Source organism: Panthera tigris, chromosome E1, assembly GCF_018350195.1.
Source record: "Panthera tigris isolate Pti1 chromosome E1, P.tigris_Pti1_mat1.1, whole genome shotgun sequence".
Taxonomy (NCBI): domain Eukaryota; kingdom Metazoa; phylum Chordata; class Mammalia; order Carnivora; family Felidae; genus Panthera; species Panthera tigris.
Window position 1 is genome coordinate 49,701,654 of NC_056673.1, and position 241,307 is coordinate 49,942,960.

The 241,307-nt window shown below is 43.1% G+C and overlaps 3 protein-coding genes and 2 long non-coding RNA genes across 10 annotated transcripts in view; 1 reads left to right on the forward strand and 4 right to left on the reverse strand.

Annotated features, from left to right (window-relative positions):
- LOC122233602 (leucine-rich repeat-containing protein 37A2-like) overlaps positions 1-190 on the forward strand; it is a 54,074-nt gene extending 53,884 nt beyond the window's left edge. For both annotated transcript variants that reach the window (XM_042966758.1, XM_042966759.1), the window contains one exon: positions 1-190. This exon is cut by the window's left edge and continues 25 nt beyond it. In XM_042966758.1, coding sequence (XP_042822692.1) covers positions 1-78 — 78 coding nt within the window. In that variant the 3' untranslated portion in view covers positions 79-190.
- Positions 1-14,829, reverse strand: part of LOC122233609 — a 26,179-nt gene extending 11,350 nt beyond the window's left edge. The window contains exon 1 of the long non-coding RNA XR_006211244.1: positions 14,748-14,829. This is a non-coding gene — a long non-coding RNA (uncharacterized LOC122233609). The remainder of the gene's footprint in view (positions 1-14,747) is intronic.
- LOC122233612 lies at positions 3,561-13,378 on the reverse strand. The gene is made up of 4 exons (XR_006211248.1): positions 13,364-13,378; positions 4,989-5,417; positions 3,773-3,966; positions 3,561-3,652 (listed from the first exon to the last, which is right to left on the reverse strand). It is a non-coding gene; the product is annotated as an uncharacterized LOC122233612 (long non-coding RNA).
- Positions 14,830-75,678: 60,849 nt separating the features above from the next.
- On the reverse strand, positions 75,679-146,873 carry ABCA8 (ATP binding cassette subfamily A member 8). 5 transcript variants are annotated; one of them, XM_015536194.2, is made up of 39 exons: positions 146,675-146,873; positions 139,599-139,700; positions 137,994-138,198; positions 134,535-134,699; positions 130,728-130,834; positions 129,600-129,826; positions 127,408-127,549; positions 126,917-127,102; positions 125,753-125,900; positions 122,660-122,828; positions 120,500-120,558; positions 119,405-119,515; positions 118,180-118,355; positions 117,615-117,734; positions 117,231-117,369; positions 116,317-116,407; positions 113,022-113,161; positions 109,587-109,706; positions 105,883-106,081; positions 105,028-105,194; positions 101,240-101,373; positions 100,326-100,463; positions 97,508-97,615; positions 93,068-93,241; positions 92,763-92,876; positions 90,396-90,518; positions 89,493-89,558; positions 88,951-89,042; positions 87,181-87,301; positions 86,419-86,536; positions 85,646-85,737; positions 82,447-82,607; positions 81,176-81,251; positions 81,007-81,101; positions 80,234-80,353; positions 79,894-80,034; positions 78,075-78,154; positions 76,232-76,287; positions 75,679-76,100 (listed from the first exon to the last, which is right to left on the reverse strand). In XM_015536194.2, exons 2-39 carry the CDS (start codon positions 139,692-139,694, stop codon positions 76,002-76,004), a joined length of 4,875 nt encoding a protein of 1,624 aa, XP_015391680.2. In that variant the 5' UTR covers positions 139,695-139,700; positions 146,675-146,873; the 3' UTR covers positions 75,679-76,001. The 5 variants fall into 5 exon arrangements, 4 of the variants coding, with proteins under 4 accessions (XP_015391680.2, XP_042822480.1, XP_042822481.1 ...); XM_042966546.1 differs by having other exon boundaries at positions 109,587-109,736; XM_042966547.1 differs by lacking the exon at positions 146,675-146,873 and having other exon boundaries at positions 109,587-109,736; positions 139,599-140,098.
- Positions 146,874-173,700: 26,827 nt separating this feature from the next.
- On the reverse strand, positions 173,701-236,397 carry LOC102963693 (ATP-binding cassette sub-family A member 9). The gene is given in 40 exon segments (XM_007073434.3): positions 173,701-174,735; positions 174,867-174,922; positions 177,712-177,791; positions 178,634-178,774; positions 178,976-179,095; positions 179,653-179,747; positions 179,822-179,897; positions 180,734-180,894; positions 183,060-183,151; positions 183,899-184,016; positions 184,632-184,752; positions 185,978-186,069; positions 186,543-186,611; positions 188,817-188,936; positions 191,732-191,845; positions 192,033-192,206; positions 195,078-195,185; positions 199,730-199,867; positions 202,492-202,625; positions 203,268-203,434; positions 205,235-205,254; positions 205,256-205,434; positions 207,537-207,656; positions 210,401-210,540; positions 213,263-213,353; positions 213,987-214,125; positions 214,339-214,458; positions 215,479-215,654; positions 216,283-216,393; positions 217,540-217,601; positions 218,440-218,608; positions 219,234-219,381; positions 220,227-220,412; positions 220,688-220,829; positions 225,370-225,596; positions 226,190-226,293; positions 227,136-227,300; positions 228,763-228,970; positions 230,869-230,970; positions 236,281-236,397. Coding segments are annotated over 39 exon segments (4,878 nt in total). The 5' UTR covers positions 230,965-230,970; positions 236,281-236,397; the 3' UTR covers positions 173,701-174,636.
- Between the last annotated feature and the right edge of the window lie 4,910 nt (positions 236,398-241,307).

Here is a 241,307-nt window from a genome sequence, read left to right on the forward strand (position 1 = left end):
AAGACTCGGACCACAGATTCCACTACTGAAGAGCTGGGTGACGAGAGTGAGACAGCATGTGAGATTGTCACAGAGTGAACGCCGTCCTGCCTCAGGCCACCTACAAAGTTTACTTTCCGATACTGGCTTCTCAGCATTGCTTGTAAAATACTTGTTTTTCTCATATTAAAATGTATAAATCCATAACCAATTCTAGCCACGTGGTAAGGAATTAAAACGTAAACGGTTAAATATTTATCTACAGACAACAGGGGCCACAGGCGAGAGAAGCAGGACTGAAGCCAGAGTCCCTCGTGGTAGCCAGTATTTCCACAAGACACAGTATGGGCAAAGTAGGGTGAACGGGGCGTCTTTCCGTCATTTCCCTGATACGGTCAGTCTCTGGAAACTGGAAAACGTATCTTCAAGGGGCTTAGACTATTAAGTTAATTAACAGCCTATTCTGGTGCTCTCTCCCCTGGCTCACCAAATACCAGTTATTCACAACGCGCTTGACCCCCTGCCCATAGAGGATCATCTCTCTCTGGCCCCTCTGTGAGGTCTTTGGGGTTGCCAGAATATTTGGATCGCTGAGCCGACCTCCACTGTAGGGCTGAGGCCTGTCTTTCTTCCCAAGAGCTCAAACTCAGACACAAAATGTGTAGTTGGAAGTAGGGTGTTCCTCAACCTTACAAGCTAGTAGATAATTCCCATTGGGTTTTTTTGTTTGTTTTCTTTCAAAAAAAAAAAAAAAAAAAGTCCCCACCCTCAGAGAGCTAGCAGGGAGATGCTGGAGGGTTAGAGTAAAGAATGTGTGAGAGCAGTAATTACCCAGGACTGCCCTGCTCAGGCCTTTATTTCAGAAAACTTATTGGTGGGGGCACTTACTGTTCACCTGTACCCCACTAGCCTCTGCTGACCCCACTGAGGGTCGGATGCGTGCGGCTGGGCTCTCTCCAGTTCAGCCCAGCACCACACCTACCACTGCTTTCCTACCCAGCTCAGATCAGGGCTGCACGATTCCAAGAGATAATGCAGCACAACGTGCAGAAGACGCAAACATCCCTCCACTTCTGCAGAGGAGGGCGTTAACCAGTCACATTTAGGATGTTGGGAGGAGTCGGGGTGCCTGGGTGGCTCAGTCCAGTGAGCATCCGACTTTGGCTCAGGTCGTGACCTCATGGTGTGGGAGTTTGAGCCCTGCATTGGGCTCTCTGCTGTCAGCACAGAGCCCACTTCAGATCCTCTGTCTCCCTTTCTCTCTGTCCCTCCCCCCAGCTCACACACTGTCTCTCAAAAATAGATAAACATTAAAAATAATGAAGTCATCTATGCTTTCTGAGTACATGAATGACAGGTTTTAGAAAAAGGACGTCAGAGTCAAAATACAGTAGTGAATAAAAGAAATCCTGAATTAACAAGGTTTGATAATCTCTTTTCTTAATGTCTGTTTATTTTGAAAGAGAGCAAGGGGGGAGGGGCAGAGAGAGAGGGAGAGAAAGAGTCCCAAGCGGGCTGTGTGCTCAGTGTGGAACCCGATGCGAGGGACTCGATCTTACGACCGTGAGATCACAGCCTGAGCTGAAGTCAAGAGTCGGATGCTTAACCGACTGAGCCGCCCAGGCGCCCCTGACAATCTCTTTAAATGCCCCCAAATAAATGCTGGTGGCTTAGCGATAGGTGATGGAATATGGCACCAACCGCTGGCCACCAACAGAGTCCCCCGAGGCGACAGTAGGACTGGGGCACAGCCCAGCAGGTTTGGCAGGGTTGGTAGGAACGGTTCCAAGCGGGGTGATTGGCCCATCAGTGCCTCTTCGGCTTTATTAGTTTGCTGCTGCTGGGCAAGGACACCTGTTCTCCTGGTGCCTGCTCCCGTTCCCCCAGCGTTTTAGTGAGAACGGCCACCAAGTGTCTGTCTCTGTGTGGTGACTTCAGTGAGCCAACAAATAACTGTGTTGAAAGCACAAGACTAGAGAGTAACAGTAATCGGAAGCGGCAGCAGCACCTAGTTTACTATTTGCTTACTTGGTGTCAAGGCCTGGGTTGGGCGTTTTGCAGTCTTAATTTAGCCCAACAGTCCGTGAAAACATACTTTATTATCCCCATCTGGCAGATAAGGGGACAGGGCTTAAAGGATGTAGGTACCCTGTTCAGGTGCCCAAGGCCGCAAATCCAAAACTGCCAGGTAGGGGTTTAATCCAGGCCTGTTAACTCCAAAGCCTGCTGACGGTTATACTGCCCTGCTGCAGGGTGCAGGGGTACAGAGACGTCTAAGCCATGGTTACCATCAAAGAATCAATAATTATAACGATGAGGATGGTGGCCGCTACTGTTTGTTGAGCACCTGCTTTGAGCCAGGCGCAGTACTAGGCCCTTTAGTCACTCTTAGGTCACAAGGGCAGAAACTCCTCATGCCAGCTCAAACTCCTTCATGAGCTGGGTGGAGCGGGGGCCGGTGGTGACTTTTTGAAGAAGAGAGGTGGACACAGAGACAGAGCTGACGAGAAACCAAGAAGACCCATCTGTGCATAGTTGGGCTTCCCGAAGTGTGGGCCGGGATTCCAGGCAACTCCATTCTCCTATTTTGGAATATTTCCATTAGCTCAAATGTGGTTCATAAAGTGAAGCTTAGAAAATGTTGTTTCTATAACACGACCTCAAATTTGCACAATACTTATCAGTCTCGAATGCTACCTTGCCGTATTTCTTTTAATTTTTTTAATGTTTATTTTTGAGAGAGAGGGAGAGAGAGAGACAGAGCATGCGGGCAGAGAGAGAGGGAGACACAGAATATGAAGCAGGCTCCAGGCTCTGAGCTGTCAGCACAGAGCCCGATGCGGGTCTCGAACCCATGAACCAACCACGAGATTATGACCCTCTCTGCCACCCCTCCACTCGCACTCTATGTCTCTGTCTCTTTCTCTCTCCAAAATAAACATTTAAAAAATTTTTTTAAAAACAACAATAAACATTTATTCCTCAAAAAACATCTTTTTTAATGTTTATTTTGAAGAGAGAACAAGAGAGAGAGGGAGACACAGAATCTGAAGCAGGCTCCAGGCTCTGAGCTGTCAGCACAGAGCCCAATGCGGGGCCCGAAGCCATGAATGGTGAGACCATGACCTGAGCCAAAGTCAGACGCTCAACCAACTGAGCCACCCAGGCGCAATACCCATCCCCCACCCTCCCCTCCCTCCCACCCCCCATCAACCCTCAGTTTTGTGAACATATTTTAAAACTACCATAGCCAGGAAAACAAACCATTCTAGATATTTCAAACACACACACACACACAGGTCATACAAGCAATTGGTGCTCACCACTGGTGGGGCTCGCGGTGGTGAAGGTCAGGGCCAGGGGGGAATCGCACCACTAGCTCTCAGGTTACTTTACCACAGTTGCTCTCCATAGATTCAAAGCTGCTGCTGCCACTCGGTCAGGAAACTTCGGGAAGCCACTGCCGGGGTCACTACAGCCCCATGGCCCCAAGCCTGACTGGTGGGGAGTATGGACTCCAACATTCGGCCCGCATGTCTGCTGCTACAGAGGAGGAAAGCATGGCTTCCACCTCCTTCCACCTCCGCCTTCCAAATTTCACACAGGTACGCTTTATTGGCACAATTCTGCTGTCGAGGGAATCTGTCAACGATGGTTCGTGGGTTTCCAGGACCTGCAAAGAAGGGGCTAGAAATGGGTGTCAAGAGCCAACCAACATCATCCAGCAAACCCCTCCTGATGGGGGGGTGTTCAAAGGCTTTGTGAAAGGGGGGTGGTGTCCACGTGGAGTAACCTGGTGGTCGCGTTCCTAAGTCGGAAACCCTGAAAGGTGTCATTCTAGCTGGGCAGCAGGTGAGGCGCTGGATGCTGACGACATACACTCATCCCCAGAGGTGACTGGAGAAGCGCCTGGAGTTGATTCTTAGTTTCATCTCTGGAACGTTCTCACTGGAATTAAAGCTGGATGGACTATTGGCAATGCAGTATCTGAGAAAACATAGCCCCCATTCAAAAGGGCTGCCAGAGAAAAGATCTCCACAGGGAAACATGATTTCTCAAAATACAGCCTTTGGACCTCTATACGCAAACATCCCTAGGATGCTTACTTAAAAAGCTGATCCTGAAAATAATTTAATTTCAAAGGCTGTTGGGGCACCTGGGTGGTTCAGTCAGTTGAGCGACCGACTTCGGCTCAGGTCATGATCTCACGGTTCTTGGGTTTGAGCCCCACGTCGGGCTCTGTGCTGACAGCGCGGAGCCTGGAGCCCGCTTTGGAGTCTGTGTCTTCCTCGCTCTCTGCCCCTCCCCCACCCCCCTGCTTGCACCCTGCCTCTCTCTCAAAAATAAATATTAAAAATAAAAAAATTAAAAGGCTGATCCTGCACACCTCCCCTGATGAAAACAAACAAAAGCAGACACTACTTAAAGTAATCCAGACAGATTTCAGTCAGTAACATAGTATTGCAGTGCCGTAGGGGAAAGGGTTCATCGTGAGCAGGCACCCGACTGGGATTATTACAGAGGTGATGGGGTATTTCACAGGGAGAATGAGGGACTAGGGAAGGGAATGAGTGGGGGGCTCTATAATCAGAAGTGAAAGATGACAAAAAGCAGGAAGGGACGCTGGCCCATATGAGACCCATCTGGCTTTGCTGACACTTCTCAAAGTTAAGCTCCTGCCCTCTCACAGAAGCTGGGAGACAGGGGCCCGATCTTCAGGCGTTGGCTGGACTCAGCAGCCAATCCTTTAGACAGCCGGGAGTTTTGCAGGCAGGCACTTTAAGGGAGGCTAGGGTCCTACTAGGGATGCGGCCACGAGCTGCCAGCAACCACGTCCGTGTTTGTTCAAGTCTTCACAGGCCAAGCAAGGTCGAATCAAGAAGAGGGCTCGGAGGAGCCTGGCGAGCATTTGGAGGAAGAATCTGTCACCCTCCGAACCCACATGCCCACCCCTCCTGAGCCCATCCCCCAAACAGAGGGACCACTTTGACAGGCCTTTTTATGCTCACCAAACGACTGAAGTAGGACAAGGCGGACGGGGAGGTGGGGGAAGCAGAGGTTCTCCGGCTTCTTCAGGGCTGGAGGTCGGCAGGGATTTGGGGGTGGGAGACGAAGGGCAGAGCAGATTGAGGATGACCAGGAGGCTCAACTGGATTCTTAACCTGGGAGTCCCGACTGGTCATGCTGGCCGGCTCCTGCCCCCACGGAGGTCAGGGCCTCTCAGTCCTGAGGACCACCAGGCACGACCAGCTCTGGCTCCTGTGGTCCTGGTGGGGGTATGTTGTTGAGACCTGGGGGATGGCGTGGAGCACCAGCTGGGGGGCGGGAGCACACTCATTCAAGAAGAAGAAAAGTCCCGAGGCCCAGAGCAGAGGCAGGAATGGTGCTTAGGCTGCGTGTGTTTCCAGGGCAGCGGCAGAGAGCGGTCTGGCGCCACACTGTGGAGGAAATGAAGATTTCAACGGTACAAAGGCCTCGTCTGGATGAGGGCTACACCCCAGGGTGGTAGAGCAGGAAAACAGAAGGAGCCTGGCTCCCTGACATAAGAGCCACCGAACCAGCCCCAGATCCAGTACTTAACCGGATTATCATATGAGAGATCAAGAAGCTGCTTCTTAAAAAAATTTCTTTTCAATGTTTACTTATTTTTGAGAGACAGAGCAGAGCATGAGCAGGGGAGGGGCAGAGAGAGAGGGAGACACAGAATGTGAAGCAGGCTCCAGGCTCTGAGCCGTCCGCACACATCCCGACATGGGGCTCGAACCCATGAACGGCAAGATCGTGACCTAAGCCAAAGTCAGACACCTGACCGACTGAGCCACCCGGGTGCCCCCAAGAAGCTGTTTTTTAATTTAACCCACTGTTGGGGCGCCTGGATGGCTCAGTCGGTTAGGTGTCCGACTTCAGCTCAGGTCAGGATCTCACCGTTCGTGGGTTCAAGCCCCACATCGGGGTCTGTGCTGACGGCTTGGAGCCTGGAGCCCGCTTCAGACTTTGTGTCTCCCTCTGCCCTTCCCCCACTCAATCTCTGTCTCTGTCTCAAAAATAAATAAACATTTAAAAACAAAGGAATTAAAGGGCGCCTGGGTGGCTCAGTCGGTTAAGCATCCAACTTCAGCTCAGGTCACGATCTCGGGGTTCGTGAGTTTGAGTCCCACATCGGGTTCTGTGCTGTCAGCCTGTCAGCGCAGAGCCCGCTTTGGATCCTCTGCCCCACTCTCTCTGCCCCTCCCCCGCTTGCACTCTCCCCCCCGCCCCCCGAAAAAAAGGATTAAAAAAAAAGAATTAAAAAAAATCACTTAACCACTGTTGTGTTGGGTCTCTACTGCAGCAGCTGAACCTGTACGTAACCTGATAACGGAGGGAATCCATGTATCTGTTATCTTTTGCCACAACAGTGCTAACTAATAGACCATCCTCAAAACTCAGAGGAGGCTGGGAAACCGATTCTCACAGGTTGGCCGTTACCGCTGTACTTTAATGCCCTGCTGGCTGGATCGGCGCTGCTTCTCACTGCTGGTCTTTTCTCCCTGTGTTGCTGCCGGGACCCAGGCTGAAGAGGCAGCGGCTACCCAAGAGAAGCGTAAGAGAGCAAGCAAAAGAGCCATCGGGCCTCTTCGAGCCTAAGCACGGAACCAGCCCCAAGCCCCAAGCCAGGGGATGGGAAAGTACACTGTGGCCACGAGGAGACACAGCAGGAGCGGGGATGCGGGGAGGGCCCATAATTCTCTCTCCCAGAATGTGACAGAGTCCTGGGTCAGAGGCTACAACACGGTGGCCCTGCTCTTCTAGGCGTCACCTACGAATGGCGCAGAGTGAAAGACAGCGTCCGTCCATGTGAAGACTCAACCGCAGTTCTCTATTAGGTCAGGAGCCCTGACAAGACAAGAATCACATCTCCTTCCTCTTCCCAACGCCTAGGGCCAGGCCCTGCCCTCAGGGCTGACTCAGGGAGATTACTGGGTGAATCTGAGACCATTTCTTCACTCTCTGCGTAGGATTCCTTATGTGATACAGACTGACCTCCTAAAGGTCAGCACACAGTGCTAGGGGTTTGCCCGCAAAGCTGCAAAGGGACTGTGCCATTGGGAACTGAGATGTGTACCTAGGTCTGCCTACACCGCATCCTGGATCCACTGCCTGCCAGAGGGACCTCCAGAAGAAAGGACTTCTACAAGTTAAATATCGCAGACTTCACACTCCAAAGGAGAACCGTTTGAAGAGAGCCATGGTTAACCCTGAGGAATGCCACCATCACCACAGAATTCCAGGCACCGGGCATGTGGGTAGAAAGCATATTTTAGGGCAGTGACTCATGGTAAGTCGTTTCCTCCAGTCCCTAAAACGGGCTATTCAATGTCAAGCTGTCTCAGGCTCAGGCTGATAACAGGGCAGCCATAGGGGACCCAGTGGGAGCTGCGTTGTCACGGTCCAAGTCTGTACGCACCGCTTGTATAACCTGCCCAAGTTCACAAAGACAGGATATCAGTCGCCGCTCTTTATGCTCCCAGTGAAAGAAATCCAACTAAAATATGCTTAAGCCAAAAATGTCATACGGTGTATCGGCTCACATAACCGGGAAGCCTAAGATCTTCAAGCTGGCCGCATCTAGCGCTCAAACGTCATTCTCTCCCCAACTATCCCTCAGTTGTGCTTTCCTCCATGACGGCTTCAGGCTTCAGGATGGATGCCCCAAGACTGCAAAGATAGTCGTTAGTAACTCCAACTCTCCACTGAGGTTGAGCAAGCCTCATAAAGGAAAGCCAGTCTTCAAAAAGCCTCTGATTGGTCTGCTTGGACCCTGTATCTGGCAGGAGGAGACCCTGATTGGCCAGCCATGGTCACGTGCACCTGCAAGGTGGGCCTTAAACCAGTACTTAAGTCTCTGCTAGGGCACAGGAACTGAACAGAAAGTCAAGAGAGGGGGTTGTCTCACGGCAAGTTGAGGGGGCGAGGTGACAAATGGAAGACCAGACATTGAGGCTAGATTGAACTAACCCTAAGCCTAAACTTTGAACAGGCTTTCACACGTTCATAGATGCTATTGTGAGTAAAACACAAATTCACTTAAGAGCAGGAGTGCCTTCATAGTAACTTTTGGTCTTTCTGTATTTTTTGTCCCAATTAATAGATATCGAAAGGATCCCTACGATCACGAGCAGGTCCGAAGACCATTCTATTTTTTAATATTAGAAAGGGATTCTTAACTGCAGATCAAGAGAGAGAGTAAAGAAAGCAAGAAGAGAAGGGAGCCAGGAAAACCCCAGCCCAGGAAGCAGCGAAGGAAGGTTCCAGGACAGCAGCGTATGACAGGTCAAGGAGGTAGCCGAGGGAAACGGCACTAACTGTCATGCCAGAGCACTGGAGCGGAGTGGAGGAGTGATCGTGGCGGGCAGCACAGAAAGAGAAGGAGAAGAAATTAAACCCCGGGGGGTCAGGGGACAGAAACGAGTGCCATCGGACTACATGAGCAAGCTCTGCGGTGAGCAATGCTTACCTAGTCACAATTCTGCAACCACTATCAATCATGGGGCAAGAGTGACAAAACTAAACCCCAAGAATGGAACGGGTGGGGGGTGTTAAAGACCTAACTCCTTGCCTGTGTTGCTAGGAAGTCCACAGATAGTGTCTAAAATGGATGAATCAGAGCACCTGGGTGGCTCAGTCGGTTGAGCGTCTGACGTCAGCTCAGGTCACGATTTCACGGTTCGTGGGTTCGAGCCCCGCATCGGACTTTGTGTTGACAGCGCAGAGCCTGCTTGGGATTCTCTCTCTCCTTCTCTCTCTTTCAAAAAAAAAAAAAAAAAATTAAAAAACTCTTTTAAATGGAAGAATTAAGAGCTAGAAACACAAGATAGGTGGAGATAAGCACCAGAAGATCCAGCGAGAGGTAAGGAGGACCGAGGACTGGCGAGCTGGCCCAGGAGGGTGGGGATGGTCGAGGCAAGAAGCTGCTGCGGGTCATTCTGTTTCCTCACCACTTCATTTCGTACTATTTGAACTGTAAACTATGTGTGATAACATTTGGGAGGCTTAAAGAGTCCATTCTTTTGTCAACGGCACCTCAAAGCTGTATTTGTGTCCAACTTTATTGAGATAGAATTGACACATAATTTTTACGAACCCTTTAAATCCGTTTTTTCAAAGAGAGTGGGAAGAACCAGCTTCCTGCAACAGAAGCCATGAGAACATTACCTATTCCGGTTTCAAAAGAAATGGTGGCATTAGTTCTGCTTAGATGATTTCGGTCAGAGACCAAATAAGGATACATCTGGGGTTCAAACAAGAGAGGCTCTCACTCCAGTGCTCAAAGACCAGTTAGAAAACGGAGATCTGACTGGACTGGGTAGGTACGAATTAGCCAAAACTGTAATAATAATAATAATAATAATAATATAGCTAGTTATCCTCAAGTGCTTACTTCAGACCAGAAACCGTCCTGAAGATATTATCTTATTTAATCCTCATGGCAACTGATATTTTCCCCAATTTACAGATGAGGAACTGAGGCTCAGATAGTTTGGGGAACTTCCCGGAAGTCACACACTCTGGCCCCTCTGCCTGAGGCGGAGGGGCCTCAGCGTGTTGTGATTTACTTCTCTTTTCTAACCACCAATCAAACTTAGAAGTTTCTATCTCTGGTGCCATCTCGAGGGGCCTATGAAAACCACTGACTGTGGCAGTGGTCTCAGGCCCACACTTGCTGGGTTGTGCTGGGCCCTGCGCTGTCTTAGGGAAGGCCTAGAAAACAGTATGGGGTAGAGCCGGTATTCAAACCTAAGCATTCCCGGCTCCAAAGCCCACTTGCTCGGCCACTGAATTATGCTAGTTCTCCAGCTAGAATCAGAGCTGGGTGAGGATCCCACCTGTAGTAATTATGAGTTGTATGGCCTTGGGCCCCCAAGTTCCTTAACCTCTCTTAAGCCTGTTTTATCATCTATGCCATGGGGATAACAATGGTGCTTACCTTCAGGGTGGTTGCTAAGGATAAATCAAAATTCCTATCTGGCAAATAGGAGCCTCTATTTTCCACACCTGTTAAATGCCTTGCCCTTCAGCTCCTAGGTTAAGGAGAGATTCTCACATTTTCTCACCCTTCAGATCCACGGGTGGTAGGGCAAGAGACAGAAAAGGTTTGGGTCAAGGCTAAATTCTTGGACCTCATCCCAGAGTGACTCTCCAGGGCAGGGGCGGGGTTCAGGAATCTACACCTTAGACCCCCGAGAAATTCAGATGCCTGCAGTCCTCCTGCCTGGCTTTGAATGACTATGCGTAGTGCTTGAAATCTGACAGACCAGTGCCTTTGTGAGCGTCTGAGCCCTTCCTGCACTGGCCTCCAGCTGTGTCTGTGCCTCCTCCCTTTCCCCACTGCCCAATCTGTCTTTATCTCCCCCTTCCATTCTAAGCCCCCTCCCCTCACTCTGGCCTTACTTCCTAGCTTCCTCTCCACCTCTCCGTGCACCCTCCCCTGAGCTCAGTCTGCATTCCTACCCACCAGCCGTTTCTCTACCAGTCTCTTCGCCGGCATTGCCCTTTCCTGTGTCCACCCGGAAGGCTCAGATAAAAGTTGCTTCCGCCAGGATAACCTTCAAGGCCTCTTCTCTGTGGGCACCATGGCACTTTGCACGTACCTTTATTATTGCTCAAATAACAGGGTAATGGGAGATTTTTTTTTCCTCAGATGACCTGGTGGACTCGTGGCCCACGAATGGTGAAAATGTGCGCCAGAGTAAGATGGAGAGAAGAGGACAAGCCCGTAGACTTTGCAGAGGGGCTGAGAGGCCTGAGAAGTAAGAGAAGACCAGGAGACAGGGGCTCCTGAAAAGATAGATATTACCATGCGGGGTTCCCACAGCTTTTGCAGACAGCGGCTGCGCAAAAATTCATTGGAAGAACTGAGGAATGTTGCTGGCTCCATCTGGGGGAGGGCATGCTTGTATCAAGACACTGATGCTCTTGATGTGCTATAATTATAACCAGAAACACTATCCTTTTGCCCAGGAAACTGGATTTCCCAGTAAATTCCTTACTTTCCAAGTTGTTTAACGCTAAGATAATGCTTTGCTTCTGTGTCCTTATTTATTTATCTTTAACGTTTATTTACTTTTGAGAGGGAGAGCACAAGCAAGGGAGGGGCAGAGAGAGAGAGAGAGAGAGAGAGAGAGAGAGAGAGAATCCCAAGCAGGCTCTGCACGGTCAGCGCAGAGCCCAATGCAGGGCTGGAACTCACAACTGTGAGATTGTGACCTGAGCCGAAGTCAGACACTTAACCGACCGAGCCACCCAGGCATCCCTCCGTGTCCTTATTTCTAACTTTCTGTTCAACTGTTAACCATACTAAATGTACTCAGATTCATCTAGTCTAAAATCGAGGAGAGGTGGTTCTCGCTCCTAGAGAGAGAATTATTGAAGAGGCAGCCCGCACACACTCAGGTGCCACATCTCCAACAGCTGGTTTTATAAATGGAAACAGGCACTGGGACCCCTTCTTCTCCCCTTCCCAGAAAGGCTGATGGAGAGCCTGGCCCAGATCAGTGGAGCTTTCTTCCAAGAACTGTCCCGTTCCCAGACCAGCCCTGTAGACACCCCCAAAGTCCCCCTGGACCTGCAGGTAGCAGTGCCTCTCCACCCCAGTACTCACCCCACACTCAGGCCCTAAGATCCCATTTGACCTAAGCCTGCAGGTATGAAGTGTCCAAAGCACAAGACATCTGTCCCCACCCCCACCAACACACACTCTTGACCTTTTGTTCTGAGTCCATGTGAAAGAGAAATGTCAACTCTACCAAGTAAAGGAAACAAACAACTTCCTGGCTAGATGAGAATAACCAGAACCTTAAGCTTCATGCCTGGGGGCTGACGGGTACCTAAAGGTGCTCCCTTGGTGATAGGGGTGATCAAAACCTGTATGCTTTTCCTGAGAACCACCAGGCGGGAAGCACCACCTGCACTGATGCCCTCAGGGAGGCAAAACTAGGGTAGAAGTTATTGGTCCGATTTTACAAGTGGGAACCTTCCGGGCAGGAGGCCAACAGACAGCCTCAACGGTAGATAGTGCTGTGCCCAGGCAAGGTCATGAACCCAGAAGGCGGCCGGGATCTAGTGAGACGCAGACACTGCTGGGGGCGGGCAGTAGGACACGTTCGCCCGACACTGGTGGGCTAGCCTGGTGGCCTCGCCTCTTCGTGCGCATCTCGGGTCGAAGAGTCCCCAGCCTCCCAGATCACTCACGTGCTCTGGGGCTGGTAACTTGGGCTTTCCTGAGCGCTTGCCCCGCCCCGAGGCTCCGCCGGCCCTGCGATTGGCTCCGCGGTCCGGGGGCGGGGCCGGACGCCGAACCAACGTGATGGCGTCAGGCGCCGCGAGCGCCGTTTCCTGTTGTCCCTGGCCGGGAGGCCGCAGCGCCTGGTCTGAGGCTTAGGGGCTGCAGTGGCCAGGAGTGCCCCGCGCCCCCTCCCGGCTCCCTCTGGTGAGTTAGGGGTCAGAGGGCGAGGAGGGTGAGAAGGGGACGGCGGGGCCGAGACGAGAACGGGCGATGGGTCACCAGCCCTGTCCGTGATCGCAAACCCTTGGTTGCTTTGAAACTGTCCTGCTTCAGACAGAGCCTTTTCCCTTCCCGGCCTGAGCCCCGCACCCTACCCCACTCGGACCCGAGCCTTCAGCCCAAACAGCCAGTGCTGACCCGTCCCCTTCCTCTTCTCCACCCGTGACCCGAGTCCAGCCCTTACCCTCACCCCTTCACCACTGGTCTTGCGTAAGTGCAGCCACACGCGACCCCACGGTAGCCCACTTCCAACCCCTAGGACAGCCACTTCCCTCCGCCTCCCTCTAACGCATCTCCTTCTCACCCCTCAACCCCTTTGGCAATCCCAGTGCTCCACGCAAACCTCCTCGAGCCCCCCCTCCCCCTCCCCGTCTTTCTGGCTTACCCCTTTTCAGGCTCAGCTTTCTTATCCCAGCCCCCCTGCTCAGCCCCCCAAGGTCTGCTCAGCCAAAACACCCACCTCCCCCCACTCATTTAATACCTACCACTACAGTAGATGCCCTATTGCGCTTACCCCCCTCTTCTTGACAACTCTGATCTCAGCCCTATCTCAAGTCTTGTATGTATCTTCTTGCCCTCACCCACTCAACCCCTAACTTCCAAGCCCACCGCATACTTTCTTTCCATCCCCAGCCAGCCTGAGGACACTTCATTCCTGAGTCTTTGCTAAACCACCCCCCAACTCTTGCTGCCCTAGTTCCCACCACCCCTACCCAATCTTGTTAGATTGACGTCTTCCTATCCCCATTTCAACTCTTCATCCCAGCTCTGTGCCCACTCTTCCCTTGATGTGGTCCCCATTTGATCTGAGAACCTAGTGCAGTCCCCTGCCAACCCCACCTGCTTTCTCAGAGCCAGGCACTTGCCGAACACCTCAATTGAGGCAGGGCCTCAGATGGTAAGTAAGTGTGGAGGAGTAGAGATCCTTCTCCCGTGGGTCAAGTGCTTTTCCTGGATGTCAGGCCCCCTGTACCTGTCCTTAAGGATTGTATTCCTGGCATCCATATTACATTACTCGCGTTGGCTGCTGGAATGATAGGTATCATCCAAATACCTGGAAGGTGAGGGAGCTACTCATTCAGCTGGGGCAGTGGAAGCTTATCACTTCCTTTTGGGTGATGATCTGGAGAAACTCAAGCGGTTCCACTGTGTGGGGTTGGCTGTGGTCACAGAATCATGTCCATGTGTATTGCCCTGCCGCTCAGAAAGGACCCTCACCCAGTGCTCCTCCTGGCCAGAACTGGTTGTAGATTAGTCCCGCTACCGAATGTGCCAGAGGTGACGTTACATGTTGTGAAGAGTAGAGATGAGTGGATCCTGGGGACGCCGAGGCCTCCGTGGAGGCTGTTGAATTGCTTCCTCTTTTTGCAGGTGCTGGATCATTGAGTTTTGAGCATTTTGATTACCCATGAACACAGAGAGTCAAGTTATCTCAGAGTAGCTAGACATTCTTGAGGCACCCAGGCTCCATGGTTAACATTTATAATCTCCTGGGATTTGGGGGTGCACATCCCCTCTAAGTTCTGGTGACCAAACTCCAAAGGATTGGCCATTTGACAGCCATTGTAAAGGACCCCAAAGAAGACCCCTTGTCTTTGCTTGCATTTATAGTCTCACGCCTTTGAGAATCGGATGTCCTTTTACCTTCAATATCCCCTTCCGTTAAGGTGTGATCTCTGAAGGGTTTCAGCCTGTTGGCAGCTTGGTGTAATGGAAGGAGTTCCGCAGTGACCCCACCACTGAGAAGTTGTATACCTCAACTTCTTACAGTCTGAAACGGTCTGAGCCTTTTTATTTTACTCATCTGTTCATTCAGCAAGTATTTTGTGAGCACTACTGTGTGCCGTGCACTGTTTGAAGCATTAGAAAGACAATGGTGAATGAGTCAGGCAAAGGTCCTGCTTTCATTCACTCAGAGTTTGGTCCTTGCCAGAATCTTAAGGGATCTGGGACAAGAATATGGGAGAGATGGGTGTTGTTGGATGGAAGGAGGGAGGGAGGAAAGAAAGATACCCAGTGTTCCTAGACCTCACATTTCTGGCCTCACCCACTAGCCTTTGGACTGGGAATCACGAGCTAGAAGTTGCTTGCCCTCCAGCTGATATTCAGTTGCTTTGTCGCCCTACCCACCCCCCCCCCACACCCATCCCACCCCCCACAGGGCTCTTGTCTAGAAATCCAACTTTCTTCAGGTAGAAGGAGGTGCTGTTTACTCAGCACTCACATGTCTGAAGTATCAGCTGTCTTTCTGAATCAGAAGATAACTTTGTCATTTGTTTCCAACTGAAAACCCTGACTCATCACCTGGTACAGCAGCTGGAGGGCTTAAACACCGGCCTGTTGTCGTGCATAGCCAGGTGCAGGATCGGAGTCAGGCCGTAGAGACGAGGCTGTCGCGGATGGCGGGGAAGTCTCTAAGAAGAAGAGGTTGCTGTTTACTGATGAACGGAGTGTTTTGAAAGTGGTGAAGCCAGGTTATCCATTTCTTCTTTTAATGTAAGTCTCATCTGAGTCCTTCTCCTCTTTTCGTTCTTCCTTAGTCTCTGGAGGAAGTGAAATTGGATGTTTATAGAAGGCCAGGCAGTATCACGAAGAGAATCAACCCCAACGATTCCTTCCTGTGTGTTGGAACATTTGAGGAGGGACAGCTCGGAAACCTGGCTGCCATGGAAAGGACCTGTGGTCAGCTAGTTGGGGCCACAGATCTGATGGGCAAGATTGTTTCTTGTCAGTGTTAGGCCTCTTTGATTCTTTTTGTCTCTCTTCTTTCTCCTAAGAGACTCTTTGAGACGTTGGCTCTGCTTGGATTTCCTTTTCTCCATTCGATAGCACTCACTTCTGCCACTGGATAATGTTTTCTATTTAGGAATCACAATTGAAGAAGTGTTAAGCCACTTAGGCTTCCAGGAACTGTTGTTCGAAAACTTCAGATGAAGGCTAAGCTACAAAGAGAATCACAAGTGGGCTAAGTGTTTGCAAAGTAGATGTCCGTAGCAGATTGCTCGCTTCTGGGCATTCATGGACTTATTCAAGGATGATAGTCCCTTTTCGTTCACCCCACTCTCCCTTAGTCCCATTGCTTAGGTCAGTAACGGACGATGTAACTGGGGAGCAGCCTAGAGACTAAATCTACTCTTACCATATGTTCTGCATGGCTCTAAAACACTAAGAGGTTTTTATCACAGTATAACCTAGTGGTAACTGGTTATACGAGACCCACACAGTGGGGTCTTGGTATAGATTGGCTCTGTGATGAACGCGAGCAGACCAACACAGTACAAGAGACCAGAAGAAGGAGGCCAGGCTGCTGGACACACGGAAGGAGGGTCTCCTTCCTCTGGAGGGTGACCCAGTGAGATATAAGACTCCTTCAGTATTAATAGTCTGTAGGTATGCATGACAGAGAATGTCCTAGATCTTCATCACCTAAAAAAAGAAGATAAGCCGTCATTTCCATGGAGTTCTGGACTGTGTTAACATTAAAGCATCCCACAAATGTCAGTCAGTGTTATGTAGATTGGGTACCTACCCATCTGCGTTCCTCTGCTAATGCCTAGTGAAGATCCTAACTCACTTCTAAGAGGCTTATGTACCCACAAGGCTCTGGACATTAAATATATAATAGTGGGTTGGCTGTGATTCATTCCCATGAAGATCCTTTTAATTTGTCGGCCAAGATCTATGTGTGGAATGGGGATAATATTTCAGAAAGAGCCTTATGCTGATGCAGGCTCGGCATGAAGGAAGGCAGGTGCTTGTTTCTGGCAGTTGTAGGAGGCATGAATCCAGAATGGATTTGCATCTTATCTTTGTGTGTATCATTTAATATTTATTGAGACCTTCCTAGGTTCTGGGGAATATGAAAACAAATATAAGCTGAGCCCCGGCTTCTCGCCAGCCAGTCAGTGTTAAGGCTCTATTTCTAAGTCACATCTACAATTTTTCTTTTCTTTTTCTCTTGTTAAAAGATTTTATATTCAAGTAATCTCTGTGCCCAACGTGGGGCTCAAACTTACAACCCCGAGATCAAGAGTTGCACACTCCAGGGGCTGAGCCAGCCAGGCGCCCCTAAATGCCGGGTTTTTACACTGTAGAATCTTGACTGTGAGTTTCTATTTTCAGGAGAAAAGAGAAGGCAGATTCTCTTCTGCGACACACCCTCATTTGTTCTCTGTATCATCTTCATTTGCCCATGTAGGACATACAACTGAAGGGTGCTTCACTCTGGAGCCCTGGAAGTGATCTTCAGGAGATGATCAGATGATCTTCAGAGGGTGTAGCTTGAGTGGGGGTGTATGGGAGTGTTAGCAACGGTAATAGGAGTGTCTATTTTGGAGTCAGCAGGACGCCGAGGGCTCTGATTGCTGGGACCTCCCAGACAAGCCAAGAGGGCCACACCAGGAAGGTGGTCTAAGTCAATTTGGGAGGAACAGAAGGTTTCTGATCTTTTCTATTCTGCTTCTGTCTCGAACCCCCGACCCTCCTGTGTTCTGGCAGAAGATTGTACCAGCCTGAGAGGTGAGACCAAGAACCACTGTAAACCCACTTAGACCATAATTTACTTTCAGAATCAGTTGATGACATCAGTCCATGCTTCAGGAATTGTGAGGGAAGGTGTCTCAACCAGAAAACCCCTAAAGGCGCTAAGATCGTACTCATTCAACCAGCCCATATCACCCTTGTGTTGAAGGGCAATCGAAGAAGTGTTGGAATTATATTTTTTTCCTTTTCCTCTTCAGGGTTTTAAAGACTTGACTTACCCAGATAGAGTTTTGTTGTGTATTTTTTTCTTCTGTTTTTTTTTTTTGTTTGTTTTTATGTTTTTTGGTTTTGTTTTTAGAAATGGAGAGAGACCAAAAACTTACTATGTGACCTTGTATAAATTGCTTAATCCCACTAAGCTTTTGCAAAGTTTTCTCAGTTTTGAGGACAATAATGGTAGCTTCCCGAAGAGTTTTTGAAAGGGTTTTATGAGAAAGTCTACGTAAGGCACTGAGTACAGTGCCTAGAACGTAGCAAAAATGTGAACGGGGTGTCTGCGTGGCTCAGTCAGTTCAGCGTCTGACTTCGGCTCAGGTCATGATCTCAGTCTGTGGGCTCGAGCCCCACGTCAGGCTCTGTGCTGACAGCTCGGAGCCTGGAGCCTGCTTCGGATTCTCTGTCTCCCTCTCTCTCTGTCCCTCCCCTGCTCGCACTCTGTTTCTTTCTCTCTCAAAAATAAGTAAACATTGACAGAAAAATTTTTTAAAAAGTGATCAATGCTGAACTCTTATGAGGGTTTCTTTTCAAAGAGAATCTTTATCAATTGATTGTGATTCTTTGATCCTGCACCCTTCACCCTGTTTAAAACATCTTATTGACTAGATTTCAATTTCAAACCTTTTAATCTCTCTTTAAGGGCAGTTGAGTATAAAACATGGTTACAAGGGCACCTGGGTGGCTCAGCCCGTTGAGCAACCGGCTTCGGCTCAGGTCACGATCTCATGGTTCGTGGGTGTGAGCCCCACATGGGGCTCTGTGCTGACAGCTCAGAGCCTGGAGCCTGCTTCGGATTCTATGTCTCCTTCTCTCTCTGCCCCTCCCCCACTCTCTCTCTCTCTCTTTCAAAACATAAACATTAAAAGAAAAAAAACCATGGTTAGAAAACTAAACTAGGATCTCTTCTGCACGAGCGCCATGTTCCGATAAACCAATCCAAACTGGACTGCTCCCCAATCAGGATGATGAGCCAAGAGCTTGGGAATCCTGGCAGGAGATCTGTCCCTGGGTTGCTGCCGGTGGTATAAATAGCTGTGAATCTCCAGGTGATTTGCTAAAGGACCACACCCTCGAGAAGGTTTTCTCTGCTAAGGGAAAGTAATCCAAAGAGGACATCGTACTCTCTCTTCACTGTGGGGAGAGCGCCAGGCGTGTTCCGTGGACAGCAAGAGCCCGTGAAAGCAAGGCTCACCCTTTGCGTCCTTGGAATGGCTGGAGAATCTGCCCAGGAGCTTTACAGATGGCGATTCCCAGAAGGTCTCTGCAATGTCCTCGGGGAGTGACTCTCGGGTGACTGATGAGGTAGGGTTCCACAGCTGGATGGAGCCATCGTCCCCTCCCAGGGAAGCTCAGAGACTTGCACGTGACCCCTCGGAGAGTGAGCGGTGACTCGAAGATAAGCAAATAGACAACAGGCACTAGAAGAATGATTCTCTCCCACTGGCCTTTCAAAGATACTTGCGATGGATCTCAATCTCACCCTCTTAACACAGCGTTTGGAGTTTTTCTTTTTTGGTCAATGCCTACGATTATTATGAATGCTGGGAGACTGGCAGAGAACAAATGATCTTCTGGGATGCACGGTGTTGAGAATGGCTTCATGGCAGAAAATGGACGTGGGGTGACAACTCAGAAGTTGGCCGTGGGTTTTTTTTTTTTTTTTTTCTGTCCTGGTTGGGGGTGGGGGCGAGAAGACGATGAGACGATGAATAGTAAATGCTATTTTTATTGAGAGCTTACTATCTGCGAGGTATTTCCCGATGTGTATTGGATGCATTATCTCAGTTAATCTTCACAACAAGTTACAGACAAGGGCTATGATTACTCCCATTTTGTGGATGAGGAAAACAAAATTTAAGGAGGTCAAGTAAATTGTTCCTGGTCACAGAGCTGGCATATGGTAGAATGGGATCTTGAACAGGGTCTGATCCTGGAGGCTGTACTCTTAAGCACTAAGCTAAAATAATGTGACTTTCAGCCTGACGTAGAGAAATATTGGCTGAAGCATGTTTCTTCAGGGACAGCACCTACGTCTTTGAAGAACGTCCTTGACTCTGAGTACCTGGCTGTTTTTGGCTGCACTTGAGAACCGATAAATGTTTATCAGCAGAACTGCCTGAATCGTTGGGTTCCATATGACAGCTTCTGAAAGCTAGACTTGCAAATTAAGAAATGCTGCCCCCTTACATTCTTGCGAACCAACAGAAATCATGAACCTCTCTCAAGATGGGGATCCGATTCAATTAAAAAACATGATTTATTTATTTCTGGCAAGATGTTGAAGTTAGAAGCACTGCCCTTCTCTCCATCCATTTGCCATAAAATATTAACTTGTTTGAGCGCGGTGCCTGATGTCAATGTGGATGGTATTGTGTGACTGCGGCTTAACAATATGTGTGCAAGCATGGAAGTATTCTCCATGAGATTTGACGTAAATATGTAAGGAGAAAGGATTGCCAGCTGCCGATGCAACGTCAAGGGAATCTGTTTAATGTGGGTTGTCATATTCGGGCAGTTATCGAGCCCAGAAGTGGATTGGGACAGAACTCCGACCTTTATCTATAATTGTGCAAACATCAGAGGGTCCTGATCAAGACGAAAGCGTGTTTCTCCCAGGGGTGTGCTGGTCAACGTCTAACGGAGAGCTCTCTTGAAAGTGAAAACAGCCCTAGCTGGTCGCATTGGCCAGTTTGTGTGATGTAATTGTCTGTGATAGATTTTAATTCCACTGTAGATGGAACTGAAAAGAGAGATATGCAATCGTCTCTCTTGAGATGATTTCACTGGGCTCCAACATATCGCTTATTCCTCTAGAACCTCCACCCTGGTCCAAGTGGGAGTCCCCACTCACCATCTTGCGTACAGACGGCTGCGGGGCTGGTCCCATTATCGTGGCCCTTGTCTACTGAACATTCCAACTTTACAGGCCAGATGCTTAGCATTAGGCTCCCGCTTCACAGGCTGCGCGGTTTCTTGTGATGTTTTGCCGTGGACAGGGTAGCAGCTGGAAGGTCCGTGAGAGCCCCGACGGCCCAACAAAGACTTTTCAGATGAACTGTCACGGGGATGGTGGGAGCAGACTATACTCAGTCCTCCTGGTCATCTCGCCACCGTAAGAATGAACAGCTCATTACGCACTGAAGGTGGGGGAAGGAGCCACGTCCACCGTCAGATGCAGGCTGAGTCGGGAGGGCGACGGGTTGCCTAGATGAAGTCTATGGGCAGCGTCTGTCCTCTCCCATCCTTGAATCCCCAGAATCCTTGGCCTAGAAGGTTCAGTTTAGTTTAGTAAACCATTACACGCCAGACCCGCCAGGGTGAATGACTCCTAGACCTTGTGCCGAGGAGCAGGGCATCACGACTGTGCCACACGCACCGGTGAATGGAGATCTATCCCTGGTGCTAAGGGCTCAGAGAGGAGCTTACCTAGGAGCTGTCTAGAGTGGTAGTCAGGGAGGGCTTCCCGGAAGAGGCAGGCCAAAGTGAACTCTTTAAGAGATGAGTTTCTTTCTCCATAGCTCAGCTGGATAGAACTCAAGTCATTCAAGTTAATTGGATTCTCACCTCTTAAAATCTTCACAAAGGAGTCTCTTTCATCTGCTTTGGACCCCGAGCTTCAGGAAGGAAGAAGTATTTGGGTAGGATCGTCTCTAGACGCAGGTGCTAATCGTCCTGTGGATATAACGGGTTTTTGTTGGGGGGTGGGGTAGAGTTGGGGAATTTATTCATTGTTAAAGGAATATATCTGATCAAAAGAAATCAAGTTTCTACCAGAAAAGGGGCTGAGGGCTGATCCTATGAGGTCCCCCCGCCTTTCAGGCTTAATAGGTGTAATTGTTTGAAGAACTAAGATTATTATCGTAATATGAATGTTGTCTACACGAGCCCCGAAGCGAAGACAAGTCTTCTCAAGGCTCGTGGAGAAGCCAGAACGAAACGTCCAGCATGGGACGGCCATGCTGCCCAGCAGATGTATCCCTCTAAGTCAGCATGTTTTTCTGAGACGAGTCGGGAGACTTCCACAGAGTTTGCAAACACACACACGCATGGCTGTAAGGTCTCTGGCTCCCAAAACACGTCCACGTAAGCACGTGCCCCGTCCCAGCTCCTAGGACTAGGAAGATTAGCAGGGACAGTGTCACAAGCCTGGATCTGGTACAAAGCTGCCCACTCTTTTGGACAAATCAAAGGGATGAAGGGTGTGTTCTTAGGGAGAGTTAGACTTTTATCACTGCAGAAAAAAGGATGACTTCCCCGGGGTTATGGCTTTGGTTTGGGGAGACACGAAGAACTGAGCAGTTTGTTTATTTATTTATCTATTTGTTTATTATTTATTTATCTTTAATGTTTATTTATACTTTTGAGAGAGAGAGAGAGAGACAGAGCATGAGCAGAGGAGGGGCAGAGAGAGAGAGAGAGAGAGAGAGAGAGAGAGAGGAAGACACAGAATCCGAAGCAGGCTCCAGGTTCTGAGCTGTCAGCACAGAGCCCGATGCGGGGCTCAAACTCCCAAGCTGCGAGATCATGACCTGAGCCGAAGTCAGATGCTCAATGGACCGAGCCACCCAGGCGTCCCAGAACTGAGCCGTTTTTTAGGAATATCCTTGTTCTCAATTTGTCTTTCAACTTGTCTCGCAAGAGTCTGAAGGTGGCCTAAATACACAGCCAAAAGACTAGGAAAGGGAGGTCCCCACTGATGCCAACAGAGAGGCCTTGAGTAGAGAGATGCCTGTGCTGTTTGAAAGGGTGGGATGGGTCCATCGGAAGTAGGAGAGAGTACTATTTAATCGACCCTATTCCATAATCTCAGTCTTGGAAAACCGCCACCGGCCTTGGCTTTTGTCAACCATCGAGATGCCCTAGGAGACCCCAAAAATTCAACCAACTCTGAGAAAACAAGTGCTGTGAACTTTAGAACTCCTCTCAGTTGAGAGGCATTGCCCTACACTCCCAGCTCTATGCTGCAAAGAGATGATAATTGTTTTCAGCATTTCCAAAAGGCCATTCCAGGGAATATTATTCCAGCAATTACGGAAGGGCACCGCGAAAAGAAAAGTCACCTATGTTCATGCAAGTGTGGAAAATACATAGTTAAATAGAGTGAAGCAGTTTATTTTCTACCATGTGTAAGAGGAAAGGATTAGTGGGGAGCGGGGGTGGGGAGGAGATTTAGAAGCTAGCCACCCCTGATGGAAGGTCAATTGTCCCTGATTCTTTAAAAAAATTTTTTTAATGTTTATTTATCTTTTGAGAGAGAGAGAGAGAGAGAGAGAGAGAGAGAGGCAGAGTGTGAGCAGGGAAGGGGCAGAGAGAGAGGGAGACACAGAATCCGAAGCAGGCGCCAGGCTCCGACCTGTCAGCACAGGGCCCGACGCGGGGCTCGAACTCACGGATGGTGAAATCGTGACCTGAGCCGAAGTTGGACGCTTAACCCACCGAGCCACCCAGGTGCCCCAATTGTCCCTGATTCGAATTCTGAATTCCTGGGTGACCCCTGCAGGATCACTCCACATATCCAGTTCCGTTTCCACACAGACACGAAGCAGAAATTTCAGTAGAGTCATCTCAGACTTTTCTTACAAAATATCGTAAGGATTAAGCAAGCCTATGCTGTGAAAATGTTTTGAGCTCTGCGGTCAAGTACACGACCTAATGACAGGGTATCCGGCCCTGACCACCAGCAGGGTTAACCGAGGGGTTTGCAGGACAGGCACAGAATCCTCTGGCAGGACAGGGGAGGGCTGACACCGGGGGATGATTGGGAAGAGTCATGTCCCGTGTGCACAGACACACGGGTAGATAGGCATGCTGCGTCCTTGGGGGACAGTGGCTTATGTCCCCAGAGGAGAGGACAATCCCAAAGACTTGAAAAGACAGAAAATCTAGAACAATAAGCAGGTGCTCTAAAAAGTTTATTTTTTTTTCCAGTTGGTGGTGACGGCAAGGCTGTGAACACTGGGCACGTAGGCAGTATCCTTCGTCCAAGTTTTAGGATTCCTCATTCCCGTTGCTGAGTCATCGGGTTGTCTTGGAATCTGAGGGGAGAAGGGCTGGGAGGCGGGGCGGCCGCGGAGAAGCCGGACCTTTTTGAGCAGAGCAGGAGCGCCACCTTGCGTTGCAAGTGAGCGCTGCAGGCCCTGCTCGTGGGATTAGCAAATTGGGAGTTGGGAATCGGTTCCCTTTGGCAACAAGCTGACCAGTGAGGCCTGGGTTTACCCCTGTGACACCCTGAATTATTTTTCTAATTTTTTAAAAGGTATTTATTTATTTTGAGAGAGACAGTGACAGTGTGAGTAGGGGAGGGGCAGAGAGAGAGGGGGAGAGAGAGGGAGAATCCCAAGCAGGCTCTGCACACAGCCCGAGATCATGACCTGAGCCGAAACGGAGAGTTGGATGCTTAACCGACCGAGTCACCCGGGCACCCCATATTTTTAACAAAAGGTGGTGTATTGGGGCCCCCCGGGTGACTCGGGTCGGTTAAGCATCCGACTTGCGCCCAGGTCATGATCTCACAGTTTGTGGGTTCAAGCCCCACATGGGGCTCTGTGCTGACAGCTCAGAGCCTGGAGTCTGCTTCCAATTCCTTGTCTCCCTCTCTCTGCCCCTCCATCGCTTGTGCTCTCTCAAAAATAAATAAACATAAAAAAAAAGTATTGTATTGGTCACAATTGTTCAGAGGAAGACAACCAATAGAATATGTATGTATCCTGTTAAGACTTTAAGGACTTAGCTCGCACAGTTGTGGGGGATGGTAGGTTCGAAATGTGTAGGGAATGCCAGCAGCCTACAAACTCGGGCAGGAGTTGATGTTACAGTCTTGAGGCAAAATTTCTTCAAGGTTTCTTCTTAAGGCCTTCAACTGATTAGACGAGGCCCGCCCACACTAACCAGGGTAATCTCCCTTACCTAAAGTCAGCTGATGGTGGATATGAACCACATCCCAAGTTACCTTCACAGCAACACCCAGGTCAGTGTTTGATTAAATAACTGGGCATTATTTGACACATAAAACTAACCACCATGGTGAAGGAGCGTGGGGCAAGCTGAGGGCAAAATACAGGCTAATAGCACCCCCCCCCCCATCAGGTGGAATATGTATGACATTCCTCGGACACTCCCAGCTACCCAAGAACAAAGGAAAGGGGTTTAAGTGCTTGCCATGGTGATGTGGGAAACTAAGGCAAATGAAAAATTAAATTTCCTTACTGCCTACAGCCCATTGACAGACAAGTCCTTGAAACAGGCAGAGTGACCTCCCTCTAGGAGCTCGGCTGCCTCCATGAGGACGCTTTGCTGGGGGACAAAACAAGAATCTTAGCTTCACATTATCCCAACCTCGAGGATCCTGCAAGTTTACTTGAACATATAAAAATTCCTTTGGAAACTTCCTTTATCTCAACTGCCCCAAGATATATGCCCACAATCAGACTCCAAGCTTATGCCCTCCCCCCACCCCATATACATCTGAAGGGTCCCATGACTGAGGTTTTATTAAATGGTAATAAATGGTGTTTTCCTAGCAACAGCTAGCCCCTCAAAGTCCTGGAAACCTTGCTTCCGAACTACCTTAGAGCCTTACTCTATCCCTGACCCCCTCCCAACCTGAGGGCGTGTAGTGAGTTACCCGTCACGACCCCAGCTCAGCTCTTTCTGCCCACGGGTCCTGTCCCCGTGCTTTGATAAAATCACCCTTTGGCACCAAAGGCGTCTTCAAGAACTCTTTCTTGGCCGTCAGCTCCAGACCCCCCCCCCATCACCCCAAAACTTCATTAATCATTAGGTAAAGGGGAGACTCCGTTAACAGTTCTCCTCCGGGTACAGGCTCTCCTTTCCAATGCAGATTTCGGCAGTTGAGGGGGAAGCAGAGAGCTTTTCCTGCACCTGCTGGGTTTTGTTTACTTTTTTTTTAAATTTAATTTTTCTAATTTACATCCAAATGAGTTAGCATACAGTGTCACAATGGGTTTTGTTTACTTTTAACTTGAAATAATCTTTATGCCAAAGCGGCCCATCTTGGAGCAGCCTGCCCTTGGCCCCTATGGCAACATTAGCAAGATGGGAAAATGTATTTTTTAACATTAACAGTATGAATTACTCTTCACTTGTTTCATTGTCATACGAAGTCAGCAACACTCAGGTCGCTTTAGGTACATTGCCATTTCTAGTTATTCCTTGTAACATGGCATTAGATTCTTTTTTTTTTTTTTACATTCATTTATTTTGAGAAAGAGAGAGACAGAGCATGTGACCAGAGGAGGGGCAGAGAGAGAGAGGGAGAGAAACGGAATCCCAAGCAGGCTCCACGCTGTCAGTGCAGAACCCGACGTGGGGCTCGAACCCACGAACTGTGAGATCATTGATGAGGTTTTGCGGTGACGGCGGGGTTCATGGGGCTCAGAGCTGGCGGCCAGGAGAGAATTCTTGAAGATGTCTTTGGTGCAAAAAGGTGATTTTAGTAGAACACGGGGACAGGACTCATGGGCAGGAAGAGCTGCCTGGACCCTGTGGAGACACAGGTTATATATTTGGGACTCGGGGGAGGTAAAGTCCAGGGGGAGTTTCCAGTGGGGTTTTCATCTGCTAAAGAGGACTCACAGGCTAAGCCAGCTGTTGTCGGGCTAAGGTTGTTTTTCCCTCTGGCAAAGCATTAGCGTTAAGACCGTAGGGAGTTCCTGGACTTCAGGCCATTGATGGGATTGCCTTTATCTGGTAAACCGGTGGGCAATCTTCTCTGTTTAACCAGTGGTTTTGTTGTGCTTTCTTGTTTTTTTGGGTAGCCGGGAGTGTCCAAGGAATATCACACATGTCCCACCTGGGGACATACACATCAGCCTGTCGCATGCTCCCTCATCAATCCCACGGAGTGAACTGGTTACCCCGGGGAACTCTCCCATTTGACTCTGATGAGGGAGGGTGAGACAAGCTGAGGGCAAAGCCCAAGCTAGCAACATCCCACCCCCCCCACCTCACCCCCGCCCCCCATGACAGTGGGTTGGTTAAGTGACATTCCCCAGGCACTCCTAGCTGCCCAGGAACAAAGAGAAGGGGAAAAACAGATAGTTAACTGATAGAGATTCAGTCATGCTAGACTCCATCAGTTTACGAATACCTTAGTAAATTACAAGAAAAGGGCAATCTTCTCAACAGCCTAATTTCCAGAAACCTGTAGACTCAGTTCCCCAGAGCCCCTGATATCACCCTCTCCTCCTCAGTGATGTGGGGAACCAAGGCAAGAAGGAAATGGCAGGTAACATTTCCTTATAACCTGCAGCCCGTTGGCAAATACGGAGTGTAACTAATGTTTCTCTAGGCGCTTCCTGAGGTCTTAATGCTAATGCTTCCCTAGAGGGAAAAACAACCTTAGCTTGACAATAGCTAAGCCTCCAGGGATCTGTTAGCTCTTCACATATGGAAATCTCTTTAAGAAACTTCCTCAGGGCTTTATCTCCCCCAGCCCCCAAGTGCCAAGTATATAACCAGTCTCTCCTCCGGGTCTTGGGGAAGCTCTTCTTGGCCCGGGTCCCGTCCCGTGCTTTAAGAAAATCACCTTTTTTTGCGCCCAAGACGTCTCAAGAATTCTTTCTCGGCCTTGGCTCCAGAACCCCCATCACTCCAAACCTCATCAACTGTTGAAAGAAAGAAAGAAAGAAAGAAAGAAAGAAAGAGAAAGAAAGAGAGAGAAAGAAAAAAGGAGTCTACAGTTTTGATGGGTTTTTACTTCCTATGATGCTTTAAATGAGGCATTTGCAGCCCTGAACACTGAGAATCCCTCCTTTGGAGACCCTCAGGCAGCGCAGAGGAGGGGGACAGGAGACGAACAGGAGTCCCACGGTTGGTTCTTACTGGAGAGAGAAAAAGAAGACATTGGATCCTAGTTGGGGCTCTCTGGCCAGGCCGGAAACTCCCACAGGATCAGCTAAGAAAGAAGGCAGAAGTTACAACCTTTCTACGGATCTTCATTAGATCTAATTAGAAATAGAAGTAGAAATAATTAGTAGAGTCACCTGCTAGTTTCTAACCTCCTCCCCGAATCGTGTCCCCCCAAATTCTTATGTTGAAATCCTGACCCACCCCCCTCCGGATACAGCAGAGTGTGACTGCAGCTGACAAGGCCTTTCAAGAGGTGGTTAGCTTGCAACGAGGTCATTATGGTGGGTCCCAACTCAATGACTGGTGTCCTTGTAAGAAGAGGGGTTGAGGACACAGACGGACGCAGGGGGAAGGCTGTGTGAGGACAGGGAAGAAGAAGACGTCAAGGAAGCCAAGGAGAGAGTCTTCAGAATTAACCGCCTCTGCCTACACCTTGATCCCAGACTTCCGGCCGCCAGAATCGTGAGCGAGTTACATTTTGGTCGGTCGAGCCACCCGGTGGGTGATCCTTCACCACGGCAGCCCTGGCGAATTAAAAAGCGAGGTAGCGCAGCGTGTCCTGAACCGTTATCTGCTTCCACTCATGTAGGCTGGTAGCATTGATGAGGATTTTGGTGGCCTGGCATTTAAAAATTCTCTTTTCTCTTAGGTTTCTGTGACTATGGGGTTTAGCGGTCGCGTGATAGGGTTGAGGGTGCATGACTAGCCCACGAAGTTGCAGGAAGCCTTTCCGAACTGCCTGTAGTGACACTTTTATTTATGTTGTTACTAAGACACATGCGTTCCGTGGATGTGGTGGGAATTTCCATTCCAGGAAGCAATGCTTTCCTATATTAAAGACCGACCGGGATGCCAGTTTAGAACGAGCGTGCTCATGGTTACCACTAGTAATGTGGGTCGGTGCTACCAGCTACACTGGGCTTGGGATAGGTCTGTAGGGCCTCTACAGCTTCCCTTGGGTGACTGCCACTAAGATACGATGCTCTTAGTCTGTTCAGATTCCTACAACAGACGACCACAGACTGGGAGGCTTATACACCACAGAGACTGATTTCTCAGGGTTCTGGAGGCCGGGAACTCAAAGATCAAGGCGCCAGCAGACTCGGTGCCCGGCCAGGGTCCTTTTCTGTGTTCACAGATGGCTGTCTTCTTGCTGTGTGGCCTCACATGGCAGAAGGGGCGAGGGAGCTCTCTGGGGTTCTTTTCTCTTTTTCTTTTTTATGTTTATTTATTTTAGAGAGAGAGGGAGACACAGAATCCGAAGCAGGCTCCAGGCTCTGAGCTGTCAGCACAGAGCCCGACGCGGGGCTCGAACCCACAAACCGTGAGATCATGACCCAAGCCGAAGTCGGACACGCAACTGACTGAGCCACCCAGGCGCCCCATGCAAGGGCCGCGCCCTCATGATCTAAATACCTCCCAAGGGCCCACCCCCTACTCCCATCATATCAGGCAATGGGATGTCACACATGATATTCAGGAGGACACAAACATTCAGTTTATGGCAACTAAAGAATAAGCCATTGAGTTTATTAAAATATAAAGGATAAATATAACAAATGTAGTTATTATTAACACTTGCTTGGTGCAGGTTTTTTATGTTTACTTATTTTTGAGGGGGGGGGGAGTGGGGAGGGGCAGATCTGAAGTGGGCTCCATGCTGACAGCAGGCAGATTGACACGGGGCTTGAACCCCCAGACTGTGAGAATCATGACCTGAGATGAAGTCGGATGTTCAACAGACTAAGTCACCCAGACGCCCCTACTTTCTGTGTTTTAAAGAAAGAATAAAACTTGCAAAAACAATAGTGTATTTTTGGTTACAATTATTAGCACCACCCCGGTCCTGCCTGGGCAGAGGACCCAGACTGACCATCAGAGACTCAGGGATGAACACATACGTCTCTCTCTTCCCCTGTTTCCAGACTGGGGATTGCACACAGCCTTGCGCTCAAATCCTTTTCTTAGGGCTATTCTTGGCTCTTCTGTATTTGTCAGGCTTTGCCATTTGGCTCTCTGTTCGAAACTTACATTAGCACCGTTGTCTTTCAGAGAGAAAACCATCCTCCCTTTTCCAATTCTCTGGCTTCTCCCTGGCTGTTTCCGCCGTGAAAACACTGCCTGAGTCAGAAAGGGAATGACCGTGTGGCATTGCCATGCAGAACTGCCTTCAGGAACATCCACGGGGTCTCCCGACCTTCCCTGTCTTTGGAAGCTCGAAGCTGCCCCTGTCCCTGGGTGTTTGTGGGCTGTGTGTGGAAAATGCCCGCCTTGTGTGACTTTCCTCTTCCCGCTGACATTGCCCTGCCCACCGAGCCCTGCCCGGGGAGCCTGTGAACCAGGACGTGATTTCCGAAAGCATCCCCATTCATCAGCTCATTGATTTTCTTCCTGCAGGCTTTGCAGGTATTTGCTGCAGGTAAGGAAGGAGTAAGGAAGAACCGGACATGATGAAGAGGCTCCCATCTGATGGGAAGACAGAATGAAAAGTACCCCGGCCTCCAGAAGCTGAGGTCAGAACCCGAAGAGAGGGGCTATCTGTCATATGTGTAGCAGAAGACAGGTAGTGAGTGACAGAGCCCCAGCTTGAAAAGGTCGACAGCTGAAGAAGAAACCAGGCAGGTGAAGGAAAACCTTCTGTTTGGAAAAGCCCATTAATTACCAATCGACAGAGGAGTCTTGAGATTGATATGTGACCAGATGTCCTTCTGTTTCTGTTAACAGAACTAAAAACTCCCTGCTTAAAAAAAAAAAAAAAAAAAAAAAAAAAAAAAAAAAAAAAGGCAGGAGGGTTAAGAGAGCAAGCTTAATAATGGAGATTGAGATTCCCTTGCCTCCCCCATAATACCAAGGGGCCCCAAACATTCTCAGGCCCACCTGATTTAGGAAACTGTGTCGATCAGCATTTTATTTTGCCGAAAGAAAGGGAGTTTAAGAATGTCTCTCCTTGGGGCACCTGGGTGGTTCAGTCAGTTAAACGTCTGACCCTTGGTTTCGACTGGGGTCGTCGTCTCACAGTTTGCGAGTTCGAGCCCTGTATCGGGCTCTGTACTGACAGCAAGGAGCCAGCTTGGGATTCTCTCTCTGCCTCTCTCGCTCTCTCTCTCTCTCTGCTCCTCTCATGCTCGCTTGCTCTCTCTGTCTCTCAAAAGTAAATAAATGAACTGAAAAAAGTCTCTCCTTTTCCACTTGAGCAATAAATGTGTGCAGAAGTCGTTCTAGTCAACAAGACTGTCACCGGCTGCATTAACTTCAAAGTCAAAGACAAGAATGAACAATCCATAAGAAAGGAATATGCTTATGAAGGATAGCCTAGAAGACCCTGAGATTCACACGCCCTGGAGAGGGCAACATTTCTCCTTGCCTACGATGTCTATACTATTTCAAACGCATCAAAAAGGCAAAGTAGTTACAGCCAAGGAGATTGAGAAAAACTTCTGGGTCCAGGCGTGACCGCAAATGCCCCCTGGAAGGGAGAAATCGTTGATGATACACTTGGTTATTGTCAGAATTGGTTCCTTTATCTTCCTTGGCTGGAGTTGAGGCTTGCCCATTAAAGAAGAATGGGACAGAATGAACACGGGGAGGATGAGAAATGATAGACACGCCGTAGGAAGAAGATGAGAGAGAGAGAGCTGGGAACTCAAATTCTTATAAGGCCAAGCAACGACGACAAAGTTCCCTGGGCCAGAGTTCTCTTCCGTTCCGCAGGGTGCCTGCCCCATACTCCATATGCCAACAGAAGGTTAGATTTTAAGTCTTGGGGAGAATGAATACCTTGTTGCAAAGGAACACTGGCGATCCCCATACTTCGGATCCCCATACTTTGTGCCAAGTTAGGTGAGACAGAGCACCTCTGGAACCCCTGGAGAGTCCACATCCTAGGGGGATGATGTGACAAGTTTACCTGGGGCAATCTTGTCCCAGGGCATCCCCTCAGCTTCTGGATCCTGGGCTTGTTCTGTTTGTTTGTTTGTTCGATTTCAGGATCCTAAAGAGAAAAGCAAACAGAGCCTCCATGCCCTGCAAATGACAGATGTTTAACTCCTCTGAGGCTTTGTTCTTCACCTTAATCACAGCTACACGAAGAAAAACACCAGCAAAGGCATCATCAGTGAGATGAACGCATTGACCCTCTAGAATATTTATAATTACACAGGTACCTGGAGATGGGGGTGGGGGTGGGTGGGAACGGGACTCACCCCCTCCTCCCTGCCCACTTAAATTTCTTATTTTGTCTGGCTGCATGGTAGTAGCAGTTTGTGATCAGAAATCACCCAATCTTTGGGTCAGTGTGACCATGGATACCCATTTGACTGCATCCATGCAGATCTTCCTGGAGTAGAGTGGGAAAGAACTAAATGATGGCAGTCATTGGCGTTTAGTGCAATTGCGAATGTTTAAGAAACCCAGAGTGGGTATTCAGGGCACGGTGTTTAATCCCTTTTGTTGTTTGTTTTTTGTTTTTGTTTTTGTTTAAAGTAGCAAAATCCAGGGAACCAAAGCCACAGGAAGTCTCTGTGGGAGACGAAGGTCAAGTGGAAAGGGGAAAGTGGCCACTTTATGATGTAGTGCTCGAGAGGCAAAGCAAATTGCATTTCTCCAGGGAGATTTGCTTAACCCTCAGCAGGTTCAGACAGGGAAACCCATTTGCAAATCCCCAGACAATGATGGTGGAATGTCCTTCTCCCTCCCCCACCCAACCAGGAAACCCGATACCCTATGCTGGGAACTCAGAAATAAAAAGTACTTAGGTCTAGTACGGAAAACATACAAAGGTTTCCATACAAATTTAAATTTCTCAGAAAGGCAGCAAAGAGGACACCATAACAGATCTCTTTTTCACTGTTCCCTCGCGTTAAGAACTCTTAAGGCTGGAGGGGACTTTGTGAGCCACCCCAACCCGTGTCTTCTCATTTTACGCAGAAGAAATCGAGATCCAATCCTTTTTGGAAGAGCGATCTCTAGTGCAAGAATTGTAGGGGCTTTAGTGGAGCCAGAATGTTCCAACACTCACGTTAGAATCAGCCCTGCACATACCACTTGGTGGAATCACATCCTAAATTGTTGACAGGGACGCGGATTGTGTTGTTGTTGTCATAGCTACAAGCTGTGCTGTCATTTCCTGGAACCGGGGGAGTTTTACAGGCAGAGCTTAGTGGAATGATAGAGATGGGTCTTCAGCAACTCACCGACCCATTGGTTGAGTCTCTCCTTTCTGCTCTCTGATCATAGAGCTGTTTTCATTGTCCCATGGCAACTGCGTGGTGGTCCCTTTATTGAGGCCCGTCCCTCCTGGTTCTGGGAAATCATCATCATCCACAACCAAACTCTGACATACCTGCTTTGTTTTATGAGCCAAATTTCTTATGGTGTGTTCTTTAGGGCCCTGGTTCCTTGACATCTTGTTAGATGTTCCTTAACATAAGTATCTCTTGGCCCATGAAGTCTGAAAATTTCGATGTTAAGCGAATTTTGATCGGTATAATTTTGATGTGTATAAACATGTTTGCATATTATGCTCCTCTTTAAAAAAATGTTAGTTTATTTTTGAGACAGAGACAGAGACAGACAGAGCATGAGCAGGGGAGGGGCAGAGACAGAGGGAGACACAGAATCCGAAGCAGGCTCCAGGCTCCGAGCTGTCAGCACAGAGCCCGACGCGGGGCTCGAACTCACGAGCTGTGAGATCATGACCTGAGCCGAAGTCGGACGCTTAACCGACTGAGCCACCAGGCACCCCTTAAGTATGCTCCTTTTGAAAGCATCCACAGTGATATGTTTCATGGAGAAACATTCATTCATGCTGCTATTTTCTGAAATATTTGTCCCCCCCACCCCCAAATCTCAGCCATGTTTGGAAGCGTGTGCTTCACATCAGCTCTGGGTGCCAGAACAGCCTGACGGATCGTGGTGTTCCAGCCGTTCGAAAGATACCGCTTTCCAGCATCAGCTGTAAGTGTGCCTTCCAAGTCCAACCTATTTCAGATTCCAAACGTGCTGTGACTTTTGTTCTGGTGAAAGCTGCTGGTCCCAGGAAAGAATGAAGCATGTTCAAGCATCCTTCTTTCCTTCGCTCCATCAAGATGCGCACCGCACAGGGAGTTCTGGGGGCATCCCAGGGCTGGTTTGGAGGGGCTCCGATCCGGGAGCCCCTCATATAGTGTCTCAGGATGCAAAGTCCTGGGCTCGACTCCTCAAGGATTCGGTCTTCCAGGAAGCCCGAGAAACCTGGTGGACACAGAGATGTCTCCCTCCTGGCTAAACCTGCCTTCTCTCGCCTCAGTGCCACCCTGGGAAGGCCGGAACGGATGATTTAATCTAGATTTTTTTTCAACTTCAGGAAGAAACTTTGTTATTTTGGGGACCCTTTCACCCGGGTTCATTTTTCCTTGCCTTCTCTCCACGCACACTGGCTTGAATTAAGATGTGAGTCCAAAGAGGTCATTCGATCTTCTGACTTTTGGGCTCGGGGCAGCGGCACAAATGGAGTCCTGGTGGTTCCTATGTACGAAGGGTTTTACATAGGGGTTTGGACTCAAAGGCTGTGGTGGTAAATGACGGATTTTCTCTAGAATGGCTCTTCTGCATGTGTCCTGGGTCAACCTTCAGTCATAACAGAGATCGCAATAAAGTGAGTCAAATGAGTATTTTTGTTTCCCTGTGCATGAAAGTTATGTTTACACTATACTGTAGCCCTATTAAGTGTAAATAGCATTATGTCTTAAAAAAACAATGCTTTATTTATTTATTTATTTATTTATTTATAGTTTATTTATTTTGAGAGAGAGAGAGCATGCATGCAACCATGGGAGGGGCAGAGAGAGGGAGAGAGAGAATCCCAAGCAGGCTCCACACTGTCAGCACAGAGCCCAACGTGGGGCTCGATCCCACAAACTGTGAGATCATGACCTGAGCCGAAATCAAGAGTCGGACATATCCAACTGAGGCACCTGGGCGCCCCCCGATGTGCATGTTTTCGTGAAAAAATACTTTATTGCCAAAAAATGCTAACTATCTGAGCTTTCAGTCAGCTGTAATCACTGATTACAGATCACCATAACGCATATTATAATGATGAAACATTTGAGATGTTGCGAGAATTACCAAAATATGACACAGAGACATGAAGTCAGCAGACGCTATTGGAGACATGTCACCAATAAACGTAGACAACGTAGGGTTGCCACAAACTTGCAATTTGTAAAAAATGCCCTATCTGCCAAAGCGCAATAAACAGAAGTGTAATAAAACAAGGTATGCCTGTAAATAGATGGGGAATTTCAGATTCTGGATCCCGGATCCCTGGATCTCTCCTTCTCAGGGACACAACAGTGGTTTTGAGTGGATAAGCCAAAAACAAATGGCTTATTCATCTGATGACGTTGGCAGCCGAGAGCATTTTAGAAGAGTCCCCATTCAATTTCCCTTTCCAGAGGTTGAACCTACCTCTGAATTTAATGGGTAATTATTTTTCAGTAGGAACGTGTACTTGCAAATAAATAAGCACTGAACTTTTGAAACTGTCCCATGGCTTAATTGGAATGCAGTTCAAGCTGTCATCAGCCAAGAGGCCAGAATTAAATTCTAGGGAGATAAGCATTTCCTGTCTGACTTCCCTCATGGAGTAGGCTTCGTGCTGTGGGAACTGCGGGAAGGAACGGGCAATGTTGGTTTCTATGTTTGACCAGGAGATGGCACCATCTGGAAACCTATCTCCACATCTCACTAGAAACAAGGAGTTTCTGTTTTTCACAGGGAGGTCGAAGATGCAAAGCAGAGCTGGAAAAAAACCAAATATTGTAAAAGACCATAATTCATACAGTGAAGATTCTTGCTGTCCCTGGGTGTATTTCTTTGGGAGTCCCGAGTGGGGGGGTGGGGGTGGGCAGGGGGAACAGGCAAAAAGAAATCTCGTATGAACATTCTGGGTATTGAAGAGACAGTTTCCCAAGTTCTTTTAGAGAAAGGTACAAAAAAACAAAATGCTCTTATGTTGTCGTAAATAACAGACTGGTGTAGGGAGTGGGGGAAGGACTTTTCATTCCTTTTCTAGAAAGAAACTGCTTCACGATTCCAGTTCCATGACCTTTCCTGCTGCCCCAGAGGAATGGAAACTTCCTGACTTGTACAATGAGACCACTTGATGGTTCTTACTCTCATGGTATTTAAGAACTGGGGAGGAGTTTTGAGAACATTCGGTCCAAGTTTTATCCAGCACAGGAATTGATCTCGTAAGTAGATAGTGGAAACACTGTCTATTTGCAAAGCTCACTGGGGTCGATGGTACATTCACACGTCTGTCAGTTCATCGTCGGACCCGCAGGTCAGGTTGTTTTAGTTGGACTACGGCCAGCTAACACTCCTAATGCTGTTTCTTGAGTACTTTATTCATTCACAATCCATTCATTAAATGGATAGTCACTTATTTAATTGGTATTTACCCATGGCCAGGCACTGAAAGAAATAGGCTTATATCCCTTACCTTACTAAATGCTACAACCACCACCTGAGATACGTTCCATTATTTCCCGTTCACAGGTAAGGAAACTGAGAACAGGAAGATTAGGTAACTTGTCCAAGGGAACACAGCTAGTAAGTGATGGCGGTCACGGCAGGGAGCTTGCTTTGAACCGTCTGATGAACCCCGAGTTCATACACTGAACTACAACGTTCTCATGCTCCCAAAGTGCATGTGGGTGGCCCCTTAGGGATCCTGTCGTCTCACCCTGCCACCTAAGCATTTTTATTTGAACCCTGATGGGCACATCTGCCTTACAGGGCACTGGGACTGATCTTCAGCTCCTCAATCTCACGTCTGCCCCTTCGTCCACATGATAACCCTGCAAATGTTTGCGTGTTATGAGCCTATCCTAGTACTCGTTCTTAACAATTTTTTTTTTTAAGCGAAACAGACCCAGTTTTCTAACTTTTCCTTAAAAGAGATAACTTGTACCCTCTTATTACCCTGCTGGTTTTCTCGGTAAGCTCCTCCTTTGTCAATGTTTCTTTTTTTAAAAATGCCTAAAATGGCGTGACCGGGCTAGGACACAGTGGGTGTGATTGCTTTCCTTGGTCCGCACCGTGTTCTGTCCAGAGTGGGAGGATATGGGCTCTGATGATATGTCTAAAGCCAAACCAGCTACCATTTGTCCCTGTGTAAACCATTTAATCCCCTCTGGATTGTTTCCTTATTTGTAGGTCTCTTCGCATCTGCTGCAACCTTCTGAGACTCTCCATTGTTCATTCATGGGATATCTGCCTTCCCCGTTAGTCTGTCTTCTGTGAGGGCAGAGGCCGGGGCCATTCTGTTCCACCCTTAAAGCCTTGCTCCGTTCCTGGCACCACCCAGCTGTTTAACTGGCAAAATAATGCATCTGCCACATGGGAGTAATTAAACCCTCTCTTCCTCCTTCACGGGATTGTTGTGCAAAACCAATGAGAGAATACACATAAAAGTAGTCTGCTAAAAACAATGCCACGCCCACTGCATACGCTTTGTGTCTGACTCCATTGCATACGCTTTTTGAAAAAGTCATGTGATTGCTTTGCAGGGAATACAAAACTCCCAGGGTATTTTTTTCCTTACTCTATTCAGCTGTTCATTCATTCTTTCTTTTTTAAGACCCTAGTAGGTGCTCAGACAGTGTATTTTAGTTCAAAGTACTATTTATAAAGTCAGTCAGAGAAAGACAGCTATCCCATGTTTTCACTCATCTGTGGATCTTGAGCAACTTAACAGAAGACCGTGGGGGGAGGGGAGGGGGCAAAAAAAGAAATAGTGACGAACAGAGAGGGACGGAGGCAAACCATAAGGGACTCTTAAACACAGAGAACAAACTGAGGGCTGATGGGGGGTGAGGGAGAGGGGAAAAGGGGTGATGGATTTGAGGAGGGCACTTGCTGGGATGGGCACTGGGTGTTGTAGGTAAGCGATGAACCACGGGAATCTACCCCAAAAACCAAGAGCACACTGTAGACACTGCATGTTGGCCAATTTGACAATAAATTATATGTAAAGAAAAAAGACAAAAAACCGAAGTACTATTTATAAGCTCAGCAAATTCCTTTCATCTACTCGACTTGCACTATTTTCCTCGTTTAATCCTGGTGGTCCTTCCATTGTTCCATTGACTTACATCACTTACATGTGTACAGTCTAAACCTATTACTGTTACTGCAGTGTGCAGTGACTGAGCTGGGTTTCTACTGCATTAGTTAGACACAAAAATTCCATGCGTTTGTTTCTTACTTATTTGCTGGAAAAATCGTATGGGCAGAATGGGCTCTAGGGGCTGTTTCCAATATACGAAGGTGCTGATGTGTTTTAATTCATTTCTACTGATGGAATAAGAACAATAAAGCATGCCTTAAAGGGATTTAATTACACCAGGGAAAATTTTATCTCGATTGAAGGTTATCAATTCCCTAGAGTAGCTTGCCCATTTTAGGCTGGAAGGACTCTACAAAGTAAGGAACTTAAGAGAAATTGATACCAGAGATAATAGTGTATTTTTCTTTTCTGCTAGAAGTCTTTAAAAGTCAGTGAAATTCCTTTTTACTTTGTAAGGTTTCCTACCAATGTGTTCCATGGAACTTTCTCTAATTAGATGCCTCACAAAAGACTTGTCCATGACGAGCCCTTCTGGGAGATTTATAACGTACAGATGGGAGATTTATAACGTACAGAGAGAAACCAACATAACTTCGTTTAACCCAATCTTGTCCAATCTTGACTTTAGAATCCTTTGGTCACAGACCACCCCATTTATCATCTTGGGAAATGCATGTGTGGAATAACGTTGGACAGATCTGCCTCTAGTGGTCTCTACCTTCTAGACGGTCTGCTTCATTTGTAGACATACGCTCTTTGCACAACCCTCAGCAAATACGAAAGAGTGGAAAAAAGTCTTTCCTTCCTGTAATTTCAGTTTGAGGTGCAAGTATCAGGTGAGGCCTCAGAATTCTCTTGCAATAATTCATAAAGGTCGGTGTAAGACCTGACCAGACTCCAAAGTCTTTCGGTGTCTCAGATACTCCAAGCACATCCCGTAGAGTTGTCTTTGAGCCACGAGGGCTCTATCCATTGTGCTGTGGCCAATATAGTCAAGGGAAAGCCAGCTATGCTGAGAGAAGTGTTCCTTCCATTCCAGACATTGGGCTTTGGTCCTCTCGGAGAAGGTATGGCGCTAGGTGCCATAACCGCCCAAGCCCCAAACCCTGGAGATCTCACTCTATCCAACACTCATGATGTTTTAACTAAAGCATCTGGCCCAGAGTCATGCCAAAGGAAAAGGGGACTTACCATTGCAATCTGCATCATCTTTGCTATGGGGAACTCTACGATTCTACCCTGCTTCTCCCTTAAGGGATTCTCCCAGCAGGGGCTGGTAGTCCTTTTTCCTGTCTTACAGACTACTCCAGTACCATGATTTTGAGACTCAGTCTACTTTGGGGGGATCTCTACTTCCCAGGTCCTTTTCCCTGCCTGTTGCACCATAGACCCAGGGTCACAGACTCACTCCCTAACTCCTCCAGGATCAGAGCTCAATTTTACCCATCAGCCGATAAGAAAGGTTTTCTTTTTGAGCACACACTGGTGGAAACCAGCTCTTCCTGCTCCTCAGCCAGCAGCCATACAGGTGTCGGTATAACCTTGTACTTAATGTTCCATTTGAGGCAGATTTGCTAGGTCATGTGGTAACTCTGTGTTTGACATTTTGGGGATATGCCAAACTGTTTTTTACAGTGCCGAGAACTTTTGCATGCCGAACGGGAATGTATGAGGCTTTGGATATCTCCACATTGTCACCAGCACCTGTTACCTTCTGTTTGTTTGTTTCTTTGCCTTTTTAGCTGTAGACATCCTACTGGGTGTAAGGTGCTATCTCATTCTGGTTTTGACTTGCACGTCACTAATGCCTAATAACGTTGAGCATCTTTTTACGCGTCTATTGGCTATTCGTAGATCTTGTTCAGAGAAATGTCTCTTCAAATCTTTGCCTTATTTTAAACTTGGGCATTTTATCTTTTTATGTTGGGTTGCAAGATTTTTTAAATATATACTTTGGATACTAGACTTGTCATGTTTGATTTGCAAGAATTTTCTCCCTTTCTGTGAGTTATCTTTTTACTTTATTTTAATATAATTTTTCTAGCGTTGATTTATTTTTGAGAGAGAGAGAGAGACAGAGCACGAGTGGGAGAGGGGCAGAGAGAGAGAGGGAGACACAGAATCCGAAGCAGGGTCCAGGCTCTGAGCCGTCAGCACAGAACCTGATGTCAGGCTCGATCCCATGAACTGTGAGATTATGACCTGAGCTGAAGTCGGACACTTAACTGACTGAGCCACCCAGGCGTCCCTCTTTTTACTTTCTTGATAGTGTCTTTTGACACACAAAAGTTTTACATTTTGAAGTCCAAATTATTAGTTTTTCCTCACACTTTTTTGCATAGTATCTAAGAAATCATTGGCTGATCCAAAGTTGCTAAGATCTATAGCAAAGACACCTCATTTTATAGCTTTAGGTCTTGTCTTTGGTTTTTGATCCATTTTGGGTTCATTTTTGTATATGGCGTGAAGAAGGGGCCCAGTTTCACTCTTTTGCATGGGAATATCCTAGAATGTCCTCTTGAACTTCTGTGTTGGGATAAGACCTAGTAAAGTCTCTGCAATTATGCAATTTCCAGATCAGGAGACTGGCTACTCGATTCCAGTTATGAGTATGTGTAACCGGAACTGTGATTTGGATGCCAACTGTTCGGGGCCAGAACCTCATTCTAACAAACCCCAAGGGACTCTTAAATTATCGTGCTGGCTTTTCTATGGAGAGCGTCTCTACAGACCCATGAGGCTTCAGATTATGTTCCAGTGAAGGGGACCATTTTCCAGGATGGAGACATCTTTTAGGCAGATGGAGATTTGGGTGGTGATAGCATTTGGTTAATGGCATTTGGCTTGCAGGGACCTTGCCACATTGAGTCCTGGGACTGAAGATGGATGACACAATGACAGTGTCAGTTCATGGCCCAATTTCAGGGAAGACAGCAGGATTTTTTCCCAGGGAGTGTTCGCTCTCTCTCTTTCTCTTTTTTTGTCCTGTATGCCATCGGCTTCTCAAAATATTAGACATAACAGGGGCGTCTCGATGGCTCAGTCGGTTAAGCGTCCAACTTCGGCTCAGGTAACGATCTTGCGGTCTGTGTGTTCGAGCCCAGTGTCGGGCTCTGAGCTGACAGCTCAGAGCCTGGAGCCTGCTTCGGATTCTGCATCGCCTTCTCTCTCTGCCCCTCCTCCACTCACTCACTGTCTCCCTCTCTCTCAAAAGTAAATAAACATTAAAAAAAATATATGAGACATACCAGACCCAGAAAAATGCTAAAAATCCCACCCTTTTCATAAAGGAGATTCAGAGACTAAAATGAGTATCATCAAGAATTAAAAATATTTTTTTTAATGTTTATTTATTTTCTAGAGAGAGAGCGAGAGAGAGAGACAGCGAGGGAGACAGAATCGGAAGCAGGCTCCAGGCTCTGAGCTGTCAGCACAGAGCCCAACACGGGGTTTGAACTCATGAACTGCGAGATCATGACCCGAGCTAAAGTCGGACGCTTAACCGACTGAACCACCCAGGTGCCCCTCAGCAAGAATTTTTATTTCTGCTCAGCAATGGATAAACTAGCTTTTTTTTTTTTTTTTTTTTTTTTTTTTACCTTTAATGAAAAGTCAGGCTTTGTAATGCTTTCATTGTTGGAATTGGGGTGGGGTAGGTCCTCACTCTTTGAACCATCTCTCTACTCTTGGATTTGATTAATATTAAGTGTTCAGGGGCGCCTGGTTGGCTCAGTCGGTTGAGCGCCGGACTTCGGCGCAGGTCACCATCTCACAGCTCGTGAGTTCGAGCCCTGCGTCGGGCTCTGTGCTGATGGCTGAGCCTGGAGCCTGCTTTGGATTCTGTATCTCCCTTTCTCTCTGCCCCTAACCCACTCGCATTCTGTCTCTGACTCTCTCAAAAATAAATAAACATTAAAAAAAAAATTAAAAAAAAATATTCAGTGTCCAAAATTTTAATTAGGATCAATGCTTGTGACAAGTTTCCCCAATCTCTCCCAATGAAACAATCACCACTGGAGAGCAATTAAAACGTGAGGCCGCCTTGACCCTGGGTTCAGGCAAAAAGGTCCCACACAGACAGATCGTTTGACTGGGTTCAGGGGTTATTTGGAGCTCAGAGTTGCTGTGTTTCTTGTGAAACAAGCATGGATTGTCATGGCCAGTGTCAAGGGTCTGGAATGGCATGTTGGTTCACCCCTCAGGAGTTGGGCTCCCGTCTGGTGAAGAGCGCCCATCTTTGACCAAAGGCCAGCTCTCAGGATGTAACCTTCCTAGAGAAGGGACGGCTTGTTCTCTTGGCACGAATAAAGCTCATGCTGTGTTTGTGTACCATCATGTGCCAGTTCCCAGCAGCGCAGAAGGGACTGAAACATACCACCGTAGGACAGAATCCAAGATGCCAAGGGCCAAAGTCATGTGACCATCCTGTGAATGCAATGGCTTTAAACACTGGGTGGAAAGGGGACAATAGAACGAAGAGCCAGAGATTGTTTTTTCACACAGGGTGAAAGGAAGCCCCATCCCTCTCAGATGAACTTGTCCCTGTGGCATGAGAACATTGTTTCCACTCTATTTATCTCGCTCACTTATTTGCTCTTTGCAAGTAGCTTAAGCAGAGTAAACATCTGAGTGGAATTTATTCTGATTACACTTTTGAATTCCTGGTGGAAAACACAGAATTATAGCTTTAAGAACCTCCCTGCCATGAAATACATATTCATGATCTTTATTCAAGTTACTGGGTCGTGACATGCAAACGCGCGAATGCTGGTCGCTCCACTGCTTGCCATTTAGAGCAGCAGGAATAATAGTTCTGTTCTCCAACTGAGTACGAACACAATAGCAATTTGGACTAAAACGTACATTCACCACCACCCTCCGCCCCAAAAAGCAAGGTGACTTAAGAAACAACCATGTTCTGAGAAAGGAACACATTCTTTTAGAAACAGGGTACTCAGGGCACCCGGGTGGCTCAGTCGGTTAAGCATCCGACTTTGGCTCAGGTCATCATCTCACGGTTCCTGGGTTCAAGCCCCACGTCGGGCTCTGTGCTGCCAGCTCAGAGCCTGGACCCTGCTTTGGATTCTGTGTCTCCCTCTCTCTGCCCCACCCCCACTCACACTCGGTCTCTGTCTCTGTCTCTCTCGAAAATAAGTACACGTTAAAAATTAACAAGAAATAGAAATAAGATACAGAGATAAAAATGTAGACACAGACCGATACTGTAGTTGACATGAAGCAAATCTTCACTGATCACATTAGACCTTTAATCCCTATTCCTGTTAGTTTTTTAACATACAAATCAGAGGGGGTCAGGTTTTTCTCATTTCTCTTTACGATTTAGACTTTTACATTCTGTGCTACAGTTTGCTGCTTTAGAGCTACTAAAGCTAACTAAGGTTAGGGCTAACTAAGATTTACAGTTTGCCCATTTTATTATGTACAGCTTGAAATGCCTGCCTCCCTTCTGTTTCTTCTATTTCCCTCTACTTAACTGAACTAGATTTATTAAATTAAATCAAGGCAAATTACAAGTAGCTGACAATGAAGAGATATAGTGGAGGCAGTCTGCAAGCAGTCATGTCTATGATGATGGTATGTCAACAGTAATGATGTTTCTGTAGTAAAAGCTTTTAAGTGTCCACGAATGGTCATGAATTGTTGTTTCAAATGTGGGGTGATGATGATGGTGGTGCTTTCTCTAACATTTACCGAGTTCTTCTGAGGATGCCAGTATGTGTTTGTAATAGGCTTTCTGCTCATTTCCTCACTTAATCATTGCAATTCGATAACGAGACGGGGGCTCTTATCAACCATTTATTCCACATGAGGAGACCGAGGCTTCATGGCCACAGGAACTTAACCCAAAAAAGCAAGGCAAGTCCGTCATCTGTGAAGGACTATGGCTAATGACAAGCCCCCACCAAGAACAAAGGTCCATGCCAACAGCCAGGGAAAATCCTAGTTCAGTCTTGCATTTGGGTTTAAAGATTTTAAAGCTTATGAACGGAAAGGATAAATGACTGGCAGAGACCATGTTCAAAGACGGGTATACATTTGACAGGGATTCAGATGGGAAATGGGGCTACTACATCGGACACGGTGAACTACAATTTGGTACAGGTGGGGACATTCCCTGTGGATTGAGTCGGTGTGCCTTCCAGTTTTAAAACTTTAAGTCCTATTTTCCTGGGAATCCTATGGCTCAAAAGAGATATCAGCTTATGTAATAACACTGCATGTGGGCCACTGGACCCTACGCTGCAAAGTGGATAATGAAGAAACGAGAAGAAATACTTTTTGGCTATTTATCTCCAAAGACGGCAAAGGTATCAACAGATGCATGAAATCAGCAGCTAATACCAGACCTCACACTTACCTGAAATGTTCAGGCTAGAATTGTGTCCTCAATACTAACTTCTCAGCTTGACGTAGAGAGCCTCGTGGCAAGATACAAAGAAAGTGGACTCGTTTGTGGGTTGCTGGCAAGTTTCTTGAGCTAGTCTTCCTGTGATAGGTAGGGCACGTCATTCGTCATTTGTGATTAACATTTTTGAGATTCAGATGAGGCATGGAGCAGTAATACTTAATGTTTGGTGAAGCAAAAGGAAAGCCAACGGCTTCTGACTTTTTTCCATCTCGTCTCCCTCATTTCAAAACAAATATGCTAATATCGCTCCAAGATTTGTGGCAGATGATTGGGTAATGTGAGCCTGGGGGCTGGGGGGTGGAAATAGACTAATATCAGGAAGAAGAGGATTAGGGATTGCCATGCAATGGGGGGCCCAGCGAGTGAGAAAACAAATAGGGAGCCCGGCGACGCAGAGGGGTTTAGAATTTATAAACATTGTTCATATTTTTTCTCACAAAGTCAGAAGGAGGGAAAGCGGAAAAGCAGATGAAGTAAGGGGTCACAGCAGAGAGGAAAACACTCAAGAAAACGTCCAGTGCCTCATCTACTTGAAACTTACATTATGCCAATTGGAACACTCGGAATCCAAGCAAGAATAAGGAGCAAGGAAAACGCTTTTCCCATTTGCTGAGTGGTCATCAATAAAAGGATATATCTAATTTTGTATTGTTGTTTTCACAAGCATCGCGAACAGAAGGCTTTCATTTGTGAAGAGCAGGTCTGGAAGATTGTGTCTGTACTTCCCTCTTATTTGGTGGTTCCATAGACTGCGGGACAAATTTATCCTTTGGATGAATCTTGATAAAGCTTGAATAAAAGTCAAAATTTCAGCCATATTCTCTGCTCTCTCTCTCTCTCCTTTCTCTCAGAAACCAGAGTTGACCAAAATCTGACCAAAACTCAGATTTTTAAAAATGTTTATTTATTGAGAAAGAGAGAGAGAGTAGGGGAAGAGGAGAGAGAGAGGGAATCCCAAGCAGGCTCTATGCTGTCAGCCCAGAGCCAGACGCAGGGCTGTGAGATCATGACCTGAGCCAAAACCAAGAGTCAGATATTTAACCAACTGAGCCATCCAGGCACTCCCTCCAAATCATTCAGATTGACCAGAAAGCCAGAGCCTGGGGCTCCACCCGATAGGTCATCTGGCTCATAAATGAGATCCTAGTGTTGAAAGTCTATAGAGTTTAGCTAAAAAAGGAAGACCCCCAACAATGGGCTTGGAAAAGTTTTGGAAGTAAAAATGCTCCTTGACATCCAAAAAACAAAAAAGAAAAAAAAAATCCGAATGGAAAAAGCAAGAGAAAGCAGAAACATGAACAAGGCCATTCTAAGTCACTGGTCTTTGGGTGGATTTGGGTCAGGGTCACAGACCCAGTGGCCAGCATTGGGCTGTTTGAGAAGTTTCAGGGCTTTGCAAGCAAGCCATTGTAGAAGCATGACTCACTGCACGGTGAATCATTTGAAGCCTTCAGAACTAGAGATTAACCACCAGGAACCTGGCCCATGTTTGCAAGAAGTGGCCCAGGCCATCCAAACAGAACAGAACCACAACCTTCACCTCCACTGTGGGACATTCCATTTAGTACAGGCCATCACAACCCCTGGAATGTTCCTGTATTCTTTCCCACGGCTTACATAATTCAGGCTTCCACGGGTGAAGAATTTTATTCTGTATTATTTTACTATTTAAATTGAGAACTTTTTCTTGGATATGCTCGGTGGCCGGAAGAGAGCTCAGCGCTAAAGGCGGACAGAAGGGGGAACATTTGTAACTTTGAAATAACAAAAACCACAGTTTCCCCTTTAAATAGTAGAGCTTTGTTTATTTTTAAAAACAGCTCTTTCTACAGCTGCACAGAGCACCTGATGTTCTTGCTGTGAGGTTTGGGCATAGAAAGCCCTTGGAGGCGCCAAGCTCACGTTTGTTTCCAGAACGCCCACCTACTCTCTCCCTTTCCATATTGTTTACAGGAAAAATCCATTATTCTTAACCACCAAGCAACTTGGAAGTCTGTTTAATCCCTTAAGGGTAGAGAAAATAAATGTGAGCAAGTTAGAAAGAAGGTGGTAGAATAAAGTAGAAGTTGATCAATCCTAAAGCAGGAGAACGGACCTGGGAAGAAGCTGGAAAACAAGGTAGAGGAAATGATGACCTTTTGTGAAGATAATTGGCTGAAAAGTTAATAAAACAAAACAAAAAGACCCCAACTCTCCCAAACCCTAACTATTATGCCTCTTGTTTTCATTATGCAAAACATTGTTTGAGGGACTTTGTTTTTCCATCAGGACAAGTTATTTTCATGCTACAGATGCAAACACAAAGGGAAAATAATAAAATGATGAGGAATCCAAGTGTTAGGTCGTCACAAACTAATTTTTTTTATGTTTATTTATTTTTGAGGGGAAGAGAGAGAGAGGGAGAGAGAGACAGAACGTGCTGGGGAGGGGCAGAGAGAGAGAGAAAGAGAGAGAGAGAGAGAGAGAGAGAGAGACAGAGGACCCAAAGGGGGTTCTGCTCTGACAGCAGAAACTCCCATGCAGGGCTCGAACTCATGAACCTGAACCGTAAGATCACGACCTGAGCTGAAGTTGGACGCCTAATCAACTGAGCCACCAGGCGCCCCTTGTCACAAACCGATCTTAACCGGTGTGGTTATTACAGGGATTAACTTTCTCCTGGTAAATAGTACAATGAAGACGCCGTCTTGGCCTGTGCCAAATCTGGCCGGTTTTTGTATGGCCCGTGAGCTAAGAATGATTTTTATATTTTTAAAAGGCTGTAGCAAAAAAGAAAGAAGGTGGAACTGAGACCGCATGTGGCCTGCAAAGCCTAGAATATTTATGATCTGATCCTTTACAGAAAGAATGTGTGACCAACAGAGTCCCAGGAACACCTAGTGCCCATACTCCTTTATCTTCCCTTGTCTTGTTGTATTTGATTTTTTGCTCTTATCATGATAATCCCAACCTAGTATCTATTGAGAACAACCATGTGTCAAGCACCATCCTAAAAATGTCTTCGTTAATCTGTTTAACGTTAACGGAATACCGTAAATAGGTATTATCGTTATCGCCATTTACTCAACTGGGAAGAGCTGCAGCGGGTATTGGAGCCCGAGGACCTGACTTTTGCCGACGTAAAATGTCATAGGATTTTTTCTGGTGTGATTTCGGACTTTTGCCACCTATATTCTGACAAATTTCCTGAAGGGCGCCAAGGGCAGGCTGCCCCAACGTGGGCCACTTGGCCATACTTTGAAACTAAAAGTAATCGAAACCCAGCAGGTGCAGGAGAAGCTCTCTGCCTCCCCCTCAACTGCCGAAATCTGCATTGGAAAGGAGAGCCTGTGCCAGGAAGAGAGCTGTTAACAGAGACTCCCCTTTACTTAGGAAACTTACCAGCGAAATAGGACAACGCTGGTTTTCAGACATCTCCTTTCCCCTTCCTGCTAATGGCCTTCCTCTCCTTTGTATCCTCAGGCCCTGCCCTTCTCCTGAGCTCAGAGAAGCTTCGCGTTGCCTCATTGCCTTTGGAATTTCCAGCCTGTGCGGATTCCCCGCAGGCAGGCCTATTACATTGGACTCTCTCTGTTAGTCTGTCTCACGTCAGTTTGATTCTACGTCCAGCTCAAAGGACCACGGGGCAGAGGAAGTCTTCCTCCCGACACTACATTCTAGTGGTTTGTAAAGCAGGCGCCGAGGCAGGGAGAGCAATTCATTTTCTAAAGCAAGTTAAGTATTTTATTCATTTGCATCTCGGTTGCTCTGCCCGGAAGTATCTTACCGGATGATTAAGTCAGCAGTTGGACAAATATTGATTAGGTGATGATTTTGTCTTAGGTTTTGGGAGCTGTTAGGCTGTTCTGAGGGAAAGAAAGAGAGAGAGAGAGAGAGAGAGAGAATCCTAAACAGGCTCTGTGCCGTCAACAGAGAGCCCGATACGGGGCTCAGACTCACAAACCATGAGATCATGACCTGAGCCGATATGGGAGTCAGACGCTTAACCCACTGAGCCACCTAGGCGCCCCCCAACGTTCTCTCTTCTAATAGACTCATCATTTGTGGGGGTTTTGTGTGTGCGTCTAGCTTTGTAATGAATGCGGGGGTTTTTATCCTGAAAAATACCAGGTGGGGGGGTCGGTTTTTACTTTCTCGAGAACGTTTGAAATGAAACTCTGGCTCCAGACCATTTTCCCAGCACCATTTATCAACCACAGTATTTTGTTCCCACAAGCCAAGTGCTCTCATTTGTGTAGAAACGTGTGCGTGAGGCGAACGTTCGGAACGGTTGCGTTTGCGGTAATAAAAGACGGACCTTGATTGAAATGTCCGTCACGACCTCGACGTGTTTTCGTGGTACGTGTGCCGCTTTGGCCTCGCGGAGGATCTTGACTCTGTAGCTTAACACTTTAGTCACTTTGGGAGAAATCTCTGTTTGTCTTTGTTCAAATAGTGCTCCTGTCCTCTTCGGTCCCTCCTTGCCTTCTGGGAATTCCAATCCTATGTATGTCAAGCCATTTGACTACCCTACACCTGCTTCTTGTGCTCTTTTCCACGTTTCCTTTCTTCTTCTCTTCCTGTGCTTTAGTTTGGGTATTTTCAGACGACTTGTCTGTGAGTTCCCTCATTCGCTAACAGAGGTGTTCACAAGCCCCTCTGCCTCGTCAGACTTGGCAGAGAGGGCGTGGCTGCTGAAATCCATGAGGAATTTAGTCGACTTCTGCTGTTCCCCACTAGATTTCTTGGAGTGTCCGTCTATACACAGCAGTTAAGGTACCCACCCCCTATTTCAGGACTATTTGTGCGTAGAATTTGGGGCTCACCCTTTGGGTGAGTTCCTTCCTCTCCAGGATTAATTTTCAGTCACTCTCACAGCCATGGATTCTGAATTCTGTCCCCTACATTCAATATGACCGTGACTTTCTGCTCAGCCTCTGTTCCTAGAATTGGAAAGTATTGGAAATTTCCCTGAGGGGGAAGAGCTGGCTAGATAGTGGAGCTTGACTAATGTTCGTCCCTTTTTTTAAGGGTCACATCCTATGCAGTTTTTGTATGCTTTAATTGTTGTCCACCGCCTTTGAATATCACCCCCACCCCTCCAAGTTTCATAACTTTGTTATTATCGTCAGGAGAGTTACTTTGGCAAAACTCTTCTGTCCTGATTCCAACTGACACGGATAAGGATTTGCGTAACGTTATACATCGCACTCAGAAGAGTAAGGCAGGACTTTAAAAGTTGACATGATAAATTATTTAGTGACTCAAATAAATGAGTAGAATGATAGGATTTGGGGTTGGCGTTAGCTTCAGATTTCAGGGTTGATGCCATTTTGAATATGTATGAGAGGCTAGAAAGCACATGACTCTTCTGGTTCCTTTAGCAGTAAAGAACAATACAGGGCGGCAAGCTGTCCCCGGCCCAGAGTCTAAGTGCATTTGTGAAACATATGTTGATGCTTAAAAGCTGCCTTCAAATCTGCAGGCATAACATTTTTGCAATCCTCATCCGTTGGAATGCATCTCCAGCCAGTGCTTGCCAAGAAGTTTGGGTCAGATTCTCGGAAGACGGAGACATATGATGCCACCCAGGTGGCTGGAAATAGAAAGCAAATATTTCTCTATTAGTGCAGGGCCGCTGAACAGTAAGCTTCTAGAAGCATTTTGCAATGGGGAGTCTGTGGATATTTCAAAATAGTACCAAAAGGTGGCACCCTTTGAAAATTTAGCTTGGTAAATGAGAAGAAAAAAAAAAAATACAAGAAGTATTTATGTCAATTTCAGAAACGTAAGGCAGAGAAAAGAACATTTTATTAATGACCTTAAACAGCATCTTGATGATGGTTTGAGGGATTTTTGTTGTTGTTAAACCCTTTTCAGTTTTGAAAAGTTGGCACAGGAATCTCATGTATTTTTCTGGGAAAGTTGGAGACATTTTACAATGTTCTAAAGAAAGCGCCAACAAAGCTTTTTTTGTTGATGTAAATAACAGGATGGAGTCTCAGGCTTTTTTTTTTTTTTTCTTTTTCTTTTCATTCTTTTTTTCGTTTTTTTTCTACTAAGTAATAATAGCTACTGGCTAAAGAGGCAGGAAGTAAAATAAGGCTCAAAGCCATGAGCCTTTCTGCACTGATGTTACATGTAGGTGTAGCGAGTTGACTTTCTAATGCCTAGTGTGGTAGGGTCCCCTCCTTAAGGAAAGAAAAAACAAACAATCAAAAAACAAACAAACCTGGCTATGCGCCAGGTAACAACATCCCTCTTGACCTTGTAACCTGAGACCACTTAATCAGACGGCATGTTTGTGTGGGTTACCATATATGGGAGACAAAGAAGAAGAAAATACATTTAAAAAACTGCTCCACATGGTGTTCGGGGCTCAGTTCCTTGATTACCAAGCCAACTGAGCTTGCCGGCATGAATAAAGTTGCATCCTGGAAAGAAAAGCCTGGGTGTCTTGACCCTCTGTGCGAGAATCCTGCTACACTGGCATTAAGGTTAATTAGTTCTTGCCGTAGTGGGAATTTAATTAAACTCCTGCCACGGTTGGAAGTTGTAATGTGTGGGAATATCTTTTCTTCAGTTCTTTTTTATGAGGCATTCCCCCCAAAGTAGTAATGTTACACTAAGTAGAAGTGGGTTTTAGTTCATTCGCTAGAAGAGGAGGAGAAAAAGTGGTAACCCTGGGGAGCGTGGTGATTTTTTGGTTAGCAAGAAAGCGCTATGGGGAAGGCACCAACCTCCAGAGCACCTCGTGGGGAGACATACGGGTGGGAAATACTTAGAGAAAGACAGGCAGTTGCCAAGAGAAAACATTGCCTTCTTGGCAGCTTTTCTCAGGGCTGGGTGTGTTTCCTTAATTGCTAAAGATTGGGTTTATTCTACTCAATTTTTTAAAATTAATTTATTAAAAAAATTTTTTTTTCATGTTTACTTATTTTTGAGAGAAAGAGAGACAGAGCGTGAGCGGGGGAGGAGCAGGGAGAGAGAGGGAGACACAGAATCCGAAGCAGGCTCCGGGCTCTGAGCTGTCTGCACAGAGCCTGCCGCGGGGCTGGAATTCATGAACTGCGAGGTTGTGACCTGAGCCGAAGTCGGATGCTTAACCGACTGAGCCACCCAGGTGCCCCTGTTCTACGCAATTCTTAATCGTAGGAAATACTTTCAGTATCATTTCTTTTCCGTAGAGTATGTACTCACAAACATAAGTGGATGATGTGGATAGGTCTGTCTTTCTGGACACGACAATGATCTACTGTTCATTTGCTATGTTCTTGGAACACGCCTCTGCCCCCTGGGCAAATCGTTCCTGCCGTACCAGACCACAAAAGTTCTTGAATTTGCTCTGTGATTTTCTGCCTCTGCTCCTTACTTCCATCTGTCCTCATGCACCCATTATTCTGCACGTGGGGGTGCAGAGTCCATGAGGATGTGCCAGTTTAATTTTCACAAGACCTTATCCTGGCCTCGCTTTATTCAATCTTTTCTCCCGTAACTACCACCACATGACTCCTCTCCAATGTTCATAGCTTTTTCTTAAGAGTTCTAGACGGTTGTGCCTATAGCACCTGCCAACAAGTGCTAGTAAGATTTCTGATGAAATCTGTGCATTCCCAGCATCTGAGCACTAAGACAGTCTCAACCCCCCCGCCCCCCCCCCCCCCCCCACATCCTACATAGCCTAGCAAAAGTAGGTCAAGTCCCAGTATAGACACTGGGATGAGATGATCTGATGGCCAATACAAGCAACAACATGGATGGAATTCAATAAAATTCAAAAATTAAATGGTTTAATTTTGGTTTGACTGATGGTTTGACTTGCTGAGCTAAATCTTATTAAAAGGGATCTTATTAGAAATATGTGCTTACTGGTTGCCTGGGTGGCTCAGTCGGTTAAGCATCCAACTTTGGCTCGTGTCGTGATCTCACGGTTTGTGAGTTCGAGTTGTGCTTTGGTGAGCTCAAGCCCTGCTTCGGGTGAGCATGAGCCCAGCTTCTCTCTCTCTTTCTCCCTCCCTCTCTCTCTCTCTCTGTCCCTCATGGGATTCTCTCTCTCTCTCTTTCCTTCTATCTGCCCCTCACTCACTGGCACCCTCTCTTTCAAAAAAAAAATATGTGCTAAAACTTGATCAGAATTCTTGATCTGTTTTATAATCAAAAAGCCTGTTGGGGTGCCTGGGTGGCTCAGTCGGTTGAGCGTCTGACTTCGGCTCAGGTCATGATCTCACAGCTCGTGGGTTCGAGCCCCGGGTCAGGCTCTGTGCTGATGGCTCGGAGCCTGGAGCCTGCTTCCAATTCTGTGTCTCCCTCTCTCTCTGCCCCTAACCCACTCGCATTCTGTCTCTGTCTTTCTCAAAAAATAAATACACGTTAAAAAAAAATTAAAATAAAAAAGCCTGTTTATACTTGTATTTTCATCCCATGGGTTTTGAAAGTATTTTGTATTAATGCTGTTCTCATCTCAGTTGATAGACATTGACCTTTGTAAGAAGTTCCAGATGTTTTTAATGACTTTTTAGTGCGATAAAACTTCACTTGAGCACTACAAGGTTTAATTGCTATTACAGTGGTGGAAAATAGTTTGCAGGTCTATCCATTGATTTTGATGTATCATGTGTTAATTATATGCCGATTGCAAGCCCCGCTGTTTAACCACTGTTTCAATCCACAGGCACGGATGTACTTTTCACTATTCGGGAAGAGATCAAGCTTGGAAAAAAAGATGGATCCAGGAACTCTGAAATGCTACTTTGGGGGCTAGGGACTTGCCTAATTGTATTTGAGGTGGGGTGGGGGGCTCTTTATACAAGATTTCGTGATTTTAGATGCCACCAGTAGCTACGTGCTCTGTCGGGGTTGGAGGTAAACTAGGGTGGCAGTGATCTGCAAAAGTAGATAAATAGGGGTGATTGCCAACTTCTCCCTGCTGGTCTTGAAGGGCCGTGTGTTCCCCCATCTACTTCCCACCACCAGCTAGTATAGTAGGAGTTAGATAGAAAGTTGAGATCAGAAAGTTGGAGAAGGGATTTCAAAGCATTTACAGTGGAGGGGATATATTAATGAGGGCAGGCTGGCGATTCTAATACAGATACACAAATCACATTGATTTAACACTCAGGGATTAAGGCCCCTTCCACTTAGCACAGAGATCCTTAGTCAGAGGTCCACGGAACCAAAGAGTTCAGGGATACAATTCGGGGGTCCGTGGGCTTGAGCGAGGGGAAAAAAAATGGCATCTTTTTTTTTTTTTTTTGGAATGACATCTTTATTTTTATCAATCCCGGTTAAAAATTAACCCGATTTTCCCAAATGAATGTGGTTTGTCGCCAGGGAGCAAAGAAAGATTTGTTCATGGCCTGAAGCGCATGTTGTGGAGATGGTAAGTTATCTTAAGAAGAGACCAAAAAGGAAAGCCAGGCAGATGGTCCAACCTAGTTATTGATCTCCAAAGACAAGGATGGGAAGGGAAATGCAGTTATGAGATAAAAGATAGAGTTCAACGGGTAAGAATGGAAGGCGGAGCTTGGAGGAATTCTCTGGGCTTCAGGAATGCCTTATAGGTTTTGTAAGATGCCTGGAGGCTTGCACAGCGGCAGGAACTTCTTAGGCTCTTGTCTGGCTCAAGGTGGGACGGTTAGAGCGTGACCACAAGATCATTTCACGTCCATACTTTACCAGGGTTTATTGTCGAATAGGATTGGGCGGGGAATACGTTCTTTCCTTTCCCATGAATATCAGGCAATTTTCTGAGTCTTTAGTTATTGTCTAATGATTTCAAACTAATTTGACTCCGATCTCAAAGAAATCCAGTTGTCCATTCTGAGACTTGAAGTTATGCCCACTCCACGGGGAGAGAGCTCCTGTCAAAATCTACCCCGCACGCTGTCTCAGGGCTGGGACTCCCCGGGCGAGTTTGCTTCCCGCTCTGGGTGCAAGTGGGAGCACTGCAGACTCCTGCCTCCTTCTGTAATTGTCCTGACCTTAGCTCCTCACCTCTGCCTCCGCTGCTCCCTCGTTTCAGCCCCTCCGGCTGTCTTCTGTTCCTCGCACCTGCCAGGCAGCCTCCCACCCCCACACCCTCGCCCTGCCCTTGATTTTTCTGCCGGGAAGACTTTTCCATTATGCTTACCTTCCTCACCGTCTTCAAGTCTTGGCCCAGATCACACCAGATGAGAGCTACTCAAACCTCTCTAGTGGAAAGAGCGATTGGGGCGCCTGGGTGGCTCAGCTGGTTGAGTATCCGACTCTTGACTTCGGCTCAGGTCTTGATCTCACGGTTCATGAGTTCGATCCCCGGGAGGCGCTCTGTGCTGACAACATGAGCCTGCTTGGGATTCTCCTTCTCTCTCTCTCTCTGTCCCTCCCCCACTTGTGCCTGCTCTCTCTTTCAAAATAATACATAAATAAACATTAAAAAGAAAGCGTTCATTTTCTCTCCCTCTTCCTCCCCTTCATGTTTCCCCAGCAGGCACATCCCCATCTAGTTGTCCTTTACTGTGATTACTCATGGACCGAAATCATGCAAAAATGCTAGCAATAATTATTGTTCATTCCATTGGAAGTAATATTTTTAGGCCATGGGATAACCATTTTTGAAGTTCGTTCTTCTTGACTGTTTACAAGATGGCACAAGGATCCAAAGGGTTTTCCACAACAGAGGAACAGGAAAGGCGGTTCCTGAGTGTGCAGGATCTCTTTGTTATGGAAAACAGAACCTAAGGGTGGGAGCTGGAGAGAACGGTGACTCTCAACATTAAGCAAGCGAGTGTATTTTGGTCCAAGATCCAAAATCATCATCTAGCTTTGAACTGAAAGTGAACTTAGAGATAATGCTACGGTATCATAATTTTTAAAAATTAAGAGATCAGCATGATCCGTCCTCTGCGGTCACATGAGGCAACATGTAGCCTGTGCAACCAGCAGGGACTTTGGGACCGGCCTGTCCTGGGCCGGAATCCTGGCTCTGCTCTTACAAACCCTGTGCAGCGGCAGCCGAGGGGACGAGGAGACGTGGCGCTCGCCTCCCAGTGGATTTTGCTTGCTACTGGCTCACAGCTACTCCTTCCTCCCAAGAATTGCCTGCCGTTTGCCGCGTGGGAGCCACCTCTCCACCCCCTGGGGCTGCCAACAATCAATGAGAGGCACCGACACACTGGCCTCCAATGTACCAACCCTTGTGCAATTCATTCTCCAGAGCCCCTCGTGGAAGAGGCTGACAACTATTCTCCAGCCCAGACCACTCCTTGCTTAGTTTCCTCCTCTTCTCTGCCCTACCTCCCTTGCTTCCTGTTGTGGGTCTGGCCAAGCTCCTCTGTGGCATTGCTGCCTTGGCATTGATTTTGTTTGGCCAAGCAGCCACACTGGCCCCCTCCTGCAAGCCAATGTCCTGGGGAATGGCCTGCAGACTCAGAAGCAAATGTGAGTTCCATTTTTAAATTAATGTTGACTTATTTATTTTGAGAGACAGAGAGAGAGAGAGAGAGAGCATGAGCAGGGAGGGGCAGAGACAGGGAATCCCAACCAGGCTCTGTGCAACACTCGAGACTGGAACTCACGAACCACAAGATCGTGACCTGAGCCCATATCAAGAGTTGGACACTTAACCGACTGAGCCACCCAGGCGCCCTGCAGATATTAGTCCCTAAATATGATTTCCCAACAGATCTTGTGATCAACTGTCTCTCTTGCCACCCAGGGCCTTCCCTTTGGACACCCCTTAGATGAGACATCTTGGAGCTTAACAAAATCCCACCCTTTTGGTCTGAGTCCACCAATCTGGCCTCAGATTGGGGCACTGCTTCTAGGAGCTGGTTTGCGGGGACATGGCTGTGTCTTCTGCCTGTTAATGCCCCACAGAGGATGAGTCCCCACCACGGGTGTTAGCTTTCGGATATATTCGCAGACGCTAAACACTGACCCCACTGCTGCTGTCAGGTGAATTGGCTAACATTTTCTTAAGGTCTCCTTGCATCTTAGTTAACGCCTGGGACATACGATGCCAGCTCCTGCCCAAATGTGGGCTACCAGATAAAGGTGCTGGCCGGTGCACTTTGAAGGAAGAGACGAGACTCTCCTTTCCTGAGCACTGTGTTTATGGCAATGCCAAGACTCGAAGCCCTAACCTGTCGGATAGCGGCACCCTTGCTGGGGAGGTCAGGACTCCTCACGGTGGTGGTGGCAGCCAAGATCTGCACTCTCTCTGTGGCTGCAGATCTCGCTGCTGTCACACCCTGTCCCCTGACCCTATCAAATATGTAGGGCTCAGCCCTGGAGTATGGTGGCTTAAGATCTAATGGGCTGATATAAAAGTCTGAGCAGCTAGCACCAAAGGCCTCTAAAACACCCAGGAAGTTAGCAAGCTCCTCTCTGAACGTAAAACACCCGTAGATATGGCCTGGGCGTCGCTCAGCTCAGAAGTGTGCTGATATGCCGAAGGGTTAGGGGCCAGGCCCGGTGATCCTGCCCCCATCGTGCCAGTGGAGGCTGACCCCAATCCTAGTGAGGTCGATTGGGACATTCTGGACAGACATGCAGCTGCTGAGGAGTTCAGCCACTGAGGACATCTCCTGTAGATCTTCCTTTTTTTTCTTTTTTTTTTAAATGTTTATTTATTCGGGAGAGAGAGAGAGACAGAGCGGGAGTGGGAGCGGGGTATATAGAGAGAGGGAGACACTGAATTCGAAGCAGGCTCCAGGTTCCGAGCTGTCAGCACAGAGCCTGACTCGGGGCTCGAACTCACGCACCGTGAGATCATGACCTGAGTCGAAGCTGGACGCTTAACTGACTGAGCCACCCAGGAGCCCCACCAAGTTTCATTTTATTTCTCATTGGTTTTGTTTTGTTTTGTTTTTCCCCTGAGGCTCTCTGTGAGAGCTTTTTCACTTGACGCAACTATTTTCCATTGAAATTCATTCTGGAGACTGAAGTCTGAGTTGAGTATCCGTTAAAGTCGCTTGGGCTTTAGTGAGGGTCCTCTTCCCAGCTAGTTCAGTCATCTCTGCGTGTGCCCACATGGCCTTTCCTTGGCACCTGCTCGTGCAGGGAGAGAGAGAGAGAGATCTCTTCTTATAAGGCCACCAGTCCTGTCTGATTAGGACCCCACCCTCATGACCTCATTTAAACTTAATTCCCTCCTAAAAGCCTTATCTCAAAATACTGGGGGTTAGAGCTTCCAATATGAATTGGGTGAGGGGAGACATAATTCAGCCCACAGCACTGTCTTTTATAATACATGCATTTGGAGATAATAGAGACAGTAAATATCTTGAAAAATAACACTATATTAATTTTGCTCACTTCTCTTAAATGGTGGTATAGATCTGCCAAGGGTCATTAGTTTGAAATTTGGCATACTTTGTGCTGAACTGTTTTTTTTTCCCCCTTAAAGATCACAACTTCAGTTCTTGAAATTTGCAACAGTAAAACTATATCATTGGCGGAGAGAATAATGCTTATCTTTGTGTTCGTTAGAGCAGAGGTCATGCGTTACAAGTTGCAACATCTGGGCCATGTCCGCAAATCCCAGGAAATGGGAAGGGATTTGAAATTGAATACGTATGTGGTTCTGTCGCTTTACTTTTGAGCATAGGGAAAACGCTATGAAACCTTGTTGAGCTGAGCCTCAGTTTACTCATCTTTAAAGGAGGAAAATTACTCTTGCTTATTGGGTGATGTTGGCAAAGTAATATTCGAACGCTCTTAACGTAATATAAAGTATTGTATATATCACTTGGTAGGAGTCAGAATCATCTTTCCTGTATCAAGAGGAACTAAAGAAAGTCTTCCACTTGTGTTGCGTTTCCTCACCTTTTTATAAGATTTTTGTCCCTTTCGAAATTCAAACACAGAGGCTACATTGCTCTTTGGTATAAAGCATTGTCACTCGGAAGGTTTAAAGCCCAAGTTTCTGGGAACCGGGCCAGTAGCCTGGGCCAACTTTCTTGTACCATACTAGCTCTGTCAGTATTTGCTCAGAGTTTGAGAAGTGAAGAAAGAAATCTTTTTTTTTTTTTAAAGTTTCTTCAGATGCAATCCATATATATATATATATATATATATATATATATAATTTATTCAGATATAATTCACATGCTATGAGAGTCAGTGTAACTGCTACCACTGTATAATGTTAGACATTTGCATCACCTCAAAAACAGAGCCCATACCCATTTGCAGTCAATACCCATTCCCAAGGCCCATCCCGACCTTGGAAAACTGCAAATCCATGTTCAGCCTTTATGGTTTTGCTTATACTGAACATTTCATGTAAATGGAACCCTATGGTATGTGAGCCTTTGTGACTCGCTTCATTTGTAGATACAGCACATGCTATGAGTTTCCAGACATCCTCTATGCACACTTAGATGTTTAAATTGTGGCAAAATACAGGTAACGAAATTTGCCGCCTTTTTTCTTTTTTAATTTTAAAGTTTATTATTTATTTTTGAGCGAGAGAGGGAGTGAGAGGGGGAGGGGCAAAGAGAGAGGGGAGAGAGACCATCCCAGGCAGGGTTCACGCTTGGTGCAGAGCCCGACGTGGGGCTCGATCTCCCGACTGTGAGATCATGACCCGAGCCGAAATCAAGAGTTGGATGCTTAACGAACGGAGCCACCCGGGCGCCCCGTAACATAAAATTTGCCGCCTTAACCCTTTTTACACATACGGTTCAGAGATTCCCATGTTGCTGTGCAAGCATCACTGCCTTCCGTGTCTGCAACGAATCGTTCATCTTGCAAAAGTGAAGTTCTGTGACCGTGAAACACCTCGCATTCGTCCTCTGCCGGGTCTCAGTCGAGGGGATTTGGATCCCAGGAGACCGGAGAGTGGCTTCTTTCTAGCTTCGTGACCCCACAACCTTGCCAAATCTTGCTTTTCGTTCCTATCCATTCACCTGCTGGGTTGCCGCAGAACCCAAAGGGCTGCAGCAGGTGCTCTCCTGAATCCGAATCTTCTCTACACTCGGTGTTTGTAGAAGCAGAAGGCGTATGCAGCTGCGTGCGGGGTCTGAAAGGGACCAAACCAAGGCCTTGTCTACCAGAAGCTAAACTTCACTGTCAAACAGGTCACAGCTCACTGTGCATGCAGAGATTTCAGACCCTGATTGACTGGTTGAGTCAACGATTTTTCCAGGATATCAAATCGATATTCAGAGAAGGTTAATGTGTTGACCGAGATCACATAACTGCTAACGAGCCCAGCGGGGATGAAAACCCAGATTGGCCTATCATCAAGCTGGCGGTCTCCCCGCTACCCCGAGCTGCCCGAACACTCGCCAAACCCTGAGTGAGGGGAGAGTGGACCTAGGAAACCTGGGCCTTCTCTTTGCTTTCCTCACAATTTTGTAAAGAAGACAAATCGCAGATACTCAATGCGATCCAAGGAAGAGAGCAGCATAACAAACCATCAGAAGTGTCCCCTCCCAGGACCAACAAGTGTGCCATCGATGAGAATTTAAGGAAGAAAAATCCATCATGCGCTAGGCAGAACTGACAAAGCTTTTTATGGGAAGTTACACCCTTGAGCTTGACTTTGGAGAAAATGTACACTTTTGAAAAAAAAAAAGAATATCTAGTTAAGGAGAAGTCAAAGAGAGTAAGAGCTGGTAATAAATCTGCAGGAATGGTAGGGAATGTTGTTTGAGCCTGCAACAAAGCTAGAGCAGAGCACCTGGCTATTGTGGAAATAAGGTTATTTTTTAATTTTTTAAAAAATTATTTTAATGTTTATTTATTTTTGAAAGAGAGGGAGTGGGACAGGGGCAGAGAGAGAGGGAGACACAGAATCGGAAGCAGGCTCCAGGCTCCCAGCGGTCAGCGCAGCGCCTGACGCGGGGCTCGAACCCACGCATCGCGAGATCATGACCTGAGCTGACGTCGGACGCTTGGCTGACTGAGCCACCCAGGTGCCCCCGATGATAATGAGGTTTTAATCCAAGTAAGAAAAGAAAAAATGGTCTTTAAGAAGCAACTCAGGATCCCATTACGTCACTGAATATATTTCTTGGACAAATGAAGCCCATTATTTAGTTGCACCCTTCTGAAAAAAAAAAAAAAAAAACCCGTTCTGATCCTAGAATAACCTTCTAAACTTAACTATGGCAATAATGCGGTCTCAAGTCCTCCCCAAGATAGATGACACTTTTCTGCCTTTCCTACCTCCATCCTTCTACCACAGCCGCCGGGATGACACTTAGGGTTTCAAATAAGGAAAGACTTCCAAAGTGTCTTGGGTTTGCTGACCTTGGAAGCCCATGTTCTGCATAAGAAAAGGGCAGTCAGAGCTTGAGTGTGACCTGGGGCGGGACTGAGAGACATTATAGAGCAGCAAGGGGTGATGGCCGCGGCAACAATATGGCGGAACTGGTAATGATTTTGTACAGTATCATTTTCAGGGCCCCTTTTACTCAGGTTGTTTGCAGTCCTTTTCCCTGTATGTCTTGCCGGGTGTCCATCCTTCAAGAGAGTTGTGATGGCCATGTCTGCTCAAGCAAGTGTCTCCTCCAGTAGTATTTCATATTCATGAAGATTTGCTTGAGACCCAAAGACAAACGAGCCATATCCACAACTTCGGTTGGGTTACACCCAGGCCGCACACGTTTCAAGGAGTCAGTGAAGTTCATTACTGAAAAAAAAAATTCATGAGTGCCACATATGGAAGAACATTGAACTGTCAAAGGTAGGTAGGGGGCAGTAGGCGCAGAGGATGATGGTGCCAGGAAGGTTGGTCGTCGACATTATGGAACAAAGAGTAGCCAACTGCAAATGAAATGCTTTTCCTTAAGGGATGCTCCAGTGAGCCTTGAGTGCATAACCCGAGGGCTTGAATAAGACCTACTCATATCACGTCCTTCAGACCTTTTAATTTTGTGCCTACGTTCCTCGATAGTCGGATGGCCTGATAGGCCGTATTTTCTCATGTGCAAAGCAAACCTTTCTTAATTTTGAGGCGAAACGGGATGGTTGTTTTGTTCAGCTGCCCCATTTAGTGAGAGTGATGTAAATTTGGATTTGCAAGCTTCCAAATTGCCCACGTCAGCGGGAGATGTGGATTTACTTATCACCTCCGCACTGTGAAGCAAAATATTAACAAGAAGGCCAGACCTCTGATGTTGCTAGCTGCTGTTAATGACACATTTTTCCATAGCTGCACGGAGTCAACAACTTAATGGGAGACATCAAAAATATTTCATCTTTCCAGGGTGACCGCAACAGTAAATTGCCACATCAGCAGAGAGAGACGAACAGGATGTTCTCTGATTCCAGCAACAGGAATCAAAGCAGACGCCAGCTTCTTCCTTTCAAAGCGATTCAGAAGTTGAGGGTTGCCTGCCATTTTAGTCGGGTGTCAGAGGCCAAGTGGTTCATTTAATACTGTATTAAAATCGTAATTGATTTCTGAACCCAATGAGACAGCCGTGGAATCTTGTGTTCTTGTTCCTCCTTCTCCTGAGCAAGCAGTTAATCATACGCCAAATCTCAACTCTAACTGGATTCAAATTTTGACGGAGAATCTTAACCGTGGATTGCGTGAGTTGTAGGTATTTCCCATACAACAAAGTATCAGGTGGTATTAGCTTAGAGACACAAAGGAGAAAGAATGTAAGTAGAAGAAAGAAGAAGAAGAAAATCAATAAAATTGGTATTTTAACTGTCTTATAATAATTGAAATAAGAGTATTTTATGGCAGCTGGGAGGTAACTTGTCGGGCAAAAGCTGGAGATAAAATTTAAGGCTGATCATATCTGGTAGTAAGATTATGTTACTTGATCTACCCCTGAATGTTTGGGGAATTTTTTTTAATGCGAGGCTATGGGTTCTCACACATACTTGTCTAAGTAAAACATAACTTTTAAATGCAATTTTTTTCTTTTAATTTAGGTCGAGCATTCAAGAATTGTATTTCATAAGGTAGCGTGTGATGAGATCCATACTCACCTTCAGTAGTATGGCCAGTAAGGAGAGAGGTAGTGGAGGGTGGGGGGTGGAGGGTGGAGGGTGGAGGGTGGAGGGGGAGAGGCCCCCCAGGAAGAACTATTAGCCCCTTCTTTGCTTTCACAACACGTGAGACACATTAATCATAGTAACTAAAGTATTTTATTGGAGTCATCTAGTTTTTTCCCATTTGCCCCATTCAGTTGAGCTTCTTGAGGGCAGAGGGTATGTCTTACTCACCTTTGTGTCTCCCAAATTTACTATGTTAGTGGCACAATACAAATTAATTGAATGGTTGAAATATTGAAGAAGTAAGAGTAATAGTATATGTACATCTAAGCATAAACAGAGCCACAATTTCAGTGAATAAGAAACTCATAAAAATTGCTCAATATATTATGAAGGCTTTAAAAAATTTTTTTTAATGTTTATTTACTTTTGAGAGAGAGAGAGAGAGAGAGAGAGAGAATGAGGAGGGATGGACAGAGAGAGAGGGAGACACAGAATCTGAAGCAGGCTCCAGGCTCTGAGCTGTCAGCACAGAGCCCGATGTGGGGCTTGAACCCACAAACTGGGGGATCATGACCTGAGCTGGAGTCAGACAGTCAACGGACTGAGCCACCCAGGCGCCCCTACGAAGGCTTTTATTTATTTCTATTTTTTATCTTGAGAGAGAACGTGCATGCACGCGCACACACACACACACACACACACACACACTCATGCACGCAAGTCGGGGAGGGACAGAGTGAGGGAGAGAGAGAATCCTAAGAAGGCTCCATTCTCAGCAGAGACTGATACGGGGCTTGATCTCACAACCGTGAGATCATAACCTGAGCCGAAATCAAGAGTTGGATGCTTAACCAACTGAGCCACCTTAACGGTCCAACATGAAGACTTTTAAAATTGTGTTGTGATTTTGCAAAAAATAGCCAAAGTTGAATTTATACATTGTATAAAGACTAAGGCTACTTCACGTGATGTGGTTTTCCATTCCCAGATTTGTTAAGAACCTCCTGAAATTGATTGATTGATTGATTTTTGAGAGAGACAGAGAGAGCACCAGAGGAGGGGCAGAGAGAGAGGGAGAGAGAGAATCCCAAGCAGGCTTCATGCTATCAGCGCAGAGCCCGATGTGGGGCTCAAACTCATGAACAGTGAGATCATGACCTGAGCCGAAACTAAGGGCACTTAGCCAACTGAGCCACCCAGCGACCCCTAATTCCAATCTATTTTTAAAATGTGATAATTGACATGCTAACAAAAGTGACCATATTTGATGGAAATACCATGTCTGATATATGGTGTTTTTGTTTTGTTTTGTTACCACAAACAGCTTTCAAATCTATTGCCACCGTTAACAGGAACTACTCATTACTGGTCTTCCTGGCTCTTTTCTCTCCTGTCTGTATGTCCCAATAGATGCTCTGTTCAAATCTGTGTCCTTGCATTAGTTGTGTCCCCGAGGCATGAAGAATTCCAATAACAGGAAATTCCCTGAGAATTTGTACTTTGGGAGGAAAAGGCAGCTGTAGACACATGGCAGAGAGTGTGAGCCACTGGGGATGCCAGGGGAAGAGACACTCACAGGCAAAGATGGGTAACGTGCTACATCCACATACCCAGCTTAGGAGGTGATGGATCCTGAGTTGCTTCTTCAGAGAAATCAAGGCCGGAACATCCCTGAGAGACAGAGCCACCCTCGACAAAACAGGACTGATTTGGCTAACAGGGAGGAGAATCAAGCTGGGGAAAGAATTAATGACAAAGCTTAATGACTTCAGTGGGGAAGAATTTATCTCTAATGTCGCATAAACAACCTGCTCATATGGAGAACAGATGTGACTCCATTTAAGTACCAAATGAGGCAAAAAGCTCCCAGAAGATGGAATCGGGACCGGCCTGTTCGAAATGCAGAATGAATCCAAATCCATCCCTGCCCCTCGGTCTTGTTTGGTCTCCCATTGCCCTCTTCTCTCTAATGTTCTGCAGCCACGTGGCCTGAACACTCCTGACCCCCAAAGAGGTTGTTGTGCGGGGCTTTTCTAGAAAATCGTCTGCTCTGTGGCCTCGGGCTCCTGTTACTCTTGGTAGCTCGCTCACTGCTTCTTATACTCTTCTCTGATCTGCATTTTGGGGTAAGTTTCCTTTTTCCAATGTGCTTTTGGTAGCTTTTGTTTTTTTCAGGATTTCGTCACAGTTGCCGGTTTACCAGATGTCTCTCTTTTTCCATAGTCACGTTTGGATGCCTTTACCTTTTGCGACTTTTTCATAATCTCTGCGGATTTGGGGTGGGAGGGAAGCCTGTCGTCGTTTATCTTGAAACAGAAATCTTCTATTTAAGATTGAGATAGCAAATATCAAGGGCACCAAGCATCAGCCTCCTCCTGTTCTCCCCTCCCCTCCAAACACACTCCCCACCTTCTAGTGTATTTCAGAAAGAGTGGGCATATTGCTCTACATAAAGACTTCACTGAACAGTTGGAGAAACTGATTGTTGAAAGTAGTGTGAGGCTATGTTGTCCTGTTCAAGCAAAACCTTGACTGCGTGTGTGTGTGTGAGGAGTGAGTTCAAGTTCTCCCAAGATGGGATATTGAAAACTGGATTTACTCTGCACCAAAGTCTCAAGAAAAGGGATAAAATGCACTTGATTTTAGTTGATTTTTTGAAAGCTAATTTATGTAAGAGCCCCAATGGGTTGTTTTCGTTCCAGCCTATTTTTCTGACTGTAAAAGGCACAAAAGTCAGACTCAGTTTTTCATGATATGACTACAGAGTTTCTCGGTTAGTTCCAAAGCAAAACCGTAGCAGAAAGATTTTCCTTTGCTGCTTTCAATGACTCCAAAGTGTGTGAAATTTTAGGTTTCTCTCTTGACCTTGAATACCTGTCTCTTGGCAAACTTATCCAAATTGTAGAATATCCCTTGTTTGAAGGAAGAGCTTCATGTTTGGCTCAAAAATATACAGGCACTGCAAGTTTGGACTTGAGAAAAGAAGGTGGGAAAGCCCCAGAGTACGGCTTCAGTAGCAAGGTGGAATCCAATAAAATTTGGGGGGATTCTGGAAAGTCTCAACTCTATTGTCACTGTGCCATCAAAGAGTGAATCGGAACCAGAACAAAGTGGTCATCAGTCTTGTCAACATGCAGCAAATGACTTGAAATTTTGAGGATGCTTCAAAAGCAACCAGCATAATGGTTTACAACTACAACAGAGTCGATAGAACCCACCCCTCGCTGAGGTCCTTCGATCAGCGTGTTGGGGATTGTCAGTTCACCTAAGGAACCAACCACTGACAAGTTTTTATCATTCTTGTCTCTGTCATACGAAGACATACACAGATGTATTGGCCTCATAAATTTTCTGAGATTATGAGCCTATGTATGGTGAATTTCTTTTGGTCCAGGATATTTTATTTGGGTATGGAAGAAAATCTCATATGAAGCCCAAATATTCAAAATATTTAAATGGAAGATGGACAATAATTGATGAGTATCTAGAAAAGTACAGAGATCCTGGAGTAGTTGACAAATAACAACAACAATAACAACAACAACAACACCACAAGAAAAAATAGCTCAAGAAAGTTCTGTAACAAATCTAATGCTTTCTGTGCATCCTTGAGTGATGTTTCTCCTCTCCTGCTTTCACAGCTGCTGATCTTCCAGATGTTCTCTCCTTTGAAGCTCTATCTTTTAAGGGATATGTGTTCCTTCCATGCAAAGTCAGCCTTTTCCTTTACGTGAAGCATTACTTGCTCAGAAAAAGCCATTTTTCTAATCCTTCTGCAACCTTTCTTAAATTTAGGACATCTCTTCCAAACACTAAAATTGATAAAGGTTAAGCTTTGGTGGAAGGTAGAATTTGGCTGTCCACTATGGATGCCAAATGGACCAATCTTCCCTCTCAGTGCATTCAGTAAAATGCTCCTGCTTGAGTCTTTGAACCCAGGGGAACCAAGGTAAAGAACAGGGATAGTAGAGCGGTGCCTGGAGCGCTCAGTCAGTTAAGCATCGACTCTTGGGTTGGCTCAGGTCATGATCTCATGATTCATGAGTTTGAGCCCTGCGTCGGGTTCCGTGCTGCCAGTGCAGAGCCTGCTTGGGATTCTCTCTCTCGCTCTGTCCCTCCCCTGCTCACTCTCTCAAAATAAATAAATAAACTAAAAAGAAAAAGAAAGATAGGCATAGTAGAGACAGTCTTCCCGGAGGCAGTGCTGGGAGTCCAGCAGCAGTGACAACATCAAGAATTCAGTGGCTGTGACCATTGTTGTTGGCATCAGCCGTCTCACGGTGATGGCGCTGGTACCGTGACCTTGAACCAGGTTGCCCTGAAATGTGATATTCTTTGTGTTTTCCTACCGCCTAACTTCTGGTTCCTGACTGCTTTCCGAGACTAGGTGTTTAGCGTTTCCGGCATTTCGGTGAGTTCACCAATATCTTTACAGGAAAGGATTTTACCGCCGCCAGATTTGACTTCTACTACGTCAGCCAAGGCTGCTTTGTAGTCTACAAAACAATTCTTTGAATGAAGTTTTGGCTTGTGTGAGTGGGACCCTTCTTGAGTTGCTGTTGACGACACAAAGCTAGGTATGTACTTATCCACGAGTCATTGTATAGATCAGTTAGCGATGGGAACACCTCTGGGCAGGAATGCTACGTTCACCGTTGTTCTAGCAGGTATAGGAGCACTTCTCCAGGAGGCAAATCTTCATAATTTGTTGTCTTCACCATCATTTTCACTTAAAATCGTTGTTTTGAGCAATTTTATCCAGTTTTATACTTGTTTTCTGTGAAGGAGAATTATCTGATCTGTGAAGCTTTTATTGGAAGTAACTTACAGTCGCTCTTTGGCTTATGAAAGAGGACAAATGAATTTCCACGTGACTTCAAGCTCTCACATACCACTGTCGACGCTTTTGACAGAAAACGTAAAGTTTCTTAATAGAATGTCGTCATTATGGAAGTATTTTCTTACCTATCTACCAGGGCAATTTATTTTCCCCTTTGTTTTGTGGAATGTTCCAGGCTGATACAGCTCACTCTCCCAGAGGTCTTTTGCAGCTGCAGTATTTTCAAGTGTTCCTTTGTTGTGAAATCTGGCTGGCCAGATTAGACGAATTCCTTTGAGATACAGCTGCAACCATTTTTAATGATGAAAAATTGTTCCGTTCCCTTGTAAGCCCATTTGCAGAAATGGTGTATCATTTTACGTGCGCCTCCATTTTTATCCTTCCGTTTCCTTCTCCTACTGTGTATTTTCTTGGTATTCTGGGTTTTCTTGGTTGTTGTTCTAGCTTTTCTGTTCTTTTACCCTTGTCCTAATAGTCTGATTGTATTTTGTTTAGTGTAACCAATCTCAGCTCCTTTTATCGGTGTGAGTTGGTGTGAAAAATAAGTAATAATGCTTGGGAATATGATATTCAACAATTCAATCGTTTTCTTCTAAAAGTTTTGGACATTTAAGAGGCACATTCATTACATGGGTAACTAAAATCTGTTAAATACGGGCATTATGCTTCCTGCATCTGATACGAACCAAAATCTCAACAGCACATATCACTGACAAGGAACAAGTAACCTGTCTTTCAGAGTCTTTTAAAACCAAGTTCTCCTCTTTTTTTTTTTTAATGTTTATTTATTTATTGAGGGACAGAAAGAGAGAGAGAGAATCCCAAGCAGGCTCCACGCTGTCAGTATAGAGCCCTACTCAGGGCTCAATCCCACGACCTTGGGATCATGACCTGAGCCAAAATCAAGAGTTGGACACTTAACCAACTGAAGCTTGCTTCGGATTCTGTGTCTCCCTGTCTCTCTGCTCCTTCTCCACTCTCACTTTCTCTCTCTGTCTCAAAAATAAATAAGTGTTACAAAAAAAAAATTTAAAAAAATCTTGTCTAATTTGAGGATCCATCCATCTACCAGGTTAAATATCTTTGAACCCCAGTGGAGGAGATAGAGTTTTAATATTCTGTTAGAACACTTCTCAGCTTCTATTTTAATTCACAAATGTAATTAGATGCTCTGAGAAAAAAAAATTAGCTAATTAACTTCATAGCATCAAAGGTCTAAATGTAACATGAATCCATGGGGAAGGGCAGACAGCCCAGATCCCCACCTGCTCAAATGACCTGTGACATTATTACTATTAACTGTATAATCACCTCTTACTGCAACCAGAAGGTACGGGAACAGTATCTGACCAAGCCCTTCTAAAATTCTTGCCCAGAAGTTTAGAGCATACAATTGAGCAGTATTTAATAAAAATAAAAACAAAAGCAGTGTTATTTTTGAAGTTCTGGTAGTCAGAGGTAGCTTGCAAAGTGGCTTTGAGTATGAAAATAATGCTAACATAGTTTTATCTTGAATGAAGACATTTGTGTTAATTGCTGTTTCTCACTAGTCTTTTTTTTTTAATTTTTAAAAAAAATGTTTATTCATTTTTGAGAGAGAGACAGAGCAGAGACATGAGCGGGGGAAGGGCAGAGAGAAAGGGAGACACAGAATGTGAAGCAGGCTCCAGGCTCCGAGCTGTCAACACAGAGCCCGACGTGGGGCTTGAACTCACGGTGAGATCATGACCTGAGGCAAAGTTGGACGCTTAACCTACTGAGCCACCCAGGGCCCCAATCTTGTACTTGAGAATCTTCAGAGGAAATAAAGGAGATGGCCATTTATAAGGGGATCTACAGAATCCCCAACAAGCACAGAGTCAATGTGTCACTGTTTAGACAGCTATCACAAAACTGCTGCAGTTGGCAGGCAGAAAATACATTGAATGGCCACAGACCATGGCCATGGCCATGATATAAAAAATGGTCAAAAGGACCTTGGGTTCAGGGCTCAGGTCTGAAAAAAGTGGCTCTCAGAACTTTTTTGGTCTCCCCTTCTCGATTGCCCTCCTTCAATTCTCTAGGCATCAAAACAATTATCTTACAGGTTATTGGGCTTGGTCTTCTCCAAATTGGAATGGCACCTGGATGAGTCACCTTCATGACTCCCTACCACTCCACCTGCTCTTTATCCTCCCCCTTGAAACTTGGCATAGACCTACCTCCTCATCCATTAGGACCTCACTTCAAGGAAACCTTGAAGTTTTCTTTGCTTCCAACTTTAAACTCACTACCAGGAAGGCCCAAGAGTCAATTACCCTCCTCTGCTACCATTTTGGTTTTCAGTAATTATGTTTGCATGGCATCTGTCAGATTCTGTTTGCATTCTAGATACACTGGAATGGGGGCTTTGGAACCAGAAAAACTTGGGTCCAAATTCCAGCTCTACCAAATCGTGTGATTATAGGTGATTTACTCCCACTGCCGATCAGTTTCCTTACTGTAAAACGGTAATAATCAGCCTCTTAAGATTGTAGCCTGAAACAAACAAAACAAAACAAAACAAAAAAGAAAGAAAAGATTGTAGCCTGAATGTCTGGCATAGGAAAGATGATTAATTAATATAAATCCTCTTTCTTCCCTTTCCTGATGGTATTTTACTTATTTTGCTTTTCCTATAAGTGTGTCAGTTAGTGTTTGGCACATAAGGAGCTCATAAGTATCCAGCATTGGAGACATGACTCAGACCTCTCTATGAGAATACATTGTACGTCGTGTATTTTTCATCTTGACAGAAGCAAACCACTCATCTCAACTTTGATCTATTTTCCTAGCCAGTAATTTTGTAATTTTCATTTGTTATTCAATTTTCAAGTGGTTTGGGTCTCAGAAGCTCACAGGTCATAAATAACGAAAAGAATCAGTGACTATTGCTCAAATGTCCATAGCCCTTGGGTCCAGCAACGTTCAGGTTATTTTCAGCCACATATCTTATTCTGAAGTAGGAACACTTTGTCTCCAATAATCTTTCCCTTCCTCTCTCAGATATTCTCTGCTCTTGGAGTACTCATCTGACATTTACTGAGCATCCACCATGTATCAGGAACTGGGGATACCACGACAAACGAGAGACGTGGCCCTTCCCCTTTGTCAGGGAGCAAAATAAACTACCCCAAAATATGCCTTTGTAATATAGGGATTATTTTGAGCTGCTCATTTTTAAGAAAGAGCTGACACAGAAAAATCTCTGAAAACTAAGAAGTTAGCCTTTCGTAAGGGAAATTTACATTTATAAGGGACATTTCCATGTGTAAGGGTGTCTCCCTTGCTGTACCAGGAAGGTACTCTAAATCTGTAGAAACTGTTGTCAGTGGAGAAGACATGGGCTTAAAGCTACACAACTCCAACCTTCTTTACTGTGCTTTTCCTGAAAATCTCCCATACCTGGCTCTCCCTCACCACCCAACATCTTTTGTTTTTAGATGGAAATGGCACTTAGGGTGATGGCTTGGGCCATTTCAGGGAGTTACTCAGTTTTTCTGGGTATCTCTCTCTCTCTCTCTATTTAATATAAGAGATACAGATGTTATGTTTATTTTTCTCCCATGAATCTGTCTTTTTATTACAGAGGGATCTCAGCCAAGAACCTAGAAAGGTAGAGGAAAAATTATTTTTCTTCCCCCACACCTCAAAAAGTGATAGTTTGATGGAAAAAAAAGTTGTGGCCGATGATCGCATTTCACAGTAGTAAATGCTAGAACAGAGAAATGGGACCTCTATTTAGTTAACGAACCCAATAATTGTTTAGTGGTGGCTTATTATGGTATCAGCACGGTTCCAGTCCACGGGGAAACAAGGGTTAACAAGACAGATAAAATGCCTACACTTGCGCAGATTATCTTTAATTGGTGGGAGGAGGGTAGGGAGGAAGGGTGGCGGGTCATCTACAAATAAATAAATAAGCTACCTAATTTCTGAAGAATAGAGCAGGGCAAGTAGTGAGAGTGACTGGGAGCTACTTTAGATTGGGTGGTCAGGGTGATATTTTAGAAGAGGAGACATTTGAGCTGAGGCCCGAAGGACAGTCATGAGCCAAGCAGGTGAATGGGGGAAGGAAGTTTTGGCAGAGGAAAAAGTAGATGCAAAGGTCCTGAAGTAGGAACAATTGTTGGGGAAGCAAGAATTCTTGTCCCTTCAAAGGTGTTTATAGCTAGAGTAAGAATCAAACTGACACGAGGCAGAGTAAGAGGAGAAAATGGAATTTAATAGGCAAACGTACAGGGAATCCACATAGACATGGAAATCCCAAAGACAGGCCAGCAAAATGAGGTATATAGGTCATTCTGAACTGGGGAGAAGGTGGGTAGGGGTCTGGGACTTTGGAGGAAAGAAATGCACCTCACAGGACAATAAGAAGACCAGATGTTTGGAAATTAGACATTTGTCCTGCCAAACAGATGGGTCACTCAGATGAAATTTATCTCTGTTAATAACCCTTGTTCTTGGAAAGACCCCCAGTTTAGATTCTGTGTGGTGAAGGGGAGACAAAATTTCTCTTGAGCCCATGGGGACGCAAGCGCCTCCAGCTCAAAACAATCCACATTCTGATGTGGCCCATTTGGGGAAGAGGGCACATCTGTCCCGAGCCCCACTGTAATCTCGATGTGTATGTGGAACAGAAAGTCTCCATGTGGCCGGAGTCTCAGAGTGGTGGGCAGAGGCCACGTCATACGAGGATCTGTAGGTCTGAACGGGGAGTCTGAATTTTATTTGAGTGCGGTGGTGCGTCATAAAAGATGGGGACATGATAGAATTTGTAGCCACTGTGCAGAAAATGAGATATGGGACGCAAGGCCAGATGCGGGAACGACAACCGGAGGCCGATGCAGAACGCTGGGCGAGAGGCAATGGCAGCTCGTGCAGTGGGTGCAGTTCCTTGCAGCACAAGGAAAGAAGAGGAGGGACTGGGGTGCAATTTGGGGCTAGAGTCAATAGAACCACCAGCTCAACTGACCCGAAGGAGGACACAGAGCAGTCAAGGGTGGCCCTCTAGGTTGGCAACTGGGATGTTGCTACTATTGAGATGGAGAAGTCCAAGGGAAATGCTAGGAGTTCTGCTTTGGACACATTTTGAGTTTCCAACTGGACACTCAACTGGTTCGTACGTTTGTAAGTTCTCAAAGGAAAGGTGTGGGTGGAGACATTGGAGTGTTTCATTGCATTTGATAGACTGGATTCCAACATTGACCTCACTCTCCTTCCTGGGCACATTCCAGTATCGTAAAGGCTGGAGATCTAAACTGCTATGGCCCCTTGACCTTCCCTTCAGGGCCACCCTGACCAGTGCAGGGAGTCCGATTTCAACTGATTAGGACAATAAGAAATTTGGGCCATTTGTATGCTCTGTCCTCATGAGTTCTCTGACAACACAGCAGCATCGACCTATTTAGAACCCGGGTACAAGCTACCTCTCTCAACCTCCAAAGCGAGACTGAGATCACTCGGGCTTCCACGGGTGAAGACCTCAACTCTAGAATCTCTATTTAATTGAGGTCTCGTGTATTTCTTTTCTTGGATGTGAAGAGTAGGATGAAGACACGAATTGTAAATCACTGGAAAAACAAGGACATTTTGGAATTTATAAGAAGAATACAAAGGTTCCCCCCCTTCAAAGTGTTGCCATTTCCTGTGTGTGATGTGATGATTCTGCATTAGTCTATCCCTCCAACCCTTTCACAGCTGTGTGTGTTCTCCACGGGTCAAGTAGACAAAGGATGTCTCCTGAGACACTTGGTTCCCACCATCTAAAAGTCATCGTCTATTTTTCCTGACGCCTTTATCATTTGTTGCTCAACATAATGTATCACTTGTCCTCTCTGGGATCTTGGAAGACTGTACATTTTTTTTTTTTTTAATAGTGGGAAAAATTCTCCCCCCCTCCCAGTTTTACTCCAACATCTCAGGAAAGGCTTTGAAAGTGGCATAGATCTGAGGCACCTGGGTGGCTCAGTCAGTTAAGCATCTGACGTTGGCCCAGGTCATGATCTCACAGTTTGTGAGTTCGAGCCCCACGTGGGGCCGTCCGTCTGCTGTCGGCACAGAGCCTGCCTCAGATCCTCTGTCCTCCTCTCTCTCTCTGCCCCTCTCCTGCTTGCGCTCTTTCTCTGTCTCTCTCAAAATAAACAAACAAACTTAAAAGAAAACAGGTGTGGAAAACCCTACAGATCACTAGAGGAGGCGTGGATGCAGGAAAATATATTAAATAAATAAATAAATAAATAGGCATAGACCTGGATAGAAGGAGAGGAAACCAACAAGTGAGCAGGAAAGCAAGCATGGAAACTGGACTAAGACAGAGCCTGGGGCAGGGAGCCATGTCCCCTTGACCTCCTACATCTGATTGGAAAATAGCGATATTGGTCCATTAGCTGGGGTATTGTTTCCACCGTGCTAATGAATTTCCTTGAACCGAATATTTTTCCCTTGAATATGACTTCGTAGGATCTCTACACGACCAAAAGAGAGGCAAAAAACCCAAACCCTCCAAACCCAAACCAAAGGAGGTTAGAAGACTATTAGAGGATACTAATGAGATTAGAAAAAGGATGGGTAGGGTAAGACTGACCCTAAGTAACAAAGAGAATTATTTTTAGCACAGCAATGCTCCGTGTCCTCCGGGGCCTGTGGATGTAAGGGGCTGTTACAGGTTGGGGGTAAAATGCGCAGAGCTAGTCTGTGACGTTAGGTTCCCTCGATGGCCTCCGAAATGTCAACATCTACCACGTGGTCATCAGACCCTTCACAGTTCACCAGGCTCCAGGCAGCACCCTGCTGGCGATACGTTGGGTTTCCTCTGCAGATGGATCAGGGGAAGCCAACGCCACACATGGGTCCCACATGAAGCCACATGAAGAGCAGGCAGGCTTTTCCTGGCAGAATCCGAAGCAGAGTCCAGGCTCCCAGCTGTCAGCGCAGACAAGAGCCCGACGTGGGGCTCGAACCCACGAACCGCGAGATCATGCCCTTAGGGGATGGCGGACGCTTAACTGACTGAGCCCCCCACCCCCACCCCCAGGCGCCCCTGCGTTACTCCCCTGGGCTGCAGCGTGAAGTCCTCCGTGCCAAGAAGTCTGTTCAGGGATTATTTACAGACGCCTCGGCTGGCCCTTAGGAAACGAGGTGACACAGGAGCAGGTTGATGTGCCCTGGAGAACCGAGGGGATAAAAACAAGAGGGAGCCCCCTGGAGTGCACTGGATGCTGATCACAGCCAGCAGCTCGGGACTGTTGTTGACTTTTGGTGGTCACGGCAACCTTCGGAGGTGGGCTCTGCTGTCTCGAAGCGAGGGGCGCGCGGACAGTAAATGGTGGACCCCACATTGAACTTAGGCCAAGCTCCAGACTAGTGGTCTGGACACGCAGCAACGGGTTGCCGAAGGCAGGCGTGGAGTTGCGTTCACCCAGTGGCTCCCAGCTGTGGCTCTGTAGACTCTAAGCGGAGGGTGGGAGAGGGCCCAGCGAGGCCGAAGAAATGAGCGGAGACAGCGGTGGAGGTGGTTGGTTGGGGGAACTTACGTACCAGGCGTCCAGGAGTGGGGACGGGGTCCCCCTGCGTGCGGGGCTCCACACGCAGCAGGTGGACAGAGTAGCAACCGGCCTGGTGACTACCCGTAGCCTCTCCCCTTTCTTGCGTGGCCAGCGGTCCAAGGAGATCCGGGCCTGTCACGTGGACCTTCATGGTTACAAAGGACGTGTTCCAGGTTGGGCGCCCCCAGAGCCCCTGACCTGGAACGCTGAGCAGCACGTTTTATGTTATCTTGCTTGATGGGAATACAGAGGGGGAATGCGAGCCCTGCCTTCGAAGACAGTGACTGGCAGGGGATTTGGGGTGTGTTTGCACCGACCGGCCTTCCGGCACATTCCGCGCACCAGAACAAGATGAACAAACGGACCTTGGGAAGGGAGGGGAGGGGTGCCGCCTGGAACAGAACTTTCCGGGCTGCTAAAATGGATCTGAGTCTGGGAAGGTCAGGGCTTCCCGAGGGAAGAAAAGATAAGGCAGAGAGAACTGGCAGGGAAATCTGCTCAGGGAAGCCTCTCCACAGCTCAGAAAAATCTTGTTTAACTACATGTTATGCATGGTAACCATACCTGGGATTTTTTTTTTTATTTTTTTTTAATGCTTATTCATTTTTGAGAGACAGAGAGAGAGCATGAATGGGGAAGGGGCAGAGAGGGAGACACAGAATCCAAAGCAGGCTCCAGGCTCTGAGCCATCAGCACAGAGCCCAACGCAGGGCTCGAACTCACGGACTTCGAGATCGTGACCTGAGCCGAAGTCGGACGCTCAACCGACTGAGCCACCCAGGCGCCCCACCATACCCGGGATTTTTAAAAAAGATTGTTCTAGGAGATGTTTGCCACCACCGTTTACTTCCTTAACCACAGTGTGTTTTTTCTTTCTTTGCATTTAGCAACACGTTGATTATAGCACACCAGCTCTTACGTTAGAATTTTTTTTCAATTTGATTTCAACGAATTTGTAAATAAGCCACTTAGTCAAGAAAGAGACACGCGAGAATCCTTGAAGTAGAAAACATATTTCAGGGCACCTGGGTGGCTCAGTCACTTGAGCGTCCGACTTCGGCTCAGGTCATGATCTCACGGTTGGTGACTTCGAGCCCTGCGTCCGGCTCGCTGCCGACAGCCTGCTTCGGATCCTCTGGCCCTTTCTCTCTCTGCCCCTCCCTTGCTCGTGCTCTCTCTCTCAAAAAATAAATTAATTAAAAAAATAAATTAACTAAAAAAAATTCAAAATGGCACATGTGAGATTTATTGTATATTTTCCACCAACTTGGTCATTTATCAACTTTCTTAGACCAGGCGGCAAATATCCACGAACGATCCGTGGCAAAACGGGCAACTCTGAAGCCTCGATTTTAAAATACAGTGAAAATGGGACTTCAATGGTTTACCAGGATTTAAAAAGTTCAGTAAACTCCTAATCACAAGTACGTGTGTATGCTACTCATAGCATTACCAGTGGATGTGTTTTCAAATATACTGGTATCAGATATTAGAACGAATGATGCCGTCATATTTTTAGCCACAAGAATATACAAAAAAAAAAAAATCTATTTCGAAAAGTATGACACCTTTAACATGGTCACTTAAATTCTTATTAAAATATCAGCTTCACAAAGTCTACGTGAGAGAGTATTTTAAGGTTTTGATAAACAAACAAACAGTTGAACCCAATGTGTTTATTGTACTCAGAAAATGAAACAGTCTCGTAAGAGTGAGTTTGCTTATTCAGTATTATGCAGAAATAGGGAATCAGGGCCACCTGCAGAGACACAGAGGCTGTGACCAGGAGGCGGGCTCAGCCATGTGCCTCTGTCCACGCGGTCACTGCAATTGCCCAGCGCTTGCTCCTTCTCTCCACCACAGGAAGAATCATGTTGTGTTTACAATATAGTTTCTAGAAATCTGACATTGAAGCTATAAAAATAAATGTCTCAAAAAAAACAACCGCAGGCTTGAAAGGAAATAGAGGTTTTGGTGCGTCAAGGGTCCTCCTGGGGGAGGAGCTTCCATCTAACTGAGGGGTCAAGTTCTTCGTCAAAGTCATCCAGCTCCTGCTCCTTGGAGAGCTCCAGGAACACCTGAGAGGGGCAAGAAATGAAGAGATGGGGAGGTCACACTGCCTCCCGCAGCTCCAAGCGAGCGCAAAGCACGGGCACAGCTTGTACACTTCTGTCCCACGGATGCAACAAAGTCCCTAAAACGGACGCACCTGCTCCAGGGTGGACTGCGAGAGGCTGTACTCCTCCAGGTCGAAGCTCTGTTTAACTGCAGAAGGATGGGTGCACATGAGGAGTTCATAGATACATATTTTAATGTTTACTTATTTTGGAGAGAAACAGAGAGACAGAGTGTGAGCAGGGGAGGGGCAGAGAGAGAGAGGGAGCCACAGAATCCAAAGCAGGCTCCAGGCTCTGAGCCGTCCACACAGAGCCCGATGCGGGGGTCATACTCATGAGCTGCGAGATCATGACCTGAGCTGAAGTTGATCGCTTAACCGACTGAGCGACCCAAGGCGCCCCAGGATTTCATATATTTTTATATCCGGACAGTTCAGCATCCAGTACAAACAACTTTTAAAAACTTGTTGAATAAAAAAGTTTCAATGACAATGTTCCTAGTTTAAGGATTGCATTCAGTTAAAAATATGCCAATGCTGGGGCGCCTGGGTGGCTCAGTCGGCTGAGCGTCCGACTTCAGCTCAGGTCACGATCTGGTGGCTCGTGGGTTCGGGCCCCGCGTCGGGCTCTGTGCCGACAGCTCGGAGCCTGGAGCCTGCTTCGGATTCTGTGTCTCCCTCTCTCTCTCCGCTCCTCCCCTGCTTGCACTCTCTCTCTCTCAAAAATAAACATTAAAAAAAAAAAATTAAAAATGAAACACACCAATGCGGGTCTGGGGAGAAAAGTGCTCACGCAATGCTCATTTAGCACAGTGTTCGCGATGTCTGTTTAATGGAGGAAACGGTGCTGCAAAGGCCTCCTTCCCTGTGTGTGATCCAAGGCTTTTGCACACTCAGCACAGGAAGAAGTGGAAGGAAGACACATTTGGCAAAGGGAAGCATCAGAAGATGATATGGAAAGATGTTTGAGGGTTTCTGGGGAGCAGATATCTTTTGTGGGCCTCTCTCTCCAGTGACAGCTTGCTCCTAATTGAGTTGAAAACCCTTGTCCTTAACCAAAATGGGACTAGTCCCAGCCCCGATGGGAGGGCAGTAGACTGGAAATAGGTCGCCAGCAGAACCTCCAGGCCAGTACTGGCCACAGTGTCGGTCCGGAAGGGACTGCACGAACACATGGTCCAGAGAGTTGGGGTCCTCAGCTCGGAGAATGGAAAGCGGGCACTGCCGTGACCATGAATGTTATCGGCAGGAGTAAAAAAAGTCTTCTCGAACCAGGAGCCTTAAATGTCTTCCCTAGGGAAGGTGGCAAGCCAGCAAAAAGATCACTGAGCCGTGACAATGGAAAGCGCATAGGGAGGGAGTTGCGGCTAGCACAGTTCAGAGAAGCAGAGCTAATGAGCTCTGATGGCAAGAAAAACATGGGGCAGTGAGCACAGACGCAGCGTGGTCACTTTTGAAGTGCAACAGACAAGGGAAGATTGTTCTAATGACCAGACAGGGGCCAGTTTCTTAGTACCCAGCCTAAGGCAATAAAATAAGATGCAAGTCCATATAAAAATTGAATTGTAAATATGCATGCGTCAATGTTCCCAAAGAAAGCATCCTCCTTGAATGCATACACAACTGAATTTTGACTTAGGTTGTTCCTGTGTGTGTGTGTGTGTGTGTGTGTGTGTGTGTAGACACACACACAGCACACACGAAAACCCCACCAAAGGTAAAATCACTCCCATTAACCCCCTGCCCCTCCTCCAACACCCAACACACACAGAATCTGTCCACCTCTTTGATCCCGTGCCCATAAAATTCAGCTGGAGATTTGAACTCTGAAAACGAACACCTTAGGTCACATTCCGTTCTTGTGCCGACGGATTCATCTAGGATCCGGAATTACCTGCTTTCCGGGGGATCTTATTTCAAAGTGTGTCGCTCTTACCCTTCTCTAACATGAAGAAAGCTCGTGCTAAAGGTCGAACATCTTCCACTGGCACTTTATAGACCATCACCGAAGAGAACCTGGGGGGAGAGGGGCGGGGCTGAGGCCGGTACCACCTGTGCAGGTGCCAGCTGGCTGCGACCCTCTCTCCGGTCGCTGTCCTCCTAAGAGTCAGTTTGGGCCAGCGAAATGCCCAGGCTGAGGCCGTCCACAAGGACAACTGGGAGGCAGGAGGGGATCGTGCCCTTGGCTTCTGAGATAAGAGGTGCAGTGCAGGTAAAACGTGGACATGTGCCAGAGTCACCTGTCACCTTATCTTTTCAGCTGAACACTGGCTCCTCAAACATCACCTTCCAGCCAGGGACTGACGCCTGGTAGTTGCTTGACGTCACCCAATTCACGTGGGGACTCTGGGTCTTTTCTCCAGAGAACTCATCTCTCTCTGACCTTGCCCTATGCTCTCCTAATTTGGGATAATATAATTGAATCCTGAATATAAAACTGAAAATATAACTGAAATTGAATTGAATCGCATTTTTTAAAAATAATTTGTTTCTCAGATGAACACTTGTCTTTTTACCATTTGAAAATCAGGAGGATTTAGATTTCATTTTGTTAAGATACTATTTGCGCGGGGCACCTGGGTGGCTCAGTCGGTTGAGCGTCCAACCTCGGCTCAGGGCATGATCTCATGGTTCGTGGGTTCGAGCCCCGCGTGGGGCTCTGTGCTGACAGCTCGGAGCCTGGAGCCTGCTTCGGATTCTGTGTCTCCCTCTGTCTCTCTCTCTCTCAAAATAAATAAACATTTAAACATTTTAAAAAGGATGCTATTAGCTCGCTTTATGGGGCAACCGTTCTCATCTATTCTCATTCCTTGTGACCTCATGACCTATTTCTATTCAGTCGTGGGCTGCACACAAGGTACAGCATTGCTGTGATACTTATACTCCACTGTAGAAATAGTATTTTCCCACCGTATTGTTGTGACTTATCACCCTTTCCTGTTTTCTCCCCCAACTCCTAAATCATCTGTCTTCTGTCATCAAGTCTAGCTGATAAAAATGGCCCTAAAATTAATCTCTTGATTTTTACTGTATTATGCTCCTGAGAACTGTGCCATTACTAGACTGTTTATAAAATAGATTTGAAGTGAAATAATTAGGTTTATATTCTTGTGCCACTTGTTAGCTGTCATGTGACCTCCCTTATCAGTTTCCTATTCTTTTTTTTTTAATGTGCATTTATTTTTGAAAGACAGAGAGACAGAGAGAGAGAGAGAGAGAGAGAGAGAGAAAGCAGGGGAGGGGCAGAGACAGAGGGAGACACAGAATCCGAAGCAGGCTCCAGGCTCCGAGCTGTCAGCGCAAAACCCGACATGGGGCTCGAACCCATGGATGGTGAGATCACGAGCCGAGTCGAAGTCGGATGCTTAACCCTGAGCCACCCAGGCGCCCCTCAGTTTCCTATTCTTAAAGGTAACAATCAGTTCCACTCATTAAGGTCCTTGTAGTGGCCAGACTCTCACATGCTCTTTTGAAACCATCCCAGGAAAAATGGAAAAACGGTGTCTTCCTTGGCAAGTCTCGGGGAGGATGAAGTAGAATAATGCAAGATGAGGACAGTACCGGGCACTTAGCACTTAGTCCCTCTGATTTTACACCAGCTCTTCTCTTCTCCAATTTAGGTTCTTGGGTGTCCAGCAAATAACTTCTTTGAGGTTTCCTTTGGGGCTCACCGTGGACTCCGAGGGCCATGCATCAATGAAACCGGCAAGGAAAAGCTTGGTATCAGATCAAAACCAGCAAGCACCCAGCTTTACCTTTCCTGCCGAGCAGCCTGGGGGAAAACCCTCAGGATTTCGCGGTGGAGGCTTTCCCTTTGCTCGAGGGCCTTCACTTTCATCTCCAGCAGGTAATTCTTGCCAAATTTGCTCTTCAGGTGTTGGATGGAACCGATACACCTGGAGGTGGGAGGAGGATGTGGTCGTAAGAGACAGGGGAACGGGACAGGAAACACCACGCTTGAGACCCTTGGTGTCTAAAGGACCTCACTGGTGGACCCAGATGCAGTAGCTACAGCCGCGCGGAGACCTCCCTCTGTCCACAGACTCCTCCGGCCGTGCACCTGGGCGCCCAGCGCGGGGGTGGACGGGCACCCACCTCAGCCTTCCGGACACCATGATGGCCACGCGGTCACACACGGCCTCCGCCTCTGCCATGTAGTGGGTCGTCAGGAGGGCGCCTCTCTCCGTGTTCTTAAAGGTGGCCCGGATTGCCTGCCTGAATCGTCAAAGGACCATGTGCAATTGCGAAAGGCTTCTCGTTAATCGTAAGTGGGCAGAGAGAAGAATTTGTAACTGGCACGAAGGTTGAGTCATTTGCAAAAAGAGCTTAAGCAAGGGAGGGACCCGTATGGGGGGTGGGGGGAGGGAGGCAGGGGGGAGGAGGGGGAGGGGGGGAGCCAGGCGTTGGAAAAGGAGCGGGCACAGAATACCGTGTCGATCACGAGGTGGCACTGAAAGAGAAATGCTGAGCAGGAGACTGGTTACGAAAAGGCTGCGCGAAGGAGCAGGGAGAATCCAGCAACAGAGGTGTCACAGCCTCGTAGGAGAAAATGCATTCCTAAGAAATATACAAGGTGACACGGAGGACCCGATCCCACCTCGGCAACCTAATACTGGGCCCTCGCTCTAAAACACCAGCCTGGCGTGGTTATCACCGCGGCGATCAACGATGCCTACTCTTTCTTCAGTGATGGACTATCATCGGGGAGAGGTTTCCTTTTTGGTTTGCCAAATATCGGTGGCCCTAACGATCCTGAGAGGTGTCTCCTTTAAGAGACAGTTTAAGGGGCCATTCTTACAGCAGGAAAGCAATTCACAGATTTCCTACGGGGCAGTGGAGCTGGCCCCGACGGGGTCGTGCCCCCTCACCACATGTGCTGCTGCCCCTCGGGGTCCATCCCCGTGGACGGCTCGTCCAGAAGCACCACCGATGGGTTTCCCAGGATGCTCAGCGCAAAGCACAGCTGGAACGAGAGGAACAGCGTGTCTGGGGCCGACATGTGGGGTGTGCAGAGGAACGCTGAGCCCCCCCTCTTACCTTCCTCTTTATTCCCTCGGATAAGGTCCTCACGGGCAGCTTCAGCTGGTCCTGAAGCTTGAGTGCATCCACCAGCCTGAAGGAGGGAAACACGATGGGGCATCACAGTGAGGAAGTTGGAAGGAGGGCAGACCCGCAGCCCAAGGATGCAGAGCGGAGCTCAGAAATGCGGTTCTGAAAATAGACGCCAGGTGATCTTTTCTTTTTTTTTTAATTTTTAAAAAGTATTTTTATTTATTTTTGAGAAAGAGAGAGAGAGAGAGGCCCAGAGTGTGAGCAGGGGGAGAGGCAGAGAGAGAGAGGGAGACACAGAATGTGAAGCAGGCTCCAGGCTCTGAGCCATCAGCACAGAGCCCGACGTGGGGCTCGAACTCACAGACCGCGAGATCATGACCTGAGCTGAAGTCAGATGCCCAACCGACTGAGCCACTCAGGCGGCCCTACATGCCAGGCAATTTTAAACTGGTTGGTCTGATCCCCTCAGAGAGATAGTTTTCTCTTTTAAAAGAATAGAAGCACATTTCATGATTTCTAAATAGTTGTGCCAAAATAAATACTTTATACTGAATTGTACTTACAGTTTGCTTTTAAAAAATATTTATTAAAAAAAATTTTTTTAATGTTTATCTACTTTTGAGAGAGACAGAGACAGAATGCAAGTGGGTTGGGGCAGAGAGAGAGGGAGGCACAGAATCTGAAGCAGGGTCCTGGCTCTTAGCTGTCAGCACAGAGCCTGATGCGGGGCTCGAACCCTCGAGCTGGGAGATCATTACCTGAGCTGAAGTCGGACGCTCAACCAACTGAGCCACCCAGGCGCCCCCAAAAAATGTTTATTTATTTTTGAGAGAGAGAGAGAGAGAGAGAGAGAGAGAGAAGCCTAAGCAGGATCCGTGCTGTCAGCAGAGTCTGATACAGGGCTCAAACTCACGAACCGTGAGATCATGATCTGAGCCGAAGTTGGGCGCTTAACTGAGGCAGGTGCCCTATGCTTAATTTTAGTATTTTTGGTAACTTTCACTGATGGTTACTTTTTAATTTTCATATTCAGTATGAGAGGAAAATGAACACTTTGAAATACAGGAAACGGGTTTCTAGTGGGGAATCTACCCAGTGTGGTCTGGGTCAGGGGTTGATCGCTCGCTCTCCCTCTCGCTCTCCCTCTCTCTCTCTTCCTCTCGAGAGAGGAGTCTTCTGTCCAGAATGACAGTGAAGCTCGTCACTCCCAACTGTCCCGCACCCTCAGGCATAGAACACCTGTGGCTCCCGCCTACCTTGTGATGGTGACTGCCGCATCGGCTTTCCTGAGCCCTTTCACGGCAGCGAACACCTCCAAGTGCTCCTTCGTGGTCAGGTTGGGCCACAGCACGTTCTCCTGAGGACAGTACCCTAGGAAACCCAGGGAGTCCTCTTCACGGCTCCCTTTTAGTAGTACCTGCAGAGGAAAGTTCACGCTCAGAGCCTGCCCTCTGGGTTTGTTTGCTTCCCCTGCATATTTCAATGGCATCTTTCTCCTTACAAACCTAGAAAAACTAGAGACTCTCTAAGTCCTAATCGGGTTGACCAACCTGTCCTCAGTCTGCATTGGAGAAAGGTCGTCAGAGAGCAAGCCCATGAAAACAAGTGAGTGCCCCACCTAACCGAAGCCGAAAAATCAAAAATCTCACCAACGGGACCGTCTTGCCATCGTGGCCAACAGTTGATATACAATTTCCTCATCGCAGTCAGGAAGAAAGTATATGAATTGGTGAATTTAATTACTCACTATTGGATCCGTGATCCAATGTTTTTTGAGAGCCACCCATGTAACAGCCAGCACCCCTCTTATTTTGGGGGTTTTCCTGCTACCAAGTGAATCGGGCAATAAAGAACTAGAAAAATGAATGGATGGAATACAGGCAGCTCGTAAGGTACCGTAGTGGGAGCAGTCCGGAAGCTGGGTTGGGGAATACCAGCGGAGATAAGTAGGTAGGGTCATCAGAGAAAGCCTGTTTGCTGAGGGGCCATTGTGGGGGGGAGAGCAAGAGGGCACCTGCCATGGAAAAGCCCAGAGGAAAGGAATCTGGAGCAGAGGAAAGAGCCAGAGCAAAGCCCTGCGTCATAATGAAGCTTGATATGTTCTTCGACCCTAGACAAAGCTGGGGGCCTGGGGCCGAGTGAGAAAGGAAAGAAAGGCGAATGGAGAAGGAACATGATAATCGGTCCCTGCAGCTGCCAGCAGGTGGGGGGTCCGGGGTGGGGGTGGGGGGGTCCTTCAGCCTTAGTGCAGTAAGAGGTTGTTGAAAATATTTAAGTAGGACAATGACATTGTTTATAAAGATCACACTGGCTGATCTGATGACAGCTAATTTCATGACACCCAAATAGCTGACTTTGTAACTCAGATCTTACTTTAAAAAAAAATGCTTAGTATGTTTTATTCTCAGGATTTTTATTTTATTATACTTTTTAAAGTTTATTTATTTATTTATTTGGAGAACGCGGGAGAGCGAGAGCAGGGAAGGGGCAGAGAGAGAGGGAGAAAGAATCCCAGGCAGGCTCCGCACCGTCAGCACAGAGCCTGATGCGGGGCTCAAACCCATGAACCGCGAGATCATGACCCGAGCTGAAATCAAGAGTCGGATGCTTAACCGACTGAGCCACCCAGGCACCCCTATCCTTTTTAAGTAATCTCTACACCCAACGTGGGGCTCGAACTCACAACCTGAGATCAGGAGTTGCACGCTCTACCGACTGAGCCAGCCAGGTGCCCCAGAACGTACCTACCTTTGAAAATATTTCATCGCCATGTATCTATGAACAGTTACTTCCTCCTTTTGTACTCATGTGTGATGAGAAATAAAATAATGATTTAGGGTCCAGGTGGTGACTGAATTGAAGCGTGGTCTCAACTGAAGGAGTCCAGTTAGAGTTGACCAAGCCACCAACCTCCCTGAGTGGCCCCCTTCACAGACACCTGCTCTCAGCTCGGCTTCGGAGGGATTGTGGATATGTTTTCTCTTCCGTCTTTAGTGGGTTGTCAATCACTTTACAGGAGGTCTTTTCCCTCCAGGCTGACCACCAACCCCTTTCCCACGGTGCAATCCCCTAGACCTCTGCGTTATATTCTGTTCTCCACAACCCTGGACATACTTTCCAAAGGAGCGAGCTCTTAAAGTTTTCTTTTTTTCTGCCAAGGAGTTTGGGGGGAAATGTTTTCTCTATACGTCATGTTGTCTCTCTCTTTGATAAATCTGAGCCCCTTTGTTTTTTCAGACCACTTTATGCGGTTCAATTGCATGTACGATTCAAGTTGACTTCATATCCCTCAACTTTGAGCCATTCCTTACAAATACTCCCAAGAAATAGTGGATCTGTACAAAAATACACGTTCCAGTGTCCAAGCACGTTGTGCAGGACAATGAATATAATTACTTAATAAAGGTGTTTTTTTTTCAACATTTTAATTCGATGTTAAAGCATTACATGCAGGGAAAACAATTGTTCATTGAATGTGCAAATCCTGTATGTCTACTATATTTCAATTTAAAAAAGTCTAAAACAGGGGCACCTCGGATGGCCCAGCCGGTTGGACATCTGACTTGGGCTAAGGTCATGATCTCGTGGTTTGTGGGTTCAAGCCCCACATCGGGCTCACTGCTGTCAGCGCAGAGCCCTCTTGGGATCCTCTGTCCCCCTCTCTCTGCCCCTCCCCTGCTCGTGCTCTCTCAAAAATAAATAAAACATGAAAAATAAATACATAAAAATTTTAAAACTCTAAAACAAAAAAGTAATGCGTTACACTGCACTCGCTGTTAGTAAATGGAAGCAAATAGTTTGTCAAGAAAAACAAAGTGCAAATGCGTGTGTTTTATGATATTGTAAATAAGACTTGTACGGATTCTGATATTGATTTCTGATCGGATACTGAACATTCCCTCTAAATGTCTCTGAAGGCATAAGTAATTGCTCCCTGGCAGCGATTAATTTTTCTGTGTATGAACACATTAATTTGTGAATGTATTATTCTGCTAGTTTACTTCAATCATCTAATGATTAAATGATATTTGCTGTTTACAAAGTTTTAACATCTTATAAATTAAAAAAAATTAATGTTTATTTATTTTTGGGAGAGAGAGACAGAAGGCAAGCAGGGGGAGGGCAGATAGAGAGGGAGACACAGAATCTACAGCAGGCTCTAGGCTCTGAGCTGTCAGCACAGAGCGTGATGCGGGGCTCGAACTCACGAGATCGTGACCCGAGCCGAAGTTGGATACTTAATCGAGCCACCCACGTGCCCCAACATCTTATAAATTTATTAGCATAATTATATTATAACATATTATAATTATATAAAACATAATACATTATAATTATATGTGGTATATAACCATATGTTATAATTATATTAAAATATGATACATTAAAATATATCATAATTATAACTATAATATGTATTAAAATTAATGTAAATTATTAGCCTAATTCACTTACCTGTCCAGCAGTTGGTTTTGTGTCTCCAGTTATCACCTTAATGGATGTACTTTTACCAGCTCCATTGTGTCCTAATAATCCTAAAACCTCACCTGAAAAAAAATGGTTACACTTAATATTGACTTTCTCTCTCAAAATAAACAAATAAACAAAAAAATTAAAAAAAAATGTAACAGAGTCTGAAGTCTTGCTATGTGACAAGTATCGTGCTATGTGCTTTATACACAGTATCTCATGTACTTGTCAACCCTGAGAAGTTACCATAATCCCTTCTTACGTATCTGGGGCCGGCTCTCAGAGATTAGGTTAGCTGCCCACGGTCACACCGATAGGAAGGGGTAAAGCCACTCTTGGAAACCAGTGTATCATACTCTTGTCTCCTGCAACCCTAAGCACTCCATGACAATGACACAAAATGAGGTCATCTGACAGCTGCTGGTCAAATCTTCTGACTGGATGGGTACAACCCCAGTTAGTTCTCTTGTGAAGAAGAACACTAGGAAATCAATCATGTTCGTTACATAGAAATGTCACAGCTCCAGTGGTTCATTTTAATAGACTGCTCATGGTTTCCATGTAGATGTGACTGTGCCCCATCCGTGGGGTGAGTTAATTAATTTCACTTAGAAATGGAACAGGTCAAAGGAGCTGTCACAGTCACCTGTTGATGAGTCTGTGTGTGAAACCAAGAGATGATGCATCAGATTCTCATCAGGAACCATAAAGCTAATGAGGGCCCCAAGCCAACAGGGGATGAGCCATTGGGGGCAAACCTTTTCTAACACAGAAAGAGACATTTCTCGTGGCGATTTTCTTCTTCCTCTTGGAAAAGCAGTGCTTCCTCTTCTCTGCATACTCCTTGCGTAGACAGCTGGCAATAATGACCGGTCTCTGTAAATAACAAATAAATCACATCAGACCTTAATTCTCTCCGTTAACTTTGAAGAAACTCTGTCTTCCCACTGGGTTGGTGTCTTCCCACTGGGTTGGTTGGCACAAGCCACGCATCACAGAAGACCTTCTCCTAGGTGACATGTTTACTGGCCATTCTCCAATCCTAGTCTTTATTTTCAGTCACGTTAACCCCTGACAAAGGCAGTTACTCAGCAGCACGTTATTTTGTGCAGAACAGGAGCAAAGAAACTTGGAGAAGTACTGTGTTGTCCTTAAGCATCCAAAACAACAAGCTGTGGACCAGACTTTGCCTTGAAGTCCGCACCGTGCACTTTCTCCAAGAAGCAGTGTCACCCTATCGCTTTATTCCGGTTCTAAAGTTCACTAGGTCTTTCTTGGCTTTTGCAATTTTCATTGTTCTCTACTGGTTCTTTAAACCGTGAATGACAAACTGAGGTGACATGACTCTTAATCTGCTTCTTTAGATGTAATCACATGACCACTTCCTAAACTGGAGTTGTGGTCTTTGCCTGTATGTATTAGAGAAACTCAAAATTCTGTGAGCATTAGACTCGTAGCCTGACCACTTTGACCGACAAATGTTTGTGGTTTCGATGGAATCATTACCACGTATGTTTTACCTCATCAAAGTTCGTGGAATTCAAGGCATCTGCTGTTCTCACTCTTTCCATTTGGACATCTTCATCCTCCCCTTCTGGATCTTCTGGATTTTGATACGCGTTGTTGCTTCTTGGAGAAATTCTAGAGTCGAAAGCCACCCATTAATCACTGATTGGCAGCTTCATTCTTGTATTCGGAATACTGCATTCTTTAAACCTGATGCTTTGAGTAGTAGGCTGGGTACTTAATAAATTGTCACACTCTCCTTTTAGTACCATGACTCCTCCGCCCTTCCTCACCTTATTCCTGTCCATGGTACTGCTATATTTAGTGACCATTGCTTCTCACGTATCTTTCGCTCTACTTACCTATGGGACGTTATTTTTTCATTATCGCTGGGCAACTTAGTATCTATTGTCTAACATAGGACTTTAGTATCCTAGTTTAGTGATGCAATTTTTCTAGAAACCCTATCTTTACCACCACCTCCATGTTGGCATTATTGCATTTCCATGAGGAGAATGAGTTGACATATTTGGAGTCAGGATGGTCTCAGAAAATACAAGTTAGATGCTTGGTCTCCTACTGAGCCTGGCCATTTCTTGGGAATATGTGCCAGATTCACTTTCTCCTCTATTTTAAGTCTGGTCCTTCATAGCTAGCCAGCTAGCTAGCTAGTTATGTCATTTTAGTCTCTCTTACCTCTGCCCTAATCCCACATACCGATCTTAGATTTCTTTTTTTTTTTTAAGTATGTTTATTTATTATTTATTTTGAGAGAGAGCATGAGCGGGGGAGGGGCAGAGAGAGAGGGAGAGACAGAATCCCAAGCAGGCTCCATGTTATCTGTGCAGAGCCCGACTCGGGGCTCGAACTCATGAGCCATGAGATCGTGACCTGAGCCAAAGCAAAGTGGGATGCTTAACCGACAGGGCCACCCAGGCGCCTCGACCTTAGATTTCCTAAAGGTCATCTTTTACCTTGTGAGTCACCCACTCAACTGTCTGTCATAGTTAAAGATGAAACCAATGTGGCATGGAAGACAGGGAATAAGATGCTTATGGACGTGTCCTTGTATGCCACAAAAAGACAATCTCAGCTTCTAAGTCCCATTATGACCGGACCAGTCTGCGATCGACCAGCTGGGCTTCTCGGCACCACAGGAAAGGAGCATAATTATTGTGGTCTTTGGCTTATTCATCATTCTAGTCTTCCTCCCTAGACTGGTAGCATTCCTTCAACTACCAATCTATTTAAACTGATTGTTGTTTAAACTGAACCAGCCACCCGAGCCTGGGTGGCTCGGGTGGTTAAGCACCTGGCTTCTGATTTCAGTTCGGGTCATGATCTCGCTGGTTCATGAGTTTGAATCCTGCATCAAGCTCTGTGCTGACAGTGCAGATCCTACTTGGGGTTCTCTCTCCCTCTCACCCTCTGCCTCTCCCCTGCTCGTTGTCTCTGTCTCTCTGTCTCTCTCTCTTAAAATAAAGAAATAAACATTAAAAAGCAAACAAAAAAACCTGAACTAGCAGCAGATAACTTTTCCCACCCTCTCACTTCACATCATGTCAGACAGAGCCCTTAACAGTGAGTGTTTCAGATCTCTTTTCCTCCTCTACTTATAATCCTCTGATTTAGGTACTCTGATCTCTATATTTTGTCTTGGCATATAGCTGCGACCCCAGCCTGTTCCAGGACTTGGCAGTTCTTTGCTAAATCGTTACTTTATGCATGAAAAAAATTAACCACTGATAACTGAAATGAAAGAATCCAATTTGATTTCTCCCAACCTAAAGAAAGGATCTTTCCTCATTGATGTCTTTCCGAACTTCCATTCCAGACACCGAAGAATAAAAAGGAAGATGATAAAATGAAGGAAAGGCTAGGAATAAAGAGAGAGATGCATGGTTAGAAGCACTCAAAGAGAAATGTTTCACATCAGAAATGAACTAGGAATGGTCGGACTTCTCCAAAGGTATGGTTGGAAAAACCATTTCAAATTTCCAATAATCTATCTGTCAAATCGTGCCACTATCAAGTTCGTTTTCAATCTTGCTTATGGAAACATTAGAAGCAAATACAATTAGGTAATACCATTACTTTAGGTCATTTCGTCTAAATACTGGCATAGTGTTTTCAAAATTTGGGAAGCATATTATCTAATCAGTGAATCTTTATAGAAAAATGTGTTCCATATTTTACTAATATTTTATCTCCATGGGCTACACATACCCATATATCTACCTTAATAAAAAGCTTCACCCTGTATACAGGGATTAAAATGGTTCGTATAGGAAAAGACAACAGTTTTGAAAGACAGGTGTGTTCTTACAATTAAGAATACCAGAAATGGCTCTGCCCTTGTTGGTTCTTGAGTCCAAAGAGAAGACTCGACTTGCTGCAAAAGGAAAAACAATGGTTACATAGGAAGGTTTTTGGTTTTGTGCATTTTTATCCATATAAACGTGAATTGGCCCACTGAACAGCCCTACTGGTATGTCCCCTGATTTCGCCATGAGTATTGGGTAGGTGTCCATTCCGAAATGTGTATCAAAGGGCTGTATTCCTTCCTCCCAAGGTCTAAGAGGCACTGTGTTTTTATTTGAAGCAATAGGATTTAGCAAGTACTCACCACCTGGTGAGAGGAACTTGGGCATGCGTTAGCCTCTCCAAGGAAGGAGAGAGAAACAGGGTTTATCCTTATCCCGCAGAGCTTCGCACACCTTCCTGTGCCCGTTGATCCTTCATAAGCCCCTCCCCTCCCTTCCCTTCCCTTCCCCTCCCCTTCCCTCCCCTCCCCTCCCATTCTCTTCCCTTCCCTTTCCCCATCTTCATGCATGCACTGTATCTTTCTTCCTTTTGTAGAAGTCGATTAGCTAGAAGAAAAGGATTTTATTCCTATGGAGTGCCTCTCGAGAATCGCAAGATCCCAAAGATCGGGGGTATTTCATTTGCCTTCTTCTAAAGCTGAGCATGCCTACGAGCATGTAAAGACTGCTCTGTTTCCCACCACCTGTTACCCCCCCCTCCCCATGCACGGACCGGGGGCAGGTTTTCTAATGCAGTTCAGCTGGAGCACACGGGCCTATCTGGGAGGAATTCAGCTGGTATCCATGCGGTAGAAATATTTCAATGTCATGTATACTCAACATGATGTAGAACCCCAACCCCCAGCATAGCATTCACAATTGGCCAAGAGTTCTAGGACACTGGGGCAGATGGTGGCACTACTTACATAAAGAAACAAGAACATGCAGCCAATTAAGGTGGCTTGTGGTATTAAAAAGGTGATGTAATACAGCACACCATATCCAAAGTAATCCAATAGCATAAATAAAAACAAAGAGAAGGTGGAGATCTAAAGAAGATAACAGACACGCATGTTAACACTTCGAATTTCAACATATATTCCAAACTGAGATGGCTCATCTTGAAGATAACCCTAATTTCAGCCCCAGCTTCAGAAACCCAACTGAAATCAGCATTATTGCTACTGACCTGTTCTCTTAGTGACTTAGCCAAATTCCTTTCACCTAGAGTATCATGAGTGAGACACGACTGGGTAAATCTAACGTATGGAATATTTTCGTTACGGAAAAGGAAGAAAGTTGGCCTTCTTTTCGGAGGTAAAACGGGTAGAAAAGCAATGATCATGGGGAACACAAACTGATATCTAGTAGGAATGACATAACAACAACAGAGAGAGAGAGAGAGACTTCTGTTAGTTATACTGATGGAGAGACAGAGGCACAGAAAAACCCAGAGTGGCTTCAGGAGAATTCAATAGAATTCAGGGATAAGAGATGGTGAGAGGTCCAACAGACACATTCAGACTTTTTCTTCTAAAACACTGCAATGATAAAAGTTCCCTAAAAGTTTTTGTACTTCCGGCTTCTTTGTGTTACAAGCTACCATTTTTATGGCACTGGGCATGTTCCTCCTAAAAGTATATTTCGGATCACATTTCATGTCTATACTAGAAGCTTCCATAGCTTCCCACAGCCTGTAGACTCAATTCTGGAGCACATCACCAAAGGCCAGCATGGTTCCAACCAATATTTTTACCATAACTAAGGCCACGCCCATGCTGCACGGTGTTTTCTTCCTTTCCCTAAGCCAGATTATTATCAGTTCCTAGGATAAGCCTGGACTTTCTCCCCTCTGGGTTTCTCTTTCTTCACTGCATCATTCTTCTTCAGCTAGTAAAATCTTATTCTCCAGGTTTCAATTCCTAAAGGAAATTTCTGCTCTCATTTTCATGAGTTCATCTTTCCCTTCTCTGGTTTTCACAGAGGCAATCTTTTAAAAAGAGATCATCTTTAGTATAGTAAAAGAAGTCTGAGCTGCTATTTGTCATTTGATTGTAGCTAATGCCAAGGATTTTAGTGCTCATTTAACAGACCTATGCCCATCATGAAATAGACAAAATATGAATTCCTTTAAAGTACCTTGGAATTTTGTCAAAAGTGGTTATTACGAAAACCCTAAAAAAAGGCAATAAATAAAAATTTGTAAATTAAAAAAAAAAAGAGATCATCTTTTCCTTGTCACTTTGTTCTCGTAAGTGACTGTTTACTTCTCTTTTACCCTCTGAGTGCCCTTTCAGGGTTGAAACTATTTTTTATTTATTATCAGTCTTACTTTTTGACATATTGTTGGAAGGCAACTAATACACATTTTTTTAAAGCCGATTTATTTATTTTGAGATAGAGAGAGTGAGCAGGGGAGGGGCAGAGAGAGAAAGAGAGACAGAGAATCCTAAGCAGGCTCTGCACTCTTAGTGCAGAGCCTGGCATTGGGCTCAAATTCACGAACTGTGAGATCATGACCTGAGTCGAAATCGGGAACAGGACGCTTAACTGACTGAGCTACCCAGGTGTCCTGAAGCCAACTAGTATTTGTTGAATTAATAATTTACTTTTTGGCAGCCAGAATGACAGGAAATTAGAATAGGTAATAGGAGATAACATGTACTTTTCCTTCCTAATTTCGATAAAATAAATGTTGCTTTTGTGGAATTAACTCTAGTAGAATTTGGAGCAGTAGTTTCTAGTTTTAACCAGGCTAGCAACAACATTCGTAATCTCGTGGAGGTCTGTGGGCTTCTTTGTTTTTCAGTAAAGAAGATACAAATGGTTTCCTGGCTTCCTTCTAGCAAATACTTTATGGTTCTAGAAACAATTTGGCTACTTTTAAAAGAGAGGAGGGTAGGGGTGCCTGCGGGTAGGGGTGCCTGCGGATCTGCGGTGGCTCAGTTGGTTAAGCGTCTTGACTTCAGCTCAGGTCACGATCTCACGGTTTGTGAGTTCGAGCCCTGTGTTGGGCTCTGTGCTGACGGTGTGGAGCCTGGAGCCTGCTTTGGATTCTGCGTCTCCCTCTCTCTCTGCCGCCCTCCCCCTGCTCTCTCTCAAAAATAAATAAACATTAAAAAGAGAGAGAGAGAGAGACAAGGCTAGAAATTAGGAAGAGAAAAACATGCAGAGTTTGAAAAGGATCATGCATAAAGAAAACAAAATATTTTAGATTATGATACTAATTTATCATTCTACTGAGGGCAAACTTTAAGTACTGGCTCAGAATTGTACACAAAAAATATACTTACCATAAAGAAGGAAAAAGACCAAATGCCACTATTTTTCCTCCCCTTGCGAAAAATGAACGAAATCACGTATGTCAAGAAGATAAGTGAGAAGGCATAGCCAATAGAACAGGGGATCTGAAATCAACAGGAACGTGACGTTCAGTCAAAGGCAAATGCAATCCGAGAAACACATCAGAAGCCAAAAGAGTGTTGTAGCACAGAGTTTTACAGCGATTTAATTTATGACAATACAAATATCATTTGCATCTTCAATTTTTTTCATGAAATCATTCAACGGTATTTGTTCTATGAATATCATCACTTACTTGTATAGTCTGATTTACAGTTACAAACGCAGACTCTTGGAAGTTTAAGCCGTAGTCTAATAAATACATAAGCAGTAAGATCAGGGAGTACATTGGGACATCCACCAGCGCCTGCCCAAACCAGTAAGCAGAAGGGAAGAGGCCTGAAATCCGGAGCTGGGACTGAGCTTTGTTCTGATTACAAAACAGCAAAGACACAAAGTGCTAGTTCAGTTGGAGCTTCCAGAAAACGTGGATTATGTAACAAAACATTTGATCAGCATTTTCCTTTGTAATAATTCTGCATCATGGCCAGAAGCATTATGGGGACCAAGGGATACAGATAGTTCCAAACACAGATGGTCAATTGGTTGCTTTCATGAACAATATTGATGTTCGTCACGCACCCAGTGGAAATACGTGTAAGAAGGTCTCAGTGTAATTAAGGTATTAACACTGCAGTAAACAAAACAGTGATTAATAATCTACGGGAACAGGGTGGTTTATTTAAGCAGCTAGCCTTCCATCAGGGTGATTCTGCTTTGACTCACTGTGAAGTCTTGTGCTGTCTCTCTCTACACATGTCTATATACATATCAAGGTTATACATAAAATATTATGTTTTAGTTACTATTATACATAAATACATAACACGATATGTACCTTATATACATATGAAATGGCTTTATTCCTTTCATTCTAACTAAAGGATACATTAGGGTAGTTTTGGCATAGCACACATGCAAATATTTATTACCCATCCAAATATTTATGCCCACGTACATGAATATTATTACATTCGTAAATACTACGTGTCTTGCATTCCTGCCCGTCTCTGAATAAGCACACTAAATTACATATTTTAAAACTACTTATCAAGTGATGAGGGGTTGGGCCCCAATGAAGCAATCGCAATAAATGGTTAAGCAATTTTGAATATGTTTCTTTTCTTTCAAAAATAGTTCATTTGCTGATGGTCTCTGGTTGGCTAAAATAGGCCCCTGTCAGAGATGGAATTTGACCTAAGGATGCGTGTCAAAATCTCTGAGCACCGGCCCAGTCAGTTGGCATGACTGAAAAGGATTTGGCGATGGACGGATCTGTGGTGAAGCCCGGAGAGGGGTGAATGGTGGTTTTAGGTTACTGACCGAGTGAGTGCCCAGCACTGCCAGCTCTGGAGGGCAGGAAATGCGGAAAGGGGGTACACGCGTTCAACAATATCATAAATTCAGCTTTGGAGATGTGGTTAAGTTGGGAGAGTCTGTGATTCTCCCAGTGGCAACCCCGGAGAAGGGAGTTTGGATCCGCACTGGAGGTAACGTGAGAAATTAGAGATCTTGGGGCGCCTGGGTGACTCTGTCAGTTAAGCGTCTGACTCTTGATTTCGGCTCCGGTCATGATCCTACGGCGGTGGGACTGGCCCTGCACTGGGCTCTGTGCTGATGGCACTGGGCCTGCTTGGGATTCTCTCTCTTCTCTCTGTCCCCTTCCCCCACCCCCGCACAGGCACACTCTTTCTCTCTCTCTCTCAAACTAAAAAAAAAAAAAAAAGAAGAAGAAGAAAGAAATTAGAGATCAAGTCTGTTGAGTGATGGGTAGGTAAAAGGGGTTTGAAGCCATAAGGTTAGATGAGTTTGCCTAGGACAGAATGACATCAAGAATGATGAGAGAGCCTAGGACTGAGATGTAAGGAGTTCAGAATTTAGAGACAATGGAGAAGAATGAGGAGTTCCAAAGGAGACAGACAGTGGCCAAAGGGTTGGGAGGAACATGGTGGGATTGAGGCGTTTCACAGACCAGAGAAAGAAAATGTCCGCATTTCCTACGGGAGGCATTTTTTTTTTTAAGTTTATTTATTTATTTTGAGAGGGAGAGAGAGAGAGAGAGAGAATGAGTCCCAAGCAGGCTCTGTTCAGGGCAGAGCCCAATGTGGGGCTCCATCCCACGAAACGGGAGATCAGGACCTGAGCCGATACCAAGAGTCTGAGGCTTAACTGACTGAGCCACCCAGGTGCCCCTGGGAGTCATTTTAAGTTAGGACAGTGTTAACTACGAGATGCCTGACAGTTACCTCAGGCCAGCAAATGGTGTTTCCCAAGATTCCCCGGAGGTTCTACACTAGGAAGAGAACAGAACAGCCAGCGCTCCCTTCCCTTGGACAACAGAATCACTTTGGAGAGGAACAGATAAAGATCCTTATGCAGGGTCACTCTGTGCAGTCAAGTTACAAAAATGGAGCCATTAAAAGGCATTCTATTGAGATTTGCAAGTAAAGCTAATGCGAGTTGGCCTGGGTTGACGAGTCATATGAATCCATCACCCTATGACTGCCACTCAAAATCTGTCTCTACTCCAGAACTACTGAATCAGTCTTCATCTTAAAAGATGCTCCAAATATCTGTAGGTACATCAAAAATGCATGGCAATTAACGAAAGAGTGTCTGTGAATGAAAATGTATAGTCAGTTAAACATTAAATATTTTTTTGTTCTCATGTTTTCAACATACCATGTTCCTTTATTTCAATTCTCTCTCTCTAACTTTTTTGAAGTGTGATTTTGAAACCATAAAAAATGTCCCTATGAAGTATTCAGTTGCGTGGGGTTTGACACATGCATGGATTCCTGTATCACAATCATAATCAGAGTATAGAGCATTTACATTACCCCGCCCCCCAATTTCCCATGCTCCTTTGCAGTTAATAGCCTTTATCAGGGGTTACAAGAAACCACAGGTCTCCTTTCTGTCACTACGAATTTATTTTACCTTTCTGAGAATTTCATATAAATGAAATCATTCAGTATTTACTCTTTCCTGTCTTCATTGCCTCAGTGTAATGGTTATGACCCGTATCCATGCTGATGCATTTATCAGTTGTTCCTTCTTTTGTACTGCTCAGTAACATCCCCTGGTCTGGCCACCCAAGGATTTCTATCAATTCACAGCTTGATGGAAATCTGGGCTGTTTCAGAGAGTTGGCTATCATGAATAAAGCTGCCAAGAACATGAACGTACCAGTCTGTATGTGGAAAGAGGTTTTCTTTTCTCCCAGGTAAATGCTTAGGAGAGACATTCCGGGCCACACCATAAGTGTATTTTTCACTTTGTAAGACAGCGCCGAATGGCTTAGCAAAGTGACTGTGCATTTTATGTTCCTGCCGATGACGCATTACAGTTCCAGTTTCTCCATATCCTCCCAAACGTGATATTTTCAGTCATGTTCATTTACTCATTTTCGTTCGTGTGTAGAGCTATCTCATGGGGGCTCTTTTCCTGATTACCCATGATATTAGCCATCTTTTCATGGGAGCATTTTCCTTCCACATATCTTCAGTGAAGTATTTGTTCAAATATTTTGCCCATCTTTAAATTTTAGGCTATCTTTTACTACTGAGCTGTAAGAGTTCTTTATCTTCTTAGTACAAAAAAAATTTTTTTTTAATATGGAATGCTTCACAAATTTTTGTCTTTTCCTTGTGCAGGGACCATGCAACCCTCCAATTTTTGTTTATGTGCGATAACAAATCTTTTGTTAGATGTACGAGTGTTGTGGATATTTTTTCTTCCCAGCCCGAAGCTTTGTATTTTCTTATTGGTGCTTTACAAAGAGCAAAAGGTTTTAACTTTGACGAATTTCAAGTTCTCATTTTCCTTTATGGTATATATGCTCATTCTGCCCCATCTAAGCAAGAAATAATTGCTTACCACAAAATCGACGATTCATTTCAAATAAAATTTGTGTATGGTGGGGGGTGAGTGTTGAGAACACTATTTTTTTTCCTCATACCGATGTCAAGTCGTTCGGGTACAATTTGCTGAATTCTCTGGCAGATTTTACTGAAAATCAACTGATAATCTCTGAAATGTCTATTTTGTTTCCTACGCCTATATGACGATCCTAAATAAATACAACACATTCTCCACTCCTATAACTTTGTAGTAAGCCTTGAGGGCAGAAACATAACCCTTCCAACTTTGTTTTTTCTTTTTCAAATTTATTTGGTCTATTCTAGGTGCTGCACATCCATGCAACTTTTAGAATCTTCTCTATCTGTAACCTCTTTATTTATCTCTGTATTTATAAAGACATCAAACAAAATTTTTATATCTTAGGATTTATTGCTAAATTGGCTGCTCTATGAAGCATGTATAAATGGACGGGAGGGTGGTACCTGGGTAGCTCAGTCGGTGAAGCATCCGACTTCAGCTCACGTCACGATCTCACGGTTCATGAGTTCAAGCCCTACGTCGGGCTCTCCGCTGTCAGCATGGAGCCCGTTTTGGATCCTCTGTCTCCCTCTCTCTCTGCCCCTCCCCTGTTCGTATGCTTTCTCTCTCAAAAATAAATAAGCATTTAAGAAATGTATAAATAGCCTTGTGAAAAGGCTTGTATAAAAGCCTTGTGGAAGGACTTTCACCTTCACCTTCTAGTTATACAAAGTAATGAAGTTTTCATTATTACCTTATAATCATCGAAGCTGCTCATTGCAATATAAGGAGTACAAGAGGATGCCAAAATCGCCCATAATATGGTATGTTCCCAAAATACAAACGAATTTCTCTGTGACTCCTGAAAATGCAAATATAACGAGCTGAGTAACAAATTCAACATTTGCTTTCTGGAACACATTAAAAAAAATATTAAACTGATGACATATACTCCCTCCTTAGGTCCCCACTGAGGTTCCCAAACTCTTTCATTATCCATCCAATTATGAAGCATGACTCTTGGCTTTATACCCAATTACAGGGATAAGGAAAGTGACTCCAAGCATGAGGCTGAACTGATAAGTATTACACCGTTGGGAAACAAAAGAGGAGTAAGATTTTACATTTTCTCATTTTAGGATTCTAAAATGTATTCTGATGTGAAAACAGTAAATAATGACAAGTCACAGTTGGAACATCTCATTTTTCACGGGTATTTAATTATGTCAAATGCGACAGCCTGACTCAAAAATCCTCTCGGATGTTCTGTGGGCACAGTGATGGTAAGTGCCTTTCTAGGTACACCGTGAGACCAGAAAAATATTGGTTGAGGCTTCCAAAGTAGAGATAAAGCACAGTACTCGAAAGGGAAGTGGAATCTCCATGAAAAACCTTGGCACTTGCTCACACACAATGTCGCTCCTGTTTGGAACAGTCTTTAGCGACAGAAGATGCACTGACTGCCCTGAAAACAGTTTCCACGTTACTTTCGTGATCCACAAAGGTGTTTAGTTACACACATTGCCGAGAAAAGTTATAACCAGGGGTGTCTGGGTGGCTCAGTCGGTTGGGCGGCCAACTTCGGCTCAGGTCATGATCTCATGGTCCACGAGTCTGTGAGCTCGAGCCCCGCATAGGGCTCTGTGCTGACAGCTTGGAGCCTGGAGCCTGCTTCGAGTTCTGTGTCTCCCTCTCTCTCTGCCCTTCCCATGCTCACGCTCTCTCTGTCTCTCTCTCTCAGAAATAAACGTTAAAAAAAAATTTTTTTTTAAAGTTATAACCAGAGTCTGGTTATCTTCAGCTTGGCCATCAGAGACAACCTTTCTCACGACAGAAAGGTGAGATTTAAGGTTATTGACAGAATCTTTTAAGAACACCTTGCATGCGGGGTGGGTTCAGTACTCAGTGGTAAATCCTTTGACTTGAGCAGGACAGAAGCAAGGTCTGAAACTCCCAAAAACTCTTACCTGAGCAACGAACAGGTAAATCCAAATAGAGTATAACCTGAGTTGCTGGAGATATTAAAGTTCGGATGCTGAGCACGTGAAACAAGGTCAAGTAAGGTAGTTAGTTGGTATCGAACTCATCATAGCTAAAACGGAATGTTTCTATTGATGGAAATTTGCTCAACTATGGTATCCTCCCTCAGAAACCAGAAAATGGATAGGAGGTTAATTAAATGAACCATAGCATAGTCTAAAATTAGTACTTGATGAATGACTAAAACTTTTTGCTTTAGGGATTAAGCTTCTTACACACCCTTACTGAAAGGAATTTTTATTTGCTGAACGCACCATGAGGTATGTCGTGAGAAGTCAACTCAAAATCCTACAGGAGTGTGTGAAAATGATGGACACAAGGTCCATTTATATACACATGGGTAAATGGTCTTTAGCCATATATATATTATTCTAAAACCCTAGATTTGAATGGAATATAGATAATTTGCTGACCTCTGACTTTCATTTATACATTTAACAAATAAGTTACTTGGTGCTTATCATGTCCTCAGCCTTATCTCAAGGTATAAAATATTCTGTAGGGTTAAAAATACACGGTCTCTGGGTTCAAAGAACTCTCTAAGTGGAAGCAATATATTTAGGAAATCATCAAAAAGGAACAATTACAAACTCTAATCTGTATTCTGGTTTCCAAACTTACAAGGCTGTGTACACAATCCAATCACATGGGCCTTTTTTTTAGAAATAGGGATTTTTTTTTTTTTCCTTTTGCCCCAGGTATGAAAAAGCTGGCAGGCCCAAATAATGAATATTTATTACAAGGAACTGGAATAATTCTAGTGTAACCAGCCTGCAGTGTTGGTCTGAACTTTGTCCTAAATTTTTTTCTCTGTAGTGTTTCTAAAAGTAATCATAAGACTTCAGTTTCTTCCTTTCCCTTCCCTCCCCTCCCCTCCCCTTCTCTTTCCTTTTCTTCTTTCTGTCTCTCTCCCTCCTTCCTACTTTTGTTATTTTTGTGTTAGTCTCTCAGTGCTTCCTGACTTCACTTTCATTACCTCACATTCCCTTTGAAAAAGAGTTCTGTTTTGCATTTAAAAAATTAAAGCTCTGGGCACCTGGGTGGCTCAGTCCCTTAAGCATCCGACGTCGGATCAGGTCATGATTTTGCAGTTCATGAGTTCGAGCCCCGTGTTGGGCTCTGAGCTGTCAGAGCCTGGGGCCTGTTTCAGATTCTGTGTCTCCCTCTCTCTCTGCACCTCCCCATGCTCATTCTCTGTCTCTGTCTGTCTCTCAAAAATAAATAAAACTTTAAAAAAAGTTAAAAAAAAAATAAAGCTCCAGGGGCCCCTGGGTGGCTCAGTAGGTAGAGCGTGCGACTCTTGGGGTTGCGAATTTGAGCCCCATGCTGGGTATAGAGATTACTGAAAACACTGAAGCTCTAAAAAGTGTACTGATTTCTGAAAACCAGAGAGCTAGCATGAACCAAGTCGTGATTTATTATGCAGCTATTTACTCAATAAGAACGAGATTGCAGCACTTAAAAGAGTGACCTGGGACATTCTTGGTGCAGGAGAGACCAGATTCCTGATGGAAGAGAGTCAGTATACTTACGCTTGAAAATGTACTTCTATCAGTTTGGATGTGTGCTGATGGCTTAACCATTCCAAGCAGTGCATTGCTAATAATATCCATGAGAACTGGGAAGCAATTTAGTCTTTTTGTATTGCATACTAATGAAAATCTGTAACACTAAAATATAAAAAGCAAAATTATAAATTCTCAAAGTTCTTTTTTTTTTTTTTTTTTGCTAAAGAGTTCAAAATTCAATATCTAAAATTTAAAGAATCCTGTTTTTAAAATGGTGCCAAATAGGGGCGCCTGGGTGGCTCGGTCGGTGAAGCATCCGACTTCGGCTCAGGTCATGATCTCGCGGTCCGTGGGTTCGAGCCCCACGTCGGGCTCTGTGCTGACAGCTCGGAGCCTGGAGCCTGTTTCAGATTCTGTGTCTCCCTCTCTCTCTGCCCCTCCCTCACTTGTGCTCTATCTCTCTCTATCAAAAATAAATAAATGTAAAAAAAAATTTTTTTTAAATGGTGTCAAATAAAGCAAAACACAAACACTGTGTAAGTAAAACAGAGCAAGCATATAGACTGAATCTAATTTTCAGGACACCAGACATCTGGGTGAAGGCTAGCATCAAGTATTATTGTTTAAGAATAAAACAGAAGTTTCAGAAAATATGTATTCTAAAATCCTTGAGAGGAAATCTGAGTTCTTTGGACTTAAATATGCACTCGACGGGGGGTATTATATAGTGTTTATTTTGCTAATACACACAGCTTGTGTTGGTAGACAATGATTAAAATATGAATTATTCATCATGTTAATGACTACAATTCACTGAGTAATAAATGCAAGCATTCTTTGTTTTTCATTTCACATCCTGAAATGGAAAGCTGAGTACATCGATATTGTATTGGTTTTCCACATCTTGGGGAAAAATTATGAAACAGAGACCAACATACCTTTTCATTACCAGACACTATGATGGCTCCATTATAAGATGGGTCATCTATGGCATTTTTAGTTCCAAATGTATCCACTTCCAAAGCTATGTTTTGATGCTCCACAGAATGTATAAAGTCATCAATGCTTGCCCCTGCGTTGCAGTTAAATATATTAGGTGTGTCATAAAACTAAGAAAATCAATGTCAAGTTGTACAATAAAATTTTAATTAATGTCATTATGTGATCCTTACTGTCATATGGACTGTCAGGATAGCTTTCCACGTAAGAACATACTTGTTACTGTGAATTAAAAATCTATTCACTTGTGATGGAGTTTAGTTCATAATATATTTATTTGCTTCTGATTACTGCTAACGTGAAAGGTGAAAGTCTTTTTTTGAGCACCATATGGCATTTGGAATGATTTTTTTATCTAGAATATTGCAATCAGTGGCCATAAACATTAAGGGTTTAATGACACGGGTAATCGCTACTAATCAACTACGGAAATCGCTAAATCTCACTTCACTACTGCTAGATTATTAATTGACTTTCAAAATGTGTCTCGATAACAGCTGTTTGAATGAGGGTAGGAGGAGCTTCATGGACCTTCTCCCAGAAAAGCAACCATAACTTGTAAAAATTACTAAAAATCCAACAAGTTAAAAATCTCTTGATTGTCTTAATGGCACACAGAAAGTGCAAAAAAAATTTAAGAACATCTAGTAAGTTTGGGTAAGGACACTAAAAAACTGGCATTTGAGCTAAAAATCCATACTGTTAGTCCCTATCCTCAATTAGCTTGATAGAAGCTTCACTCTGGATATAGCCAAGAACTCAAGAATCCTTCATCAAGCCACGTCTAGGCCTACAGTATCTTCTTGGGAAGAACTGGGATAAGGATGATTTGGCCTTATTTTTGGCCTCACGTGCCTATGATAGAGCTTTCATCTCATAAGTAGGGAGTGGATGGACCAGGACTCCAGTCCTCTCACTACCTGGGGGGATGGAGTTTATGCAACATGGGACTGAAAGGAATAAGAAAGGTTGGTGGCCACTCAGTCCCCTGAAGAGAACTGAATAGCCATTGAAGTTGTGTCCCTGCCTCACACCATACACAAAAATTACTCAAACTGGATCACAGACCTACATGGAAGAACTAAGAGTAAAAACACCTTAGAAGAAAATATAGAAGTAAATCCTTGTGATCTTGGGTTACGTAAAGCTTACCTAGATATGAGACCAAAAGCACAAGCCAGGGAAAAAAATAAGTTGGACCTTGTAAGAATTAAAACATTATAGAGTGTCTGGGTGGCTCAGTTGGTTGAGCATCCAACTCTTAATTTCGGCTCAGGTCACGATCTCAATGGTTGGTGAGTTCAAGGCCCACAACGGGCTCTACGCTGACACTGCAAAGTCTGCTTCGGATTCTCTCTCTCCCTCTCTCTGCCCCTCCACCACTCACACTGCCTTTGTCTCAGAAAAAAAAAAAAAGAACTTAAAAAAATTAAAACATTATGCTTCAAAGGACACTAATGAGAAAATGAAAAGGCAATCTACAGGACGAAGCAAAATTTTTGCAGAAAACTTGCAACTGACTCTTATTATTCATGGTACATATATTCTATAAAGTCACCACAAACACTGAATTAGTGAATTCTTTATTTTTTTAATTTTTTTAATGTTTATTCATTTTTGAAAGACAGAGAGAGACAGAGCACAAGCAGAGGTGGGGCAGAGAGAAAGGGGGACACAGAATCTGAAGCAGGCTCCGGGCTCTGAGCTGTCAGCAACAGAGCCCGATGCGGGGCTCAAACTCATGAACCGCGAGATCATGACCTGAGCCGAAGTCAGACACTCAGACAACTGAGCCGCCCAGGCGCCCCAAGTGAATTCTTAATTATGGCTGAGGTTCCTGTGAGCCTCTGGTTGCAACAATTTCTTTGACCAATCAAGAGATCGCCATATCTTATATATGTTTTGGTATATATATTGTTGACTTGTAACAGCAATCTCAAAGCCAACAACACTAATGTATATCTGAACGAAGCTTATTTAACACACATATTTCCTCTGGAAGGTATCTCATGGCCTTCTTGACTCAGGGACACTAGAAAGCACTTGTGCACTCTACTTGGGTGGAAAACGTAGCATTCAATAGACTACAGAAAGGATATTTAGTTACAGTATGAGAGCTGAACAAGGAAACAGAGTATCACCTCAGCTGGAAAGTGTGTATCAGGTGACTCAAACTGTCCACTGATCTGAGCATGTGTGTGAATGATTACAAAAGAGCCATGAGTATTGGTTTTGGGGTCACAAATAAGTTTTACTGACTAGAGAAGTCTGCAAGTACATAACCTGTGAATGATGAGGATCTATTGCATGCGACAAGGGACTTGTATCTAGAATATATAAAGAACACTTGGGATTCAATAAAAAGGACGTATGATTCATTGTTTAAATAGGAAGAAAAAAGGCACTTCTGCAAAGACAGATATACAACTGGCCAGTAAGCACATGGGCAGATGCCTAAGGTCAGTAGCTATTAGCAAAATGCAAATCAAACTACAAGATACTACTTGATTCATACGAAGATGAGTATGACAAAAAAAAAAGTCAGGAAATAACAAGTTTGGGTGAAAATGTGTAGAAATTGGAACCCTCACAAATTGCTGGCATAAACATAAATTGGGGCAGCCCATTCAAAGAACTTTGGCCTTTCCTCAAAAGGTTAAATATAGTCACCATATGACCCAACAATTCCATTTCTGGGTTTTATACCCCAAAGAAGTGAAAAAAATATGTATGTTCATACAAAAACCTGTACATGGACATTTATAGCAGCATTACTCATAATAACCAATAATTTGGAGAAACTATCCATCATATAATGAAAAATAAAATGTAGCATATTCACACAATGGAATTCTTCCACAATTAAAAAAATACTGAAACATGCTACAACATAGACAAACCTGGAAAACATCACACTAAGTGAACGAAGTCGGTCATAAAAGATCATCTGTTGTGTAATTCTACTTATATTAAATGTCCAGGGTAACACAGATCTGTAGAAACAGAAATTTTGTGGTTTCTCAGAGCTGGGGAAGAGTAAATGGCAATGAGTACTCATGAGCATGGGATTTCTTTTTGAGATAAAAATATTCTTTAAAAAATTTTTTTAAAAAAAGTTTTGAGATAAAAAGATTCCAAAAAAAATGAGTTGTACTGAGAGTTACACAATTCTGTGAAATACACTGAAAACCACTGGACTGTATCCTTGGAATAAATGGAATAGCACATGAATTCTAGCTCCAGCTGTTACAAATGTGTCTTTTTTAATGTTTATTTCTTTATTCTGAGAGAGAAAGATAAAGGTTGAGCAGGGGAGGGGCAGAGAGAGAGAGAGAGAGAGAGAGAGAAACAGAGAATCCCAAGCAGGCTCCGCGCTGTCAGCACAGAACCCAACACGGGGCTTGAACTCATGAACTGTGAGATCATGACCTGAGCTGAAATCAAGAGTTGGATGCTTTACTGACTGAGCCATCCAGGCGCCCCACAAACGTGTTTTTTTTTTTGATACAAATGCTTTCATTTTGCCCACAGCCACCAGAAAGTTTGTGTCTCCTTGGCAAGTCCTTTCCTAGTCCCCTTTACCTTCCTGGACTTGCATTCACCCTCCTCAAGCCTCATAAACAGTTTTATACGGAGGAAGTCAAAAGTTTCTTTTTCTCTCTCACATGCTTTATGTTTCTCTTAACCGTGAATGCACTTGGGAATGGAGTATTCGCCACATTATTACCTGTTTTGTTGATGATCAGTAATCCCGTGAGAGGATCACGTGGCTGTTGTCCAGGAGCCAGGAAGTACAAACGAGGAGAGAGTTCCCAAGCGTAGCTCTGTTGATACACTTTCATGGTGATGATCTCTGTGAGAAGAGGGCAAACTCCAAATCCGAGAATCAAGAGCCTACCCAGGAGAAAAGTGCCAGTGTGAATGCACAGTCATTTCTTAACCTTTAAAGCTGCCTGAGCAGATTAGAACGTGATACCATCAAGAATTTATGGAAATTCAACACAGAGCTCTTGGACTCTTTTCTTGAGTATTTTGCCCTTTGCCTACCCCTAAAATTACATTTTTTTTTAACGGTTTTTTATTTATTTTTGAGACAGAGAGAGACAGAGCATGAACGGGGGAGGGGCATAGAGAGAGGGAGACACAGAATCGGAAGCAGGCTCCAGGCTCTGAGCCATCAGGCCAGAGCCCGATGCGGGGCTCGAACTCACGGACCGCGAGGTCGTGACCCGAGCTGAAGCCGGCCAATCAAACGGCTGAGCCACCCAGGCGCCCCTAAAATTACATTTTTTAAAAGGTTTATTCATTTTTCAGAGACGGAGAGAGACAAAGCGTGAGTGGGGGAGGGGCAGAGCGAGAGGGAGACCCAGAATCCAAAGCAGGCTCCAGGCTCTGAGGCTCGAACCCACAAACCGTGAGATGGTGACCTGAGCCAAAGTCGGACCCTTAACCGACTGAGCCACCCAGGCGCCCCCCCCAACCTTATTTTTATTTTTTGATGGTCTTCTCTCCCTTTTACATCTTAGATTTGTTTTCTTAATGTATCGACTGAAAAAACCCCACGTGGCACTCTGACACTCACAGTGATAAAAGAGCTTTCCTTTCATGCTTTAATTTCAAGAAGCGAACCCTTGCGATCGCACAGATTTGCTGTCTCCAAAGAGCCATTCCGCCTATGGTCTGGCTTATCTCATTAAGCGAACTGAGAACTTGCTCTGTCTCAACAAGCCTCTCTGTATCTCCAGCTCTTTCTGACGGGGCTTCTCCCCACGTGGCAATATCTGCAAAATACGAAAAAACGCAATTCATAAAACTGGGCTCCAGCTGGACGTTATGGAGCCTACTGCATGTAGGAGCTTGTGTCGTCCACACTGCTAGAGTCTTCTGCGTAACTGTGGGCGTTGTGTGGTGCTCTGGCAGCCGCCATGAGTGAGAAACATGAATGGAAGTTTGATGCCTTGAACAAAAGGAGTAGAAAGGAGATCTTCGATCATTTGGCTACAGACAACACATTCAAGAGGTCAGGGCAAATACGCGAGATCGTAGCGTGCCTAGAGGTGTCACTTGCAAGGGAAAAATAACCTCAGGTGTTCGCCTAGAGAAACAACCTACGAACTGACATGCTACAAACGGGATTAACCGTTAATTGTTGGCACTGGTGGGATTTCAAATCTGTTCGCACCACTGGAGGCTGCACTCTTCTTTGGAGACTCAGGATGCTGTCCATTGTATGGTGTTAAAACAAGCCTGATATCAAACCTCAGAAAGCACATGCCCAAAAATGTTCAACCACAGACACAAAAACACACCATTCCAGTTACTATTGAAGAAGATGTAAAGATCTTATACAAGGTAGGGGTCAACAGTATATTAAAAGAATAATTCAGGGATCTCCTGCTTCCAAGAGACTGTCACCTCTCTTACCGAGAGAATATACCAGTTATTTTTAACCCATCAGATACGAGCATAAAGAAAGTAAAAAAAAAAAAAAAAATTTTTTTTTTTCCATAAAGGGAAGACTCATTCCGAGGGAGATGATACCCATGGCTCCTTTCATCCTAGGGGCAAGGGAAAAGGAAAGAACCACTTTAGATATGAATAAGGAGAGGGCATTGAACAAACTCTTATGGTCATGTATGGGCTGGTAGGACAGACTAGAGTCACGTGGTACTCACGTCCCCAAATGAATTTACATCATTTACCAACCCTTTCCCATGAGAACTTCACCAAATACATGGGAACAGCACACCAAAGGCTGGAGATGGGAAGGAAAAGCTGAGAAAGATCCACGCTAAAGTGCAGAGACTCTTTACTTGTGGAAGACATCGTCAAGGTACATGGGGCCTTCCTCTGTGAAGGAAATCCACCAGGGGCTGGCTACAGGACACATGAGCAGAAAGAGATATACTGAGGCAGAATGGATCTTGGCTGGGTACAATACACTGGCATGCTGACATCTGGGTGTAGGGTGGAAATGTGGAGCGATCTCCCAAGGCGTGGTAAGCCATGGTCAAGGATGGAGAGTCAGGTTGACTCCCCAGTAGCAGAAAAGCCGAAACCCCCCCAAAACAAGTAAACAAAAAGTGACAGCAAGCTGAAAATCAGGTAGATATCATTTCTTGTTGAGAAATTTGGGGCTGTATAACAGAGGGAGCTCTAGAATTTTGCCTGTGCTGGAATATGATCTGTGTGTCAACAGCAATAACGTCTAGGAAATCCACAAATGTTCGTACATCGAACGACGCATTTATAAATCACCAAGTACAGGAAAACCTTGGATTGCAAGTAACTTGTTTAGTGAGACAAGCAAACGTTTCCAATAAATTTTAACTTGATACATGAGTGGTGCCTTGCAGTACGAATAGAATGTGGTGCCAAGCGTCACATGATCACAACTGAGCCAATGGTTCCTGAAATTCGCTTTGATAGATGAGTGCTTTGGATTACAAGTACGTTTCCGAAACAAATTATGCTCACAAAGCAAAGTTTTACTGTATTTCAATAATGTCTCATCAAATAGGGGATATAATTAGAGATGTAAAAATTATTTAAGATAACCAAATAGAGATTTGAGCTGAAAAGTGCATGAACCAATTTTAAAAGTTCACTGAAGGGGCGCCTGGGTGGCTCGGTCGGTTAAGCGTCCGACTTCGGCTCGGGTCATGATCTCACGGTCCGTGAGTTCAAGCCCCGCGTCGGGCTCTGTGCTGACAGCTCGGAGCCTGGAGCCTGTTTCGGATTCTGTGTCTCCCTCTCTCTCTGCCCCTCCCCTGTTCATGCTCTGTCTCTCTCTGTCTCAAAAATAAATAAACGTTAAAAAAAAAAAAATTTAAAGTTCACTGAAGGGGCCCCTGGGTGGCTCAGTCGGTTAAGCGTCCGACTTCGGCTCAGGCCGTGATCTCACGGTTTGTGAGTTGGAGCCCCACGTCGGGCTCTGTGCTGACAGCTCAGAGCCTGGAGCTTGCTTCGGATTCTGTGTCTCCCTCTCTCTCTCTGACCCTTCCCCGTTCTCTCTCTGTCTCAAAAATAAACAAACATTAAAAAAAAAAAAAGTTCACTGAAAAAAATAAAAGCTCCACAGATTTCTTTCGGCGGAAGAAAGAAATCAGTGAACATGACTCAAAAGAAGTGAGATAATTTAGTTTAAAGAACAGAAAGAAAACATAATGAAAAAAAAAAAGTCTCAGAGAGATGGGAGACACGATCAAGCATTCTAATATGCACGACCACATATACTGGGTTAATGGGAGTTCCAGATGCAGAGTTTAGAGAAAAAGGGTCAGAAATTATAGTTGAAAAAATAATGGCTAACAACTTCCCACATTTTAGGAAAAACATTCACTACACATATAAGAAACTCACTAAACTCCCAGTGGGATAAATGTGAGATCGACACCTAAAGACATCACAGTCAAGGTGTCAAAAGCCAAGGACAAAAAAAAAAAAAAAAAAAAAAAAGGATCTTGAAAGCAGCAGGGGGAAAAAACAAGTTATCGCCCACAAGATATTCTCTGTAAAATCTAAAGCTGGCTTCTCATCAGAAACCAGGGAGGCCATATTCAGAATGCTTGAAGAGAGGGATTTCAAATAAATACATTTAAAATAAATTTAATAAATTTAAAGTAAATAAAATAAACGTGCTGACAGCTCAGAGGCTGGAGCCTGCTTCGGATTCTGTGTCTCCCTCTCTCTGCTTCTCCCCTGCTGATGCTGTGTCTCTCTTTCTCTCTCAAAAATAAATAAACATTGGGGCACCTGGGTGGCTCAGTTGGTTAAGCGTCCGACTTCGGCTCAGGGTATGATCTCGCGGTTTGTGAGTTCGAGCCCCGCATCAGGCTCTGTGCTGACAGCTCGGAGCCTGGAGCCTGTTTCGGATTCTGTGTCTCCCTCTCTCTCTGCCCTTCCCCCACTCACGCTCTATCTCTCTCTGTCTCTCAGAAATAAATAAATGTAAAAAAAAAAAACATTAAAAAAAACATTAAAAACAAAGTTTTAAAAAATAATACATGTTTTGTCTGAAATTGCTCTTGGGAAATGGGATGAAGGCAGCAGTGAGCCTTGGATAGAAGAAAATGGGCCAGCTTTAATGATAAGGCAATATTGGCAGGAAAGGTATAATGTGACAGGAATGCAGTCTGGCTCCATGTATCCTTGTCTAGGAAAGGACCTGATCATCACGGAACCCCACATTTTGTAATCACATCTATGTAACAGTGTTTTACGGAAATATATACTGCACTAGGTGCTGTGAATACCTTGACATGATCAGTCACGCATTTTATTTACCTGATTCATCAACAGCTGATTTTCCTTCTAGTTTCAGGAACACTTCGTTCAAGGTTGTCATGGAAACACCGTAATTCTCGATTCCAAGGCCAGGACACCTATCCAGATCCTCGTAAAGCGCTAAAGAACACGTACAGTAGCAAATCCAAACTATGAAAATCACAAGTGAAGACAACTTTTCATGCAACAAAGCACAAAGGTATGAAATAAAAGTATACATTTTAAAAGCTAACATTTCATAGTACGTACTTACTCTTCAAATACTGTATTTTAAAATTTATATTGTGACAGCTCATATATTAACCTCCTTTGATCAAATAATAATTTATAGTCATTTATATTTATGTTAAAATTTCATTTTAGGGGTGCCCGGGTTGGTCAGTTGAGCATCCGACTTTGGCTCAGGTCGTGATCTTGTGGTTTTTGAGTTCGAGTCCCGGCGTCAGGGTCTGTGCTGAGAGCTCAGAGCCTGGATGGAGCCTGCTTCAGATCCTGTGTCTCCCTCTCTCTCTGCCCCTCTGCTGTTCATGCTCTGTCTCTCTTTCTCTCTCTCTCTCAAAACTAAATAAACATTAAAAAATTAAAAAAAAAATTTTTAAGTTTGTTTTTAACTTAATTATGGTAACTTTTAACATTTAATGAACAGGGGACCTTTGGGTTTTTTCAACTCTAATTAACTGAAGACTCTTTTCAGGGCCATTTGTGCTTTAGCCAACAAAACGGAGAGAACTAATTTTTTGAGGATTGGTACGATGGTACAGAACCTTCTTCAGTTCCAAAAAACTATATTAAAGGAAGGACACGAATAATAAATCTTTTATTTTTTTTAAATTTTTTCTATTTCTGCTTTTGACTGTGGAAGAAACAATTCACAAGATGTCATCAAGAATGCAGAATGGACTCAGGGCATCTTGTCGTAGTGGAAAACTGGAGGTTGGTACCTCCTCCCGCGATGCTCTGTCCCTGTACCCTTTAGTTCGTTGACCAAAGCCACTTTTGCATCGGCCACTGTTCTTAACATAATGAACACTGTCTCTGCCTGTCTGGATCTGAATAATAGCAGCTAATTAAATGAAGCCTGAATTGAAACCTAATTTTAAATCCTAGCAGGATTATAGAAGTCCTGAGCCTTCCACCTATAGTTTCTCCCTGGGCAAAAGGAGAAGTTAAAAGCTTTCTGTCTTGGGGCACCTGGGTGGCTCAGTCGGTTAAGCGGCCGACTTCGGCTCAGGTCACGATCTCACGGTCCGTGGGTTCGAGCCCTGCGTCGGGCTCTGTGCTGACAGCTCGGAGCCTGGAGCCTGTTTCGGATTCTGTGTCTCCCTCTCTCTGACCCTCCCCGGTTCATGCTCTGTCTCTCTCTGTCTCAAAAATAAATAAATGTTAAAAAAAATTAAAAAAAAAAAAAAGCTTTCTGTCTTGATCAGAGTCCTATGTATGGAAAGGCAGGAAAGAGGTGAGATTCAAACTGCTAATGAGTGGTTTGTGTCATTCTTCACTTTCCTAAAATTGGACAAACCTCCTCCAAATTGTAACGACTGTGAAAACACATTAATCAGGATTTGATTAACATCTCGCCCCATGGCTCTAAGGAACGCCTGTGCTGTCGCCATAAAATGTATATGTGACTGACTTTGTGGGGTTAATCTATGTGTCTGTTAACCACACGTATGGCCCAGTTAATTTCTTCCACCATCCAGTGTGGCCCTCCTAGAGGGCCTCTCTACCAGGGAGCAGGTTTTCTGAATGACATACATAATAAGTGCACTTTTTCTTTCTCTTTTAATTCAACTTGTTATGTTGAGCTCATTTTAGATTCCCAAGCAGTTGTAAAAAAAAAAATAATACAGAGAGATCTGTACCCTTCACTCCGTTTCCCCCGACGGTAATATCTTAAAAAGCCACAGTACAATGATCACAACCACCCTAGTGAAAATACAATCAAGATACAGCACATTTCCAGGGTGCCTGGGGGGCTCCGTTGGTTAAGTGTCCGACTCTCGGTTTTGGCTCAGGTCACGATCTCACGGTTCGCGGGTTTGAGCCGCACGTCAGGCCCTGTCTGCACGGACGGTGCAGAGCCTGCTTGGGATTCTCTCTCTCTCTGCCCCTCCCCTGCTCGTGCTCGATATCTCTCCCTCTCAAAATAAATAAATAGACATTTAAGAAAAAGATACAGAATATTCCCATCCCCACAAAGATCATGCTACCCATTTACAGCTGCAACCATCTCTCCTGATTCCTTCTTTTCCCAACCCTATGGCAACTATTAATCCCTTCTCCATTTTTTTTTTTAATTTTTTTTTTAACGTTTATTTATTTTTCAGACAGAGAGAGACACAGCATGAACGGGGGAGGGTCAGAGAGAGAGGGAGACACAGAATCTGAAACAGGCTCCAGGCTCTGAGCCGTCAGCACAGAGCCCCACGCGGGGCTCGAACTCACGGACCGCGAGATCGTGACCTGAGCCGAGGTCGGCCGCTTAACCGACTGAGCCACCCGGGCGCTCCTAAGGTAGAAGATTTAGATAAAGGTTCACGTTTATGCCTGTGGGTCCACTTGCTCCATTTGTTGAAAAGGTTAACTTTCCTCCATTGAATTGCTTTCCCACTTCTGTCGAAAATTGGCCTGGCGTATCTCTGTGGGTCTGTTTCTGGATTCTCTATTCCGTTCTGTCTACGTGTCTATCACTGTGCCAATATCACACAAACCTGATTATTATAGTTTACGTGGTGCCATTACTCACTCTCTGGCTCAGCACAGACAAAAACCACGGCTGCCTGCTTCAAAAGAGTTGATGGCAGCCCTCCGAATCTCTGACCAGGCTGATCGCCGGTGTCCCCTTTCCTGCAGAAAGCCAGCCTGTGAAGCCTGGGAGAGGTGCCCGCTTTACGTAATGTGCAGACATCAACACAGGGTGTGAAGGAAGAGGAGACATCAGTGGGAGATGCTCCCAACAAAGAAACAAGAGAAACTTCCAGAAACAGACCTTCGTAAATGAAGCTTTATGATTTACCCGACAAAGAATTCAAAATGGTGGTCCTAAAGTAAACTTTTATGTATTGGCATAAAAACCCCAAAGATATCACAAAAATCCTGTCGAGAACGAAAAGGACCAATCACGGGGCTGTTTAACGTGATGGCTAAGCCAGACGTTTTCAACCACTTGTGTTCATTCAGTTACGAACACTAGAAGATTCTGCTATGCACCACAGAGGGAATGAATGACTTAAAGAGTTCCCTAAAATGCCCAGACATTACAGTGCAGCTACTGAAATATAATATTTCCTACAATTGATAAAAACATCCAACCACTGTCTTATTTGCATCATGTTTCAAATGCCTGAACACATTGTAAGCTCTCAATACATGCTGTAAGAATTATCATTATGATTATAAATTTTATTTACACATTTCATTTCACAGTGTGCTTACCTGGAAATTTACTTGTTCTTTCCAAGGGCAATGTGTAGACAAGTTTTCCTTCACTTTCTGCTGATAATTTGGCATCGGGGATGTGCTGTTTAACCAGCGATGTTATTTTTTCCTGAACGCACATTTCATTCAACTGCAAACTGGTGTTTGAAAAATAAAAAAGAAAGATATATGTTATTTGACACAGTCTTCAATAGCATGAAGACAATGACTTCTATTTCATGTTTGAAATAAAGGGGAAAAAATCTCAGATCGTATAAATGTAATAGGAGAAGGCAGAGGGAGCTAATCAGAACCACTGGTCAGGTTATTTAGAGATGATGCCCAGAGCAAGTTAATATTGACTCAAGTCCTTAAAAGGAGAACAGTGGCACAGTAGAGACAGCAGGGACACAGCAGGACTACACAAAGTGGAAAATGGTGAAGATTTTTCAAAGGGAGTTTAATTTGGCTGAATAGGATTACTGTATTGGGAAAACAGAAGGGGATTTTGATAGGCAGGGACAAAACAGTTTCCGTTATTCAGCTGGCTCTTCCATACAGATTTATTAAGTTCTTAGTATGTGACAAAAACTTCCCTAAATGCTGAGGGTACAGCGGTGAATAAAAGTGCTGCCCTGTTCTTACGGAGTTTACTGTCTGGTGGGGAGACAGGGAGAAAACAAGTAAACAGACAGAAAAATAAATGATTAGTAGTAAATGCAATAGGAGTAAATGCTCTGAAGGAAATGGGGTACAGACAGAAATGAATTGTGGATGAATGTGGATGTGAGTCGTTGAGATCACTGATTTTTGCTCTCTTTGCAGTGCTAACCCCAGAACTTTGACCAAGAACACAGAATCATAGAGAAGAACAGTCTATCCATTAAAAAATACCATGGGTATTTCTGTAACGTAGAAAAACAAACAAAAACGTATGAATCCAGGCTTTAAAGTATACAATAGACAAATACCAGTAGTGACTTGGCTTCTAAACTCGGTTTTGCCGTTTGAAGTGTGCTGCTTGCCCTATCTGGACAGTCTGCTCATTAGCAAAATGGAATAACGATTCCTGACGTTTAAGGCTGTCCGAAGAACTGGGTAATAGTGATGTTTGTACTTAGTAAGTCCTTTAAACAAGGCTTCTTTAGGGGCACCTTGGTGGCTCAGTCGGTCGAGCATCCAACTCTCGATTTCGGCTCAGGTCACGGTCTCACGGTTTGTGGGTTTGAGCCCCGCACCAAGTTCTGCGCTGACGGCACGGAGCCTGCTTGGGCTTCTGTTTCTCCTCTCTGCCCCTCACCTGCCTGTGTTCTCTCTATCTCAACATAAACAAATAAACTTTCTTTTTAAAAAAATGGCTATTTTATTTGATCAAATGCTTACATCGAAACTACGCTTACTGGTGCGTATTAAGAACAAATGAGAATCCCTTTCATTTTTAGCGGCAGTGAAACTCACTGAGAGAATGAAGCAAAAAAAAAAAAAAAAAACAAAAAAAACAAACTAAATAACACCCCCCAAATCGTAACTGTTCTCCATGGTGCTGCTGCCCCCTGAAATAAAAACAATTTAATAGATACTTCTTGGTTACTTACAACAACTTGTGCTGGGCACCAGAGAGGACTGAGGGAGCAGAAAATGTACCCTCCTCGGGGAGCCTATAGCTCAGAAATGGAGGGCAGTAGGCTCGTTTCTGAAAACGGAATACGTGGTAAATGTTTTAGGCTTTGCGGCCAGTGGGTCTCTACTGCAAATCTTCAACATTGCTGCTGCAACGTGGAAGCAGGCCACGGGCGATACCTAAATACCTGGGTATGCAGGGATCCTGACCATCGTTTTTTACTTAGAGAACACGTTCTCTTTCGATGCTCTGTACCAGGCGCGACGTCATTCGCTCTTCTCTAACCTTTACTTGCAACTGGGAATTGTTATGCCCACTTTGTCAGCGAGGAAACCGAGTTGCAGAGAGCTTAATTCATTTCCAAGAAGCAACTCAAACAATGTGCCTGGGGAAATGAAACACCGGGACGATACACGGAGCTGGAAGATTAGCAAAAGCTACACGAGACAGCATTCAAATAACTCCATAGGACGAAAACAGGAGGGAATCGACCCAAGAAAACTGCCAGCCTCTGGAAATAAGCTCGGACAAGGGGAAATGTAGGTCACGACAGGCGTGTGCAATGAACAATGTGTATTTTTTTCTTTTTTTCTTGAGAGACAGGGAGAGAACAGGAGCGGGGGAGGGGCAGAGGGAGGCAGAGAGAAAATCTTAAGCAGGCTCCATCCACCCTCAGTGCCGTGCCGGACATGGGGCTCGATCCCACGACCGTGAGATCAGTCTGAGCCAAAATGAAGAGTCAGACACTCAACCAACTGAGCCACCCAGGCGCCCTACATATTTAATTTTTAACTAAAGGCGAGTAATATGGAAGTCACAATAGGGTGGGCCACACCAGTTTCATATGACAACAAAATTTGGATTATGATAGATAAAATGAAGCCATTAATTTTTTTTGTTTCTTGTGTCATATATATATATATATATATGTAAATATATATGTATTTATATATATATTTAAGTTACAGATGCCATAAGTTAGAGCTATACTTTTGACAAACTGACCAATTCATGAATAAATAAACATTAATTTAAAATACAGATCTGGATATTAGCCTTCAAAGTTAAAAATATCCAGATTCAATTCCTGGCTCTCTCACTTATGAACCTAGGGGCACTCTACGTTTATCTATAGAATAAAAATAGCAATAGTTTCTATCTCAAAAGACTCAAGATTTAAATAAAACGATGGTATGCATCTTCTCTCTGAATGACTCCATCAATCCCAGTTGATTGAAAATAATGATAAAAATAAAATGAAGAGGACGGAGAGAAGAGCAAGCACATGAACAGCACCACTGAGAGATCAAGTAGAAGCAAGGAGCCTACTCAAGAAACGATGTTAACACGTGGGTGAGGGGGGAGAAGGGTGGATAATACCACGTGTCAGCCGTGAAAGTTCCCTTAATCCAAACCTTCCTTAACAGCGTGCTGTGGATGGATTTTCTATCACATTTATCTCGGCTTTTTTGTTACCTTGTATTTTCAGTCTCTAAAATCTACCCGTCAACCTCTCTCCTATATACAGACCAATTCCATATATGTGTGTGAATATCTCCACATATGCACATGCAAATATCGGTGTGGGACAAATCAAGAGTTTCACCTGTGCTGTAATGTATTCATTCCATCAAACATCGTGCTTACATCATGTGCCTTTCTCAGTTTCCCAGCCTCCTCATGTGGCTCTACCTTAAGTGATATCCAATGCCCCATTTCTTCTTGAGGAACAGAGAAGAGCCTGCACACTTCAGCTTCCCGCTGGAGAGAAACACTTTCCGATCTGAAAAGGAAGAAGCAGAGAAGAAAGTTTCGTAAGAAGTCGTCCCCTCTTTCCCAAGAGGTAACCGTGATTCTACTCTAATTTAGGAGCTTCCACATTTTCTTTATTGTGTGTGTTTGAAGTTTATTTGTTTATTTGTTTGTTGGTTTGTTGGTTTAGAGAGCATGGGAGTGAAGCAAGAGAGGGAGAGAATCCCAAGCAGGTTCCACGCTGTTAGAGCAGAGCCTGACAGGCTTTGACCTGACAGGGTTTGACCTCATGAACCGTGAGATCATGACCTGCGCTGAAATCAAGAGTCGGATGCTTAACGGACTGAGCCACCCAGGCACCCCTGCATTTTCAAATACAGTGCTTCATAAAAACTCATTGAAACAGGCACACTTTAATCTTACTTGTAGACTTTAGCCTATTGTTTTGCCATCTAACCACTCCGGGAGGTTATGTGAATACGTCTTCTAATATAGACTGTTGTGGCACTACCTATTTTAATGGACCAAACCACTATTCGAATATGTCAAGTCAGTGTACCTTAACTTTGAGTAAAAGGATTAATGTATTAGAATACAGACTCTCTCTTCACAATAATTGAGTTTCCTGGCAGATTATGCCCTTGTAACATCAAATGATAGAAAATTCTAGGAGACACATGGAAAAGGTTGGGAGTGAGACTCATCGGGCCCAGTTCATATCATTACCAGCTGTTCGGATTGCTAGGTACAACTCGATGACCAGATTATAAAATACAGCTGCTCAGGATACAAATCCATATTTCCCAAGTCTCATAAAGACCTCATGATGACACTTAAAGGAAATCGGCAGTTACCAGCCAGGATGTCAGCCTCATCCATGAACTGGGTACTAAAGAGGACCACACGGTCTGCTTTCCACTCCTTCAGGAGGTTCCACACAAGGTGCCTTGAAAAGGGATCCAGTCCCGCAGTTGGTTCGTCCAATAGGAAAACCTACCGAGGAGGGATGTATATAAAGTGTGTTTCCAGTAAAGCACAGTTCTTCCAGAAAACACGCAGAAACGACATTACTTACATATTTAAAAGGATACGGTAGTTAAGATTTTGTTCTTATATTTCATGTTCTATCATCAATCCCTTGGCACAGATGTCCTTTGCAAATAAAAGGTTTGGACCACTACCAAAGTTTCATTTTTGAAATTTTGAATTCATCTCCAAATTTAGTCTGACTTACTTACCTGAGGATCTCCTAAAATGGCAATCGCAAAGCTGAGTTTTCTTTTCTGTCCGCCACTTAAGTTTTGAGCAAGGACGTTCTGGATGTTTTTCATCTCCAACTCCAGCAAAACTCTTTGTATCTAACCGAATAAGAAGCTTTATGTCACAAATCAAGATTTTGTTTCTTTTCTTGTTAAATTTGAAAACGCAAGGCTGTAAGGTGTAATGGCTCAAAGCATGGAACCTGAGGCAGGCTGCCTGGATTTGAATACAACTCCACTTTAACTAGCTGCATAATCTTGATCCTGAACCTCAGTTTCCACGTGTATAAAATGGGGATGGTAACAGTACTTATTTCTTAGAGTGGTTGTGAGGAATCGGCCAATTATTCTCTTTGAAGTTAAGGATACTGCTTGGCACACTGTAAGTTACACATAAATGTTAGATGTTATCTAAGTTCGATTTCGTCGAACACTTATACGTGATTTGCGCCAATATGATTTAATGAAAGCATAAAGAACTCAGTACAAATAGAGTTCACAATCTCTTTTTGACCCATACATTAATTCTAACATGTTTCTGTACCTCTTTGTCCAGTTCATGCGGCCGAATTCCTTTTATTTTAGCAAACAGCCTGAGATTTTCTTTCACGGTGAGGAAATCAAAGTGCACGTTGGATTGCGGACAAATCCCAGTGAGCTTGCTGATATTATCGAGGTCAGCCATTTCTGAAAGCTTATTATTATAAATGGTGACTGAACCTATAATAAAGGTTAAGAGTTAATATCAGAGGAATGCTTGAATTGAGATCTTTCTAGACAGACTCTTAATTACAGAGAACAAACTGATGGTTAACAGAGGGGAGGTGGGGGGGAATGGGTGAAACAGGTGATGGGGATTCAGGGGTGCAGCTGCCGTGAGGAGTACTGGGTGTTGTATGAAGTGTCGAATCACTATATTGTATACCTGAAACTCACTTTACACTGTATGTGAACTAACTGGAAATGAAACAAAAACTTAAGAAAAGAAAGATCTATCTAGATGAAAAATCACTATATATTTATCAATTACATTTTAGATACACGATTTTCTCTCCAAGGTTTATATAACGTAGGCATTATGAACTTCTGTTTTGGTCGTGTGGTATACTGGAAGAAAACAGAAAGTCCCATCTGCAGCTTTATCATCAAGATGTTATCTATTTTTTCACCCTTCACATTTAGGCTTGGCGATGTAATAAACGATCTTAGGAAATGTGATCCAGGCAGAGGCTGTGAATTTGCCTCCACCCTGGGATGTATTTGCCCTCTCTTGGCTTCTGGGCTCATGGACCCCTGGCTGAAGAATCCTGACCAGACTCTTGGAAGATGAAAGTCCGTGTAAACAGAGAAGAGCAGCATTCTTAACTGAAGCCCCACATACGTGAGTGAGGCTATGCCAAAACATCCGGCACCAGACAACTCAGTCCAGGCGGAAACACGAGCCAGTCAACCCACCGAATCGTGAGAAATGATAAAACATCTTTATATTAAGCCATTCATTTTGAGGATGCTTGTTATGCAGCAAAAGCTAACAGGTACAAGTTCGAATGCCAAAGGGTAACTTACGATCAAGAAACTGATTCTCACGAAAGACTCAAATTTCATATATGTATCAATCCAGTATCGCATACCTCTGTAGACTAACACTATGAACTAACTTCCATTTGTCCACAGTTATTTGTGTTTGTGATTAACAATCAGAAGGACTTCATAGTAAGAGCTGATATCTATATATATACGTCGACCTGACTTTGGGAAAAACCTCTTACCTTTGGTGGGAACTGATAGCCCACTAAGAATGTTTAACAGTGTTGATTTCCCGGCTCCACTGTGACCAAGTATTGCAGTGATCTGGCCTTCATATATGTCTAATACCAGACCTAGATAGAAAAAAGAAAGGAAAAAAGAATGGGAGAAAGGAAGGAAGGGAAAAAAGTAGGGTGACAGGAAGGAAAATAAAATTACAAACAAAACTATATTATGGAACTAATGGACTGCCTTTTTATTTCCTTGAATGGCCATGTTTTCTAAATATGAATGCTCTGGGTTGTTACATTCAAAATAAAAATAATAAAAGACGCATTTGGAAGTTTATAGGTCTACCCTGTTCTGAAATTTTGAAATTACTTGGTTTCACAGCAGGAAACATGTCTCATACTCCTAGGTTTATTGACATTGCCTGGCATAAAGTAGGTGGATGTGAATATTTATGGACTAAACAACAGGTTAATCATTCAGTCGATCACTATGTGACTAATGTTCCTCTGAGATACATTGCTTTTTTGTTTGCACAGCAGAAGAATATATAATCCCTGCAACAGCTTTGGAATTACATTAGAAACGTTTGGATTTGTAGGAAAAAAACCCCCCAGGATTTCCTTAGAGTACCTCAGTATTACACAATACATCTTTCAAGTACATATATTCTAACGCATCACCAATCTTTTTTCTAATTTTTATGCAAAGTAATGTGTTAGAAGGGAAATTTTATCGTGTGGCTCAAATGACTCATTACATTTTTTTTTTTTTTTACATTTTATTTATTTTTGAGACAGAGAGAGACAGAGCGCGAGTGAGGGAGGGGCAGAGAGAGGGAGACACAGAATCCGAAGCAGGCTCCAGGCTCTGAGCTGTCAGCACAGAGCCCAACGCAGGGCTTGAACCCATGAACCGTGAGATCGTGACCTGAGCCGAAGTCAGTTGCTTAACCGACTGAGCCACCCTGGGCACCCCTCAAATGACTCATTTCAAATCTGAAATGCCACCAGTGATTGCCCACCACCACCACCACCACAACCAACAAAACTGAATTAAAAGGAGGAAATCAGTATCAACATTATAACGAAGCCTTCTTCTTTTCTTACCCTTCAAAGCCTCTATTTTACCCGACTTTCCTTTATATTCTTTGGTAACATTTCTGATTCTGGAAAAACAAAAAAGAAAAGAAAAGATATTTCAAGGTGTGACAATTTTCTTCAGCTTGTCATTCTTGGTTTGGTTGCCGGGACTGGATGAATCTTATCTTCAGGGTACAGGAAGGTATGGGATTTCACCCTCATAAAGTCATGCTTGTGTGAGAATCGGCTAGAATACTGCTTCCCAGTCCCGGCTGCACATGAGCCTCACCTGAGCAGTTTTATACATTTACCTATGCTTGGATCCCATTACCAGTCCTTCTGATTTCAAAGATCATGGTATGGCCTGACATTAGTACTGAAAACAGGGATCATCTCCAAACTGCAAAGCCAATGAAGCTAGACTGACAGGTAACATGGGCATCTGATACTGAAAGGTTCATTATGCAATACTGGCACAGGTTATAGGTATCTTTGGTTATCTGAGGTCAAGGTCTCCAGGAGTAGGTTAAGAGGCACAAGGGTGGAGGAAGGAAGACAGGCAAAGATTGTAACAGTGATGGCATGGGCTTTACAGTCTTATACAGAATTTAGTAGCTGTTGCCTTAGTCAACGTACTTGTTCCAGGTAAGTTTCAGCTTTTGCAACCTCAAACTTTTGAGTGTTTTAGGGTTGTGGTGGAGGCTGAGTAACATAGTTCATCTTGCATGCATTGTGCTTGGTTCATGGTAAACGGTCAATAAGCATAAAATGATATTGGTTAGATTATGTTGATTATGATAATAGGAAGGAATAGAATCAACATATTCTGGGCGCTATTACAGATCTGGAACGCTAGGCACTTTATCTGTTTTATTCTAGTGGGTAGTAAATATATAATCCATCAACTCAATCAAATTTATGTTTCTTATTGTATCATCTACGATTCTTCAAGTGACTCGGGTTCCATTCATATTGAATTGTTTGATTAGCTTCTTCATCTCTGTTTTCACCCCATTTACTATCACTCCACAGCACTTGTAGTTGGGTGAGATGCCAAAGAGATAAAAGAAATACAAAAAGAAATTGAATAAAGATTAAACAAATAGAAAACAGACTAAATTAAGCAGATTAAATAAAGCCAGTGCTCTGCTCCCTCCCAGCTGCTCTGCTGGAAGTTCAAACCAGCTTCAACCACAGGACAGACGTAAGGATAGAAGATAAAAATGGAACAGGCTGAAATAAAAACTGGAACAGGTTCTAGAAGCTCTGTAGGCTGAGGTCATCTGAGACCATTCACGAAGGACTGACAGGTGGGGGGTCACTGACGGACGAGTAAGATATGAACAGTCAGGGATCTGAGGACTTTCTTCCTATTTTCTTATTTGGAAAGAAAAGTTGCTAGCACCAAGCAAAACACACATTGGGAATGAAGACGTGTAGGATGCTCTAAGGCACATCTTCCTCAATTCTCCTTGGGTCTATCTCCAGATCCTTTCTCCCTACCTCTCCCCTACTCTTCCATTCTCTTTGAAAAGGCCATACGTAGAAGAGGAAAGAAGTTTAAACAAGAAAAAAGAACAGAGAAAAACATAAGGAGTATAAAAAATGAGGTAGGGCAAAGTGTGAATAAATGAGACCGGGCAAAGAAATGAGAGAGGCTGTGGACGGAGGGGAGAAACAACAGATAAAAGATGGAGAATACAGGCAGGGTTTTCGTTGAATTATCTTTGTTGGTGCAATCTAAATTCGAATTTATTAATTTTTTAAGTTTATTTACTTATTTTTTGAGAGAGAGAGAGAGAGCGTGCATGCACACTAGCAAGAGTATAGGGGGTGCAGAGAGAGATAGGGAGCGAGAGAATCCCAAGCAGGTTCCACGCTCAGCACGGAGCCCAACGCGAGGCTTGAACTGAGGGACCGTGAGATCATGACCTGGGCCGAAATCAAGAGTCGGACGCTTAACCAACTGAGCCACCCAGGCGCCCCCTAAGTTAGTATTTGATGTAAAAGCCAACGATATAAGATAAAAAGGGTTAAAGGAATTTTTCTTTAAACGTGAACTGGGAAATGACGAAGGTAGCGTGGAGGTTAGGTCGGAGCCGTCTAGAGGGCACAAAAGAGAACTGTGCTTGCTTCAGGTGCTGTTAGTGTCTTCGTCTTGGCCCTGTTCATTTGCATCCTTGTTACCTGATGGCTTCTTTGCCATGGAATTCTGGAGACACTGGCTCAAAAGAGTCATTAGATGAAGGATCAGAACGTATTTCATCTTCAAGGGCCACACAATCAGCTTTTGGTTGCCGTGACCAGAAGGAAGACTTCAGGAAAAACAAGGGGGGATATTGATGTCCATATTTATCTACATGGCCAGGAGACAATTAAATATTGGGTCAGTCATCAGTTTAAGGGAAAGAGTCACCCTAATAAAGCAGAGCAATAAGACCCCTTTGCCCATAAACCTGAACGTGTCATCAACACAGGTAATGAACATATTTTCCTTGACATGTGTAGTTTCGTCAGGAGAAGAAAATCACAAAGATGTCTCTATTATGATAATTGTTCCCATCAGAGAAAATTAAACTGGGATTTGAAAAAGTCCAGGAGGAATTTAAGTAAATGTGAGGACTTTTCTTAATCCCCAGAAAGCCAGATATTAGAATACAAATGCGAGATATGCTAAGCATCCTGAATGTTATGTTAAGAGTCCGGGTATCGTGCCCCCCATGCCCCCCACAAAGGGAGAAGAGATTCGGAAGCCACTACTGGATACAAATATTCCAAGAGAAAACAGAACAGGATTATAGGAATTAACGAAAATAAGGGACACACTGTAAGAAAGGGTGAGAAAAGGGGCAAAACAATTTATTGAAATTTAACAGAGTGGAATTTTTCAAAAATCTACTTTGGGTTTATCCTCTATTTCATCCCCAGATAATAACTTTCCTCTGAAGCAAATTTACTATTCACGAACCTCTTTCTGGAAATTAATCCACAGTGTATTTGCATTTAATTATCACCTCTGTTTCCCTACGTGTTAGGAGACATTATGAAATACAAAAATTGTATTTCCCTAATATTCTGCAAGTGACCTCCAGTGTAATGATGATGGGCTTTCAAATTATGTGTACTTTTCATGTGTTGTCCTTCATTCGTTCCTTCAATATTGACCAAACAAACACTCTCTATTCACCTGCCATCTGATATATAATTAATCATATCTCTTTCCTTTGATTAGGAAATCTAACCAACGAAAACACTTAGCTGTATTGGGTTCGTTCTCCCACCAGATTTACTATTACAGAATTCTGTCATTTTAGCCAGTTAGTTTTCCTTTCTCTCATTCATATTTCTTATCTTTAAAAGAATTTTGAACAAAGTCACCATTTGGATTCAGGCTTACATTCAGGCTTAATGAATGATGATGCAAATAATTCTAACCATATAACAAATGTTTTAGCCAAAATTGTAGATCCTGGCATCTACTATTCTGGACTCTTCTAAAGGGCAGAGCCAGTTATTATTATTAAGGGATTATCTAAGAGCAACAACATGATCAATTCACTGCCTCAAGATGTTTCTCTGCACCTTTGCCCTCATTCTTTCCCCTTTGTCCCTTTGTACAAGTGATTAATCCTGGGCTTTTTAAAAGAGAGAGACAGTGCATGCGGGGGAGGGGCAGAGAGAGGGAGAGAGAGAATCCCAAGCAGGCCCCTCACTGTTAGTGCAGAGCCCGACCCAGGGCTCGAACCCATGAAACCACGAGATCATGACCTGAGCCCAAATTAAGAGTTGGACGCTTCACTTACTGAGCCTCCCAGGCAACCCCCTTGACTTTTTAAAAACCTATTCGATGTGTTGATTTCATTAGTAACTTTCATAATTTTTGCAGCTTTATTGAAGTATGATTGACAAATAAAAATTGTATACATATACAATGTGATGTTTTGATATATGCATACATTGTAAGGTATTACCACCATCGAGCTAATTAACATATCATCACGTCACATGGTTATCATTTTTTCTGCGTGCTTGTGTGTGTGTGTGTGTCCTGAAAATACTTGAGACCTATTATCTTAGCAAATTCCAAGCATACAATACATTATTATTAACTACAGTCACCACACTGTATGTTAGGTGTCCAGAACTTAGTCATGTTATACCTGAGAGTTTGTACCCCGTGACTATCATCTCCCATTCCTCCTACTCCCCCCGCCCTCGGTAACCATCATTCCATTCTCTGGCACCATTCCTTTGACTTCTTTAGATGTCACGTATAAGTTAGATCATGCAGCGTTTGTCTTTCTGTGTCTGGTTTCTTTCACTGAGCATAATGTCCTCCATAAGGTTCATCCACGTTGCTGCAAATGGCAGAATTTCCTTCTTTCCTAAAGACTAAATAAGATTCCCTGTATCTCACATTTTCTTTATCCATTCCCCCGCTGATGGATACTTAGGTTGTTTCCATATCTTGGTTACTGTGAATAATGGCCGAAATGTGTGCAGGAGTGCAGAGAGTGATTTTCTTTCCTTTGGATATGTAACCACAAGTGGGAATGCTGGATTATGTGGGGTGAAGAAAGCCTTGGCATTCGGTTTTGAACAGCAGATGCACAGGTGCAGACACAAACCCCGCCTGTGACTGACTATAAAAGGAGGGAGAAGAAAATGAGCTAGCATTTCGACCCCAACTATTTATGAGTCCCTTGTGTGCGTCAGATACTGGGGTGGGTGCTTTGCTGCCTCTGTGAATAACACAGATCATTGCTTTTATGAACTCATATTCTTTTAACTTGCAAGGTGATAAAAATAAAAATTTACAACCTACTGACTTCCCTATTGTGACACCCTGGGCAGATTTTTAAAAATATAGATGCCCTGGTCCCACCACTGGTGAACTGAATCAGAATCTCTCAGAGTTGAATTGTGCTTGGTATTTTTTAAGTTCTCAAGGTCCTTTTTACATACAGCCAGGGCTAAGAACTGCTGAGCTAAGTGAGTATCACGCCAGACCCATTTAGGAAATAGCCTTCTAAGCAAGTCTTTAAAAAGAAACAAACTATAAGCTTAAACCATAGTGGAGTTCAAAGATCAGTGATCCTATAAACAAAATTTAAGCTGTAGTTCTGACCAGTCAAGTAGCAAGAAATAACTAATTGGGACATTGGCAATGACCTTGTTTATTTCCTTCCTGTTGATGCCCCAAATAGTTTTTCAAATATAAATAACACGTGTGTTAGGAGATTTGTTTTAGGAAACAATGTTCGTTGTGTCACTACTCACTTGGCAAAATTTTCTCAAAATAAATCGTCAGTGCCATATAGAGGAAAAGATCAAAAGCCAACATGAAATTTGTTGCTATGATCGGATTTGAATAGTCTGATGGATCAGGAAATGCATTAGAATTCAAGTCATTCTCCAAACGTAAGAGCTGAAAATTAAAAAGAAATTAATTTAAGGAACTTAGGTTGATGATAAATTTTGAACAGTTCAGTTTGGCAGAAATATAAAATAGCTACTTTTTGCCCTATCCTGGGAGTACAAAGTTGAATGAAACTGCATACGTTAAAATTCTCAAATCTTTGGAAGGCACAGGCGTGTGACCAAGTAAAACGAAATTTAGTAATTACTGCGATTCAACTATGTACCAAGTGAAAATGGAGCATTAGGAGGAGGAAGGGAAGTATGGGAAAAAATGACATTTGAGCTTAACCTTAGATAAATTTTTACCAAATAGGACAAAGGTGTGGTCCTGCTCGAAAATTACTACATGAGAAGGAGTTCATGCTCTTGGGGGAAAAAAAAAAGAAACCCACACAAAAAAATTGGTGTGTTTAAGGAGAACCAGTGGAAAAAGTGGGCTTGTCTATAATGTTCAAGTTAATGGGTCTTCTATAATTAATAATCCTTTCCTTAAGAATTATGTATGTAATGATCAACATTGCCATTTAATTGGAGGGACAGCAAAGTGAGTTCACGGTGAGAATCAGATAAAGACAAAGGACATTTGATGAGCAGAAACGTAATTCACTGGTCAATTCATGTATTTTCAAGAGGTTTTTAACTTTTAATTTTCTTTTACATGGTGCTTTGGACCATCAATCACTAAGCTATTCGATTACTAAGTCAAAGTACAAACTGGAATAATGATTTAGACTTAGATTTGCAGCATCAGATACATATTTAATTAATAGTCAAAGGAAATGCTTTAGATTGTCTCTAATGAATTATATATTGATCTTCCATTTTCTCACTCACCAAATGGCTTATTTTGCTGAGCTCAGTGTATCCAAAGCTTTACAAGTTCACCTTTGCAATTTCCAAGTGTTGTGCACTGGGGCTTTAAATCTTACAATGCTCATCATAGAGACGACGATAGACAACTGAATTCCAGAGGGGAAAGATGCTCAGGAAATGCCATCAATAAACAATTAGACTGTTTCTCACCTGGGCCATTCCAAGCGTGAAGGCAAAGGGGCTCAGAAAACTTAAAATCCACTCCAAGGATGTAGGAAGGTGCCTGTACAATGCCGTAAATCCCAAACTCCCCCAAAAGACGGTAAGAAGGAACACGACCAGACCAGTGAGGAAAGATTTCTTTACCAAGATGCTCACGAGAAAAGCCAAAGCTATCTAAAATGAGAGAAGATCCATTTGCTTGATATTTCTCTAAGGATTATCATTAGCAAAAACAAAATAAGGGATTTAATACACAAAATTAGAGTTACATCTTTTTTGTCTATAATACAAAACTATTCTCTACAAATTGCACTATAAGCTGGCATTACAAAACACTATAAATCACATATATAGATGTTCTCAGGCAAATAGCCGACAGTGATGAAAAGGGATAGGGAGAATAATTAACCTAATTGGAAACCAACACTTGATCCTTAGGGTCAGAGTTGAATGGAAAGCAATTTAATTCACCAACTCACCAGAGACAGTCCATAGAGGAAAAAAAGGATAAAGATCGCCACGAAGCCAGTCAGAATGACAAACTGGACAGATTTTATAACAAGTGTCAAGAAAAGCGCCATAATGAAGATGAAGACGGCATAGAGTAAACCCCAGGAGAGCCTAATGTGGAAACAAGATTTTATTTTAGTATTTCCTGTTTCATTGAAAGGAGGACCTGGGATCGATCCTAACATTATTCATCGATTCACTCATCCTTTCGGTAGATATTTATTGAGTTTTAGGATATGTAAATACAAGGAAAATGTTTTGGGGAGAATTCTCTAGGAATCAGGAATATTCGTCTTCCTAAAATTAATTTCATAAATACACACGCATAAATACATGCACACACACATAGCATTGTGGAGAAAAGGAGAAAATAGTCTTCCAGTCTGATTGATTTTGGTTCAAACATTTTTCTCTGCTGTACTCGTACTCTGTGACCTCGGGCAAACTTTGTAACCCCTCATTGTTTTGTTATTGCTCTGGACAATAGGAATAATATTACAGTATTAGATCAATGAAGTCATGTCTAGGCGGGACCCTGTCCTAGTACAGAGTAACCCCTCCATGCATCTCCGATCTTTTTTTTTTTTTTTTTTTTTTTAGTTTTAGTTTATTTATTTATTTTGAGAAAGAGAGGGAGAGACAGAATCCCAAGCAGGCTCGGCGCTGTCAGCACAGAACCCAACACGGGGCTTGAACTCATGAACTGTGAGATCATGACCTGACCCGAAATCAGGAGCTGGATGCTTAACTGACTGAGCCACCCAGGCGCCCTGAATCTCAGATCTTTTCTCCTCTCTGGGGCCTGTCTAGGGGTGAGGAGCTTTATGAATTTCCTCAGAGTTAAAAAAAATTCCTCCTTATGTGTAGTGCTGTCACTTTCTCTCTTTGCGGAAGCTTTCTTCTTTCTCTGGATGCATACACCAAAAAGTCTACATACTAGGTCTCTAACTCCATCCATTTACTGTTAAGATAGGATAGTTCACTTTCCTTTCTTCAATTCTTTTCTCATGTGGATTAATATTCTTTGAAGGATATAATGAAATAATAAAAGACAAAGATAGCAGCAAAACCAACAAAATAATAGCCCACACAGAGCAATTACTCCATGCTGGACCGTGTTTTACAAACTTAGCAAATATCAAATCACGTTATGCCCACCACAGCTCTATGCAGAAACACCATTATTTCCTTCATTTTATACACAAAGAACTTACTGAACAAAGATGTTAAGTAACTATGTTTCAAGTCCAGGCATCCGGCTCTAGAGTCATCAGATTTCACCGCTTGGCCATGCTTCCCTCCAATATTAACTCAATAAAGAGTTCAATAGGGGTGCCTGGGTGGCTCGGTTAAGCATCAGACTCTTGGTTTCGGCTCAGGTCATGATCTCACAGTATGGAGTTCAAGCCCGGCATCAGGCTCTCTCTCTCTCTCTCTCTCTCTCTCTCTCCTCCTCCCTTGCTCGCATGCTCTCTTTCTCTCAAAATAAACAAACTTATTTAAAAAAGAGTTCAATATTAATCTATAGGATTTTCTTCCAGATTCCAAATTTGTCGCCCTTCCCGTATTCCGCCTGGCCTCCTAGTGTCTCTGTTATTTTACCTTCTCCTCGTGATGAACATCACGTCTATGCTTTTTCAGTCATGCTCAGGTTCTCTCTCAACACAGGGCTTTGTCCATCCTTGGAATTACCCAGCTTCCAAGATTTTAAATTCAAACTACACAGCCCCTATTCACCATCTCATACAGCTGACTTGTTCCCTCAAATATATCGATCATGCTAGATCTTTAGTCTCAAGAGAGCTCCTAATCCTTGACTTTTTTCCCCTTTCAGTACCATCCTGGCTTGAATTCCACTGCCGCCTGGCTTAGATACCCAAATCTACCATTATCTACCTCGAGTCTCTTACCAGTAGACTCAACGGCCATCCCTCACTATTTCTACGTCACGGCCACCTCACAAACCCAACCCTGATGTTTCTTCTTCAGTCCAAAAAGCCTAGTAATCCACAGCCTTATCCTGACAAGCGTTACATCAAGGAGAATTTACCCCATTCATAGGGAAGAGCTGGAAAATCATTAAGTCTGAATACTGATGCTTTGAAGAAGCCCCCTTTCCCCGAATCCCGACATTTACTCATTTGTGCTACCCTTTACTCACCAGAAGGCCGAATCTCGAAGACCCATCATCCTCATCAAGCCCTTCATCTTCTTCCTCTCCCTTGTAACGTTAATAGATGCATAATAAATGAAGGAGGAAAAGGAAATGATGCAGAAGAAAATGAAGAAATCAGTGGCAACACCTCCTTGATAAACAAAAGGATGTATCTTCATATTTTTTCCAGTGACAGACATCAGTTCCTCCATTACTGAATGATTTGTTGTGGTCTGAGGAAATACGTCAGTAAACAAAATCTGTATTTTAATGGATAGCATGTTCGTTTCCTTTTCAATCGTCTGTTTTCCTCTGAATACGTAACCGGTCGGTCTGGCTGTGACGCTAGCCTAACTTTTTACTCCCTTCTTCCACCACTGGCCCACTTGGAGCCTTGATTCCGGGCATTCTGAGGTTCGCACAGTTCTCCAAATTTACTGTGTGTTTTATCACCTCCCCGCCTAACACTGCCCTACAATGTGCTTGAAGTGCCTTTATGACCTTACGTACTTGGCAAATCTTACCTTAAGCTTCAGTTTTAATGTTACTTGGATTAGGAATTCTTCCATGGCATTCTAGGCTGAGAAGTTTTGCTTGTTTACTTACAGGGACTTTCTTTATATCTCCTTCTCCCATTCTACTAAGATTCTTATTAAATGCCTGGCTTCCTGACAAGGTTGAGTCCTTGGGAGAGAAAATTTCTCTTCCATGTATGTCTATTGCCCCCATGGCATATCAACTTAAATAAACTTCGATCTAAAGAAACCAGTGATCAGAGCACCTGGGTGGCTCAGTCAGTTGAGCATCAGGCTCTTGATTTCGGCTCAGGTCATGAGCTCACAGCTTGCGGGTTCGAGTCCCTCATTGGGCTCCATGCTGTTAGTGTGGGCTTCTCTCCTGGGTTTCTCGGGATTCTCTCAGTCTCACTGTCTCTCTGCCCCTCCCCCCGCTTGCACACACATACTCTGTCTCAAAAATAAATAAATAAAACTTAGGAAAAAAAAAGAAAACGAAACCAGTGATTAAGCGAAAGAATAAGGCTACCCATTTCTGTATTCTTCCATGAAACTTTTGAGGCTTCTCATACCGTTAATCTGCATGGAACGTTAGTTAGCTGGGAACATTCGTACTCACTTCTATAATAGCAGCATTGATAGCGGCTTGAAGAGCCAGAAAACCTTTTTCCCAGTATTGTGAAACTTGGCAGCTAACCTCTTCAGTACCCATTTCAAAACAATGACCTTTAAGGAAAAAAGATGATGGATGGTTTCAGCTCTGATCGCGGGAGACAGTGCACTTTACAATGGCTACAGATTCCAAATGTTATTTTGACTCAAAGCCTAAGAAAATATAAATGGGGGGGGAGCGCCTGGGTGGCTCAGTCGGTTAAGTGTCTGACTTCGGCTCAGGTCACGATCTCGTGGTTTGTGAGTTCAAGCCCTGCATCAGCTCTGTACTGACATCTCAGAGCCTTGAGCCTGTTTCAGATTCTGTGTCTCCCTCTGTCTCTCTGCCCCTCCCCTGCGCTCTCTCTTTCTCTCTCTCCCTCTCTCTCAAAACTAAACTTAAAAAATTAAAAAAAAAAAAAAAAAGAATCTTGTTGAGCTCTTCTCTTCACGATTTTGTATTGTCAAAACAAAATCTTTTTGGGTTTCCAAAGATTAGTAGGTCTCATACGGATTGAGAACTAAAGCTTTGCCTAGCATTAAATACACCACAGGCAGTAATGAGCAACTGGGCGTTTGGAGGGCATGACCTACTATGTTTAAATCATGTCAGTCAGAACATCTTTTGAAGAAAAAACTCTTACCAAAAAAAAAAAAAAGAAAAAGAAAAAGAAAAAAAAGCCTATCAGTCCATTGAGTATGAAACTGCATTAAAGAGACACTATTTATGGGGCACCTGGGTGGCTTAGTCACTTAAGCGTCCGACTTCGGCTTGGGTCATGATCTCACAGTTTGTGAGTTTGAACCCTGCATTGGGTTCTGCGCTGAGAGCTTAGAGCCTAGAGCGTGGAGCCTACTTTGGATTTTGTGTCTTTCTCTGTCAAAACTAAATAAACATTTAAAAAAAGAGACATTATTTAATATGAAAAATTAAAATTGAATATTGGAATTATGTGTAAGTTTCATTAAAATTTTAACCCTTTAAAAATCATTTCAAAATAGCTCAGGCCCAAAAAAGCTCAGGGTACATATGTACCCATGGCCAAATTTTAAAAATAAATAAATCATTATAAATACAATTGCAAACCTCAGTATATTGCCTAGGATCTCATTGCTTTTCCTAGCACCAAGTTTCTAATTGGCTCACTACTTTCCTGAACTTTGTGTTCACATATGCTTTTAAGCTTTTACAATGTATCTCAAAACTATACATGTAATTTAAAACTTTTGGGGCATCTGGGTGGCACAGTCGGTTAAATGTCTGACTTCTGCTCAGGTCATGATCTCATGACCCGTGAGTTCAAGCCCTGCAATGGGCTCTATGCTGGCAGCCAGAGCCTGGAGCCTGCTTCCGATTCTGGGTCTCCCCCCCTCTCTCTCTGCCCCTTCCCTACTAGCAATCTGTCTCTCTCTCTCTCAAAAAAAAATATTAAAATTTTAAAAAATTATTTATATCTTGCATCTCATTACAGCGATTGTTCTTTATTTTGTTTCATTTATTCTATATTATGATTTTGAAATTTATGGCCTTATTTTTTCTTCTTATGATTGTGTAGAACCACATTGAAAGAAAATAATTCAATGTATTTATCCATTCTCTTATTGATAATTTGGTTAGGTTTTTTTTTTTCTTTTTACTATTGCGAAGAAAAAACAAGGTTACTGCTATGAAAGTCCTTATATATGTCTTCTCATGATATGTGTGTATCAGTCAGGATAGTCTACAATATGCCTAGTAACAAACAACCCTCAGATCTCAATGTCTTTTCACAGCAGAAGTTTACTTCTCAGACTATAGATTCAGCACAGATCTTTGGAAGGAGGGGTGCAAGGTCCTCTGTTTCACATCTAAGGGTCCCAAGGTGACAGGGTTTCTATCTAGCTTGCAGAAGTATGTGAGGAAAGGTTGTAGAGAACTCACATCTGCTTTTCAGTGTCTTGAGTCTAGGTATCTAATTATAGCTAAAAACAATTATTCTATGCCCTCAGGAAGGAGAGGAGAATAGGCTGCAAATCTTCAATAGGCATGAGATTTTCCCTAATAAAATTCCTATGATGCTGGGTTACAGGTTATACACATCTTCAAAGTAAAAATAAAATTTCTCAATTTTTGTGGAATTCAAATACTTTATAACAATTGGATTTTCTTTGTTACAGATCCTTGTCAATACTTTGTATTGTTCTATTTACTGTTCTTTGCCAATCTGGTTGAACGTGGTTTCAAAATGCATTTGCCTGAATGCTAATGCAGGCAAACATCTGTCCATGTGTTTATTCTGGATCTGTGTTTTTCCTTCTACAAAGTTCCTATTTATATCTTTCACTTCTTTCCTATTTCTACGTTTTTTCCCCCTTATTTATCCAAAGAAAATCTTTCTATATTCTGGTTATTGACCTTTTGTTAGTTTTATTTGTTTTTAAAAAAAATTTTTTTTAACGTTTTATTTATTATTGAGAGATAGACACAGAGCGTGAGCAGGGGAGGGGCAGAGAGAGAGGGAGACACAGAATCTGAAGCAGGCTCTAGGCTCCGAGCTGTCAGCACAGAGCCCGACGCAGGGCTCGAACTCAAAAACCACAAGATCATGACCTGAGCGGAAGTCAGATGCTTAACCGACGGAGCCACCCAGGCGCCCTATTGTTAGTTTTATTTGTATAAACATTTCATCACAAGTTTTGCCTTTACTTTTCACTCTCTCTCTGAGGTCTTTTGGTGAAGGTAATTCTTTAATTTTTCTCTAGTTGGATTTAGCCGTCTTTTCTTTTGTAGTTGATGCATTTTTTGCTTTAAGAATTCTATTTTATCCAACAGTTATAAATATACTCTCCTATATTGACTTCTAGACAGTTTATAGTAATTTGTTTTCCATTGAGTTCCGTACTTGGAACTGGCTGTTAAGTATAAGATAATTTCATTTTCTTCTTTATGGAGAGAGAATTTTCCCAGCACTGATCACAACGTCTTCTCAGTCATATGTTAGTTTGCATGTTTAGGTGAGAGTTTTCCAGGTTTCCTTCTGTTTCATTGGTCTTTTACTACGGCAATAGCATACTGTGTTAATTACTTATAATTTCACTCTTTTTAAAGACCATCTTGGCTTTTTTTCTTGTCCACTTCTTCACTGAGTATATAGTCTCCTCAAGTTCCACATTAATATAGAAATTTTCATCTCATTTAAACCCCAGATCTTCTCACTTGTCCTCATGCAGCTAAAACCTAAATCTCTTCGTTACTGAGACTGGCAAAATCATACAGCATTAATAATAATCAATCGGTTTGGATTTGGTGACTTCTTCATTTTGGGCCCTCAGGAATAAACTTACTCAGACACTTGAAGAGAAGTTTATTCTATTTTATCCATAAACAAATATACTTTCCTTTAAAATTAATATATTACAACTGCATATTGCATATAATAGATATGTATACATATACATGCATGTGTATACATATACATGTATCTGTGTAAATATATGTATATTATATATGTACATATAATACATGTGTATAATACATGTATAAATATATGTACATATGTATAACCATATATAATAACCATCTAATACAGTATGTTGATAAACCCCCAAACCACTATACATTTTTAAAATGTGTTGATTATCCTACTGACATCACACCACAGGCAAGGGTTTTTACATTTGTTGTGCTAACATATGTTCCCATGTACACTATAACATAATTGTTATAACATAACATAACATAGCCTATAACATAATTGTAATAGAGAGCAGTGGAACTGGGTAGCTAGCTAGTTACCTGTATGGTCCCTGTGTTCCTTGATCGTTGGGATTCTGTATCCCAGTGAGAATTTCAAATGATACGAGAATGTATTAGAAAAGCTGACTTGTATTATTTCTGCAAGATAATGTGTCCTTAATTCTTGAATATCTTCTTCACTGGACAGTCCCAAGACTTCTCTACCTGCCATTACAAGAAAGGAATATATTTATTAGTAAATTACAAGAGATCAACTTTAGGAGGCCATGTTAAATTGCTTATTAGAGCTTTCACTGGAAATAAAATAAAATCAAATATCACTGTTGAGTAAGTCAGGAGGAGTAAAATTTGGGAACAGACATTGCTAACGTTCATCTAGACACATTCGGAAGGACTCCATGAAAATTAGTTATTTTATTTTCATTTGTAGTTCTTGAACCAATTTCAATCACATATAATATTACTCCATTCCAATTAAACTATTCACATAAGAATTAGCTTTGCAATAAATCTCCAATGGTAGTAAGCACATGCATATATCTTTTCTTTAAATCACAGTTAGTCTCTGGCTTAGTCTCTGGTTTACAGCAGGTAGAAATGATTATAAAAATTCTTTTTCCTTTAATAATCCTGACAGTATGCTAAATAGACTAAAAACAAGAGTGAGAAATTTAAAAAATATGTCGACTATGTTGACATCACTAAAATAATTTCTCTTTTCTGCAGATAGTGTATTCAACGCCATACAGATGTCTCATTAAGACTGAAAAGATGAGAAGGAATACAAAGCAAGTCCTGGGCTGGATGGGGGTGTTGAAGATGAAGGCAAAAAAGAAGGCAGCATGTATTTTGATAAAATTACTTTTTTTTTCCTGGAATCTATTCCTTAAATCCATGTGATCCTGAGCAAGTCACATAACCTTTATTACTCAATCTCACTGTTTGTAAAATAAACATAATAATATCTATTTTTAGTAGTACAGAATATTACTAGAGTATAAAAAAGTAAAATACATAATAATATGATAGAATCATATTCTATTACTACAGAATAAAGTCTCTATAAAAATCTAGCACACGATACCATTTAATGAATATTTACAATTTTAGTTACATTATTTATGACACAGATAACAACGCGTTCATTGTAAAGATAAACTTGATGTAAAGACCCTGTGCGCAGTAGTCATTTAATGAATATGTATTAACTGTTGCAGGGGACTTTGAACTAGGGTGTTGCTGAGAGGCACATTTTCATAGCGTTGTGACTTCCTAGGAGGACATCTGTGAACCAAGGCAAACATGTGTTGGGATAGACAAGGAGACTACACCTTAGGTGGAGAGCGATCAGGCTACGATCTTGAATCAGAAGTGGGGTCAGTGTTTGCGGGTAAGATGCACAGTGTAAACATTCCAATTTGGAAGGAAGTAAGGCGGAGGTGGTTGGTGAGGCGTGATGGGAAAACAAGTTTGGCTGTAAACCATCCACCTGTCCTGGAAGTGTGCAGCGAAGCATGGACAGGAAGGAAAAGCCCAACATAATTTGGGAACTGTGACCACAGAACCTCCAAATATAGCTTACAGACAGGTGGACTTCTGGATACTCAATACAGTTAAGGAGTCAGAATCCAAGCACAAAATTAATGGTTACATAAGCTGTACTAGCATCATGGACATAAGGTGACAAAGAGAAGAGACATTTTATGGATTTCCAGGGACTGGGCAGAAAAAGATCCAAAAGTTCTCCTCACAGTAATACTCGTGGTGGAGAGTTATGGTGTTCAAAATTAACATAAAGTACCTTCCAAGGCACATTTTTATGTTCTTTTTAAAAATTGAGATATAATTCATAGAACATAAAATTCATCCTTTAAACTGTACAACTTCATGATTTCTAGCATATTCACAAAGTTGTGCAAGCTCTAATCCATTTTTAAATTATAACTCAACTCACAATTACAGGGCAATCACCATAGATTCCCCTTGGAGGTATGCATTTATATTTGCAAAGAATTGTTTTTAGTTGCCTGACATTCAGTCCCCCTTCTAGTAAACACTCCAAAATTCATCTGGGATACTGCCACTCTCCCACTCACATACCACGTGGTTTGGATGTGGTTTGCAAAGTGACGTAGGAACTCAGCCAACGGGCAATGACAATAGTATATTCTTCTATCCAATGAGATTAGTTCTTGGTGGACCGAGACCAACATTAATCCACAGTAGACCATTTTTCCAACGGGTCTAATCTCTGAAATTATTTTGAACTTTTCTGTACGCTTTTCACAGGGGTTGTTTGTGGTAGGGCTTAAATCTGGAGATTCTACAGACTAAGTCAGCTTCTGTTTGGGGGGAGCCAACCTGAGAATGAGGCCAGCACATAATACTACAGACCTAAGAATTGGAGACGTATTTCTTCCTTTGTTGTTGACACATCTCTATCCATACTCTTTTCCTTTAAGTGTCTAGCACCCCCTTTTTTTTGAGACAAGCTGAATTGGGATTCTCTCATTCTCAACTGAAATAGTCATGAAAACCATAGCATTGTTTATCGTATCTTGACTATGGTGATAATGTGGCTCAGAGAAGTTGATGACTTGCAAAACGCAATGCAAACCCAGTCATAGAAACACTTTTAGTCAAGCGTTCTTTGACTCTAAGACTAGTTCTCTTGCCTCTGCACCAGGCTGCTTCTCCTCTGATTTAAAAAAATTAGTTTTCAGGGAAGTGATCCTGACAGTAATAATACTCTTATTTTTCTTTTTTCTTTTTTTAATATACGAAATTTATCGCCAAATTGGTTTCCATACAACACCCAGTGCTCATCCCAAAAGATGCCCTCTTCAATACCCATCACCTACCCTCCCCTCCCTCCCACCCCCCATCAACCCTCAGTTTGTTCTCAGTTTTTAAGAGTCTCTTATGCTTTGACTCTCTCCCACTCTAACCTCTTTTTTTTTTCCTTCCCCTCCCCCATGGGTTTCTGTTAAGTTTCTCAGGATCCACATATTTACTCTTATTTTTCATTGATAAGTATCTTAACACAGAAGTGTGGAAATCTGAAACACACAATGAATACTCACTCCTCCATAGAATCCTCAAATATAGTAAAGCTGTTTTTTGGTAGTAAAACGGTGGAGAAAGAATTCCTATAATCAAACTCAAGGAGAGACTAGCTGTTTTTGTCACTCATCACAAGCAAACGCTGGAGGGAGAGCCTCATTTTAGTAATAATGCTTCCACGGCAATGTCAACGATTTCCTTAACACTCCTGCTTTTCAAAGTCTGCCAAACTCTATATTCCATGCTTCCCCAAATCCTATGCGAGATCAAGAGTTCTCTCTTGAGAGACTGTGCACTCCAATTTCACATAATCTAGAAAATCTGACAAGTAACGTGGTTTATCCACTGAAATGCAAATTAAATGCATGCATCTAAAGTCACTTGAACCAAATATTGCCATCAGAAATATTTCTCTTTGGCTGCCAGAAAACTCACCTTTCATGAAGGAGGCTAAGGCTACTTTGTCCATGATCTGCTGGGTTACGTTGGTGACCGGTGTGAATGCAATAGCAAATGTAGTATCATTGAATGAATCTACCGGTCCCAGGTCCATGGCGGGCAGTGAAGAAAAATCATGAGCTTCATGATAAATAGGATATTCATACAAAAAAAGCAGTAGGAGCAATGAGCTTAGCCATTCCTACACAATCCGAGACAAAGAATAAAGAAAATTATGAGTTTGAATCAGTTATCCACAATCATTTGGGCATACAGTTTGTCTCATTCATCTTTCTGATCTCAATGTATGCCACATTAGGAACTGTTTAAAATATGTACCTTACAAATGTCAGCAGTCTAATTCCAATGGGTTATTCGTAGGAATTCAAATGTATCGATCCACAGCACCAGTCTAAAGCATGCACTGATCACGGACGTATGAGAGACAACAGTGGCGACCTATCATAAATTATTACCAGTGGGCAGGAACTACTCACGCTGTATCTGATTCTGCTCAAAGCCTAGTGTTACATGAGACAGTTCAAGGACACCTCTTCCTTAGCAATAATACATTGGCTACAAGGCAAGAGTCTGGTATTGGAAACTCCATACGATTCAGGCAACCGGAGAAGCTGTAACTACCTGATTTTAAAAAGACCCTGGAGTTTAACCAGGATTTTGGTTGTATGGTAGAATTATAGGGGCTAATACTAATTTTGTTCTTGGCACTAATGGCATTTCCAAGTTTTCCACTTGTTTGAAGAGAATAATGTATTTTTAAATGTTTTTTTTTTTAACATTTATTTATTTTTGAGACAGAGAGAGAGACAGAGCATGAATGGGGGAGGAGCAGAGAGAGAGGGAGACACAGAATCGGAAGCTGTCTCCAGGCTCTGAGCCATCAGCCCAGAGCCCGACGCGGGGCTCGACCTCACGGACCGTGAGATCGTGACCTGAGCTGAAGTCGGACGCTTAACCGACTGAGCCACCCAGGCGCCCCAAGAATAATGTATTTTTAAAAAGAGAAAGAGATTCAAAACCGAAAATACCTGCCAGCTACTTCCGGGGGTTGATTCACCATGCCTTCAGAATCTCAGCATCTAGACCTGATGACTCATGACTAGGAACACTAGCAAAAATGTGACCACTGACTTAAAAATTTTTTTTTAATTTTTTTTTTTTTGAGACAGACAGCATGAGCGGGGGAAGGGCAGAGAAAGAGGGAGACCCAGAATCCGAAGCAGGCTCCAGGTTCCGAGCTGTCTGCACAGAGCCCGACGCGGGGCTCGAACCCACAGACCGCGAGATCATGACCTGAGCCGAAGTCGGCCGCTCAACCGACTGAGCCACCCAGGCGCCCCGTGACCGTTGACTTTTAAAACATTTATTGGATTTTGTATTGTTGGCCAGCTTCAGTGCTTTAAGACCTCAATTTAGGGTCTATGTCAAGTGAAATGTCTGCAGACAGATTGCAGTTTGAGGAACAGCTTCTTCTGCAACAGAAAGGTTGTTGTGTTTTGTTTTTGGGAGGGGAGATGAAGGATAGCTATTTCCCAAAGAAATATACATTTTCGTCCTGTAAATGCAAAGGGACAGGCATACCATTAAGGGCTCTCTCTTCATTCTCCATTTTTTAAGAAGGTTCTTGCATAATAATGCGCATGTTTGTTGACACACACTTATCTCCCTCTTAATCATTTTGCCCTGTTTAATAAGAAAGACAAGACGATCACGTAAATGCAATGGCCTTAATGAGAAGAAATCTCCCCACAAACAAACAATCAAAACAGAGCAGGCTGATCGTTGCAGTGCTAGACATAAGCAGTAGGAATTGAGAGTTCCGAAGTTAGCTTTTCATAACCCGCTGCCCTGGCTTTCTTTTCCTCCCACGTCCAAACTCTTTACTCCCTCATTTGTTCATCATGCATTGTGTCGATCATCATTTTTTCGCCTCTCAGCTCAAAAGTCATCCTTTGCAGCCCGCTCTGTGAAAGCAGATCTGGGCCCCAGACATATTTTCCTTTGCCAGCCGCCATGATGTAAAACTGTCAGGAGAAAGGACTGAAGAGGCATTTCGGGAAGAAGAGACTCTTCTTTTTGGTGTCAGAGGGGTTCATTTTCCTTCCCACCCCCCCACTGCTCAGAGGAAATGATTTCCTTCAGCACAAAGCATCTGGATGGTACAGGTTTCACTGGGGGTTTCCAACAGCTCTTGACCACACAGCGGTAATGCATCTGGGAGCCTGAGACAGCTGGAGCCTTTCCCCCAGACTTTTGTTTCCTTCTGCTCTCCACTGCAAAGACAGAGCACTCCAGTCCTTGTGCCCATAGCTTGACATTCAGGCTTCCCTGTCATCCCGTGGGCTGCAACAACATCCATCCAAACACACCTTATTTGGCACAACACGACCCTTGCATGGAGTTAGCAATGGCCATCTACCATCAAGAATGCGGTGGGAAACCTCTCTGCCCCCGTTCTTAAGCAAAGGTGAGTTATTGCTGAGGTTTGCTTGGGAATCCAGCACTGATACAAAGCAGAGACAGGCTATCATCCAAGGAGGAGAGAGGATGCTTTCACATATCCAAGACCTCCCAACAGATACAAGGATAGATTGTACAACAAGCAACAAACCAAGTCTCAACAAACTGAAATTATACTAAGTTTCTTCTCTGACCATGAGAATAGGAAACTAGAAATGAGTAACAAAAGAAAAGCTGGAAGGACTTCGAATCAGTGATCAAAAACCTTCCAACAGGGGTGCCTTCGTGGCTCTGTTGGTTAAGCATCTAACTTTTAATTTTGGCTCAGGTCATGATCCCACGATTGTGGGATCAAGCCCCACAGTGGGCTCTGCACTGAGCATGGGGCCTGCTTGAGATTCTCTCTCTCTCTCTCTCTCTCTCTCTCTCTCTCTCTCTCTTTTTCCCTCTGCCCCTCACTCGCTCATGTGCACACACTCTCCCTCTCTCCCTCAAATAAAAAAATAAAAAATTAAAATTAAACAACCTCCCAAAAAAGAAAAGCCCAGGACCACACAGCTTCACTGAATTCTACCAATCAGAAAAGAATGAATGCCAGTCCTTCTCAAAGACTTCAAAAACCTGAAGGGGAGGGTATACTTGCAGAATCATTCTATGAGGTCAGCATTACCCCAAGGCCAATGCCAGATATGGATACTATAAGAAGAGAAAATTACAGACCAATATCCCTAAGGAACATAGATGTAAAAACCCTCAACAAGATTTTAGCAAACTGAACACAACCACACATGATACACCACAACCAAATGGGATTCACCCCCAAGATGCAAGGATGGTTCAATATATGCAAATCAATGAATGTAATACAGCACACGAGTAGAACGGTAAAAATCATACGGTCATCTCAATAGATGCAAAGCATTTCACAGAATACACATCCTTTCATGATAAAAACTTTCAAAAAAGTAAGCATAGAAAGAATAAACCTCAGCACGATAAAGGCCATATACCACAAGCCCGTGGCTGACATCATACTCAATGGTGAAAGGTTGAAAGCTTTTCCTCTAAGATCGGGAACAAGACAAGGGCACTCACTCCTACCACTCCTATTCAACATAGAAGTTCCAATTCTTCACCTCTACTTTTGTCCATACCTTTTGTCTGAGAACTCTGGAGTTCCTTCCTTGAGGGCAGACGATAACTTTGACTGTAGAGAGGGATGGGAGCACTCTGTTACCAGAATTGTGCCAGTTCTGAGCCTAGACCTTATGAGACCTTGAATCTATCTTCTTGTTCCTGTGGCTCTGCCATTGCTATCAGAGCATACCTGGGCTAGCCTCTGGGATGAAAAGCACATGAAACAGCGGACTCATCCCAGTCATCCGAGTATAGAGTAGCCGACATCAAAGGACGGCCAGCCAGACCCCAGAGATCTGAGAAAACTTATCCAAGATCAGCAGAACCACCTAAAAACTACCCCACACATCCCAGCCGTAAATGTTTATTGATGTGTGTTATTTGTTGCCTTTTTTTTTTTTTTAGTTTTGCTATGAAATGTAAATACAGCTACAGACAAGATATGTTACTTAGGATCCCCTACTTAGCCCCTACAATATTGCATTTCTTTGGTTTTAGTGGTTTTTTAATATTTGGTCCCTAACTTGATCATGCTGTAGTCTGAGGAAGTGCTGCTCTGTAAGATATTGTTTCATTGAAATTCCTTGAGACTTCCTTGGTGGTTCAGCATATTTTAATATTTGGAAATACTCCATGTATGCTTGAAATAGCCATATGTCACCCTTTAGTTTGTTTTGTACGTATCTTTCATAATTGTGTTCTTCGAACCTTCAGCACCCTTTTGAATGTTATTTGCTAGAGCAATCATTTTATGATGGAATTCTATTAAATTTTTCCACCGATCATGGACTTGCCAATTTTTTATTGTGTCTCTGTTACATTAAAAAAATTTTTTTAATGTTTACTTATTTTTGACAGAGAGAGAGCGAGAGAGCAGGGTAGGGGCAGAGAGAGAAGGAGACAGAGTATCCAAAGCAGGCTTTGTGCTGATAGCAGAGAGCCTGATGTGGGGCTCAAACTCATGAACCGTGAGATCATGACCTGAGCTGAAGTTGGATGCTTAATTGACTGAGCCACCCAGGTGCCCCCCTGTTACTTTTTACTGTGTGTATTTATTTATTATTTTGTTTATTAAACTTTTAAAAAATTGTTTATTTTTATTTATTTATTTAAAACAAATTTTTTTTAACGTTTTATTTATTTTTGAGACAGAGACAGAGCATGAACGGGGGAGGGGCAGAGAGAGAGGGAGACACAGAATCGGAAGCAGGCTCCAGGCTCGGAGCCATCAGCCCAGAGCCCGACATGGGGCTCAAACTCACGGACTGCGAGATCGTGACCTGAGCTGAAGTCGGACGCTTAACCGACTGAGCCACCCAGGCGCCCCTATTTATTTATTTTTTTGAGAGAGAGGACAAGCAGGGAGGGTCAGAGAGAAAGAGAGGGAGACAGGGGTGCCTGGGTGAGTCAGTCGGTTAAGCGTGCGACTTTAGCTCAGGTCATGATCTCATTATTCATGAGTTCAAGCCCCGCGTCGGGCTCTGTGCTGACAGCTCAGAGCCTGAAGCCTGCTTCACATTCTCTGTCTCCCTCTCTCTCTGCCCCTACCCAGCTCATGCTCTGTCTCTTTCTCTCTTAAAAATATATAATAAATACTTTAAAAAGTTTAAGAAAAAAAGAGAGGGAGACAGAATTGAAATTGAAAGCAGGCTCCAGGAACTGAGCTGTCAGCACAAAGCCCAGGCTTGAATATACAAACTGGGGCTCAAATACACAGACTGTTGGATCATGACCTGAACCGAAGTCCAATTTTTAACTGACTGAGCCACTCAGGCGCCCCTATTTATTTAGTATTTTAGAGAGCAAGAGAGAGCAAGTGTGAGTGGGGGAGAGGGACAGGGGGAGGGGAGAAGGAGGGAGGGAGAGGGAGAGGGAGAGGGAGAGGGAGAGGGAGAGAGAGAGAGAGAGAGAGAGAGAATCTTGAGCAGGCTCTGCGCTGAACGTGGAGCCCGACCCAGGGCTCAATTCCCTGGCCCCGGCATCATGACCTGAGTCAAAATCAAGTCAGACAGATGCTCAACTGACTGAACCACTGAGGTGCCCCTAGTCAGTGCATTTAAAGGCTAAGTGGTTAGGTGCATAAAACCTTGCTCTATGGATCTTTTTATTTTATCTTTTTAATTTTTTTATGTTTATTTACTTTCGAGAGACAGAGAGAGACAGAGCATGAGCAGGGGTGGGGCTGAGAGAGAGGGAGACACAGAATCCGAAGCAGGCTCCAGGCTCCGAGCTGTCTGCACAGAGCCCGACGCGGGGCTTAAACTCACGAACCGTGAAATCGTGACCTGGGCTGAAGTCAGACGCTCAACCAACTGAGCCACCCAGGTGCCCCTGCTCTTATTTTAATGGTAGGTTGTTTTTACTTCTGACAGCAGCATAGGGACATGAAGTTTCTTTAGCTTAATATTTTGCCTCATGTCACTTTATCCTTCTCTTTATTTTAGCCTTTTGCTAAATTTTAAGATGTGTGATTAAGGTAGGAAAGATTCATCATTTTTTTTTTGAAATTCAAACTCATAGATACTATATTTTTAAGAGGTGAATTTAGTCACGTATGAATGTTTGTTTTGGATGATCTTCCATTGTGTTTTATTCTAGTTCTGTCTCAATAACCTTCTATTGAAGTTTATCAAGGTACCCCCCCCCCCCCCACCATGTTTCCTTTCCTGTCCCAAAGATATAAAAGATATTTATATTCTTTTAATGATGACTACTAATTTTTGGACTTTCCTAGGAAAATATCTTTCTTTTTCAAGTGGAAACTCCACATCATTTATTATCATGACCCTCTTACAAACAGACACTTTCCAGACAATTATCTCTCAGCTGAATTTCAAACCCTATCATTCTGGTTACTGCTATAGAAATTTGGTTCAATTTTTAATATAAAGAATACATATAATTTAAAGGATACATAAAGTGGATTGAGTTTAGCCACCCAGAGTTAATTAAAGCTGCCAATGGATTGCATAAGGTTACTATGGGAAGGCTGTGATGTATTTGAACTTATTCTTGAGGTGGGGGATAGAAACTCCACCTGAACGAGGCTTGGATAGACTTTAGCCAGATTAAGAACCCAGGGCTCTGACTTGCACGTGGGCTAGTTCACTGTGAAAACAGCCCATGGACTCTACCTAAAACTGCCTGCAGAGGGCAGTATTCTTCCCGACATACCCTATCAGCAACCAGAGAACAGTATAGCATTACACCAGGCCGTTCCCCTGGGCAAAGAGCATATATGAACGTGTACGTGTGTGTGTGTGCACCTGTGTGCATATGTGAGAGCTAGTGGTGGTGGTGAGGATTAGGCAGGGAAATTTATGCTTTTTTTTTTTTTTTTTTTGCAGTGACCCAAAATACCTCCCAGAAGGAAGCTTCTCAGTGTGTAATAGTAATACCACATCGTTCCAGAGCCCTAATCAGCCAATACTACACAAATACGATTTGCTGAGGTTCTCCCGAAAACCGTGGAAACTGAGGGCTTTCAAAAGGTCCTCACTGTAGGGGCAAGCAGTATATCTAAGCTGGATTAAAGAGAGTAAAGATATTCTGGAATGATCATCAGTTTTCTGGAAAGCATGCCAGGGACGTGACTTGGGAGAATGAGTCGAGACTTTTGAGAACACAGAGTCAGCACCTCCACCTTGAATTTGGCTCTTAAGTCCTGAATTTGGTGCAAGCATTTTCCTCCTCCCATGTGCATCTCATGCTGGCCAGGGACAGAAACCACACGGTTGCCATGAACTTCTCCATAGTGATGAGGAATGGTTGTGCCTTTGCCCGAAGCTGTCATTCCATTCATGCCACGGGATGACGCTTAAGGCTGTGCTATTTCCTAGAGACCAAACTCATAGAAGATGTCCAGAAGCCAGTTCCAATGGGAGGCCAAGAAAGCCTCAGAGAGCCCCGGGGTTAAACCCTACACATCAGGCTAATGAGCCTGAGGGGCTAGTCTAGGTGGAAGCAGGTTGGGTGAAGAGGTTAGAAAGCCCAGGGAATGGCAGGTGATGGGAGGAAGACAGTTCCCGAGGTGGGGCGGGGGGGCTGGGGGAAGCATTAGGTCAGGTATCCAGTGATAACAGGAATGAGGATCCCATAGGCTGTCCCTAGTGCAGAGAATTCAGTGTGGACACTTTTAAGGGGACTGTGCATGGCTGCGTAGGAGGGTAAGCTGGCCAAAAAGTGATCTCGCTGTGGAATCAGCTGCAGCCCAATTCAGCCTGGAAACGTCAGTGTGGCTCCAATCCCTTAGATTTTCCACTGGAAATTAGTATTGCCTACTTCCCTCCGCCCCCCACCCCGACCTCCCCGATTCACGTATGTTCGGTAGTTTATCAAAAGACTAACAATAACATGAATTCCTCATTATACATGCAGTAGATAGTTTCATTTTGTAAGGGCTCTAATTTTCCTCCTTTTATATGGTTGTTAAATTCAGGGCAAAACGCTTATACCAGAGCAGCTTGAAATCTCTGTTTACAGAAGTAATGCACATTTGAAATAATACTGTGATAAGGAAATGCTGCAGTCAATTTTGATTCAACACACCGTGTGCACAGAAAGCATCTTCCGCTTCCAAAATTCTCACAGCGTAAGAGAGCCAGAGACAATAAAAATATTTCTGTAAATGCTTTTGGTCAACAGTCTAACAGTCGTGGAACAGTTTATCCACAATAGCCCCAAATTATTATGCAATAAAAGCAAAGAACCATCACTTCAAAAACAATTCAGGTTTACCAATCCGTTCTCAAGATCCCTACTTCTTCCCGATCAACATGTTAAGCAAAGTTCAGCTTATTTCCACACTCAGTTTCTGGTTAAAAATCATATTAAGAGTTGTATGATTTTTACAACTTTGTGTTTTAACTCAATGTCGTTGCTTCCATCATGTTAAACACGGAGTACTCAAAACATCAAAACAGCCCATTAATTTTCAAAATAATTTCTCCACAGAGGGGTAGCATCCAAATTTATAAATTTGTGATAAGGAGAAAAGAAAAAAGAAAGAAAGAAAACCCCGAAACACAAGTCACAGACCAGAAAAAATAAAACGAACTTACTCTTGAGAAATCTGAACCAAGGAATCCAGAATCACACTTTATCCACTGACGTCCTTGTTTAGAAGAAAGCAGTTCACATGTTCCCCCACACCCCCGGTCTCTACCACCTCTCTGCAATTTGCTTTAACTGTTTGACTTCTGTGAAAAGTTCCTGCGAAGACAGCCTTCAGAAGTTCTGACCTCAGTCCCGCAGGTCCTGCCAAACCTCACGTTCACATGATCTCTCTTGGACTGTTGGGGTGTTTTCACTTCTTTTCAGCCAGTTCCTGTAGAGCAGGGAGTAACATTTACATTTTGTTTCCGGGACATATCATATTATGAAGAGCAATCTTATCAAGGAGGTCCGATATTTCTAAGCTTTCGTCTGGTATGGCCAAGATAAGTGTGGGCTAATATCAAAATCTAAAGCAGTGCCTTTGAAGAGAAAGTCAACCGTTTAATCAGAGAAAAGCTCCTCTCTACACGGCTCTATGCTGCCTGATTGACATCATCACTCGGATAATCAGGGTTTTCATTTCTCTGTGTCTCATTTTTATTCGGTTCAGAATATTTCTAGTCTCCCTGACGATTTACTCTTTGACCTGTGAATCATCTCAAAGTGTGTTAATTTCCAAATGCCTGGAGATGTTCCTATTATCTTTTGGTTACTGATTTCTGGTTTCATTCTTTTTTTGTTTCTAAATTTTTTTTAATGTTTATTTTTGAGAGAGAGAGAGAGAGAGAGAGAGCAGGAGTGGGGAGGGGCAAAGAGAGAGAGAGGGGGAGACATAGAATCCGAAGCAGGCTCCAGGCTCTGAGCTGTCAGCACAGAGCCCGACGCGGGGCTCGAACTGACAACCTGTGAGGTCATGACTTGAACTGAAGTCAGACGCATAACTGACTGAGCCACGCAGGCACCCTGATTTCCAGTTTAATTCTACTGCGGTCAGAAAATTTGCTGTGTATGTCAAATTTGTTAGGACTTGTTTTATGACCCAGGATATGATTTATCTTGGTGAATATTCCTTATGCACTTGAAGAGAGGTGCGTTCTACTGTTGAGTGGGGTATTACATAAATATCTATGAGATCTAGTAGGTCGATGGTGTTTTTCAGTTTTTCTATATTTTTGTTGGTTTTCTGTTTACTGGGTCTGTTGATTACTGAGAGAGGAGTACTGACGATTTTAACAACAATCATGGACTCTTCCGTTTTTCCTTTCAGGTCTAACTAGTCTTGTGTCATGCACTTTGAAGCTGTCGTGTTTGGTGCATACATAGTTAGGACTGGTATGTCTTCCTTGCAAATTGGCTTTTTATCATTATGTAATAACGCCCATCTTCATTCCTGGTGACTTTCCGTGTTCTGAAGTCTACCTTGCCTGCTTTTAATAGGACCATTCCCACTTCCTTTTGATTAGTGTTTCCATGGTATATTTTTCCCATTTTTTAATTTTCAATTATCTATATCATTATATTTGAAGTGACCTTCTTTTAGACAGCTCAAGTGAGGTCCTTTTTGTTCATTTGTTTGTTCAATTCCAACCTGATAATATATGTCTTTTAATGGGTGTCTTTAGAGCAGTTACATTTCATCTAACTACTACTATTTTAGGATTCAGGTCTCCCGTTTTGTTTTTTGTTTTCTCTGACTTTCATCCTTCTGTTTCCCATTTCCTGCCTTCTTTTGTCTTCTCTGAACATTTTTAGTTTTCCAATTTACCCACTGCGATGGCAAACTACATATATTTGTATACTTATTTCAGTGATTGCCCTAGGGATTATAAAAGACACATTTAACTTTACACAGTCTACTTAGAAGAAGCAATATTTTACCACTTTAAGTAGAATATAGAAGTCTTACCATCACATAGGGGCAAAACAGGTAGGCAGCCAACAGGGTGTTGCTTAATAGCTAAAACCGGGAGTCAAGAATGGAGAGTAAGAGGCTAAGGGCAGTCACTATCACCCCAGGAAAAAGTTCTTATCACTTGTATAGTTCCCGGCTCTGAGCTAATCTTAAGGTCCAGAATCTATTGTCTGAAGAAGCAGTCAGAAGAATCCCCAAACATCTTGACAAGTATATACTCTGATGATTTCCCCTGGGCCTTACTCAAAGGGACCTACAGCCATTTACTTGGATGACTGTGCACTGGAGAAAGAAAAATCCTCAGACATTTCAAGAGCTATTGGGCATAGGGCCTAAATGGACATTGATACCTAGAAAACCAAAATGTCACTATGGCCCCATTGTTAGAATGGGTGCATGAAATTAAGGTAATATGTGGAGTTGCGGTTAAAACCCAGCTTTATGGGGTCCCACTGAGTCTATGAACACAAACACACCCAGTGGCCAGTTCTCTAACACCAGGTATGGCATCAGAACTAATATATTTGGTATTTGGAATAATCCCCATGTTGGGTCCTTGGCCTCTGGGTAAGAAGTCTCATAACGGGGTAGAGAAAGTGGATACTTCTGACAATTCCTTCAACCCTACTTCCAGCCAAGACACTGAATCAAGAACAATACTGTATCCTGAGGAGGGGGAAAGTAGAGACCATTAATGACATAAAGGATACAAAGAGGGCTTCTGGGTGGCTCAGTCGTTAAGCATCTGCTCAGGTCATGATCTCACGGTTTGTGAGTTCAAGTTCCACGAGACTTGCTTCCAGTGAGTCCTGCTTCTCTCTCTCTCTCTGTCCCTCTTTCTCTTCCTCTCTCTCTTTCTCTGGCTTTCTCTCACTTGTCCCCCCCCCCCCCAAAAAAAAAAAAGAATACAAAGAGAGTGTATCTATCTTCATTTAATTTGCCAGTCTCATCCCTCCAGAAACCAGATGGGTCCTGAACAACAACCAGATTGTTGTAAACTCAAACAGGTAGTGACAGCTGCTCTGTCAGACATGGTATCTGTTTCTAGAACAGGTCCATGACATTCAGCTGGTGACTAACCAGATGCCTTGTTTTCTATTCTGATTAGAAAAGAGTTCACACTCAGGTGAATTACACAATAATATTCCTTTATAGTTTTGCCTCAGGGCTATGTTAACTCTCTCGCTTCTGTTATAGTCGTAAGAGACCTAGAGTGTCTCACAGAACATCATATTGATACATCGATAACTGATCTATCAGGCCGAGAGATGACATGGGTAAGACACAAATGCTCCAGAGAGTAGGGGACAAATCCCGTGGAGGATAAGCAACCCATCACCCATGACCCATCACTTGAAGGGTTGATGGCTCCAGTGATCAGGGGCGCTCTACGTATCTCCTCCAAAGTAAAAGACAATTTGACATATCTTGTATCCCCTACCGATAGAAGACCAGCACCTAGTATGTCTCTTTGGATTCTGGAGGCAACACATTCAACACCTAGTAATACTTCTCTGGCCCGTACACTGCCTGACAGGGAAGGATGCCATCTTTGAGTGAGGCCTGGAGTAGGAATGGACTTTCCAGCAGGCACGTAGTGTCCTGCAAATTGTTGCCATTCTGTCACGTGATCTACAGGCCCTATGGTATGAGAGGGGTCAAGGGCGGGAAAATTCTGTTAAAATGAGAAAGTTCCATTGTGTGGGCTTCCGGTCCTTGGGGAATACATCAGAGACTTACCAGTCTGTGACCTCTTTACCAATGAAGATTTTAGGAGTCAGTGGAAATCATTTTGCTCAGTCAACTTCGCACATTGTATGAACGTGCATTCTGCTTCTGTAGATAATTTGCATAAAGAGCCTTATGGGTTTATAAAAGCTCCCACCTGCAGCTCCCCATTTGACTTCCATACAACCTAGCGTGTAAACAGGACTAAGAGGCCCCTAGGCTCGGTAAGGTTACGGGATTTACTCTCAACCACGCATCTCTGGAGAAGCCAATGCAGTCTCAGATGACCTGGGATTCCAAATTCCAACCTCTTTCCCAAATGGCACAAAGGCATATTAGATGCTTAATCTTCTGCATTAGCAAATAGATCACTGAGGGTTGTACTCAAAACTGACCACCGTTCATTTTATTTTTGCTTTTATCATAAACCAAAAGGGTGTCCAGGAAATAACCAGAATTGGTGTTTAGTTTTTATATTTGGCACAGAGTATAACAATCAGGCCAAGATCCAACATTGGCCTAAATGAGAGCTGCAATGCTTTTACAGTCCAGTCCCTGTACATTTCCCAGTTTAACATGTTATCAAAGATACATACTATATATAAAGGTATAACTATCTGTTATCTGTCTGTCTGTTAGCTCTCTTTCTCTCTCTCCCCACCCATCCATGTCTATCCATCTTGGCTATGCCCCGGAAATCTTCTCAATGTCATCACTGACTTTACTTCTGGACTTGCCCTTCTTCTACCATGAAGACTCATTCCAGCATTTCCATGTAAAATTCTAACATGAGTTCCATGATAGTTTATACCAAATAATTGGTATGACTGTTAAACATTAAGGCATAATATTAAAGCTACGGAAACAACTCTCCTAGAAAATGGCAGAGACTTAAACAAAACCATAGGGTACATGGGCTTTATGGGTTTTCCTAGGGGAGCTTCCCCTTCACCAAGCAATCAACTTCCTCATCAAAATTAGCCAAGTCCTGCTATGTGGAGAGCTCTGTCCCTGCTGTCCTCTTCCAGGTTGAATTTCTAACTCCAAAAGGGTAGAATTATTGTACGTCTTGGTACATTCTTATATCCAGATGGTCTGAAAAATCGACCAAGTACAAGTAACAAAGTCAAGGAACAAGATAAAGTAATAAACATTCACGGACTGAGTTTGTCTCAGGGTTGAAATGTATAATGCGTTTGCTTACGTTTGAGAAAATAATAAGTGCTTACCCACTGCACATCAAGGGAAGGAAATACTGCTTAGGGAGCTCCTTCCCTGTACATGACCCAGTGTTTTTAACACATTCAGCACAGCAGCAGGAAACAGTAGGAAGCAGGAGGAAGGGACATTTGGAAAAGTTTACATCAGAAGATCATACAGCTGGATATCTGTGGTTTTCTAGGGAACAGATACCCTTCTCTGTCTCTTTCGAGAAACCACTGCCCTAAGCTGGGTTGAACGCCCTTGTTGTTGACCAAAATATTGGCTCGGTAGGGCAGTGAGAACCCAAAGTGGAGCCCAACAGACCAAAAAGACACCACCAACAGTGGTGGGCCAGTCCTAGCCACAGTGCCAGTCGGAGAGTGACCAATGACCACGTCACTGAGAAAGTCGAGGTGCTCAGCTTAATTAAAGAATGAAGACAAGATGTGTCACTGTGACCCCAGCTGCTGTCAACAGGAGTCATCAGAGTCTCCCAGGACCAGGAAACCTGAACATTTTCCTTGGAATAGGTGACAAGCAAGGATTCCACCGAACAACGAGAAGGAAAACAGCACAAGGAGGAAGTCGTGAACAGCAAAGCTCGTGAGCTCGAGGAGCAAGAAACACAAAAAAGCAGAAGACTGAGCTGGAGGGAATGATGCAGGATGTCCAGATGTAAAGTGCGACCAACCAAAGGAGAATGTGTTATTCACGCTTAGATGAATGGCCTGTTTCTTAATCCATAGTGTAAACCAATAAAATAATATCGGGAACAAAGAGATGTATCTTATATTTTGTCCTTAATGTGTGTGTGTCTGTGCTCTAAAAAAGATAATCTCCTCTGAAAAAAATACATACAGGTATGTAATTGGGTTTTGTCTTATCTTGGACCAAAAAAATATGCAAAACAATGAAAAATCAGATTCAAAACAAAAAGCACAAAGCAAGAGACAAAGCCATCCCAATGACAACGTACACATGGATGAACAGAATACCTCACCTCCTTGATTCACGCTCTTGAATTTCAATTTAAGGTTGTTTTTTTTTTTGTTTTTTTTTTTTTAACGTTTATCTGTTTTTGAGAGAGGGAGAGAGACAGAGACAGAGAGACAGGGTGTGAGAGGGGGAGGGGTAGAGACAGAGGGAGACACAGAATCTGAAGCAGGCTCCAGGCTCTGAGCTGTCAACACAGCCCTGACGCGGGGCTCGAACTCATGAACCGTGAGACCATGACCTGAGCCGAAGTCGGACACCCAACCAACTGAGCCACCCAGGCACCCCTCAATTTGAGGTTTTAACATTTGCCATATGATGGCCAAGTCCAATAGATCATATACATGGATTATTTTAATGCTTGAAATTCTCTGCTTCCCAAAGTCTAATTTCAACATTCCATTACTTATTATTATTTTTTTAATGTTTATTTATGTTTGAGAGAGAGGGAGAGACAGAGAGAGAGGATGGGTGGGACAGGGGCAGAGAGAGAAGGAGACAGATAATCTAAAGCGGGCTCTGAGCTGCTTCGGCTGCCAGTTCCTTCTGGATCTGCTTTCGCTGCACAAGGTCACCTTCTTCCTCGGGGCCACTTGCATCCAGTTGCGACTGAGTGAGGCTAGGATAAAAAGCCCAACTGTCCCAACCTGATATGGACAACCCTGGATGGCAGAACTTGTCTAGAGCTTTCCCCCAGGTTGCCTTCTTGCTCTTACATCACCACTCCCACCCTCTTCCTTCTAAGAGATATTCGTCTCTTATTATCTTGCCCTCAAAATTCCAATGTCGTGCACCACAGAGTCTAACATTTAATAGCAGAAATGGTCCCAGAAAAGAAATGCACCGTTGGAAACGAAGGCGCTAGCAAGTACATATCTATGAGGCATTTGAGACTATGGTGTCTCAGCAAGTAAATACGAGAATGACGATATCGGATGGCTATCGCTAAACACCGTTAACGCACCAGAGCTGGGGCCCAGCAATACACAACTGGAAACCAGGCCTGGAAGCCCCAAGGACGCTTCAATTACACACAAGAGCCCACGCCTGTAATAAAGGTCTCCCTGTTCTCACACATGCAGATAAGTTTCTTCACGTGTAAAGTTAGCCAATGATGGTATGACGTCTACGGACAATTTCAGGTCTGCATACAATGACTATATTCTAATACTGGCTAAAATGCACTCTTAACCGTTAGGTGAGGAGTTTGTATTTAATCAGGCTACCAAAGGGGCGCCTGGGTGGCTCCGTCGGTAAAGTGTCCAACTTCGGCTCAGGTCATGACCCCGTGGCGGGCTCTGTGTCGACAGCTCGGAGCCTGGAGCCCGCTTCTGATTCTGGGTCCCTCTCTCGCTCTGCCCCTCCCCTGCTCGGGCTGTCTCTCTCCCTCTCTCTCAAGAATAAATAAAACATTTTTAAAAAATTTAAAAAAAAATCAGGCTACTAAAATCAGGTGCATTATCTCACAGTAAACACCTGATAACTTTTCAATAATTCTTTTTCTGGCTAGACTATTGAAAGGAGAACCTTCTGCAGCTGTTCATGGAGTAGCTCCTGCTGACCACATGACTCCTCCATGTTTTCCATTCTTTGCTGCAATTCAGTTTTCAGAGATCACACAAGTAGCATATGCCACTATTCGTTTGTTTTGGTTCTTTCCTTTCTCGTGCGTGAATGATTTACAGGTGATCGAGCCACTCAGTTCTGAGTCCTGTGCCCTTTTGCAAATACTCGTGGGCTCACGAACTTCAAGCAGAAGTTTGCTGGGACCCATCTGATTTTAGACAGGAAGCAGGAGACTGTCGGAGAACTGTTTCTACTACAACTCTGCAAAAAAGGCAGGTTGATTTCTTACCAGAAACCATGAAACCATTGCAAAACAAAAATGAAAAGTACATAATGTCAGCCCTAGAACAGCCACTAAAAATAAATAAATAGATAAATATAACTAATACGACAAGCGTGTAGAGAAAGTGGAATACCAAAGGTATAAAATCAGTAAAAAAAAAAAAAAAAAGTAGGAGTAGTAACAAATGGACCTAGTGACTGATGTGGAAAACAAAGACAGAAGGAAATGGTAGAAAATCAAATTTCCTGGGGCGCCTGGGTGGCTCAGTCAGTTAAGCATCTGACTTTGGCTCAGGTCACGATCTTGTGGCTCAGGGGTTCGAGCCCTGTGTTGTGGGCTCTGTGCTGACAGGTCAGGGCCCGGAGCCTTCTTCGGATTCTGTGTGTCCCCCTCTTTTTGCCCCTCCCCTGCTCGTGCTCTGTCTCTCTCATTCTCTCTCAAAAATAAATAAACATTAAAAACTTCAAAAATAAAAACAAAAGAAAATAAATTTCCTTATAACCTGCAGCCCATTGACAAATACTTGGGGCAGGCCGAGTATAACTTTTCTCTAGGAACTCCCTACTGTCTTAATATTAATGCTTTGCTGGAGGGAAAAACAACCTTGGCTTGACAACAGCTGGGCCTCCAGGATCCTGGGAGTCTTCTTTAGCACGTGAAAATCTTTTTGGAAACTTCCCCTTACCTTTATCTACCCCAACTCCCAAGTATATAATCAGTAACTTCTCACAATTCCCCAGGCAGCTCTTTCTGGCCACGGGTCCTGTCCCCGTGCTTTACTAAAGCCATCTTTTTGCACCCAAGACGTCTCGAGAATTCTTTCTTGGCCTTCGGCTCCAAATTCCCATCATCACCCCGAAACCACATCAGTGAGTAGATAGGAAATACAAAATCATGGTAGCTTGAATTCAACCAATGTCAATAATGACACCAGATACAAATTATGAAAACATTCCAATTATAAGAGAGTTTTCCGGACTTAATTTGAAAAGTCTGCCATAAATACATGCGATCCGCAAAGAACGAAAACACACTTTAAAGACCCAAAGATGAAAACTCAAACACTGGGAAAGAAACACCATGGGAAGACTCATCACAGAAAACTGGTGTGGCCCTACTAACTTCAAGACAAGAATTATTGCTGGTGAGGGAGGGGTCTTTCCTAATCATGCAGAGGTCAATTCATTAAAAGACATGAAAAACTAAGTGTATATAGACCTAAGAGCAGAGCTTAAAAACTCATGAATGAAAAAAAAAACAGGACTACTAGCAGCCATATTTATTTAATAAAAAAATGAGTGGAAAGAGAAAAAAAGAAGAAAAGAAAAAAAACAGAACAGAAAAGGCCAACAAACAAGCCCATAGTTAAAGCTGCAGATTTCAACAGCTGTAGCTCAGTAGCTGATAAAATCATTAGATAAAAAGTAACTATATAGGAAATTTGAATACAACCAAGCTTCTTAAACTAACTGACTCTTGTTGAGCACTCCAGGCAAAAAAAAAAAAAAAAAGAACAGATTTCAAAAGGATTTTTTTTTTATCGTTTTATTTATTTTTAAGAGAGAGAGACTGAGTGCGAGCAGAGGTGGGGCAGAGGAAGAGGGAGACATAGAATCCAAAGCAGGTTCCAGGCTCTGAGCTGTCAGCACAGAGCCCGACGTGGGGCTCAAACCCACGAGCTATGAGATCATGACCTAAGCCAAAGTCGGATGCTTAACTGACTGAGCCACCCAGGTGCCCCCAGAACATTTAAAAAAAAAAAAATAAATGCACATCGACTATTCATCATAGTAGATATATATTAAACACAAAACAAATCTCAATAAGCTTGATAAATTAAAAATATCTTACAAGTGCACTTTGACCAAAAGGGAATTAAATGGAAAATAATAATAGCAATATACCTGGAAAATCCCCAAATAATTGGAAATTAAACAACATACTTATAATAATGCATTTTTCAAAGAATATATTAAAAAGAAAAATATTTTGAAGAGGTAAGAATGAAATGCAATATATCAAAATTTGTGAGAAGCAGCTAAAACAGTACTTAGAGGACAATTTATAGTTTTGGTGACTAGAATAAAATAGGAAAATAATAAAGAAATTCAATGAAACTAGAATTTGTAGTCTTCGCGAAGACTGATAACATCGTTGAGCTCTAGCTAACCTAACCATTAATAAACACACAAACATGCAAATTGTCACTAGCAAGAATGAAAGATTGGCAAAAATACACCGGGTGATTAGTAATAAGAAATCCTATGTAGGTGGGCACCTGGGTGGCTCAGTCGGTTGAGTGTCTGACTTTGACCCAGGTCGTGATCCTGTGCTTTGTGGGCTCCAGTCCAGCATAGGGCTCTGTGCTGACAGCTCAGAGCCTGGATGGAGTCTGCTTCAGGTTCTATGTCTCCCTCTGTCTCTACCACTCCCCCACTCTATCTCCCCAAAATCAACATTAAAAAAATTATTAAGAAATCCTATGTAGGAATACTGATATCAAGCAAAATACAACTCAAGGAAAAAAACTGAACATGACAATTAATTTGTAATAATTATGATTTTTAAAAAATATTTATTTTGGGGAGAGCGCCAACAGGTGAGGGGCAGAGAGAGAGAGGGACATAGGATCGGAAGTGGGCAATGGGCTGACAGGCTGACAGCAGTGAGCCCGAGGTGGGGCTCGAACTCACGGAACAGTGGGATCATGACCTGACTTTAAGTCGGACGCTTAACTGACTGAGCCACTCGGACGCCCCGTATAATAATTATGATATTTATTCACCAAAAACCCAGCAACCAATTTTATAAAATAAAAATTACAGAGATGCAAAGGAGACAGCAACAGGGCATCACAATAGTAGAATACTTTAACACACCACCTTGAGCACAAGACAGAGGAAATGGACAAAACGTAGGAAGGATCCAGAAGATGGGAACACCATAATTAAAAAGGTACTATATATAGGGGCGCCTGGGTGGCTGAGTCGCTTGAGACTAGACTTTGGCTCAGGTCATGATCTCCTGGTTCGTGAATTGGAGCCCCGCATCGGGCTTACTGTTGCCAATACGGAGCCCGCTTTGCTCCTCTGACCCTCTCTCAGCCCCCCCCCGCCAACTCTCTCTCTCTCAAAAAGAAATACACATTCTATATTGATATATAGATATCAATGCATAAAACTATAGTCATTCCTATACAAAGTTCTATCTGTTTTAAAAATCACAATGAACAAGTTACTGCATGTACTATGTATGTACATATGCATGTATGGCTGGGCTCGTGTTTGTGTATTTTGCATGTGTGAAAATATTCCTGCAACCTTTCCGTAAATCTGAATTAATGTCAAAATGTATCCTACGTCAATATAAGTAACTTTACACCCTGATTACAGAGAATACAACTTCACCTCTCATGCACAGGAACCAGTCACATACAGTGATCCTCCACTGGGTCACAAAAATCAGTCACCGAGTTCTATGTCAAATAGAAATATTATATAAACAACATTCTCAAAAAGCGATGTGATAAAACTAAGAATTAGCAGCAGAATTTAAAAGGCATTCCACATGGAAACTGCCCAACCTTTTATTAAACATCTCTTGAGTGGAAAGGGAAATAAAAATTGAAGTTAAACGTCTTATAAAATGAAATGATAACAAAACACTACGTATCAGAATCGGTGGCATATATTAGGTTTAAGAAACAAAGGGGCTTACTTATAAGGCTTGTGTCCCACACCTCCAGACGAGTAGATGTCTGCACCCAGGCCAGAATCTTAAATGTTTACCCAGAGTCCTTAACGGGGTTCGATCACATAAACCCTCCAAATGGTCTCAGCAGCACATTGCTCTCTCAAGGTTGTGACCTTCAAAATGGCTCTGGTGGATGGGGCCTACGTTCCAGGGACAGGGGAGGGGCGAGCAGCCTCTGACTGCTGCGGCCAACCCCGGGGTCTTCCTGATAGCCCCCTCCAACAAATATTCCTATCTGAAAAAAAAATAAAATAAAATACAAATTTAATGTCCAGCACAGAAAGTCAGAAAAAATAACAACAAAACAAACGAAAAAGAAAGCCAAATCAAAGAGCCAAAAAAACAAAAGTAAAAATTAATAAGGCCACAACAGGAGGACAGTAGATCTCACTAATTAACCGAAACTTTTAAATAAATAAATATTTAAAAATATGTTGAGGCTCCTGGGTGGCTCAGTTGGTTGAGTGTCTGACTTCGGCTCAGGTCATGATCTCCCGGTTCATGGGTTCTACCCCTGCTTGGGGCTCTGGGCTGACAGCTCAGAGCCTGGAGCCTGCCTCAGATTCTGTGTCTCCCTCTCTCTCTGCCCCTGCCCCACTCGCATTCTGTCTCTCTCTCAAAAATAAAAACATTAAAAAAATTTTTTTTAAAGATGTAAACCACTAACTAACTTAATTATTTGGGGGGGGCCTGAAAGAAAATATAGATTAAAATGAAATATTTTCTAAAATATAATAGTAATGTGTGCACATGTGTATGTGTACATGTATGTGTTTGCACAAATGTAATGCAATTCTAAATAAGAAATGGTACCAAAAAAAAAAAAAATCAAAGTGTTACTAAAAAAGATATCAAAATGAAAAATTAGAAAACATTATTTCTTTAAAATTTTTTTTAATGTTTATTTATTTTTGAGAGACAGAGACAGCATAAGTGGGGGAGGGGCAGAGAGAGAGAGGGAGACACAGAATCTGAGGCAGGCTCCAGGCTCTGAACTCTCAGCAAAGAGCCTGATGCGGGGCTCAAACCCACAAACCGCGAGATCATGACCTGAGCTGAAGTTGGATGTTTAACTGACTGAGCCACCCAGGTGCCCCAACGTTATTTCTTAATGATAATGAAAATACAACATACCAGACTTGTGACTATATCCACTTGTGACTATATCCTAAGTAATGATTAGGGGGCAATTTGTAGCTCTAAATGGATATATTAGAAAAGAAAAAGTTTGAAAATCAGTGATTGAAGCTTCAGTCTTAAGAAGCCAGAAATACAACAGTAAGTTCAACCCGACAGAGAAGTTTAGTTGCCCCAAAGAGAAAGACCGACAAAGTCAGCATTTGATTCTTGAAAAATAATAATAAAATTTTATAATCTACTAGGTCGACTAAGAAAATAAGAGACAAATTACTTATCAGGAATGAAAAGGAAAGTTTCTTTATCAATCCTGCTAATATAGAAAAGGAACAAGGGGGCGCCCAATGGCTCAGTTGGTTAAGCATCTGACTCTCCATTTTGGCTCAGGTCATGACCTCACGGTTCGTGAGTTCGAGCCCCAAATGGGGCTCTGCACTGACAGTGTCCAGTCAGCTCGAGATTCTCTCTCTCCCTCTCTCTGCCCCTCACCCACTTGCACTGTCTGTCTCTCTCTCAAAACAAATAAACAAACTCCATTAAAAAAAAAAAGGAACAGGGGTGTTATAAACTACCATATCTTAATAAATTTGAAAATTTGGATTAAATGAGAAATCCTTTAAAAAACACACACACGCACACTTACCCAAAGTAACGCAAGAAGATATTTTCAAAATTGAATCATTCTTTCACAATGTAAGGAGTTGAATGTATCACCAGAAACCTTTCCCTGGAGGAGAAGAGGGACACATCCAGGTCTCAATGGAAAATTTTTCTAAGAAGTTAACTACTGACACTTGGCCAAGAGAACACTAGAAGGGCCAGCTAGTAATTTACAATGTGCCGCTTAAAGTGTGAAACGCCCCTGCCAGTACCTGGGGCCACCTTGTCTTCATTGTATAGCGATGTTGGGTTGATAGTTTACTTCTAATTTAACCAGTTACACAGCCTGGTTTGGATAAATCACCAGCGGAGGGGGGGGGGGGTACACATGCCTCTGTATACTTTTACCTGGGCTTTCCTGGAACGAGTATTCCTTGCACATTATCTTGGTGGCTGATAATTCAAATACAAACAGTTACCTGTGTGATTGAAAAAGGACGATGGGGATCTACTTCTGGAATTTTCTCAGGCCCCCGATACTTTCCCTGCCCCTCCTTTATTTTCTCCTGCTGTACCTTACAGAAATACACACCCCAAAGGGTCTTGTGAGTCCTTTCAATTATCTGCCTCTATACAATTTATGGAATTAGCACCGTGGTAGAAGATTTTTTAAAGTCTCTCTGGCTCCACGGTTTTAATAATGGCCGTGGCTCTGTTTGGGAGAGAGACAAATACAAAAGTTTGCAGAAGAAAGACCTGTTGAAGAACTACCGTTGCCAGCTGGGTTTTGTAACCATCCCTGGGGGTTGTCGATAAAGCACCGTAGCCATGGACAAAAGGAAAAGTTTATCTGGGGTTTTGGTGTTGGTATATCTCTATGAATTACAAGTACATTACAAAAGAAATTCTGGCTGAGGTCAGCCAAGAAAATGGTACCCTGACTGCTTTGGGTTCATTCACCAAAAATGAAAGTAACTAAGAAATAGTGTGGGCCACCAGAATTGCTGAGTTACGGCTGGCGATTCAGTCTGTAAGAAAGGGACATAACATCGTAAGGAGTTTGGGGGAAATCTGTTTTGATGGCTTGGGTCCCTGTCCCATCAATGATCACCAAAAAGATTATATAGGTAGCAGGCGGTTGGAGGACAATCAAGACTACCCAAACATGGGGAGATGTGGTCAAAGAGTTAGGGTGTTCTGTGAACGATCTTAAGGAACTCCCTCTTTTTATTTATTTGTTTATTTATTTATATTTATTTATTTAGAGAAAGAGAGCATGAACACTGAAGAGGCAGAGACAGAGGGAGGGAGAGAGAACCCCAAGCAGGCTCTGCGCCATCAGCACAGAGCCCGATGCAGAGCTCAGTCCCCCGAAGTGTGAGATCATGACCTGAGCTGAAACCAAGAGTCAGATGCTTAACCAGCTGAGCCACCCAGGGGCCCCAAGGAACTCCTTGGACCCTCTACTGAAGCGGATTTTACACACGAATGTCAAAGATACACCCAAGTGGAAGGGAAGGTTAGGGTCTCAACCAGACCGTCAGGTCGCAGCAGCTTTTGCAGAGATTTGTATAAAGGGACAGACTCCCCATCCCCAGCTTATTAGCCAGGGTAAATGTGGGGTTGTATAACGCATAATGAAAAAAGAATTGTACAACGCCAGTCATACATAGGAAGTGGAAGACTCCTTCTGAGGCCGTCGACCGTGTAGAAGCTTAATTAAAAATGACTTGAAAGTGGAAGAAATGAATAGAGTAATTGCTAACATTTTAGCGGAAAACTAAAGAGAGTAGATGATCCAGATGTTCCACCAACCTGTAGAGCTGCAACTGAACCGGTGAAGGTTCCTCTTTATGCTGCCATCAGGGACTTTTTAAATACTTGATGAGTAGTCAAAGGAGGAATCTACAGTTCCTGCAAAGCCAGAGTCAGCTGATATGGTGGGAGACAAAGGAGAGAATTATGATCCGGACCGATGGGAGGGCCAGGGTCTCTTGGCCCAACTCCTGAAGATAGCTTGGCGTCATGAGCAGTGAGGTATAGACCATCTTGCTGGAAACTTTTTCCCAGACTTCCCTGATGTCACATTTCTTGCACACATCTTGGTGGATCTTCAGGCCAAGAAGCATATTCCATGTGATTGAGAAAGAAGCCTAGGGCACTATTTCCAGAGCCCAATGCTTGCCAATGCTTTTCTCTGATCTAGCATATCCTTTACCTTTAACAGCTTATGTGAGGAGTCTGAGCGTCCCTTCCGACATCTGACCTGGTGTGATCCACCCAAGTTTCCGACGTGTTTTAGGAGGCCAGCACTATTTGCATACCAAAGTCGGACAAGGGCATGTCAAGAAATGAAAATGATAGAGCAACATGCCTCATAAGCATGGATGCAAAGTCCTAACCAAATGTTACCAGATCAAATCCAGGTGACCATGGCTTAATTGGCCATGAACTGGTCCAAGAAGGCTGGCTAGCATTCCAAAATCCAACCATTTAATTAATCATCATAGCCACTAGTGATGAATGATTATTTCACTAGAAGAAAAAAATCATTTCGTAATGTTACCTATGCATTCATAATAAAAACTATCTGCGGATTAAGAAAAGAAGGGAATCTTTCAATACGATGAAGGATTTAAAAAAAAACAAAACACAGCTAATATCGCTCTTCATGGTGAAATAGAGAATGCTTTACCTCTGTGAGTGGGAAAAAGAAGGAAGTCCACAATCAATATAGGCATTCAGCATTGTTGTCTTAGCAGTTCACAAATGGAGAAAAATGACTTAGAAGTCATAATTTTTAGAAAGGAAAAGTTAAAACTTATTCAGAGGAATATTTTCATAACCTTGGGAAAAACAAAGTATTTTTCAAGCAGGACCATTTAGGGGTGCCTGGGTGGCCCAGTCAGTTGAGCGTCCGACTCTGGCTCAGGTCATGATCTCACAGTTTGTGAGTTCGAGCCCCGCGTTGGGCTTGCTGGTGTCGGCACAGAGCCCACTTCGGATCCTCTGTCCCCACCCCACCCCCGCCCCTCCCCTTCTTGCGCTGTCTCTCAAAAATAAAACATTAAAAAAAATAAAGCAGGACTATCCACAAATGAAATTCCATTTGTGAAAAGGAAGAGTGAGAAACTAAAAATCACAAAATAAGAGAACACACCCATTGTGTACTTCCACCGTAGATCTATCTATCTATTCAGCAAAGGACTCATATTAATAATATATGTGAAATACCACAAGTCAATAAACGAAAAGCATACAATTTGATTTGTTTAATGGGTAAAAGATCTCAATAGGTATTCCAGCAAAAGAACTTCCAAATGGCCAATACGTATGAAAAGATGTTTAACGTCACTAGTCGTCTGGAAACGTAAATTAAAATCATGTACACGCACCAGAATGCCTGTTATTAAACCGAGGACAATGCGGGCGGCTCAGAATTCTCACATACTATTGAGACGACTGTAAAGTTGTACGACCACTTTTCATAACTGTTTGATAGTATCTACTACAGGTAGGGAAGTGCCTACTCTAAGACCGGCACTTGGGAGTGTAGGCATAGATACACAGAAATGAGTGCCGCCGTCCATCGAAAGACCTATAAAAGGATGTTTGCAGCAGGTTTAGTCATAATAGCCTGAATGGATACATAAATTATGGTGTATTTACACAGTGGAATACCACACGACAACAAATAAAAGTGACCCATTGCCATGCCGATTTCACAGATAATGTTGAGTTAAAAAAAAGAAGGAAAAATATGATGTGCAGAGACACAACACAGAGGCTGTGACCCTGGGGCGGGCTCAGCCATGTGCCTCTGTTCACGTGGTCACTGCCATTGCCCAGCCCTTGCTCTGCCTCTCCACTACAGGAAGAACTATGCTGTGTTTCTCGAGGAACTTATAACATTATAATTATAATATTGCAGCTTTATCATTCCAAAACATTTTCAGTAAGTTAAAACAGCATAATTCTTTTTTAGAAACAGAGGGTATTTGAGGCTTCCGGGCTGTTCCAGCAGAAGCTTGCACTTGGCTGAGGGCTGAAGTTCCTCCTCCAAATCATCCAGTTCCTGCTCTTTGGAGAGGTCCAAGAAAACCTCTTCTGGAAACGAATAGAATAGAAGGAGGCCACACGGCCTCCAGTAGCTCTGGACTGAGTGCAGTGTCTACTCACAGACGGTACTTTAATATTCACGGCTGATATAAAATCACAAATCCTGGGGCACGTGGGTGGCTCAGTCAGTTGAGCGTTCAACTTGGGCTCAGGTCACGATCTCGAGGTTCGTGAGTTTGAGCCTCGTGTTGGGCTCGCTGCTCTCAGACAGTCAGTGCAGAGCTCGCCTCGGATCCTCTGACCCTCTCTTTCTGCCCCTCCCCTGCGTGCACGCTCCCCGAAATAAAACTGAACGCTTAAAAATTAATAAGCAAATAAATGAAATCACGAAGACCGACCCACCTGCTCCAGGGTGGGCTGCGAGAGGCCGTACTCCTCCAGGCTGAAGCTCCGTTGAACTGCGGAAGGGTGGGCACACTTTGGGAGTTCGTATATTTTAAATCTGGATGGTTTACTACATCACCTTAGGACACAGAAAATACGGGCAAATCTTAAATGAGGTGAGGCGACTGACCCCATCTTTCAAAGTTTACTGTTTTTAATGTATTTTTTTTTTTTTAAGTTTATTTATTTTGAGAGAGACAGAGAGGGCGCAGGTGGGGGAGAGAGAGAGAGAAGGAGAGAGAGAATCCCAAGCAGACTCCACACTGTCAGTGCAGTGCAGGGCCTGACGCGGGGCTTGAGCCCACGGACCCGTGAGATAGTGCCCTGAGCTGAAATCAAGAGCATGCTGATTTGCTTAGCCAACGGAGCCACCCACATACCCCGGTAGTGAGCACATCTTCTAGCTAACAGACACACGTCTGCTTAGGTCTGGGGGATGGAAGGCACTTGTGTTATGCTTGCGTGGTGCCCACTTTTTGAGATCTCTAAGGGGGGAAAGAGCCCCAAGGTTTCCGTCCCCACACGTGAGCCAGTGCTTAGCAGAGCTGACTCGGCAGCCAGAAGGAAGGAAGGGGGGAAACGACACCTAGAAAAGGGAAGCGTCGGAAGATTGCAGAGAGGGTGGCTCAGTCGGTTGAGCCCCCGACTTTGGCTCAGGTCATGATCTCGTGGTTGGTGAGTTCGAGCCCCGCGTCGGGCCCTGTGCAGAGCCTGCTTCGGATTCTGTGTCTCCCTGTCTCTGTCCCTCCCCCTCCCCCACTCACACTCTATTTTTCCTCAAAAATAAACATTAAAAAATAAATAAATACATAAATAAATAAGTTTATAAAAGACCGCTATGGCTATCGAAGGAACAGATAGATGACTCTCGGGCTTTTTTTTTTTTTTTTTCCCCAAAAGCCATTACAACTTGCCCCTAATCGAGTTGAAATATCCTTGGAGTTTAACAAAATAGACAGGCAAGTGCAGGTATGGTCCCTCTAGGAGCCCAGCAGATCGGAAATGTGCGGCCACATGTCCCAGGCCAAGAGTGGTCTCAGTGTCAATCTGGGGAGTGCTGTGAATGACCACATGGCCCAGAAAGTCGGGGTGCTCGGTTTGGAGAAGACAATGGTGTCACAGCGACCACAGATACTGTCCCCAGAGGTGAGAAGAGTATCTCTCTTCCCGCCGGATGGGATGCTGCCCAGTAAAGCCAATTAGATCTCCAAATTTACCCTTGCATTTTGTTTTTTAACAAGGGGAAAAATATGTTGTCTCTGTCCTGTGATCTCTGTCCCTCTGGCAACCCTGAGCTTTCTGATGGTTTGGCCTCATTGCCTTTTTTTCTTTTTATGTTTATTTATTTTGAGAGAGAGAGAGAGAGAGAGGGAGGGAGAGGGAGAGGGAGAGAGAGAAAGAGTGGGGGAGGGGCAGAGAAAGAGGGAGACACAGAATCCGAAGCAGGCTCCAGGCCCTGAGCTGTCAGTACAGAGCCCGACGCCGGGCTCGAACTCACAAGCCGTGAGATCATGACCTGAGCCAAAGTCAGACGCTCAACCGACTAAGCCACCCAGGTGCCCGAGTGGCAACATTGTTTTAGAGTGTCATATCTTATAAACTTATCCTGGGTGTTGTTAGATTACATATTATTTATCTCATCCATCTACCTGTCCTGCACTTGGTTTGTGTCTCCAGTTAACATTCTAATGGATGTGCTTTTACTGGCTCTGTTATGTCCTAATAACCCTAAAAGCTCACCTGGAAAAAAATATGTTAATGATAATGGAAAGATTAGAAGTCTCAGTATGTGGCAAGAGCTATGTTACGGTGCTTTATATACAGTATCTCATTTAGTTCTCAAGCTGAGAGGTGTAATTATGATCTCCTCTCTCTCTCTCCCTTTCTTTGTTTCTTTCTTTCTTTCTTTCTTTCTTTCTTTCTTTCTTTCTTTCTTTCCTAATAACCCTAAAAGCTCTCCTGGAAAAAATATATTGATAATTTAAAGATTACAAGTCTCAGTATGTGGCAAATGCCGTTAGTATCTCATATAGTTGTCAAGCTGAGAGGTAAGATTCCGATCCTTCCTTCTTTTCTCTCTCTTTCTCTCCTTCTTTCTTTCCTTATTTACTACTTATTTTAAGTAGGCTTCATGCCCAGCATGGAGCCCAATGCGGGGCTCAGACTCACAACCCCAAGATCAAGAGTCAGATGCTTAACAAACTAAGTCACCCAGGCGCCCGTATGATCCCTTCTTTACAGATTCGGGGACAGAAGCTCTCAGGGTTAGGATTACTTTCCCAAGTTTGCACACTTGGGGAATGACAGCCACATTTGCAAAGCCAGCTTTGTTGAACGGAGGAAGGCAGAAGTCAGCAAAATAGGCTCTTTCTTCTTGTAACGGTTGGTCAACATTTCAGCACGTACTCGCAAGGCCTCAAGGCAATTTCCTCGTGAACAGTGCCAAGAAGAAAACCACAGGCCCCACATAGTGCCCCTTAGGGCATGTACAGAAAACCAGGCTTTTTCTCTTAATTAATTAATTTTTAATTTAAATCCAAGTGAGTTAACTATAGTGTAATCATGATTTCAGGAATAGAATTCAGCGATTCATCACTTACTCGCAACACCCAGTGCTCAGCCCAACAAGTGCCCTCCCGAATGCCCATCCCCCATTTAGCTCATCCCTCCCCCACCCCCCACCCCCACCTCCCCTCCAGCAACCCTCATTTTGTTCTCTGTATTTAAGAGTCTCTGATGGTTTGTCTCCCAGTAAACCAGACTTAATCTGTAACCTACCTGCAGTTTCAACTTGCCCGGAATGTAACCTTTAAGCAGTCAACGTAGAATTTCTCGGTCCGGGCTCGGAAATTTACTGACAGGCCCCTTCCCCTCTCCTTAAGAGGGCAGCCTCTCCTAAGCAAGGCATTCCTTGCTACTAAATTCCTTTGTTTGCTTTTTTCTTCCTTCCTTCTTTCCTTTCTTTTCTTGATGTCCCCTCTCTGCCTTTGAAAGCTTTCTTTCTTTTAGCTCAGCAGAAGGCTCCTTCCTCCCCCCCCCACCACTTGTTCGATGATTCCAATTCATGAATTGTTTAATAAGGCCAATTAGACTTTCACATTTACCCACTGAATTTAGTTTTTTAATGGCAGTACTGACCATTAGGGAGTCAATTGCGTTAGTGAAGTCGAAAGGCTGTGGTTTCCATGGTTTCTTTTAAAAGAAAGCTTGTGGTTTTGGTGTCGACGGTAACTAGGTCCCTAGTCGAGGAGACAGTGTTCCCTGGAAAAGAAACAGTCGGTGACAGGCTTGCACATTACATGAGAGATCGCAGTAGCTTCTGAGAGCGTGGAGCTCTTTGTTCAAGGACCTTAACTCGCAGAGGAAATTTCTAGCCAAAGGTGAAAGCGACAAGAAATATCTTCTGGTGCTGGAAGATATCGTTCTGGTCGGTATGCTCCTTTGCAGGCAGCTGGCAAGAATGACCAGTGTCTGTAAATGACAAGCACATCATACGAAGGGGTGATTTTTAGGGACGTGCTCTGAAAAAACACAACATATATGTGTTTTAGAAATTAATCACTTTGTCCTTAGCACTAACTCTGTGTCTTCACTAGCTGCCTTCGGTTATATCGTCTATAAGCCCCATAACCTCATTACTGTCCGGTGAGGTGATTTTGAACCCCCAGAGCTTTCCCCGCACCTGCGTGAAAACATAGTGCGAGATAATTGTTCTCACTTGTTAAAAAAGTTTGGAAAACTCATCTAAACTTCCACTTTTATAAAATTTCTTATTCTTTTAGAGTTTAATGGTATTTTATTCCAAAATGATAAATATTCATAATTTTGAAAATATTTTTATGTTTAAAAAAGGGAGATTAACCTTGCTTTCTCACCTTATAGCTAAGCTCCTTGATTGGCGGGTGGGAAGAATCTACTTTAAAAACACCAAAGTAGGGGCACCTGGGTGGCTCAGTCAGTTGTGCCTCTGACTTTGGCTCAGGTCATGGTCTCACGGTCCATGAGTTCGAGCCCTGCGTTGAGCTCTGTGCTGACAGCTTAGAGCCTGGAACCTGCTTCGGATTCTGTGTCTCCCTCTCTCTCTCTCTGCCCGTCCCCCGCTCACACTCTGTCTCTCTCTCTCAAAAATAAACGTTAAAAAAATATTTTTTTTTAAACGCACAAATTAAAAACAGCTGAAGGAAGCTTTTCTTAAGAAACAAAGTATAACAAAGGCTATCTTTCCCGCTGGGCTCTGTGTTTTTCTTATTGTGCCTTATCCTGAAGAACATTTTTAAGAGAATTCAGGTGCCAGGCAAGCGATGGTATCTTTCTGAGAACAATCATCTAGAGCTTAAAGGAAAATAATCCCGTGTTTTAAACATAGACGCCACAAGCAGTTTAAAATCCAAAAACCGTGGCAGCTTTTTCCACAACAAAGGAAAAATCCACCCAGGACAGTTTTGAGTCAACCTTTTATGAATGGGGTTTGCCCAATTCACCTTGTTTTCCTGGATACCACAGCAGATGACTGAGCCAACAGGTGGGCAGGTATGCTTCTTGAAATCACCGCTGGAGCAGAGATATCCGTGGGCCAGAAATAGCCACCTGGGATTCTTTTGTGAGGAAGAATAATCTCGTTTGTTTGAGCCATTCTACTCTTCTGGGTTGATCCCATATCGCAGCCAAACTTGTCCTAATATACCTTTCCACATCTTCCAGATCTTAACATCTCAGAAACCTTCTTCGACAAGAAAAATCTTAGGAACATTTCGGTAATGAATCATCTCATTCCTTCAGTGTTTAATCCTGACATTTTGGAATGTTCCTTCACACCTGTAACTTGTTCTATCAAAGCCTGACATTACTTACTGTCTTTGTCATCTTGTTGTACAAGAAAGCAACTCCAACATACCTTAACTCTTTGTGGAAGTTCCAATCACCATCATCCGTGCTATTGCTGCATGGAATTTGAGTCCCACCTTTTCTGTTTATAATACACAAGAGGAGATGGTTTGTTAAAATCAGAAGCTGAGTTGATGCGTGAATGGACGTCACCGGTGGCCATGGGAAGGCCGTGATATACTTGAGGGAATGGGAATTCTCCCCCCGAAATGGAGATTTAGACACATTTTAGCTGGATTCAATACCCAAGACCTGTTGATCTGTCTCCTGAAGCTTCCTGTCTTTGATCATCTGGGAGAATCACAATGGCGTGGTTATAAAGTGGGTGATTATAATCTGAGTCTGGAAGGCATACTAAAGATAATCGAGTTGAGCATGCTTGGGCAGGAGAAACTGGATGTGGGGAGAAATGTTATTTACTATTTTGGAGTCTTGGTTAGTAGCAAGACTGGGGATGAAGGTATGATATGAGCCAGACTAAGGCATATATGCTCCTTTATAATCTTCCTTGATGAGGGGTGCTTTTTGCTATAGACACCATCCTCAAGCACTGTATGTCATGCACTTAGGCAATACTACTCAAGGTCAAAATAGCAAAGGATGTGAGAGTATGCTTTAGAAGCTTTTATAGAAATTTAACATTTCTACAACCTCTCATAACATGTTTTGGTATTTCGGAAAGTATTGATCTGTAGTCGGTTTCAATTACTGCCTTTGAGTGGACTGTCTTAGGTATCTCGTGGCAGTAGAGTAATGACACCACAGCAACAGCATTGACCTGCAGCACATGTGACTCCAGAGGCGTTCTTAAAATTCCCTATGGTCTCGGTCTTCCTTCGGGTAGAAGTGGGGCATATTTGCTATTTCTTCGTTATCTTACTGTTCATAAACGTAGCACGTGTTCAGTTGGGCATTAAGAATACCAGCCTTCTGGGGCGCCTGGGTGGCTCAGTCGGTTAAAGTGCCCAATTCTTGATTTTGGCTCAGGTCATGATCTCACGGTCATGAGACTGAGCCCCACATCAGGCTCTGCACTGAACATGGGGCCTGCTTCGGATTCTCTCTCCTTCTCCTTTTGCCCCCCCCCCCCCCCACCGCACCCTCTCTATCTCTCAAAAAAAAAAAAAAAAATATATATATATAGGGTATCAGTCTTCTAATCAGGAACATAGAACACCTTAGAGTATTGAGAAAGATTTTAAATTCGAGTAATAGATCCAAATTTTAATCAAAGTCCTGGTTGAGAAACATGTACCCATGAGGAGTTTTTACAAGATTTTAAGGTCTATTTTTTCGACGCTAAAACAACAAGAAAATATGCAATTTTCTTACATGTCTGGAATGCCCAAGAATATTGAGTCTACAGTATGTTGAGGGACATAAGCAGAATGAGTATACACACTGTTCTCTTGCATTTGGTGAGCAAGGTAACTGATTTTCTCTGGCAGTGCTCAGTCTCCCAGATGGCTCATGGGTCCAGGTTTGGGAGTTTAGAATGGGTGTGCTAGGAGAGCATGGCTGTAAGGGAAAACTGCCCAATGAATGTGATTCAAATGATAAAGAAAGGGGTGGGTGGAAGGCAGGTCAAAGTATGGGCGGGCCTTGAAACTATACATTATCTTCTGATCATCCAAATAAATGACCTAGAGAATTTCTAGGACAGAGTTTGAAAATAGTGAGAAAATAAGCAAATATAGAACAAGGTGTTCAAGCAAAGTGATAGATAGCACCTGAGTTCCAATAGCTGGAAATGAATGATGAGAAGGACAATAGAAAATCTGCCTTAAGGGACAGGAATATTTTTTTTGCTTACTTTTTCCTTCTTTTTGGGGACAGTCTTTGTCACTTTTCCAGCCCATCCTTTTCTGAACTCAACATCACAAGTCAATGGGTTCCACCTTAAGATTTTGTTCAGTATCAAGGGTTTTCAACTTCTTCACTCGGTTTTGTCAGTTTGTGAAAACCGGGCAATGTAGTTCAAGATCAGCACGAACTATGCAGAAGAGACTGAACATCCAAAGTAATCCATAAAGAAGAATTTTCTTGTAGCCAAACAGGTTACAACATAGTTGGTGTCCATTAGTGAGAGAAGAGCTGCAAACCAGAATTCAACCTACCGGTACAATCCTATATTCCATTATATAGAATTAGCGATATAAAGAGTGAGTTTTCATCCTGTCATGCATTTTCAAAAAGTTAAGTCTATAAAAATTTATGATGACCAATGATCAAATTCTCTGAATGCTCTATAAGCAAGCCATGTAATCTGTCACTTCCTATGTTTATAAAATAAGCAAATGATGGTAGGATCTCTGAGGTCATGTTCAGCTCCGAATTTTACTGTTAATTTGCCCTGATGGTTAAAATGTGCTTTTAAACCCCAGGCGAGGAGTCAGTGCTGAGTAAGGATATTTTTCCATATATGGTGATGTGTCTGCCTCAAAATTTACCTTTCTTATCAAGATACCACCCAAAGGAAAGGCTTTCCATCTATACCTGGGGAAGCATATTAAAAAATATACCAAACCAGGGGCACCTCAGTGGCTCAGTTAAGCATCCGACTCTTAATTTCGGCTCAGGTCATGATCTCATGGTTCATGAGTTCGAGCCCTGCTTTGGGCTCTGTGCTGACAGTGTGGAGCCTGCTTGGGATTCTCTCTCCCCCTCTCTCTGCCCCTTCCTCTCTCTGTCTCTGTCTCTCTCTCAAAATAAATAAACTTAAAAAAAATAAAATACACCAAACAGAGGAATCTCATTTAGTTTTCAGTATTTTTTGCCACGCTTGTGTTTTCAGAGGCTGCACTGATTCAGGACATACCAGGGTGCGGAGTTCTTTATTTTCCCTCCCTGAAATAGTTTACAGACCATTGTGCAACACAGCACTGAAGCTTGTGCTCTCTAAAAAGTTCAAAGAGACGTGAACTTCAAACAGAAGCTACACTAAGGCCCACACATTTTAAAATGTGTTACTGACCATTTTTAATGCTGATTTTCTAGATGTCTGCAAAAAGAACAATTTTTGCAGGTTAGTCCCGAGTATTCAATGCAAGAAACCACACCCCCCAAATGAAAAAGACTGTTTTTCATTCATTTTTTACTTCATTCCAAGATGGTAAAATTACCAAGCCGCTGGTTTAAAGGCATACAACTGTAATGCGATGGGGTGATCTGGGCCACGTCTGGAGAAGTTTTTGAATGTTATATTGAGGTGAAGACTGCTACTGGCATCTAGTGGGTGGAGGTCAGGATTGCCATAGAATATTCTATAATACATAGGACAGCCCCTCTGTTCTCCCTCCCCCCAACAAAGAATTATCTGGCATAAAATGTGAGAAACGCACATCTAGTATGAGAAAAATGAACCCGATGTCATTAAAATTATTTATTGGGGTGCCTGGGTAGCTCAGTCGGTTGAGCGTCCAACTTTGGCTCAGGTCATGATCTCGCAGTCCGTGAGTTCGAGCCCCGCATCAGGCTCTGTGCTGACAGCTCGGAGCCCGGAGCCTGCTTCTGATTCTGTGTCTCCCTCTCCCTCTGCCCCTCCCCTGCTCACACTCTGTCTCTGTCTCTCAAAAACAAATAAATGTTAAAAAAAATTTTTTTTAATTATTCACAATCCCTGTAGTGATTCACTTATCAAGCCCTTGGAATAAATTATGCTTACTTTCCACTTCAAATACTGCAAACATTCACTCAATATAACTTTGTTGTATATAACATCTAAGTTAGGTCATCCTTCCTGATGTTTTACAAAATGGGGAAGGGTAGACTGATCCCAAGGCATCATATCTTGGGTTGGAAGCTACTGTTGTTTGGCTATACTTTGAGGATGGTGTGGCCCAAATGGGTTGAGAGTGAAGACGGGGTCACCCTTGCAGGATCTTGATCCAGGCAAAGACTGGGGACACGCAGCTTAGACGAGTTCAAGGTCTTTGGCAATTGCATCAGTGTCCTGATCAAATTTACTCCAGGTTTTTGTCCCCACCCCTTTCCTGGCACGATCTGTGTTAGTGAACATATAAGTGACTATCTGTTGTAACAAACAACCCGATAAACTCATTAATCTTGGTAGCACAATACCAGAAAGTATTTTGTAGTGGTTCCATTTTTTGGTTTTGTTTTAGAGTATGTGGTGTGTGTTTCATGGCTCGGTCCTGTGCAGTCCAGATGGTTCTGTAGGCAGCTCATCTCCAAATGCTAACTCCCAAGATAGTTTCCAGAAAATGTGGTTTCTGGCGACATCTTTCCTCTTGGCTTGCAAACAGCCACCCCGCCGTGTCTTCATGTAATCTTTTCCCTGTGAGTGCACAGAGATATGGCGTCTCTTCCCCTTCTTATAAAGATACCAGTGCTATTGGATTGAGGCCCCGATCTTATGACCTCACTGAACCTTAATTATCTCCTTAAAGGTCCCATCTCCAAATACGGTCACACAGTTCAGAGCGTTAGCATATGAATTTCGGGGAAACACAATTCAGACGGTAACAGCTGGCAACAATAATTGTAACAGTAACAACAAAACACCCAAGTAAGAGTATACAAGTATATTGCATTGATTTTAAGCTGTCTACAGGGTCACCAGTTAGAGAGGTCGTAACGTACATCAACACGAGAAATTAAGATCTGCATGAGGATAGACGCTTGCATCATAAAAAAAAAATGCAAAATCAGAAATATGTTTCAAGATTGTATGTAAGATACGTAATTTTTAAACTTTCGTCAACTTGATTATTGAAATTCCTACTGAAATTACTTAATAGGTTTCAAATTTCCTGTACGGTCACAACAGACAAAATATAGACTGTGCAATAGAAAATCTGAAAAATGACAGAAAAGGAAAATGCAGGTATTAAAAACCAACAACAACGACAACAACAACAAAAACCCAAATCAACTGAATTACCAAAAGCGAATACTTGTGATAAACACCGGGTGCCGTATGCAAGTGTTGAATCACTATATTGTGTACCTGAAACTACTATTACACTGTATGTTTAACTAACTGGAATTTAAATAAAAATTTTTTTTAAAGCAAATACTGTGCTGTTGAATAATCACTGCCTCCCTTTCCCCCAAAATCAGGATTAGGTCTTACTTTGTACTTATGTACTGCATTCAAAAGGATAAGAAGATAGTCAGTATTTTGATGTTTGAAGACAGAAAATAAAACTATCTCTGTCTCATCCTCAGAAACCCAAACATTCTATAATAAATGCATTTTTAATTGACTACCCTATGAAATGTGGGATTTCGTTGCTGGTATAGAAGCCGCGTGGTCTGGTTTCACGACTGTTCTCACTGACTTGGCTCCTTAGTCCCACTATATGTAATATTATTGAGAAAAATGGTGGCATGAGTTTCAAAAGCATTTTATATCATGTCTGAGATAAGATATATTAATGATATAAAATATTCTCTTTCAAACGAGGCAGAAGCTTAAAGAGAAACATAGGGTATTTGGCGCGTCAAGGGTCCTCCTGGGGGAGGAGCTTCCATCTAACTGAGGGGTCAAGTTCTTCGTCAAAGTCATCCAGCTCCTGCTCCTTGGAGAGCTCCAGGAACACCTGAGAGGGGCAAGAAATGAAGAGACGGGGAGGTCACGCTGCCTCCCGCAGCTCCAAGCGAGCGCAAAGCACGGGCACAGCTTGTACACTTCTGTCCCACGGATGCAACAAAGTCCCTAAAACGGACGCACCTGCTCCAGGGTGGACTGCGAGAGGCTGTACTCCTCCAGGTCGAAGCTCTGTTTAACTGCAGAAAGATGGGTGCACATGAGGAGTTCACATCCTTTTTATCTGGAGAGTTTTACCAAGCTATGTACAAAAATGTACATGCAAATAGATTTTAAAATCTAAAATATAAGGTAATAGATATTCTCGGATGAATATGGAAAGGCACGTGCTTGCTTCGGAAGCACGTATACTGAACACGGAGAGGCAGATTCACCCTATGGTCTTGTAACAAGCTGGAAATACTCTCCCGTTGTCTTAGAGTTTGGGCAGGGCCACACAAGACTGGAACACAACGTAAGGGGCTCCAGGTCACCTATGCAGGGTAAGCTAAGAGATGGTTCCCTTTGGGCTAGAACACCAGCATGTGCCCCTCTATGTCCACCTTCCCTCTTCTTTACTCTGATCTTTGTTCCACAGGCTGACTTAAGAGGCTTTTTCTGGTGTTTTCCACCAGTGGCAGTTCATGAGGAGGGACAGAGGAGAGGGGGGCTCAAGGCCTTTATTCCTTCCTTCACTCCCTCCCTCACATCAACTTTGCGCCTTGATTGAAAGTCCCTGCTTCCCACAAGGTGGAAATTCTACATGATTCTACTCCTGGATTCCAGCCACTGCTCCCTCTCTTAGTCTCTTCGGACCTAAGAATGGCAACATTTTTCCCGTTTTTAGCCTTGGGTACTTACGCTGAGCCTTGCCCCTTTGCAAATGGTCCCTTCATAGACCAAACTTTGTCTAATTCCCCCCCCTTTTTTTTTTTTACCTACTGTTATCCGTGTAGACTGTGATTAAGACCTCAAAGGAGCAGACACGTAAAAGGAAGAAAATAATGAACAGAGAGGTAAGACTAGAAAGCAAAGGTTTCTTGTGGACAGTTACCGGATGTGGACAGAGAATGCGGTAGGATCAGCTTGCAGTCTGGGCACGTGGGGTTGGGTCCTTGACTCATGTCTGGGAACATGTAAAGGATTGTGGACGGTGATGGCCCTGCACTTTCAGAGTGTGGAGAGGCAAAGGTGGTGCATCCCATGGGGGGTACCCCAAGAGACCTCTTGGAAGGGTAAGGGGGTACCAAGAAGTGGCCCAGAGGCTGCAAGACACGCAGAGACCAAGAGGAGAAGGCATCACCCACTCCAGAATGGAAGCTGTAGTCAGAGGTGGCAGACGGGAGGGGAGAGGGAGTCTTGAAGGAACTCACAAAGGCACCCCGTGAAAGGACCAGTGATTGATCATCTCTGCACAGGAGGCCCTGGTACCTTTGTACAGCTCAAAGGGACTTAGATTAAGCAAAGCTTAATCTAATCGAGCATTGCTGTCATATTATTTCTTCTTCCCTCCCCTTACACTCCACACTGGAGAGGCTTAAAACATCAGCTTACGAGCAGAGGAGGGAAAAGTATAAGAAGGGAGTTAAGACCAACCATCCTGCCTCCCTAGCTTCGGGTCTCCAAATATTAAGCAGCTCCGACCTGGAGTGGGCATGGGAGGCTGGAGTATTGCAGTCTGCAAAACCCAAGAGTGATCTGATGGCGTGGGAGAATGAGTGTGTGTAGCACGACAGAGGAATGGTCATGGGCATGCGTTGTGCTTGCACACTATCGGGCCCACCTCATTGAATACATGTACTGCAGCTGAGAATGTGACTGTGTGTAACTTAACATTCGGAGAGAAAAAAAAATGCTAACTTACGTTTCCATGACACTGGGGAGCGGGAAACTGTGATAAAAAGTTGGGTTTTTCCTCCAAGTGAGAACTTTACTGTTAGCAAACTAAACACGGCAGAAGGAACTCGAGGTGGGAGGGAACATTTTTAAAAGCAGAAACATTAGAAGGCTCTTAAGAAAAGGCTCCATTGTACTCCAGGGAGGCGGTGTTCCTGGAACATCCCCCTCCCTGCCCCTAATTGGTTATGAAACACTTCATGTTGGTTTGAGTCTGCTGTGGGATTCCCTCCCGCTGGAATGATGCAAAATTGATCACTAGGCCAAAATGGCCCACTGTGAAAATGGATACATAGACCCTAGAGCAAGGGTGACCGGCAGAAGGAGAAAGTGAAGAGAAAAGCTATCTGGGGCAATCCTAACCTTGTGTCAAGGAGAAACATTTCTCTAAGAACTAGAATCCTGGGGCTTCTAATGATGGACAGGGGACAAGAAAGCACAGATCAAGAAGAGGGGGAGGGTGTTCAGCTTTTTATCAGATTTCGTACACTGGCATGATAGGCAAATACCGAGCCCATGGTAGATCAAAGCAGTATATAAAGATCACCATCCAAGAGTCTAGAAAAGAATTATGGCTTAGCCCATATCAACAGAGAGGAACCTCCTTATCAACATCTAGTGCTGTTTAAGAGTACCTACAGACAAAAGCAATCATATATTGTTTGTTTTTATTTTTTTGTAAGAATTTGTGGACACTCCAGCCCCAGATGCCAATGATCTCTTCCCTCTAGAGCCTCATTCAATTAGGAGGGGATTTCTCAACCTTGGCACTAATGATATCTCAGTGCGATCATTCTTTGCAATGGGAGGGGCTGACTTGTGTGCATTACAGGATGTTTAACATCATCCCTGGCCTTGACCTGGGGGTGACTTACCAGTCACACCCTTCAACTCCACCCCCGGTTGTGACAGCCAAAGATATCCACAGACATTGCCAGATCACTCGTGGGTGAGAACCATTGGATTAAAAGTCTTAATCCTTTATTTATGGTATGACAGTATGATTTCATGTCCGTTTAACTCTATGCTGGTCTTACACGAGATTTGAATTTCTCTGTTTTCCCGAGTCCTATCTCTCAATAGTCACTCTTACCTATCTCCAATTTGAAGAAAGCCTGTGATAAGGGTCGCACATCCTCAACAGGCAACCTATAGACCATCAGTGAGGAGTACCTGTGAGAAAGAGAGAGTGAGGTTGAGATTCAGGTTTCAAGAAGATAACCATGGACAAACGCATGTGGAAAAGGCAGCAACAATGTCATCCCCAATTTTGTGTGCATCTGCAGGTGGACGCAGCCATCATGTGGCTGCTCTTTAATCAACAAGAAGTCACTTTACTAAAGCAGAAGCATGAGGCGGCTCTTACAATAAGGGTCCCTTTTCCTCTTGGGGGGGATTGGGAGACAGAAAGGAGGAAACCGGCAGCATCTACACCTCAAGAAGGGAAGGAGCAGGATTACGTATCATCCCTCTTTGTGAGAAGAGAATCCACATTTAAGTAAAAAGGACTTCGTTCACCTCCAGGCTCCACTGTTAGGATTTGGCATTATCTCACCTACCTGAGCCTCAAATGCCATTACTGATAATAACAAAAATGTTAAGAGCCACCACTCACCGAGCTTTGACTGATGTCTAGTACTGGGCATGGGCTTTGTACACTAATGCATTTAATGGGGATGGTTTTACCCTCTAGAAAGGATCATGATGACCTAGGTCCTCGCGTGCATTGGGACCCGGCACATGACAGAACCACCAGGAACATATGTGAATTCCCTTACAACAGTCAGCTTCCAAATCAGCACATTGTTCTCTTATTTCTTTGCTGGGGTATCCTTTGGAATTGGACCTTTCTCTAATAATTAAAGTACTCGCAATGACCATAGAGTTAAAAATAAATAAATAAATAAAAGCTCAAGTAAAGCTTTTGTTTCTCTTCGCCATAATAAAAAAACACAACATATAGAAATAGAGAACGGAAAAACAAAACGATGAAACAAACTAACACCTATGTTTACCTTTCCTGCCGAGCAGCCTGGGGGAAAAGCCTCAGAATTTCACAGTGGAGGGGCTTCACTTGGGTGGGCGTCTTCACCTTCATTTCTAGCAGATAATCTTTGCCAAATTTGCTTTTCAGATGTTGTATGGAACCAATACATCTGGAGGTTGGAGGAAGACAAAGTCATGCAGGAGAAGAAGGTGAATCTATTGCCGGTGAATTTCAGCCTCGGGAGGCCAGAGCCATGCAGAGGGGGAGCAGGCAGCCACTCCCGCCCCTGTATGGGGATAACCCGGTGCAGGGAAATGTGCTTTGCTCAGGTCCCACTGGAGACCAAGTGTGGGTGTGGCCGGCCACCCACCTCAGCCTTCCAGACACCATGATGGCCACGCGGTCACACACGGCCTCAGCTTCTGCCATGTAATGCGTGGTCAGGAGGGCGCCTCTCTCCGTGTTCCTAAAGGTGGCCCGGATCACCTGCCTAAAGTTAGGTCAAGGGGCACGTTACCTAGTGGAAACGCTCAGGGCAAGACGAAAAGACTTGTAAACGCACCTCCATTGGCACCCACGAAGCAACTAGTGAATTCAGATTAGCAAGGAGTTTCGGAGGGACAACAGTCGTGTAAATAACCAAACTATTGGGTAGAGTATATCATTCAGAGCATGGCTGGGGCTGAATGATGTTAGAATATTCCTAAGGACTTGGGATTTTTTTTTTTTTCCTCCATAAGAACTGTGTATCAGGTGATGCTGCAGAAATCAAGCCTGAATAATAATAGGTGGGTTTGGTTGAGTATAAAAAGGGCCACGCATACCCAGAAGACCTACCAGGAAAACGAAATTCACTGAGTATTAAGGTGTTAGAATGATCTTTTTCCCCTGAATAAAAACTGGCTGTGATAAGACATTAGATCCTTCCCCCTTTAGTATTGCATTATCTGATAATGCGGTGTCTTTCACCTTATAAACAACGATTGTGAAGGTCAGTTGTTATAGGATTAATAAATTCACTTAGGGTTACTCATGACACCTCCTCACCACATGTGCTGCTGCCCCTCGGGGTCCATCCCCGTGGACGGCTCGTCCAGAAGCACCACCGATGGGTTTCCCAGGATGCTCAGCGCAAAGCACAGCTGGAACGAGAGGAACAGCGTGTCTGGGGCCGACATGTGGGGTGTGCAGAGGAACGCTGAGCCCCCCCTCTTACCTTCCTCTTTATTCCCTCGGATAAGGTCCTCACGGGCAGCTTCAGCTGGTCCCGAAGCTTGAGCGCATCCGCCAGCCTGAAGAAGAGGAGCAAGTCAATCCATATTACCGCCACACGATGGGGAATATACGTAGACGAATAGGCAAATCAGAGCAACCACTATATTAAGAGACATTTAAAAAAGAGTATTCTGAGTGATCGGGGCGCCTGGGTGGTGCAGTCGGTTAAACATCTGACTCTCGGTTTCAGCTCAGGTCATGATCTCACGGCTGTGAGATCGAGTCCCACATCAGGCTCTGCGCTGACAGCATGGAGACTGCTTGGGAGTCTTTCTCCCTCTTTCTCTGCCCCTCCTCTGCTCATGCTCTCTCTCTCTCTCTCTCTCTCTCTCTTTCAAAATAAATAAATAAACTTAAAAAAAAAGTTTCTTTAAAAAAAAAGTATTCTGAGTGATCATAAAATCGAAACTACCTAGGATACTTCATGAACCTTTCTTGGCGGTCAAATACATATTTTCAATGACTTCTTTCCATATTAAGAATAATATGAGGCAAACCATAAGAGACTCTTAAATACAGAGAACAAACAAACTGAGGATTGATGGGGGCTGGGGGAGAGGGGAAAGTGGGTGATGGGCATGGAGGAGGGCGCTTGTTGGGATGAGCACCGGGTGTTGTATGGAAACCAACTTGACAATAAATTATATTTTAAAAGGAGAATAATATGAAAATTTTCTCTCCAGCTTAACGTGTGAGAAGACAACACTGGACTGGCTTCTTGGTGACAAAGTCTTCTCCCACAAGAATGGAGTCATCAGTTCGGATCTGAATCTTAATCCTTCCTTAATTCTGGGTCAACGTCATTCCTACCACGTCCCTCCAGGAGTGAACGGGCGTGTCTCCCCCCATGTACCGTGTGATGGTGACAGTGGCGTCCCCCTTCTTCAGCCCTCTGATGGCGGCAAACACCTCCAGGTGTTCCCTCACTGACAGGTTGGGCCAGAGCACGTTCTCCTGAGGACAGTACCCCAGGAACCCGAGGGAGGCCCCTTCGCCACTCCCTTTCAACACCACCTGCACAGAAAGTTCATTCTCACATTCAGTCCAAAATTGTGTATACCTGTGTATGTGCACGTGAGGGCATATTTCAGGGATGCCCTTCTCTCACACCCATGGCAGCCAAGAGGGCAAAAGTAAATAAGGGATCACTTAGCTCTAGGAAAAAGATGGTAATAACGCCAGAAATCAAAAGGAAGATATCCCCCATTGTCGTATCCCTCTACTGTAGTTTAGACTTTATTACCAAGTCCATTACCTTGATTGAGTTCAGGGTCGCTTACTTGGTTGTCCGTTGCTTGACTTCCTTCACTGATCCAAACATTCAAAGGAGTTGATACTCATCGAGGATTCTATTTCCCCAATGTCAAATTAGCTATAATTATAGGATCTGTTTCACAAGTTTGTCGTAAAATAAGGCAGTGATCCTCAATTAGGGGCAATCCTCCTTCCAGAGGACATCTGGTAATGTCTGCAGCTGTTTTTGGTTGTTACACTTGGGTGCTGCTGGGATCGAGTGCATACAGGTTGGGGAGGCTGCTCGATATCCTACAAGGCAGAGGACAGTCCCTCACAATAAAAATCGTCTAGTCCAAAATGTTACCAGTGCCAGGCTTGAGAAATCCTGTACTAAGGTAATAAACGAAAAGTCCTGGGCACTAGTCTGGCCCACAGGAACCCATAAATACCGATACATAGCACTTTTTTATTTTTATGAGCTAGTCACTGTGCCATATGATCGCATTAACAGGTCGTGTGTACCAGGGCTTACTAGGTGCCAGAATCTGAGCATCTTATGTGTTTCGAAGTACTTTACCCTTAGAAAAACTGTATTTGACTCAGATATTAGTTTTATCATCCCTGTTTCACATAGGAGAAAACTAATGTGTGCATCGATTTAAAAACCTGGGCAGAAGGTCACACAAGGTAAACCGGGGGTTAAAGCTGGGATCTGCCTTCAGAACCCAAGCCCTTGACCTTGATGCTATATTCTCTCTCCCCAGTACAAAAGAGGAGACAACTAGTTAATGTGGGCTCACAGAACTTTCAATCTAGAGAGAGAAATGGGAAATAAAAGCACGTCAGCACATATGGGGATGAATTCTAGCCCCCGCTTGATGCTTTCAAGGCAATAAATGTGATAAAGAATAAAAAGCGAAGATCCATCGTAGCTACGAGTGTAGTCGGGGAAAGTCCTTTTGGGGAGGTGAATTTTAAGGTGGCAAGAAGGAGGTAACCAAGTCTATGCAAAGCCGAAGGAAGAGCACTCTTTGCCAATGGAAACATAAACCCAAAGATCCTAGAGAGGGAAGGTGACCAAAGGCCAATCTGAGTAAGGGGTGAGCTGAGCCCAGATCTTGCAGGGCCTTTTTTGGTCATAGTAAAGATTTTGGATCTTCCTATTTACTTATTTATTTACATTTAATTTTTTGAGAAGCGGGGAGAGAGCAGGAGAGGGGAAGAGGGAGAGAGAATCCCAAGCAGGCTCCACGCTCAGCATGGAGGGCTCGATCCCGCAACTCTGGGATCATGACCTGAGACGAAATCAAGAGTCGGACGTTCCACTGACTGAGCCACCCAGGCGCCCCAAGATTTGGGGTCAAATCTACCTGAAGGATGCTAAGTAGGATAGAGACACGATCTCATCTGCATCTTTTAAGGACAGCTTCGGCGGCCGTGTGAGGCAAGCGTAGAAATGGAAAGACAACTTGGAAACCTCTGTGGCAAACCACACCACTGCACAACCTCTCTTCATGATTGCTCCCTGGGCCCTGGATCTTGGCAATTCAATTCAACAAGTCCTCAGGATACACAAGTCAAAAAAAAACCAAAACCAAAACCAAAACCAAAACCAAAACCAAAACCAAAACCAAAACACCCCAAATCATTTGACCACGAATAAAGCTAGTGTTCAGCTTTACTTACCCAAACATTTCCTTTTAGTGTCGCTATCTTTCATTCGATAAAAAGGATATTAGAGATACTATGTAGCCCTTGTTCAGCACCTAACTATTTTTGGAATTAAGGAGAGAAATTTTTACTTAGTTCTCTTCATTCAAGGCATCAATCAATGGATTAATAAGAAAGGATCCTTTACGTGTTTTTAAGATTGTCATCGGTGTTCATTAGTTAATGCTTGTTTTAGGCGGCGTCAATGACCAGATTTCTGTGTGTTTACTGACCTGCCCTGAGGTTGGATTTGTGTCTCCAGTTATCATCTTAATAGTTGTACTTTTACCAGCTCCATTGTGTCCTAAGAACCCTATGACTTCACCTGAAAGAGACAGGTGGGCTCAGAGTTATTGCTTCAAATAATTACAGCACAAACAAAGACAAATACCACTGGAGGGCTCACGATGTGTCAAGCTCTGTGTCAAGTGCACGAATATAGTATCTCACCTATCCCCCTCCTCCCTCCCACACACACCTAGCTTTGTTATTGGCTTCCTTTTATGGCAAAGAAACTCAGGAGGGATATGTAAGCTGCCCATGGTCGTAGAGCCAATAAGATGCCGAGCTGGAATTGAAACAAATTTTGATCCCAAAGTCTGTTGCATTTAAGGGGCCCTTGTCCAAAATGTGTTGTTTGCTTGAATGCACAATGTACTGCTGGGCCCCTGTGAGTTCCCTCCTGTCCACAATCCCTGGGATGAAGTAAATGATATTACTTTAAAAGCTACCCCAGCCTTCTTAATAGAAAGACTGCCTCTTTTTGTTTTTGTTTTTTGGAGTTTTATTGTTTTTTGTTTGTTTCTCCCGCTGTTACGCTTTTTTGTCTATTTGCCTGTTTTAATAGAACAGACATAGCTGTCTTCTTAGGCAAAGAAAAAAAAAAACCCACTGTTATATCATCACTGAGGCTTCTAAGCAGGATGGATGTGCCTGTGCCTGCTGACGAGCTGGCTGCTTTGTAGAATCATCAACAGAGGGCCCCATATTCAGGAACTATTATTCCCTCCCAAAGAACTCATCTCCAGAGATCAAGCTAGCTCTGCAAACAGTTGAAACTGCTTTCTCCAACCTTTTTTAACACAGAAGGAGACATTTCTTATGGCCACTTTTTTCTTCCTCTTGGCAAAACATTTCCTCTTCTTGCCCGCATACTCCTTCCGCAGACAGCTCGCAATGATGACCGGTTTCTGCAGAGACAGTCAAGTAACAACGGGCCTTTCTTCTCACCTTGAAATGAGGGAGTGTTCCACACTCCCTCCAGCCACATTTTTCCCTGTGCAGAGTCATGACTCAGACAGGTCCTTTCCCCAGAAACTGCCATTTTCAAGTGAGCCCTCCCAGTCTGTCGCCCTGTAGGAGATAACATTTGCACCGTATCGCATGATCTGTCCTCGCCCTTCCTCTGGAAATAGGAATAGACACATCCACCCACCCAACAGGGCTGTTAAGACACACACACACACGTACACACATGCACACAAACACACATACGCCCCGGATACACCGTCTCGTCTTGCAGCAAGCTTTACTCAGCTCACAAAACTCACAAAGTCTGACTTAGGTTTTGTAATGTTTAGCTTTGCTTCCCCAAACTGCGACCCTGAAAACTAAATTAACAAATCTGTGTCCGCGAGCACGTGTGTGTATTTCCCTTGTTCTCTCATCGTTGTGGGCACTGCTTAGTCACTGATGTCAAGTACTGAGCTACGTGGGTGACGATGAAAGAACCTCAAAGTGTTTCTCAAAAGACTGAGATGGGGAAGTAGCCCCCTTTCTTGGATGAAGATGTTTAGTGGCTCGACCTCTTCGACATCGGCAACCGTCACTGCATTTGTGGTTCTCATCCTTTCCATCTGAACATCTTTATCCTCCCCTTCGGGTTCTTCAGGGTTTGGACAAATATCGCTGCCTCTTGGAGAAATTCTAAAACCAAAACAGTCTGTTAATAACAGGTTTCCAGTTGAAAAGCTTGTCGCAAAAATAGTGAACATTCTGCAGACTGCTCGACCATTTGAATAGATGAACTCTGAGTACAACGCAGGCTCCATTTTTCTGCTCTCTACTGTCTGCCTTGCAAACAGCCTGGTTTCCATCAATGAGGCAACTGAGGCTACTCTTACATCATCCTTGCTTTCTGCCTAGGTTTAATTTTCCTCGTCAGTTGTGGCTTTTTTTAAAAAATAATAAAATAGTACATACTCTCTGGCAAAAGATTTGGGGCCACCATTTGCACGAAAAAGGCACCTAGCAACTGTAATTTTGACATGGATGGAATTCTGAAGACCTTGCAAGAACTGTGGATTAAAACAGTTGGAATCAGGGATGCATCCCAGAAAATCCAGGGCACAGAATCACCAGTAAGTGAGCACTGTCTTTTCCTAGGAATAGGTCAGAATCCCCCATTCCTGATTGTTACCAATTCAATTCAATTCAATTCAATTCAATTCAATTCAATTCTTTGCTTCATCATCCCCACCACTGAGGACTGTGGATTCTCAGCTCCCTCCTTCATACTGTTACAAATTACTGCTGTAAACAGATTTCCTAAAACATGGCTGTCATCTTGTCATACTCCTGCCCTAACACCTACTTCGCACTTGAACTTGATTCATATTTTGTAAGTTAGGCGAAGTTTCCAAACCACACCGGTCTCGGTTTCCCGTTATGCAATCTGCAAAATCTCCTCTATGCTTCTCTATTCCAAAACCCTCCAAAATTTAGCTTCAACTTAATTTTCTATTATCATTTGACACAAATGTAAAGTTCTTTCCAGCTGCCTTCTCAAATCTATAGGAAGGTGGTGTTTATATCAACTTTTGTTCTTTTGCTCAGACTATTCTATCTTCCTGGATTGGCTACACTTAGCCATTATTTTCAAGATTTGACCTCTCATATATAACTTTCTTCTAGTACGTAAGTGAAATTACAGTATTCCTTAATTTTTTGGGGTCTTATGTGTGCTAATGTGGCTTCTCTCACTGTAGCAAGCTCATTAAAATAGCATGAATTATAATAATTTTGTATAGTACACAATTCCTAGAAAACAATCCCGTGCAGTAATTTTTACGTAATCAATTTAGGCATATTAAAATGTTTTCCCCAATGAGTATTAAAATAAAACATGAAATTTTCTTTGAATTTTCTCAACCTGAACACAGGATCTTTTCTCATTAATTTCTTCCTGAACTTCATTTCCAGACACCGGAGAACAAAAACAAAAATGCAAAAGTGAAGGTAAGGCTAAGGGGAGAAAAAGACAATTAGTATTAGAAATCGCCATAAAAACAACAATTTCAGCGCTGGAATTTGTTTAAGGAGTTTGAGCATATGTACAAAGGTAGGTCTGATAACATTTTCACAAGTTTGAAAGAGAATCTAATGCCCAATGAAACTCTCAGAGCTAACTTCACTACTTTTCAGAGAAACCACAACAGACCAGATAGTAGTAAGTTGGTACTAGGCTATTCGTGCCATCGCGAACTTGGACTTCATACTCAGTGTCAGATGATTTTTACACACATATGGTCCAGATTTTAAAGCCCACGTGTGCGTGCATGCATGCGTGCGTGTGTGTGTGTGTGTGTGTGTGGTGTTGTTTCAGACGCCTAAAATGCTGGACTTTTAAGGGCCAATATCAAACTTTTTAACTCAATGCTAAGCATCCAAATGTGTCCCTCTCATGCAAAAACATTTAAATGGAAATGTATTCTTACTATTAGCAGGGCCAGAAATCCAATCTGATGTTCTGAAGCTCCTAAATAATCCGTGGAGTCGGGAGAAATCTGCAAAATGAGGCAAGGCATGTTTAGATGAACCTCTATCTGTTCTTGAATCTCATCTCATCTAAGATAAACGAATGTCCATTAAATGACCTTGCCAGAGTTTTCTCTTGTGCATCAGGTAAAAGTCAATTTCTGCGTAATGTGTCTTCCTTGGTTTCAAGGTCACTCAGTGTCCTGTTATCCTGTGCTTGGCTCTAAGCTCAGATGCTTCTATACACTGCGTCAGCAGGATTTGTCCTGACCCATCAAAGCCATGGGCAGGATTCATCTTAAGACAAACCCTCTCCCCTAATTTCACCTGCCTTGCTCTCTACATCTGCTTTCCTTCTGTCTCTTCTTGTCCAACGGCCCTGGAACCATTATGTTGCTCTGTCCCTTGCTCCACCGGCTCTGAGAATAGTCCTGACAACCCCTCATGCTAAAGACAAAAGCTATTCGCCTGGAGTTTTCCATGGTTGTCATTAGATTTACAATACACAATAATTTTATGTGCATACATAATACACAGGCATAATACTTAAGCGCATGATTTTCATGAGAGTCACAATATGTTTTGAAACATCCCCCAAATCTTTAGTAAATAAAGAGTAAAGAGCCAATTTTGTTTCTTGAGCTGTGTTTCCCAGGACATTTTCCTGAACAATTTTAAGCTAAGATAGTGAATCTCTACCACTGCCATCCACCGTCACCACCATCCACCGTCTAGAAAAGATGACTTTTTTTTTTTTTCTCATTGAACAGTTTGCCAGGACCCTGGCGTTCTTTCAGATGATCTTGCTCTCCCACGTGCCTTGGTCACCCACTTTCAATAACTGGACCACATCCCAAATCAACTTCAGACCCCCTAATCTTTGCCCTGTCTATCATGTTTTATTTTTTCAGCTTCCTTGCTCTACTCTCCTTATTCCGTGATTTGGAGTTGGTAACCCTCCAACCCACTGACCCAACCCCTTTCTCACTGTCCACAAACCTCCTAATTTCCTTAACTGCGTCATTCCCTGGTCTGTTGTTACAATTCCTCCTTATACAGAACTGCTGCTCCTTTATCCTTTTCTTTGTCGGACCCACGCGGCAAAACACTAACCCTGACTGAATCCAATGCCACCTGCCCTGAACTGCATCCGAGGAGGAGGCTGTGATAAAACAACAACAACAAACCAACAACAACAAAGGCATCAACTTTGTTGACTTCACTTGAAAAGTAGGGCAAGGACTCTTTTAGTACTTCCTGTCAGTGCTACTGACTACTTTCTGAAATGATTGCTTACTATTCTCCTCATTCAACTACTTTTCCATCTCCCTGTTATTCTTTTCAGCAAAACCAGAAGTCGCTGTCTCTAGGCCCTGTACCCCTTCCTCATTTCACATTATCGACTAAGCTTCCTCTTGTTGGGTTTTGTGTTCAACCTCCGTTGAGTTCTATCTTGTTAATATCACCAATGGCTTCCATGTAGTCAAATCCAGCGGTCTCTTCTCGGTTGTCAACTTTTAAGACCTCTGTGTTAATGGCTGAATCACTCCCTCCTTCCTGAAACATTCTTTATTGTCATCTGGCACACAACCCAGTGTACGGATGCTTTTAGTGTTTAAGGAGGGTTTCTGAGAAGAGATTCTGGCACACAACGGTCCCCCATTTTTTTCTCCTACCTCATGGGCTCCTTCTCAACCTGACTTGCTGACTCTTCCTCTTCCCAATCTTTAAATTTTGGAGTTCAAGGCCAAACCCTTGGCCCAGTTTTTATACTGACTCAGGAGGTTATATAATCTGGCCCCATGGCTTTAGATATCACTTATATGCTAATGAATCTCAGTAACCACATGCTGAATTTCAGACTCCAACATCCTACCGGCTACATATTTCCCACCGCATGCCTATTAGGAACCTGAAACCTAATATGTCTAAAATGAACAGAAAAAGCACATCTCATTAGCCTCCCACTAGGGTCATTTGTTCCCAGGAGAGAGGGTTATCATGAGAATTATAACATTCCACTACTGTGGAGTTGCCTTTGACCTTCATGAACCAAGGCAGAACTTCCTTATTGACTAACATGACCCTTGCCTATGATAAGAGAATGATCTCTCCAAAGACAGAGGCTTCAAATATGGTACAGATAAGGACTCCACCTACATTTTTACAATATTCTAAGCTATCTCCAATGGCCACGCATTTCATGACCCTATGGCAGGTGTGAAATTACTTACCTCGGAGAAAATGAATAGAGAGCCAATCAGTGTGAAAGGTGGAATTAATATGGTGCACAGAAATAGCCCTAGAAATCCATATTCATTTAGATCCGTAGCAACTATCGAGAAGATGGTGATCTAAAAAATAAAGTGCAGCCTAATTTCACTAACGTGAAAGAATCTGAATTCTAGGATGTTTTCCGAGAGAGTGAGAATTCATCTCACAAAGGTTCCCATTTTCAACTTTTGCCTCCTAAGGCCATACTGCCACCATGTTTGCTTTCTTTTTTTCTTTGTGACACGAGATTGTGTCACGATTCTGTATTGGAGTGACTGACATTTGTAAGACACAACAGGGCTTCTCAAATTCAGCGCGTGCACAAATCAGCTGGAATCCTTGCTGAAATTCGGATTCTGACAAAAGGGCTATTTCTTACACATTACTCTGGATTTTTTTTGCATTTCACAGCAGGTCATAGACACCTGTCTGGGTTTAGGCACACCAGCTATTTCACCTTCATAGCTGCACAGTATTTCCTTGACTGGATGTGCAAGGATTCCACGGTTTTGCCTTCAGAAAGTATGTTGTTTCCATGTCTCTGCCCCTGTAAATGATGGTCTACACAAACCCTTGTAGATCGACACTCACCGTCTTCAAGGAAACATTCTGAGATTCTGAGAAGTGTAAATGCAGGTTAACATTTATGTGAATTCGAATTTTCAACAGTTACTAACAGATAATTTTTCAAAACGATGGCGACACTCTATTTTCTTATAAACCATGAATCCGTGTGTATTTTATGCCTCCTCACTGACACAGGGTGCTACAATTGATTCCTGCAGGTGTCTTTGTTTTATTGCTGATATTAAGCAAACAGCTGTATAAGCTTACTATGTTTTTTTGTTTTTAGTTTGGTTTTTAGTAATTTGTCCTTCCAGTGTTTATACTTTTTACTGGGCATTTTTAAAGAAATTGTATGGTGTTTTCTTAATTCATGCTGTTTTCCTCTGCTGGTTTGATAGCTGCTCATACTGAACCATCATCACAATCTGAAATAAATCACTGGCCTGCTTTTCCTCTTCTTTTAAATTCTTTCTGGGTTTTCTTTGTCATGTTTTTGTTTAGGGAACTGTCCTTGATTCTCCAGGCTAATTTGATTTTTTTTTTTTTTTTTTTTTTGCTCTTTCTTAGGATTTGTTGTTAAAGTTATGCTCGCTTTATAAAAGGAACTATTACACTTTGTGGATTTTTAAAATATAAATATGTTTGGGGCGCCTGGGTGGCTCAGTCGGTTAAGCGTCCGACTTCAGCTCAGGTCACGATCTCGCGGTCCGTGAGTTTGAGCCCCGCGTCGGACTCTGGGCTGATGGCTCAGAGCCTGGAGCCTGCTTCCGATTCTGTGTCTCCCTCTCTCTCTGCCCCTCTCCCCGTTCATGCTCTGTCTCTCTCTGTCTCTAAATAAACATTAAAAAAAAATAATTAAAAAAAGAAAAAGAAAAAAAAAGAAAATATAAATATGTTATAACCATGATTCCCAAAGCTATGCAATCTTCATGGATGTTTAACAGAATTCAGTGGTCCCGACCAGTGCTTTTATAGCATTTCTTATTTTCTTAAATTCTTTATTTTAGCTTATTTCTTGGTTGGATTAATTTCATCCTTAAATGGTTCATCTTTCTTCCACCAGCTTTATTGAGATATTATTGACATATAACATTGTGTAAGTTTAAGATGTACAATGGGATGATTTGACACACATATATATTGTGAAATGATTACCAAAATAAGGTTGGTTACCACATCCCGAACTTCACACAGTTACCATTTTGTTGTGACAATGAGCAGATTTAAGAGCTACTCTCTTAGCAACTTTCAAGTAAATGGTACAGCCTTGTTAACTATAATCATCATGCTGTAAATCAGATCCCCAGAACTTACTCATCTGATAACGAAATTTGTACCCTTTGACCAATATCTCCCTATTTCCCTCACCCACAGCCCCTGGTAACCATCATTCATTTCTCTGTTTCTATGAGATTGGTTTTTTAGGTTCCAGATATATGTGAAATCATACACTATTTGTCTCTTCCTGTCTGACTTATTTCACTTAGCCTAATCTCCCCAAGGTTAATCCTGCGAGTAGCAGGATTATTATGGCTGAATAATATTCCATGGTATGTATATATGACATTTTCTGTAGCTATTCATCTGTCAGTGGATAATTAGGTTGTTTCCACGTCTCGGCTATTGTGAACAATGCTACAATACACATGGGGTGCACGTATCTCTAAGAGATAGTGATTTCATTTCTTTCGAATAAATACCCAGAAGCAGAATTGCTGGATCATATAGTACTTGTATTTTTTTTAATTTCTGAGGAAACTCCATACTGTTTTCCACAGTGGCTGCACCAATTTACATTCCCAGTAACAGTGTAAAGGATTCTCTTTTCTCCATATCCTTGCCAGCATTTCTTATCTCTTCTCTTTTTGATGATAGCCTTTTTAACAGGTGGGAGGTGATAGCTCAGTGTGGTTTTGACTTGCATTTCCCTGATGATTGGTCACATTAAGCTTATTTTCACGTACCTGTTAGCTATTTGGATGTGTTCTTTAGAAAAATGTCTATGTCCCTTACCCATTTTAAAATCAGATGATGACGGTGATGCTTACTTTGCTATTGAGTTATTTAGGTTCCTTACATAGCTTGGATATTAACCCCTTACTAGATCTATGGCTTGTAAATATTTCCCCCATTCCATACATTGCCCTATCATTTTGTTGATTGTTTGGTTTTCTGTGCAGGAGCTTTTTTAGTTTGATATTCTCCCCCCCTCCCCCCGCCCCGTTGATTTTGCCTTTAAGACATATATTCTTAAAATTATTTAAAAATGATTTAAAAATAAAATGATGTGTACTGAATGCGTACTTACAATTAAGAAGAAAAATGACCAGACGCCACTATTTTTCCTCCCATTGCGAAAAATGAATGAAATCACGTATGTCAAGAAAACCAGGGAAGAGACATATCCAATACTACACAAGATCTGAAAACAGAAATGTTAAGGTTGGATAACATAACTACTCTCCAGGAAAGTAGTCAGCCTTAAGCCTCACCTTTCCAAACCATGCTATAGGAAAGGTAACGTGAATTTCTTTAGTTTAAGATTAATCATGTTACGGCATTCATGAAATGCAGTCTAATAAAAGTATCTCATAATTTTTACCACTTACCTGAACTAACAGGTTTTGAATTACAAATATAATCTCATCTGGGCTGAACACATAATCCATTATTTGCATGAGAAGGAGGATTAAGAAGTAGAGTGAAATATCCACCAGTGCCTGGCCAAACCAGTAAGCAGAAGGGTAGAGGCCTGAAATCCGGAGCTGGGAGTGAGCTTTGCTCTGGTAAAGGAAAGGAGGCATCATCAAAACTGCTGAACAGTTGAGAAATTGCAAATATGTGGTCACAAAATCATTCACTTTTGTCCTGTGTCCCTTTCGTATATCACACCGATTTAGTAACTGACACGGTCACTTGCCATACTCCTCTGTCAGGGGGATCAGTGGTGCTCCGGACCGTATGGTGACGTCACCATCCAAGAGAGAAATGCACTCACATAACCAGCTCACGCTCCACCACCACATGACTGGGCATTGCCTCAGTGAGAAAATTCCTGTTCTTTTCTTTGCAATGCTACCCTTCCTTTTGCGAGAACACAAATTGTACACAGATTCAAAAGATGTAGGTTTGCAATTTCCCGTAAGACTCTTAAAATTTATGCTGGATGTGACAGTCCATTTATAATTGGCATTTTATTTTAGGTCCAAGGAATGCTTTTCTAACAAGTCAATTTCATTACACGCTCTTTAGGTTGGCATAAGAAGACATCTGCTAAAATTAATAACATAAAAATGGTCTCGATTTATTGCCTTGAAGTAAACCACATCGTTCGCTATTACATAGGAAAACGAGGAAGTTGATTTCGATACTGTGACCCACTATAAGCTACATTGTTGCAGTGACTGTCTTAACACAAGGCTTAAAATGTTACTTGAATGTTCCTAACAGTGAAGCACAAAAGTAATAAAAAATTTTAAATCTAACATTGAGTCTATGTAAAGACATTCGTTAGGAAAACAGTTGGAATGGAGACAAATATTCCGGAAAGGGGAATGTACCCAGAAAAAAAGCAGGAGAGAGAATAATAGTGAGGGCGTGTTAGAGAGCTGGACGTTTTCTGTTCGTTGATGTGTTTGTTTACTGAGCACACCATGTGCCTGACTTTGTGTTGGTCATGGGGTTCTTGGGGAGTTTGAGTTGCAGTGAGGAAGGTAGATAAAAGCAACATGGAAATAAATGTAGCAAAAGCTACATAATCAAAATTGTTCACATTAAAATTTAAAAAGTGGGGTGCCTGAGTGGCTCAGTCGGTTGAGCGTTTGACTCTTGATTTCGACTCAGGTCATGATCCCAGGTTCATGGGATGGAGCCTTGCATTGGGTTCCGCACTGGGCACAGAACCTGCTTTGGATTTTCAATCCTTCTCTCTCTCTCTCTCTCTCTTTCCCTGCCCCTCTCCCGCTCTCTCTCAAATATAAAATAAAATAAAATAAAATAAAATAAAATAAAATAAAATTTAAGAAGTAAAATTAAAAGTGTTAAGATAAGGATCACGTGAGAGCCTTTAGGAGGGAGATGAATTGGGGGCACCTGGGTGGCTCAGTTGACTAAGTGTCTGACTTCGGTTCAGGTCATGATTTCACAGTTCGAGAGTTTGAGCCCCATGTTGGGCTCTGTGATGACAGCTCAGAGCCCGGAGCCTGCTTTGGATTCTGTGTCTCCCTCTCTCTCTGCCCCTCTCCCACTCATGCTCCATCTGTCTAAAAAATAAATAAACATTCAAAATTTTTTTTAAAAAAGAAGGGAGGTGAATTGTAATTAGTCTATCTGTCAGAGAGGGTTCTCTTGAGAAGGACCCGAGTTAGGATCTAAGCAGTGAGTGGGAGTGATACAGGTGACTGGTAGGGAGCATGGCAGGCAGAGAGAATAGGAGAGAAGACTTGCGTGGGTACAGGTGATGCTCTCGGGAAACTGGGGAGAAGCCAGCAGGCTAGACATAGTCATCAGGGTGACAGTGATGTCATCTCAAAATGGAGAGAGACATCCGGGTCCAGACCATGCATGGCTTTTCAAGCTAGGCAGCAAGAGTTTCATTCTTACCCTTCGGTTTGGCAAGAAACCACAGAGGGGACTTAGGCAGGTAATCAACGTGGCTAGATGTGTGTTTTTAACTAATTGCTCTGTCACACGGTGTGGAGAGTGGATACGAAGACTAACGGGGATCCACACACAGTGAACAGCGGGAGGCTGATGTGCTCGTTCAGGAGAGAGATGTTAGTGGCTCTGACTAGGGTGTTGAAGGAGAGGGTGGGGGAACGTGGAAAGATTCTAAACATATTTCAGAAGCAAATTCCGTGACATCGCCATTGGCCGGCTGTGGAGGTTAAGGAGAAAGCCGTATCAATACCATGGGACTGCCAATTAAATTTGAATTTTAGATGAATATCTTAAAAAAAAAAATGTTTAGTACAAGTATGTTCCAATGGAATGAAGCTCGAATGAACCTTTAAAGGGGCCATCTTTTCCAACAATAAGGCAAAGTGCTGTGCTGAGTTGGTTAGGACTTTGAGTAACTTGGTGTAGTTTCTGAAAGTGAAAACCATCCCTGAGTGGGGCATTGTGATGATGTCAGAAGGTTGCGGTCATCCATAACAAGCTCAGTGATGAACCAGATGAAGGCTGCCGTTCCCTGTTAGCTGATGGTACCTCCCAAGCTTCCTGAGGTCCCAAATTTGTTTAAGAGAAGTAACCTTTGCTTCATATTTGTCAACCTTTTCTTTTTTTTTTTTTTTATTTTTTTTTAACGTTTTATTTATTTTTGAGACAGGGAGAGACAGAGCATGAACAGGGAGGGGGCCAGAGAGAGGGAGACACAGAATCTGAAACAGGCTCCAGGCTCTGAGCTGTCAGCACAGAGCCTGAGGCGGGGCTGGAACTCACGGACCGTGAGATCATGACCTGAGCTGAAGTCGGCCGCTTAACCGACCGAGCCACCCAGGCGCCCCTTGTCAACCTTTTCTTAAAATGCCTGGCGATGCATTGTTGCAAGCACACAAACTGGGCTCACCACCTCCGTGTAAATGGAACGATCATAGTGGAGAAGGGGTCTGTGAGTAACAGGAACACATAAGGACTTTGTTAACTCTTCTTACTTTATAGTCGCTGATGCTGCTCATTGCAATGTAAGGAGTAAAGCAGGCGGCGACAGGGATCCAGAAGAAGGCGTTACTCAGGTACTCGTGGTCATAAGACACGTGCTCCTGAAATCGTGCAGAACACATGAGCTAATGGCGGCTGGATGTATGGTTCATCTGTACTTAACTAAACCATTCAAATAAGTGAATTGGTTGAACCCCCAGAGCACTTCCCAAGGTCCCATTTGCAACTTCTTACCCACACTCTTTCAATCCCGTGGTGCAGGAACCTGGGCATTTTGAACATATATCCTGCTTTACTGGGGAAGAAGCAAACTCCACGGAGTTGTCCCCGCTGGCTAAGGTCCCACAGTTAATAACTCGTGAGGCCGGCACAAAGCCTCTGTGCCTCTGACCTCATCATGATGGCAACATTTAGCCGATGTTTTAATAGACAACAGAGTGGGTGTGCTTTCAGTGGAAGAGCTATCTCGCTACGCTCAGCAACTGGGGCCAAATCAGTTCAGTCCAACATTTACAAAGAGTCGTTCCTTTAGCGCAACGAGGTGTGGAAGTGGCAAGTTCAAATGCCTTCAGGGACCTGGCAGATATAGATTTCTTGAGGAAATAGGTGGTGGGGCTGGGAGAAGAATGGCCAGCACACCTCTACATACGGGCAGTGAATTTAAACAATTAAAAATCCTACGCAGGGTAAGGAGGGCCTTGCGCTTTGCTAGAAGCCTTAGTTTAATATGGGATTAGTTGTCTCACTACACAGCACGTCATCTGAGGTCAGGTATCATGTGTTACTTCCCTCTCCTCTTAGCCCCTCCTAAACCTCAGTGCCCTTCTGAGCACATAAAAACTGCTCAAGATGCTTATGCAGAGATTCAGCCCCGGACACGGTAGAGAAGACACCAAGGACCCATTTCATATCTTTCCCTGTGGTCACCCTTGTAGATTTTCCAGATCTGGGAGATCTTTGGGAATGGAAAAATCGCAATTAGTCTAAACAGCCAGCCTCCTTCCTCACAACTTGGTTTGTAAAGGACATGCTATGTCCATGTTATATCATACCCCACCAAAGTCAGAGTTTGGTAGGGGCTCAGCCTGGAGGGACCCCCAGGGACACCGGACGTCACTGGGTCATTTGGTCAGTTGAGGACATGCAGGAGTGGCTGGTTAAGAACACTTCCGAACGTCGAGCTCTGTGCTTTAGATCCAAGGGGGATGGGCTTGCAGAACTGTAGGAGAATGCCAGAAGCTGGGTGGGGAAATCAGCAGGGGATGCCCAAAGAGAATTTATCAACCATGAACTCGAGGTCAGCTGGGCTGGTGGGTAGCAAATACTTTGTAGTTAAGGCATCTTTGTAAAGGCAGGAACTCAGGGCGGGTTATCTGTTCATTCTTGGGAGTGCTCTCCTCTTGCCTATCCAGATTATTCACTAGCCTCTTCAAACATAATAGCCAAGGAAACATATCATCACTTCTTTATGTGGCAGTTTCCTTAGATGTGTAATATAATAATGATAATACTGTTCATCTTAAAAGTCTTATTAGGACATTGAAATATGATAATACATGTAAATCACACGGTAAATGTTCTAAGTATCTGAGGTTAACTTGGAGCCTCCTGTTGTGGGGAATAAGTTTAGGAATTCTCTGAGCCCCACGTGGATGGGTTCACAAGGCATAAAGAATTACAAAGCCACAGGATGCTCACACCCAAGTTTGGGTAAACAAGATTAAGTAAATAGGTATCGAGAAGGCGGGGCAAAGACCCCAATGCAAGGGTATATGAGGTAAAGAAGACTAGGGATTCTGGACGGATACACCCCGCAATTTAGTACCATAGCAGAAAGCTGCTTTCACTGGAAGAAAGGATCAAATCAGGTAAACAGGTAAATAGGGCTATTGGCTCTGCCTGGTGAAGCTGCCCAGAGCTAATTAGCAAAAGAAAGGTTGACCTTGAGGTTACCTGCTTTATCTGTCTTATCCCCTAGGCTGGCTAAGATAAACAGACATGGCGCCTCCTGTCTGCTGTTAACAACCATCTGCCCGGCAGCAGGATTTTGTTTTGTATTGACCCAAATGCCTAACGCCGCGTATCTTCCAAACCCCCTTTCCCTCACACCCACCAGTTAGTGTTCACAGATTTATTGTCTCTTTGTGCCCGTCCATCACCATGTTTGTAAGCATGATCCTAATAAAAATGGAGCAAGGCCCCTTAATCGGGGCTCTTGTCTTCTCCTGGACATTAGCCAGCTCTCATATTTTAATCCTGCATCCCGCTTTCTTGTCTAGCAAGACAAGAAATTCTAGACCCAAAGTCTATGACATCCTGTGAACAGGGAGACAGTTGTTTCTTCTCAAGAGATTTCAGGAGGAAAGACTCTTGTGATGTGGTTGGAGAAAACGACGCCATAAAGTGCTTATGAGGAACGTGGGGCAGCCCTCATCACACCCCAAATCTCTATAGCTTTCCAACAGCGTGCAAGAGGCACTCAACAGTCCTCAGAGCTCTTTCTGAAGAGGCACAGGTTACAGCAGGGGTGGAAGTTGTTAAACTACCTGCATGATGGGCACATCAAACAATGAACAAGGGAAACTGGAGAGAGCTTGGCAGTGAGGACATCTTGGCAGCGGCTGAAGGGAAATTCTGCTCGGCAACATCGAGCACATCTTCATCTACAGAAGGGACGGGGGTCAAAGCCAAGCACTACCGGAGACAATCACACAGGTCACCAAGGCTGTGGTGACAACATATGTAGAAGCTACCAGTGGCAGATGCAGCTAGAGAAGGAAGCGATGTCTCCACGGCACCATTTCTTTCTGTCTTAATCTCTCCATCCTTCCTCGTGGCTTCCAGCGCCAGCAACATTTTACTCAGAAGGGAGCAGAAAGAGGGGGTGGGCAGGGCGTCCAGAGCAAGATCAACTCTCTCCTTTCTACTCCAAGATGTTAAACAATAAAAGGGGAAAATAAAGGCCAAAGTCCACCGCAGCTCACCCACGCCAGTCCACATCCATTAGGTCAACAAAGTGACCCCATGGTGTTTGAATTGGAAAGGACATTGAAGCTTTGGACAACACTGGAATCATTCTTAATAACAAAGAGCGACCAGGAAACTACAGAGTATTCCCAAGGTATCATATCAAGAAGGTGAAGGGAGATTCAACATGGCGGGGTATTAGATCCGCACCCCCCCCCCCCCCCCCCCCACTGTGGAGATTCTGACTCAGGATGTCAGCAGACCTGGAAAATTATATTTTATTTTTTTTAATTTTTATTTATTCTTTATAAGTTTATTTATTTATTTTGAGAGAGAGAGAGAGCATGCACAAGCAGGGGGGAAGCAAAGAGAGAGGGAGAGAGAGAATTCCCATGGTGACGGTGCAGAGCCTGACGTGGGGCTCGAACTCACCAACTGTGAGATCCTGACCTGAGCTGAAATCAAGAGCTGGACGCTTAACTGACTGAGCCACCAGGCGCCCCCCAGGAGATTAGATTTTACACAAGAACTGCTTCTAGTTTTAATTCAGCCCGGCCTCTGATCTACTCAAAGCTGAACGTTCTTTAATGGAAACTTGGTGCACTCCCCAGAAAAATAATATTAAGAGTAGTTGCGTTAATAAGCACAATTTACTGAGTGCCTGTGGTTTTCTATGTTTATGTGCTTATTATTGGTCTTTACAATAACTCGGTCAACTGAACCTGCTGCTTGCATTGCCTTATTCACTTCTCAAGAAAACTTGTGATGAAATTTTTATCTGTATTTTTCTGTGGATTGCTGACCCAAAGCCTATGGAAGTCGAGTTGTTACAAAGTCCACAGAGTCTGGCCTTTAAGACTGGCTGTTTCAATGAAGTCCCATTACCACAGATGTGACAGGTGGTGACAGATCTAAGAGGAGAGGCCGTCATTTCCTTCTCCCAATTAATTATATTTTCTGCTGTTCCATTGACTCTAAGCCACCCAATTCAGGTTGCAATGTTACATAATCATTGCTAGATAGTGTGTGTCTGCATATATGTGTGTGTATGCATGAACGCAGAAACGTAAACTATATGTATTTAAAACATACATGCATTCAGGGTGCCTGGGTGGCTCAGTTGGTTAAGCGTCCGACTTTGGCTCAGGTCATGGACTCACGGTTCGTCAGTTCGAGCCCCGCATCGGGCTCTGTGCTGACAGTTCGGAGCCTGGAGCCTGCTTCAGATTCTGTGTCTCCCTCTCTCTCTGCCCTCCCCTGCTTGTGCATGTGTGTGCGCTCTCTCTCTCTCTCTCAAGAATAACTAAAACACTAAAAAAAAAAAAAAAAAAAATTAAAACATACACATATTCAAGGACAAATTCACAAAAATTAACATGATATTGGGGCACGTGGGTGGCTCAGTTGGTTAAGCATCTGACTCTGATTTTGGCTCATGTCATGATCTCAGATTGTGAGATTGCGTTCCCTGTGCTGACAGCTGAGAGCCTGCTTGGGGTTCTCTCTCTCTCTCTCTCTCTCTCTCTCCCTCTCTCCCTCTCTCTCTCTCTCCCTCTGAAAATCAATAAATAAACATTATAAAAACAGACAAACAAACAAACATATTATGTCAGCATATTCAAGGGTCTTCTTGAAAACTTCTTAGGGCTCAAGGTAAATGAGATAATATTATACTTACTTCAAAATAAGTACTTCTGTCGGTCTGAATGCGCTCCGAAGAATTAAAGATCCCAAGCAGCCCATTGCTGATGATATCCATGAGGACAGGAAAGCAGTTCAGCCTTTTGGTGTTACATGCTATCGAGAATCTGTGACCCTACGATATAACAAACATGCATTCTAAGTCCTCAGGAAGCAAACACAAAATTTAGCGAAGGGATATGGTAGAAAATCATTTGACGTATTGACAACACGAGAAAGCCAAGGCACCGGAAGTGATTAACGTCACCATTCCTCATATTATCTGATTAATTCCTGATATACCACGAGGGACATCTTTGCTCTCTACTGGCCACGGCATCAGCCAGGTGGCTGTTGATGCCTCAACTCTCACAACACAAAATCCCTCTGGTGATTTTTAGCAACGTCACCATAAAAGTCCACAGAACAGCGTGTCTTTAACATGACATTAGGCTTTCTTTCCAAATGCGACACATTCATTTTATAAATTACGAACGGGTGAATACTTGGAGGTAGAAGGCAGGCGGCTATCGTTATGAAAGCGTAGGTTTTCACAACTACGGATCCTGCGGTGGCAACGTTGCATGTAAAATCTCTTTTAAAATGACGTTTTAAAATCATTTCACCGAGTATGTCAGTCAAGCCATTATGTTGTATACCTTAAACTGATACAGTGCTGTATATCAAGCATATCTTAATAAAACTGGGGGAAAACATAAGGTAAAAAAAAAAGTTACATCTGTATCTGTATCTATCTTTAAAAAAAACATAGGACATATGTATACATATACATAATATAATTACTTCTCCCCCAGATAAAAAGAATATACGAGGGGCGCCTGGGTCGCTCAGTCAGTTGAGCATCCAACTTCAGCTCGGGTCATGATCTCTCAGTTCATGAGTTCGAGCCCAACATCGGGTTCTCTGCTATCAGTGCGGGGGGAGGGGGGTCCGCTTTGGGTCCTCTGTTCCCCTCTCTCTGCCCCTCCCCCACTTGTATGCACACACTCTCTCTCTCTCTCAAAAATATACACACATTTTTTAAAACTCTGGCAAAAAAAATAAGTAAATTATTATTTGGGCATGCAGTTTTGCAATCATAAATAAATTATGTGACTTGCATCTTATCTAATTACTTAAAGCAATGTTTATTGATATTAAGAATGCCATTTTTTAAAAATTGTTTTTCTGAGCACACTGGTAACTAACTTGATTAAGACGTACTAAGGACTAGTTTGATCGGAGGTAATTTCTACTAAATATGTTTTTAAGTTTATTTGTTATTTATTTTGAGACAGACAGGGAGAGTGAATGGGAGAGGGGCAGACAGAGAGAGAGGGGGACAAAGGATCCGAAGCAGGCTTTGTATTGACAGCAGAGAGCCTTATGCGGGGCTCACATTCGTGGACTCTGAGATCATGACCTGAACCAAAGTCTGACACTTAACCGACTGAGCCAGCCAGGCGCCCTGAAGGTAATTTTTAACTTTATTATTGGCATGGAAATTATTTCTGAAAATTAACTCTGACAAGTTGCCAATGGTCAAGCTTTGTGAGACTTACGTGCCATGATTTATACATATAACATTGTCTTTTCGTCTTTTTTCATTTGTTTACTACAAGGATCTCTCCCCAAACTCCCATGGGGTCTAGGCAGATAATACACATAAGTGAAGTCGTGTGGAGAAAGAGTAACAGACGGATGAAGTCCAAGTCTAAACTGGGCAACTGTTTCGCAATTCCAAATGCAGACTGCCAGAATTAGCACATGAAGGGTTTTTTCAAGAGTAGCCAGAAATTTCAACTAAAAAAAAATTTTTTTAATGGTTATTTAGTTTTGAGAGAGAGAGAGAAAGAGAGAGAGAGAGAGCACAAGCAGGGGAGGGACAGAGAGAGAGGGAGAAGCAGAATCCGAAGCAGGTTCCAGGCTCTGAGCTGTCAGCACAGAGCCCAATGTGGGGCTTCAACTCACAAACGGTGAGATCATGACCTGAGCTGAAGTCGGACGCTTAACGGACTGAGCCACCCAGGCTCCCCATAGAAAGTTCAATTTTTATATGAAATACACCACTCTTAAATATTGCCAAATAAGGCGGTCCTTCTCAAACTTTAATGAGCATACTAATCCCCTGCAGATTTTATTAACGTGCAGATATCCAGTAGGTGTGGAATGGGGTCTCAGAGTCTGCATTTCTAACCAGCTCTTAAGTGATCCGCTGATGCTGATTCATGAACCACAAGTTGCAGGAAACTAAGGCATTTTTTTTTAATATCAGATAGTTGAGCATAAATACTTATCTGAAGATTTGACCCATTTGTGTAGAGTTCAGCAGGTAAGACTTGAGCTTTTTTCCCATAAAAATATACAAAAGCCTACTGTAAAAAATTGGGCACTGATTTTTTTTGATAACAAAACTGAAGTTCATAATAGATATTAATTAGATTTATTATTAGAGGATTCATCAAAATGACATTTGAGTTGAAATCCAATTGAGAATACAATTTAAATTAGTGATTTGAATGGAGCACAGTAGGTAAGATTTAAACTCATTATTAATAATAGTGCATACAATTTAATAAAGAATGAAATCAAATAGCATTTCATTATATGTTGCTGTGTAAATATTTATAGTACAGCTTCTCCTCTAAAAATAAGAGATATCCCACCTGTTTGTGTTAAATCGGCCTTGTATGTCAGTTGTTAGGTGTTATTCAAATGGCATTCATACCCCATCTTTGGTGAGATCAGAGCCCAACATACCTTGTCGTCACCTGACACAGTGATAGCACCATTGTATGATGGCTCGTTTGGGCCATTTCTAGTTCCAAAGGCATCCACTTCCAAAGCTATGTTCTGTTGCCTCAGTGAATGTACGAAGTTATCAATGCTCGACCCTACCATGAAGGTAAAAATCAAAAGAAGCCAAAGTGAAGTCAAACAATGGTCAAGTAATATTTAAAAAAAAGAACAAAACAAAACAAGACTAAACTAAATGATGTCACCCAAAGCATACCATGATGACCATCTAAGGATTTCCTTAGAAAGGCAGAATTGATGTTGTGATACCCAAATCCATTCTCATATCGAAAGTATGACAAGATTACTTTACCTAGAGTCTAGCTATTGACATATAATTTCTGTTCATGTAGAAATACTACCCCAAATTAACATCATAATCCTTAAAGATCTTCTGTGTTCTTAGAAATTTAGAACAGATTTTTTCCCCCAGACCCCAAGAATGCATAACACTTAAAAAATGTTATGGAAAGACTTCAGAGATCAGTCAGTGACCTACCAACCACCCTTTTTGTTGCTTGATGTGATACACTTTAGGATTTAAGTAACCTCGCAAAACGTGTTTCTAAAAGAAACTCCCCAATCTTGAGTTTTTCACTTTTTAAATTAATTTCTTGTTTGGCCTCATATGTGTTTTCTAAAACATACAAGACTTTATTTTTCCCCTCATGGTTTATGCTGCCCGGGGAATCCTTCAACAGGAGCGACGCGGAAAAGTTACATTTGAGCCCCATGTTTACCTGTTTTATTGATGACCAGTAGGGGGGTCAGAGGAACTTGCGGTGGTTGTCCCGGGGAGAGGAAGTACATATTAGGAGCCAGTCCCCAAGAATAACTCTTTTGATATAACTCATAGAATAGATGTTCCAAAAGCTGAGGGCAAAAGCTGATGCCAAAAAGCAACAATCTACATGGAGGAGAACGCAGAAGAAAAAAATTCACCTATAGCGACCTTTGTAGACTTTTCAGTTTGAGTAGATAATGGGTATTATAATAGAAATACATTATAGACACTAACCAAACAAATGAATCATGCTTCCCACCTCCTCCCCGTTTCTTCTTTCTAAAATGAAATGGCTTCTACATATTTATGCTTGGTCTTTCTCTCTCTCTAAATGCCTCCCCCCAGCCTCCCCCGCTTTTGGAAATGTCATTCAAGCTCATGATGTTGGCTGAGTAGGACTCTTATTTATTTTTGAGAGAGACCTCAAGAGATGGAGGGGCAGAGAGAGGGGGACAGAGGATCTGAAGTGGGCTCGTTGATGGCGAAGAGTTCCATGGGAGCTCGAACTCAAGAACCATGAGATCACAACCTGAGCCAAAGTTTGACATTCAAGTGACTGAGTCACCCAGGCGCCCCTGGCTGAGTAGGACTCTTAAATCTCTCTCCAGTTCCCACTTCTTGCCTCTGTTTCCCTCTTGCATTTCTCCCTTTTTCTGGACCACCGTTGCTGGCAAATCACCAACGCCCAGGCGTATCACTACACTCTGAACTTTTTCCCCCTCCTGTTCCCAATTACAACATTTTCTCATAAACCCAAGTTCCAAGGACCAATCATTTTTTGCTCATTTGTCTCTGGTAAAGTCCCTTTTCTGAATGGTTGAAAATGTCTATCGTAAAAAAAAAAAAAAAAAAGAAAATGTCTATCGTATCGTCATTATTACATGCCTAGAAACATTTTCTCTTCCCCTTTTCGAGTCTGGACCTTAATTATCTCCTTCCTGACCTCTTTCAATATTGTCCTCAATGACTGTTTTTCTTGTCTCCAGAGTCTTCTATTTCCAAACCATTTTGTGCTGTTGCCCAATTAGGTTTCCTGGCAATCTGTGCTAATGATGTCAATCACCTTTCCAAATAAAAACTAAAATGTCAGTATTTCCTCATTATTCACAAAGCCCAGCTCTTCAGCTGTATGTAATATAGCATCAAAGTTATTTTTACTTTTCTGTGTACTTTATGTTGTAATTCACTTAACTCGATACCAATCGACCTTTTGACCTTTCAGGTGGCTCCAGACTCAGTACTGCCCCCTCTGCCTGAATTTCCATCCTTCTTTCTTTCCTTAACTAACCGTTACGTTTTCCTACACCAAATTCAATTTCTCTCCCGTAGAAAATTGTTCTTTTCTGATGCTCATATTGGAGCATCATCTTTCTCATACTGAACACTCTGCTTGCCGATATTGCCTAATCTTGTAGCGTGGTTTTTAGTGTACGTCTAATCACCCCCCCAGAGCCAAATCTCACGCCTGATTTATTTTGATAAGTGTGGCAGATATGCAAACATAGCGTGTTAGGCAGAGGTGCTAACAAATGTTTTTTTCTCTGAATGAGTCCCGCCTGGAGAGTAGGGTTTTTGCAAGGACGCATTACTCAGCAAAGAGCCCGAAGCTATAGGGAAATCAAGCGGGTTCCAGACAGCAGCATGAAGCTGGGGCGAAGACACAGGCTGGCACAGGGCTCCTTGGGTCAAGAGGCAAGTCTGGGGGATGGGACCTACGTGCTAACTGCCACGCTTCTGAAACACTATTTCAACCCTTTGGGGAGAGCAGGTTCTGTGTGAAATTAACAGAAACCCCCCAATCGGTTAACCTGGTTTAATTACATACCCACCAAAGCAATTAGAAATTGCTTTCTGTGTTGCGAAAGACCGTAAGCAAGGGCTCAGAGCACGGACCAAACATATCTGAAACCCTCAGGTACTCACATGGTCAACAGAGTTTTTTTTTTCACTCTTTAACTTCAGGAGGCGAACTTTTGCTATGGCACAGAGCTGCTGCCTCCAGAGAGCCACGCCACTGATTAATTTCTTTGTCTCGTTAAAGGAGGACAACGCTTGCTCTAGCTCAACAAGGCTCCCGGTGTCTTTCGTCCTAGGACTTTGTAACTCTCCCCAAATTCCAGTATCTATAAAACACAAAATCAGGAATTTATGCTGCGTCAGCTTAGATGCGCTTTACTTATGTGTCTCTATGACCGTATCTTTTCACCAAATGGTGTCAGAGTAGAAATCTTGGGCAAAGATGTGAATAACCTAATTCATGGCATTTCTAGAGCAACTTAAAAAAAATTTTTTTTTAAATGTTTATTTACTTTTGAGAGAGAGAGAGAGAGAGAGAAAGAGACACAGAGTGTGAGTAAAGGAGGGGCAGAGAGGGGGGGGGGGGACACAGAATCCGAAGCAGTCTCCAGGCTCTGAACTGTCAGCACAGAGCCTAACGTGGGGCTTGAACTCACGAACTGCGAGATCGTACCCTGAGCCAAAGCCCGACGCTTAATGGACTGAGACAACCAGGCACCCCTAGAGCAACTATTAAAGGAAACAAAGCAAAATAAGTAAGTAAATAAATAAGGTATAATACAAGAAGGAAAACTAATGACATAATAAAAGAAATCTTGTATTTTATTTAAAAAAATTTCTTTTTGTAATCTTTATTTATTTTTGAGGGAGAGACAGAATGGGAGTGGGGGAGGAACAGAGAGAGAGGGAGACACAGAATCCAAAGCAGGCTCCAGGCTCTGAGCTGTCAGCACAAAGCCGGACATGGGGCTCAAACTCACGAACAGTGAGATCATGACCTAAGCTGAAGTCGGATGCTTAACCAAATGAGCTACCCAGGCACCCCTTGTATTTTCTTTTAAAAAAGCTTTGTGTCTACAGCTTTAAAGGACTTCATTCATTCTAAGGAAATCAATGAAAAGAAATCCATATTTAGCCTGGAAAAATCTACTCACTACAAAAGGTAAGCTATTTAGTATTTCTGACTGAGGTAGAAAAGCTGGTATATATAGAAACCTCTCCAGTCACCCCCCCCCCCCAGCCCCCAAAATACGAAATTGGTAGAGACAATACTTTTTTTAGTAGTCATGATTGAAAATTAAAAACCGAAGTGACCTCTTTTGGAAGACAAGCCTAGAGCAACTGATCTACTCTAGACTTTTAGAAAGCAATAATATATGTCTATTAAAAGTTAAGTATAACCATAAGTATGTAACTTCAAAAGTGGATAAAAGGGAAAAAGAGGTTTTTTTTAAGTTTATTTATTTATTTTGACAGAGAGAGAGCAGGGGGCAGAGAGAGAGGGAGACAGAGAATCCCAAGTGGGTTCTGAGCTCATAGCAGAGCTCGAACACATGAACCGTGAGATCATGACCTGAGCTGAAGTCTAAAGTCAGATGTTTAACTGACTGAGCCACCCAGGCGTCCTGATTTTTTTTTTTAAGTTTATTTATTTTTGAGAGAGAGAGAGAGAGAGCGTGCATGTGGGAGGAGAGGAGGGGCAGAGAGAGAGGGAGAGAGAGAGAGAATCCCAAGCAGGCTCCATGCTGTCAGCCTGGACCCCACGCAGGGCTTGATCTCATAACCATGAGATCGTGACCTGAGCTGAAATCAAGAGTCTGAGGCTTCACCGACTGAGCCTCCCCCAAGGGTCCCCGAGAAAGAGGTAATTTTAAAAACCCGTTCAATCAATTAAAACATAGAAAATGAAAAAAAATAAAAGAAGCTAGTAAAGAGTACGCCAAGTAGGATGCCACATAAACCAGAAGTAAGGAATTGCCTTAGATTAAGTAGAGACGACTTTCCAAGGAATGACAATTATTCTGACAGCAAACCTTTCAACAGCAACGATGGAAGCTGAAGACGTTGGAATAATATCCTCGAATTGATACGAGAAAAGTAACTGTCAACCTTCAATTCTAATTTTCTTTTCTCTGTGGCACTTATATCACATAGGGATTGTCTGCTCCATGAGGATCTAGTCTTGTGCCTTGCTATACCCTTAGTAAGACATGTGGTACAAAAATCAGGAACTCAAGAATGGGGGCCAGCATTGAGAGAAGAAGGACACAGAAGAGATACCTCTCTTCTCTGCTCTAAGTTTACCCAAGACCAGACTGAATCAGAGCAGCTCCAAAAGCATACAGCCTCATCATTCAAAGTGTATTTTCAAGGTAGGGTAGTCTACAGAAAGACAAAATGAAAGCTTCTTTTTGTTTTGCTTTTTTACCTGATTCACCAATAGCTGATTTCCCTTCTAATTTCAAGAATACCTCGTTCAACGTTGTCATGGAAACACCATAATCCTCAATGCCCTGGTTAGAGCATCTATCAAGATCCCTGTAAAGATCTAAAAGTAAGCACAAAAATACATCAAAAGAACATAATGTGAAATGAGATTGGTAATAGCTGTATTTTTCAACAATAGAAAACGTGTGATAGGCCAACAGCATTCATAAGAAACAAAGCTATGGTACAGACATTCTCTTATTTCTAAAATAACCTAAACTACAATGTGTTTCTGAGTCTTGAGTATAAAATTGTAAACATCTGTGTTTCATTAGAAAACTACATATGCAGTGTTCTTCAAAAAAATCTTATGTTTTGTTTACTCTCTTTTTTAAAAAATTAATTCTGTTTGATTATGGGGAGTTTAATAAATGGACTGAATGCTTGTGTCCCTCCCACAGATCCATATGTTGAAACCCTACCCTCCAGTGTGATGGTATTAGGAGGTGTATAATCATAAATGAGATTAGTGCCTTTGAAAGAGTCACAAGAAAGCTGGCTTCCCCTCCCTGCTCCCTGCCATGTGGGAATACAAGGTGAAGTCAGTACTTTGCAACCCCCAAGAGGTATCTCATTGAACCCAACTGTACTGGAACCCAAATCTGACACCTCCCAGCCTACAGAGCTCTGAAAAATAAGTGTCCGTTGTTTGTAAGCCACCCAGTCTATGGTATGTGTTACAACAGCCTGAACTAAGGCAGGAAATGTTCAATCTTAAAACCCCATTAATTCAGGAATATTATCCCCAAAGCTGAGAGAAGAATGCTGTTAGGAATAACTGGTAGGCAGTTTAATAACACATGCGAAAGAACTAATGTTTATAGAAATAATTAGGTGCTATGCAATCATCCTTAGTTTAAATATATATATATATATATATATATATATACATTAAAGGGAAAACAATGTATATAACTTTGCATTCACTCTCTCTCTCTTTTCCAGCGTCTGACCTTGATATGAAGATTACACAGTTCTCAAAGAAGGTAGGTCTTTTTAGGGATTTTGAAGGTTACTTTTTTTTTTTTTTTAAAGATACTGGGAATAATTTTTGGGTAGTTCAGGAAGGTTGGAAGTAGAATAAAAGATAATTCAAATATTGGGAGAAATGAAAGGTTTCTATCTCAACGGTGTGTTAGATAAATAAAAAATACAGATGTAGTCATGATTTCCAATGAGTTCTAAGGGTTGGTTCTTTTTCAGCCTTTTTCTAAATTGTGCACCCCTCCTTTGAAATGCATTTAAAACATAATCATGGAATGCTTGGGTTCGTGGGTTTCATAAAGATTTCTGTTTTCACAAGCATACATGTATCCAAGACGTGGTGTATGCGTCCAAGAGTACAGTTACTTCACTGATTCTAAGATAAATACATTTCATCTTTTCTCAACATATTTGAAATGAGCATGCATCAGGAAATGCTGGCGTGTCATTTTATTTATTGATTGATTGATTGATTTAAATTTATTCTCAGGTTAACTAACGTACAGTGTAGTCTTGGCTTCAGGACTGGATTCCCATGATTCATCACTTACATATATAACACCAACTGCTCATCCCAACAATTGTCCTCCTCAATGCCCATCTCCCGTATACCCCATCCCTCCACCCCCTACCGCCATCAACCCTCAGTTTGTTCTCTGTATTTAAGAGTCTCTTATGGTTTGCCTCCTTCTCTGTTTTCATCTTATTTTTCCTTCCCTTCCCCTATGGTCATCTGTGGCAGCATTGTTTCCTTCCGTGTCTTTCTTGGCAGCACCTCCTACAGCTGAAGCTGTCTTAGATGCTGTGAACTACCATACGTTCCATGCCAGGTGTTTTTCCAGGTGCTGTGTTTATATTTAATATTTTAATAATCAATTTAAGTGTATTAATCATTTAATCCTCATAACTGAGGAACTATAAAGCTCATACCACCATTATCCCCTTTTTACAAATAAGGAAACTGAGGTACAGAAGAGTGATATAACCTGTCCAGGATAACAGAGCTAGGAACAGCCTTGCTGCGATTTGAATCTCCCCAGTCTGGCTCTAGAATTCCAGCTTTCAACCACTGCACTCCACTGTCTGATGCTATATTTCTATATTAGCCATGATTATTGATGCAGGCGTATTGATTCAAGCAGGTAGCAATGGAGCCAGTATCCTCCATTAAAAGTTGGCAAATTCCTTGAAGTCCAAGTACACACATATTTATGGTTACACTTAAAGAAATGCAATCTACCTCAAAATTCTTGGCAAATGAAAGCATATTGGGAGACCAGGTAGAAAAGTGGGAACAGCAATGAGCTTCCGGGCTTTTGTACTTGCAGCAAAGTGGTGAATTTAGAATGTTTGGCAACACACAGGTGGATAGTCATTACTATTCAGTTACTGAGATTATAACATTATGTCACGATGTTGATCATAAAACCATCTATCTGCATTTGGCATGCTATTCCCTTAGGCCCCGTTCAGTACTCTGCCCTCTTTTCACAGACCTCTCCTTGTCCAGACCACACTCTCTCATTCATTCCTGAAACAAATGTCCTGAATATTCTTAATTTTACCTTGATGTTCTCCTGCCCCCCTTAACTGCACATACTTCCACTTGAAGCATATTGAGTATCTTTGGGCTCAGTTTACTAATAAGTGATCTGGGGATATCAGGGGCTAATACTAGCTGGGACTTTGGGGGATATTAAATGATTAATGCACAGTTCCATGCACTTAGCAAGCATAAAGATGTCAGCCATCATTCTGAATGCCACTGTTATTGTTAGTAACATCATTAAAAACCATCCCGCGGTGTCTCCGTTCTGTTACCTGGAAATTTGTTTGTCCTTTCCAAGGGCAAAATATATACGAGCTTTTCTTCACTTTGTGCTGTTAATTTGGCCTCAGGGATGTGCTGCTTAACAAGTGATGTTATCCTGTCCGGATCGCACATTTCATTCAGGTGCAAACTGACATTTAAAAAGAGTGTGTTAAAGCCATTTTTTATCCACCACCATCTCTACAAACAACTGTAGCGTGTTTGCCACTTCCTTAATATTTATGAGACACAAATGTACATGTATCTAGGATCATGGAATAAGCAAGACTTAAAAATATGTAGTCCAGATAGAATCCACAATGATATAGTCCAAACTGTATAATCTAGAGGCACTGGTGTAGGGATAATAACTCAAGGGTTATTATTTGGAGGCAAGAGATATATCAGCTAGATGTCAGCTGGGGTGAAGTGGAAGAAGTGCCCGATTTGGTCTCCATCTATCCACAAGCTCAGTTTTGAATTTTCCCTTTGCAACAAAAGGGTTTTGCAAAAACCACGAACATGGTGAAAACAAAGACAGAGGTGGTGTGGTACAGTCATTAAGAACATGGTCCTATGTCCCACTGATATACATTCCAGAACTCAGGCTTAATGTCTTCCAGCATCAAGTTTCCAAATTTCCATCAAAATTCCATGCAGTTTTCCAATAGTCAGTTCTCAAAGAATCTCGAAAGACAGAATAAAATAAAGCATGCGTGTGATCATACCAAACCTTGCACCAAGTAAACCCTCAATATATGTTATCTAATATTTTTTTTTTTTTTTGGTCCAAAACTTACTCAAGTCAAAGGTGATCTGCCTTTGTGGTGAGAACATATAAAGTTCTTCATGAATCATTGGATTTTACATATTAAAAAAATTTTTTTTAATGTTTTATTTATTTTTGAGAGAGAGAGAGAGAGAGAGAGAAACAGTGCGAGTGAGGAAGGGCCAGAGAGAGACACAGAATCCGAAGCAGGCTCCAGGCTCTGAGCTGTCAGCACAGAACCCAACATGGGGCTCAAAACCATGAACCTTGAGATCATGACCCAAGCTGAAGTCAGATGCTTATGGGACTAAGCCACCCAGGCGCCCCATCATTGGATTTTAGAAACACCATTTTTAGTCACACCCATTGAAATTTCCTGAGGCTATCGAATGGTGAGGGCATCACAGTTGACTTTGATGACATAAACCTGAAAAATCCATTTTAATTAAAACTATTCTGTGTTTACAAGGCCCTTATGTGATATGCTATCCAGGATCCCAAACAGAAAGAATACAGTACATTCCCTAGAGGAGTTAGGAACATAACAGTAATATAAAGCACCAAATTATAGAAGAAGTGAGTGAGGGAAGTTGAGCTAAGTCAGTTAAGCACTTGGCACCTTGTCAAGTATTCATTCATTCAATATTTTTAGTCTTAATTGCAATGTGGGTATTATTACCACTATTACGTCAATGAAATTACTGAGGATCAAAGAAGTTAAGTAAATTGTCTAAGGCGACAATTCAAAATAGTGTTTTCAGGGCTCCAGAAAAGAGAATACTTATTAAGGAGAAAATATTCAGAAAAGACCTTCAAGATTGGGGGGCACGTGGGTGGCTCACTCGGTTAAGCATCCAACTCCATTTGGGCTTAGGTCACGATCTCGTAGTTCATGAGTTCAGGCCCTGCATCGGGCTTCTTACACTGACAGTGCAGAGCCTGCTTGGGATTCTTTCTCTCCCTCACTCCGCTCCTCCTGTAAGTGCGCTCTCTCTCTCTAAGTAAATAAATAAAAGAATGGATAAGATGTGAACTTGGTTAAAATGGGTCGCAGGAGGACATGTCAAACAGACATCCCACTTTAAGCGGAGAGAAGACAACAAAACTATGGAACATACTTAGAAAACAGCGAGTGATTCATTTTATTTTATTTTATTTTTTTAAGTAGGCTTCATGCCCAGCACGGAGCCCAATGCGGGGCTTAAACTCACAACCTCGAGATCAAGACTTGAGCTGAGATCAAGAGTTGGACACTTAACTGACTGAGCCATCCAGGTGCCCCACAAGTGGTTCATTTTAGTTGGAAAGTACTGATTCCGTTGGATCGTACTAAGCAATCATGATGGAATAGTGGATTTGAACAGGTTAAACACTCAGACTAAATAATGGAGGGAATTTAACCACATTTAACCACTGAGGATGAAGTGATTTAAATTGTGCTTTAAGAAATATTAATATTTTTAGTGGGAAGTATAGGAAGAGATTCACGCCACACCTAGAATCTTGGTCCAAAGATTCTGCCACTTATAAATGATGTGAGACTGGGCAGATTATTAAAACTCTCTGACATGTCAGAGGCTAATAATGCCATCTTCTTACAGTTATCTGAGGGATTAAATATGATTATATGACTATTTCATACATAAATTATCTTAGCAAGAATGCAGAATACAGCCAAGTGATAGACATTACTAAATAAGCATACTAATTATTATCAGGAAGAGAAGGAGATAGAAATGAATGAGGGGGAAGATGAAGTCAAGGAGAACAGAGAGGAGACTACTGAGATTGTCACAGCGAACAAAAGTAAGCATTGGAAAATGATCAGGAAGGCCTGGAATGTCACTAAATTTCTCTTTGCGAGTGATATGTTGTGAGAACACTTTCCAAAAATTTTGTTTAAACTTAGCTCACTCATCCTTATATCCGTGTCTACGATCCTACCTGTTGCTTCATTCTTGCTAAGAATGGTCAGTTGTGGGGTCATTCTAACACAGCTCTCTTGAAATGGTCTTCATAATTTTGTAGCCTTTTCTAACCTACCGATACTGAGATCTCCTGCCCCCGACATGTTCCAACATGTCCCCAACAACACAGGCTGTACCTTAAATGGTAGCCGATGCCCCATTTTTTCTTCAGGAACAGGGAAGAGCCTGCACACTTCAGCCTCCCGTTGGATATAAATACCTTCCTGTCTAAGCAGAAAATAAAAACGAGAAATTGCATTACAAGGTAATTCTCTCATTGTTTATCAAAGAACAGATCCATCAATAAATAGTGTATTTTAGGAGCATGATCCGCTCAGATACTTGCATTCTAATTCTAGTCATAGGTAAGCCAGTTTCTTTATCCTCCAGTAACTAAAATGATACATTAGTTTATTCTCTAATCTCTCTAGAAAAGTTATCACACGATGAGAGGCTCTGTTTCAAGCCACCTGACATTCCTACTGAATAAAACAGAAGATATTTTTAAGAGCATGCTATATATTTACAACCGATGAGTTATTTTGCAACAGGATCAGAATCCATCTATGGGACAAGGTGCATGGAGATGTAGATGCTCAGAAGGGTGACAGCAAGTCTCCTGTCTTGGTTCATGACAGTCACACGCAAGGCAGTTGTGTTGGAATTTATCTACACATACCGTGCACATCCTCCCTAATTTCCCACTAAGATACATGAAAGAAAACCAAGAACCACCATGAAATGACATGAATGGAACTTGAGGGCATTAGGCTAAGTGAAATAAGTCAGAGACAGAAAAAGAAAAATACCATATGATCTCACTTATATGGGGAATCTAAAAAAAAAAAAAAAAAGAATTACCAGCCAGGATGTCAGCCTCATCCATAAACTGGGTACTGAAGAGAATGACTCTATCGGATTTCCTCTCTTTTAGAAGGTTCCATACGCGGTGCCTTGACAAAGGATCTGATCCGGCAGTTGGCTCGTCCAATAGTAAAACCTGCACCATAGAGAAATGTAAATCATTTTCCCCTTTCAGGCAACATTTTTAAAAAAAGAATAGACGTGTAAATGTATTTGGGAGAAATACCTTAGTCCGTAATTTTCCATTTGAACAGTTCTCTTGCATTTATCATTTGCAAATTCAGTCCAATTGAATACAATAGTTCCAGACTCCTCAATCTCATTCACCAGTAGTTTTGGCCCCACTTACCTGAGGGTTTCCTAAAATGGCAATCCCAAAAGTTAGTTTCCTTTTTTGTCCACCACTTAAATTTTGAGCAAGAATGTCTTGAATATTTTCCATCTCCAAGTCCCTTAAAACTTGTTGTACCTAATGAGAGAGAAAGAAAGAAAGAAAGAAAGAAAGAAAGAAAGAAAGAAGAGTAAGAAGGAAGGAAGAAACAAAAGAAAGAAAGAAAGAAGGAAAGAAAGAAGAAAAAGAAGGAAGGAAAGAAAGAAAGAAAGAAGAAAAAAGAAAGAAAGAGAAAGAAGGAAAGAAAGAAGAAAAAGAAGGAAGGAAAGAAAGAAAGAAAAAGAAAGAAAGAAAGAAGAAAAAAAGAAGGAAAGAAAAAAGAAAGAAAGAGAAAGAAGGAAAGAAAGAAAGAAGAAAAAGAAGGAAGGAAAGAAAGAAAGAAAGAAGAAAAAAGAAAGAAGGAAAGAAAAAGAAAGAAAGAAAGAAAGAAGAAAAAAAGAAAGAAGGAAAGAGAAAGAAAGAAAGAAAGAAAGAGAAAAAGAAGGAAGGAAGGAAGGAAAGAAAGAAGGAAAGAAAGAAGGAAGGAAAGGAGGAAGGAAGGAAGAAAGGAAGGAAAGAAAGAAAGAAAGAAAAGAAAGAGAAAGATAGAAGGAAAGAAAGAAGGAAAGAAGGAAAGAATGAAAGAAAGAAAGAAAGAGAAAAAGAAAGAAGGAAAGAAAAAAAGGATGTTTAGTTTAAAACCCAACATGTTTGTTTTGAAACGCTATTGGGGTGCCTGGGTGGCTCAGTTGGTTAAGTGTCTGACTTCAGCTCAGATCATGATCTCGCGGTTCTGAGCCCGAGCCCCACGTCAGGCTCAGGGTGGACAGTTCAGAGCCTGGAGCCTGCTTTGGATTCTGTGTCTCCCTCTCTCTCTCCCTGACCCCTGCTCGTGTTCTCTCTCTCTCTATCAAAAATAAATAAAAATTAAAACAAAACAGCAGCAAAAAAACCAAAAAACCAAAACAAAAAAACACCACTATCGTTTTGCTGTTCGTCGCTAAGGGCCTTTTGCCATTTAGATGATGAACTGTGTAGGAATAACACGTATACATCTAGAGTTTTCTAGATAAACAATTTCGTGTTCATGGCTGTGTGACATCGAATATGTCCCTCTACCTCTTGTTCCACTTCATGTGGTTGAATCCCTTTTATTTTGGCAAAAAGCCTGAGATTTTCTCTCACGGTGAGGAAGCCAAATTGTACGTTGGTTTGTGGACAGACTCCAGTGAGCTTGCTGATGGTTTCCGAGTCCGCCATTTCCGAAAGGCTGTGATTATAGATGGTGACTGAACCTAGAAGTAGAAAGGTTGATGGTTAGCGTGAGGATAACACTTGACAGTTAGCATCAGGACAACACGTTCATTTAAGATGTTTTAAAGTGAAAAACAAGTGGAAAACAATCACTAGAATCTTCTATTTATTTTTGGGGGGTGGGGGCGGAGGGAGAAAGAATCTGAAGCAGTCTCCACGCTCAGCACAGAGCCTGATGACATCATGGGGCTCCATGTCATGGCTCTGGGATCATGACCTGAGCCGAAATCAAGAGTCGGATTTTTAACTGACGGAGGCACCCAGGCGCCCCTCACTAGAGTCTTATATGCAGATTTCCCTATAAGGACTACACTGTTGACTAAAAATGTAACGCTCAAAATTCACTTGAGCCAGTCGGAATGCCAATTAGTAAATATAAAGCTATTTATCTTGAAATATTTACACCACAAAGACTTTCCTAATAAATAGGGCATACATTTATTAAAAGAATAACTTGAAGAAACCTGTAAAACTTTTCTCTTAAGTACCCGAGTGTGACTAGTAGTTAATGAAACTACGAACTATTGAAATGAACCAGCAAAACACATTAGCTAATGAAATGCACAGTTCATTCGTTTGCCCACGTTCTTGCCCATAATTGTGTCTCACCTGACGTTGGGGCCGACAGTCCACTGAGCATATTCAACAGGGTCGTTTTCCCGGCTCCACTGTGACCAAGGAGGGCAGTGATCTGGCCTTCGTATATGTCAAATACCAGACCTGGCATTATTACAAAAAAAAATCCCACTCAGAGCTACATATTAACCTTACATTCTCCAAAATTTTTATAATTTCTTATAGCATGTGCATATTTGGCTAGCAGTATTCAAAATAAAATTCATCCCCAAATTCTTCCCTTTAAAATGGCATCTCCTGGGGCACCTGGGTGGCTCAGTCGGTCAAACGTCTGACTTCAGCTCAGGTCATGGTCTCGTGGTTCATGAGTTCGAGCCCCACGTCGGGCTCTGTGCTGACAGCTCAGAGCCTGAAGCCTGCTTTGGATTCTGTGTCTCCCTCTTTCCCTGCCCCTCCCCAGCTCGTGCTCTGTCTCTGTCTCTGTCTCAAAAAATAAATAAGGTGTATTATTATGTGATTAACGATTTTTTGGAGAAGAGCATTTTTCTCATTAAAAATGGGCTGACAATAAAGATCATTTAGGGGTGCCTGGATGGCTCAGTTGGTTAAGCGGCTGACTCTTGACTTTGGCTCAGGTCGTGATCTCATGGTCATGGGTTCAAGCCCCACATCAGGCTCTGCGCTTATAGTGCAGAGCTTACTTCAGATCCTCTGTCTCCCTCTTTCTGCCCCTCCCCTGCTCATACTCTGTCTCTCTCAAAAATAAATAAATGTTTAAAAAATTGAAAAAAAAAAAAAGATCATATACTAGGGCTAGGGAGGGGTTGAGGTGAAAGTAAAGCGTATCATGACATAGTCATACATCTTTCAAACCCCTAAGGTATCTATGGCACACCTTGACTTTCTAAAACTGTTATATATTTTTTTAAACGTTTATTGACTTATTTTGGAGAGACAGAGACAGGGTACAAGCAGGGAAGGGGCAGAAAGAGAGGGGGAGACACAGAATCCGAAGCAGGCTCCAGGCTCTGAGCTGTCAGCACAGAGCCCGATGCGGGGCTCGAACTCACAAACCGCGAGATCGTGACCTGAGCTGAAGTCGGACGCTTCACTGACCGAGCCACCCAGGTGCCCCTAAAATTGCTATACGGTTTTTAACTTGCTTGGAAGGAAACATGATGTGTTCAAATGGAGGAGAGTAGTGGTATTTGGGACCCCCACGAAGACAATGCAACAGTGAGGCGTGGTCACCATCAAACAGCCTTGTCAAATATGAGGTTAGTGTATTACCTTTCAAGGCCTCTACTTTTTCGTGGTTTCCTTTTCTATATTCTTTTTTAAGATTTCTTATTCTGGAAAAAAGAAGAGAATGTCTTAAGGACGTTGTAGAAGTAGATAGAGGATTGAGAAATCAAGTCTTTGGGGCTGTGAGAAAATCTGGGGGCTCTTTCCCTCACACAGGCCCAGGTGGCCAGAAAGGATTTACTGAGGAGACAACAGCAAATGGCACGGTGAAAAAATTTTGAGCAGAGACCCGGGGAATTGAGGGATTTCTAGTTGTTTGGAAATACAGCAAGCAGCATTGAATAAAACACGGACATCATCTCAGAAGGGAGGACGTTCATGCTGTGAGTACCCTAACTTGGGTTTTCTTCCCATGTCTCTGGATGCCTGACTCCCCTTTTCTGCATCATCCGCCTCTTCCTTTTCATCTTATTAATCAGGAAGCAAGGAGGGGAGACACCAAGTGTGTCAGAGAAAAAGGAGATAAGCATAACAAGGGACACGATGACAGTGTCTGTTATAAAGCGAGGAAGCACAGAAAGAGAGAGAACAGCGCAACGAAGAGAAAAAAAAAAAGCAAAAAGAGACAAATGGAAACATGAAGGTTATTTATTCACTGATATTTGCACAACGAAGAGAAAAAAAAAGCAAAAAGAGACAAATGGAAACATGAAGGTTATTTATTCACTGATATTTGTCGTTCTGCATAAGATAGCAGTAAGTGCAAATGGTGACAACGTTGCTTCTGACAATGAGTATGGCCTTTTGTAAGTACAGCAGCCTGGATGCATGCGTGGTGGACCCAAAGAGGCCCCTGGGAAAATCCGTCACATCTGTGTTTTTCCTCCTAGGTCTCTGTTCCCTGACTTGTTTCCCATGTGCACTTTCACGTAATGTGTTTATTACCTGATGGCTTCTTTTCCATGGAATTCTGGAGACACTGGCTCAAACGAGTCATTAGGTGAAGAGTCTGAATCTGTTTCGTTCTCAAGGGCCACATGATCAGCCCGCTGGTGTAGAAACCAAAAAGAGGATTTCAGGAAAAACCAAGGAGAACGTCGATGTCCGTATTCACCTGCGCGAACAGGAGGCAATTGCATATCGGATCAGTCACCGCTTTGAGGATGAGTTGCCGTGGGACAGCTTATCAAGGCAGCTGCTTTGGGAAGCATTTAGACACCCTTAAACCCACTAGCAAGCACTAGCTTTTCCATCTTGCTCTGATACAAACACTAAGAGGATAATTATCCTTAATTTCTTATAAGCGTCTCTTTTTATTTTGTTTTTATTTGAGAGAGAGAGCGAGCGAGCGCATGAGTAGGGCAGAGGCGCAGGGGGAGAGAGAAAATTGAGGTAACTTGAAACAGGCTCCATGCTGAGCACAGAGCCCCACATAGAGATCGATCCCGCAAACTATGAGATCATGACCTGAGCTGAAATCAGGAGTCGGAGGCTTAACCGACTGAGCCACCCAGGCATCCCACGAATCTCTCTTTTTAGAAAAAAACAATCTAAAGTGTTGTGGTAGAACAAGATCTTAGAAAGCAATTCTCTAAACAAAGAGCCGGAATACCTCTGGGCTCATTTTAGAAATTTTGAAAGCGATGCTGGATAATTGCTATCCGACATGTGGTAGAGAGATATTTTAAAGAAACGCACTGAGTGAAATTGCATTGAATTACAATTATGTTACTACTTACTGGGCAAAATTTTGTCAAAATACAATGTCAAGGCCAAATAGAGAAGAGCATCAAAAAGCAGCATGAATAGAGTCGCTATTATTAGGTACGGGTTGTCTGAAGAATCCAGATGGACGTTAGAATTCACGTCATAGTCCAAATGTATAAGCTGGAAAAAAGATACACCCATTGAATTTTAAAAGGGGAAATAGAGTATTAAGAGTTATTTTTGTCTTGTTTCTGCTAAACACTGGGATTGAAAAGATAAACATAGTTCCTGTCTTTACAGAGCTCTAATCTATTGGAAGACATAGCAATGAAACCATCTAACTAAAAAGCGATTTGGGAAGTCAGTGGAAGGAGGTACTAAAGGCTTAGAGATCCATGGGCAGAAGTAGGCAAGTCCTCTGAGAAGTAAAAACTCAAAGGAGAGGCTGGCTGCCTATAGAATTCCTTCAGGTGTAGGATGTGGACAAAGGAGGCGTTCTAGGCAGGGGACACCGTCTGAAAATAGAAACACGGAGGAGAGAAAAGCACTTCAGTAGTTGGGCAGAAGACAGAAGAAAGTTTTTCTTATTATCGTGAGATACACGTAGCATTTTACGGTTATGACGTCACACCTGGAATCAGATTTGCTGAGAAGAGGTTCAGTTTCATATACATCAGGCCAATTAGAAAGAAAAATTTATTTCTACTGAATTCCTGTTGTCAAATACTTGCGATAATATTAAAGGTCATGTTTCCTGAGCATTAAGTCAGTTAAATGTCCACTGGGACAGCCCATGAAAAGTACAAGCTGGACCACATCCATAATACAGGATCAGTCTATATTTAGCGACTTAAAACCAAGCCACTTATGCTGAGAGAGAAAAATAAAACCTGTCCCATTTCTTAGATGTATCTGGAAGTGGATGGAAATTTTGATGCTTAGAACACGCAGCATGAATTCCTCAGAGAGAATTATTTTAATGTTTGTAAAAAACAAAAAAATGAAATAGCTACATTAACTCTTACCTGGGCCATCCCAACAGTGAAAGCAAAAGGGCTAAGAAGACATAAGGTCCATTCCAAAAATGCAGGAAGATCTCTGTACAATGCAGTGAATCCCAGACTCCCCCAAAAGACAGTGAGGAGAAAGACAACCAAACCCGTAAGGAAAGGTTTCTTTATCAACACGCTCATCAGGAAAGCTAAAGTTATCTGAGAGGAGAGAAAAAGTTCAGGTAGTATGTAATTCTCTGAGAATCATCACCAGCATAATAAAAAAAATTCATAATACAAAAGTATGTGATATCCATTCCTCCTCTCCGCCTCCCCCCACCGCCCCGACACTGTCCCATGCAAAGATTCAAATACCGTGAACAGAAACAAGTGTGATCAGAATCAGAGGGAAATGACTCTCTCAAAGAGAAGGAGAGGGAGAGAGAGAGAGAGAGAGAGAGAGAGAGAGAGAGATATTAAATTCACCAACTCACCAAAGACAGGCCATAGAGGAGAAAGAGAGTGAAGATCACCACGAAGCCAGTTTGGACGACGACTTGGGCGGATGTTACAATAAGAGCCATCAAAGTGGCCACAATGAAGATGAAACCACCATACATCAACCCCCAGCAGAGCCTAGCACAGAAACTTAGCATCAGTTCAGAGGGCTGCTACTTTGTCACTTTATTCATTCACGTACTCTGCAGCAGATGATTTGGGAAGCTTACCGTAAATCAAGAGTTAAGGGAATACAACAGCTAGGACAGTAGAAAACTTCTCTGTTCCCAAAGGTCATAGGCGACCGGGGAAGGTAGACAATGAACAAGTAAACAGGTAAAATGGGTAGCTAATTGCAAAAGAAGAAAGAGACGGACTGGATGATATAATGAGGTTAATTGGGAGACGTTTTCTGGGAAGACCGCCATGATGATGTATAGTTTCTGGACTTCTTCTTTCAGTAAAATGTAAACCCCGTGGACAAAAAAGCAGGTGATGAAGCAGGTTTCAGCCAACTTTCCCCCTGAAGAGCCAGGTAATAAATCTCTTAGGCTTTTCAGACCATACAGTCTCTTAGAGCTACTCAGGTCTGCTTTTGCAGGACCGAAACGGCACGGACAACGTGCAGACAATGTGTAGACACTGACATCTGAATTTCATATAAACTTTTGTGTACCATAAAATATTTTTGTTCTTTTGATTTTTTAAGGCATTTTCGTAGAAGCCATTCCTAGCTTGCAGACGGTACATTAAGGGGCCATGGTTTGTTAACCCTTGATATCGATGACTAGCTATAGATACAGATAGTCACACACACACAGGACATAGATAGATGCAGAAACATAGATGGATATGAAAATACATTTTTCTTGCTATCAACGGCAAAGTAACAGGAAGAAAATTCTTTATAGGGGGAGAGAGCCAGCTTTCTAATCATACAGATGTGGGTTCAGGGTTTCTCTGTTACCTCTGTTCATTGTATCTATATGATCCTGAGAGGTAGCTATTTAATCTCGCTTAACTTCCTCACTGTCTGTTGAAAAATAATAACAGAATTAAGGGAAGTGTTTTACGTTATGTGGTTAATGTGGTAACTGGCTCATAATGAGTCCACAATGACCACTTGGTTTTCTTCAAAGTTTAAAATGCCATCATGTTTTTGAGAAGTCTTGCCTAATTGTAATGACTCCCTTTGCTCAATCACTCTATTCATCTGAAATTCTTCATCTCTCCATGTCCTACAAACTTCTAAATATCATTTGTATGCGGTATTAATAGAATGTCACAGCCTTTTCCTATGGGGGAAAAGTCCTGATTTTTTTTACCCCCTTCCTAATTGGATTTATTTGGTTTCTCTTTTCTTTTTAGCATATTGTTTGCTTTTCTCTGACTGTAGATTTCTATTTTTTTAAATTTTTTAATGTGTATTTATTTTTGAAAGAGAGAGACAGAGCATGAGTGGGGGAGGGGCAGAGAGAGAGAGAGAGAGGGAGACATAGAATCTGAAGCAGGCTCCAAGGTCTGAGCTGTCAGCACAGAGCCCGACATGGGGCTCGAACTCACGGACCACGAGATCATGACCCAAGCCAAAGTCGTATGCTTAACCAACTGAGCCACCCAGGTGCCCCTATTCTTTTTTTTAGGTTTATTTATAATTTTGAGAGAGACAGAGACAGAGTGAGTAGGGGAGGGGCAGAGGGAGAGTGAGAGAACCCCAAGCAGGCTCTGTGCCACCAGCATAGAGTCTGATGTGGGACTTAAACCCATGAAGCTGTGAGATCATGACCTGAGCTGAAACCAAGAGTTGGACGCTTAACCTACTGAGCCTCCCAGGTGCCCCTTCTATTCTTTTAAAAACACAGTGAGCAAAGTTTCCTTCAGTATTGAGTTACACAATTTTCGTACAAAAAGAGAGACACCAGACAAAACTCCCATTCTAGACCCAACCAGCAATCCATTTTCTCCACTTTTGTACTCACTTAAACATTTCTGGAGGAAATAGATAAATAGAATTGGTATCAATTGGCAGCATTAAAACGTGGGGTCTTCAGTTAAGAAATGGGCAAAAGACATGAATAGACACTTTTCCAGAGAACAGATACATGAAAAGACGCTCAACATCACTCATCCCCAGGGAGGTACAAGTCAACACCACGATGAGATACCACCTGAAACTGATCAGAGTGGCTAAAATTAACAACACAAGAAACAACGGGTTTTGGTGAGGATCTGGAGAAAGGGGAACACTTTTGCACCGTTGGTGGGAATGCACTCTGCCACACAGTACTGGAGTTCCTCAAAAAATTGAAAATAGAACTAATCCACAACCCAGCAATTGCACTACTTGGTATTTATCCAAAGCATACAAAAATGCTGATTTGAAGGGGCATGTACTTGTAAAAGCATTATCAACAATAGCCAAATTACGGAAAGAGCCCAAATGTCCATTGACTGATGAATGGATAAAGAAGATGTGGTGTGTGTGTATATATATATATGTATGTATATATACATACATATATATACATACATACATATATATATATATGTATATATATATGAATATACATATATAGGAATATTACTCAGTGGTCAAAAAGAATGAAATTTTGCCATTTGCAACAACATGGATGGAACTAGAGTGTATTATGCGAAGCGAAATAAGTCAGTCAGAGGAAGACAAATATCATATGATTTTACCCATATGTAGACTTTGAGAAACAAAACAGATAAACATAGGGGAAGGTAAGGAAACATAAAATAAGATAAAAGGAGAGAGGGAGGCGAATCATAACAGACTTGTAAATACAGAGAACAAACTGAGGGTTGCTGGAGGGGTGTTGGGTCGGGGGATGGGCAAAATGGGTGATGGGCATTCAGGAGGGCACTTGTCGGGATGAGCTCTGGGTGTTATGTGTAAGGGATGAATCACTGAATTCTACTCTGGAAAGCAATGCTATACTATATGTTAACTAACTTGAATTTAAATAAAAAAAAGAAATCTTTCCATTTGCAATGATGTGGATAGAGCTAGAATGTATTATGCTAAGCAAAATAAGTCAATCAGAGAAAGACAAATACCATATGATTTCACTCATGTGTGGAATATAAGACACAAAACAGATGAACATATGGGAAAGAGGGGAAAAGAGGGAAGGAAACAAACCACAAGAGACTCTTAACAATAGAGAACAAACTAAGGGTTGACAGAGGGAGGTGGGTGGGGGATGGGCTAGATGGGAGATGGGCATTAAGTAGGGCACTTGTTGGATGAGCCCTGGGGGTTACATGTAAGTGATGAATCACTGAATTCCACTCCTGAAACTCATATTGCACATACAATATTGCATATTGTATGTTAACTGAAATTGAAATTAAAAAAAAAAAGAAAAAATATGCGGGATTTTCTTACTCAACTGAATAGTGCCTAACATTCTTTTATTTTTTTTTTTATTTTTTTTATTTTTTAATATTTTTTTAACGTTTATTTATTTTTGAGACAGAGAGAGGCAGAGGATGAACGGGGGAGGGTCAGAGAGAGAGGGAGACACAGAATCAGAAGCAGGCTCCAGGCTCTGGGCCATCATCAGCCCAGAGCCCGACGCGGGGCTTGAACTCACGGACCGTGAGATCGTGACCTGAGCTGAAGTCGGACGCTTAACCGACTGAGCCACCCAGGCGCCCCGTGCCTAACATTCTTTTAAAGACTACACGGCATATGTCTAGATCTGTATATTCTACAAATCTTGTTTACTATTGAGAATAACATCAGTGTGCAAAAAAAGCAAATTCAAACCATGACTTTTTTCAGTCCAGAACTCATGCTTTTACTATTCTGTATCTCAAATACACCCCTTGGCGAAACTCGTTAAAAATTTGTTGTTGTTCACTGGGGATTCACTCCTTGGTTTCTTCACTTACATCTACTGCCCTCTCAGACTGTGATCCTTCCCAAATTTCTATCAAGTGCCACCTAATATTCAGTTGACTTTTTGTTAAGCTCAATGCAAAGCACTTCAAATACATTCCCTTCTGTAATCCTCACAGCCAACGGAAATAGATGCTATGACCAATATTTCACAGAAAAGAACACTGAGGTTTAAAGAGATTAAGTAGCTTGCTTGGGGTGGTAACGCTCAGAAGGAGAAGACCCGTGATTTCCTGCCACCCAGGCCTCAGTTCTAACTTCCTCCACTCAGAAATCTCTGTGCTTAAAGAGCTTAATGGGCTTGTTCATTCAGTGTCATCAGAGTGTTGGTTCATTCAACGCAGGGGCAATATCAACCATCCCATCTAACGAGACCTCTGAAATGAATATTTCATCAAACATTAGAAACCTCAAGTTCTTACACATCTAGGTTCACACATTAGAAACCTCAAGTTCTTACACATTTGGGTTCACTCACGTATGGCAACTAGGGACTGAGAGCCATCATTTCTATTGCATAGTGACCCGGGTATCAGCAGACATCTATGGAATCAGGCTTTCTTTAATTCAAAGAAGTAGGAAAAGTTTCATTTACCAAACTTGCTTGAATCTATTCCATTCATTTATAATGCACTGCTTTCTGGAAGAATCAAGTTTAAATAGGATACTGTATAGGGAGTCCAATTGGCTAGCTTGCTGTGTTTATTTAGGTCGCGTGATAGATTGCACTTAACTTACCATGTAACTTACCAGAATGCTGACTCTCGAAGGCCCATCATTGTCATCAATGACTTAATGTATTGCCTTTCTTGTGTAACATTGACTGATACATAGTAAATGAAGGCAGAAAAAGAAATAATGCAGAAGAATATGAAAAAATCAGTCGCAACTCCTGCTTGGGCAACAAAAGGTAGTATCTTCATATTTATACCAGTAATTGACATCAGCTCTCCCATCACTGAGTGATTTGTTGTGATCTAAGGGAAGGTATCAGTGAACAAATTGTTATCATCGAGCTAATTATAACCTTGCACGTTGTCTCTCAGTTATAAGAAACTGTGTGCATTCCACGTTTAAATATCCATGCTCATTCGTGATCTGGCCCCTTGTAGTTCCTGGATCTCTCCAAGTTTTGTCCTGACTCCTTAGAGCATGTCTATTTACCATCTTTAAGGGACACAATTCTATTCTTGCTCAAAGTCACCACTGAAATGTCACCTCTGTTAGTCATCTCCGCTGACATTTCTCATCAGAGTATCTCCTGCTTCGTTGTTTGCCTTGCACAGCATTTATAATTCCACAATTGATAGAACCTAATCTCTTATGACGACTCCATATCCATATTTCTATCCCCTCACTATCCAGCATCCCTGGAGAAAAGTGCCTGTATTGTACTTATTTCCTGATCCTCAGGGCTTAGTGTCATGGCTTAAATACAGCAGCTGTTCAGTGCATTGTGCCAAATAAATTAAGTGGATAAATTCAATGATAAGATAGGACAACCCATTACAGCACCATGCATCAAAAGTTAACTTACAGCACGATGAGCCTACTTTAACTTAATACTCACTTCAATGATAGCAGCGTTAATGGCGGCCTGAAAAGCTACAAAGCCTTTCTCCCAGAACATTGAACCTTCACATGTGGTTTTTCCTTCCGTTACTTGACAGTGAGCTTTGGTGAAAGAAGAACACCACCATTTACAATGTCATTCTCTCAATTAGCCAAGAATGTTTTGTTGAGTTTTGCTCTTCTGTTTGCTTGTGCTAAGAAAGTGCTGACTTTTTTTTTTTTTTTTAAAACATTTGGTATTCACTGAACAAGAATCTCTCTTTCAGGTTATATTTAGCAGTAACATAGGAATAATAATAGCAAATATAATTTCTTAATAAAACAACATACCTAGAAACATAGGCTTTATTTAATAAGAATGAACCTTGGGGTGTCTCAGTGGCTCAGTCGGTTAAGCGTCCAACTAGGGCTCAGGTCATGATCTCACAGTTCGTGGGTTTGAGCCCCGTGTCGGGCTCTGTGTTGACGACTCAGAGCCTGGAGCCTGCTTGGGCTTCTGTGACTTCCTCCTTCTCTGCCCCTCCCCCACTCATGCTCTGTTTCTCTTCTCTCACAAATAAATAAACGTTAAAAAATTTTTTAAAAAAGGATGAATCTTGGGGCGCCTCAGCAGCTCAGTCGGTGAAGCAGCCAACTCTTGATTTTGGATCAGGTCATGATCTGACGGTTTGTAGTTCGTACTGATAGTGTGGAGCCTGCTTAGGATTCTCTCTCTCTCTCTCTCTCTCTCTCTCTCTCTCTCTCCTTCTCTCTCTACCCTTCCCACACGATCTCTCTCTCAAAATAAATAAATAAGCTTTAACAATAATAATGGGAAGAATGAATCTCATTTATGTTCAGAAATGAAAAGTACATGCTGGGTACAGAGTTCAGCTATCACATGCGACCTCTAGTGACTAATGACGTAATAACAACAACAAAAAAATTTCTAGCAGGAAAGTTACCTGAATGGTCTCTGTGTTCCTTCATCTTGGGGATTCTACTTCCCCAGAAAAATTTTAAATGGTATGAGAAGGTATCATTGAAGATGACTCTCACTGCATCTATTGAGTAGTTTAAATCCAATTCTTCCATGCTGTTCTCATCTGGCCACCCCATGATTGTTCTTCCTGTCATATGAAAGAAAGAGTCATATGAAAGAAGGAGATAGCTAATAAGTGAAAAGATTTCTATGTGGTCCAAAGACAGCATGCCATATTCAGTTATGCTTAAGTTATTTTAGGTGAAAATTCTTTATTCACTAAAGGCTGTGCTGGTCCTAAATAAGACAGTCGTACTGGGGGGGGGGTCTAAAATCTAGATAAAATCGGAGGTATGTGACAATCACTTTGATCGCAAATGGATCACGCTTTCCCTGCAAAAACACTTTTAAAACAATGGCTTAAAACACAATGAATTTGGAACAGTAGCACCACCGCTCATACATACACAGATTTATCCAAAGTGGAAATACATGCTATAATTACAATATATAATTTCGTTTGACAATGGTGTCCCTGTGGCCAAACTTCCAAAGAGAGTGTAAAGTTATTAAATTTGGAGAATGTTTTCTCAAGATAATTTGTTTATTCCAAAGATATAATGTAAATTAATGACTGTTACTGACCAAACCCAGGCCACTTAAACCACGCAATTTCCTGCAATCTGGCAGCTGCATTCCAGAAGCTTATCAGACTCAGGTCCAATACTTTCGTCAAGACTATAAGTGGTGTGTATTCTTTCTTCAGAGTGTCATGATTTCTGAATATCTGGTTGGTTTTGTTGTTGTTGTTGTTGTTGTTGTTGTTTATTTGAGATATTAGCAGCCATGGGCGCTCAGTGCCTAGATCCAATGATTCAATGGCCCTTTCAAAATGGTGATATTATATTCCCATCATATGTTTTTTACTAGTGGAAAATGTTTATGGAACAGTACTTTCCATCATCTGTTTGATTATCCAATAATACACTTCATATAGGATAAACGCTGGTATTTTCCCTTTATACGCAGATTTTCATAATAGGAGCTGATTTTGTACCATCCTCCCAAAGCAACATTTTTTCCTTTTAATATGTTACGAAAGCCTGGATTTCATGTATACATTGGATGTGATTCAAGTCATTGCATTTTTTATTCCCGTTGGAGCTCAGAATGCTGGGTTTGACCGGGGGGAGTCTCTTCCAGTTGACTACTGAGCCTTTCTGACAGAACCTTTTCTTCCTCGTAGGCTTCTATCTGGGGTGACAATATTCTTCACCCTGTAAATATCCCGTCCAAGACCTCTGCATCTCCTTTCTGCCAGAGCTGGGACTCCTGGGCTACCAGGACACGGAGGTGAGAGAAAGAGACTATTCCATAAGTACTTATTTGGTATATCTCACTTTCCATATATAACGGCTTCGGAATATATATTTTTTTATGTATTTGAAGAGATTTAAAAACCATGTGCTGTCCCACATTTCCAGAATCTTCTCACTAATATACATTTGAATAATACTGGACTGTCTCGTTTTGATACGGACTCTAATGAGGATAAAAGTTAATCCCAACATAAAGGGGTGTGTTTGGCAAAGAACTGCAGAAGAACATACCTTTCATGAATGGGGCCGAAGCCACTTTGTTCATGATCTCCTGGGTTGTTTTGGATTCGGGTGCGAACGCGATCACATAATTAGAATCGTTAAAATGATCTACACGTCCCAGATCCATTGCAGGCAATTGAGGAAAGTCATTAACTTGATGTAAATTGGAGGAAAGTCGGTATGCAAACAATACTAGAAGAAATGAGAAAAACCATTCCTACACAGCAATGAGAGAAAAATAAAGCAAATCAATAGCTGTTCAACCACAGATAAGTCATCCATGAACAACTTAAAACACTAAATTTTCTGTGTAGCTTTGACCAGTTTTCTCTCCCAGTTTCCAAGTGTCTCAATTTTCTTTTGTCTTTTACTCTGCATATTTTGAAATATGCGCATCCATGCATCAAGACAGAGTTATGGCATCAGGTCCCAATTATCACTGAGAATCTACATTTAATCACACTTTCATGTGAGTGTTAGAGGCTGGATTGCTTCATGAATGGCCTAAGGGCTTATGGTCATGTTGAAACCCGAGCGTCAATGATAAAGAAGTGTCATATGTTATGAAATAGGTTACCAGCTTCCATCAACAGGAGGAAGGTCATATTTTTATCTGCTGCCACCCTGCATGTGGAAGAAGATAGTCCTAAAAAAACCGCTCATAAAAAGAATGTTAAAAACCTTTGTCTTTGTGGCAACATTCCGAAATGGGAAACGCAGCAGAATGCATTTGCAGTCTGGCATTAAGAGCACACTTCACTATTTCCTTTCAATCCTAAACACATGGGCGTTAAAAGAGGTATATATCTTACTTACCATCTGATCTTATTTAAAAAAATTCCGTTTTTAAGTGTACCCATCCATTTTGAGAGAGACAGAGACAGCACGAGTCGGGGAGGGGTAGAGAGAGGGGGGGGACAGAATCCCAAGCAGGCTCCGTGCTGCCATCGCAGAGCCCAGTGTAGGGTTTGAACTCCCGAAACCACAAGATCATGACCTGCGCTGGAACCAGGAGTCGGATGCTTAACCGACTGAGCTACCCAGGCACCCCTGATCTTTTTTTAGTATATGTGTTGTCTATACCTACACCAAATGCATCTGTCTAGATGGATCAATTGATAGACACAATGCTTATGTGAAAAACAGTTAAAAGGTTGGAAGTAAAACACCTGTATAAAGTAGAATCCAACCTTTATATTTATACTTATGTAATCTTTACTCCACGCAGGGATTTTTGTATGCTTTATTTACTGCCAATATAAGCATTCAATACATACTTGTTGAAACAACACACACACGCGCACACACACACACACACACACACACACACACAATGGTCATAAAATCAAATGTTAATAGATTAAACCTTGAACTATGGATATTTAATGGGTGATTTAATTTTTTTATTATGTTTTTCTCAGTTTACTTAATTTTCTATACAAAGCCCATCTGATCATTCTCACTGGAAGAAAATACTCTCTTAATAGAGCAAAAGTTCCAAATGCCACTTTCTTGTCCTGTTTCTTTATATACCCATTATTTCTTTCCAGTTGATGTTGTCTGTGTCCAAAGCGCACTTGTGTAGGAAGTGCTACAATGTATCCTTTGAGTTGTTGGGTTTTTTAAATTGTGGATTATTTGTTGCATTAATTTTGGATTAAATTTACCTCTTTCTTTGACTTTGACCCTGAGCTTTTATACCTATTCCTTCATGAGTTTCAAATGAGTTCAGATGTTAAGAAGTATGATCTCTGCAATGTACGGATGTGGCTTTATTTTTCAGGAAGCTTCTGAACATCAGTTATTTAAAGAATGCCTCCAGTAGGAAATCCACTAATAATATATTTAAAGGACTCTCAGTTAAAGTAATAGCAAAGTCCAGAATTTGAACAAAGAAATCCAGCCTGGTAGTTAAAAAGTATATATATATATATATATATATATATATATATATATATATACACACACACACACACACACACACACACACACACACACACATATGTGTGTGTGTGTGTGTGTGTGTATGAAACATTAAATAATGAAGATAAAGTGTGTACCACCCAGAAAACTCCCAGTTTCCTCTTTGAAACATGAGAAGATGCTGAAGCATACCAACAAGGTCTCTCTTTTCATCCTCCATTTTCTAAGAAAGTTCTTGCAGAGAAGGGCGCACGTTTGCTGACCCACGCTTATGTGCCTCTTGCTCATTCTGCCCTGTTTATTTTGAAATAAGAAAGTAAAGTAAGTAAGTGTGAAGGTCTGCTATAGGAAACATTGTGCAATCAAACCAAAAAAACCATTGTAACAGCTGTTCTCAACTGCAGGTATAGAAAAGGGAGCCAGAAAGCTAAAAACATACAAGGGGAAGTTGAAGCTAACTAGCGTGTCAATTATTTTAATCCCCATGATAAACCTTTGATGTAGATCCTATTAGTCTCCCCATATTAAAGATGAGGGAAATGAGGCACGCGGAGGCTGAGTGGCCAAACACAGTGAATGATGGATAGCAGAATCAGAGCTTTATTCCGGAAAACCAACTTCCGGAGACCTCACTCTTAACCAGTGTGCCATGCTGTTGTCAAAATTCATCTAGGGGGTCGCTTGGTGGCTCAGTCCGTTAAGCGTCCGACTTCGGCTCAGGTCATGATCTCGCAGTTGGAGAGTTCAAGCCCTGCGTGGGGCTCTGTGCTGATGACTCAGAGCCTGGAGCCTGCTTCAGATTCTGTGTCTCCCCTCTCTCTACCCCTCCCCCACTTGTGCTCTGTCTTTCTCTGTCTCTCTCAAAAATAAATAAACATTAAAAAAAATTTTTTTTTAAAGAAATTCATCTAGGGAATTTCCCACATTTCACCAGACAGGTGGTAAGGAGCTCTAGGAGGGATCCACTCAGACTACTTATCCACGGGCTTTGCTCTGTGTAGTAATTATCAGGAACCCCCAAATGCTGGAACATAAGGAAAGATCGATTACTCTCAGAGTAATCTCTGCAAAAGGCAGAGAAAATATACGATTTTTTTAAAAAGACAGCTTTATTACAATAAACAGAAGACAAGGTTTTAAATCTTCCATGTAATGAACTATAGTTAAATTCAAGGAGAAAGATAAGAAGAAATGAAAAGCCAATAATCCTACTTAAAATTCCCATCGAAGTCAGTAAAGAATATAAAATCTCCTATGATACAGAGAAAAATTTTTCAAAGAAAATTAAAACTCACTTAGAAACAATGAGAGAGATAAAACTACATGAAGTAGAAACAAACAAACAAACAAACAAACAAACAAAGGATCCAAAGTAAAGTATTTGGTAAAGAGATACCCAAAAAGAAGAAAACACAGTTGCAAGAAAAATACATTGAAGAAAATAACATTGTGAAAAGTCCAATGGAAATTAATTTTTCAAGGTAGTGGAAAGATGTGTATTTCCCAAAAAAGCTCTCCAAGTACCAAATACAATGACAGAAAATATCAAAAAATAATGATTTTTTAAAATTAAAGGATAGAGGGGAAAGTTGGAATCAAGTTGACAGCATAGAGGTGTGGTCATTCAGGAAAGAATGAGTCAACAATGTATAATGGAACAGAAACCAGCCTGATATGTTCCAAGTGGAAGTGAGAAAATGATTTGCTCTCTTTCCTTTGAAAAATCTACCCAAAGGGACAAAAACAAAGAACACTGATGAAATATTTATTTGCGATAAAACTAGAATGATTTAACCCCAAACCACAGATACTCCCCCACCAAATTATTAAATTTTGCTTCAAATTAAGAAATATACACAAAGGAGTACCATAATGTGCTTATTAATCAAAAATTAATTGACAAAGTTAACTGAATCTAAATTATTAAGAGATCCCTGAAACCCACACAGTATTCTTTCCCTTGAAATGACCCGTAGGGTGAAAAGCCATGGCAGAAGCATGGCAGCTGGTTTCACCTCGTGGGAAGTCAAGGAAGGTGACGAGAATCTGCACGAATACAGTATTGTTGTTTTCTTCAAGTCCACAGTCGGGATACAGAAGAATGTGGAATATCTTTACACCAGTGATAGAAACAACAATAACCCAAACAAAATGAGAACCACAGTCCCATGGCATGAACAAAAACCAACAGACTCAAGAAGACTTTGACGAACTGAATTGTCAAGAAAAACAATCTGAGTGTGGGTGGGGAGACAAGGTGTGTCCACGGCAAAGGGTATTTGCAGAGATGAGGAGGAAAAAATCAAACCTTAGATGATGTACGTGTGGGATGCAAAAAGTAGAATCTAAAAGAGTCTAAAATGCGAAGAATAAAAATAGCCTAACCAATTTTTCTTCACCCTACAGCCACATTGGATTTTCTCAGGAAAAAAAAAAAAAAGTGAAAGAGGTAAAAAAGGTCCTGAACAGTAGAGAGAATGTTTGAAGTTCTGTGCCTTCTCGTGCTGTCTAGATTTCTGAGACCTTGTCAGAGTTGAACCCGGTGGTGTGAAAGTGCTCCTTGTTGGAAAGGTATGGACAGAAAGTTATAGTTATCGTGGTAAGGTCTGTTTGGTAAAGGGGTGTGTATGGTGTCATTACAGGCAAAGTTGATTCTTGCAATGTGGTGGGACCCATTTTATTGCCAGTAGAAAAGAAGCACCTAAAATAATTTTCAGATTCATGATGTTCTCTTACTTCCCCATGCGTACAAGTGGATAGGTGGGAGGTTGAAATAGGGATAAGGGGTGAGCAGACAATGGACACATGAATCAGATAAATTTGTAGTTGGAGTTCCTTGAGTTGGAAGCTCATTCTAATAGTATATTATCAGAGGCAACATACACCTATTTGTAGGCACCCATGTAGGCACTCTGCTGTTGTCAGTGGAAGTCCTCCATTTCCTCCTATTTATGGGCTCAACCTTGGCCTTGGGGGTAATCCGCACAAGGGCTTAGGCTCACAGGGAGAGAGGACTAGCCTTCAGGCTTACGCACAGGTCTACCAGTCAGCCAGGCTGTTGGTTTCCAATAGGTAGGCCAAGTTATCAGCAACTCTATAGAATTGTTTGCAGAGGACATCATATACATAGAACCTATATAACAATAATTCAGGACATATCTGCTCAACAGCCATTAAATGATCTCTTTCAAACCTAGTGAAGGCAGCAGATTCTAGATATAACACTCAGTCTGGTAGTGGTAGTATGATATAACTGTATGGTCGTCTTAGTGGAGCCCAAGAATTACTAGTATATCTACCAGAATGAGTTACATAATTGAATTGCAAGAGGTCTATCTCATTATTTTCCCATCAGGAAGAATAACAAAATTTCTCTGAGACTTGTAAAGCATGAATGCTCATGAATTATCTTAGTTCATAAAGAAACCATGAAGCATAACCTTACTTAATAGAACCCAACATTCTAGGAGTGGGAGTTGGTCCAGGAAATGGTCCAAGGGTAGTGGCTTGAGCCTTGGCACAAAGCTTAGAGCACAAGGTTGATTGGCCAATAAGATCTGGCTTTTCGGGGTGGTCGTGTTCTCCTTTCCTTTGGCTCTATATTGAAAAGGGATGGAAACCATAGAGTTGTATTGTCTCTTCCATCATATGAGTAATGAGGTTGTTTCTGGCTACTAGATTCATGGCCTAATGCTGATCTTATCCATGGGGTGAGAGCAAAGCCACAAATATTCTGGTCCCTACTGGTATTTAGGAGGTAACTCAAATGGGAAGATCACTTACTCAAGGCAGCCTTGGGAGGCATTGCCAGAGATAAAACCTAATCATTGTGTATTGTAAAGAGTATTGTGAATCTGCTCTTTCAGTCTGAAAGTCACGGAATAATTGAAGAGGAACGTGGTAGGCAGAATAATGGTTCCCTTCTAGTCCTGGAACTTGTGAATATATTACATTATACCGCAAAGGAGAATTAAGGTAATGGATGGGAGTGAGGTTGCTAATCAACTGACTTAAAATCAGAGAGATGATCCTGGATGATCTGGGTGGACCCAAGTAATCACAAGTGTCCTGAAAAGTGGAAAAGGGAGGTAAAAAAGGCCGTCAGATGAGGTGATATTAAAAGGACTCAACCTGTTGCTGGCTCTGAAGATGGAGGAAGGTGGGCATGAGCTGAGGAATACGGCAGCCTCTGGAAGCTGTAGGAGGCAAGAAAACAGAATAGCTCTGCAGAATGGAAGGCCCCCCTGCCAGCAGCTTGATTTTCATCCGGTGAGACTCACATCACACTTCTCACCTCTCAAACTGTAAGATGATAAATCTGTTTTGTTTCCCACCACAAAGTTCATGGTCCTCTGTTACAGCAGCAATGAAAATTAATACACGGAGCACAAAAGGGAGTCTGAGAGCGTGAAAACCGAGAACAAGACGGAGGCGAGGGCTTTAGGACACAAAGAGTTGTTTGTGGAACAAATGAGGGCGTGAATTTATGTTCAAAAACTGTCCAAAAATTAACAAAGGAATCCAGAAGCTATGTGGATGAGTTCTGGACCATAGATAGCACCACCAGAGCAGGCTGTGACGGCCTGGAGATCCCAACTGAAATGACACTACGATGTCACCAATTAAGAGACCAGTACCCCGGTAAGCCATGGTATCTGAGAGGGTTAAATACATCGCCTACATGCCCACTTTTCTTTCTTTCTTTAGCAATGCATGTGCTAGAAAGTGTTGATGAATACAAGAAATTAACATGACCTAATTGTGATGATTGTGGGTATTTCCTTCGGACTGTTAAGACTGATTTTTTTTTCCCACTACACATCCTGATGTAAATGTCAGGGGGGAAAAAAATTACTATTCACCACAGTAGCACGAAACATCTAACTAGCTTACATTGCTCCGAATCGGAAGTTGTGTGATCTAGAAATAATAATGTGGCTCTGTAAAAAGCCAGTCACCTCCTGCCAGAAAGAATTCCTCATATTCAGGAAATAAGTACATCGGACGACAAATTAGATCAAGACTCCTATAGATGTAGTGTATAAACAAGGTCAATGAAAATGTTGCCCTAAGTTTTCTTGAAAATCCGCAGCCAGCTAAAACAATTCAAAACCCACTCAGAAAATCATGTGCTCCCCCCCATGCTTATAAATCCTCTGGCAATAAAACAATTCAAAACTCACTCAGAAAATCGTGTGTCCCCCCCCCCCCCCCATGTTTACAAATCCTCTGGCAGTAAAACTGAAAACAAACAAAAAAGAGTAAGTAATTCTAATAACTTGGGAAGCAGCCCATATTTGCAAAGAAATGACAGAAAGTGATTCCTTTCAATCCGTCTAAAACCTTTTAGATAATATATGCTATTTGTCCAAACACGCTTTAGTCATAGGGTAAAAATGAAAAAAAAAAAAACAAAACCACTTAGTTCCCCAATGGGTTATTTAGCCATACAATAGAAAACACTCAGCTGATTGGGGGAAAATCAAAACAACAAATAACTTACTGCCTTGAATAGTTTTCATCCAAATGTTTGGCATTCCCTATTCGAAGTCGTAAGTTATAGTTTTATATGCAAAACAATCACAATTTTAGAGATTAACTTACTCTCAGGAAAGCTGGGGCAAGAATCTAGAAACGGTTCATCCACATGTCTCTGCATGTCCTGGAGAAGAATTCACATTCCTTTTGGGTCACTACTACATCATGCTTTTAATTTCATGTTTGTTGTGAATAGTTCCGTTTTAGAATGATTTCCGAAAAGGATTATGGTCTTAATTCAGCCAGCCTGCCAAAAACTCTCTGCTCACATCACATGGTGACTTCTCCGCAGTTTTCCATTTCTTTGTCTCCCAGCCAGCTCCTCAGCAGGGAGTTTGTAGATGCAGATGGCTGGCTGGACATATCAAAACATTAGGAACTATCAGACCAAAGAGAATCTAGTCTTTCTCAATTAGCTTTTTCATACAAAGCCCTAATGGGAGAGCCGGCCCCCAGCACAGTCTTTTTAAAGAAACGCAAGTAAAGAGACAGTTCGGAGAAAAGCAGAGCCGGGAGAGGTTGAAAAAGAAAAGGTTTTAAAAAATGATAGCTGTAAGTATACAATCAGGTCAGAAAGCAACTCAAAATCTTCCACTGAAATTTAGCTCTTAAAACCGAGATACGGAAAGATGGCTGTGAAGCGATGTAATTTTTTCAGGGTAAAACAATGAACTTTTATCTGCATCCCAGCTGCGTGCCAGCCATCTACAGCATCTTCCTGGGAGGGCAAAATAGGAAAATCCTTTGAGCACATCCTATAAAAACACCTGCAATTCTCATAATCTACCAGCTTGCTATTTCTATAAGTCCCAGCAAACAAACCCCTTTCTCTGTAACCACCTGCTGGCTTTTAGTATGTCCTGTTTTCCATATTTTTCTTTTCTTCTAATGCTTATTTATTTTTGAAGGGGGGGGGGGAGAGAGAGAGAGGAAAAAAAAAAAAAAAGAGAACGAGTTGGGGAGGGGCAGAGAGAGAAGGGGACAGAGGATCCGAAGCAGGCTCTGCGCTGACAGCAGGGAGCCCGGTGCGGGGCTTGAACTCACCAAACGTGAGATCGTGACCTGAGCTGAAGTCGGACACTTAACCCACAGAGCCGCCCAGGCTCCCCTCCATAGTTTTCAAGAAACATTTTTAACAGGTAAGAGGCGCCATTCTATCTTTTTTGAGCGTTTCATTTAGGTTGAAGACAAGGCAATTCCGAAACTCCTTGTAACGCACAGAGTCTATTTTTGGCTGAAGAAGAAAAGTGAAAAAGGACCACACTCTGTCTGCTTGCAGTCCGTAAGTCCGTTGGGTGCTTCTGCACTGTGATTGCTTTCTGAATACACAACTGAAGGAGAAACAATGTGCTGTGCACGCAGTTCTTAAACTGAATGGGCTCGTCTGCGTCCCATTGTCCACGATAATCACATGAAAGCTTCCTCACCTACTTCCCATCTCTTAATGTTTATGCAATCATGTGTACTCTTTTGCTAATTGTGGGTCCAGAGGTTGTTCAGCCAGCCAAATAGACGCAGATTGAACTCATTAAAGCATGAGACTATGGAAGTAAAAAAAAAAAAACTTGCTGAGTGTTTCTGCAAGCCTGCTGTCTTCGGTAGAAGATGCAAAATTATCACTTTTAATAACCTCACCAGCATTTTGTAAACAGAGAGTATCATTTAGGAAATGCATTTCTTTCTTTTTTAAGTTTACTTATTTATTTTGAGACAGAGAGAGAGAAAGCACGCACAAGCAGGGGAGGCGCAGAGAGAGAGGGAGAGAGAGAATCCCAAGCGGGTTCCGCACTGTCAGCGCCGAGCTCGATGTGGGGCTCGAACTCACCAACTGTGAGATCGTGACCTGAGCTGAGACCAAGAGTTGAACATTTAACCAACTGTGCCACCCAGGCACCCCTAGGAAATGTTTCTCAAGTAACTTTTTTCTAAGAAAAAACTTGTTGGCTTCTGGACTCTCTTTCTTCCTCTCTTTCTTTCTTCCTCTCTTTCTTCCTTCTTCCCTCCCTCCCTCCCTTTCTTCCTTCCTTCCTTCCCCTTTTTTAGTTGAAGTATAGTTCACACACAATGTTGCATTGGTTTCCAGTGCACAACATAGCGATTCAATAAGTCTATCTGTTACGCTGTGGTCATCACAATGTAGCTGCATCTGTCCGTACAACACTCTTATAATACCATTGACTTTATTCCCTATACTGTCCCTCTCATCCCCGTGACTTATTCATTCCATAAGTGGGAGCCCGTACCTCCCACTGTCCTTCAGACACTATTTTTTTCCTTTAGAATCTTGGTTTCTTCCTTCAATGTGGCCATGTCGTAATCTCTCTACCTCTATAACAGAGCAACAGCACCCTCATTAATCTTCTTTTCAACATGTTCTTGATTAACCCTACGTCTTTACTCTTCTAAATAAGCTTCAGGATCAGCCGGCCGATTAAAACCAAATCATGCCATTGGCATTTGGAAGATGGAATGGCACCGATTTTATGCAAAAGGTAATTACTAAGCAGCCACCTATGGCACCTACAATACGCAGGGCACACTTAAATATGAACACAATCACATAATAGTCTCCTCAGGTAGGTGCTATTTTATAGATGAGAAAAATGAAGCCCAGAGAGTTTAAATAATGTACCCAAATGCACACAGTTGGCGAGTAGCAGATCCTGGGTAAAAGCTCGGACCATCTCCAGTCTGTGGCTTAAATAACAAGTGCTCTGATGTCTCATTTGTGTGTGTGTGTGTGTGTGTGTGTGTGTGTGTGTGTGTTCATTCAGTGATTCTCATTGTCAAGCAGTATTCCACTGTGTATATAAACCACATCTTCTTTATCTGAAATCTGGCCATTTGTAGCAACGTGGATGGAACTGGAGAGTGTTAGGCTAAGTGAAAGAAGTCAGGCAGAGAAAGACAGATACCATATGTTTTCACTCATGTGTGGATCCTGAGAAACTTAACAGAAGACCATGGGGGAGGGGGAGGGGGGGGGGAAAATGTTACAGAGAGGGAAGGAGGCAAACCATAAGAGACTCTTTTTTAAAAAAATTTTTTTCTAACGTTTATTCATTTTTGAGAGAGAGACAGAGTGTGAGTGGGGGAGGGGAAGAGAGAGAGACACACACACAGAATCCGAAACAGGCTCCAGGCTCTGAGCTGTCAGCACACAGCCCGACCCGGGGCTCGAACTCATAAACCATGAGATTGTGACCTGAGCCGAAGTCAGACACTCAACCAACTAAGCCACCCGGGCACCCCACCATAAAAGACTCTTAAATAGTGAGAACAAACTGAGTGTTGATGGGGGATGGGGGCGAGGGGAAAGTGGGTGAGGGGCATGGAGGAGGGCACCTGTTGGGATGAGCACTGGGTGTTGTATGGAAATCAATTTGACGATAAATTATATTTAAAAAAATGATTCTCACCTTAGGTGCATGCACACATTTTACAACTCGCCTTGCCTTTTGCTTCGTATATTTGGCAACAATATTCTCCAGTGCCAGAAACTTTATAGATTTCACGTGGTATAAAGCATTCTATTTGAATTCTTTCCTGGCTGATTATAGCGCCACGGACTTGTGTATAGCCCTCAACACTGTGTGCAAAAGCAAGAAAAAAAAAACACCCCGATTTGCAAAGAATGAAGAATGGAGCCGCCCAGCATCCAGAAAGAGAGAGAGACGGAGAGAGAGAGAAGCTGAGAACATCTGCTTGATTCCCAGGGACTTTGCTGTTGTTGTTTGTCTTTCCTTGGACCCAGCTGCATGGCTGTATTTGAGTTTTGGCAAATACTCTCCAAAACTTTCTGTCTTTTTTTAAATATAAGAAACAAACTTGGTTCTGTTTTGTGCTCTCTCTTCTTTGCCTTGAAACATCCTTTGTGTGATATATTCCTGCCCTCAATGATTACTTCCATTTGCATTTCTCAGATATATTTTTTCCTAATTCTCTTATCTGTCTACAGGATGTCTCTTGGAGCAGTAGAATTTTATTTTTCTTTTCACTGGTCTGCGAATCTTCTACTTTCTGTGAGAGATGTAAGTCCCTGGGATAACCAAGTCATTTTATCCAGTCATCTCACTATGCAGTCTCCAAATTAAGCTTTCCTGTGGTTTTCCTGTTTCCCCATGTCTACACTGATCACGTTTGTGCTCTGTTCCCTTTCTTAGGTTCCACTTGTCCTTTTCTCGTCTCATGTGGAAAGCCCCAGGTAAGAAGTTTCTAGTCTTTTATTCTACTAGTGATCACCTTTAAATGCTGACAAACATACGTGAACCTACCTTACTCTGGCAAGGGAAAAAAATCAACCTAAGTCTCTAACTGTCTTCCCCCCGACGACCTGCTATTTCTGTGCCTATGCTCCACCCCATATGGATAAGTCTGCCAGCATATCTGACCTTGAAACCTGAGCTCTACTCCTTACCAGCTGTGCAATGCCAAGCAAGTGACTCACCTGTAAGAGACAGAGAGTATGCTACTATGCAAAAGAGTCTTTTAGGATTTGAAACTTTAGAATTTGGGGGTAGAGTAGGGATTAAAGGAAACAACACACGTAAAGTATTTTGCACAGCATCTAGCGTTGAGTGAGCACTCAATAAAATGCTAGCTATTATACTCTCCATAGCCTTGGCAAAACTGGAACTTATGGGTATTTTTTTATTCAAGTATAATTAGCATACAGTGTTATATTAGTTTCAGGTGTACAATATGGTGATGTGACGATTCTGTATATTACTCAGTGCTCATCAAGGTAAATGTACTATTAATCCCCTCTGTCTATTTCACACATCTTACCCTGGAAATTATAGTTATTTTTAAAATTACTAATCTGATTGATAAAAAAAATAATTCCACCTTAATGACTTACTGTACATCTCTTAGGTTACTTGTGACGTCAAGCATATTTTAATACAATCTCTGGCCATTTGTAAATTGACTAATAAGTTCATTCGTTTTTTTCTGCCTGTATTTCTGTTGCTCTGCCATTCTGGATTTTTGTTTGTTTGTTTGTTTATGCCTTTGTTTTTGACTAAGACTGAAAATGTCTTAAATCATTTATTTTAAAAATAAGATGTTACGAGGAGGAGTTCAGATGGCAG

Bases quoted from the DNA above. Each gene is read 5' to 3' on its own strand.
- ABCA8 (XM_042966546.1), bottom strand. From the start codon at position 139,694: ATGATTAAGAGGGAGATAAGTGTGTGTCAACAAACATGCGCATTATTA. The intron at 120,559-122,659 runs GTAACAAGGATG...TTGTTTTTCCAG, and splicing joins CATGGCAAAGAAGCCATCAG to AATCAGAAATGTTACCAAAG. The intron at 81,102-81,175 runs GTAAGAGGGGGG...CTCTCGTTCCAG, and splicing joins CCGAGGGAATAAAGAGGAAG to CTGTGCTTTGCGCTGAGCAT.